Genomic DNA, 243,549 nt, shown 5'->3' on the forward strand with positions numbered 1-243,549 from the left:
TCTATTTTGATCACTCTGCCCTTGGATATTTTTACATCTCTTTCCCCGTTAGAGTGTAGGGGGGTTGTAACCCTATGTGACTACATAAGCCCTTGTGCAGTTTAACTTGGTGTGTGTTAGATATGCCATAGACAGGATGGGAAAAAATATTCCATCACATTTTGTTGCAATTACATTCACTACACCTAGACTGCTCCCAGCTGCTGTGCACAAAAATTCTTCAGATCCCAACACCGCAGTAAATCTCACATCGCCATTTTCGATCAATTTATACATCAGTGATGACCTCGGCTAGAAATGGGCCCCGTAAATGTGCTGGAACCTTACTCAGTTTGGTTTTCTGTGTCACTTAAAGACTGTGCCCGTGAAACACACATCCAAAGTTGTTAACATTGAAGAGTGCTCAGGGGTGGTGGAAAAACCATCCACCAATGTGAGTGGGTGGGAATGGATATGGGAAAAGAGGTCTGTACTTATAGTTGAGCAACTGCACATGTGTGTATATGAAGGAGCTCGGATCCTCTGTGGGTGTACATGAATGTGTGTACATTATCTGTGTGTACATGAACGTGTGTGTGTGTGTGTGTGTGTGTGTGTGTGCGTGCACGCGCACACGCGCACACGTGTGTGTGCTGCTCCGGTTAACAGGGCCAGAAAGCTCACCTCCTCCAGGAGGTCTTCCCAGGCTGAGCCCCCCTTTTCCTCTGCTCCACCCCCATCGCCCCTACTCCTTTCCTCTTCTCTACCCCCCTCCCCGCCCCACAGCACTTGGGTATATGTGTACGTATTTATTAGTCTATTTATTTTATTAATGATGTGTATATATCTATAATTCTATTTATTTATATTGATGCCTGTCTACTTGTTTTGTTTTGTTGTCTGTCTCCCCGCTTCTAGACTGTGAGCCTGTTGTTGGGTAGGGATTGTCCCTATCTGTTGCCAAATTGTACTTTCCAAGTGCTTAGTAAAGTTAGTGCTTAGTAAAGTTCTCAGCACACAGAAAGTGCTCAATAAATAAGACTGAATGAATGAAGGAAGGAAGGGAAAGGGAAGGGAAAGAGTTATCCAGATAAACCAGACTCCAGGCACCCTCCCTTGAAAGGCTGAGCCCAGGAACCTGCCCAGTCCTGATGTCGCCATCCTCAGACAGAAGCAGCGTGGCTCAGTGGGAAGAGCATGGGCTTTGGAGTCAGAGGTCATGGGTTCAAATCCCAGCTCCACCAACTGTCAGCTGGGTGACTTTAGGCAGGTCACTTCTCTGTGCCTCAGTCACCTCATCTGTAAAATGGGGATTAAAACTGTGAGCCTCCCATGGGACAATTTGATCCCCTTATAACCTCCCTAGCACTTAGAACAGTGCTTTCCACATAGTAAGTGCTTAACAAATACCATCATTATTATTATTATTTACAGCCCCGAGGAGTTTCCCCTTGTCCTACAGGCTCCGAAACGTCACCCCTCTCCTCTCCCACCTCACCACGCCCCCACCTCTGAATCAATAAATAAATCAATCGTATTTATTGAGCACTTACTGTGTGCAGGGCACTGTACTAAGTGCTTGGGAAGTACAAGTTGGCAACATATAGAGACAGTCCCTACCCAACAGTGGGCTCACAGTCTAAAAGGGGGAGACAGAGAACAAAACCAAACATACTAACAAAATTAAATAAATAGAATAGATATGTACAAGTAAAATAAATAGAGTAATAAATGTGTACAAACATATATACATATATACAGGTGCTGTGGGGAAGGGAAGGAGGTAAGATGAGGAGGATGGAGGGGGGACGAGGGGGAGAGGAAGGAAGGGGCTCAGTCTGGGAAGGCCTTCTGGAGGAGGTGAATCACCCCTGACCCCTCCCCGCCCCTCATCACTCACTGCTGAGGGGCAGAGAAGGTGAGAACCAGAGCGCTGGGATGGGAAGCAGCATGGCCCAATGGATAGACCATGGTCCTAGGTGTCAGAAGGGCCTGGGTTCTAATCACAGCTCTGCCCCTTGCCTGCTGTGTGACCTTAGGCCTCAGTTCTCTGTGCCTCAGTTACCTCATCTATAAAATGGGGATGAAAACTGTGAGCCCCCATGTGGGACATGGGCTGTATCCAACCTGATTAGCATTTATCTACCCCAGTGCTTAGAACAGTGCCTGGTACATAGTAAGCATTTAACAAAAATCATTAAAAAAACAAAAGAAAACACAGAGCTAGGGGACTTAGGTTCTAATCCTGTTCCACTACTTGCTGCTGAGGGATATCAGGCAAATCAGTTAATAATAATAATAATAATTTTGGTATTTGGTAAGCGCTTGTTATGTGCAAGCACTGTTCTAGGTCTCAGTTTCCTCATTTATAAAATGGGTGTTAATACCTATTCTCCCTCCCCCATAGAATGTGATCAACCAATCATATTTATTGAGTGCTTACTGTGGCAGGGCACTGTACTAAATACTTGGGAGAATACAATCAATATAACAGACACATTCCCTGCCCACCGCAAGCTTACATTCTAGAGGGGGAGATTGATATTAATCTAAATAAATTACAGATATGTACGTAAGTGCTTTGGGCCTGGGAGAGGGTATGATTAAAAGGAACAAGTCAGGGCAAGGCAGAAGGGAGTGGAAAAAGAGGATAGGAGGGCTTAGTCAAAGAAAGCCCCTTAGAGATGTGCCTTCAATTTGGCTTTGATGGTGGGGAGAGTAATTGTCTGTTGGATATGAAGAGGGAGGGCATTCCAGGCCAGAGACAGGTCATGGGTGAGAGGCAGGACATCGGCGGAAAGATAGATGAGATCAAGGTACAGTGAGTAGGCTGGCATTAGAGAAGTGAAGTGTGCGGGCTGGGTTGTAGTATGAGAGTAGCGAGGTGAGGTAGCAGGGGTTAAGATGATTAAGTCCTTTAAAGACAATGCTAAGGAGTTTCTGTTTGATGTGGAGGTGGATGGGCAACCACTGGAGGAGTGGAAAAACATAGGCTGAACTTTTGTTTTGTTGTCTGTCTCCCCCCTTCTAGACTGTGAGCCCGTTGTTGGGTAGGGACTGTCTCTATCTGTTGCCAAATTGTACTTTCCAAGTGCTTAGTAAAGTGCTCAGCACACAGTAAGTGCTCAATAAATAAACAATAATAAACAAAACAATCTGGGCAGCAGAGTTAAGTATGGACTGGAGTGGAGAGAGACCCGAGGAGGGAAAGTAAGCAAGGAGGCCGATACAGTAATCAAGGAGGGATAGGATAAGTGCTTGGGTTAATGTAGCAGCAGTTAGAATGGGGAGGAAAGGGAAGATTTTAGCAATGTTACGAAGGTTGAACTGACAGGATTTAGTGATAGATTGAATAAGTGGATTGAATGAGAGAGAGGAGTCAAGGATAAGGCCAAGGTTATGGGCTTGTCAGCCAGAAAGGGTGGTGGTGCCATCTACAGTGATAGAAAAGTCATGGGGTGGGCAGGGTTTGGGTGGGAAGATAAAGAGTTCTATTTTGGATATGTTAGGTTTGACGTGACAGGAGGCCAACTAGGGATGTCTTGAAGGCAAGAGGAAATGTAAAACTGCCAAGAGGGAGAGAGATCAGGGCTAGAGATGTAGATTTGGGTATCATCTGCATAGAGATGGTAGTTGAAGCTTTAGGAGTGAATGAGTTCTCCAAGAGAGTGTGTGTAGTTGGAGAATAGGAGACAGAGAACACCCACAGGAACCCACCCTTTAGGAACACCCACAGTTAGAGGATGGGAGGCATAGGAGGATCCCACAAAAGAGACTAAGAATGAGCAAGCAGAGAGATAGGCAGAGAACCAGGAGAGGACAGTGTCAGTGAACCCGAGATTGGATAATGTTTCCAGGAGAAGAGGGTGGTCGACAGTGTCGAAGGCAGCTGAGAGGTGGAGGAGGATTAGGACGGAGTAGATGCTGTTGGATTTGGCAAAAAGGAGATCATTGGTGATCTCTGAGAGGGTCGTTTCTGTGGAGTAATCCCCATGTGGGGTAGGCACTGTGTTTGATCTGTTCATATTTTATCTACCTCAGTGGTTAGTATAAGGTTTGGCACCTAATAAGTGCTTAACAAACAATTATCATTATTAAGATGGCAGGGAATGTGTCTATCAACTTTGTTGTATTGAACTCTCGCAATGCTCTGAACCCAGTAAGTGCTCAGTAAATATGATTGATAGATTGATGGCAGTCAGGGAGGGGAAAAGAGTGAGCACAAGTATTTCTGGAAGGTGAGAAAGAATGGAGCTGGAGGTACAAGTGGGGGAGTTGGATTTTGAAAGGAGGTGAGCAATCTCCTCTCAGAAGTTGGCCGAGGAGGATGAGAGGGTGGAGGAGAGGGTGGGAGGGAAGATTTTCTATGCCTAATGGTTTCCATTTTGTAAACAAAGGCAGTTGGCAAGGTCATGAGAGGCAAGAAGGGGGCAGGTAAGAGGATGGGAGTTTCAAGAGGGGGTTCTGGAGGAATTGGAGTGGGCAACTGGCTGGGAGTTGATAAAAGGAGGAGAAGTAGACTGTGAGCCCACTGTTGGGTAGGGACTGTCTCTATATGTTGCCAACTTGTACTTCCCAAGCACTTAGTACAGTGCTCTGCACACAGTAAGCGCTCAATAAATATGACTGATTGATTGATTGATTGATTGATTGAAGTAATGTTGCCAAGTGAATGGAGGGCAGAATGACAGCAAGTAATGTTGAATTTGAAGTGCCCTGAATTGGCTGGTGCTAGATTCCCTCCCATGCTAAGAAGCAGCATGACTTCGTGGATAAAGTACGGGCCTGGGAATCTGAAGGACTGGGTTCTAATCCTAACTCCACCACATCCGCTGTGTGACCTTGGGCGAATCATTTAACTTCCCTGTGTCTCAGTTACCTCGTCTGTAAAACGGAGATTAAGACTACGAGCCCCATGTGGGGCATGGAGTGTGTCCTAACTAAATAGCTTGTGTCTACCCAATGCTTTGAACAGTGCCTGGCACATAGTGAGCATTTAACGAATACCATAATTATTATTATTAAGTGACTTGCCCAAGGTCACACAGCAGGCAATTGGCCGAGGCAGGATTAGAACTCAGGTCCTCTGACTCCTAGGCCTGCACTCTTTCCACCAAGCCACGTGGCTCCTCTGCCCTGCCCACAACAAGCTTATAGTTTAGGGGATGAGTTTACACCTTAGTCTAGAGAACAAGGTTACACTTGCCCTAAAGCCCTGAGCCCCTAAACTGTTCCAACCTGCGAGTCCCCACAGCAAAGTGCTGTTCTCCCTTCTACTTAAACTGTGAGCCCCATGTAGAACAGGGGCTGTGTGCAACCTAATTAACTTGAATCTACCAAAGCGCTTAGAACAGTGATGCACAGTAAGCATTCAGCAAATATCATAAAGGAAGAAGAAGGTGGCGGGTGGGGTTTGACGGCGACTTGAGGGGGTGGGTAACATTGGGTGGGCTTTGCATCGAATGAATCAAAGAGCAGCTGCGGTGGGCATCACAGTGGCTTGGGTGAGTACTAGCCGCTTTGACACTTTTGCCTTTTTCCCCCCACTTATTCATCCCTGTCTGGTTCCCACCCACCTCTTCCAGGCCTTCCTCAGTCGGCACCACCGTATCCAAGACCGCTTTGTCCTGGGAGAGGCCAGCAAGGTGCCAGAATGGCCGTCCACGCGACCCCCGTTTGCTCACGAGCCTGTGGTCTGCCGGGCCAGATCTCGCAGGTCGGAGGAATCGCCGGAATCAGCTATAAAATTGCAAGTCAGGCGGGGAGGTAAACTTTCTGGGCAAGATTGGATATGGATACAATAATCCCCGTGCAGGCCTCTCTCCTGTTGGCCAAGCCCCAGGGAGGGGAAGTGGCCAGTGGCCTGGATCCAGTGGAACCTGCCAAGGGTGTGGCAAGGAGATATCGACCTTGGCTCTCCAATCTGTGGAATGGGGGTTGGGGTGCAAGTGATCTGGGAAGGGGCTCTGAAAACAGCGGCCACCAGGAATTCCCTCTCACCCATTCACCCACCCACCACGCCGTTGCCTCTGAGTTTCAGTGGGGGCCTGGGGAGATGGGAAAGGGCAGGGCTGGGTGGGAGGGATCCCCAAGCCCCCCCTACAAGGTCCTCACCTGGGTCTGGGGCCCAACAGCAGCCCTGGGGGAGGAGGCATATTTTGCCATGCAATTAGCTGCACGCGATGCTCAAGGACGGATGTTTACTACGGAGCTCCCTCCCCGTCACCATGGTGACACGGACACATATGCCAAGTTTCCCGGTTTTATTCAACAATTAGGTCCGAAAGAACAGGAGAATGAGACCATCCATCTCCTCCTCCCCCTCCAATCCCATCCCTCCCTCTCCTCCCCCAGCCCCGCATCGTGGGAGGCTGAACAATGTAGGGCCTTTGCTTTTTCTACAGGAAAACCTGTAGAGTTTCCTGAGGAACAACAGTTGTTTTGAGGGGTGCTGAGTCCTACAGTTTTGCTGTTGGGCCTCCAGCCGCCCACCGGAACAGAGCCCACCACTCCACCTTACCAATTTGGAGCTGCTTCCTCCAGTCCTCCCCCAACAATGCTTAAATAGTGGTGGGGGAGGGATTCATTCATTCAGTCGTATTTATTGGGCACTTTCTATGTGCAGAGCACCGTACTAAGAGCTTGGGAGAGTACAGTATAATAATAGACACAACCCCTGCCCACAGTGAGTTTACAGTCTAGAGGGAAAGGAGATCTGCCACCATCCACCACTCCTGATGGGATGGGCCCAGCCCAGAGCACCCCCTCTGCCTCCTCCTCAACTCTGGCACAACCCACCCACCACTGGCATTTTTAGGAAGTGGATACTGGGGGCATCATCAGGCTCTGGGAGGGAGGGAAGAGCGATGACAGGGCACAGGTGCCCCCTGGGAGGATGATGAGGTCCAGAGCCCTCTCCAAATCCCCCCAGTTCCCAGCCTGGGCTCACTCCTCTCCTCCTCCCCATTCCCCCCGCCCTACCTCCTTCCCCTCCCCACAGCACCTGTATATATATATATGTACAGATTTATTACCCTATTTATTTTACTTGTGCATATTTACTATTCTATTTATTTCGTTAGTGATGTGCATCTAGCTTTATTTCTTTTCGTTCTGACGACCTGATACCTGTCCACATGTTTAGTTTTGTCGTCTGTCTCCCCCTTCTAGACTGTGAGCCCGTTGTTGGGTAGGGACCGTCTCTAGATGTTCCCAACTTGTACTTTCCCAAGCGCCTAGTACAGTGCTCTGCACACAGTCAGAGCTCAATAAATGCGATCGAATGACTGAATCTCTGACGCATAGCAATGCCACGGACGCATCTCTCCTAGAAGGCCCCGCTCTCCATCTGCGGTCTCCGAAAAGGTGAGAGCTTCCAAGCATGGCTGGAAAAATCCCAACCGAGGCCCGTCTGGCCCGCTAGCTACCTACAGTCCACCTGCCCATCTCCAGCCCCGTCCCTCTTGCTCTCCCATTGAGTCCTGCTCCCTCTCACCCCATCACCAGGAGCAAATTCATAACCTTTTGAAGGTCAGAAAGCTGCCTTGTGTCAGGCCCAGGGACTGGAAACTGCAGTCTTTCCAGACTATCGAGTTCAGCATGACCTTCCCCACCCCTCCTTCTGTTCACGGCCCTGCTGAGAGCTCACCTCCTCCAGGAGGCCTTCCCAGACTGAGCCCCTTCCTTCCTCTCCCCCTCGTCCCCCTCTCCATCCCCCCATCTTACCTCCTTCCCTTCCCCACAGCACCTGTATATATGTATATATGGTTGTACATATTTATTACTCTATTTATTTATTTATTTATTTATTTTACTTGTACATTTCTATCCTATTTATTTTATTTTGTTGGTATGTTTGGTTCTGTTCTCTGTCTCCCCCTTTTAGACTGTGAGCCCACTGTTGGGTAGGGACTGTCTCTACGTGTTGCTAATTTGTACTTCCCAAGTGCTTAGTACAGTGCTCTGCACATAGTAAGCGCTCAATAAATACGATTGATTGATTGATTGATTCACCCCAACCCTGTTTTCCTATCTTTTTAATTTTTTTTCTGTATTTGCTAAGCGCCTACTATGTGCTAGGCGCTGTACTGAGCGCTGGGGTAAATACAAGATAATCGGGTTGGACAGAGTCCATGTCCTGCACGGGGCTCACAATCTCAGTCCCCGTTTTGGAGATGAAGTCACGGGAGAAGTTAAGGGACTTGACCAAGGTCACAAGGTAGACAAGCGGCAGAGCCGGAATCCGAACCCAGGTCCTTTGGACTCCCAGGACAATCCTGTGTCCAGTAGTCCACACTTCTTCTCTCACTGCCCCCCAAACCAACCTCTCCCAGGACTGCACCCTATTAACTCATTCCCATCCAACCAGAAGCAAAGTCACAGAAACTAGGTTCTAATCTCAGCTCCACCACTCGTCAGCTGTGTGACCTTGGGCAAGTAGCTAACTTTTCCTCGTCTTGTTTCCCTCATCTGTAAAATGGGGACTAAGACCGTGAGCCCCGTATGGGGCAGGGACTGCGTCAGATCTGATTACCTTGTTTCTAAATCCAGTGTTTAGTAGAGTGATTGGCACTTACGATCATTATTATTATCATTAATCAATCAATCAATCAATCGTATTTATTGAGCGCTTACTATGTGCAGAGCACTGTACTAAGCGCTTGGGAAGTACAAATTGGCAACACATAGAGACAGTCCCTACCCAACAGTGGGCTCACAGTCTAAAAGGGGGAGACAGAGAACAGAACCAAACATACCAACAAAATAAAATAAATAGGATAGAAATGTACAAGTAAAATAAATAAATAAATAAATAAATAGAGTAATAAATATGTACAACCATATATACATATATACAGGTGCTGTGGGGAAGGGAAGGAGGTAAGATGGGGGGGATGGAGAGGGGGACGAGGGGGAGAGGAAGGAAGGGGCTCAGTCTGGGAAGGCCTCCTGGAGGAGGTGAGCTCTCAGCAGGGCCTTGAAGGGAGGAAGAGAGCTAGCTTGGCGGAGGGGCAGAGGGAGGGCATTCCAGGCCCGGGGGATGACGTGGGCCATTATTCAGTAGGCGTCACTTCAGCCAAAGCCCAACGCAGGCCGGGGATTTCCCCACTGACCCTTCGTTCCTGTGTTAAAATCTGGACCAAGGAACCTCATCGACCCCTCGTTCCCGTGGTAAAACCCGGACAGCGGAAATAGGAAACAGAGGCCAGGAATCCAATCAATCGTATTTATTGAGCGCTTGCTGTGTGCAGAGCACTATACTAAGCGCTTGGGAAGTACAAGTTGGGAACATATAGAGACAGTCCCTACCCAACAGTGGGCTCGCAGTCTAAAAGAGGATCCAAGAGGATGCATAGGTCCCAGAAGGCCGAGGATTGAATCCAATACTCCTCTGATGGAAGGAAGAGGCGGCCGGTGAGGACAAAGGAGTGAAAACTGCCGGGCCGGATTTGAATTCGGTGTTTCCGGATTCAAAACATAATAGAGGGATGAGGAAGGGGAAGAAACATTGGTTCTGGGTAGGGGATTGGAGTGAAATAGGGAGAGAGGCCTTCATCTGGCTGCCTGCCCTTGTTAAGGTTGGAGCAATCTGACCTACCGAGGTTAATTTTTCATTTTCAGTGTGGGGGAAGAGTAGAGCAAGCTTCAGAGCACTAAACAGGGACCCAATTTCGGGGTCTTGTCGGAAACCCTGGGTGAGCCTAGGCAATTTGCTGGGGAAATAATAATGACGACATTTGTTAGGCCCTTACTAGGTGCCAAGCACTGTACTAAGCTCTGAGGTGGATGCAAGCAAATCGGTTTGGACACAGTCCCTGTCCCTCTTTTTTTTTTTTTATAATGGCATTTATTAAGCGCTTACTATGTGCAGAGCACTGTTCTAAGCGCTGGGGAATTTCCAAGGTGATCAGGTTGTCCCACGTGGGGCTCACAGTCTTCATCCCCATTTTACAGATGAGGGAACTGAGGCCCAGAGAAGTTTAGTGACTTGCCCGAAGTCACACAGTTGACAGGTGGTGGAGCCGGGATTTGAACCCATGATCTCTGACTCCGACTCTTGAGGCTCACAGTCTTAACCTCCACTTTCCAGATGAGGTAACTGAGGCCCGGAGAAGTGAAGTGACTTTCCCAAGGTCACGTAGCAGACAAGTGGCAGAGGCAGGATTAGAACCCAGGTCCTTCTGCCGCCTAGGCCTGGGCTCTGTCCACTAGGCCATGCTGCTTGTAAGCTCGTTGTGAGCAGGGAGTGTTTGTTGTTGTACTGCACTCTCCCAAGCACTTAGCAGTGCAGCGAACATAATAAGTGCTCAATAAATACGACTGAATGAACGAATAAGGTGTGTGTTGGGGGGAGGGGCAATGCCTCTGTCCCCTCCCATTTTGCAGATGAGGTAACTGAGGCCCAGGGAAGTGAAGTGACTTGTCCAAGGTCACCCAGCAGACAAGGTCGTTGTGGGCAGTGAATGGGACTGCTTACTGCGGTACAGTAATAATAATTCAATCGTATTTATCGTATTTATTGAGCGCTTACTGTGTGCAGAGCACTGTACTAAGCGCTTGGGAAGTACAAGTTGGCAACATGATAATAATAATAATAATAATGATGATGGCATTTGTTAAGCACTTACTATGGGCAAAGCACTGTTCTAAGCACTGGGGAGGACACAAGGTGGTCAGATTGTCCCACATGGGGCTCACAGTCTTAATCCCCATTTTACAGATGAGGTCACTGAGGCCCAGAGAAGTGAAGTGACTTGCCCAAAGTCACACAGCTGACAAGGGAGGGAGCCGGGATTACAACCCATGACCTCTTACCCCTAAGCCACGCTGCCCAAGCGCTTAGTACATTGTTCTACAGTGCTTTGCACATAGTAAGCGCTTAGTAAATGCCATTATTATTATTATTATATACAGTAAGAGCTCAATAAATACATGGCATAATGGATAGAGCCTGGGCGTCAGGTCCATGAGTCTGGTCATGAGTTTTAAACCTGGCTCCACCACTTGTCTGCTGTGTGGCCTTGGACAAGTCACTTCACTTCTCTGGGCCTCAGTTACGCCATCTGGAAAATGGGAATTGAGACTTTGAGGCTCAAGAGGGGCAGGGACAGTGTCCAACCCGATTTGCTTGTATCCATTCTGGGGCTCTGTGGCTCAGTGGATAAGAGCCCGGGCTTTGGAGTCAGAGTTCATGGGTTCAAATCCCGGCTCTGCCAATTGTCAGCTGTGTGACTTTGGGCAAGTCACTTCACTGGGCCTCAGTTCCCTCATCTGTAAAATGGGGCTTAAGACTGTAAGCCCCCTGTGGGACAACCTGATCACCTTGTAACCTCCCCAGAGCTTAGAACAGTGCTTTGCACATAGTAAGTGCTTAATAAATACCATCATTATTATTATTATTACAGTGCTTGGCACCTAGTAAGGGCTTAACAAATACCCCAATTACTATTAAATACAATTGAATGAATGGGGGTAGGGTGGGCAGACTCCCTTAGGGTTTATTCATTCATTCAATTGTATTTATTGAGCGCTTACTGTGTGCAGAGCACAGTACTAAGCGCTTGGGAAGTACAAGTTGGCAACATATAGAGACGGTCCCTACCCAACAGTGGGCTCACAGTCTAGAAGGGGGAGACGGAGAAAGAAACAAAACAAAACATACTAACAAAATAAAATAAATAGAATATGTACAAATATTCCCCACAGCACCTGTATATATGTATATATGTTTGTACATATTTATTACTCTATTTATTTTACTTGTACATATCTATTCTATTTATTTAATTTTGTGAGTATGTTTGGTTTTGTTCTCTGTCTCCCCCTTTTAGACTGTGAGCCCACTGTTGGGTAGGGACTGTATGTGTTGCCAACTTGTACTTCCCAAGCGCTTAGTACAGTGCTCTGCACACAGTAAGCGCTCAATTAATACAATTGATTGATAGATTGAAATAAAATAAATAGAGCAATAAATACATACAAACATATATACATACAAGCAGCATGGCTCAGCGGAAAGAACAGGGGCTTTGGATTCAGAGGTCGTGGGTTCAAATCCCGGCTCCGCCACTTGTCAGCTGTGTGACGTTGGGCCAGTCACTTCACTTCTCTGGGCCTCAGTTCCCTCATCTGGAAAATGGGGGATGAAGGTTGTCAGGCTGGGGGACAACCTGTTTACCTTGTATCTACCCCAGCGCTTAGAACAGTGCTTGGCACATAGTAAGCGCTTAACAAATACCAACATTATTATTATATACAGGTGCTGTGGGGAGGGGAAGGGAGTAAGGTGGGGGGGATGGGGAGCCCACTGTTGGGTAGGGACTGTCTCTATATGTTGCCAACTTGTCCTTCCCAAGCGCTTAGTACAGTGCTCTGCAATCAATCAATCAATCAATCGTATTTATTGAGCGCTTACTATGTGCAGAGCACTGTACTAAGCGCTTGGGAAGTACAAATTGGCAACACATAGAGACAGTCCCTACCCAACAGTGGGCTCACAGTCTAAAAGACTGCACACAGTAAGCGCTCAATAAATACGATTGAATGAAGGAGGGGGAGGAGGGGGCTCAGGGTGGGAAGGCCTCCTGGAGGAGGTGAGCTCTCAGCAGGGCCTTGAAGGGAGGAGGAGAGCTAGCTGGGCGGATGTGGGGACCAGAGGGTTGACTCCTGCCAGTGGGCACCCTCTGCTCCGGCCCCTTCCGGCAGGGTGGGAGGAGGCTGCCTCAGTTTCCCCTGGGGAGGGAGAGAGGTGAAAGGTCAGGGCAGAGGCCCCTCCGCCCAGTGACTCAGGCAGGCCCGGCTGGGGCCGGAGCCCGGAGCCCGGAGCCCGGATTCCGGATTCCGGATCCGGACTCCCAACTCCGGAGCGCAAAACCCGGAGCCCGGAACGCCTCGTAACCCTGGGGACGGGGGCGGGGCCGGAACGGGGCTTGGCGTCTCTCGGGATGACGTCACCCGAGCCCCCTCCGGCGCCGCCGTCGGACGCCCGGCCGGCGGCCTACTGCCCTCTATAGGCCACGGCGGGGACGGCGCCCCGCAATCAATCAATCGATAGTATTTATTGAGCGCTTACTGTGTGCAGAGCACTGGGCTAAGCGCTTGGGAAGGACAAGTCGGCAACATATAGAGACGGTCCCTACCCAACAGTGGGCTCACAGTCTAAAAGGGGGAGACAGAGAACAAAACCAAACATACTAATAAAATAAAATAAATGGAATAGATATGTACAAGTAAAATAAATAGAGTAATAAATATGTACAAGCATATATACATATATACAGGATATACGTATATATACATATACATATGTATATATGCATATATACAGCTCCCACAGCCGGAGCACAGGCCTGGCCCGGCTTTGGGTCTCCTGAATTGCAGTCGGCGCATAGGACAGTGCTTTGCACATAGTAAGCGCTTAACAAATCACATTATTAGTAGTAGTAGTAGTAGTAATCAATCAATCAATCGTATTTATTGAGCGCTCACTGTGTGCAGAGCACTGGACTAAGCGCTTGGGAAGTGCAAGTTGGCAACATAGAGAGACAGTCCTTACCCAACAGTGGGCTCACAGTCTAAAAGGGGGAGACAGAGAACAAAACCAAACATACTAACAAAATAAAATAAATAGAATAGATATGTACAAGTAAAATAAATAAATAAACAAATAAATAAATAGAGTAATAAATATGTACAAGCATATATACATATATACAGGTGCTGTGGGGAAGGGAAGGAGGTAAGATAGGAGGGATGGAGAGGGGGACCTGCAGCCAGAAATATGGTGAATTGTATTCTGGACCAAAAAAAAAAAAATGTAAGCTCATTGTGGGCGGGGAGCTTATCTGTTGACTATTGTATTGTACTCTCCCAAGCGCTTAGTACAGTGCTCTAACAGCCCTCTGCTGCTGGCGTCCATCAGTTGTCACGGTGGGGGGGGGGGGGGGGATAGAGCCTGGGTCAGAGAGTCACAAGGACCTCCACCTCTGTCACTTGTCTGATGTGTGACCTTGAGCAAGTCACTTCTCTGTGCCTTGGTTCTCTCATCAGTAAATTGGGGATTAATCAATCAATCATATTTATTGAGTGCTAACTGTGTGCAGAGCACTGTACTAAGCTCTTGGGAAGTACAAGTTGGCAACATATAGAGACAGTCCCTACCCAACAGTGGGCTCACAGCCTAAAAGCTCACAGTCTAAAATTAAGACTGTGAACCCCATGTGGGACTGTGTCCACCCTGACATTTGTAACCACCCCAGTGCTTAGTACAGTGCCTGGCACATAGAACTTAACTAATACGAGCCCACTGTTGGGTAGGGATCTGTTGCCAAATTGTATTTTCCAAGCGCTTAGTCCAGTGCTCTGCACACAGTAAGCGCTCAATAAATATGATTGAATGAATGAATAGTAAGCGCTCAATCTTTAATTTGATTTGTACATATCTATTCTATTTATTTCATTTTGTTAATATGTTTTGTCTTGTTGTCTGTCTCCCCCTTCTAGACTTGAGCCCACTGTTGGTAGGGACTGTCTCTATATGTTGCCAACTTGTACTTCCCAAGCGCTTAGTACAGTGCTCTGCATGCAGTAAGCGCTCAATAAATACGATTGAATGAATGAATGATTAATAATAATGATGGTATTTGTTAAGCGCTTACTATGTGCAAAGCACTGTTCTAAGCGCTGGGGGGGGGGGGGGGATACATGGCAATCAGGTTGTCCCATGTGGGGCTCACAGTCTTAATCCCCATTTTACAGATGAGGTGAGTTGATAGACACATTCCTGGCCTGGGGGGAAATACAAGGTAATCAGGTTGTCAAACAGGGGGGCTCACGGTTTTAATCCCCATTTTACAGATGAGGTAACTGAGGCACGGAGAAGTTAAGTGACTTACCCAAAGTCACACAACTGACAGTTGGAGGAGCCGGGATTTCCACTGAGCCACGCTGCTTCAAAACCATAAGAATTGTGCCAAAGCCATAAGAACTATCACCTTGGCATTTCTTCATTCAGTCCTATTTATTGAGCGCTTACTGTGTGCAGACACTGTACTAAGCGCTTGGGAGACATTATTATTAAGTACCGTCGGCTTGTTTACAATTCTTAGTGATTCCATGGATATATTTTGTCCAGAACGTCCTGTCCTCTGCCGAAGTAGCATGGCTCAGTGGAAAGAGCCCAAGCCTGGGAGTCAGAGGCCGTGGGTTCTAATCCCGGCTCCGCCACTTGTCAGCTGTGTGACTTTGGGCAAGTCACTTAACTTCTCTGTGCCTCAGTTACCTCATCTGTAAAATGGGGATGAAGACTGTAAGCCCCACGTGGGACAACCTGATCGCATTGTATTCCCCCCCCTCCCAGTGCTTAGAACAGTGCTTGGCATAGTAAGCGCTTAACAAATACCAAAATTATTATTTTTATTATTATTATTATTAAAGGGGCATGGAAAGACAGTATTTAATCTCCATATTACAGATGAGAAAATTGAGGGACAGAGAAGTTAAGTGACTTATCCAAAGTCACACAACAGGCAAAAAGCAGTGTTGGGATGAGAACCCAGGTCTCCTGACTCACAAGCCCAGGTTCTTTCCACCAGGCCACACTGCTCTAGAAGTCAGAGCACTTCTTCAGCCTAATATGAGGCCCTCACACAGGAAGCAGTCAGTAATAATAATAATGTTGGTATTTGTTAAGCGCTTACTATGTGCTGAGCCCTGTTCTAAGCACTGGGGCAGATACAGGGTAATCAGGTTGTCCCACGTGGGGCTCACAGTCTTCATCCCCATTTTATTAATTCATTCATTCATTCGTATTTCAGCACTTACTGTGTGCAGAGCACTGTACTAAGCGCTTGGGAAGTACAAGATGGCAACATATAGAGACGGTCCCTACCCAACAGCGGGCTCACAGTCTAGAAGGGGGAGACAGACAGAACTGAGGCCCAGAGAAGGTAAGTGACTCGCCCAAAGTCACACAGCTGACAAGTGGCGGAGCCAGGATTAGAACCCATGACCTATGACTCTTGAGCCCATCCTCTTTCCACTAAGCCACGCTGTTTCTGCAGTACAGCCTGACCTTTCCACCCCAGAACCCAGAACAAGGAAAGTCCTCCTCTTAGCTGAGAGACTCTCATCATCAATCGTATTTATTGAGCGCTTACTGTGTGTAGAGCACTGTACTAAGCGCTTGGGAAGTACAAGTTGGCAACATATAGAGACAGTCCCTACCCAACAGTGGGCTCACAGTCTAAAAGACTCTCAGCGCAACTCGTTGAAATCTGCCCTTTCCTCTCCATCCAAACTGCTACCATGTTAATACAATCACTCATCCTATCCTCCTTGCCCACCTTCTGTCTCTCCCCACTCCAGTCCATACTTCACGCTGCTGACTGGATCATCTTTCGACAAAAACATTCAGGACCTGTCACCCCCCATCCCCCTACCCCCCCCCCCACCCACCCAAAATTTCCGGTGATTGCCTATCTACCGCCATATCAAACAAAAAATTCCTCGCCATTGGCTGTAAAACACTCCATCACCTTTCCCCCTTCTACCTCACCTCACTTCTCTCCTTCTACAACCCAGCCTGCACATTTTGCTCCTCTGGTGCTAACCTTCTCACTGTGCCTTCATCTTGCCTGCCTCGCTGCCGATCCCTGGACCACATCCTGCCTCTGGCCTGGAACGTCCTCCCTCCTCAAATCTGACAGACAATGCCTCTCCCCCACTTCAAAGCCTTACTGAAGGCACATCTCCTCAAAGAGGCCTTCCCTGATTGTTCCACCTTTCCTCATCTCCCACTCCCTTCTGCGTGGCCCTAACTTGCTCCCTTTGCTCTCCCCCCAGCCCCACAGCGCTTAAGTATATATCTGTAATTTTATTTATTTGTATTGATGTCTGTCTCCTCCCTCTAGACTGTGAGCTCACTGTGGGCAGGGATTGTCACTGTTTATTGTTATACTGTTCTTTCCCAAGCACTCAGTACAGTGCTCTGCTTAATCAATATGATTAAATGAATGAATGAACTCTCACAAACACCAGCAAACTGGCTGTCAAACTCAGTCCATTCCAGGAAGGGTGGGAACCCCAGACAGTTGCCCCAAACCTGTTGTCTGGAGCCTTGCTCGCAGGTTTAAAAGAGCCATTTTGCTACCTGACAGTCTATCCCACTCTTTCCACATGCCAATACTGCCAGGCGGCAGAAGAAACACAGAGTTGGTGAAGGCAGCCATCTTCCATCTTTACTCAGTTTCCCCCAGGATCCCTCCAGCACCACAGCCCAGTTTTTTTTTCAGGCCCCGAGTCCAGAGTTCATTTCCTGGCACCTCACCTTGATTGACTTGACCGGCATTTTAAAGGCTATTGGGCCAGTGATGCTTCCTCACAGGTTTTTGGATAACAGTGTAGGCAGGGAGAAGAGGATCAGAGTCAACTCCTGTGGGATGCAGGGGTCATTCTCCATTGAAAGGGTGGGGCAAAGGTGGGGGTGAACAAGAAAATAGGGCCTGAGAGACAGAGAGCTTATGGGTCCCGAGAGATCTGACTTGGGGACTTCCCCGCCTCAAAGTTTTCAGATGAATTAATCAGTCCCATTTATTAAGCACTTATGTGCAAAGCCACCTAAGGGAGAATACAATATAACAGCGTTGGTAGCGACGTTCCCTGACCACACTGAGCTTACAGTCTAGATCTTGTCAGAGGCCTGGTATTAGTAAGATGAGGATAAAGCTGAGCAGGTGTTGGGGGGCCTATGGCTTTCCCTTCACAGCTGGGAGCCCGGGGGGCTAAACCTCCACCACCCTCACATGGCTGGCACCTTTCCTTACCAAAAGTAAGAGTGGAAGTACCCACAGTGGAAACAATACAAATGGGGAAGGAGGAAGGGAAAGGAGGGAGAGAGAGGATGGGTCCTGATGGAAAGCAAGGCTGTTTGAACTTAATGACGACGGCATTAAGCGTTTACTATGACACAACTGTGCTAAGCGCTGGGGTAGATGCAAGATAAATCAGGTCAGATGGATTCCCTGTGAGTCCCATGGGGCTCACAGTCTAAGAGAGAGACTGCTCCTGCTTAAACTGGAATAATAACAAATAATAATGGTATTTGTTAAGCACTTACTATATGCCAAGCACTGCTCTAAGCGCTGGGGTAGATACAAGGTAATCAGGTTGTCCCACATGGGGCTCAGTCTTAATCGCCATTTTACAGATGAGGTAACTGAGGCACAAAGAAGTGAAGTGACTTGCCCAAATTCACACAGTAGACAAGTGGAAGAGCCTGAATTGGAACCCACATCCTCTAACTCCCAAACCTGTGATCTTTCCACTAAGCCACGCTGCTTCTCAATGGAGTATCCATTCATTCTTTCAATCATATTTATTGAGCATTTACGGCTTGCAGAACACTATACTAAGCACTTGGGAGAGCTCAATATAACGATAAACAGACACATTCCCAGCCCAAAACGAGCCGGCCCTCCTCTTTAGCCAGACAACTGAGCCAGGCATCAGGGCTAAGATATGTGGTCAGCTGACGGTCAAAGCACAAGTGTCCTTTGGAGACTTTCCACTGAAGGACTTTCCTCCTGGGGACAAGGGAGCCTCTAAGAACCCAGGACATTATCCGCGGGGCGACGGAGGCCCTGAACCGTGCTTAGTAAATCCTGAGCCCCGAGTAAATGCAACTCCCGCTGACGCTCCATTTCCCCTCCATCAAGAGTGAGGCTAAGATCCAGCCATCTCCGCTCCAGAGAGAAAATGGAGGAAGTGGTGATGCCTGGGCTTTGATGTGGTCCTAGAAATCATAAATAATTCATGCCCTTTTGAGTCTTAGAGTGGCCAGACAAATGAGCCATGTTTGTTCCTAAGGAGGGGCTGTTTGATTTTATGGACTTTTATGTGTGCTTCAAAGCGGAGGGTTTCAGGCCACCAGCTCTCCAAATAGGGTGGTTTTATGTGCGCTGGTCGGGTTTTCGACTGGCCTGTTCCCTGTGCAGTACTGATATGGCCCTGGCTGCTTTTATTTGATATCGCCTCTTTGGCTCCCGCAGCCAAGTCCCAGAGTTCAGAAGCGTGCACCCCTGGTTTCAGTGACCTTCTCTAGACTGTGAGCTTGTTATGGGCAGGAAAGTGTCTTCTACTTCTGTTATACTGTACTCTCCCAAGCACCTAGAACAGTGCTCTGCGCACAGTAAGTGCTCAATAAATACCACTGATGACTGACCAGGGAAGGAGATGTAACAGTTTTGAAGCGGGGGAGGGTGGGGGGTGGATTGGTTCTGTGGGTTCTGCGGATTTCCATAAAAGGTTCCAAATAACATCGATCAATAATACTCATTGAGCTCTTACTAAGGGCAGAGCACTGTACTAGGCTCTTGGGAGGGTAAAACAGAATTGGTAGATCAGTACATTACATCACATAACCTGCATACTACACATTTTTTATGGTACTTGTTAAGTGCTTACTTTGTACCACACACTGTACTAAGTGCTGGGGTAGATACGATAGTAATTATGGAATTTGTTAAGCACTTACTATGTGCCAAGCATTCATTCATTCAATCGTATTTATTGAGCACTTACTATGTGCAGAGCACTGTACTAAGCGCTTGGGAAGTACAAGTAAGTGCTGGGGTAGATACAAGATAATCAGGTTGTCCCACGTGGGGCTCCTTGTCTTAATCTCCATTTTATAGTTGAGGTAACTGAGACACAGAGAAGCAAAATGACTTGCCCAAGGTTACACAGCAGGCAAGTGGCCAAGCCGGGATTAGAACCCATGACCTCTGACTCCCAAGCCCGGGCTCTTTCCACTAGGCCACGCTGCTTCCGGTCCCTGTCCTAAGGCTCACAGTCTAAATAGTACGGGTAGGATTCAATCCCCGCTTTACAAATGAGGAAACTGAGGCGATTAATTGGATATTACTTCCAATTAATCAATGGCATCTATTGAGCACTTACGATGTGCAGAGCACTGTACTAAGAACTTGGGAGAGTACAATACAACAGAGTCGGTAGATACATTTCCTACCCACAAGGAGCTTACAGTCTTGTCATCTGTCTCCCCCATCTAGACCGTGAGCCTGTTGTTGGGTAGGGACCGTCTCTGTATGTTGCCAACTTGTACTTCCCAAGCGCTTAGTACAGTGCTCTGCACACAGTAAGCGCTCAATAAGTGCGACTGAATGAATGAAAAGAGAGGACTAGGTCAGGAAAGCATCATTTGTTGCCCACAGATGCTGCCAATGGTCACCTTATCTCCCTATTTCCAAGTCTTCTAGTCACCCTCCTTAGGTAAATGATGTATTTTCAAAAGACTTGTCTCTAAAGAGTTACAGGAGAAAGATATCTGTCTCCCCCTCTAAACTGTAAGCTCGTTGCGGGCAAGAAACCTGTCTACCAACTCCGCCGTACTACAGTCTCCCAAGTGCTCAGTATAGTGCTCTGCACACAGTATGCACTCAAATACCACTGAGGATGATGATTCATTCATTCATTCATTCAATCGTATTTATTGAGCGCTTACTGTGTGCAGAGCACTGTACTAAGCGCTTGGGAAGTACAAGTTGGCAACATATAGAGACGATGATGATGAAAGAAGTCACCTGGATAATGCATTTGGAGGGTTTCGTTTTTATATCTGGTGACAGGCATCTTTGCTAGACTCTGGGCTCTGAAAGATGTCTTGGACTAAGAAGCAGTGTGGCCTAGTGGATAGAACATGGTACTGGGAATCAGAAGAACCTGGGTTCTAACTCCAGCTCCATCACCTGCTGCCCGGATCATCTTTGTGTAGAAATGTTCTGGGCATGTTACTCCCCTCCTCAAAAATCTCCAGTGGCTGCCTGTCAATCTAGGCATCAAGCAAAAACTCCTCCCCCTGGGCTTCAAGGCTGTCCATCACCTCGCCCCCTCCTACCTCACCTCCCTTCTCTCCTTCAACAGCCCAGCCTGCACCCTCCGCTCCTCTGCCACCACTAACCTCCTCACTGGAACTCGTTCTCGCCCGTCCCGCCATCGACCCCCGGCCCACGTCCTTCCTCTGGCCTGAAATGCCCTCCCTCCACACATCCACCACGCTAGCTCTCTTCCTCCCTTCCAAGCCCTACTGAGAGCTCACCTCCTCCATGAGGCCTTCCCAGACTGAGCCCCCTTTTTCCTCTCCTCCTCCCCATCTCCCCCGCCTTACCTCCTTCCCCTCCCCACAACACTTGGATATATATTTGTACAGATTTATTACTCTATTTATTTTACTTGTACATATTTACTACTCTATTCTGTTAATGATGTGCATATAGCTTTAATTCTATTTGTCCTGACGACTTTGACACCTGTCCACATCTTTTGTTTTGTTGTCTGTCTCCCCCTTCTAGACTGTGAGCCCGTTGTTGGGTAAGGACCGCCTCTATTTGTTGCCGACTTGTACTTCCCAAGCGCTTAGTACACTGCTCTGCACACAGTAAGCGCTCAATAAATACGACTGAATGACTGAATGAATGCTACATGACCTTAGACAAGTCACTTAAATTCTCTGTGCCTCTGTTCCCTCCTCCGTAAAATGGGGATTGAGACTGTGAGCCCCACGTGGGGCAGATACTGTGCCTAACCTGATTTGCTTGTATCTACGCCAGCACTTAGTACAGTGCCTGGCACAGAGTAAGCGCCTAACAAATACCACAGTTATTAAGACCCTGAGACTGCAATTCTAGCCGTGGGATCTTCAGCTGAAGCCGTATTACCTGAGTTGGTAATGAAGGAGAGAAAACTTCCCAAAGCCTCCACTCATAGCTCCATCTCAAATTTCAGACATAGACGCTTACCACCTGGGAGATAAAAAGGGGAAAGGTAAAATAGTGCTCACACCCTATTATAAACAAGTAACTCTCCTTAGATTCATGAAAGGCTGAGAGCATGTACTCACATAGTATGTGGAGCAAGATTTTTCTCAGAACATACCAGAAAATGGCCTGGCAGGAAGGCGGAGGAGAAGCAAGGGTTCCCTCTGCTGTACTTAAAGGCTCTGCCCAGCTTGTTAATTCGATGTGAGATGAGGGGAATACGTCGTCCCATTCCCAGAGGATGCTTGGCCTCAGTTTCCCCTCCATTAGAGGCCTGGACAGTCTCCTTACCAGGTTCCGCAAGTTCTCAATCACTACTCGGAGAGTAGCGCCGTGGCTGAGTGGAAAGAGCACGGGCTTGGGGGTCAGAGGACATGGGTTCTAATCCTGCCTTCGCCACTTCTTTGCTGTGTGACTTCGGGCAAGTCACTTTACTTCTCTGTGCCTCGGTTACCTCATCTGTAAAATGGGGACTGAGACCGTGATCCCCCCGTGGGGCGATCTGATTACCTTGCATCTACCCCCAGTGCTTCGAACAGTGTAAGCGCTTAACAAATACCAGTATTATTATTACTGATTGAGCTTCCTCTGGTTACATCTTCTGTGGGTTGTTCCACAGGATCGAGACGCGGTCCCTACCCTCTTAGAGATCTGATGGGCGAAGCAGGGCAGACACAAACACACAACCAAAAATAAACGCAAGAGGGAAAACCCGAAACGCCCCCCACCCACCGAGAAAACAAACCATAATTCACTTAAGACCATCCCCACAAATAATAATAAGCGCTTAATAAATGCCATTATTATTATTAGTGGGGATAGTCTTAAGTGAGTTATAAATAAGTTGTGTAAATCAATCAATCAATTTCTGCTCTTTGTGTGCACTTCACGTTGTGTTGCACCCACTGCCCCCGTGAGAACATTTCCCTTTCAGGGAAGAGAGAGTAAGTGGTGCTGCACAAAGAAGCAGAGAAGAAGCATGGCTCAGTGGAAAGAGCACAGGCTTTGGAGTCCGAGGTCATGGGTTCAAATCCCGGTTCCGCCAATTGTCAGCTGTGTGACTCTGGGCAAGTCATTTAACTTCTCTGGGCCTCAGTTACCTCATCTGTAAAATGGGGATTAAGACTGTGAGCCCCCCATGGGACAACCTGATCACCTTGTAACCTCCCCAGTGCTTAGAACTGTGCTATGCACATAGTAAGCGCTTAATAAATGCCATTAAAAAAATTTGCTCTAAACAGTTCCTCTATGCAGGTTCTCTGTCCTAAAGTCTCAAGGCAGAGGTTCTTCCCCCTCTAGACTGTAAGCTCTCTGTGGGTAAGGGAACGTGTTTACTGATTCTGTACTCTCCCAAGCACTTGGTACAGTGCTCTGCACACAGTAAGTGCTCAATAAATACAATTGGTTGATTGATCTATCTTTCCCAACAAGGGACTTCATTCTTTTTCCCTTTCAGCCTGCAACTGGTATTTGTGGTGTTTTTTAAGCGCTTATTCATTCATTCAATCGCATTTATTGAGCGCTTACTGTGTGCAGAACACTGTACTAAGCGCTTGGAAAGTACAATTCGGCACCAGATAGAGACAATTCCTACCCAACAATGGGCGTTTGTGCCAGGAACTGTTCTAAGTGCTGGGGTAGTGTCCCAAGGTGGCCCCAGGGTAGCCACTGTCACCAGGTCAGATGCCATCTCGTGACCTCCCGAGCCAGCAAGGTGGAACTAGGAAGTGTTGGGGGATACCGCACCACAAACAAAAACTGCTAGATTGACAGGCCGGGAATGCAGAAGGCGTCCCTCGCCCCCGTGCCAGTCAAATTAGGGAGGGAAGGGGGCGATTGGAGAAACTGAGGCCGGAAGGTGGAGTGGGCTGGGAGCCGGGGGAGGGCACAGGGGCCCAGCCCGCTGGATGCCACGCTCTTGGGGCTCAGGCCTGCCACTTCTCCACGGCCAGGGAATGCCTAAGCCCATTCCTCCAGACTGGCAAGGGCTCCAGGGCCTGGAATAATAATAATAATAATAATAATAATAATAATAATAATAATAATAATAATTGTTAATAATAATAAGGATAGCATTTATTAAGCGCTTACTATGTGCAAAGCACTGTTCTAAGCTCTGGAGAGGTTACAAGGTGATCAGGTTGTGCCACGGGGGGCTCGCAGTCTTAACCCCCATTTTACAGATGAGGAAACTGAGGCACAGAGAAGTTAAGTAACTTCCCCAAAGTCACACGGCTGACAATTGGCGAAGCAGGGATTTAAACCCAAGACCTCTGACTCCAAAGTCCGTGCTCTGTCCACTGAGCCAGGCTGCTTCTTGTTAAGTGCTTACTATGTGCCAAGCACTGCTCTAAGCAGCGGTTCTCCATGGGTGCGTAATGCAAAGCTCACCTCCTCCAGGAGGCCTTCCCAGACTGAGCCCCCCTTTTCTCTGCTCCTCCTCCCCTCCCTATCACCCCTACTCCCTCCCTCTGCTCTACCCCTTTCCCCACCCCACAGCACTTGTGTATATTTGTACATATTTATAATTCTATGTATATTAATGATGTGTATATATCTATAATTCTATTTATTTATATTAATGCTATCGATGCCTGTCTACTTGTTTTGTTTTGTTGTCTGTCTCCCCCCAGACTGTAAGCCCATTGTTGGGTAGGGATTTTCTCTGTCTGTTGCCAAATTGTACTTTCCAAGCTCTTAGTCCAGTGCTCCGCACACAGTAAGTGCTCAATAAATATGACTGATTGAATGAATGAATGAATACGTGGATTCCTCCCAAGTGGGAAGCGTTCGTGGGTGGGAGCCAGCCGCTTCACCACCTGCGAACAGAACATAAATGAATTCCTCCTGGGTGGGGCCTGGGGCTTTTGCCATGCATGAGTAACATTTAAGTATAATCCTCCCGTTAAGGAAGCTCTAATTGTCAGCTGTGTGACTTTGGGCAAGTCACTTAACTTCTCTGTGCCTCAGTTCCCTCATCTGTAAAATGGGAATTAGGACCGTGAGCCCCACGTGGGACAATCTGATCACCTTGTATCCCCCCAGCGCTTAGAACAGTGCTCTGCACATAGTAAGCGCTTAATAAATACCATTATTATTATTATTAAATAATCATATTCCTCCTGAAAGGGAGGTTCAGTTCACCTCGTCCAAAATAATCAAATAATTCAATTCACCTTACAGAGTAAATTTTGTATAAAACTCAGGCCTTTCTGTCTCCGGTGTCTCTCTCTCTCTCTCTGTCTCTTTGTTTCTGTCTCTCTGTCTCTCTCTCTGTCTCAATCAATAAATTCATTCACTCATTCAATCGTATTTATTGAGCGCTTACTATGTGCACAGCACTGTACTAAGCACTTGGGAAGTCCAAGTTGGCAACATATAGAGACGGTCCCTACCCAACAGCGGGCTGACAGTCTAGAAGGGGGAGACAGACAACAAAACAAAACGTAGTACAAGTTGGCAACATATAAACAGTCCCTACCCAACAGCGGGCTAACAGTCTAGAAGCGGGAGACAGACAGACAACAAAACAAAACATATTAACAAAATAAAATAAATAGAATAAATATGTACAAATAAAATAAATTCATTCATTCATTCAATCGTATTTATTGAGCGCTTACTGTGTGCAGAGCACTGTACTAAGCACTTGGGAAGTCCAAGTTGGCAACATGTAGAGACGGTCCCTACCCCACAGCGGGCTCACAGTTCAGAAGGGGGAGACAGACAACAAAACAAAACGTAGTACAAGTTGGCAACATATAGATCAATCAGTCGTATTTATTGAGCGCTTACTGTGTGCAGAGCACTGTACTAAGCGCCTGGGAAGTGCAAGTTGGCAACATATAGAGACAGTCCCTACCCAACAGTGGGCTCACAGTCTAGAAGACTCTCTCCGCACTGATTCCCAAATGAACACAACCCCAGGTGACGGGTAGATGCAGGGCATTAGGGTCGGACACGGTCCCTGTCCCACATGGGGCTCAGAGTCTTAATCCCCATTTTACAGATGAGGTAACTGAGGCACAGACAAGTTAAGTGACTTGCCCAAAGTCTCCGGTGTGTGTGTCTCTCTCTGTCTCTCTGTCTCTCTCTCTCTCCACACCGATTCCCAAATGAACACATCCCAAGGTGACGGGTAGATGCGGGGCATTAGGGTCGGACACAGTCCCTGTCCCACATGGGGCTCAGAGTCTTAATCCCCATTTTACAGATGAGGTAACTGAGGCACAGACAAGTTAAGTGACTTGCCCAAAGTCACACAGTGGACTCAGGTCCTTCTGATTCTAAGGCTTGTGCTCTAGCCCCCTTTTTCCTCTGCTCCCCTTCCCCTCCCCTTCGCCGCGACTCACTCCCTCTGCTCTACCCCCCTCCCCACAGCACTTGTGTATATACGTACATATTCATTATTCTATTTATCTTATTAATGTTATGAATACATCTATAATTCTATTTATTCATTTTGATGCTATAGCTGCCTGTTTACTCGTTTTGATGTCTGTCTCCCCCCTTCTAGACTGTGAACTTGTTGTTGGGCAGGGATTGTCTCTATTTGTTCCCGAATTGTACTTTCCAAGTGCTTAGTACAGTGCTGTGCACACAGTAAGTGCTAAATAAATACGATAGAATGAATGGGTGAATATCCACTGGACCACACTGAAGAGTCCTCTCTAAAATTTGCCTTCAAAAGACCGAGAAAAGTGGACGTCTGACTATATATTAGGGTTCGAATGTGGGAACTCATGAAGATATGCATTACCCTCTAACCTGAAAGCCCCTTGTAGGTAAGGAATGTGTCTACCGACTCAGTTGGATTTTACTCTCCCAAGTGGTTAATACAGTGTTCTCTACATAGAAAGACTTCAATAAATATCACTCACTGATGTTCTCTACATAGAAAGACTTCAAAAAATATCACTCATTGACTGATTAAACAATATGTGTGAACTTCTTTAATATCTGAATGTGTATGAGTAGAGCCCATTGTGGGCAGGGATTGTCTCTGTTGCTGAATTGTACTTTCCAAGAGTTTAGTACAGTGCTCTGCACACAATAAGGGCTCAAAAAATATGATTGAATGAATGAATGAATGGTGATGGCATTTATTGAGCACCTACTGAACATATGGGAGTGTACTCAATAAATATCACTGATCAATCGATTGATACTAAGCACCTGGGAAGTACACCAAAAGCAAAAGACAAGTTCCCTCCTTACAAGAAGTTTAGACTCCTCTGGGGATTCCAGGCACTGGAATCAGAATAAATAAAGTGTTCAATTGACCACACATGTAAATACACAAATGCCAAAGGTGGACAGAAGGAGATCTGGAGCCTCCTAACAGAAATAATAATAATAATGGCATTTGTTAAGTACTTACTATGTGCAAAGTACTGCTCTAAGCACTGAGGAGGATAAAAGGTGATCAGATTGTCCCACATGGGGCTCACAGTCTTAATCTCCATTTTACAGATGAGGGAACAGGCACAGAGAAGTTAAGTGACTTGCCCGAAGTCACACAGCTGACAGTTGGCAGAGCAGGGACTTGAACCCATGACCTCTGACTCCAAGCCCATGCTGTTTCCGCTGAGCCACACTGTACTAAGTGCTCGGGAGAGTACAATACACTGTCCCTGGAAAGGACACAGGCCTGAGAGTCAGAGGATCTGGGTTCTAATCCCACTCTGCCACGTGCCTAGAACTTTGGGCAAGTCACTTCTCTGAGCCTCAGTTACTTTATCTGTAAAATGGGGATTCAATCCTACTCCCTCCTACTCTAGACGGTGAGTCCCATACCGGAACAGAGAATGCATCGAACCTGATTATCTTTTATCTACCCCAGGGGTTAGTATAGTGCTTGGCACATAATAATAATAACGATGGTATTTGTTGAGCGCTTTCTATGCGTCAAGAACTGTTCTAGGTGTTGGGGAAGATACAAGCTAATCAGGTTGAACACGGTCCACGTCCCATGTGGGGCTCACATTCATCATCAATCGTATTTATTGAGCGCTTACTGTGTGTAGAGCACTGTACTAAGTGCTTGGGAAGTACAAATTGGCAACATATAGAGACAGTCCCTGCCCAACAGTGGGCTCACAGTCTAAAAGGGGGAGACAGAGAACAAAACCAAACATACTAACAAAATAAAATAAATAGAATAGATATGTACAAGTAAAATAAACAAAAAAAATAAAAAAATAGAGTAATAAATATGTACAAACATATATACATATATACAGGTGCTGTGGGGAAGGGAAGGAGGTAACATTCATTCAATCGTATTTATTGAGCGCTTACTGTGTGCAGAGCACTGTACTAAGCCCTTGGGAAGTACAAGTCGGCAACATATAGAGACGGTCCCTACCCAACAGTGGGCTCACAGTGCTTAACAGGTTCTATAAAAAACAGTGTTTATCAAGCAATTCTTGTGTGCAGAGCACTAGAAAAGGAAACATAGGTGGAAATTAGAACCAGGCGCTGTGCTGATTCTGTGCCACAAAGCTGGGAATCAGCAGGCTTTAATAGAGGCTGCCATCTTCACCCACTTTAGCCATAAATAGATCCAGCAGCTCAGGAGGCAGCTGAAGAGTTAATAAAATTTGGGCTTCTGAGGATTAATCAGTCAATCAATCAATGGCATTTACTGAGCACCTACCATAGCGCCATACTAAGCGCTTGGGAAAGCTACAACAGAACAGAATCAGCAGTCACGTCCCCTGCCCTTAACGAGCTTACCGTCGGGAAGGATTAGGTGGGGAAGGCTTATTGGAGGAGGTGGGATTTTAGGAAAGCTCTGAAGATGGGGCGGGGTGAGGTGGGGCGAGTCTGTCCCAGGTCCGTGCGTGGATGCAGTGGCAGAAGAGGAAAGGACCATTTTAAAAATTAAAGAAAGAAAAGAAGAGAAATTCATAACGCAGAGGAGGAGAAGACCGGGTGCCGTCCCGCCAACTTCTCTTCTTTTTGAACGGAGCCATCTCCGTTCAAGCAGCAGCGTGGCTCAATGGAAAGGTCAGAGGTCATGGGTTCAAATCCCGGCTCTGCCAACTGTCATCTGTGTGACTTCGGGCAAGTCACTTCACTTCTCTGGGCCTCAGTTCCCTCATCTGTAAAATGGGGATGAAGACTGTGAGCCCCCCCGTGGGACAACCTGATCACTTTGTAACCTCCCCGGCGCTTAGAACAGTGCTTTGCACATAGTAAGCGCTTAATAAATGCCATCATGATTATCTGCTTTTAAAAACTTCAAACCGTGCCTTCTGCTGGGCCAAACCATTAGAGGTCACACTTGCTGCAGGAGCCAAACAGTTTGGAAAAAACGAAAACACACAGCTCGCTTACCAATAATGGGACTGGCCTCTTCTCTCCTTCCCCAGGGCAATCGTGACTTTTGTGGTTTTCTCTTCTGACCTTCGACCCATCCACTGGAATGTTTCTGGTCCAAGGTGGCCTGGAGATTTATTGGGCTGATTTTCGGGCACAGAGTTCACCAAAAGCCTCCAAAGGAAACTTTGAACATGAGGCTCACTTAGACTGTATATGGGGCTGAGACTGTGTCCAGCCTGATTAATTTGTATCTATACCAGGGCTAAGAACAAGGTTTCATCATCATCATCAACAGTGGTACTTATTCAGTGCTTACTGTGTACAGAGCACTGTACTAAGTGCTTGGGAGAGTACAATAGAGTTGATAGACATCTTTCTGGTCCACAACCAACTTACAGTCTAGAAGGGGAGACAGACATGAACATAAATACATAATTTATAATATATAATTTATAGATAGGTACATAAGTACTGTGGGGTTGAGGGCGGGGTGAATATCAAATGCCCAGAGATCCAAGATAAAAGTGCAAAGGTGATGAAGAATGGAAAGGGAGTAGGAGTAATGAGATGCTTAGTTGGGGGAAGACTTCTTGGAAATGGGATTTTAATAAATGCCAACTAGTTACATAATAATAATAACGATGGCATTCATTAAGCACTTACTATGTGCAAAGCACCGTTCTAAGCGCTGGGGAGGTTACAAGGTGATCAGGTTGTCCCACAAGGGGCTCACAGTCTTCATCCCCATTTTACAGATGAGGTCACTGAGGCACAGAGAAGTGAAGTGACTGGCCCAAAGTCACAGAGCTGACAACTGGCAGAGGCGGGATTTGAACCCATGACCTCTGTCTCCAAAGCCTGTGCTCTTTCCACTGAGCCACGCTGCTTCTCTTACATAGTACATTCTTACCAAATATAATAATAATAATCAATCAATCAATCAATCGCATTTATTGAGCGCTTACTGTGTGCAGACCACTGTACTAAGCGCTTGGGAAGTACAAGTTGGCAACATATAGAGACGGTCCCTACCCAACAGTGGGCTCACAGTCTTAATATGGGAATATTGTTGTGGGCAGGGACTATGTCTAATGACTTTGTTTTATTGTTATACTGTACTCTCCCAAGTGCTTAGTACAGTGCTCTGCAGACAGTAAGCGCTCGATAAACGTGATTGGTAGATAAATTGAATATTGGCAGTTGGTGGTTTTGTGGTGGGAAGGGGATGGGTGAGGGTGTAATGCGGACAGTGGGCTGGCACAAAATGGAGTCTTCTCCCCTGAAAACTTGGGCTCGGGGGGGAGGCATGGGGGCCCTATGTCATAGTCTATGTGCTCTCTTTCTGGGAGGGCACCATGGCACCCACAGGGAACCCACGCCCATCCTCCATCTCTCTTTCCCTCGGCAGAACCCGATTCCTGGCCCCTTGGGCAGGACCTCAGACTTTCAACTGGACTCTACTAAACTGAATACCATCATCATCATCATTATTATTATTATTACTCTTACTATAGTAATGATGATGGCATTTATTAAGCGCTTACTATGTGCAAAGCACTGTTCTAAGCGCTGGGGAGGTTACAAGGTGATCAGGTTGTCCCACGTGGGGCTCACAGTCTCCAGCCCAGCCCGCACCCTCCGCTCCTCCGCCGCTAATCTCCTCACCGTACCTCGTTCTCGCCTGTCCCGCCATTGGCCCCCGGCCCACGTCCTCCCCCGGGCCTGGAATGCCCTCCCTCCGCACATCCGCCCAGCTAGCTCTCTTCCTCCCTTCAAGGCCCTGCTGAGAGCTCACCTCCTCCAGGAGGCCTTCCCAGACTGAGCCCCTTCCTTCCTCTCCCCTTCGTCCCCCTCTCCATCCCCCTCATCTTACCTCCTTCCCTTCCCCACAGCACCTGTATATATGTATATATGTTTGTACATATTTATTACTCTATTTATTTATTTATTTATTTTACTTGTCCATATCTATTCTATTTATTTTAATTTGTTAGTATGTTTGGTTTTGTTCTCTGTCTCCCCCTTTTCAACTGTGAGCCCACTGTTGGGTAGGGACTGTCTCTATATGTTGCCAACTTGTACTTCCCAATCGCTTAGTACAGTGCTCTGCACACAGTAAGCGCTCAATAAATACGATTGATTGATTGATTGATTGATTTGTGCAGGCTGAGAGAACAACTCCTTAGCACCTGTATATATGTATATATGTTTGTACATATTTATTACTCTATTTATTTATTTATTTTACTTGTACATATCTATTCTATTTATTTTATTTTGTTAGTATGTTTGGTTTTGTTCTCTGTCTCCCCCTTTTAGACTGTGAGCCCACTGTTGGGTAGGGACTGTCTCTATATGTTGCCAACTTGTACTTCCCAAGCGCTTAGTACAGTGCTCTGCACACAGTAAGCTCTCAATAAATACGATTGATTGATTGATTAATCCCCGTTTTACAGATGAGGTAACTGAAGCTCAGAGAAGTTAAGTGACTTGCCCAAGGTCACACAGCAGACTTGTGGCCTACTGGCCCAAGTGGGGGTCCAAAGCAGGGTCAGATTGACGTAGGGTTAGGCCCAAGGCCTCAAGTTTACAGGGGCAGAAGACAACACCCTCCCCCTCCACCCCCATCACCTACCCACCACCACATTGCAGCACACATTCTGGATTTTACCTAGAGGGCCACTGCTGGGGGAATTATAATAATAGTAATTATGGTATTTGTTAAGTGCTTACTATGTGCCAAGCACTGTTCTAAGCACTGAATAATTATGGTATCCGTTAAGCACTTACTATGTGCCAAGCACTGTTCTAAGCACTGAATAATTATGGTATCCGTAAAGCACTATGTGCCAAGCACTGTTTTAAGTGCCAAAGTAAATACATGGTAAACAGGTGGTCCCAAGTGGGGCTTACCATATTAATCCCCATTTTACAGATGATGGAACTGAGGCCCAGAGAAGTTAAAGGGTTTACCCAAGATCACGCAGCAGACAAGTGGCAGAGGTGGGATTAGAACCCACTACCTCTGACTCCCAAAACCGTGCTCTTTCCAATTCTGAAGACACTATTCTTCCCAAAACATGCCGGCGAGGCTGGCTCTTAAAGGGGCACTGACTGGAGCAAGGAGTTTTCTTGCCCGGAATTCATCCCAGGGAATCCTGGGGCTGTTCATTTAAAATCCTCACGGCCTCAGCCTCCTGTTCTTCTCCACGAGCCCATCCTGGAAATGGGACTGTGAGGGTGTTGGTGACTAACACAAACGGGGGCCAATCGCCACACCAATCACCGCCCCAGCTCATCATCTTGGGTCCTCCAGGAGGAATCTTGATTCTGTGCTGGGAGGAGGATTTTAAACATAATGAAGGGAGAGGGAAACGTGGATTTGATGTTTAAGAGGCAGAATGGGGATTAAGGGGAGAGTTAGAAGATTCCATGGAGCAGACTCTCGGGTGTGTTTTGTTCATTGAAAAGCTGCCCCACTGCCCTGAGAGATGTCACTGTGACTGGAAAGATGAGCGGGAGCCCCTCCACCATCCTTTTCCCACCCCCACCTTCCTGCCCAGCAGCTCTCTTTGTTTTACGGAAGAGAAAGCCACAGTGAGGGGAGGCACATCAAGTGCATCTAGCTTTAATTCTATTTGTTCTGATGACTGGACACCTGTCCACATGTTTTGTTTTGTTGTCTGTCTCCCCCTTCTAATCAATCAGTCAATCAATCGTATTTATTGAGCGCTTACTGTGTGCAGAGCCCTGTACTAAGCGCTTGGGAAGTACAAGTTGGCAACGGACATATCTATTCGATTGATTTTATTTTGTTAGTATGTTTGGTTTTGTTCTCTGTCTCCCCCTTCTACACTGTGAGCCCGCTGTTGGGTAGGGACCGTCTCTATACGTTGCCAACTTGTACTTCCCAAGCACTCTTAGTACAGTGCTCTGCACACAGCCAGTACTCAATAAACACGATGGAATGAGTACATATCTATTCTATTTATTTTATTTTGTCAGTATGTTTGGTTTTGTTCTCTGTCTCCCCCTTCTAGACTGTGAGCCCGCTGGTGGGTAGGGACTGTCTCTATGTGTTGCCGACTTGTACTTCCCAAGCTCTGCAGTGCTCTGCACACAGTAAGCGCTCAATAAATACGATTGATTGATTGATTGATTGAATGAATGAAATGGCATTTGGTCACAGCAGGGTCCTCCTGACTCCTTTTCCCTCCCCCATGTGCTCCCCACAGACAGAAGGCCTCTAAGGCTGCCCAGTTCACCTCCAGTTCCCCTACATTTCTGCTGCCACTCTGGCTGGTGGCACTGCAAAGATGTCATGGAGAGGCACGTAATCGGAAGCACCCTTCTAGAGGAGCCAGCCCTGGGCCCAGATTCCAGTTAATGCAGCCTTGATCCAAAGGCTGGAAAAACAGTTCCACTGGCTGGGGGTGGGAATACTAGGATTCCAGGGTCAGACTGTCCTCCAGGGATGAGCTATTTGGGAGCGGAGCTTCCTGGGAGGTGGGCCTTCAGGGTGTCCAGGGCGGCAAATAACTTGCACCCCTATCCTCAGGGCTGAATTCCACAAGTCAGTCAGTCAGTTGTATTTATTGAGCTCTTACTTTGCACAGAGCACTGTACCAAGCGCTTGGGAGAATACAATATAATGGTATAACAGTCACATCTCCAGCCCACAACGAGGGGAGAGAAGAGCTGAGGTGAATTTGGATGTCTCTCAGTCTAGAGGGTTAGCCTTCATGCAACAGAAGGACCTCAGGGAATGTTGGGGAAGAAACTATACCAGTGCCTTTTGGACGGATTTTTTTTTTATGGTATTTGTTGAGCACTTAGCGCTTACTATGTGCCAGACAGTCTACTAAGTGCTGAGATAAACACAAGCTAATAATAATAATAATGATAATAATAATGGCATTTATTAAGCGCTTACTTATGTGCAAAGCACTGTTCTAAGTGCTGGGGAGGTTACAAGGTGATCAGGTTGTCCCACGGGGGCTCACAGTCTTAATCCCCATTTTACAGATGAGGTAACTGAGGCACTGAGAAGTTAAGTGACTTGCCCAAAGTCACACAGCTGACAGTTGGCGGAGCCGGGATTTGAACCCATGAACTCTGACTCCAAAGCCCGGGTTCTTTCCACTGAGCCACGCTGCTTCCAGCTAATCAGGCTGGACACAGTTCATGTTCCACGTCTCTCCTATGAATCAACGCTTTATTGTGGCAGGAGAGTTTGCATATATATTTGTACATATTTATTACTCTATTTTACTTGTACATATCTATTCTATTTATTTTATTTTGTTAGTATGTTTGGTTTTGTTCTCTGTCTCCCCCTTCTAGACTGTGAGCCCACTGTTGGGTAGGGACTGTCTCTATGTGTTGCCAACTTGTACTTCCCAGGAGCTTAGTACAGTGCTCTGCACACAGTAAGTGCTCCATAAATCATCATCATCATCATCAATCGTATTTATTGAGCGCTTACTGTGTGCAGAGCACTGTACTAAGCGCTTGGGAAGTACAAGTTGGCAACATATAGAGATTGATTGATTGATTGGTTGATTGATATGCCAATGAAGCTTAGAGCTATCCCACTGAGAGATATTCTCTCACCAGGGTTGCCCATAATGGAGAGATCTAAGACGAAGCAGCAGACAAAGTTGATTCAGCTGTGCTGGGCGGCAGCAGCAGTCGTGACGGATGGATGATCAAGTGATCAAAATGTTGATCAAAGACAATGGCAGGGACCAAAGTTTTTACTGTGTGAAAGAAGGCAATGGTAAATCACTTCTGTATTTTTTACTGAGAAAACTCTATGGATCTACACACCAGAACAACTACAAAAGAGAGAAGATAGGACATTCTGGAGAAAATTTGTCTCCATGGATCGGGAATGGCCCAGTGGCATTTGGCGATAATAATAATAATGATGGTATTTATTAAGCGCTTACTACGTGCAAAGCACTGTTCTAAGCTCTGGGGAGGTTACAAGGTGATCAGGTTGATGATGATGTCAATCAATCAATCAATCAATCGTATTTATTGAGTGCTTACTATTTGCAGAGCACTGTGCTAAGCGCTTGGGAAGTACAAATTGGCGACATATAGAGACAGTCCCTACCCGGGCTCACAGTCTTAAATCCCCACTTTACAGATGAGGTAACTGAGGCACAGAGAAGCGAAGTGACTTGCCCAAGGTCACCCAGCAGGCAAGTGGTGGGGACAGGACTGGAACCCAGGTCCTCTGACTCCAGGGCATGTCCTCTTTCCACTAGGCCATGCTCCTTCTCTGGGCCTATGATTATGGGCAGGGAGTGTACCTGCTAATTCTGTTGTATCGTACTCTCCTAAGTGCTTAGTGCAGTGCTCTGCACATGGTAAGGGCTCGATAAATACCACTGATCGACTGATTGATGGGAGCCTGGCTGCATCAGGTCGACCTGGGAGCCCTACTGAGAGCTCACCTCCTCCAGGAGGCCTTCCCAGACTGAGCCCCCTCCTTCCTCTCCCCCTCCTCCCCCTCCCCATCCCCCTGCCTTACCTCCTTCCCCCCCCACCGCACCTGTATATATGGATATATGTTTGTACGTATTTATTACTCTATTTTATTTTGTTAATCTGTTTTGTTTTGTTGTCTGTCTCCCCCTTCTAGACTGTGAGCCCGCTGTTGGGTAGGGACCGTCTCTAGATGTCGCCAACCTGTACTTCCCAAGCGCTTAGTACAGTGCTCTGCACACAGTAAGCGCTCAATTAATACGATTGAATGAATGAACGAGCCAGGATGCAACGGCTGAGCCCGGACCAAAGGAAGCAGAAAGAGTCGCCCATTCATTCATTCATTCAATCGTATTTATTGAGTGCTTACTGTGTGCACAGCACTGTACTAAACCCAGAGAGCCACCACCAAAAGCTGAAGAGAAGCCGGACACTGGCTGCTCTGGGCATCCTGCTGCGCTGGGTAGGCCAGCCTTTGAGGGCCCCTGTCTGCCTGCCAGCCCGGGATAATGGCCCATTATCAGGCGGCAGCTACAGTGGAAAGTTACCAGGAGAGCCAGGGCCAGCGAAGAGGGAGATGGAGCAGACAAAGAGGCTGAGCAGCCAGGATCCGACAGGCGGAATAATAAGTAATAATGGCATTTATTAAGCACTTACAATGTGCAAAGCACTGTTCTAAGCGCTGATGAGGTTACAAGGTGATCAGGTTGTCCCATGGGGGCTCACAGTCTTCATCCCCATTTTACATATGTGGAAACTGAAGCAAAGAGAAGTGAAGTGACTTGCCCAAAGTCACACAGCTGACAATTAGTGGGGCTGGGATACGAACCCATGACCTCTGACTCCAAAGACCGTGCTCTTTCCACTGAGCCACGCTGCTTCTCTAAGCTCTCGGCTCACAGGGCTCAGCCAGGACGAGTCACCGTCCAGGTGGCCCAACTAGGAGAACGAACCTGGTGGTCAGGCTGGCCATCTGGTCAAGGCCCTGATACTTCTCCCAGAGGCCCCAAATGTCCACTTACTCGGGAAAGCCCCCAGGCAAGGTCCCCACCAGCTAGGAATAATAAGAAGAAGAACTGTGGGATTTTTTAAGCTTACTGTGTGCCCGGCACTGTACTAAGTGCTGGGGTGGATACAGACAAATCAGGTTGGGTGAAGTCCCTGTCCCACATGGGGCTCACAGTCTCAATCCCTATTTTCCAAATGAGGTCACTGAGGCCCGGAAAAGTGAAGTCTCCAGTGGCTGCCAGTCAACCTACGCATCAGGCAAAAACTCCTCACCCTGGGCTTCAAGGCTGTCCATCACCTCGCTCCCTCCTACCTCACCCCCCTTTTCTCCTTCTCCAGCCCACCCCGCACCCTCCGCTCCTCTGCCGGTAATCTCCTCACCATGCCTCGTTCTCGCTTGCCCTACCGTCGACCCCCGGCCCACATCATCCCCTGGCCTGGAATGCCCTCCCTCTGCCCACCCGCCAAGCTAGCTCTCTTCCTCCCTTCAAAGCCCTACTGAGAGCTCACCTCCTCCAGGAGGCCTTCCCACACTGAGCCCCCTCCTCCCTCTCCCCATCCCCCCGGCCTTACCTCCTTCCCCTCCCCACAGCATCTGTATATATTTATATATGTTTGTACGTATTTATTACTCTATTTTATTTGTACATATTTATTCTATTCATTTTATTTTGTTAATATGCTTTGTTTTGTTCTCTGTCTCCCCCTTCTAGACTGTGAGCCCACTGTTGGGTAGGGACCGTCTCTATATGTTGCCAACTTGTACTTCCCAAGCGCTTAGTCCAGTGTTCTGCACACAGTAAGCGCTAAATAAATATTATTGAATGAATGAGTGAATGAATGAAGTGACTTACCCAAGGTCACACAGCAGACAAGAGGTAGAGCCGGAATTAGACCCCATGACCTTCTGACTCCCAGGACTGTGCTCAATCCACTATGTTATGCTGCAGGTGACCAGTTCGTGCCTGGGACCACGGAAGCTGCTGAGTAAAGAAAGGTAAGTGAACCGGAGTAGCAGTGTGGCCTGGTGGAAAGAGCACATGCTTGGAAGTCAGAAGACCTGGGTTCTAACCCCGGCTCCACCACTTGCCTGTTGAGGGACCTCGGGTGAGTCCTTTAACGGCTCTGTTGCCTCAGTTTCCTCATCTGTAAAATGGAGGTTAAATATCAGCTCTACCTCCCCTTGAGCCCGTGAGCTTCAGGTGGGTCAGGATGGACCTGATTATCTCCACAAATACCACACAGTTGTTATTCCAGGGATTCTGTTGGGGCAAGACAGCGGGCTTGGTTTCTGTCGGGGGTGCGTGTTGATGGTGGCTGTGGCACCTCTGCTCAATCGCTCGGGTGCAGGACCGTGTGTGCCCTGGCTGGGATTCCAAACCCACAGATGCCCATGGATGGGGCTGGGTGGGTGAACCTCTGCCCCCCAAGGAAAATTAGGAGGCAGGCTGGTCCCGGGCCCCATTTTTGCTGGGCTGGGTTCGAGCCCAGGAATGTGGGCCCCCACCAGGACTCCAGGAAACTGGTCTCCCGCTCCCCTCTCTGCTCCCGCCTACACCCCTAAGGTGACACTTCTGCCCTCTAATAATAACTGCGGTATTTAATAATAATAATGATGGCATTTATTATGTGCTTACTATGTGCAAAGCACTGTTCTAAGCGCTGGATTTTGTTAAGCGCTTACTATGGACCAAACACTCTACTAAGCACTGGGGTAAAAACAAGATACCCAGCCCCTGTCCCACATGGGGCTCGCAGTCTAAGTAGGAGGGAGGAAAGATATTGAATCCCCTTTTTACATTTGAGGAAACTGAGGCACCGAGCAGTTAAGCGACATTCCCAAGATCACACAGCGGGCTCAGACTAGTCCCATTCTTGCTCTCCAGGTGACCATTCATTCAATCATATTTATTGAGCCCTCTCCCCCTTGCCCCCCTCTCCATCCCCCCATCTTACCTCCTTCCCTTCCCCACAGCACCTGTATATATGTATATGTGCTTGTACATATTTATTACTCTATTTATTTTACTTGTACATATCTATTCTATTTTATTTTGTTAGTATGTTTGGTTTTGTTCTCTGTCTCCCCCTTTTAGACTGTGAGCCCATTGTTGGGTAGGGACTGTCTCTATGTGTTGCCAACTTGTACTTCCTAAGCGCTTAGTACAGTGCTCTGCACACAGTAAGTGCTCAATAAATACGATTGATGATGATGATTGAGCGCTTACTGTGTGCAGAGCACTGTAAGAGCACTGTGTGCAGACCACTGGCGATGCTCAAGAATACCAGCTATCCCTTTAATAATAGTAACAAGAATAATAATAATTGTGGCATTTGTTAAGCGATTACTATGTGCCAGGCACTGTACTAAACATTGGATACCGTACTAAGCACTGTGGTAGATACAAGGTAATTGGGTTGGACGCAGTCCCGGCCCCTGTCTCACAGAGGGCTCACAGTCTTAATCCCCATTTTACAGATGAGGAAACTGAGGCCCAGAGAAGTGAAGTGACTTGCCCGAGGTCACACAGCAGTCACATGGTGGGGCTGGGATTAGAACCCGCGTCCTTCTTACTTCCAGGCTTGTGCTCTATCCACTAAGTGATGCCACTTCTCCACGCTTTGCCAGTCCCTAGTCCGGGGGCACCGGGGAGGGGGGCATACACGGGGAGCGGGGGATGTTTTTAATAACTCATTAATGCTGACGTTAACAGCGTGATGTAATCCGTCATTTAATCAGTTGGATTTATTGTGTGCATACTCCAAGAGTTAATGGACATGAGCACCGCCCTCAATGAATTTATAATCTACCGGAGGAAAAATGACGGCGAAGCAAATTAAAGAAGGAAAATGGCTTCGTGGCAAGAGCACGGGCCTGGGGTCCAGAGGAGCTGGGTTTTAATCCTGGCTCTGTCACTTGTCTACTGAGTGACCTTGGGCAAATCACTTCAGTTCTCTGTGCCTCAGTTTCCTTATCTGTAAAATAGGGATTAAATAATAATAATGGTGGCATTTATTAAGCGCTTACTATGTGCAAGGCACTGTTCTAAGCGCTGGGGAGCTTACAAGGTGAGCAGGTTGTCCCACGGGGGGCTCACAGTCTTCATCCCCATTTTACAGATGAGGGAACCGAGGCCCAGAGAACAATAATAATAATAATGGCATTTATTAAGCGCTTACTATGTGCAAAGCACTGTTCTAAGCGCTGGGAAGTGAAGTGACTTGCCCAAAGTCACACGGCTGACAAGTGGCGGAGGCGGGATTTGAACCCGTGACCTCTGACTCCAAAGCCCGGGCTCTTTCCACTGAGCCACGCTGTTTCCTACCTCGACTGTGACTCCCATGTGGGACAGGGACTTTGTCCAGACGGATCACCCCGGGTCTACCTCAGTGCTTAGAACGACGCTGGGTACATAGTAAGCCCTTAACAGATACCGTAATCATTAATGCTACTATTACAGGAGGAAGAACCAGAGTTTAAAGATAGGTGCAGAATGCAAGGGAGTGTCCTTTGTTAAGCACTTACTATGTGCGAAGCATGTTCCGACACACGCACTGCACGGGACAGAGAAAAGACCAACTGAAAACTGGTCTGTTCGGTCTGAGGCAGGACAAATGACCGGGGGGGGGGGGAGGAGGAGGGGAGTGGAGGCCCCTCTCTCGATCGCTTGCTTGGATGGAAAGCTGAAGTCCAGTCCTTGATTGATTGATTGATTGATTGATTGATTTAGACTGTGAGCCCACTGTTGGGTAGGGACTGTCTCTATACGTTGCCAACTTGTACTTCCCAAGCGCTTAGTACAGTGCTCTGCACACAGTCAGCGCTCAATAAATACGATTGATTGATTTTCCCGGGCATCTGGACTCACCCCCACCCCAGCCCCCCCACCACTAAACAGCTTTGGGAGAGTTCGGACAAAAGAAAACGATAGATCCCTCCTCGGCTCTGTGATCTGTCATGATGATGATGATGATGATGGCATTTGTTAAGCGCTTACTATGTGCAAAGCACTGTTCTAAGCGCTTTGGGGATACAAGATGATCAAGTTGTCCCACGTAGGGCTCACAGTTTTATTCCCCATTTTACAGAGGAGGTAACTGAGGCCCAGAGAAGTTAAGTGACTTGTTCAAGGTCACACAGCAGACATGTGGCAGAGCCGGGATTTGAACCCATGACATCTGACTCCAAAGCCCGTGCTTTTTCCACTGAGCCACGCAGCTCTCTGTCATCAAACAATGCTTTCATTTCCTTTTCAGCCGAAGTCACTGGCACCAGAAAAGCACCATTGTTGGAGTTTCTGAATGGAAGCCACGGGCCCTGGCCTCTCTCCCCCTGGGCTCCGCTGGATCCCTCGCACAAGAAACTAAAAGCAGCGTGGCTCAGTGGAAAGACCGCGGGCTTGGGAGTCAGAGGTCATGGGTTCGAATCTCAGCTCTGCCACTTGTCAGCTGTGTGACTTTGGGCAAGTCACGTAACTTCTCTGGGCCTCAGTTGCCTCATCTGTAAAATGGGGATTAAGACTGTGAGCCCCCCATGGGACAACCGGATCACTTTGTAACCTCCCCAGTGTGCTTTGCACACGGTAAGCGCTTAATAAATGCCATTAATATTATTATTATTATCATTAAACTTGGAAAGAAGAGCAGTGTGGCCAAGTGGACAGCACGAGCTTGAGATTCAGAAGGTCATAGGTTCTAATCCCAGCTCTGCCACTTGTCTGCTGTGTGACCTTGGGCAAGTTACTTAGCTTCTCTGTGACTCAGTCACCTCATCTGCAAAATGAGGATTAAGACTGGGAGCCCTATATGGGTGCAACCTAATTAACTTGTATCCACCCAAGCACTAACTACAGTGCTTGGCACATAGTGAGCGCCTAACAAATACAATAAAAGAGGAAGTTCCTGGAGTCAGTCAATCAGTAATATAAACTGAGTTCTTACTGAGTGCAGAGTACTGTCCTGAACACTTCATTCATTCATTCATTCAATCATATGTATATGATCAGAGCACTGTACTAAGCGGTTGGGAGAGTACAATGCAACAATAAACAAATTTCCTGCCTTTAATGAGCTCAAAGTCTAGTAGGGCAGGCAGACATTAATATAGATAAATGAATTACAGATATGTGCGTAAATGCTGGGAGAGCACAATAGATGCCACGGCTCTGCTCTTAAGATCGGCCTAAATTGGGCTTACTTCTGAAAAACGGCACCTGTGACATCATGACACGGTTAATAATAATGATGTTATTTGTTAAACACTTACTGTTATGCATCCAGTGTAATCAAGTGATGTCACATACATTGTGAAGGCCACCAATAATAACAATAGTGGTATTTGTTAAGCGTTTACTAAGTGCCAAGCCCTGTACTAAAGCATTGGGGTAGATACAAGATAATTGATTTGGACACAGTGCCTGTCCGACATAGGGCTCACAGTCTTAATCCTCATTTTTCGACTGTGAGCCCACTGTTGGGTAGAGATTGTCTCTATATGTTGCCAACTTGTACTTCCCAAGCGCTTAGTCCAGTGCTCTGCACACAGTAAGCGCTCAATAAATACGATTGATTGGTTGATTTTACAGAGGAGGGAACTGAGGCCCCGAGTTACGAAGTGATTTAGCCAAGGTCACACAGCAGACAGGAGGCAGAGCCGGGATTAGAACCCAGGTCCTTCTGACTCCCAAGCTCGTGCTCTATCCACTAGGCCATGCCACTTCTCACTAGCGTCCACTCTACTCCTTCTTGCTACTGGGCTCTTCCCAGTTTCCCGGATCCATCATCCAGAGGCAGATCCAGCCCAGCTTGAGGGCCAAGGAGATTTCTGCCTCCCTCCTCTGGCATTCAGTAGGCCAGGATGGTCCCCGCAGTGAGCATGTGTCTAAGTGGGTAGGGACCGTCTCTATATGTTGCCAACTTGTACTTCCCAAGCGCTTAGTACAGTGCACTGCACACAGTAAGCGCTCAATACATACGATTGAATGAATGAATGTGCCAGTGTATGTACAAGTGGGTACACTGTGGGCCGGGCTTCGGAGTTGGAGGTCGTGGGTTCGAATTCTGGCTCCACCAACTGTCAGCTGTGTGACTTTGGGCAAGTCACTTAACTTCTCTTCGCCTCAGTTCCCTCATCTGTAAAACGGGGATGAAGACTGTGAGCCCCCCGTGGGACAACCTGATCACCTTGTAACCGCCCCAGCGCTTAGAACAGTGCTTTGCCCATAGTAAGCGCTTAATAAATGCCATCATTATTATGATTATTATTATTACTTGTGTATGCCTGGATGTTTATGCGTGTCTGTGCGAACATGTCTTCATTTCGCTTAGTGCAGTGCTCTGCACACAGTGCTGAATAAATACAATTGAATGAATGAATGAATGAATGAATGAATGAACAAATCATCTGTAAACTGAGGATCAAGACTGTGAGCCCCATTTGGGACAGGGACTATGTCCAACCTGGTTACCTTGTATCTACCTCAGCACTGAGAGCTGTGCTTGGCACATAGTAGACACTTAACAAATATTATTGTCATGATTTTTATTACTATTAATGATAACAGTAACTGGCAGTGCAGGATTAGAACCCAGGTTTTTTTGACTCGTGGTCCACTTTTTGACTCTCTTTCCACCAGGGATTGCTGCTTCTTTGTATCCCCAACTTGTCCTTCCCAAGCGCTTAGTACAGTGCTCTGCACACAGTAAGTGCTCACTAAATACGATTGATGATGATGGCGATGCTTAATGCCCTGTGAAGAATGCCCTCCCTGGCTCCTCTGTGAATACAATAAATAAATACAATTGAATGAATGAATGAATGAATGAATGAATGAATGAATGAATGAATGAATGAATGAACGAATGAATGAACAAATCATCTGTAAAATGAGGATCAAGACTGTGAGCCCCCTTTGGGACAGGGACTATGTCCAACCTGGTTACCTTGTATCTACCTCAGCGCTGAGAGCTGTGCTTGGCACATAGTAGGCACTTAACAAATATTATTGTCATGATTTTTATTACTATTAATGATAACAGTAACTGGCAGTGCAGGATTAGAACCCAGGTTTTTTTGACTCGTGGTCCACTTTTTGACTCTCTTTCCACCAGGGATTGCTGCTTCTTTGTATCCCCAACTTGTCCTTCCCAAGCGCTTAGTACAGTGCTCTGCACACAGTAAGCGCTCAGTAAATACGATTGATGATGATGCTTAATGCCCTGTGAAGAATGCCCTCCCTGGCTCCTCTGTGAACGGCAAATTCCGATGACGATGATAGGTTATGATGTTGACGGTGATGTTCACTGTCCACTGAGCTTTTCCAGGAACTCCAGGTTGCAAACAAGTCAGGGCAGGTCCCTCCCTCAGCCGCCCACCCCAGGAATCCTGCTCCTAACAGGGTAAACCAGCCAATTTCCCAGCTGCTCCTAACCAGTTCCCTCCTTCCCTCCCTCCCACCCTCCAGATCAGGCTCCATCCCAGAGAGCCCAGGGTCCCTTCCCTCCTATCCAGACAGCTGTCCCTCTGCTAGGCATTGCAGGCCCTCGCTTAGGCCTCCCGCAATCCCAGGAGCTTGTTGGGGGGCGGAGGGAGGGAAAGGGTGTTTCCCAGATCCCAAAAGGCGACGGTTCTGTTTGCCTTCCATATCCACCGGCTCCGGCTCCGTAGTGCCCCCAAATCAGCCCACCCCAATTGGTGGATGCTGGCCTGCCAATGCCCCTGGCACCGTCTATATCATCATCAATCGTATTTATTGAGCGCTTACTGTGTGCAGAGCACTGTACTAAGTGCTTGGGAAGTACAAGTTGGCAACATATAGAGACAGTCCCTACCCAACAGTGGGCTCACAGTCTAAAAGGGGGGGACAGAGAACAAAACCAAACATACTAACAAAATAAAATAAATAGAATAGATATGTACAAGTAAAATAAATAGAGTAATAAATATGTACAAACATATATACAGGTGCTGTGGGGAAGGGAAGGAGGTAAGATGGGGGGGATGGAGAGGGGGACGAGGGGGAGAGGAAGGAACGGGCTCAGTCTGGGAAGGCCTCCTGGAGGAGGTGAGCTTTCAGTAGGGCATGTTGACTGTGAGCCCACTGTTGGGTAGGGACTGTCTCTATGTGTTGCCAACTTGTCCTTCCCAAGCGCTTAGTCCAGTGCTCTGCACACAGTAAGCGCTCAATAAATACGATTGATGATGATGATGATATGCCTGGGGTATATAGACTGTGAGCCCACTGTTGGGTAGGGACTGTCTCTATATGTTGTCACCTTGTACTTCCCAAGCGCTTAGTCCAGTGCTCTGCACACTGTAAGCGCTCAATAAATACGATTGATTGATTGATTGGGGGCTCTTTGTGCTCTGCGCCCAGCCTGAGAGCCTCCGAGCTCCACCTTAGCCACCACGCTCCCCACACATTCGTGACTAGCCGGCGGAGCTGATAAGGTTACAACTGACCTTTTCCCTGGGGTGGAATTTAGTCCAGGACTGGTGGTTGAGGGGGCAGGGAAGGGAAGAGGAGGCAGGACCCAAATGGCTGAGATTGGAATCCTGGAGTGGGAGAACAGGCCATTCTTGGCAGTTGAACACTAGAGTTAATCCCTCCAGAGTGGCTCAGGGGTACCCTTGGGCTGTAGCCCTTCACCTCTCCAACCTCGGGGTTTTCCAATCAATCAATCAATCGTATTTATTGAGCGCTTACTGTGTGCAGAGCACTGGACTAAGCGCTTGGGAAGTACAAGTTGGCAACATATAGAGACAGTCCCTACCCAACAGTGGGCTCACAGTCTAAAAGGGGGAATGTGCCAATGTGCCAGCTGGCTTTAAGCCAGAATGGCCCTGCCTCCAGGAAGATAGGGCGAGGTTTCAGGGGTTTACAGTGACTTTGGAGCTGAGGGTGGGGTGAATATCAAGTCCCTAGCAGGTTGGGGGAAGGATGGTGAGGTGGGGCAGGTGGCACTGACCCCTAGAAGAAAGAAACAGAAGCAATGTGGCCTGGTAGAAAGAGCGCAGGCCTGAGAGGCAGAGGACCTGAGTTCTAATTCTGGCACTGCCACTTGTCTGCTTTAATTATGATGGCATTTGTTAAGCTCTTCCTATGTGCAAAGCACTGTTCTAAGCGCTGGGGAGTATACAAGGTGATCAGGTTGTCCCACATAGGGCTCACAGTTTTAATCCCCATTTTACAGATGAGGTAACTGAGGCCCAGAGAAGTGAAGTGACTTGCCCAAAGTCACACAGCTGACAATTGTTGGAGCAGGGATTTGAACCCATGACCTCTGACTTCAAAGCCGGTGCTCTTTCCACTGAGCCATGCTGCTTTGTGACCTGAGGCAAATCACTTCACTCCTCTGTGCCCCTAACGTCCTCACTGTTCCTCGTTCTCGCCTGTCCCATCATTCACCCCCGGCCCACGTCCTCCCCCTGGCCTGGAATGCCCTCCCTCCACACATCCACCAAGCTAGCTCTCTTCCTCCCTTCAAAGCCCTACTGAGAGTTCACCTCCTCCAGGAGGCCTTCCCTGACTGAGCCCCCCTTTTTTCTCTCAATCAATCAATCAATCGTATTTATTGAGCGCTTACTGTGTGCAGAGCACTGTACTAAGCGCTTGTGAAGTACAAGTTGGCAACATATAGACACAGTCCCTACTCAACAGTGGGCTCACAGTCTCCTCCTGCTCCTCCTCCCCATCGCCCCCACTCCCTCCCTCTGCCCTACCCCCTTCCCCTTCCCGCAGCACTTGTATATATTTGTACATATTTACTGTATTTATTTTATCAACGATGTGTATATAGCTATAATTCCGTTTATCCTGATGGTATTGACACCTATCTACTTGTTTTGTTTTGTTTTTGTCCGTCTCCCCACTTCTAGACTGTGAACCCGCTGTTGGGTAGGGACCATCTCTATATGTTGCCAACTTGTACTTCCCAAGCGTTTAGTACAGTGCTCTGCACACAGTAAGCGCTCAATAAATACGATTGAATGAATGAATGAATGAATAAATACGATTAAATGAATGAACGAATGTGCCTCAGGTACCTAATCTGTAAAATGGTGATCAAACCTCCCTCCTGCTTAGACTGTGAGCCCCATGTGGGATGGGGATTGTGTCCGACCTGATTACCCTGCATCTACCCCAGAGCTTATTATAGAAGCAGCGTGGCTCAGTGGAAAGAGCCCGGGCTTTGGAGTCAGAGGAGTCAGAGGTCATGAGTTCAAACCCCGGCCCCGCCAACTGTCAGCTGTGTGACTTTGGGCAAGTCACTTCACTTCTCTGGGCCTCAGTTCCCTCATCTGTAAAATGGGGATGAAGACTGTGAGCCCCCCGTGGGACAACCTGATCACCTTGTAACCTCCCCAGTGCTTAGAACAGTGCTTTGCTGTGCTAGCTCTCTTCCTCCCTTCAAGGCCCTGCTGAGAGCTCACCTCCTCCAGGAGGCCTTCCCAGACTGAGCCCCTTCCTTCCTCTCCCCCTCGTCCCCCTCTCCATCCCCCATCTTACCTCCTTCCCTTCCCCACAGCACCTGTATATATGTATATATGGTTGTACATATCTATTACTCTATTTATTTATTTATTTACTTTACTTGTACTTATCTATCCTATTTATTTTATTTTGTTGGTATGTTTGGTTTTGTTCTCTGTCTCCCCCTTTTAGACTGTGAACCCACTGTTGGGTAGGGACTGTCTCTATGTGTTGCCAATTTGTACTTCCCAAGCGCTTAGTACAGTGCTCTGCACATAGTAAGCGCTCAATAAATACGATTTATGATGATGATGATGATGATGCTTTGCACATAGTAAGTGCTTAATAAATGCCATCATCATCATTATTATTATTATAGTGCCCACCCGGCACATAGCGAGTGCTTACCAGGTACCATAAAAGAAAAAAATGCCATGGATCTGGTGCCGTCTTCAGAGGCCCTGGAGAACTCTGGGCTCCAAAATGTGGCCCTGAGTGGGGTCAGACTCATGCCACTGAGACCCTCCATCTGGTGCCCATCAATCCGGGGAATTCTGTCCAGGGAGGGAGTTCCCACTCCTTCAGGGAGGGGACCACTTCCAACCCCCAAGGCTCCCGGGGGGGCTCAGTGGCTCTTTGGAGCCGAAAGAGAAGGAGGGATGTGGGGTGTTGTGGTCCGATCAGGAGGAGGGGGTCAGGAGCAGGAGCTCCGGAAAGTCTTGAGGGGCGAGACATCAGGTGGGAATCAAGCCCAGTTTGGATTCCATCCTCCCCACTGTGAACACCTCCTGGGCACAGACCGTGGAACCAGACCAGACGCCTGGACTGTCATAAGTGTAAGATGTGATCCCTGCCCTTGAGGAGCTGACAATCGTACAAGATTGCAATCATCATCATCATCAATCGTATTTATTGAGCGCTTACTCTGTGCAGAGCACTGTACTAAGCGCTTGGAAAGTACAAATTGGCAACATATAGAGACAGTCCCTACCCAACAGTGGGCTCACAGTCTAAAAGGGGGAGACAGAGAACAAAACCAAACATACTAACAAAATAAAATAAATAGAATAGATATGTACAAGTAGAATAAATAAATAGAGTAATAAGTATGTACAAACATATATACATATATACAGGTGCTGTGGGGAAGGGAAGGAGGTAAGATGGGGGGGATGGGGAGGGGGGCGAGGGGGAGAAGAAGGAAGGGGCTCAGTCTGGGAAGGCCTCCTGGAGGAGGTGAGCTCTCAGCAGGGCCTTGAAGGGAGGAAGAGAGCTAGCAATCGTATAAGATTGCGTACAAGACAATCGTACAAGATTGCGTACGGCTTCGCACCTGGTCTCCTGTTGTCCCTCCTCCCTCACAAGCACCAGACCAGCAACTTGTGGTTCGAGGTGATCCCAGCTAGGGGATTATTCCTGGAGGACCTGGGTTCTAATTCCAGCTCCGCCACTTCTCGGCTGTGGGACCTTGGGAAAGTGACTAAACTTCTTCTTGCTTCAGTTGATTCATCTGTAAAATGGGAATTAAGACCATGAGCCCCATGGGGGACATGGCCTATGTCTGACCTGATTAGCTTGTGTCTACCCCAGCGCTTAGTGTAGTGCTTGGCCCATAGTAAGTGCTTAATACCACAAAAAAAAAGAGGAGGGGACTCCCTCTCATTATTCATTCATTCAGTCGTATTTATTGAGTGCTTACTGTGTGCAGAGCACTGTACTAAGCGCTTGGGAAGTACAAGTTGGCAACATATAGAGACGGTCCCTACCCAACAGCGGGCTCACAGTCTAGAACACCAGCTGAGTCCAAAAAGAAACTGCTGCAGTCAGCATTTCCCTCAGCTGCACTCTCCCAAGCGCTTAGTATAGTGCTTTACTCACAATAAGTGGAGAAGCAGCGTGGCTCAGTGCAAAAGAGCCCGGGCTTTGGAGTCAGAGGTCATGGGTTCAAATCCTGGCTCCGCCAACTGTCAGCTGTGTGACTTTGGGCAAGTCACTTCACTTCTCTTCCTAGCTAGCTCTCTTCCTCCCTTCAAGGCCCTACTGAGAGCTCACCTCCTCCAGGAGGCCTTCCCAGACTGAGCCCCTTCCTTCCTCTCCCCCTCGTCCCCCTCTCCATCCCCCCATCTTACCTCCTTCCCTTCCCCACAGCACCTGTATATATGTTTGTACATATTTATTCTATTTATTTATTTTACTTGTACATATCTATTCTATTTATTTTATTCTGTTAGTATGTTTGGTTTTGTTCTCTGTCTCCCCCTTTTAGACTGTGAGCCCACTGTTGTGTAGGGACTGTCTCTATATGTTGCCAACTTGTACTTCCCAAGCGCTTAGTCCAGTGCTCTGCACACAGTAAGCGCTCAATAAATGCGATTGATGATGATGATTCTCTGTGCCTCAGTTACCCCATCTGTAAAGTGGGGATTAAAACTGTGAGCTCCCCGTGGGACAACCTGATCACCTTGTAACCTCCCCGGCGCTTAGAGCAGTGCTTTGCACATAGTAAGTGCTTAACAAATACCATCATTAATTAATTAATTAATTAAGATGACTGAATGAATGAATAAAGAGATGAATGAAGAGCAGGAGAGAGGAAGGCACCCTGTGGCCTGGCTGAGAATGCCCTCTGATCAATCACTGCCCAGGAATGCCCTGTAATGATTCTGGACTCTGGAATTCCCTCTGCCCTGAGTCTCGTAATACTTCCAATGGCACAGGAAGCTTTTCAATGCTCTTTTGCACTGAAAAGTGCAAAAAAAGTGCAGTGTGTGCACTTTTAGGGCTGGGAGAGCGACTGCACCTGGTCTTTATCTCTGTTGGCCTTGTTTGCTTTGGGTTGGAGAGCAGGTGGAAATACCTCGCTTTGAGATCACTAAATCAAAGACCTCCAGTTTCAGCTCAGGTCAACCCGTGGAGAACCACTGAAGCTATCTTGGGAATTTCCAGGAAACCCGTGCCTTAGTACAGTGCTCTGCACACAGTAAGCACTCAATAAATACGACTGAGTGAATGAATGAATGAATAACCGATGGTTTCATGCCATGCCAATGGTTTGGGGGGGGGCGGTCCCTAGCCACGTGGTCCCTTTGAACAGTCCCCAATCAGTCGTATTTATTGAGCGCTTACTGTGTGCAGAGCACTGGACTAAGCGCTTGGGAAGTACAAGTCGGCAACATATAGAGACGGTCCCTACCCAACAGTGGGTTCACTGTCTAAAAGGGGGAGACAGAGAACAAAACCAAACATACTAACAAAATAAAATAAATAGAATAGATATGTACAAGTAAAATAAATAAATAGAGTAATAAATATGTACAAACATATATACATACATACAGGTGCTGTGGGGAAGGGAAGGAGGTAAGATGGGGGGATGGAGGGGGGAATCAATCAATCAATCAATCAATCATATTTATTGAGCGCTTACTGTGTGCAGAGCACTGTACTAAGCGCTTGGGAAGTACAAGTCGGCAACATATAGAGACAGTCACTACCCAACAGTGGGTTCACTGTCTAAAAGGGGGAGACAGAGAACAAAACCAAACATACTAACAAAATAAAATAAATAGAATAGATATGTACAAGTAAAATAAATAAATAGAGTAATAAATATGTACAAACATATATACATACATACAGGTGCTGTGGGGAAGGGAAGGAGGTAAGATGGGGGGATGGAGGGGGGAATCAATCAATCAATCGTATTTATTGAGTGCTTACTGTGTGCAGAGCACTGGACTAAGCGCTTGAGAAGTACAAGTTGGCAACATATAGAGACGGTCCCTACCCAACAGCGGGCTCACAGTCTAAAAGGGGGAGACAGAGAACAAAACCAAACATACTAACAAAATAAAATAGAATAGATATATACAAGTAAAATAAATAAATAAATAGAGTAGTAAATATGTACAAACATATATACATATATACAGGTGCTGTGGGGAAGGGAAGGAGCTAAGATGGGGGGATGGAGGGGGGAATAAATACGATTAAATGAAAGAATGAATGAATAACCGATGGTTTCATGCCATGCCAATGGTTTGAGGGGGGCAGTCCCTAGCCACGTGAGTCCCTTTGGGCAGTCCCCAGTGCTCCCTCTGTCCACTGCTCGTGTTTGTTAAGCACTTACTATGTGCCAAGCACTGTACTAAGTTCTGGGGTCCCGCATGGGGCTCACAGTCTAAGTAGGAGGGAGAACAGGTATCGAATCCCCATTTTGCAGAGGAGGGAACTGAGGCACAGAGAAGTGAAGGGACTTGTCCTAGGTCACACAGCGGAACCATGGTGGAGTCAGGATTAGAACCCAGGTCTTTCCGCTGGGCCACTCCCTCCAAACCTCTGGGAGGCAGTCCCGGAATCAATCAATCAATCAATCAATCATATTTATTGAACGCTTACTGTGTGCAGAGCACTGGAGTAAGCGCTTGGGAAGGACAAGTCGGCAGCACATAGAGACAGTCCCTACCCAACAGCGGGCTCACAGTCTAGAAGGGGGAGACAGACAACAAAACCAAACATACTAACAAAATAAATAGAACAGATACGTACAAGTAAGATAAATAAAGAGTAATAAATATGTTATTTTATTACTAAAATAATAGGAACTTCATAGAGAAGCAGCGTGGCTCAATGGAAAGAGCCCCGGCTTTGGAGTCAGAGGTCATGGGTTCAAATCCCGGCTCCGCCAATTGCCAGCTGTGTGACTTTGGGCAAGTCACTTCACTTCTCTGGGCCTCAGTTACCTCATCTGTAAAATGGGGATTCAGCCTGTGAGCCCCCCGTGGGACAACCTGATCACCTTGTAACCTCCCCAGCGCTTAGAACAGTGCTTTGCACATTGTAAGCGCTTAATAAATGCCATCATTAGTATTAGTATTAGGAAGTTATCCTATGAAGGTGCCGGGCCCTCAGCCTTCTAGCACCTCTGTCCATTCCATTAGCTCTCTTCCTCCCTTCAAGGCCCTACTGAGAGCTCACCTCCTCCAGGAGGCCTTCCCACACTGAGCCCCTTCCCTCCTCTCCCCCTCGTCCCCCTCTCCATCCCCCCCATCTTACCTCCTTCCCTTCCCCACAGCACCTGTATATATGTATATATGTTTGTACATATTTATTACTCTATTTATTTATTTATTTATTTATTTTACTTGTACATATCTATTCTATTTATTTTATTTTGTTAGTATGTTTGGTTTTGTTCTCTGTCTCCCCCTTTTAGACTGTGAGCCCACTGTTGGGCAGGGACTGTCTCTATAATAATATAATATAATAATGTAATGTAATATGATATAATATGATATAATATAATATAATATAATAATATTATAATATAATATAATGTAATGTAATATAATAATATAATAATAATGGCATTTAAGCGCCATGTGCAAAGCATGTGCAAAGCACTATGTGCACTATGTACTATGTGCAAAGCACTGTTCTAAGCCCTGAAAATGGTATTCGTTAAGCGCTTACTATGTGCCAAGCGCTGTTCTAAGCGCTGGGGTGGAGATACGAAATACTCTAGAACCCTCTCTTATGGACAATACAGGGGCGAGGGTCAGCTCAGCCTAGAAGTCGAGTGAGGTGAGAAGAGGGAGAAATGAAAAGTGCGGCGGACACTCAAATTAACAGTGCAGAAAGGGACAATCTTTACCTGCACATGACGTAGACGGCACTGCCTCCTCACTCATACGTCTTATCAGCCTCCCCTGAAAACCGATAAAATCTCAGCTCCAGCCTCGGTGGCACCTTCTCCGAAACCAAAGGTCAGCTCTTACGGAAAAATGCTGATCGTCCCAGTTTACCTCTTCTGTGCTCTATTTTTATGTTGGCATTTGTTAAGCGCCTACTATGTGCAAAGCACTAAGCTCTTGGCCTGCCCCTGTTTGGTGACTCCTCCAGAATCTTCAAACAAACAAGTTTCCAGTCCAAGCTTTGAGCTCCTCCCAGTTGGGTAGTCTGTGAGGATTTTGTTACAATTTTAGAAAATTAGATCCATCTTTACAGTGACTACTAAAGCACAGGGGCTTTCTTTTAATAGTACTTGCTAAGCACTTAATATGTGCTAGGCACCGTACTAAGTGCTGGAGTGGATACAAGATAATCAAGCTGGACACAGTCCCCGTCCCCACCTGGGGTTTATAATCTAAATTGGAGGGAGGAGGACCTAATTCCTACTTTATAGATGAGGTAACTGAGGCCTAGAGAAGTGAAGTCGCGGAGTCACACGACAGAGGAGAGGAGGCGTCGGGATTAGAATCCAGATCCTCTGACTTCCAGGGTCATGATCTTTCCACCAGCCTTCTGCGTGGTGGGCTTGAGGCGGGGTTTTAGAGCGCTGGCTCAGGGTTTTAAGGATTAAATTGGAAGGACCCCAGATTACACGGTATTGTGGTTTCCCAATAGAGCTGGAGGGGATGTGTCTGGACCTGTGAGAGAAATGGAGTCACTCAGGGCTTCTTCCTGAGGCAACAGGTTCCTGTAATCCGAAAAGGCAAAGCCATTCCAGTCCTGCCTAGACGGGAAATCTTCTAGACTGTGAGCCCCTTCCTTCCTCTCCCCCTCGTCCCCCTCTCCATCCCCCCCATCTTACCTCCTTCCCTTCCCCACAGCACCTGTATATATGTTTGTACATATTTATTACTCTATTTACTTATTTATTTATTTTACTTGTACATATCTATTCTATTTATTCTATTTTGTTAGTATGTTTGGTTTGGTTTTCTGTCTTCCCCCTTTTAGACCGTGAGCCCACTGTTGGGTAGGGACTGTCTCTATATGTTGCCAACTTGTACTTCCCAAGCACTTAGTCCAGTGCTCTGCACACAGTAAGCGCTCAATAAATACGATTGATTGATTGATTGATTGATTGAGCCCACTGTTGGGTAGGGACCTGTATATATGTTTGTACATATTTATTACTCTATTTATTTTACTTGTACATATCTATTCTATTTATTCTATTTTGTTAGTATGTGTGGTTTTGTTCTCTGTCTCCCCCTTTTAGACTGTGAGCCCACTGTTGGGTAGGGATTGTCTCTATACGTTGCCAACTTGTACTTCCCAAACACTTAGTCCAGTGCTCTGCACACAGTAAGTGCTCAATAAATACGATTGATTGATTGATTGATTGATTGAGCCCACTGTTGGGTAGGGACTGTCTGTCTATGTTGCCAACTTGTACTTCCCAAGCGCTCAGTCCAGTGCTCTGCACACAGTAAGCGCTCAATAAATACGATTGATTGATTGATTGATTGATTGAAATCTCCTCACCTCCCCAAAATCTGACTCATCCCATTGCAGCCTCGTCTAGCCAGCCAAGCAAGCCCTAATGGAGCCCCAGACTTTGGCATCTGAGCCCAGTCCCGGTGCGAAGGGGACAGGAAAAGACGCCAGGGCCAAACCGGGAGCGGGGAGGTTCTGGTGCTGCTGTGCATGTTTGGTGACTGTGAGCCCACTGTTGGGTAGGGACTGTCTCTATATGTTGCCAATTTGTACTTCCCAAGCGCTTAGTACCGTGCTCTGCACGTAGTAAGCGCTCAATAAATACGATTGATGATGATGGTGACTTTGTTCAAGCTGGTCATGGCAGCGGGCAGCGTGGGGGCTCTTCCGGACCCCTCACGCAATCACAGAATCCCTCACGGGCTTGGACAGAGCTGCCCTGAACCTTAGTGTATTTTAGTATTGCAGTGAAAATGGGTCGAGTTTGGGCCTAAAATTTCCCCAGAGTGTGACTGGGTGACAGGGACTCTATTACTCTATTATCATTATTATTATTATTATTATTATTATTACTATTATTATTATTACTCTATTTATTTATTTATTTGTACATATCTGTTCTATTTATTTTATTTTGTTAGTATGTTTGGTTTTGTTCTCTGTCTCCCCCTTTTAGACTGTGAGCCCACTGTTGGGTAGGGACTGTCTCTATATGTTGCCAACTTGTACTTCCCAAGCGCTTAGTACAGTGCTCTGCACATAGTAGGCGCTCAATAAATACGATTGATGATGATGATGATGACTGTGACTAACCTTTCATTCATTCATTCATTCAATCGTATTTATTGAGCGCTTACTGGGCGCAAAGCAATGTACGAAGCGCTTGGGAGAGTACAGTATAACAACAGATAGCCACAACGAGCCATCGTTCCTGCCACGCTTGGGAGAGTACAGTATAACAACAAATAGATACATTCCTGCTACACCGAGCTCATGGTCTAGAGGGGAAGACAGACGTTAATATAAATAAATAAATAGATAAATAAATAAATTACAGATATATAATAATAATAATGGCATTTGTTAAGAGCTTACTATGTGCAAAGCACTGTTCTAAGCACTGGGGGGATACAAGGTGATCAGGTTGTCCCACATGGGGCTCACAGTCAATCCCCACTTTACAGATGAGGTAACTGAGGCTCAGAGAAGTTAAGTGACTTGCCCAAGGTCACACAGCAGACACGTGGCGGGGCCGGGATTCGAACCCATGACCTCTGACTCCAAAGCCCAGGCTCTTTCCACGGAGCCCCGCTGCTGTGGGGATGGGAGGGAGGGTGAATGAAGGAACAAGTAAGAATGGTCCAGAAGGGAGTGGGAGAAGAGGAAAGGAGGGAGGAGTAGTCAGGGAGGGCAAATACCACAGTAATAATAATAATATTTATTATTATCATTATTTTTATCATTATTATTGCATATAGCCCAGAATACATCTACCTATTTATTGCCCGGTAACGAACCCTAAGAACGCAGGAGGTGGGTTGCTGTACTAGCAAACAATAGTAATCAATCAATCAATCAATCGTATTTAGTGAGCGCTTACTGTGTGCAGAGCACTGTACTAAGCGCTTGGGAAGTACAAGTTGGCAACTTATAGAGACAGTCCCTACCCAACAGTGGGCTCACAGTCTAACCACAGCGTGGCTTGGTGGCAAGGGACCGGTCTTGGGAGTCAGAGGTCATGGGTTCTAATCCCGGCTCCGCCACTTGTCAGCTGTGTGACTTTGGGCAAGTCACTTCACTTTTCTGTGCCTCAGTTCCCTCATCTGGAAAATGGGGGATGAAGACTGTGAGCCCCACGTGGGATGACCTGATTCAGTTGTATTTATGGAGCACTTACGGTGTGCGGAGCACTGTGCGCTTGGGAAAGTACACGCTACCTTGGATCCATCCCAGCGCTTGGCACCTAGTGAACGCTTAATAAATACCATCGTTATTATTATTATTATTATCATCAGGATGGCGTTCGTTAAGCGCTTAATTGGTGCCGAGCACTGTAGAAGGTGTTGGGGGAGATTGAAGGAAATCACCGTTGCAGGTCGAATTGTTTGATAATAGTAATATTTGTTAAGCGCTTACTGTGTGCCAAGCACTGTTCTAAGCGCTGGGGTAAATCCAAGATAATCAGGTTGTCCCATGTGGGGCTCACAGTCTTCATCCCCCATTTTATTAATAATAATAATCATTATTATTATGGCATTTGTTAAGCACTTACTATGTGCCAAGCACTGTTCTAAGCGCTGGGGTAAATCCAAGCTAATCAGGTTGTCCCATGTGGGGCTCACAGGCTTCATTCCCCATTTTATTAATAATAATAATTATTATTATGGCATTTGTTAAGCGCTTACTATGTGCCAAGCACTGTTCTAAACGCTGGGGTAAATCCAAGATAATCAGGTTGTCCCATGTGGGGCTCACAGTCTTCATCCCCCATTTTATTAATAATAATAATTATTATTATTATTATGGTATTTGTTAAGCGCTTACTATGTGCCAAGCACTGTTCTAAGCGCTGGGGTAGGTACAGGGTAATTAGGTTGTCCCATGTGGGCCTCACAGTCTTAATCCCCATTCATTCATTCAATCGTATTTATTGAGCACTTACTACTACTAATAATAACGGTGGAATTTATTAAGCGCTTACTATGTGCTGTTCTAAGCGCTGAACTGTGTGCAGAGCACTGTACTAAGCACTTGGGAAGTGCAAGTCGGCAACAATTTTACAATTGTTTTACCATTTCACCCCATTTTACAGATGAGGTCACTGAGGCCCAGAGAAGTGAAGTGACTGGTCCAAAGTCACCCAGCTGATAAGTGGCGGAGCCGGGATTAGAACCCATGACCTTCTAACTCCCCGGCCGGGGCTCTTTCCAATGAGCCACACTGCTTCTCTGATCCCTGCTCCACCAACTGTCAGCTGTGTGACTCTGGGCAAGTCACTTCACTTCTCTGGGCCTCAGTTTCCTCATCTGTAAAACGGGGATGAAGACTGTGAGCCCCCCGTGGGACAACCTCATCACCTCGTATCCTCCCCAGCGCTTAGAACAGTGCTTGCCACATAGTAAGCGCTTAATAAACGATGATGATGGTGGTATTTGTTAAGCGCTTACTATGTGCAAAGCACTGTTCTAAGCGCTGGGGAGGCTACAAGGAGAAGCAGCATGGCTCAGTGGTAAGAGCCTGGGCTTTGGAGTCAGAGGTCATGGGTTCAAATCCCGACTCCACCAACTGTCAGCTGTGTGACTTTGGGCAAGTCACTTCACTTCTCTGGGCCTCAGTCACCTCATCTGTAAAATGGGGATTAAAACTGTAAGGCCCCACGTGGGACAACCTGATGACCTTGTAACCTCCCCAGCGCTTAGAACAGTGCTTTGCACATAGTAAGCGCTTAACAAATACCATTATTATTAGCAAGTTGTCCCACGGGGGGCCCACAGTTTTAATCCCCATTTTTCAGGTGAGGTAGCTGAGGCCCAGAGAAGTGAGGTGACTCGCCCCAAGTCACACAGCTGACACAGTTGGCGGAGGTGGGATTTGAACCCATGACCTCTGACTCCAAAGCCCGGGCTCTTTCCACTGCGCCACGCTGGCATCATTATTTCTGTTATTCTAGAGAAAGCCAGGGTGGGGGGAGTAGACTGTGAGCCCGCTGTTGGGTAGGGACCGTCTCTATATGTTGCCAACTTGTACTTTCCAAGCGCTTAGTACAGTGCTCTGCACACAGTAAGCGCTCAATAAATACGATTGAATGAATGAATGGGAGGAAAAACCTGCAAGGCGAGTGTCCTCCGGCACCTGACGGACGGACGGACAAGATGGGGGGAAGTTTAGAGAAGCAGCGTGGCTCAGTGAAAAGAGCCCGGGCTTTGGAGTCCGAGGTCATGGGTTCAAATCCCGCCTCTGCCAATTGTCAGCCGTGTGACTCTGGGCAAGTCACTTCACTTCTCTGGGCCTCAGTTCCCTCACCTGTAAAATGGGGATTAAGACTGTGAGTCTCCACCGTGGGACAACCTGATCACCTTGTAACCTCCGCAGCGCTTAGAACAGTGCTTTGCACATAGCAAGCGTTTAATCATCATCATCAATCGTATTTATTGAGCGCTTACTGTGCGCAGAGCACTGTACTAACCGCTTGGGAAGTACAAGTTGGCAACATAATAAGGCGTGGCTCTGTGAAAAGCAGCGTGGCTCAGTGGAAAGAGCCCGGGCTTTGGAGTCAGAGGTCATGGGTTCGAATCCTGACGCCCCCACATGTCTGCTGGGTGACCTTGGGTAAGTCACTTAACTTCTCTGAGCCTCAGTTCCCTCATCTGTAAAATGGGGATTAAATCTGTGAGCCCCATGTGGGACAACCTCATTGCCTTGTATCCCCCCGGCTCTTAGAACAGTGCTTTGCACATAGTAAGCGCTTAACAAATGCCATTATTATATATTATTATTATTATAAATGCCACCATTAGAGAAGAGAAGCAGTAGGGAAGCAGCGTGGCTCAGTGGAAAAGAGCCCGGGCTTTGGAGTCAGAGGTCATGGGTTCAAATCCCAGCTCTGCCAATTGTCAGCTGTGTGACTTTGGGCAAGTCACTTCACTTCTCTGGGCCTCAGTTCCCTCATCTGTAAAATGGGGATTCAGCCTGTGAGCCCCCCCCCCCCCCCCCCCGCCATGGGACAACCTGATCACCTTGTAACCTCCCCAGCGCTTAGAACAGTGTTTTGCACATAGTAAGAGCTTAATAAATGCCATCATTATTATTGTCATTAAGAAGCAGCGTGGCTCAGTGGAAAGAGCACGGGCTTTGGAGTCAGAGGTCGTGTGTTCGAATCCTGCCTCCGCCATATTCATTCATTTATTCAATCGTATTTTTTGTGTGCTTGCTGTGTGCAAAGCACTGTATTAAGCACTTGGGAAGTACAAGTCTGCTGTGTGACTTTGGGCGAGTCACTTGACTTCTCTGTGCCTCCGTTACCTCATCTGTAAAATGGGGGTGAAGACTGTGAGCCCCACGTGGGACAACCTGATGACCCTGTATCCATCCCAGCGCTTAGAACAGTGCTTGGCACATAGTAAGCGCCTAACAAATGCCATTATTATATATTATTATTATTATTATTATAAATGCCAACAAGAGAAGCAGCGTGGCTCAGTGGGAAAGAGCACGGGCTTTGGAGTCAGAGGTCATGGGTTCAAATCCCGGCTCTGCCACTTGTCAGCTGTGTGACTTTGGGCAAGTCACTTAACTTCTCTGTGCCTCAGTTCCCTCATCTGTAAAATGGGGATGAAGACTGTGAGCCCCACGTGGGACAACCTCATCACCTTGTATCCCCCCAGCGCTTAGAACAGTGCTTTGCACATAGTGAGCGCTTAATAAATGCCATTATTATTATTATTATTATTAAGTGTTTTCCCCGGGAGGCCGTCGGGGCCACGCCCACTCCGAAGCCACGCCCACTCCGAAGGCGCGCCCAATCGGAAGCCGCGCCCACGCCCACTCCTGGGCCACGCCCACTCCAGGGGCGTGCCCAATCAGGAGACACGCGCACTCCGAGGCCACGCCCACTCCGGGGCCGCGCCCAATCAGGAGCCGCGCCCATTCCGAAGGCGCGTCCAATCGGGAGTCGCGCCTACCAGAAGCCACGCCCACTCCAAAGGCGCGTCCAATAGGGAGACACGCCCACTCCGGGGGGGGCGTGCCCAATCAGGAGACCCGCGCACACTCCGAGGCCACGCCCACTCCGGGCCGCGCCCAATCGGGAGCCGCGCCCACTCCGAAGGCGCGTCCAATCGGGAGCCGCGCCCACGCCCACTCCGAGGCCACGCCCACTCCGGGGCGTGCCCAATCAGGGACCCGCGCATTCCACGCCCACTCCGGGACCGCGCCCAATCGGGAGCCGCGCCCTCCCCGAAGCCACACCCACTCCGAAGGGGCGTCCAATCAGGAGCCGCGCCCACTCCGCGGCCACGCCCACCGTCGTAGCCCCGCCCACCCCGCGGCCTGTGATGTAACAATGCTGCAGGGCCCGTCCCCCGCCCGTTGGCCAATGGGCAGCGGCGGGATCCCCTGCGGGAGCCAATCAGCGGCCGCTGGACAGTTCCGCGGTCCTGACCGAGGCTGCGGTGCGCCGGCCGATAAAAGGGGGGGCGGCCGAGGCCGCCGTGGGAGGTTCCTTTCCTTCTCTTTCTCCCCCTTTTTCTCCCCCTTTTTCTCCCCCTTTTTCTCCCCCTTTTTCTCCCCCTTTTTCTCCCCCTTTTTCTCCCCCTTTTTCTCCCCCTTTTTCTCCCCCTTTTTCTCCCCCTTTTTCTCCTCCTTTTTCTCCTCCTTTTTCTCCTCCTTCTGTCCTCTCCCTTTCCCGATCCCGGTGCCACTGCAGGAGAATCAGGAGAGCCCGCAGCAGCCTTCCCCGGGTATAGGTGAGTGACAGCCGGGGACTCCCTGCGGGCCAGGGGCTCCCTGTGTATATGTAAATAAATAATAATAATAATGATGATGGCATTTATTAAGCGCTTACTAGGTGCAAAGCACTGTTCTAAGCGCTGGGGAGGTGACAAGGTGATTCGGTTGTCCCACGGTGGGGGGCTCACAGTCTTCATCCCCATTTTACAGGTGAGGGAACTGAGGCCCAGAGAAGTGAAGTGACTTGCCCAAAGTCACACAGGCTGACAGTTGGCGGAGCTGGGATTTGAACCCATGACCTCTGACTCCAAATAATAATAATAATGATGGAATTTATTAAGCGCTTACTATGCGCAAAGCACTGTTCTAAGCGCTGGGGAGGTGACAGGGTGATCAGGTTGTCCCCCGGGGGGCTCACAGTTTTCATCCCCATTTTACAGATGAGGGAACTGAGGCCCAGAGAAGTGAAGTGACTAGCACAAAGTCACACATCTGACAATTGGCGGAGCTGGGATTTGAACCCATGACTTCTGACTCCAAATAATAACAATAATGGTGGCATTTATTAAGGACTTACTAGGTCCAAAGCACTGTTCTAAGCGCTGGGGAGGTGACAAGGTGATCAGGTTGTCCCCTGGGGGGCTCTCCAGTTTTCATCCCCATTTTACAGATGAGGGAACTGAGGCCCAGAGAAGTGAAGTGACTAGCACAAAGTCACACATCTGACAATTGGCGGAGCTGGGATTTGAACCCACGACTTCTGACTCCAAATAATAACAATAATGGTGGTATTTATTAACCACTTACTAGGTGCAAAGCCCTGTTCTATGCGCTGGGGAGGGGACAAGGTGATCAGGTTGTCCCACGGTGGGGGCTCACAGTCTTAATCCCCATTTTACAGGTGAGGGAACTGAGGCCCAGAGAAGTGAAGTGACTTGCCCAAAGTCACACAGCTGACAATTGGCGGAGCTGGGATTTGAACCCATGACCTCTGACTCCAAATAATAATAATAATAATCATGGTGGCATTGATTAAGCGCTTACTATGCGCAAAGCAGTGTTCTAAGCGCTGGGGAGGTGACAAGGTGATCAGGTTGTCCCACGGTGGGGGCTCACAGTCTTAATCCCCATTTTACAGGTGAGGGAACTGAGGCCCAGAGAAGTGAAGTGACTTGCCCAAAGTCAAACAGCTGACAATTGGCGGAGCTGGGATTTGAACCCATGACCTCTGACTCCAAATAATAATAATAATAATCATGGTGACATTGATTAAGCGCTTACTATGCGCAAAGCAGTGTTCTAAGCGCTGGGGAGGTGACAAGGTGATCAGGTTGTCCCCCGGGGGGCTCTCCAGTTTTCATCCCCATTTTACAGATGAGGGAACTGAGGCCCAGAGAAGTGAAGTGACTAGCACAAAGTCACACAGCTGACAATTGGCGGAGCTGGGATTTGAACCCATGACCTCGGACTCCAAAGCCCGGGCTCTTTCCACTGAGCCGTGCTGCTTCTCTGATATGTGTGTGTGTTTGTGTGTGTGTGTGTGTGTGTGTGCGCGCCCCCCCCCCCCCCCCGCGTGGGAGCCCAGGATTCCCCCCCTCCCACAACACACCATTAATAATAACAATTGTAATAATAATAATAGCATTTGTTAAGCGCTTACTATGTGCGAAGCACTGTTCTAACAACAATAATAATAATGGCATTTGTTAAGCGCTTACTATATGCGAAGCACTGTTCTAACGACAATAATAATAATGGTATTTGTTAAGTGCTTACTATGTGCGAAGCACAGTTCTAACAATAATAATAATAATGGCATTTGTTAAGTGCTTACTATGTGCAATGCACTGTTCTAACAATAATAATAATGGCATTTGTTAAGCGCTGACTATGTGTGAAGCACTGTTCTAACAATAATAATAATAATAATGGCATTTGAAAAGCGCTTACTATGTGCGAAGCACTGTTCTAACAATAATAATAATAATAATGGCATTTGAAAAGCGCTTACTATGTGCGAAGCACTGTTATAACAATAATAATAATAATAATGGTATTTGTTAAGCGCTTACTATGTGCGAAGCACTATTCTAACAATAATAATAATAATAATAATGGCATTTGTTAAGCGCTTACTATGTGCGAAGCACTGTTCTAACAATAATGATAATAATAATGGTATTTGTTAAGCGCTTACTATGTGTGAAGCACAGTTCTAACAATAATAATAATAACGGCATTTGTTAAGCGCTTACTATGTGCGAAGCACTATTCTAACAATAATAATAATAATAATAATGGCATTTGTTAAGCGCTGACTATGTGCGAAGCACTGTTCTAACAATAATAATAATAATGGCATTTGTTAAGCGCTTACTATGTGCGAAGCACTGTTCTAACAATAATAATAATAACGGCATTTGTTAAGCGCTTACTATGTGCGAAGCACTGTTCTAACAATAATAATAATAACGGCATTTGTTAAGCGCTTACTATGTGCGAAGCACTGTTCTAACAATAATAATAATAATAATGACATTTGTTAAGCGCTTCCTATGTGTGAAGCACTGTTCTATCAATAATAATAATAACAGCATTTGTTAAACGCTTACTATGTGCGAAGCACTGTTCTAAGCGCTGGGGGGGGGGATCCAAGGTGATCACGTTGTCCCACTTAGGACTCCCAGTCTTCATCCCCATTTTACAGATGAGGGAACTGAGGCCCGGAGAAGTGAAGTGACTCGCCCAAAGTCACCCAGCAGATGAGTGGTGGAGTCGGGATTAGAACCCACAACCTCTGACTCCCAAACCCGGGCTTTAATTCTATTTGTGAGCCCACTGTTGGGTAGGGACTGTCTCTATATGTTGCCAATTTGTACTTCCCAAGCGCTTAGTACAGTGCTCTGCACATAGTAAGCGCTCAATAAATACGATTGATGATGATGATGATTTGTTCTGACGATTTTGACCCCTGTCTACATATTTTGTTTTGTTGTCCGTCTCCCCCTTCTCGACTGTGAGCCCGCTGTTGGGTAGGGACCGTCTCTAGATTTTGCCGACTTGTACTTCCCAAGCGCTTAGTACAGTGTTCCGCACACAGTAAGCGCTCAGTAAGTACGATTGAATGAATGAATGAATGAGCCACACTGCTTCTCTATTCAATTCAGTCGTATTGATTGAGTGCTTACTCTGCGCAGAGTGCTGTACTAAGAGCTTGGAAAGTACAGTACAATCAATCAATCAATCAATCAATCGTATTTATTGAGCACTTACTGTGTGCAGAGCACTGTACTAAGCGCTTGGGAAGTTCAAGTTGGCAACATAGAGAGACAGTCCCTACCCGACAGTGGGTTCACAGTCTAAAAGGGGGAAAGTACAGCAATAAAGAGAGACAATCCCTGCCCCACAATGGGCGCACAGTCTAGAAGAGGGGAGACAGGCATCAAAACAAGTAAACAGGCAGTAGTGTAAATAAATAGAATTATATATATATATATATATATATACACACACACACACACATATACGTATATATGTATGTATATATATACACACACATATGTATATATGTATGTATATATATACACACACATATGTATATATGTATGTATATATATACATATACGTATATATGTATTATATATATACACACACATATATGTATATATGTATGTATATATATATACACATATATGTGTGTGTGTGTATATATATATATATAATATAATATATATATATATAATATATATATATATATATAATTATGGTATTTGTTAAGCACTTACTATGTGCCAAGCACTGTTTTAAGCGCTGGGGTAGATACAAGCTAAGCAGGTTGTCCCACGTGGGGCTCACAGTCCTCGTCCCCATTTTACAGATGAGGGAACTGAGGCCCAGAGAAGCTAAGTGACTTGCCCAAAGTCACACAGCTGAGAAGTGGCAGAGCCAGGATTAGAATCCACAACCTCTGACTCCCAAGCCCGGGCTCTTTCCACTAAGCCATGCACATCAAAACAAGTAAACAGGCAGCAATATGAATAAATAAATTAGATATATACACACATCAAAACAAGTAAACAGGCAGCAGTATAAATAAAAAGAATTAGATGTATGCACACACATCAAAACAAGTAAACAGGCAGCAATATAAATCAATAGAATTAGATGTATACACACACATCAAAACAAGTAAACAGGCGGCAATATAAGTAAATAGAATTACATATATACACACATCAAAACAAGTAAACAGGCAGCAATATAAATCAGTAGAATTAGATGTATACACACACATCAAAACAAGTGAACAGGTAGCAATATAAATAGAATTAGATGTGTACACACACATCAAAACAAGTGAACAGGTAGCAATATAAATAAATAGAATTAGATATATACACACATATCAAAACAAGTAAACAGGTAGCAATATAAGTAAATAGAATTAGACATATACACACACATCAAAACAAGTAAACAGGCAGCAATATAAATCAATAGAATTAGATGTATACATACACATCAAAACAAGTAAACAGGCAGCAATATAAATAAATAGAATTAGATGTATACATACACATCAAAACAAGTAAACAGGCAGCAATATAAATAAATAGAATTAGATGTATACATACACATCAAAACAAGTAAACAGGCAGCAATATAAATAAATAGAATTATATACACACATCAAAACAAGTAAACAGGTAGAAATATAAATAAATAGAATTAGATGTATACATACTCATCAAAACAAGTAAACAGGCAGCAATATAAATCAGTAGAATTAGATGTATACATACACATCAAAACAAGTGAACAGGTAGCAATATAAATAAATAGAATTAGATATATACACACACATCAAAACAAGTGAACAGGTAGAACTATAAAGAAATAGAGTTAGATATATACACACACATCAAAACAAGTAAACAGGCAGCAATATAAATCAATAGAATTAGATGTATACATACACATTAAAACAAGTAAACAGGCAGCAATATAAATCAATAGAATTAGATGTATACATACACATCAAAACAAGTAAACAGGCAGCAATATAAATAAATAGAATTAGAGCTATGGACATATAGACATAAGTGCCATGAGGCGGGGAAAGGGTGGAAGAGGAAAGGGAGCGAGTCGAGGTGACCCGGAAGGGAGGAACAGGGGGTTTAGTGTGGCCCTCTCCCTTCAATGCTTAGAAGAGTGCTTATGTAGTAGGCGCTTAACAATAATAATGATAATAATGATGGTATTGGTTAAGCGCTTACTATGTGACAAGCACTGTTCTAAGCACTGAGCATTGTTCTAAGTGCTGAATATCATTATTATTATTATTCCCCAGCTCCGGGGCTGCAGGACGATCCCCACATACGTGTCCCATGAACACTCACACGGGTGCACACACATGAACACAGAGACATCCCCTTCCCCACTTTATCCCATAGACCCCCTGCCCCCTCCCCGTACCCCCCTCCAACGTTTCCTCTCCTTCGTTGCCTCCCCTTGGCCTGGGCCGGAGACCCCCAGGGTGGATGAGGATGGTGTTGGTTAAGCGCTTATTACGTGTCAAGCACTGTTCTCTTCGACCACTGAACGCCAGGTAGACCTGAACGTATGGAGACAGGGTGAAGATGATTTCCAGCGCTTAGAACAGTGCTTTGCACATAGTAAGCGCTTAATAAATGCTATCATTATCATTATTATTATTATTCTAAGCGCTGGGGTAGCTTCAAAGGAATCAGGGGGGCTCTCAGAGACGCTGGAGTCTCTGGTGAGGCCTGGTTGCCGTCCGGTGTCGAGGGTTTTTTTGCCTGCCTGTGGCAATCAATCAATCAATCAATCACATTTATTGAGCACTTACTGTGTGCAGAGCACTGTACTAAGCGCTTGGGAAGTACAAGTTGGCAACATACAGAGACAGTCCCTACCCAACAGTGGGCTCACAGTCTAAAAGGGGGGGGCAAGCAACATAAGTGGCCTTTCTTCTGTCGGGCCCAACCGTGGGGCCTAGTTCTGCCATCACAGGATACAATCTGTGTCCCCCATGGGGCTCACAGTCTTCATCCCCATTTTACAGATGAGGAAACTGAAACCCAGAGAAACTCGGTGACCCGCCCAAGGTCACACAGCAGATAAATGGCAGAAGCGGGATTAGAACCCATGACCTTCTGACTGCCAGGCCTGTGCTATATTTACTATGCCGTGCTACTTCTCTGAGGCCAGAGCGGTCCCACCCAAGACCCCCATCTCTCCCTCAGGGGAGGAGGGGCTCCCCAGTTGCCCGCAGAAGGAGCCAGACAGGCCTGAGGAGGGTCCGGGTCTCCTCCAGGCAGCAGGACCGGGAATTCGGGGAAATCTGGGGGCAAACCATCCTCCCTTGACACCCTCCCTCTTTTTTGCCCCCCACACTTTATTGCCCCAATCCCCACGGCGGTGAAAACTTCAGTGGGCGGAGGGAGAGCAGGCCTGGGCTCCTGAGTCTCTCCCACAGCTGGTCCCAGCCCACTGTTGGGTAGGGACCGTCTCTATATGTTGCCATCTTGTACTTCCCAAGCGCTTAGTACAGTGCTTTGCACACAGTAAGCGCTCAATAAATACGATTGATTGATCGACTGTTGCACAAGGGCTCACGGTGGAAGAATCTCTCCCAGCCCCCACCCCCAGCTTAACGTCCAGTGCAATAGCTTGATTTCCCTTGTCTCTCCCCCGACCCCCGCTACCCAAGCCTAAGGACCACCACCGCCTAACGGGGCCACTACTCAGGTTGGCATCTGGGCTCCATTTTCAGCCTGACTTGCTCTGTGACCTTGGGTGACCTATCTGTTGCCATCTACGAAACGGGACAAAAGGGAAGTACCTCTCCTCCCAGATTTGGTGGGGTCCAGGAGGAGGATTGGGAAATAGCATTATTATCACTCCTACATCATCCTAAGCATTTACTTAGCCCTTATTGGATTAAGCTCAGGGCTGGGCATCGGGTAGACCGAGGTCCCTGCCATCCGGGGACAGGGCTGGGCTCGGCTGAGTGAGTGGGGGTTGGCTTGATCAGGTTGGTTCCCTCTCCGTGAAGCCCCAGAGCTGAACGGCCCAGGTTTATCTGCCCCAACAAGCTCCTTATCGGGTTTTGCAATGTCACAACATCACCTCCCTCTCCTCCTCCCCGGCAAGCTGAAGCTGGGGCTGCCAGAGGGGAAGTCCTGGACTAATTGTAGCGTCCGGCAGGAAACAACAAGCCCCCACTCCCAGAGAGGTCTATACCTTTTTGTTTTTAAGCCCTTATTACGCGTCATTCACGGTTTTAAGCGCTGAGGTAGGTACACGTCAGACACGGTTCCTGGCCCGCCTGGGGCTCACAGTCCAAGCAGGAGGGAGAACAGGTATTGAATCTCCATTTTGCTGTTGAGGAAACAGAAGCACAGAGAAGTTTAGCGATTTGCCCGAGGTGACCCAGCAAGCAGTTGGCAGAGCTGGAATTAGATCCCAGATCCTCCGACTCCCATTCCCGGGCTCTTTCCACTAGGCCACCCTGCTTCCTTTCTCAAATGCCCAGCAGTCTCTCCAGCAGGTACCAGACACTCCCTGGGCAGGGGGGCACTGAGAGAGGCTGGAGTCTCTCTGGTGAGGCCTCGTCTGATGGCGTGGTGGTTTGCCCACCGGTGCTGAGCAACACAGAAGTGGCCTTCCTGCTGTCGTGCCCAGCCCTGACGCCTAGTTTTGCCACCACGGGAAGGGATCAGTGGTTTTCTGACAGGGTTTTGGGGCCACGACCTCTCACTGGGCCGTGATCCTGTCGGGGATTCATCTCCCTGCTTTTTTCCAAGACGGCAGAGCGGCATCATGCCCGTGATCTCTCTGGCCCTGTGAGAGAGGGAAGGGCAGAGAAGATCAGACCCGTGTTTGCGAGTGAGGCTCAGAGGGGTTCAGTGACTTACCTGAAGTTCCCCCACAGATCAGAACCAAGCCCTTCTGACCCCTAGGACAGTCCCCTTTCCTCCAGGCTCCAAGCAAAACTGGAAATGTCTCATCTCAGTGGGAACCTGAAGTGGAGGCCCCAAACCATTTTTGTGGCTGCAGGAGAGGGGTACCTGTTTGATTTAGGATGGTGGTTCTGATGGTTAAGGAAAGCCCGTGATCCAGCTCAGCGAGGTCAGGGGTGGGGAGTGGGGAGAGGAGGCACAGAGCACCACAACAGGAAAAGATGAACATGAAGGGCGGTGAAAGGGATTTGGGTTTGAAGCAGGAAGAACTCATTTCTGGCGGACTTTCGGGGGCTATCATTTTCCTCCTTCAGTTCACCTTCCAAAAAGCACGTGTGGCATTTATCTGGCAGGATGTGTGGGCTCTTTAGTAATAATGATAATAATGATAACTGTGGTATTTTTTAAGCCCTTGCGATGCCCCTGGCACTGTAGGAAGGGTTGGGATAGATACAAGATAATCAGATCAGATACAGTGCCCATTGCACACGGGATTCACTGTCTAAGGGGGAGGGAGGCAAGTTTTACAGATGAGGAAACTGAGGCCCAGCAAAGTTAAGTGACTCACCCAAGGTCACCCAGGAGGGAGAGCAGGGATTCCCAGGCCCGTGTTCTGTCCACTAGACCACTCTGCTTCGCTTTCCGGGGGCAAAGCCAGTAGCACAAGCAGATTCCCACGGTCCTCTGCCATCACGTCAGACTTCTTGAACTGTCATTGCCATCCTGGGGATGTGGGTGCCTTGAACGTTGCCCTTTCCGTTTGGAGACGATGCTGCCGGCAGAGAGACTGCATCCATGGGTTAGAATCTCTTGCACCCGGAGCCCTGTAGACCGGCCCTGCTGGGATTTCGATTCTCAAAAGCAGGCTGCCCATGGCGGGTGAAGGACCAGAGTCCCCGGTCCCCGCTGCTGGTCAGTCCCACGCCGAGGCCAGAATGGTTCGCTCGGGTGCGGCGGGTGCCCGGGCTCTGATCCGACGCCATCCTCTCCTATCTGCTGTCCAGGGAAAGCGAGCCCACCGGCCGAGTCTCCCATCGGGAGGGATGGGTTTGGAGGATCCAGCAGGAGAGCCCCCCTGCTATGCCGCAGCATGCCCCTCGTTGGGAGTGACCGGAATCTGCCCACAGTCTGAGTGCCGGCGGCCCATTTGGGCAGAGTCTGCCGGAGCCGACAGGGGCTATAGGTCCCAAAGTGGAAAGAGAGGTGGGACCCATTTGTCTTTAGGGGACTCAGGAGGTGATGTGATAAATGGTGCACAGGGAGGTAAGGCGAAGGGAAGGAGACAACTCACTCCTTTTGCAAATAAAGGCCAACCAGAAACGCGTTAGCTGCTACTCCCCCAAACAGAGAAGCTGAGAAGCAGCGTTACTTAGTGGTTGGAGCACGGGCCTAGAACCCTTGCCCACTGGGTTCCAATCCCCGGTCCACCGGGCAAGTAACTTCACTTCTCTGGGCCTCAGTTACCTCATCTGTAAAATGGGGATTAAGATTGTGAGCCCCATGTGGGACAGGGACTGTGTCCGATCTGATTACCTTGTATCTACCCCTGTGCCTGGCACATAGTAACCACTTAACAAATACCGTTTTTTTAAAAAAGGGGCTGAGACCAGGTCCTGGGCCCTCTGCTCCCAGCCCTGAAACAGTCCAGCTAGAGGAGGAGGCAGGAAGGGGATCCAGTGAAGGGGAAGGAAGCTGAGCCCACTGTTGGGTAGGGACTGTCTCTATATGTTGCCAATTTGTACTTCCCAAGCACTTAATACAGTGCTCTGCACACAGTAAGCGCTCAATAAATATGATTGATTGATTGATAGAGTACAGCCCTGCGAGTCAGAAAGACCTGGGTTCCTACTCCTGGCTCTTTTACGTGTCTGCTGTGTGACCTTGGGCAAATCACTTCACTTCTCAGTGCCTGTTACTTCATCTGGAAAATGGGGATTAAGAGTGTGAGCCCCATGTGGGATGGGGACTGCGTCCAACCTGATTAGCTGGTATCGACCCCAGTGCTTGGCACACAGTAAGTGCTTAATACCATAAAAAACTTAACAAATACTATTACTATGATTATTATTTCTGAGCCCCTACAGCAGAGCCTTGCCCAGACAATGGGTTTCCCGTACAACCCGACTGTACTATTACATCTAGTACATATCTATTCTATTTATTTTATTTTGTTAGTATTTTTTTTTGTTCTCTGTCTTCCCCTTTTAGACTGTGAGCCCACTGTTGGGTAAGGACTGTCTCTATATGTTGCCAATTTGTACTTCCCAAGCGCTTAGTACAGTGCTCTGCACATAGTAAGCGCTCAATAAATACGATTGATGATGATGATGATGTGCTGCTCCAAAGTCGAGCCCAGACAGACCCAGGATGGGTTCAGCTACCCTGTCTTCCACCCTCAGGACTCCGTGACCTCTCCCCGGTTCGCAGCACCTGGGGTTGGACTGTAAGCTCCTTGTGGGGCTGTACTCTCCCAAGCGCTTAGTACAGTGTTCTGCACACAGTAAGTGCCCACCACTGATATTGATCCAATCGGAGTGCAGAAGTGCACTTCCAAGGGGCAGTGTCACCCTGGTTGCTGGGATTACAACTTGCAGTTGGCCACTGTAGCCAAGCGGAATCCACTGCAGCTCAGGAATTGGACGCTGCCGTCTGGAGCGTGGAGCCCTGGCCCACGTAGGCGTCTGGTTCCCGGGGCGGGGGTCCCAGGCCTCAGTTTACGCTGCTCAGGGCCCAGCCTGACCTTGAGACACCCTGTCTAACGTGGGAGAAAAGACAGAGCCCCAAATGAACCTCGGAAATATAACCACGCGGATTCAGCAGGGAAGGAGTTGGCTGGCGGAGGAGGCCGGGGGATCGGTCGTGAAGAGCGCTGGTGAGTAGGAAGTGTGATGAGGACGTAGCAAGATTCATTCACTCGTCCGCTAACGCTTGGGAAAGTACAATACAACAATAAACAGTGACGTTCCCTGCCCAGAACGAGCTCACAGTCAGGAAGAGGGGAGACAGACATCAATACCAGTGAGTAAAATTACAGATATATACATAAGCGCTTCTGGAGGAGGTGGTCTTGGGCCACGTGCGTTTATGACGGATCTTATCGGTTTGAGGGCTTGTTTTTTTTATGGTATTCGTTACGTGCCAGGCACTGTTCTAAGCTCTGGGGTCGATACAAGCAAATTGTGTTGGACCCAAACAGGGCTCACAGTCTTAATCCCCGTTTGCCAGATGAGGTAACTGAGGCCCAGAGAAGCGATGCGACCCGTCCGCGGTCACCCAGCAGACGAGTGGCTGAGCCAGGATTAGAACCCAGGTCCTCCTGCCTCCCGGGCTCTTTCCACCTGCCTGACCCCGCTGCTTCCCCTCAACGTTTCTTCCTTCTAGGTCCAACAGGGCTGCCGGTGACGCCCGTGGAGTCCAGCATGGGCCTGGGTTCCCCGTGACGCCAGCCCCTCGCCCCCGCCCCACCATGCCCTGGGACGTGAAGAGGCAGAGCAGCGGCCCCGGCAGCCGCGCCCAGGAGCGGGCCCAGAAGCAGTGCAAGAAATCCTCCTTCGCCTTCTACCAGGCCGTGCGGGACCTGCTGCCCGTCTGGTTCCTGGAGGACATGCGGGCCACGGAGGCCTTCCACTGGGAGGAGGGCGGCACGGCCAGCACCTACTCGCCCTCCGAGGCCCTGCTTTACGCCCTGGTCCACGACCACCGGCCCTACGCCCAGTACCTGCTGGGCAAGTTCGCCCAGCGGGCGCTGGCCGTGCCCAGCCCGACCTTCAGCTGCTGCCAGGCCCCGTCCCCTCACCTGGCCATGGCCGTCCGCTACAACCGCGTCCACATCCTCTGCCGCATCCTCCGGGCCGTGCGGGACCTCCCGGCCGGCGAGCGGGCCGGCTACCTGGACCGCCGGGGCTGCGGCCGGGTGGAGGGGGGCCAGACGTCGCTGCACGTGGCCTGCGAGCTGGCCCGCCCCGAGTGCCTCTTCCTGCTGCTGGGCCACGGGGCCTCGCCCTGCCCGCGGGACGCGGCCGGTCACACGCCGCTCGACCTCGTGCTGCAGCGGCTCGGGCGGAGCTCGGGCGCAGCCCCCCGCGACCAGCTGCTGCTGCTGGACCTGCTGTTCCTCTACGTCCCCCACGGCTTCCCCTGCCCCATGCGCCCGCAGCTGCTGGAGGATAGGCGCCACTGGCAGACCCTCGTCGGGGAGCCCAAGTTCCAGTGGCTCGCCGGCCTGGCCCCCCCGTCCCTCTTCTCCCGGGCCATGCAGGTCCTCGTCCGGGCCATCTCCCCCCGGCACTTCCCGGAGGCGTTGGATCAGCTGCCCCTGCCCGCCTTCCTCAAACCCCTGGACCTGAAACTGAAGAGCTAGGGGACGGCCCGGATGGCCGGCTGAGGGGGCCCGACCCGGGTGCGAAGCGACCGTTGAAGCTGCTCTTCCTGATAAATGTGCACTTGTTTTAAGCCGAAAAGACTATTTTTCAAAGAGTTGGAATGGCACTTTACATCTATTTTATTAAAAAAAAAAAAACCCTCTAAGTCCACGGTTGTCCGGCGTTGCAAGATTTCGACCCCAGTAGCAGTCACAGCAGCAGCCCGTCTGCCTGAAGACAAGCCACCTGCTCAGTAGCAGGAATAATAAGCGTTATGGTGTTTCTTAAGCACTTAGTTTTGTGCCAGATGCCGGGGTAGGTACAACGTATTCAGGTGCGAGGATGTGCACCTGGTCACCTGTGTTCGTTACGGCCAACTCTGCTCGCTGGTCCAGGGCATAGGGGGTAGGAGGAAAGGTGTGCCTGTGTTTGTGTGTGTGTCTGTCTTGTCTTCCTTGCCTGGAACGGCACCACAAAACTACTGCCTAGCAACCCCAGAGCCTAGCCCACCCATGCTGTGCTTTCGCCCCTCGCCCGCAGTCTCGCTGCTGTTGGGTGTCGGGTGGGCGGCGGGGGGGCTGGTGGGTGGGCCTGGCCTGGCCTGGACCAACCACCGAGGCGACTGTTGCATTCCCACCCCTTTAGGGAAGTAGCACAGCTTAGTGGAAAGAGCACGGGCTTGGGAGTCAGAGGACCTGGGTTCTAATCCCAGCTCCACCATTTTTTTTTAATGGCATTTAAGTGCTTGCTATGTGCCAAGCACTGTTCTAAGCGCTGGGGTAGATACAAGCTAATCAGGTTGGACACAGTCCTTGTACTGTGGGCTTGTATTGGGGCTCGCAGTCTTCATCCCCATTTTACAGATAAGAGAACGGAGGCGCAGAGAAGTTAAGTGACTTGCCCGGTCACCCTGCAGACAAGCAGCAGAGCTGTGATTAGAACCCAGGTCCTTCTGATTCCCAGGCTCAATCAATCAATCAATCAATCGTATTTATTGAGCGCTTACTATGTGCAGAGCACTGTACTAAGCGCTTGGGAAGTACAAATTGGCATCACATAGAGACAGTCCCTACCCAACAGTGGGCTCACAGTCTAAAAGGGGGAGACAGAGAACAGAACCAAACATACCAACAAAATAAAATAGGATAGAAATGTACAAGTAAAATAAATAAATAAATAAATAAATAAATAGAGTAATAAATATGTACAACCATATATACATATATACAGGTGCTATGGGGAAGGGAAGGAGGTAAGATGGGGGGATGGAGAGGGGGACGAGGGGGAGAGGAAGGAAGGGGCTCAGTCTGGGAAGGCCTCCTGGAGGAGGTGAGCTCTCAGCAGGGCCTTGAAGAGAGGAAGAGAGCTAGCTTGGCGGATGGGCAGAGGGAGGGCATTCCAGGCCCGGGGGATGACGTGGGTCGGGGGTCGATGGCGGGACAGGCGAGAGCGAGGTACGGTGAGGAGATTAGTGGTGGAGGAGCGGAGGGTGCGGGCTGGGCAGTAGAAGGAGAGAAGGGAGGTGAGGTAGGAGGGGGCGAGGGGATGGACAGCCTTGAAGCCCAGGGTGAGGAGTTTCTGCCTGATGCGCAGATTGATCGGTAGCCATTGGAGGTTTTTGAGGAGGGGAGTAATATGTCCAGAGCGTTTCTGGACAAAGATAATCCGGGCAGCAGCATGAAGTATGGATTGAAGTGGAGAGAGACACGAGGATGGGAGATCAGAGAGAAGGCTAGTGCAGTAGTCCAGACGGGATAGGATGAGAGCTTGAATGAGCAGGGTAGCAGTTTGGATGGAGAGGAAAGGGCAGATCTTGGCAATGTTGCGGAGCTGAGACCGGCAGGTTTTGGTGACGGCTTGGATGTGAGGGGTGAATGAGAGAGCGGAGTCGAGGATGACACCAAGGTTGCGGGCTTGTGGGACGGGAAGGATGGTAGTGCCGTCAACAGAGATGGGAAAGTCTGGGAGAGGACAAGGTTTGGGAGGGAAGACAAGGAGCTCAGTCTTCGACATGTTGAGCTTTAGGTGGCGGGCGGACATCCAGATGGAGATGTCCTGAAGGCAGGAGGAGATGCGAGCCTGGAGGGAGGGGGAGAGAGCAGGGGCAGAGATGTAGATCTGGGTGTCATCAGCGTAGAGATGATAGTTGAAGCCGTGGGAGCAAATGAGGTCACCAAGGGAGTGAGTGTAGATTGAGAACAGAAGGGGACCAAGCACTGAACCTTGGGGAACCCCCACCGTAAGAGGATGGGAGGGGGAGGAGGAGCCTGCAAAAGAGACTGAGAAAGAACGACCGGAGAGATAAGAGGAGAACCAGGAGAGGACGGAGTCTGTGAAGCCAAGGTCAGATAACGTGTTGAGGAGAAGGGGGTGGTCCACAGTGTCAAAGGCAGCTGAGAGGTCGAGGAGGATTAGGACAGAGTATGAGCCGTTGGATTTGGCAAGCAGGAGGTCATTGGTGACCTTTGAGAGCGCAGTTTCCGTGGAATGAAGGGGACGGAAGCCAGACTGGAGGGGGTCGAGGAGAGAGTTGTTGTTGAGGAATTCTAGGCAGGAATTCTAGGAATTCTAGAATTGAGGAATTCTACTCATCTGCTGACCCTGGGCAAGTCACTTCACTTCTCCGTGCCTCAGTTTCCTCATCTGGGGACACAGGGACGAACTCCTCCTCCCTCCTACCGTGAGCCTCATGTGGGACAGAGACTCCCAAGCCCGTGCTCTTTCCATTAAGCCATACTGCTTTATAGCACTGTCTCCCTCTCTGTGTTGCAAGCTCCTCCTGGGCAGGGAATGTGTTTACCAACTCTGAAAGAACGAACTCCCCCAAGGGCTTAGCACAGTGCTCTGCACACAGTAAGCACCCAATAAATACCAACGATTGATTGATAATCTTTGACCTGAACAAACGACAAACAAGAACACACGAATTCAGATTTCATTAGCAATTCATTCCTGGGCAGATATGTATGTCAGGCTTTCCCAACCGTACAGCTAACCCATCAACCAGCAACTACCAGGTGAATCCCCCTGCTGAAAAAAGGGAAATAAACAAGTGAAACGGGTAACTGTATTATTGAACCAAGCTAATGACGGCCCTGTCATGGAGACAAAGGCAGGAAGTATTAACTTAATTTAAATACGAGGAAACAGAGGCACAGAGAGGCTTAAGCGAGCCATCCAAGGGAAGAAGCGTAGAGCAGGTCAGGGGCTGAGCTGGGAAGAGAACGCCAAGTGTGACTTTCTATCACCCTCCCTTTTTAGACCGTGAGCCCCATTGCGGGGAGGGAGAGTATCCAATCCAATCTTTTAGACTGTGAGCCCACTGTTGGGTAGGGACTGTCTCTATATGTTGCCAACTTGTACTTCCCAAGTGCTTAGTACAGTGCTGTGCACAAAGTAAGCGCTCAATAAATACGATTGATTGATCACCTTGCACCTTATATCAGCGCTAAGCACAGATTCTGCAACCTAGTGCCCACTTAAAAAGTCCCATCATTATCATTTTCAGATCCTTTGCTCAGCTTTCCCCTTTGCTCTGTCACCATTGTGCTTGTCTGCCAGCAGTCCGCTGGCAGACAACCCAGCAGGAGCCAATAATTAATCTATCAATAGTATCTACTGAGTGTTTACTGTATGCAGAGCACTGTACTAAGCTCCTGGGGGAGTACAATAGAACAGAAAGCTGGCAGCAGCGGGCTCAAAAGGTGCACGTGGCTCAGTGGAAAGAGCACAGGCTTGGGAGTCAGAGGTCATGGGTTCAAATCCCAGCTCCACCAATTGTCAGCTGGGTGACTTTGGGCAAGTCACTTCTCTGTGCCTCAGTTCCCTCATCTGTAAAATAGGGATTAAGACTGTAAGCCCCACATGGGACAACTTGATCACCTAGTATCCTCCCCAGCGCTTAGAACATAGTAAACACTTAAATGCCATTATTATTATTATTATTTGGATGAAGCAGAGCTGCCCAGCCTCTCCTTTCAGACTGGAATTCTCCCCTTTCTACTCGAGAATGTTAGAAAGATGCCTGTTGGGAAAGAGTGTTGGCTTTCAGATGGAGGTCACCAGCAGGCCTGCCATAATCAATCAATCGTATTTATTGAGCGCTTACTGTGTGCAAAGCACTGTACTGAGCGCTTGGGAAGTACAAGTTGGCAACATATAGAGACAGTCCCTACCCAACAGCGTAATAATAATTATGGTATTTGTTAAGCGCTTGCTGTTCTAAGCTCTGGCTGGATACAAACAAATCGGGCTGGACACAGACCCTGTCCCACTTGAGGCTCACGGTCTCAATCCCCATTTTTCAGATGCGGTAACTGAGGCACTGAGAAGTGACTTGACCAGGGTCACATAGCAGACAAGTGGCGGAGCTGGGATTAGAAACCATGAGTTTCTGACTCTCAGGCGCACGCTGTATTCACTACACCATGGTCCCGGACCGGCAGGGACTTTCACCTCTGTCGGTCAATCGTATTTATGGACTGCCTACAATGTGTAGAGTACTATACTAAGTGCTTGGGCCTGCCCACAACGAGCTTCCAGTCTCCCTAGAATGGGCAGCCCTACGCTGGAGCCTGTCGGCTCTCTTCCCTGGTCTCTGTGCCTGGAATTCAGCGGCTCGGGGAAACGCAAGCTGCCGCGTGTTTCAGAGGGCAGTGCAAATATTGATGCCGTGACGAGGCTCTTCGGCTGGACGCCCTTCCAACAAACAGACTCTATAACGTTCCTGGGCACAAATAGCTCCGGCCCCCAAGTTGGCGACAAGGTCACTGACGACAATAATAGTCATCGCGGTATTCGTTAAGCTCTTTCTATGTGCCAAACATGATACTAAGCCCTGGGATAGACACGAGAGATGCACTTGGGGCACAGTCCCTGTCCCACGTGGGGCTCGCGATCTAAATGAATGAGAGAGAGGGAGAACAGGGATTGAATCCTCATTTACAGCTGAGGCACAAGGTCACAAATCAGGCAAATGGTGGAGCCGGGATTAGAACCCAGGTCCTCTGGCTCCCCGGGCCCTTGTTCTTTCCACCAGGCCATTCCTCTCCACATCATCAATCGTATTTATTGAGCGCTTACTATGTGCAGAGCACTGTACTAAGCGCTTGGGAAGTACAAATTGGCAACATATAGAGACAGTCCCTACCCAACAGTGGGCTCACAGTCTAAAAGGGGGAGACAGAGAACAAAACCAAACGTACTAACAAAATAAAATAAATAGAATAGTTATGTACAAATAAAATAGAGTAATAAATATGTACAAACATATATACATATATACAGGTGCTGTGGGGAAGGGAAGGAGGTAAGATGGGGGGGATGGAGAGGGGGACGAGGGGGAGAGGAAGGAAGGGGCTCATATTAAGCCCATATTAAGCAGAAATTCCTGGCTGTTGGCTTTAAGGCACTCAACCAGCTCTCTCCCCTCTACTTAACCTCCCACTCAGCTCCAGCTCGCCTGCTCCGCTCCTCTCACCGTGTCTTGTTCTTGTCTCTCTCACCTCTAATTTCTTTCTCACATCCTCCCTTTTGCCTGGAACCCCTTTACATCCGGCAGACCACCGCTCTTCCCATCTTCAAAGCCCTTTGAAATCACATCTCTTTCAGGAGGCCTTCCCAGACTAATCTCTCATCTCCCCTCCCTATATCCCCCGCTACTGTCACTTCAGCGCTTCCATTTCACCTAAGGACTCCAATGTACTCTTCCAAGTGTTTAGTACAGTGCTCTGCACATAGTAAGCGCTCAGTACCATTGATTGACCTATTGACTGGTAGGACACGACCTCCCCACTGCTGACCAGCTGGGTTCCTTACGTGCTCAGTGGATCGGGCAGAAAAATCAGGTAATCCAGACTTTTGAGGAGGTGGGGAAGATGAAGAGAGGGGGGCAATTTTGTGGCTGGTGGGGGTGGGCGGGGGGTGGAGGGGATCCCCTGGCAGGGGACGGAAGCTTCTGGTGGTCAGTGTGAGGAAAGAGCCAAGAGCAGAGCTTGGCAGACCAGAAGCCCACAGACTGACTGCCCCAGGAACCAGTGGGTGGATGCTAGAGGCTCTCCGGAGAAGTCCGCCTTTCCTCCCGTGTCCTGTGGGATTCATCCATTCATTCACTCAGCCGTATTTAATGAACGCTTACTGTGTGCAGAGCACTGTACTAAGCACTTGGGAGAGTACAATATAACAACGAACAGATTCATTCCCTGCCCACAATGAGCTTCTGGAGCCATAGGGAGTTGGCCCAGAAATCTTAGGCAGTCGAGTCGTCTCCGACCCACGGCAACGCCATGAACACATCTCTCCCAGAACACCCCACCTCCATCTGCAATCGTTCTGGTAGAGGATCCACAGAAATTGGATAGCAGTGTTAAAATAGGGTGACCGTACCATGATCTGTGAGTGGATTTTTCACTGGGGGCTGCTTTGTGGCACACTACCCCTCTCTGGCTCTGCTGACACTGGTGGCAGGGCTGTCTTTCCCTCACTGACAAGTCCCCCCAGCCGATGCTCTCCCTCTCTTGCTCTATATTATCTGATATTTTATTCCCCACTACTACTCCCTTCCACGAATGTAGATACAGAAACTTCAACCAGGAGCATAAAGGCCTGAGCTTTGCCAGCCAGGAGATTCAAGAAAGAAGTCCTTCCTTCCCCATCCTATTGGGTGCTCATGTGCCATCCCTGTTGGGTAGGGACCGTCTCTATACGTTGCCAACTTGTACTTCCCAAGCGCTTAGTACAGTGCTCTGCACACAGTAAGCGCTCAATAAATACGACTGATGATGATGATGATGATCCCTGCCCTGGGGCCTTTTTCAGGGCAATGGGGAGGTGAGGGGTGGGGGACGGGACAGTTGCTGGTGCTGGGGGCAGTAGGAAATGAGGGGGGAAACTTTTGAGGGAAGGGAAGGACTTGTACACGAATAGAAAGTCTAGAGGAGAGAGATTGCAAGGCCCACATATTAATCCGAGTTCTAGTGCACACAATCCTCCCTACCTCAACAAATTCCTAGCATCCTCAGATGAAGAAAGAAGATTCCCCTCCTCACCCCCCCAGGGCCCTGGACCAGGAGACCCCCGCCTCCCAAGCAGCGTGGCTCAGTGGAAAGAGCCTGGGCTTTGGAGTCAGAGGTCATGGGTTCAAATCCCGGCTCTGCCAATTGTCAGCTGGGTGACTTTGAGCAAGTCACTTCACTTATCTGGGCCTCAGTTCCCTCACCTGTAAAATGGGGATGAAGACTGTGAGCCCCCCGTGGGACAACCTGATCACCTTGTAACCTCCCCAGCACTTAGAACAGTGCTTTGCACATACTAAGCGCTTAATAAATGCCATTATTATTATTATTATTATGCTCCTGCTGGCTGGTGGGGACACCCTCCAGTCACCTCCCTGAGTAGGGTTGCTCTGTAGATGGGAATGTGGTGTCCAGGTTCCTCCCCTGTGCTGGACAGCATCCCAGGTTGGGTGGCTATAGGGATGGGGTTGGGATTCTCTGGTGTAAGCCAAGACACCTTCCCTTCCTTGGCAGGGCCTAATTCCTGCTGCTTCCCCTCCACCCCCATTCTCAGAGGTCAGCAGGGACCTGGAGGGAGCAGGACAAGGTCAAAGCTCCTCTTCGAGGCTGGGTGGCTCCTGGGTGAAGATTAGAGAAGCAGTATGATGTAGTGGATGGAGCACAGCCCTGGGAGTCAGGTCATGCGTTCTAATCCTAGTTCTGCCACTTGTCTGCTGGGTGTGACCTTGGGCAAATCACATCACTCCTCTGTGCCTCAGGTACCTCATCTGTAAAATGAGGATTGAGACTGGGAGTCCCATATGGGATAGGGCCTGTGTCCAACCTTACTCCATATCTACCCTAGTGCTTAGAACAGTGCTTGGCACATAATAAACACTTAACAAATACTATTATTATTATTAATGTGGAAGCAAAGCCGCTCCTGCCCCCTGAGGCATATTTTCCTTCCTTGTTTCCCATTAACCTGTCACTTGGAACAGTTAAAAGCAAGCACACACACACACAAACACAAACACACTCACAGTCTCTCCAACCCCCTAAATCTGATGAATTATTCAAAAGTGAGCATTGTCAAATCTGCAGACAGAACCAGACCTAGGAGCTGCAAAAAAGGCAGGGAGGGGGAGAGAGGGAAGTCCTGATTTCAACCCTAAAGGGGCTGTGGGGTTGATTCTTGGTGCTGAGAAGCGTGAGAGAAGCCAGGCAACAGGGAGACGCCTTTCTTTGGAACTGCTCCCGGCCACTCTCAGTTGCTGAGTTAAAAACAATTCCTTTTTGTTTTTCCTACGTGGATTTCACTATTTAAGCTCCAGTTGACTAGAGGTGCCTACCCCGCAACCTCACCAAAGCCCCGCATAATGATAAAAACTCAAATTCTTGACTCCCCATGATGCTGCCACGCTAGCCTCCTGACCCCCTGTCTGGACTGAATCCACTGGCCATCCAAGTCTCCCCACCCAGCCCAGGGCTCCCGGTGTTGCCATTCCTCTTAACGAGGGTAGGACCGTTTTCCTCCCCAAATTTCTGACTTGAATTGGTTAAGTTGGAGTTTACAGTTCTTTCCCCAGGCTGGATTTCCATAACCTCTTTCTTCCCTTTAATTTAAAGGTTTTTCCAAGCAATGTCCTCGCACCAACCCCCAGACGCAGGGAGGCCCGATGTGATATCTCTATCGTCCAGATGAGGAGAGGCCCAGAGAGGCTCAGTGGCTTGTCCGAAGTCACACAGCACACGCAGGGGTGGAGCCCAAACCTAGAGCCCAGCCGTTAATGGGGTCTGCTCCAGAAACCTCCTTCCCTAATTTGGATTAGCTGGCTAAATCAGCCAGACCCTGTCCTTCCCCCAGGCAGAGCAGGCTCCCTACACCTGGTCCCTGACTGGAAGAGGCTGGCGAGTCTGAGCCAGGTTGCACCTCTAGCCCAATGAATCAATCAACGGTATTTATTGAGCGCTTTTTGGATGCAGAGCACCGTATTAAGTGCTTAGGAAAGCACAATGTAACAGAGTTGGTAGACGCGTTCCCTGCTCCGGCCTCACTCTCTTATCCCATTCACCCTGGGTACAGCAAAGCCTGCTCCCGGGCAACCAGCCTCCTACTAAGCTGAAACAACAAACTGAGGATGAAAAACACCAAGATGACAAAAGCACTTAGAACTGGTTGACTTCACTGTCAGATTGTGTGTGTGTGTGTACGTGTGTGCGTGTGTGTGTAGGAGGGGAGAGGGGGCAACCACACAGGGAAATGTCACAGCAGCGGCTGGCTGGAGACAGAATGGAAGATGAAAACATAATCCTTGCCCAGGGAATTTGAGACTCGGAATGTCACTAAACATAGCACCGAATGGGTCAATTACGCTTATCAAAGCCATCTCAGTTTAGGGAGGAATGAACCGCCGAATTCATTTGGAATGGAGACCAGGAGGTGTCTATTTTGTGTGGGAGGTGGGGCAGGGAGGGGAGACTGGGGGAATGGGGGAGTAAGAAGAGGATAGTCTGATGCTGGGATGACCTCTTCAATGTAAAAGAGTCCATCCAGCCTGCCCAGTGACGTTAAAATCACAATTACAACAGCTACAATTAATTCCTCCAGAGGCTCAGGGAAAGGTAGCTCTGCTTCCCTTTCTTCAATAACTGAAATCAATCAATCAATCAATCATATTTATTGAGCGCTTACTGTGTGCAGAGCACTGTACTAAGCGCTTCGGAAGTACAAGTTGGCAACATATAGAGACAGTCCCTACCCAACAGTGGGCTCGCAGTCTCAAAGAAATCCCAATATAAGAGCGGAAATACTACTTTTCTTTTTATGCCTCAGTTCCCTCGTCGGCAAAATGGGGATTCAATGCCTGTTCTCCCTCCTACTTAGTCTGTGAGCCCCATGTGGCACCTGAATATCAATCAATCAATCAATCATATTTATTGAGCGCTTACTGTGTGCAGAGCACTGTACTAAGCGCTTGGGAAGTACAAGTTGGCAACATATGGAGCCCTACCCAACAGTGGGCTCTGAATATCTTTTATCTACCTCAGCACTAGTGCTTGGTAAGTGCTTGTCAAATACCCCAATTGTTATTATTACAGGAAACAACCTTCCATATATCTTAAATGGGGTGGATTTGCTGAGAAGTGATAAGAATAAGAATCGTGTATTTGTTAAGTGCTTTACTAATAATAATTGTGGTATTTGTTGAGTACTTACTATGTGCCAAGCACAGTACTAAACGCTGGGGTGAATACAAGCAAATCGGGTTGGACACGGTCCCTGTACCTTGTGGGACTCACCAACTCAATCCGCATTTTACAGAAGAGGTAACAGGTACGGAAAAGTAAAATGACTTCCCCAAGGTCACACAGCAGATATGTGGCGGAGCAGGAATTAGAACCCATGACCTTCCAACTCCCAGGTCCGGGCTCTATCAATCAATCGTATTTATTGAGCGCTTACTGTGTGCAGAGCACTGTACTAAGCGCTTGGAAAGTACAAGTCCAAATACAAGTCCAAATCCACTAAGCCACACTGCTTCTCTAAGTACCAAGTACATAGTAAGTACTGGGTTACATACAAAACAAGACAATTAGGCTGGACACAGTCCCTGCCTTCTCCTTGGCCACAAACGCCATCCTCTAACACCATCATCATCATCATCATCAATCGTATTTATTGAGCACTTACTGTGTGCAGAGCACTGTACTAAGCGCTTGGGAAGTACAAGTTGGCAACATACAGAGACAGTCCCTACCCAACAGTGGGCTCACAGCCTAAAAGGGGGAGACGGAGAACAAAACCAAACATACTAACAAAATAAAATAAATAGAATAGATATGGACAAGTAAAATAAATAAATAGAGTAACAAATATGTACAAACATATATACATATACACAGGTGCTGTGGGGAAGGGAAGGCGGTAAGATGGGGGGGATGGAGAGGGGCACGAGGGGGAGAGGAAGGAAGGGGCTCAGTCTGGGAAGGCTGTGAGATCATCTCACATTCCCTAAACCCCAGAAATTATCCAAATTAGGGAGCCACGATGTCTCCACCCTTTTCTGGCCCTCCCTCATGGTCCTCCCTGACCAGCGGCGAGGGCGGGAAAGAGAAACCCGCTATATGTCCTTGTTCAAGAAGAAGCCATCCTGCCATCCCAGAGTGCTCCAGCTGCTGCTCCTCTAGCTAGTGCTCTCCACCCCAAAGAATTCCCACTCCCTCCTCCTCCTTAAAATCTACACTTTCCACCTGCACATCCAACTCCATCCCTCCACACCTCATTAAAACACTTGCCCCCTCCCTTCTTCCCTCCCTGACCAGCATCTTCAAGCACTCATTCATTCATTCAATGGTATTTATTGAGCGCTTACTGTGTGCAGAGCACTGTTCTAAGTGCTTGGGACGTACGAGCTGGTAACATACAGAGACAGTCCCTACCCAATAGCGGGCTCACAGTCTAGAAGGGGGAGACAGACAACACAACACCACATATTAACAAAATAAAATAAATACGATAGTAAATACGTACAAGTAAAATTGAGTAATAAAGTAATACATCTGTACAAAACTCTGTACTCACTCTCTAATGGCACCTTCCCCACTTCTTTCAAACACACCCATCTAGTTCCTACCCCTATCTATTTCCTAGCCCTGCACCAAAACCCTCGCTAGACCCCATGGCTCCCTCCAGATATTACCCCATCCCTCTTCTACCATTCCTTTCCAAACTCCTCAGGTGAGTACAATGCCTGGCACATAGTAAGTATAAAACAAATATCGTTACAAAAAAGTTGTTTACACCTGCTGTCTCTCTTCCTCTCCTCCAATTCCTTCCTTGACCCCCTGCAATCTGGCTCCACCCCCTTCACTCCCCAGAAACTACTCTTTCTAAATTCACCAATGACTTCCTCCTTGCCAAATCTAACAGCCTCTACGCCACTTTAATCCTCCTAGATACAAAACAAAACAAGACCTTCTGCCCCCCAGGCCTGGGCTCTGTCCCCTAAGCCATGCTGCTTCCTCATTTTCAGGTGGGGAAACTGAGACCCAGAAGTGAAGCGACTTGCCCAAGGTCACACAGCAGGCAAGTGGAAGGGGCAGAATTAGAACCCAGGTCCTCTGATTCCCAGGCTCGTGTGCTTTCCACGAGGCCAAGCTGTTTGATTCAGAATCAACTCTGACTCGAGTGCCCATGTCATCATCATCATCATCAATCGTATTTATTGAGCGCTTACTGTGTGCAGAGCAGTGTACTAAGCGCTTGGGAAGTACACATTGGCAACATATAGAGACAGTCCCTACCCAACAGTGGGCTCACAGTCTAAAAGGGGGAGACAGAGAACAAAACCAAACATACTAACAAAATAAAATAAATAGAATAGATATGTACAAGTAAAATAAATAGAGTAATAAATATGTACAAACATATATACATATATACAGGTGATGTGGGGAAGGGAAGGAGGTAAGATGGGGGGGATGGAAAGGGGGACGAGGGGGAGAGGAAGTGCAGCGTGGCTCAGTGGAAACAGCATGGACTTTGGAGTCAGTGGTCGTGGGTTCAAATCCCGGCTCTGCCAATTGTCAGCTGTGTGACTTCGGGCAAGTCACTTAACTTCTCTGTGCCTCATCTGTAGAATGGGGATTGACTGTGAGCCCTCCGAGGGACAACCTGATCACTCTGTAGCCTCTCCAGCGCTTAGAACAGTGCTTTGCACATAGTAAGCGCTTAATAAATGCCATCGTTATTATGTGCAATGTTTCTAAACAACAGGCAGAAAGGCAGCCACAAAACCTTTATAATAAATGCCATCATTATTATGTGCAGTGTTTCTAAACAACAGGCGGAAAGGCAGCCACAAAACTTTTATACTCTTTGTGTGCTACCTCTCTGGCCAAAGATCCTTTCTGATTTCTGATCTCTGAGCTACTTTCACTGTTTCCCACCTCACAAGGACAATGCAAAAAGAATGGCTGGTTTCTGATGCGAGGGTGTTCCACCCCGGGGCAACGGGTGCAAACGTTCAGAACTCATTTACTTCCAACCCTAACGGGTTATTTGTTTAATTTGGCCAATGCCATCTCTACAACAAGGGGCTAAGACTCCAGGGTAAGCCAAATGATTTGGTTGTACTTTGAATCCCCGTAGCTACTTTGCATCAAAGATTTTGCTTCGGAACATCACATTCGTACCTCTGAGCCAAACAGGGCTTATTTAACATTCCAACAGTGCAACGGGGTCTCTAAATACATTCTGTGGAAAAGGACATTTTAAATCTTGAATAATATTCAGCTAGAGAGATCCCCTTGCATGGGGGCCAAGAGTCCTGGGGAGAGAACAGATGTTGACAACGATGTTGATTTATTTCACTCTCTCGCCACGGATTTTCCAACAAGACCCCGCAGGGTTCACTGCAATGAGGAGCAGATGGGGCGAAGGTTTGCTGATGATAGCAAGTGGCGTGGGGCAGGGGACAGGAGGGAAAAAGATACCTACTGCCCCCTCGGCCCCACCTCCAACTTTCTGGACCGTTTTGATCCCTTTCTTACATTCTTTCTCTTTCTCCATTGTTCCTTGGGGACACCCTGCTCATTCAAGCTCTCATCTTATCCCGTCTGGACTGCTGCATCAGCCTTCTCTCTGATCTCCCATCCTCGTGTCTCTCCCCACTTCAATCCATACTTCTTGCTGCTGCCCGGATTATCTTTGTCCAGAAACGCTCTGGGCATATTACTCCCCTCCTCAAAAATCTCCAGTGGCTACCAATCAATCTGCGCATCAGGCAGAAACTCCTCCCCCTGGGCTTCAAGGCTGTCCATCCATCCCCTCGCCCCCTCCTGCCTCACCTCCCTTCTCTCCTTCTACAGCCCAACCCGCACCCTCCGCTCCTCTGCCGCTAATCTCCTCACCGGGCCTCGTTCTCGCCTGTTCCGCCGTCGACCCCCGGCCCACGTCATCCCCCGGGCCTGGAATGCCCTCCCTCTGCCCATCCGCCCAGCTAGCTCTCTTCCTCCCTTCAAGGCCCTACTGAGAGCTCACCTCCTCCAGGAGGCCTTCCCAGACTGAGCCCCTTCCTTCCTCTTCCCCTCATCCCCCTCTCCATCCCATCTTACCTCCTTCCCTTCCCCACAGCACCTGTATATATGTATATATGTTTGCACATATTTATTACTCTATTTATTTATTTATTTATTTTACTTGTACATATCTATTCTATTTTATTTTGTAGTATGTTTGGTTTTGTCTCCCCCTTTTAGACTGTGAGCCCACTGTTGGGTAGGGACTGTCTCTATATGTTGCCAATTTGTACTTCCCAAGTGCTTAGTACAGTGCTCTGCACACAGTAAGCGCTCAATAAATACGATTGATGATGATGATGATGATGATGATCCATATCCACGTGCATATTCCCAATGACACTTCTGCTGCCCGTTTTCTCTCACTCCTCAAATCCACTGGTCTCCAGCTGCACCCCACCTCACCCACTCACCAACTTTGACGCCCATCGATCTCATCATCTCAAATCACTGTACAATCTCTACCCAACCACAACCTCCTCACCTGCCTTCTCTCCATGGGGCCTTTCTGCCCACCCTGTCGTCCCCCAGAAGGAGCAGCGTGGCTATTGATGCCCATCTATTTGTTTTGTTTTGTTGTCTGTCTCCCCCTTCTAGACTGTGACCCCGTGGTTGGGTAGGGATTGTCTCTACCTGTTGCCGAATTGTACTTTCCAAGTGCTTAGTCCAGTGCTCTGCACACAGTAAGCGCTCAATAAATGAATGAATGAAAACACCCTTCCTCGCAAATCTGTCCTATTCCCCCATGGAGAGGTCCGAGCTTTTGATCCACACCAATTTTTTCAAGACATCATGCTCCATTAGTCTCCATACCCAAACTACCTTCCTCTGATGCACAGACTGACTCCCTCAGCACCACCCTCTCTTCTGAACTCAATTCGTTCCCGTCTCTTCATCAATCCTCCCTTTCCTCTCCATCCAAACTGTTTTCACATTAATAATAATAATAATAATGATGGCATTTATTAAGCGCTTACTATGTGCAAAGCAGTGTTCTAAGCGCTGGGGAGGTTACAAGGTGATCAGATTGTCCCACGGGGGGCTCACAGTCTTAATCCCCATTTTACAGATGAGGTAACTGAGGTACAGAGAAGTTAAATGACTTGCCCAAAGTCACCCAGCTGACAAGTGGAGGAGCCGGGATCTGAACCCATGACCTCTGACTCTAAAGTCCGTGCTCTTTCCACTGGGCCATGCTGCTTCTCATTACTACTCTATTTATTTAGTTATTTATTTTACTTGTACATATCTATTCTATTTAATTTTGTTAGTATGTTTGGTTTTGTTCTCTGTCTCCCCCTTTTAGACTGTGAGCCCACTGTTGGGTAGAGACTGTCTCTACATGTTGCCAACTTGTACTTCCCAAGCGCTTAGTACAGTGCTCTGCACACAGTAAGCACTCAATAAATACGATTGATTGATTGATAGTCCAAGCACTTATCCTATCCTACCGCAATTATTATATCAACTTCCTTGCTGACTTCCCTGCCTCTTGTCTCTCCACACTCCAGTCCATACTTCACTCCGCCCCCGGATCATTTTCCTACAAAACAGTTCAGTCCATTTTTCTCCACTCCTCGTTAGCCTCCAGTGGTTGCCCTTCTACCTCTGCATCAAATTAATTAATTGACCTTAAGGCACTCAATCAGCTCATCTCCTCCTACCTTACTTAACTGGTTTCCTACTACAACCCAGTCCACACGCTCCGCTCCTCTCAAGTCAACTTGGGCCCTGTACCTCCATCTCATCTATCTCACTGCTGACCCCTTGCCCATGCTCGCCCTCTGACCCAGAATCAATCAATCAATCAATCAATCGTATTTATTGAGCGCTTACTATGCGCAGAGCACTGTACTAAGCGCTTGGGAAGTACAAATTGGCATCACACAGAGACAGTCCCTACCCAACAGTGGGCTCACAGTCTAAAAGGGGGAGACAGAGAACAGAACCAAACATACCAACAAAATAAAATAAGTAGGATAGAAATGTACAAGTAAAATAAATAAATAAATAAATAGAGTAATAAATATGTACAACCATATATACATATATACAGAACTCCTTCCCCCTCCACATATAACAGACCACCACTCTTCCCCACCTTCAAAACCTTATTAAAAATCACACCTTTTCCAAGTAGTCTTCCCCGACTAAGCCCTCACTTCTCCTACTCCCTCTACTTGGATTTGTACCCTCTACTATACTCTCCCAAGTGCTTAGAACAGTGCTGTGCACATAGTCAGCACCCAATAAACACCACTGATTGATTGATTGATTCACCCCACTCTCAGGCTCACAGCACTTTTGTATTTATTCATTGTTATTATTATTATGGTACTTGTTAAGTGCTTACTATGTGCCGAGCACTGTTCTTAAGTGCAGGGGTGGATTCAAGGTAATCAGGTTGCCCCAGGGGCGCGTTCACAGTTAGATAATAATAATAACAATAATGATGGTATTTGTTAAGTGCTTACTATGTGCAAAGCACTGTTCTAAGCACTGGAGATAACAGGCACAGAGAAGTTAAGCGGATTGCCCAAGGTCACACAGCAGGCAAGTGGTGGAGTCAATCAATCGTATTTATTGAGTGCTTACTGTGTGCAGAGCACTGGACTAAGCGCTTGGGAAGTACAAGTTGGCAACATATAGAGACGGTCCCTACCCAACAGTGGGCTCACAGTCTAGAGAGTCAGGATTAGAACCCAAGTCCTCTGACTCCCAAGCCCGTTCTCTTTCCATTAAGTCATACTGCTTTATAGCACTGTTTCCCTCTCTACGTTGCAAGCTCCTCCTGGGCAGGGAATGTGTTTACCAACTCTGAAAGAATGAACTCCCCCAAGGGCTTAGCACAGTGCTCTGCACACAGTAAGCACTCAATAAATACCAATGATTGATTGATCTGAACAAACAACAAACACACTAATTCAGATTTCATTAGCAATTCATTCCTGGGCAGATATGTATGTCAGACTTTCCCAACCGTACAGCCATCAACCAGCAAATACCGGGTGAATCTCCCTGCTGAAAAAAGGGAAATAAACAAGTGAAATGGGTAACTGTATTATTGAACCAAGAAGGACACTAGGTATAAAATGGGAACAACAGACAAGCTGTTTTGGAAAAAAGTCTAGTTTATTGCACTGTCTCAAAGCACAGCAAAAAAAAAAAAAATTTTTTTTTTTTTTACAGAGCAAAGAAGCTAAAAGTCTTCGGACTAATGTTAACCAGACTCAAGTATAATTGCACTAAAAAGTCCCACTGATTTAAAAGGCCTTCAACACCGACGAATGAATCAAGCAAGGCACAGGATATACAGCATGATGGAAAGGGTGATCCGGGCCAGGTTGCTGCCAACCCGCGCTTTAATTAAAAAGAATCCTATAAAAGTGTCAAGCCGAAGAATATTTTGGGATTCGGCCCCTCTCCTGGATCGGCAAGGTAAGCTCTCGGCTCCTCCTAGCCAGCTCGGTTTGGAAGTGGGCTGTTTCCAAGCTGCGTTTCCACGGCACCCTGTTGTGCGAGCATAAACAGGCCTGGCAGCCTGGGCCTTGTGCCAAAGGGAAGCCTAAAATGGGCAGCTCGATGGCAGCCTCCCTTTAAGACTGAGGAAGGGGAAGGCATGAGACCTGAGGGTCGTAGTGGGGAAACCCGCCAACGGCTCCTTCCCTCAGAGACAGGTGGTTTATATCTCGCCTCAGTGAAGATTCTTTTATCGCCTGACACTAGCTGCAAATGGAGCACAGCCCACCAAGGGCCTCTTGTCCAAGGGTCCGGAGACTGGGGGTAACGGGGGAGAGACCCTCTCTTTTGGGGTATGGACCATTTGACACTGAGGCTTCTCATTTCCTTGCCCCCAGCCCCTCCTTTTCCGCCGTGCCCTTCCCTCCCCGGCCTGAGATCGGCTCGTTTGAAGTGATGGCTACAGATCATGAGTCCAGGATAAACTGAAAGGGAAAGAAAAACCCAAGTCTTTCCACTAGTTGCTGAAAACAGACCTCCGGCGCTTGGAACAGTGCTTTGCACATAGTAAGCGCTTAGTAAATGCTATTATTGTTATTATTATTACCCTACATTTGCAGGGTGTGTTGAGGAGGGGAGAAAATGAGGTATATTAGAGGTTTCAAACAAAAGTAAAGTGGCAATCGTCACCCAGGATGTTGCCTCGTTTTATTACGCTTGTTTGCAATCTCTGTTAAATAGGACTAAAAAGACACAGCTAAACTCCCGTCATTGTTAAATTTCTCCCTAAAGCTTCAGGGGCTCCGCGCACGAGGCAGCCCAAATGGAAACACACACACGGTCAGAAACGCCTTCGTTCTATTACCCTCTTTTTAAATAAAAACGGAATTGCGTTCTTCCAAAGGATGGGGACAGAGAGGAGGCTTTGGGAGAAGGATTGAAGCTCAGTTGTGAAATGGGGGGAGACTCGTTCTTACTGACCGTACTTGAAGCGAGTCATCGTGGGTGCGAGCTGCCCGAAGCCAGACTTTCCGCTCGACAGAGGGTAGCTCAGCGACAAGGCGAAACTGGTCAAACTGGTCGAACAGGCCGCCCTTTGCATGGCCGTATCTTTTTTCCCTGCTGAAGATCTCAAGTGCCTCTCCTATGCTTGTAGAGTATTTTTCACTGGACCTGGGGGGTCAACTGGGGACAAGCTGAGGAAATAGTCAACTTGTCTGAGGTTGAGAAACGCTGAATGTGAGAGCGGCCCCCGCCCCCGGGGAAATGAATCCCCCCACCTATTAGTGTGCATGCAGTAACGGCAGCTGCTGTTACCAGGAAGGTGAAAAGTAAGTTAATAGTTCCAAAGGAGCTGCCACAAGTGAGACCGTTTAATTCCAGTCCGCCACAGCTACTAGCTTTCAAGAGATGCTGAAACAAACAGGTGGGAGTGTGCGTTTCAGGAGGGCTGGGTGGATCGTGTTTTAGTGCAGAGGGGCTAACGGGGCGTGGCGGAGGCAAGCAGCTTTTAAACCCATCGCCTCCCATCCGGGAATCCTCGGCGGCTCCGGCCGGGGGGGGGGGGCTCGGACCGGCGTCCCCTCAGATGACTTCCCATTCATCTTCGAAGTCTTCCAGGTGAAGCAAGACGGAAGCGTCGCTGCTTTTCTGAAAGCCCGGTGAATGGCTGAAGGTCTTTGTCAGCCGCTGAAGGAGGTAACCTAAAGGGCCCACGGCCCACAGCTCATCGAACGGGGACACTGCAAAGGAAACGGGCCGGCTTTGACCTCCTCCCTCGACTTCCACAACTGGCAATTCGTTTGGGCTCCCTCACTGAGAGCGTAAGCTCCCTGAGGGCAGAAACTGTGTTTGTGACTTCTACTGTGTGCTCCCAAGTGCTTAAGAGCAGTGCTCAGCACACGGCAGGCATCCAAGCTCAAGGCTCTGCACCCCGCAGGAGCACTACTGATATGACTGAGTGATGTGAAGAGCTAATCGTGTCCTAGGAGCTCATACAAGCAAAGAGTAGTCACTCTGGGTTACAGAGTCCAGGGATAAAAGCAAACTCTGTTATAGGTACTTTTTTTAATGGCATTTGTTAAGTAGTTACTCTGCGTCAGGCACTGTACTAAGCACCGGGGTGGATACAAGCAAATCGGGTTGGACACAGTCCCTGTCCCACATAGGGCTGACGGTCTTTAATCCCCATTTTACGGTTGAGGTAACAGGCCCGGAGAAGTAAAGTGACTTGCCTGAGGTCCCGCAGCAGACAAGTGGCGGACCTGGGATATTGTTATATAGTCCTCTCCCAAGCGCTTAGTACAGTGTTCTGTATAAAGTAAGCACTCAGTAAATACAACTGATTGACAAAGGAAATGGACCAGAAGCTCCCCTAAGCTCTACTCTTCACTTTTCACGTTGTCACTGTTAAAACCACCAGACAACCCGGGAGGAGGCCTGTACTTCATGTAGGCCACATCTCTTCCCGCTCCGGCAGGCTGGGAGAAACCACCATGGGGCCTGAGAGGGACGAAGACCGATACAGGCAGGGAATGTGTCTGTTTATTGTTGCACTGACCCCTCCCAAGCACTCAGTAGAGTGCTCTGCACACAGTGAGCGCTCAATAAATGACTGAATGAATGAATGGGAGAGGGGCCTACCCGCCCGGTGGACAGGATCACACGACCATTAACTTACCCGTCAAACAGGACATGCTCCCAGGAATTTTCTTCCAGTAGTCTCCGGCCGGGTTCTTGTCGGTGACGCCGTAGCGGCGAGCTACGTCTCCATTGGCACATCGGGCCCAGACGGTTCTTGAGCTCAGAGCCAGGTGGCAGGCCTGTAACCCTAGGAAGCAAGCACACAGTCAGTTTCCCCCATCACCAGGATCCATCTAGGTAATAATTATTGGCATCTGTTAAGCACTTACTCTGTGCCAAGCACTGAACTAAGCGCTGGGGTGGAGACAAGCAAATCAGGTTGGACAAAGTCCCTGTCCCACGTGGGGCTCACCGTCTCAGTCTCCATTTTCCAGATGAGTTAACTGAGGCCCAGAAAAACGATGCGACTTGCCTAAGGTCACACAGCAGACAAGCGGTGGAGCCGGGATTAGAACCTGTTTCCAATATGCCATGCACCTATCTGATTTTGTCCCACAGCCCTCAGACCAGATGATCCTTCAATATGAAAAGAAGTACTGGGGACACTCTCCCTATCTTCAAAGCCTTATTAACACCCCTTCTCCTCCAAGAGGCCTTCCCCAACTAAGCCCTCATCTCTTCGACTCCCACTCCCTTCTGTGTCACCCTCACACTTTGGATTGTTTTTGCCAGCCCTGCGGCACTTGTGTACATATCCATAATTCATTTCTTTCTATTTATCATCATCATCATCATCAATCGTATTTATTGAGCGCTTACTATGTGCAGAGCACTATACTAAGCACTTGGGAAGTACAAATTGGCAACATATAGAGACAGTCCCTACCCAACAGTGGGCTCGCAGTCTAAAAAACAGTCTATTTATGTCTGTCTCCCCCTCTGGACTGTAAACTCCTTGTGGGCAGGGAATATATCTACCAATTCTGTTATACCGTACTCTCCAAAGTGCTTAGTACAGGGCTCTGCATACAGTAAGCACTCAGTAAGTACCATTGATTGATGGACTGGGGAGTTCTGGGGAATTAGTGTGGCATAGCGGAAGAATTGTGGCCCTAAAAGTTGGAGGATCTGCCCTCTAATCCCAGCTCTGTCTATTGGGTGTCTTTGGGCAAGTCGCTTAACCTCCCCAGGCCTCAGTTTCTACTACAATCCAGCCTGTTCACTTCGGTACTCTAACACCAACTTGCTCACTGCATCTTGATCTCATCTGTCTCGCCACTGACCACTTGCCCGTGTCCTGCCTCTGGCCTGGAACTCCCTTCTCCTTCATAACCAACAGACCATCACTCTCCCCATCTTCAAAGATTAAGATCCCACCTTATCCAACAGGTCTTCCTCAACTAGGCCCTCATTTCCTCTACTCCCTCTCCCTAATGCGTCACCCCTGCACTTGGAATTTACCCTTCGGTCCCACAGCGCTTAGGTAGGTATCTGTAATTTATTTCAATTATGTCTCCCTTTCTAGACTGTAAACTCCTGATGGGCAGCAAACATGCCTACCAACTCTGTTATACTGTACTCTCCCAAGGGCTTAATACACTGCTCTGCATATGGTAAGCACTCAATAAATACCACTGATTGATTAGTTGTAAGAACTCTCTCTCAATCTGCAACCCAAAGGAAAGGTGCTTAGGAGAAATCAATATGCCCAATTGTTTGGGGAGTTTGTGCAAAACCAAAATATTCTCATGCTTGAGAGCATGGAGTACTGATAAACCTTGTGTAATATGGTAGTTGTATTACCGGAAAATAAAGGAGTCATTGAGTAAATGGAAATTAGGATCTCTGCCAGTTGTCTGCTGTAAGACCTTGGGCAAGTCACTCAACTTCTCTGTGCTTCAACTTTTCATCTGTAAAACGGGGACTCAATCCTACTCCCTCCTTAGACTGTGAGCCCTATGTGGGCCAGGGACTGTGTCCAAACTGATTAACTTGTATCTACTCAATCAATCATATTTATCAAGCGCTCACTATGTAAAGAGCACTATACTAAACGCTTGAGCTCACAGACTGGTGGGGGAGACAGACATTAATAGAAATAAATTACAGATAAATACATAAATGCTGTGGGACTGGGTGGGTGAATAAAGGGAGCAAATCAGGATGATGCAGGAGGGAGTGGGAAAAGAGGAAATGAGGGCTTAGTCAGGGAAGGTCTCTTGAAGGAGATGTGCTTTCAATAAGGCTTTGAAGGTGAGGAGAATAATTGTCTGTCGGATATGAAGAGGAAGGGTGGCCCAGGTCAGAGGCAGGACGTGGGTGAGAGGGCAGAGCAAGATAGACGAGATCGAGGTACGGTAAGTGGGTTGGCATTAGAGGACCAAAGTGTGTGGGTTATAGTAGCAGAGCAGTGAGGTGAGGTAGGAGGGGGAAAGGTGATTGAGAGCTTTAAAGTTGATGGTAAGGAGTTTCTGTTTGATGTGGAGGTGGATGGGCAACCACTGGAGGTTCTTGAGGAGTGGGGAAACATGGTATGAACATATAGAAAAGTAATCCAGGCAGAAGAATGAAGTATGGACTGGAGTGGGGAGAGACAGGAGGCAGAGAGGTCAGCCAGGAGGTTGATACAGTAATCAAGACAGGATAGAATAAGTGTTTGGAATAATGTGGTAGCAGTTTGGATGGAGAGGAGAGGGCAGTGATGTTATGATGGTTGAACTGACAAGATTTAGTGATAGACTGAATATGTGGGTTGAATGAGAGAAATGAGCCGTGGATAATGCCAAAGTTATGGGCTTATGAGACAGGAAGGATGGTGGTGCCATCTACAGTGATGGAAAAGTCATGGGGAGGACATGGTTTGGGTGGGAAGATAACCCCAGTGCTTAGAATGGTGCTTGACCCACAGTAAATGCATAAATACAATAATAATGATAATTATATTTTTCTTTTGAAAATAGTATTTTGACAAGATTTAAAGAAAAGGGCATAGAGTGGTTAACTTTTATATGTTTGCTGGGGGGGCGGTGTGTCTGTGTGTGTGTGTGTGTGTGTGTGTGTGTGTGTGTGTGTATTTGTGTGTGTTTTTTCAGTGTCTGTGCCCAAGCGCCTCTGTGCATTACTATTTCTTGGAGTTTCTGCCTATCTCTTTAATAAAGAGCAGAGGGGAAACAAGAAATGCTACGTCCTCTTCTCCCCCTGATGCTGCTTTTCCCTGCCACCTTGCACAGAAGGAATAATCGACAGTTACCGGAGTCTTTTGTTAACCTCCGCGTAGCACAGAAGCTTCCTAGTTAAGATCAAAACCTGTCTTCCTTTGGAAAGCTTCAAACAGACAGAAACTACTCTGTTCAGGAAGTAGAGGGGGAGGATATCAACTCCCTTTTTTTCTAATTGCACTGAGAACATTCGGGTATATTCCCTTTCTATCTACGGTTCTACCACGGAGCTCGTGGTAGTCCTAAAATGAAGGTGGGAGACGACTGGAAACCCTACGGCTTCTATAGATCAGACCACGCTACCGGGGACATTGTGAGGGAAGATGAAGTCAAAATGACGGCAGTAGTTTTGACCGACCACGGCAATCTAAACAACACCATGGTAACACAGAAGAATACAATCATCATCATCATCAATCGTATTTATTGAGCACTTACTGTGTGCAGAGCACTGTACTAAGCGCTTGGGAAGTACAAGTTGGCAACATATAGAGACAATCCCTACCCAACAGTGGGCTCACAGTCTAAAATACAATAACATAGGATGGCTGGCACTGAAAGGGTGTGCTAATAAATCAGATGGAATTTAATGAGGAGAGGGTTGTGGTTCCACCCGTCTTTCCCCTTACCGGGTACGTGTTCCCAGTCGGTGCCCACGGGCATCTCTTCGGTGATCCCGATTCGTACGTGCACATTCCATTTGCTGTCGATAGCCCACAGCATCTGGTCGTTGGGGCTGGAATGGATGCTAATGAGGTTGACTCCCACAGGCTGGAAAGAGGGAAAATAATTAGGCAGGGTCCCCGACCCCCTAACTCAAAAGACGGTGCTCTGTTTTCTCTCAACGTGGCCTATGATCAACCAATCGTATTTACTGAGCGCTGTACAGGCGCTTTGGACAGTACAATAAAACAGAGTTTGGGAGAAATATTTTGTGCCCATAACGAACAATCAATCAATCAATCAATCGTATTTACTGAGCGCTTACAAACAGGAAAGAGGACTGGGCTGGGAATCGACAGTCCTGTGTTCTAGTCTCGGCTTGGCCCTTGGTCTGCTGTCTGACTTTGAACAAGTCACTTAAACTCTCTGGGCCTCAGTTATAAAATGGGGATAAGATGGAATGTAAGCCCTAAGAGGGATAGGGATTACGTTTCACCTGATAGATTTGTACCTATCCCAGTGATTAACATAAAATACATGCTAATTATTATTATTTTCTGAGAAAGCAAGGACTCTACCCCACTAGTCAGTAAAAGAAGGCCCCAATGACTATGAACAACAGAATAATCCTCAAATAATTATCAGGGCCCCAAAAGAAAGAAAAACAGGAGGGAGCAATCAATTATTTTTGCCCTACTCTCAAACTCAACTTTAATGAAAACCTCGAGAACTAGCATGAGCTACACTTACTCCTGAATTTAAGAGAAATCTTTATGGCATCATTTTAAAATAATAATAATAGTAATAATTCTGGTATTTATTAAGCACTTACTACATGCCAAGCCCTGCTCTAAGTGCTGGGGTAGACACAAGCTAATCAGGTTGTCCCACATTAGGCTCCCAGTCTCCATCCCCATTTTACACTGAGGCCCAGAGAAGTGAGGTGACTTTCCCAAGGTCACACAGGAGACAAGTGGCGGAGCTGGGATTAGAACCCGTAACTTTCTGATCCCAGGCCTGTGCTCTGGCCACTGGTTAACTTACTGCCTTTCTTCCCGTGAATGCAAAGCTTTTCTTGTATGTTAACTCGTTTTGTTCTTGACTGTACCTTGATCTCATCTATCTTGCTAGTCACCTTTCGCCCACGCCCTGCCTCTGGCCTGAAAATCCCTCCCTCCTCATATCCGACAGACAATTACTCTCCCCACCTTCAAAGCCCAATTGAAGCCACATTGCCTCCGAGAGGCCTTCCCAGACTAAGCCCCCCTCTTTCCTCTTCTCCCACTCCCTTCTGAGTCACCATGACTTGCTCCCTTTATTCTTCCCCCCTGCCCAGCCCCACAGCAGTTATGTACAGATCTGTAATTTATTTCTTTATATTAATGTTTGCCTCCCTCTCTAGACCGTGAGCTCATTATGGGCAGGGAATGTGTTATATTGTACTCTCCCTCTCCATCCCCCCATTTTACCTCCTTCCCTTCCCCACAGCACCTGTATATATGTATATATGTTTGCACATATTTATTACTCTATTTATTTATCTTACTTGTACATATCTATTCCATTTATTTTATTTTGTTAGTATGTTTGGTTTTGTTCTCTGTCTCCCCCTTCTAGACTGTGAGCCCGCTGTTCGGTAGGGACTGTCTCTATGTGTTGCCGACTTGTACTTCCCAAGCGCTTAGTACAGTGCTCTGCACACAGTAAGCGCTCAATAAATACGATTGATTGATTGATTGATTCAGTGCTCTGCACACAATAAGTGCTCAACAAATATGACTGATTGATTCTGACTTCTGGGCCTGTGCTCTATCCACTTAGCCACACTGCTTCTCTAGCTAGATTTCCTTGATTTCCCTCACATACAGTCCTCCCAGGTACAAAACCCATTGGAAACACATGTAATAATAACAATGATGATATTTGTTAGGTGCTTACTATGTGCCAGGCACTGTTCTAAGCGCTAGAGGGGGATACAAGGTAATCAGGTTGTCCCACGTGGTGCTCACAGTCTTAATCCCCATTTTACAGATGAGGTAACCGAGGCCCAGAGAAGTGAAGTGACTTGCCCAAAGTCACACAGCTGACAAGTGGCGGAGTCGGGAGTAGAACCCGTGACCTCTGACTCCCAAGGCTGGGCTCTTTCCACTGAGCCACACTGCTTCTCTAAGTACAGAATGGCTTTCCCTGCACCTATATTCACTAGTACCACTGTTGGGTAGGGACTGTCTCTATATGTTGCCAACTTGTACTTCCCAAGCGCTTAGTACAGTGCTCTGCACACAGTAAGTGCTCAATAAATATGATTGATTGATTGATTGATTGATAGTACCACCTGCCCTTTCTATCCCAGTAAAAATTCTGGCCTGTTGCTGCCCCTGCCTAAGCTCACCCAACATTTCTGCGGCTGACTTCCCTAGAGATAGAAGACGCCTTCCAGTTCAGCTCCAGCGTTCAGCCCCTTCCTATTGAAATCTTGCCTTTTGACCAGGAATCGTTTGAAGGCTCTCTACTTAAAATTCTTCTCTGCTCTCTAAGGCTTGGCTGGCGAAGAAACTCCCCAGAGTTTCCGGGCTGAGGGCTTCCCAACCAATCAATCCTATTTATTCATTCAACCATATGTATTGAGCGCTTACAGTGCGCAGAGCACTGTACTACGTGCTTGGGAAGTACAAGTCGGCAACATATAGAGACGGTCCCTATCCCACAGTCTAGAAGGGGGAGACAGACAACAAAAACAAAACATGTAGACAGGTGTCAAAACCGTCAGAATAAATTGAATAACAGCTATATGCATATCATTAATAAAATAGAGTAGTAAATATGTACAAGTAAAATAGAGTTGAGTGCTTACTGTGTACAGGGCATTGTACTAAGTGCTTGGGAGAGTACCATGTGACAGAGTTGGTATACACATTCCCTGCCCACAGTGAGCTTACAGTCAAATACCACTTGGAGGTATTTGATTCCTCCTGGCCACAGTGAGCAGATCACCTATCCTGCTGGCAGAGAAACATTTCAGTACAAACTAAATCCATCGTACTTCAATAGACCCTCTCCTTAGCTAGACCAAAGGGTGTCCTCTAATTAGTATCTGCACACAGCAAGCGCTCAATAAATACAACTGATTAATTGACTGATCATTCATTCATTCAATTGTATTTATTGAGCACTTACTGTGTGCAGAGCACTGTAGTAGGCGCTTGGAAAGTACAATTTGGCAACAGAGAGAGACAATCCCTACCCAACAATGGACTCACAGTCTAGAAGGGCAGACAGACAACAAAACTAAACAAGTAGACAGGCGTCAATACCATCAAAATAGACAAACAGAATTATAACTATATACACATCATTAACAATTAATAATTAATGATTAGTGGCCACTTTATCAAATATCTCATGCTCTGGAAGGCAGGTGACTTCAATAATAAAAATAGTAATAATAACAACATTTGTTAAGCCCTATGTGTGAAACACTGTATTAAGAGCTGGGTTAGATATAACTAGGTGAGACACAGTTCCCATCCCCAACCCCTATGGTGCTCGCAATCTAAGTAAATTGAAGCCTTCCTAGTTTTAAAACAAAATTTCACAAAGGATGATAATAATAATAATAATAATAATAATAATCATCATCATCATCATCATAGTGTTTGTTCAGTGCTTACTATGTGCCAGGCACTGTACTAAGTGCTGGGGTGGATACAAGCAAACTGGGTTGGACACAGTCCCTGTTCCACATCGGGTTCACAGTCTTAATCCCCACTTTACAGATGAAGGAACTGAGGCACGGAGAAGTCAAGTGACTTGCCCAAGGCCACACAGCAAACAAGTAGCAGTCAGGATTAGAACCCATGACCTTCTGACTCCTAGGCCTGTGCTCTATCCACTTGGCCATGCTCTTTTAGTGATTCAACTTCAATGCTTTTCTTTCTGATATTCCATATTTTTCTGCTGTTTTCCACTTCCGCTGAACTGTGCCTTGCAAAGCAAACTAAGACCAGAGACGGTATATTTCAAGTATTGAATGAGTCCAGAATTATTCAGTACTTTGAAGATTTTCTAATATCCCAAACTGAAAAATTTGCATACAGAAATAACTGTTTGCAAAAGGGATCTAGCACTCTGATGGAAATCAATCAATCAATCAATCGTATTTATTCAGCGCTTACTGTGTGTATGAAATATCAAATGCAGAGCTTTAGAAGGCGAGTTAATCCTATCTTTTACATTCAGTTAGTTTTTCCCTAGCAAAAACAAACACACTCCACTAAATTTCCTTAGGACACTCTTAAAATGCCACCCTGACATCGGTTGGCTAAAGCCTACCCAGTACTATCAATCAATCGTATTTATTGAGCGCTTACTGTGTGCAGAGCACTGTACTAAGCGCTTGGGAAGTCCAAGTTGGCAACATATACAGTCCCTACCCAACAGTGGGCTCACAGTCTAAAAGTATGTTGCCAATTTGTACTTCCCAAGCGCTTAGTACAGTGCTCTGCACACAGTAAGCGCTCAATAAATACGATTGATGATAAAAGTACTACAGTACTACTTCAGAAATCAGTTCCAAAATCACAAAGGAATCTGGCATGTGTTTTTAAAGTGCTGTGGCTCAGTGGAAAGAGCACGGGCTTTGGAGTCGGAGGTCAGGGGTTCAAATCCCGGCTCCGCCACTTGTCAGCTGTGTGACTTTGGGCAAGTCACTTCACTTCTCTGGGCCTCAGTTACCTCATCTGTAAAACGGGGATTAAGACTGTGAGCCCCACGTGGGACAACCTGATCACTTTGTAACCTCCCCAGCTCTTAGAACAGTGCTTTGCACATAGTAAGCGCTTAATAAATGCCATCATTATTTTACAGAGGAAAATGCCAATTCAGGGAAGTCTTTGGGAGTTCAATTCTCCTCCAAGAGGCCTTCCCCGATTAAGTCCTCTTTTCCCTGATTCCGTTTCCCTCCTGCGTTGTCTACACATTTGGATCTGTACCCTTTGGACATTCGGTATTCACCCTCGGTCCCTCAGCACTTATGTACATATCCTTAAATTATTGATTTAGATTAGGCCTCCGTCACCTTGCCCCCTCCTTCTCTCCTTCTCCAGCCCAGCCCGCACACTCTGCTCCTCTGCCGCTAACCTCCTCACTGGGCCTCGTTCTTGCCCGTCCCGCCGTCAATCCCTGGCTCACGTCCTACCTCTGGCCTGGAATACCCTCCCTCCTCATATCCCCCAAACTAGCTCTCTTTCCCCCCTTCAAAGCCCTACTAAAAGCTCACCTGCTCCAGGAGGCCTTCCCAGACTGAGCCCCCCTTTTCCTCTGCTCCTCCTCCCTTCCCCATCTCCCCTACTCCCTCCCTCTGCTCTACCCCCTTCCCTAATCCACAGCACTTGTGCATATTTGTATATATTTATTACTCTACTTGATTAATGATGTGTGTTTATCTATAATTCTATTTATCTATTTTGATGCTATTGATGCTTATTTGTTTTGTTGCCTGTCTCCCCCTTCTAGACTGTTAAAACTGCTGTTGGGTAGGGATTTTTCTCCATCTGTTGCCGAATTGTACTTTCCAAGCACTTAGTACAGCTTGGAAATGTCAAGCAATTGGAGGATTTGTGGTAGTCTAGTCTACTCTGCACACAGTAAGCGCTCAATAAATACGACTGACTGACTGAATGAATGAATAATGTCTGTATCTCCCCTTAAAAATGGTGAGCTTGTTGTGGGCAGGGAACACGTCTACCAACTCCGTTAGACTGTACTCTCCAAGTACAGCGCTCTGCACATAGTACATGCTCAATAAAAGCCACCGGTTGATTGAAATCTCTAACAGTATAATGAGAAATTTTCTTCAGCCAAGTTTCCCCAACAGGAACCCTTACACTTTCTACGGGGTCAGAAAATCTGTTTGTTTTGCTCTATCATCGCCCAAGACAGAAGGCACTCCAGAATAAATTGCTATTTTAAGTCAGTAAGGTATAGTGAAATGATAAATCCTGGAACAAATTCAAGGCATGGGAGGCGGGAGGGATGGTGTCCATTAAAATAATTAGACTCTAATTCACGAGATTGGAGAAAAATCGATTCAAATGGTTTTACTAAGAAAAGAATAAGCCCAGCTATTCAAAACAATCAAAGGTTACAAGCTACTAACTACGCCATAAATTTAAATAAAGCTTGAGCTTGCAATAGCTAAATGCCATCTTTAATGCACAGTGCACATGCACGTGAACTGGCTAATGTGAAATAAATCATTTTGCTTTTGAAGAACTCTTCTGGGATGGCCCTTACATAAGGGCCTCACTGTGGAACCTTATTTTCTTCCTGCAATGAAGAAACCACTAAAAACCAAAACAGAAGTGAAAGAGCTTCTGCCTGAGCGGCTGAAAACATTTCTTTGTACATTTCAAGACTCAAGAGCTACACACAAGCTGTGTGCCTGGTGAATGTAAATACAGATAGATATAAGGCTGAATTTCCCTGTTGCGCTCCTTTCTCATGAAGCCCAGATGCTAAACAAGGCCAACTATAACCTCCCAAAAGGCATTTTCAGGTCAAGCACCTCACTTTAAAAAGGACTCTCTCTTTCTCTCTCTCCCCCAACCCCCAAAGTCTCTATCCTCTAAGAGCCATTCTGTGGGTTATAATTGGCCTCGTTTCTACTCCAGGAATCTAACACTAATGTTAACGGCTTTCCTTACTCTGTCTCGAGAGGAAAATTGATCTTTATAGCTGTGTATACATTCACCAGAGACAGACACACACACATACAGCGCACTTGAGTGTGAATCTCTTCAGTTGTTTTTGGAAATTTATTCAGCAATCTTTGCAGCATATATGTAGTAAAAGGGTCCCAGAAACACAGAGATTGATAGAAAACAAGTCTTTCAAAAGAATTCATGGCCTAACGATCCAGTTCTTGTAAAAAACAGGCGCAGGGATGAAGTATTTTTCTAAAGCCCAATTCCGTTCACAAAAGCTGCATATATTTGGAATGGTGGAGATGAAGACTCTAAGAACCACGAATCAGAAATGGATAAAAGACGTGGCCGGGACACCTTTGGCCTACATTCCCTCACTCATCATCACCAGATTAATTGAATTCATCTACAAAATAGTATCTTCATAAGGAAAAACTACTTCCTGTTGCAAAAGTAAGGCAGCAAGATTGAATTACGACACCCAAAACGGCAATGATGAATATCTGGTTCAGGGTGTGGTCATTAACACATCCATTTTTTTTTTTTCCAAAAGCAGTTGTTGCAGCAGGCCCTGAAGGTCAACAAATGAGGCTTTGCTGAAGTAAAGCTACTCAAAACAAGAACTATTATGGAAAAATCCCAATGGGCTCCAGCTAGGAGGATGGGCTTCACGTGGGAGCTGGCAAAAGGAGTCCTCCAGTGTGGCTTAGGGGGAGGAGCCCAGGCCTAGGAGTCATATTCATTCATTCAAATAATAATAATAATAATAATAGCACGTTAAGCACTTACTATGAAATTACTGTAATTTCCTGAACTGGAAAATGGGGATGCAATACCTTTTCTCCTTCCCTCTTAGGCTGTGAGCTCCAGGTGGGACAGGGACTATGTTGGATCTGATCATCTTATATCTACCCAGTGTTTATTAGCACAGTGTGTGGCACATTGTAAGTGTTTAAAAAATACTATCATTATTAGGACCAAACAAATTAGAATTTGACTATTTTAAATATGCTTTTGGCTGATTTGGTTTGGCTAGCCAAACTTTTTTCTTTCTTCAGTTTGAGCTGATTCACCTTGGATAGCTGACTGGCTGGAATAATACATATTCAGATAGACTTTCGATCATAAGAACTTCTGTGTAGGCGAGTGTAAACGCCCCCCACCCTCCCCGCACACAAACGCTCTGTTTCAAAGGCTTTAAGTCTGTAATAAATAAAAAGGATTCAGATTTTTGGAGTACCACACTGAAAATATGAATCAACAGTATTTAATGAGCACCTGTGAGCAGAGCACTACACTAAGCTACTGAGAGACTACAATAGAGTTGGTAGGCATGATCCCTGCCCTCAAGGAGCATCAAGCCTTTTCACAAATACATACATTTAATCATATTTATTGAATGCTTACTGTGTGCAGAGCATTGTACTAAGTGCTTGGGAAAGGATAATACAACAATAAATGGTGACATTCCCTGTCCATAATGGCATACATGGGAGTATACAAATATTTTTGTGGCTAAATTATCAATCACATTTGAGCACTAACCACGTGCAAAGCACTCTACTAAACACTTCGGAGAGTAAACTACAACAGAGTTGGTTGACACAACCCCTACCCACAGGGAGTTTACAGTCTATAGGGACTAGAAGTGTAGAAAGCTCAACCTTGCAAATAATCTTGGACATTTGACTGGATAAATAATTCGTTCTCTAGGATCAGCTACAAAGATCGTAATTTATTTTTCTCACTCAACCTCCTCTGAAGGGAGGGAGGCTGAACTGTCAAGCAATTGGAGGGTTTGTGGTAGTCTAGTCATCAAAGGGGCCAATTTTTCATTTTGTGGGTGGGAGTGCAGAGCGGTCAAGGATTTTATATGCAGGACGAGAACTAGGATGGGGCAGGCTTCCAAAAGCTAACAGGCCAGGCAGCCACTACTTGGGGTTTTGTCAGCCTTGATTTGGAAACTTTCAGGTCTTTTTTAGACACTGGGATGAGCCCGCCTGGGAGACTGGTGTGAAAAAGCCTTGGGTGTTATTACCCTATTGTCCCCATGAACTGAGCAATTTTGAAATCTCTAGAATCCCCCCATTCCTTCTCCACCCACATTGCTATCGCATTGATCCAAGCCCTTATCATATCCCACCTTGATTACTGCATCTGCCTCCTGGCTGACTTCCCTGTCTCCTGCCTCTCCTCAACTCCAGCCCACATTTCATTCTGCTGCCTGGATCATTTTTCTTAAAAACGAAACAAAAAACTTAAAACCCCCACTCCATCCACACTTCTCCTCTCCTCTAAACCTCCAATGATTGCACATCCATCTCCCCCACAAACAGAAATTCTTCAGCAAAGGCTTTAAAGCACTCAGTCAGCTGGCTCCCTCCTACCTTACTTCACTGATCTATTACGACCAAACCCATCCACTTTGTTCCTTTAACTCCAAATCACTGTACCTTGATTCCGTTTTTCTCGCTGCTAACCTTTTGTCAACATTCTCCCTCTGTCAGGGAACTCCCTCTCTCTTTATATCCAAAAGACCACTTGCCCCATCTTCAAAGCCCTACTAAAATTATATCTCCTCCAAGAAACCTTCCTTGACTAAGCCCTCCTTTCTGCATCACCTTTGCACTTGAATCTGTACCCCTTAAGCACTTTGATATTCACCCTACCATTGGTCCCACAATATACTCATCTGGAATTTAATGTCTGTCTTTCTCTGAACACTGAACCAATTCTGTTGTAGTGTACTCTCCCAAATAGACGGGGATCATGTCTACCTACTTTATGTATTGTATTCGCCCAAGCACTTAGTAGAGTGCCCTGCACAGAGTAAGCACTTGATAATTACAACTGACTGACATGATTGAAATTCTCTGAACTGGTTTCCGACCAGGCTAGGTGATTTCTTATACCATCTCCAATATTCTTTCAATAGCCATAACCACCAGCTTCCTTAGGCCAGAAACCCCACCACAGTCTCACTGCCTTCCACTCTGGCACTTGAGAACAAGAACCCTAATAACCATAAAAAATCATACCTGTTTAAGGAAACCAGAACTCATTTTTGTGCCACTAATAGAAAAAATACTACACCCAGGCAATATTAATGGTAAAATTTTAAATTTCCTGCTGCTCCACAGACTCATTTTTCCAAAACGTAGCACCTTTAACCTGAATTCAACCCAGAATCTTTCCATGTAAAAATATTATCCTATGATTGAGCATACATGGAGAATGCCATTTCCAAAGGTAGCAATTCCAAAAAGTTATTTTCAGGCTTTGCTCTGAGATGATTACAAAAGTAACCACCAGGATACCTACTACTACTACTACTACTAATAATAATAATGGCATTTATTAAGCGCTTATTATGTGTAAAGCACTGTTCTAAGCGTTGGGGAGGTTACCAGGTGATTAGGTTGTCCCATGGGGGACTTACAGTCTTAATCCCCATTTTACAGATGAGGTAACTGAGGCACAGAGAAGTGAAGTGACTTGCCCAAAGTCACACAGCTGACAATTGGTGGAGCTGGGATTTGAACCCCTGGCCTCTGGCTCCAAAGCCCGTGCTCTTTCCACTGAGCCACGCTGCTTCTTCTTCTTCACTCTTCATAATGAATATGAACATTCTGGAAAGAATGAAAAAAAACCACATGGCTTTTTGCTTTTAGTGAAGTTGAATAAAGCTCTGCATTCCGAGTAAACAACAACAGAGCGATTATGTTCAATGTTCATTTACGCGGGACCGAGTCCCAAAGCAACTAGCATCTACTAAAATATTCTACTTTGCCATGGCAGAAATTGCTTCTCTGAGATCAATAAGAAACTTAAATCGACAAACATGTCACGTGTAAAAGAGTAAGAACATAGACAGATGATGAGAACAAAAGTAATAACAATTATAGGACTTGTTAAGCGCTTGTCTTGTATCGTCGAGTCGTGTCCGACCCACGGCGACAACACGGACACATCTCTCCCAGAACGGCCCGCTCTCCATCTGCGGTAGTTCTGGTAGCGCCAAACACTGTTCTAAGTGCCGGGGGAGATACAAGTTAGTCAGGTTGGACACAATCCCACATTGGGCTCACACTCTTCATCCCCATTTTCCAGATGAGGCCCAGAGAAGTGAAGTGATTTGCCCAAACTCACACAGCAGGCACGTGGCGGAGCCCAGACTAAAACTCATGACTTCCAGGACCCTGCTCTATCCACTAAGCCACGCTGCTTCTCCAAGTAAGGAATAAAATCAACAGACATATCCATGAGTGTTTAAGGAGGCTGATGTGGACGGCACAATTAGGACTGGAGGATATTAGTCCAGGAAAAGGCATCGACACCTGATTTTTCCTGAAGGTTTCTAGGAATCTGGGGTTTCTAAGTACTCTGAGGGGCATCTGGCCTGACAGCATAGACAGAGTGGCCCAGGGGTGTAAGGTCCTACTTCTAGATGGCCAATCTCAGCAGGAAAGATTCTGGATTGAATTCAGATTAAAGGTGCTACATTTTGGAAAAATGAGTTTGTGGAGCAGCAGGAAATTTAAAATTTTTCCATTAATATTGCCTGGGGGTAGTATTTTTTCTATTAGTGGCACAAAAATGAGTTCTGGTTTCCTTAAACAGGCATGATTTTTTATGGTTATTAGGGTTCTTGTTCTCAAGTGCCAGGAACCCAGGAACCCATGTACCCAGGAACGTTGCTCAATACAGCACGCGCTTGGGAGTCAGCGGGCATAGGTTCTAATCCCGGCTCTGCCACCTGTCTGCTGTGTGACCTTGGGCAAGTTACTTAACTTCTCTGGGCCTCAGTTCCCTCATCTGTAAAACGGGGATGAAGACTGAGCCCCCTGTGGGGCAGGGACTGTGTTCAGCCTGATTAGCTTGTATCTACTCCACCACTTAGAACAGTGTTTGTCACGTAGTAAGCTCTTAAATACCACAATTATTATTATTATTAGCTAGAGAGAGAACATTCCTGGACCACTTTCTATGATTCACACCACGGAAAGCTCTGCATGCTAAGACACCATTCTCCAACTGGAAATGTTGCCGTTTTTAGGCCAACGCCAAAACTTCCAAATAATTCTAGAGAAGATCTCTCAAAACTAAGAGGACTGCCTCTCCGGCATCTGGTGAGAGGAAAAAACCATGGGGAGGGAAGTGAAGAGGGGAAGGAAGGAGGAAAAGGAGAACAAAGCGTAGAACACGCCTAGAATATATAATTCTTATGGCCAAGCCTCTTCATTCAGAACTAGCTCAAAAATAAAAAGGGGAAAAAATAATGGTTCAAAGAGATAAAAAGGCATAAAAGCTCACAACTTCAATGGAAAAGATTAAACGGAATGGACAGTTTCAATCCAAAAGAAACATTCTGAGGATGTATGAGATTCAGTAGAAATTTCTTTTTTTTCCAAACATTAAATATTCTTTCATTTTTAATTATTTTCTAGCTTACGCAACATACTGCTGTGTTACTGAAAGGAACTCCTGCTGCGAAATAACTTCTGTTAATTTTGACTCTCACGGGTCCACGCTTTTTGTACAGAGAATAGAAAAAAACATTTAACGTGCAAAACCGAGGGCATAGTTTCACCTGAGGATCTGAAAATCAACCAAATTTATTAAGCCCTTACTGTGTGCAGAGCACTGTATTAAGCGCTTGGGATAGTACAATATAACAGAGTTGGCAGATATGTTCTCCACCCACAGCTAGCTTACAGTCTAGAGGAAATGCAGTCAGGAATGAAGAGCCAAATCTGGACGATGGACCGATTGTGAAAAACAATCCTTGTTTTTTAATGTGATATTAATGGAATGCAAGAGTGGGGCATCCTTGAAACTTGTCCCAACCTTTCTGAGTGTAGCACCCATCCATTTGCTTAGAGGATGGATCATTAGCGATGCTGAACAGTTTATTATTTTAGGAATCATTTGGTCTCACAACTCAAAATGCCCACTAGGTATCTTAAGGGATTTTCTTCATAAAGGGCTTCGGGGCGGTGGGGAAGAGCTGTACACCATCCCATGTCCTCAAAAACACATCATTCCTAAATTTTGCAGGGGAAAATGAACAACTGATTGTACTCGGCAGATAATGAAGCTCGGCAGTCCACTTTCCCCGTGTTTTTCCTTTCAAGCCCCACAATGAATTCTGAAGTCTGGAGCACTCGCTCTGAGTCATCGACCCTGGGAAGGGCAGAGGAGAGCCAAACGGTAGCAGAGAAAGACAGAGGAGAGGAGGGAGATGGTGGGCGGAGGTCACAGGGCATAATTACAAGAGGGTTGGGGAGCGGACAACAGTCGGAAATGGAAGGAAAACAGGGAATGTGGAGAAGGGGCCCCTCCTGGCAAAGGGAGGGTGAGGAAGTGGGTGACCGGACCGGAGAGAGGAAGAGACCCTCAAAGGCTCGCTGGTAGGGAAATGGACATTAATTTTGAGGCATTTGCACATATCTATTCTATTCTTGTACATATCTGTTCTATTTATTTTATTTTGTTAGTATGTTTGGTTTTGTTCTCTGTCTCCCCCTTTTAGACTGTGAGCCCACTGTTGGGTAGGGACTGTCTCTATACGTTGCCAACTTGTACTTCCCAAGCGCTTAGTACAGTGCTCTGCACACAGTAAGCGCTCAATAAATATGATTGATGATGATGATGATTTGCAGATTATTTCTTTGCAGGTGGCTCTTTCCGGTTGTTTCAGACATTCCTGATCCCATTTCTAGTGGTATGGGGACACTCAGAGCAGTAGAAGCATTTGGTGCTAGCTCTCAGGCTCTGATCTGGAATAGGAAAATTCATTTTTGCTTTCACTCCTGCGACTCTTGCTCCTGACCTTCGGAAGCTTCCTGACTTCCCTTCCTTTCTGTTCCACCTTAGACTACGGCCGTTTCTGTTCATCACCCATGCCGGTGGGATAAGGGGGGCAACCGCAACTGACAGCTGGGAAGCCTGATTTATTTTTAACCCAAGAAACAGTATTTTGCCAGGCTGGTGCCCCAAGCCTCCCTACCCTCTTTGATCTTCACATGCCATGTCTTCCATTTTTACCTTCTTGGAGAAAAGTAGTAGAACCAGCTTCTCTATTTTAGAAATTTGCTCTTCGTCTATGGATCCTGTGTCTTCAGAACAAAATGAAATTTCACTAATTCTTTCCAGCCTCCCTAAATACACATTCCCCCCTCCCCACCCTTCCCTCTGCATCATTTAGGCACTTGGTTCTGTACCCCTTAAGAGTACTAATTCTAACCTCACAGCACTTAATGTACTTTTTTTTTTTAATGGCATGGGTTTAGTCCTATGTGATAGGCAAATCAATCAATCAATCAATCGTATTTATTGAGTGCTTACTATGTGCAGAGCACTGTACTAAGCGCTTAGCACTGTACTAAGCACAAAGCCCTGGGGTAGATACAAGCTAATCAGTCCATATCCCAGATAGGGCTCACAGTCTTAATCCCCATTTTACAGATGAGGGAACTGAGGCACAGAGAAGTTAATGACTTGCCCAAAGTCACATGGCAGGTTAAGTGGCGGAGCTGGGATTAGAACCCAGGTGCTCTGATACCCAGGCCCGTGCTCTTTCTGTACATTATAAGCTCATTATGGGCAGGAAGCGTGTCTGCTGATTCTCTTATATTGTTCTCTCCCAAGAGCTTAGAGCAGTGACCTGCGCTGAGTAAGCGCTCGAGAAATACCAGTGATTGATCGATTTCCACAAGACCCTACTGCTTCCCATGTAATGATGTGCATCTAGCTTTACTTCTATTTTATTTTATTTTACTTGTACATACCTATTCTATTTATTTTATTCTGTTAATATGTTTGGTTTTGTCTCTCTGTCTCCCCCTTCGAGACTGTGAGCCCACTGTTGGGTAGGGACTGTCTCTATATGTTGCCAACTTGGACTTCCCAAGCGCTTAGTACAGTGCTCTGCACACAGTAAGCGCTCAATAAATATGATTGATTGATTGATCTTATGAACATGGAAAGGCAACTGACCCCACCTCCCGCACCTGACCAACAATCACCGATCCTCAGGGCACAGCAGGGCAGGCCTCAGCCCCTGGTCACTAGTAGCACCAAGAGACCTAACCGGCAAAAGTGACGATGGAGAGGGGAACTTGCCACGTGGCGGGGGGTGGTGGCAGGTCCGGGTGGCCGGAGCAGAGAGGCTCAGGGAGGCAGGCAGAGAACAGTGGGGGATCAACACAACTAGAGCGGAGAAGTCTGGAGGAGGCTGCTGGTTTTGTTCCCCGTCTCCCCCTTTTACACTGTGAGCCCACTGTTGGGTAGGGACTGTCTCTATATGTTGCCAACTTGTACTTCCCAAGCGCTTGGTACAGTGCTCTGCACACAGTAAGCGCTCAATAAATACGATTGATTGATTGATTGGACCCCCAGAGCAGTAGCAGCTAATTTACATCTGAACCACCATATCTATTCCAGTGCTCAGCACGTAGTAACCCTTAATACCATTATTATCATCACTTATGGGAAACCATTTTCATCCACATCTGTTCAATTTGGAGAGAAATCCGCACATGTGCAGGTCTCTATGCCTCAGCCCCAAGGAATCTCGGGATCAGCAGAAAGAAAACTTATGTCCATATCCGTACTTTACTTATATTAATGTCTGTCTACCCCTCTAGACTGTAAGCTCCTTGGGGGCAAGGAATATGTCTACCAACTCTGTCATATTGTACTCTCCCAAGTGCTCAGTGCAGTGTTCTGCACAACGCTCAATAAATAGGATTGACTGATTGGCGGTTTTTGGGTGACCGATTTTATTTTATTTTCCCAATTTCCCTCCTGGGAGTCACTGATCCTGGAAGTGTCACTGGCAGACTTCCAGATAAAGGCTAAGCTTTGGGAATGTTTGCCAGACACCAGAACTGCGGACCTAAGGCTGACCTAAGGATGGTGGGAAAGAGGAAGAGAAAAATGAGGCAGGACCATACTGGTTTGGATCTAGTCTCATTGAAGGTTTTGTACGCTCATTGTGGGCAGGAAACGTGTCTCCCAAGGGCTTAGTACAGTGCTCTGCACACAGTAAGCACTCAAATACCATTGATGAATATGCCAGCTTATTTGCATCTCTACTTCTGCGAGCGCAGGGATGTGTATTTCAGGACTCAGGGTTGTGTTTTCAAAAATAACACCAAACCTGTGTGTTGTGACAACATATGCTGCTGCAAGGGTTTCCTGCTTAAGCCTGGTAGCCTAAAAACTGTCCAGCCGAGTCACCATTTAGAAATCAACTGGATTATTGTATCGTACTCTCCCATGTGCTTAGTACAATGCTTGACACAAAGCGCTCAATCAATACCACCGATGATGATGAGAGCAGAGGCCTGGGGAGTTCTAAACCTAGATGGAAACTGTGCCCCTGCTTTACACTAACACATCTTCTCCTTTTCCCCGCTGGCCTCATTCAAAAACTCAACAAGCACTTTAATGTTTATCAAGTTTGTTTTCAGAACTGTGCACTAAATTAATAACAGTATTTGTTAAGCGCTTACCATGTGCCAGGCACCGTTCTAAGCGCTGTGGTAGATATGAAGTAATTCAAGTTGGAAACAGTCCCTGTCCCACATGGGGTTCACGGTCTTAATCCCCATTTAACAGATGAGGTAACAGGCACAGAGAAGCGAAGTGACTTGCCAAGGTCACACAGCAGACACATGGTGGAGCGGGGATTAGAACCCAGGTCCTTCTGACTCTTCTCACTCACACACACATACACACTCACACAAAAATGAAAGATTTCCAACTTCACCAAAGCCTCTGGGTTCCAGTCAACTCCGATGACTGATAAAGCAAAAGGCACACAGCTGCTACTGTAAATTCAAGCTCTAAATAATGAGACTTCAAGGACTTGGAGTCTCCTTTTCCCTTCTATCTCCCCCCGGTTGAGACCCAAATCTTCGGCCAAATACTCCAAAATTAAACTTCACTCTTTCATACCTTCCCTCATCACTCCAAATAATGCTTTATTAAAGCTGTGAGGATAAAAGCCAGGAATAGGCATAAAGCATGGGCCTGGGCTCCAAAAGGATCTGAGTTCCAATTCTGGCTCGGCCACTAGTCTGCTGGGTTGCCTTGAGCAAGTCCCTTCACTTTTCGGTAACCTGGCAACCTCATCTGTAAAAAATGGGGATTATGACTGTGAGCCCCAAGTGGTGTGAATACCCTGATTAGCTTGTATTTATCTCAGCACTTAACGTGGTGCCTGACACATAAGTGCTTAATGCGATTTGAAAAAAATAAAATTAAATGAAACCCATGAGCCGAGGATAAAAGCAGCCACCAGACACTCTTAGGCAGCGTGGCTCAGTGGCAACAGCCCGGGCTTGGGATTCAGAAGTCATAGGTTCGAATCCCAGCTCTGCCACATGTCTGCTGTGTGACCTTGGGCGGCTCACTTAACTTCTCTGAGCCTCAGTTACCTCATCTGTCAAATGGGGATTAAGACTGTGAGCCCCACGTGGGACAATCTGATCACCTTGTATCCCCCCCACCACGCTTAGAACAGTGCTTTGCACATAGTAAGTGCTTAACAAATGCCATCATCATCATATTATTATTATTATCTCCCCTCCCCCATCTTACCTCCTTCTCTTCCCCACAGCACCTGTATATATGTATATATGTTAGTACATATTTGTTACTCTATTTATTTTACTTGTACATATCTATTCTACTTATTTTACTTTGTTAGTATGTTTGGTTTTGTTCTCTGTCTCCCCCTTTTAGACTGTGAGCCCACTGTTGGGTAGGGCCTGTCTCTATATGTTGCCAACTTGTACTTCCCAAGCGCTTAATACAGCACACAGTAAGCGCTCAATAAATATGACTGATGATGATGATGATGATATTATTATTATCTGAGAGAAGCATCTGAGAATACCACCGCCGTCCCTCCTGCCACTGAGGGTCCCTGCTCCCGACATGCTCTGTGTGCGCTGGGCTGGGAATAAATGATGCTGTGCGTTGTCCCCCCACCTCACCAACAGACAGGCAGCCATGCTACCTCCTCAGGATCCGGCAGGGATTCTCCCGTGCGCCAGAGGAGACCCACCTTCCCACCGGCCCGGTGGGAAAGAGAGCAACACCCACAGCAGGAAGCCTCCACAGACCCCCGGGAAAACCGGTGGCTGCTGTAATGGGAACAGCAGCTAAGGCCGGGCCCTGCACTCGGAGCTGGAGATTCTGCTCCTCTAGCCACAGCCCCTTGCTCATCTCTGTTTTGATTTTGATTGAGAAGCAGCGTGGCTCAGTGGAAAGAGCCCGGGCTTTGGAGTCAGAGGTCATGGGTTCAAATCCCGGCTCCGCCAACTGTCAGCTGAGTGACTTTGGGCAAGTCACTTAATAATAATAATAATAATAATAATGAGGGCATTTATTAAGCGCTTACTACGTGCAAAGCACTGTTCTAAGCGCTGGGGAGTTTACAAGGTTATCAGGTTGTCCCATGGGGGGCTCACAGTCTTACTCCCCATTTTACAGATGAGGGAACTGAGGCCCAGAGAAGCGAAGTGACTTGCCCAAAGTCACACAGCTGACAAGTGGCAGAGCCGGGATTTGAACCGATGACCTCTGACTCCAAAGCCCGGGCTCTTTCCACTGAGCCATGCTGCTTCCCCTAACTTAACTTCTATGTGTCTCAGTTCCCCCATCTGTAAAATGGGGATTAAGACTGTGAGCCCCACGTGGGACAACCTGATCACCTTGTATCCCCCCAGCGCTTAGAACAGTGCTTTGCACATACCATCATTATTATTATTATTATTACTTTGTGTATTTGTCCGGGTTGGGTTTAAATGTTAGATCACTCCTAATGTGTCCGTTTCCACTCCCTTCTCCCCACGTATTCCTAGATTGTGAGCTCTTCCGTCACCCATAAAGGACAGGGACTACGTCTACTTCTCTGCCAGGGCTTAATCCAAGAACAGAAGTTGCTGAAGACGAAAACATCACAAACACCTCTCTCAGATATCGCTCCCTAAACCAGATTACTCAGATTCCCAAGAAAAAGCCTTGCTTGGTTTGGTTCAGACCAGCCCTGCTTTATGTAAGGGAAAAGAGAAAGAGTTGCTAGTGATTAAAACAGACGTTAGAAAACAGAGCTGCGAATGCACTGCTTCTGTTCAAGAGGTTTCTGTTCTTCCATTCTTGTCACCTGGCATAAAATCATACTGAGTCTTGGTAATAATCATCCATCACTCAGCATCTGGTCCCATTTTAGCCTGGAAGCAGTCTGAGGACACAGTTATGTGTCACCGGTAAATTAAGAACTGAAAACTGAAGACCAAAACAACTCGTTTCCTTTCTAGTAAAAAATAAAACGAGACTTTTACAGTCAACATTAAAAAATAACTGCAAATGTTGTTCAATCTCTCCTCCTGATCCTCGTTCATTTGGCCTCTAGGGCCCAGAAAAGTTGCTCTGCCATGAAAAATGTGGAGATGCTTTCAATTTCAGATTCTCATTCAGCCAGTTGGGCAGAAGTGGGTAGAGGGGGTGTCTGTGGATGTCAGCTATAATCAACAAATTTTTCCCTGGCTACAGAAGCAGATCCATTGGCAACTGGGCCACGTTCAATTGGGAACCAAGAGGTTAGGGCATTCAGAATTCACCGCCACACTACTGTTGCAAGGGAAATTTGCTGGAGAACAAACTCGTTCTCTAACAACCAATTTAAAAGGGAAAGATGAATCACATTCTGCCTTGCTAACAGAAAAATAGTGTTCTCCATTTTCACCCTCTCTATAGATTACTCATAACATTTCAGCTAGTCCGTGGAAATATCATTTAACCTTCATGACATCTTTTAAACGGCTGGTTTTGCTGACTTCTTCTGCCCATCTGCTCTGCCCGCTCGCCAGCCGGGGAGAAGCCTCTCGGTTTTGCTGCTTTGGATAAGATTTATGACTTTTTGGAAATGCAGATGCTACGGAGCAGAATGCCAGAGTATCCGCTGAACAAAAGGCCGGGAGTTCCTAAGGAAGCCCCCAGCCTGGCCATGCTGCCTCAGGGAGGGGACGATGGGCTCTGAGCAGTTGAGGGGAAGGAAGGGATTCATTCATCCATTCATTCAATCATATTTATTGAGCGCTTACTGTGTGCAAAGCACTGTACTAAGCGCTTGGGAAGTACAAGCTGGCAACATATAGAGACGGTCCCTACCCAACATTGGGTTCACAGTCTAGAAGGGGGAGATGGGCAGTGATAACTGAGGAAAACCTTCTCGAAGAAGCTGGGTCTTGAATTATGCTTTATAAATGATTAATAATAATTATGGTACTTCTTAAGCACTTACTATGTGTCAGGAACTGTACTGTACTAAGCACTGGGGTAGATACAAATTGGGTTGGACCTAGTCCCTGTCCCACGTGGGGCTCACAGTCTCAATCCCCATTTGACAGGCGAGGTAACTGAGGCACAGAGGAGTGACTTGCCCAGGGTCACACAGTGGACAAGTGATGGAGTTGGGATTAGAGCCCATGACTTTCCGACTCTCAGGCCTGTTCTCTCTCCACTATGCCACGCTGCTTCCACCACTCACTTATAGAAAGTGAGAGGAAAGGAGACTGGCCCATGAGTAGATTGAAAACTAGGGAACATGTCAGCTAATTCCATTGTAGTGTAATCTCCCCAGCGCTTAGCACAGTCCTCTGCACATAGTAAGCACTCAATAAACACCATTGATTGATTGACAGATTAACACAACAGGCACCTCGGCAGCCTTCTGTTGGGGAATGGGTCCAGGAGAGCCAGGGTCATTCCCAAACTCACACACTGCTGCTCTCCTCTGCTACTTTCCCTCTCTTATGGTAGCCTAGAACCATTTTGGCCTTTTCCCAAAGGAACGTGAATGAAAAGACACACACACATACATCCCTTCCCCACCTATTACTCAATGCTCCACACTCCACACTACCTAATGTGAGATCCTGCACGCAGTGAACACCTCATAAATGTTCCTTATGGCTAGCAGAAAATAACAAACTCCATGCCGAATCTTGACCAAAAGGAACTGCTTGAAGGGAAAAAACACAGGTATTCTTGGGCCACTCTAAATCAGCCTGTAACCAGGATCTATTGGTTGGAAGGCACTGTATTCTGAACGGGCTAGTTTCAGTCTGTTGGCTGCCCTGAGGCAGGGAGAGATTTGCCAATGCTACACTCCCACTTCCTATTTTGTCCAACAGTTTGCAGTTCTGAACCTAGATGATTTCTCCACTCTCTCTCTCAATGGCTCAGAAGTTACTGTGCTGTCATCCCAAGTCCCTATTCAGACAGGTGCCACTCCTCCTGACTTTCCCCTTACTGCAGGCAGCACCACCCTCCTTCCTGTCTCTCAAGCCCGTACCCTTGGCATTATCCTTGACTCCTCTCTCATTCAACCCACATATTCAATCCTATCGGTTCCACCTTCACGACATCGCTAAAATCCGCCCTTTCCTCTCCATCCAAACTGATACCACTTAATCCAATCACTTACCCTATCCCGCCTTGATTACTGTATCAGCCTCCTTGCTGACCTCCCAGCCTCCTGCCTCTCCCCACTCCAGTCCACACTTCTCTCTGCTGCCCAAATCATTTTTCTACAAAGATGTTCAGGACATCACCCCAATCCTCAAGAACCTCCAGTGGTTGCCCATCCACCTCCGCATCAAATGGAAACTCCTCACCACTGGCTTTAAAACGCTCAATCACCTGGCCCACTCCTACCATCATCATCATCATCAATCGTATTTATTGAGCGCTTACTATGTGCAGAGCACTGTACTAAGCGCTTGGGCAGTACAAATTGGCAACAAATAGAGACGGTCCCTACCCAACAGTGGGCTCACAGTCTCAAAGGGGGAGACAGAGAACAAAACCAAACATACTAACAAAACAAAATAAATAGAATAGCTATGTACAAGTAAAATAAATAAATAAATAAATAGAGTAATAAATATGTACAAACATATATACATATATACAGGTACCTCACCTCACTACTCTCCTACTACAACCCAATGCACCCACTTCACTGCTCTAATGGTAACCTTCTCACTGTACCTCAATTTCATCTATCTCGCCACTGAGCTCTTGCCCACATCCTTCCTCTGGCCTGGAATGCCCTCCCTCCTCATTAGCTGGCAGACAATTACTCTCCCCTGCTTCAAAGCCTTATTAAAGACAGATCTCCTCCAAGAGGCCTTCCCTGACTTATGCCTTGAGATAGCTGCTTTAATCAACTACTGTCTTTTTTTTATGGTATTTGTTAAGTGCTTATTATATTCCAGCTCTGGGGTAGATACAAAGCAATCAGGTGGGACACAGTCCCTGTCCCACATGGGGCTCAAAGTCTTCATCCCCTTTTAACAGATGAGGTAACTGAGGCACAGAGAAGTGAAGTGACTTGACCAAGGTCACACAACAGACAAGAGGCAGAGGCGGTATTGTTCGATCGTATTCACTGAGCGCTTACTGTGTTAGAACCTCGGTCCTTCTGATTCAGCTACCTCACCTGCAAAATGGGGGTGAAGTCAGTGAGCCCCATGTGGGACATGAACTGTGTACAACCTGATTACCCTGTATCCACCCCAGCACTTAGAACAGTGCCTGGTATGTAGTAAATGCTTAACAAAAACCATTAAAAAAAAATTCAACAGCTTGCAAATATTCTTCTCAGTCTTCCAGTTTCAAGTTCAGGGAAGCAGTGTGGCCTATTGGATAAAGTAACAATAATAATAATAATAATAATAATAATGATGGCATTTGTTAACAAAGCACTGTTCTAAGCACTGGGGTGGATACAAGGTGATCAGGTTGTCCCACGTGGGGCTCACAGTCTTAATCCCCATTTTACAGATGAGGTCACTGAGGCACAGAGAAGTGAAGTGACTTGCTCAAAGTCACACAGCTGATAAGCGGCAGAGCCGGCATTAGAACCCACGACTTCTGGGTCCCAAGCCTGGGCTCTTTCCACCGAGCCACGTTGCTTCTCTTCTAGGCTGTGAGCCCACTGTTGGGTAGGGACTATCTCTATGTGTTGCCAACTTGTACTTCCCAAGCACTTAGTACAGTGCTCTGCACACAGTAAGCGCTCAATAAATATGATTGATTGATTGATTCTCTTAGCCACGCTGCTTCTCTTAGCCATGCTGCTTCTCAAGTACAGGCCTCAGAGTCAGAGGACCTGGGTTCTAACCCGTTCTGCCACTTGCCTGCTGTGTGACCTTGGGCAGGTCGCTACACTCGTCTGGGCCTCATTCACCTCATCTGTAAAATCAGGATTGAGACTGTGAATCCCACATGGGACAGGGACTGTGTCCAACTCCATTACCTTGCATCTACCCCAGCGCTTAGAACAGAGATTGGCATGTTGTAAGTGATTACCAACTACCACAATTATTCATCAATCAATCGTTTTTATTGAGCGCTTACTGTGTGCAGAGCACTGTACTAAGCGCTTGGGAAGTACAAGTTGGCAACATACAGAGACAGTCCCTACCCAACAGTGGGCTCACAGTCTAGTAATTATTATTACTATAATACAAGTGGGCTACTACTTCCTCATACAATTGCCCTGATGGGTGTTGCAAGCGGCTGTCTCTGTGACCCTAGGGATCACTGTACAGCGCTTAGAACAGTGCTTTGCACATAGTAAGCGCTTAATAAATGCCATTATTATTATTATTATTATTATGTGTAAACTAGTACCACCATACGTGGAACACGCCAGCGGCATCACACCCCATCCTATCCCCACAGGAGACACGTGAACTACAACCTGACTCTGTGCCAGTTCCACCCGGCCTCCTCGATTCAGAGCCCCTGGTCCGGGCCCCGTCTGTACCCAGCTCCAAAAGGACTCACTGTTAGGTTTGCCAAGAAAACAGCAATGTGGCACAGCCACACAGAAGACAACGAGGTAATCATGGGCTATATGACCTCAATATTTCGAACTTTTAAAAAGTAACATTTGTGGGGGGGGGTTTTGTTGGGTTTTTTTTTAAAAAGCCAGGCAAAATCTTTTCCTCAGCGAGAACATTACCCTGGAAAAAGTGTGAATCCGGAATGAACATTCCAAAAAGCATTTTATTGCCTGACACTTGGCTTCCCCCGCCTCCGAGTTCCAGGATTTTCTCTGGCCAGCCTGGCTCCAGTACTGATGATTCACGTTAGGCTGGCTGTATAGCAACTTGGCACACAGCAACGCACAGGTTCTCCAAGTGCCTCCATAAATGAGGATTAGCAGGTCACCAAACACCAACTACATTTTAAAATGTGAGGTCTGACTCGGCAACACACTTACCACAGCAACAAAGCCTATTAGGTCGATAAGCACCAATGAATGAGTCCATGACACCTCACCCTTTCAGAAGGGGGTGAAACTGCCCAGAGAGAGCGGAGTGTGGGACCAAAAAAAACCACAAAACCCCAAGAAAAACTGCCCCCAGCCATTGTGATAGTTTACGAACTGACAAATCTGGGGAAAGGCTCGACAATGGATTTGCCCCCCACAAGGAGCTGGGCTGCACCTCTCTTCACCATGGAGGGAGACTCCCTGAACGTCCGAAAGTCATCGGCAACAAAGGCCGGACTGGAGTGAAAATGGGAGGGAAGGGATTTGAGGAGGAGAGTAATAAAAATCCATTCTGAACGGCACGTTTGCGCCTCGCCCCACTCCTCTTACCTGAACTGGAGACTCTATCGTTATCCACGCAGGAAGCATCAAGCTCGGGTTGAGGGGTTGGGTGCCCACTCGGAAGTAGATGCCACCGTTCGAATCACAGGCCCAGATGTGCTGGTTTCCACAGGCCAAACTCGTCAGTTTTATGGCTCCTACCGACAGACACGGCACTTGTTAATATGGCCAGGCCCCAAAAATTTCCTCTTGTTAAAAAAAAACAAGAGTTTTTGTTTCATGCCTCCCAGGGAAAACGAAAACCAAACTTTCAGGAAGAAGCCCATCAGGGACTGTGTCTAATTCCCATTTGTGTATTTCCTCCCCTTAGTACAGTCCTCTAAACACGGTAGGCCTTTAATAAATGCCATTTCTACAACTACTACCACCACCACCACCTTACCCAGAGGCCCACCTCCATCTAAGTTTTGGGTTCAAAGGGAGAGGACATTAACAAAACATTTAAAATGTTGGAGAGGTTGTTGAAATTTTGACAGGATGATGACGATGGCATTTGTTAAGCGCTTCCTATGTGCCGAGCACTGTTCTCAGCACCGGGGTAGACACAAGGTAATCAGGATGTCCCACATGGGGCTCACGGTCTCAATCCCCATTTTACAGATGAGGGAACTGAGGCACAGAGAAGTGACTTGCCCAAGGTCACACAGCAGACAGCTGGCGGAGCCAGGATTAGAACCCACGACCTCTGACTCCCATGGCCGTGCTCTTGCCACTAGGCCACGCTGAACTGGAACAGTGATGAGAACAACAACAACAGCGAACCTCTTAATAATGATGATATTTATTACGTACTTATAATAATTATAATAATAATGATGGCATTTGTTAAGTGCTTACTATGTGCAAAGCACTGTTCTAAGTGCTGGGGAGGTTACAAGGTGATCAGGTTGTCCCACAGGGGGCTCACAATTTTAATCCCCATTTTACAGATGAGGTAACTGAGGCACAGAGAAGTTAAATGACTTGCCCAAAGTCACACAGCTGACAGCTGGCGGAGCCGGGATTTGAACCCATGACCTCCGACTCCAAAGCCCGGGCTCTTCCCACTGAGCCACGCTGCTCAAGCACTGTTCAAAGCACTGGGGTAGACACAAGGTAAACAGGTTAGACAAAGCCCAGGTCCCACAGCCTTCATCCCTATTTTACAGACGAGGTAACTGAGCACAGAGAATTAAAGTGACTTGCCCGAGGTCAAACAGCAGACAAGTGGCAGAGCCAGGATTAGAACCCAGGTCCTTCTGACTCCCAGCCTGTGCTCTATCCACTAAGCCATGTTGCTTCTCTATTACTGCTTTGAAATTTTGTTTTGCTATAAACCAGTTACTTTTTCTCCCCTCCATTCCTTACCCTCTCTAGGGTGGGAGCCTATTGAGGGATAAGCACTACGTTTGAAATAATAGTGTGTATTCCTCCCACCAGCTTCGTGTTGGTGCACCGTAAGCACTTAGTAAATGCTTCTGACTGACAGTCATAAAGCTAAATTGTTTGGTGCCTGGATAGCAACACATCTGAAAATACCAAATAATATGTAGAAAATGCTTTTGTACTGGCCTGGTGCTGGTAGGAGATGTCTGTACTTCTACTTTAGGGAACTGTGTCCAGCATCCAAGTAAGTGGTTAGCTTCACCCTAGAGGCAATAGCTTCATGACCCTCATATTAGCATCACTTTAGGGGCAATAATTCCTTGAACCAAAGATTAATAGGGCATTATGTAAGTGACAGAAACCACCACAACTGCACACAACGTGCAGTCTTTTAGACTGTGAGCCCCACTGTTGGGTAGGGACTGTCTCTATAGGTTGCCAATTTGTACTTCCCAAGCGCTTAGTACAGTGCTCTGCACACAGTAAGCGCTCAATGAATACGATTGATGATGAAAACGTGCTTTCTCCGGACTGAAAGTTCCTTGTGGGCAGGGAACTTGATTACCAACTCTGTTACAGTGTTCTCTAACAAGTACTCAGTACAGTACTCTGCACACAGTGAACACTCCATACATTACCCCTGACTGAGTGATTTTTCCCATTTTTATTGCACATTCCACTTTGCTCAAATTCAGAGGGACTACATTTGAAATGAAAAACCTTTTAAGGAGGTAAAGTCTTTTTAAATCACATCTTCTCAAAGAGGGTTAGAAGAGCAAATACTGTCCTTTTTTTTTTTGAACTGCTGAAAAATGGGAAAAAAAGTTTGTCCCGTTCAAAATTTCAGTGCTCTTTGCTCTGCAGCACTGTTTTGTGACTCTGCCCTTTCGGGTCAAGCTTGGCACATATGCATCCACGAGGGAACGACCTCAGCCCTGGGATATTTTGTGCTCGTTGCCGGTCCCGAGTGTTAACAGCTGACAAGCCTGCACAAACACCCTCCTCTGGATTCTTGCACTTGAACCATAGTTATCATGCACACAGGCATGACATTAATACTACAAAAGCACCACCGGCCTAAAGATCAACGTACTGCTACCACGTGTGTGCCTTATGGAGACAAACCCCCTCCAACCTCTAAACATAATTTCTCTTTCACTGACATTTACTAATTGTTTTCCTCCCTGGTTTTTTTTTTTCCCCATTATGGTATTTGTTAAGTGGTTACTACGTGTCAAACACTATTCTAAGCACTGGGGTAGGTACAAGTTAATTTGGTTGGACACAGTCCTTGGCCTGCATGGGGCTCAATGTACTGCTACCACGTGTGTGCCTTATGGAGACAAACCCCCTCCAACCTCTAAACATAATTTCTCTTTCACTGACATTTACTAATTGTTTTCTTCCCTGGTTTTTTTTTCCCCATTATGGTATTTGTTAAGTGGTTACTACGTGTCAAACACTATTCTAAGCACTGGGGTAGGTACAAGTTAATTTGGTTGGACACAGTCCTTGGCCTGCACGGGGCTCACAGTCTAAGTAGGAGGGAGAACTAGTATCCCCATTTTACAGTTGGCTTGCTTTGCTTTGTTTACAGTTTAACGGAGTCTGAATAAAATAACCAGACTTCCAGTGTTGGCTATTCAAATAAATATTGCTAAGTGAAATGAACTTAGTCCCTTCGGAAGGAGGCAGCGTACCTCAAACATAAAACAACTTATTTTTTGGCAACGTTTATCTTGGGCCTGGGGTTGTTTAAGACGGCCTAGACTCAACTGCTCGATCGCACTTCCAGAATCCTAATGTTAAGTCTAAAAATACACATCAGGAGAGGCGAAGCAACATTCCAGAGTTCCCAGCAAATCCCAGAGGTTTTCAATAGAACAGTCAGGTCAGCATTTCAAGGTTGATCACTCCTGCGCTACAGCCATGTGTCATTCTGACAAGATGTTCTGCCTTCAGCTTGAATACTTCGATACAAGCTGCACGTACTTGATATGAAGTAAACAAGATGCTTTGCCTTCAGATTGAATACTTCGATACAAGTTGGATTCATTTAATATGAAGTAAACAAGATGCTCTGCCTTCAGATTGCATCTTCTGAGACAACTTGTATTTCTTTACTATGAAGTAAACACGTGAAAAAGGGCAATGGGATAGCTCTTCATTTTATCTTCTCTCCATTTAGCAACTACAAATACCAAACATTTCAACTGTAATTCCAGATGTTCTGAGGGGGAAAAAAAAAGGCTTCATCTGTAGGTAATAACATGGTTTCTACAATATTCAACTTTTATACCCCACAATGCAGCATAAAAAATAAATACGGCCTACCTATACTACTGTATCTCACTCGCCCGTTTCTTCTAACATTAGTATTTTAAGTGTGTCATTCAAAAGCAAAAACTTATTAATTTCTCCTCTGTTAACTGCTCTAAGTGCAAAGATCATATACATATGTACGATATTCATTATTTTATTATTAGTAGTAGTGGTAGTAATATAATAATAATAATAATAATGATAATTGTGGAATGTATTTGTATTGACCCTTTCTAGACTTGCAAACTCCTTATGGGCAAGAAATGTGTCTTCCAACTCTGTTACACTGTGCTCTCTCAAGTGGTCAGTACAGTGCTCTGAGCACAGTAAGCACTCAAAAAATACCACTGAATGAATGTCATCGACTGACTTTGTTAAGCAGTATGTGTCAAGCACTGTACTAAGCACAGGTGAAGCTAAAATTCAATCAGATTGGACACAAGCCTTGTTCTACAATGGGCTTTCAGTAACAGATGGCGGGAGAACAGGCATTTTATCCCCATTTTATAGATGAGGAAACTGAGGCACAGAGCAATTAAGTGACTTGCCCAAGGTCACAAAGCAGGCAAGTGGCGGAGTCAGAATTAGATTACACTGAGAAGCTGTGTAGCTTAGGGGGCAGAGCACGGGTCTGGGAGTTGGAAGGACCTGGGTTCTAATCCTGGCTCCACCGCATGTCTGCTGTGTGACCTTGGGAAAGTCATTTCTCTGGGCCTCAGTTCCCTCATCTGTGAAATGGGGATTAAGAGTGTGAGCCCTACGTGGGACAGGGACTGGGTCCAAACTGATTAACTTTTATCTATCCCAGACCTTAGAACAGGGCTTGGTACATAGTAAGCACTTTAACAAGTATCATAATTATTATTTTTAATTATTTAAATAATTATTTAATTAAATAATTAAATTTAATTAAATGAATAAATATTTAAATGATTATTTAAAATTAAATATATTTTAATAATTATTTTTAATAATTATTTTTAATAATTATTTAATTTTTATTATTATCTCCTGACACCTTGGCTCATGCTCTTCTCACTAGACCACATATAAATGTTAAACAGTATTCATTTGCATTGGAATGAAACTATACAAGCATCTCTCTGCAAGAGAAAAGAAGACACCCTATCTTTGATGCCTCTTCTCAGCCCACACAAAACTTTCGGCAAATCTGTTCAAAAATTCCAAAAATCAGTCCATGGACAGAGGAGACCACTGTTAAAAAGCTTTCCTTTAATTTCAGAATTTTCTAAATTTAATTCTAATGACAAGTCATTAGACTTTAAGCTTGTTGTAGGTAGAGAGAATATGTTTATCATTATACTGCACTCTCCCGAGCGCTTACTACAGTGCTCTGCACCCAGTAGGTGCTCAATTCGACTGACTGAATTTAAGATTTCTTTCTTCCCCGGAATATCAAAATGTTATTGGCATAAATATAAAGAAATATAATATATATAAATATAAAGAAAGCAGAGGAAAGTTATGTCTATTAATTTACAACTCTAAGTAATATTCAGGGGGTGGGGAGGAGGGAATAAATCCAGAAGCTCTTAAGTAAGTTCCCAGTTTGACATTTCGCTAAAGTCTCCGAACAATTTAAGGTCCCTTTGAAACCTGCACCACCAAGGAGGTCTGACAGCAAAGGTCTTGTCACATGATGTCCCAGCTGTTAAAACATTTTGACCCTAATACGTATTCACGCAGTCAAACATGGCATCGCATATCACCTACTCAGGACTTCTTGATACTATTTACAAGCATCCGGGCGTATGCTATTTTTTCCCTCAAACCAGAAGAGAAACAATTAACAATCAGGCATCCTAGCCCCTCTGGGATCTGAGCACTTCCCTGCAAGGTTGCCTGCAAGTAAAAAGGAGAATGCTATCCACGACAGAGTGTCGTAGCAGAAACATGACGTTTCCACTAGCTGGAGGGGAAATTGCACTTAACAATGCTTTTTCAGGTTGCATTTTAATCCAGAGTTTATGATGTTTTAATTGTACCCATTTGTATCTATTTTTAAGTCGCTTGATTTTTACATCTTTTTGAGAAGGCTCAAGTATCCACAATCAACTTTAAGGAGAGTCGCTGGCTAAAATGAAATTACTTTGGCAACTGGACTCTTTGAAAATGTACCCAATGCCTTGCAATGTTTTCATGTTATTGTTTTAATCAATACCAATACGGCATTCCAGCTAATTGAGCCAGTACTTTAAACGTTTCCCAGACTTTCATAAATTCTTTAGCAGCAGAATGGCTCTCCTCCAAGGCTTTCCTTTCCAGTGAATCTCCACCTTGCAGCAAGTACGATTTTATGAAAGACTTAGGGTTTTGTTCCTTTTATCAGCCCAGCCTCCCCACAGGCTGTCCAGCTTCTATCTAGAGAAGCAGCATGGCTCAGTGGAAAGAGCCTGAGCTCTGGAGTCAGAGGTCATGGGTTCGAATCCCGGCTCCACCACATGTCTGCTGTGTGATCTTGGGCAAGTCACTTAACTTCTCTGAGCCTCAGTTACCTCATCTGTAAAATGGGGATGAAGACTGTGAACCCCACGTGGGGCAACCTGATCACCCTGTATCCTCCCCAGCGCTTAGAACAGTGCTTTGCACATAGTAAGCACTTAACAAATGCCAATTATTATTATTATTATTATTATTATTATTATTATTATTATAGAGAGGCAGGAAATTAAATCTCCACCTGGTGCTGATCCTAGTCCCAAGCCTACAATACACATAAACTATGTTGGGCCTCACAAACCTCTCATTATCATCATCAGTGCTCTGCACATAGTAAGCGCTCAATAAATACAATTGATGATCACAGGCGGGAAATTAAATCTCCACCTGATGCTACTAGTCCCAAGCCTACACTACACATAAACTACATTGGGCCTCACAAACCTCTCATTGTCATCATCATCAGTGGTATTTATTGGGTGCTTACTGTGTGCTTACTGTGCTAAGCACTTGGGAGAAAATGATACAGCAGAGTTGGCAGACACCTTCCCCGTCCACAGCAAGCTTACATCCCTGAGATCAGACTATAAAAAACAGATGTCCCAGACGCACTTCTGATGTCTACGGTGGCAAAAACTGAATCAAAATCCAAAAAGAGAAAATCAAATGATGGTCAGAGGCACGTGCTCTCCTACAGAGTGTTCCAGCAACACTGAATTTTACTGCTTCTGTACAAAGAGTTAAAATCCAAAAGGCATAAAACTGCGGCGATGGAGGGGACTGCTCGGTCAGCATTATTGGTAGCACAGCATAAGCCGTAGGGTCTGCTAGATAAGAATAATTGAGCGTGTTCAAAACCGAAAGGAGCCGACTGACTTAGGGTGATCGAGAGAGTGAACCCCACTAAAACCCGGTCTGCGTCTTCCACTACACAGGACACCCTATAATCATACCAAAGGCCCCTAAGGGCTTCTGACCTACTTCCAGGAACAGTCAGGGACCTGTGGGCCTCCCCACCCAGCTCTCTTTGAGCACTTCTTCATCGATCACATTTATTGAGCGCTTACTGTGTGCACAGCACTGTACTAAGCGCTTCTTGGGTGAGGTAGGATCCAAGAGCAGCCCTCTTGAGTGGTTGGAGGAAGCAGACAGAGAGTAGAAGCAGGTGAGCAAGTAGAACAGGTGGGTGGGGGAGAACTTGGGAGTTGTGTCCACCTAATTGCATCTACCCCCGCTCTTAAAACAGTGTTTGACAGACAATAAGCATTGAACAAACACCATAATAAAAGATAAGCTGGCTCAATGGATCTTCCCACAAGGTCTCCCACAGAGATCGGAAATATCCCAACTCAGCACTTTCCGAGGTAGCCACTTCTATTGGCAGCCCTTCCTCAAAGGGGAAATATCAAGGGGAGATCGATTGTGAGAGCGTGTGCAGGGGAGGGGTTTGTATTCCCTGAGATTGTGTGTGCGTTAGTGTACATGATGGTGGGAGGAATACAAGCGAAAGGAACGGAAAGCAAACATGCCCTGCGGGAGGGGTGCCAAGCACAGTTCCATCTCAGCCGGGTCACGAGTTGCCGAGGAAAAGTTTTACAAACGGAACACAATCAATCAATTGTATTTATTGAGCGCTTACTGTGTGCAGAGCATTGTACTAAGCGCTTGGGAAGTACAAGTTGGCAACGTATAGAGCTGGTCCTTACCCAACAGTGGGCTTACAGTCTAGAAGGGGGAGACAGAGAACAAAACAAAACATATTAGCAAAATAAAATAAATAGAATAGATATAGATAGATACAAGGAAGAGGAGCGGAGGGGAGACATCCCCTTCCAGCTCAGGCCTTGATCTGGGGTCGGTGCCCCTGTGGGAAAAGGGGCCGCTCCCGAAGGACATGGGTGGGACAAGCTGGGAACCATCAGAAAGGAGAGAAAGGTGGAAGTCACTCAGGTTGATCTGTCCCCCTGAGACGGCTAGGTTGGGAAAAGCCAATGAAATGGAACCACTGACCTAAACCTGGAAACAGGATCCAGGCATTCAAGGAGCGGGTATATGGAGAAACAGGTGAGGTTGATTTTCCCTCTCTCCTTCCACACCCCAGTAATTTGAATCTAGATCCCCACAGTCCAATCAATCAATCAATCAATCGTATTTATTGAGCGCATACTACGTGCAGAGCACTGTACTAAGCGCTTGGGAAGTACAAATTGGCAACACATAGAGACAGTCCCTACCCATGTTCTGCCCCACAGCGTCAGTCAGGCAGAACAGAGTCCTGGCCCGAGCCCGGCTCCCAGGCACCTGCTGGGTTAAAAATGAGAAGCGGAGCGGCCTACTGGGTACAGCACAGCCCTGGAAGTCGGAAGGACCTGGGTTCCAATGTCGGCTCGGCCACTTGACTGCAGTGTGGCCTTGGACAAGTCCCCGAACTTGCCTCAGTACCCTCATCTGTACAATGGGAATTAAGACTGTGAGCCCCTTTAACAAATATCATTAAACATATACACTTATCTGTATATAAATCGAGAGGGAGGTGAAGCAGCAGTGGCCATGGCCATAGAAGCAGCATGGCTCAGTGGAAAGAGCCCGGGCTTTGGAGTCAGAGGTCATGGGTTCAAATCCCGGCTCCGCCAACTGTCAGCTGTGTGACTTTGGGCAAGTCACTTCACTTCTCTGTGCCTCATCTGTAAAATGGGAGTGAAGACTGTGAGCCCCCCATGGGACAACCTGATCGCCTTGTAACCTCCCCAGCACTTAAAACAGTGCTTTGCATATAGTAAGTGCCTAATAAATGCCATTATTATTATTATTACTATGACTTACCAATGTTTTTACCAATAATAATATTTGTTAAGCATTTATTAAGGGCTGGGGGAGATACATTATAATCCCACATGGGGCTCATAGTCTAAGAGTGTGTAGGGAGGGAGAATGGGTATTTAATCCCCAGTTTACAGTTGAGGAAACTGAGGCACAGAGAAGTTAAGTGACTTGTGCCAGGTCACACGGCAGGCAAGTGGCAGAGCAGGGATGAGAACCCAGTCCTCTCACTTCTAGGCCCATCTCTTTCCATTAGACCACGCAGGTTATTTTTATGGGCTATCTGGGAATTTACAGATGGTTGGCAACTCTGCAACCCAGGGTAGTTGAGGTTTTCCCCTCTCACCCCCCGCACCAGGTCTGGATGAAAAGTGGTTTCTGGGGAATCTTATTCCTAGGGCACTATGCCTTTTGAGATAGGAGGGTAGACCCAGGAAGCTCTTCCCATCCTCCTGCTTTCTTCTACTCTTTCCATTTCTCCAACGTTCTCTGTCTTCTCCTTTTTGACTGTGAGCACACTGTTGGGTAGGGACTGTCTCTAGATGTTGCCAACTTGTACTTCCCAAGCGCTTAGTACAGTGCTCTGCACACAGTAAGCGCTCAATAAATACGATTGATGATGATGATGATGATTTCACCATCTTTGCATTTTTCAGTCTTTTCCTTTCAGAGTTGAGGTCTTCCAAGTGCAGGGATTACCCAGAAACCTGACACTTGCTTTTCCTGTACAGTAGATAATGCAAATACTGAAGTGGTCAAAGGGCTGGCTCTGGCAGGGGATTCCTCTTGCTACTTATAGGATAGCTGCAAGACAGGATGGCAGTTGCATTTTATATGGCACTGAAATCTGTAGTAGAATCAGCGTGGCCGAGTGGACAGAACACGGGCCTGGATGTTCAGAAGACCAGAGTTCTAGTCCCAGCTCTTGTCTGCTGTATGACCTTGAGCGGGTCTATTTCCTCATCTGTCAAATGGGGCTTCTCCCTCCTATTTAGACTGTGAGTCCATTTGGGACAGGGACTGCTGATACTGTACCTACTTCAGCGCTTAATATAGTACTTGGCACAAAGTAAGCATTGAAATGTCATGATTATTAGACCATAGGCTCCTAGAAGGCAAGGAACGGGTTCTTTTTCCACACTCTTATACAGCTATATTTATCTGTGGACCCGAATACCTACCACTTCATGAACGTTATGAAATGTTAATCCCTCCACGTAGCCCTTTCAAGAAGGTTGAAGAACAAAATTTCAGGCAGAGTGGAATCGGTCTCCTCAAAACACAGAACACCCTAGTTGTCTCAGATTTTGAGATTTTGGGTGGAGTTGGGGAATTTAGCTTGCTAGTAGTCAGAAATCAAAATGGGGTCCCTCAACAACTTTAACATTAGACCCAGACCACCACACTGGCATATGAGGCACAGCAGAAAAACTTGAGATCAACTCGGGAAACCCAATGCAGATAGCTTGGGGGCTCGCTCCTAAACCGTAGCTGGCACAGTCACAAGTTCCAACCTAACGACATCAGACCAACCATAATATATTTCTTCCTTGTTTGAGTTCAATTTTTTTAAAAAAAGGATTTGTATAAAATAAGGCATTTTTTCAGGACCACTTATTCAGGAAATAGGTAACTCCCCTTTAAATCTGATACTCTTGCACTGAATTTGTTTGTTAACTGATTATCTAGTTCAACAGAGAAAGAGGGTGGCCTAGTGGAAAGAGCTAGGATGTGTATAGAGCCCAGGCCTGGGCGTCAGAAGGACCTGTATTTTAATCTCGGCTCTGCCACTTGTCAGCTGTGTGACCCTGGGCAAGTCCCTTCACCTCTTTGGGCCTCAGTTATGCCATCTGTAAAATGGGGGTTAAGAGTGTGAGCCCCGTGAGGGACAGGGATTGTGTCCAACCTGATTAACTTGTTTCTACCCCAGTGCTTAGGACGGTGCTTGGCACCCAGCCAGCGTTTAACAAGTAACATAATTACTGTCATTATTATTATTCTAATGCTGGTTCTCCCAAATACTTGCTGTGTGGCCTTGGGCAAGCCACTACTCCATACCTTAGTTCTACTGTTCTCCCTCCTATTTAAACTGTGAGCTCCATGAGGGACAGGGACTGTGTCCAACTTAACTCACTTGAATCTACTCTAGTGCTTAAAAGTGTCTGACACACTTATCAAATACCATTTAAAAAACCCAGCAATTACATCTGTAACCTCACTCTCAAAACATGATGCTCAGTTCACTCTAGCAACAGTAGAGTCTAATAAGACTGTCCCCCACTTAACCTCTAAGCTAAGCAATGAGGTTTAGTTGAATGAGTCTGAAGACTCTCAACCAACTTGTCCTCATTTTATATATCTTTTCGCTCCACTTGCTACTCCCTGGCTCAGCCTCTTATTGTACCTCTAAATTTACCTTGCTTTTACCTCTCCTACCTTTGTCCCCTTGCCCGTGCCATTTCCCAACCGTGGAATCCCCCCTGCTCCCCAAATCCAACACGCCACAGCTCTCCCCACACTCAATGCCCTCCTAACTTCCCACCTCATCCAACAAGTCTTCCCCGGATAAGCTCCCAGCTCATACAAACCCACTATTTCACTGTATATTTAATTACTCTGATTACCTGCTAATACTTTTATGTTTGACTCCCCAAATGGAGTGTAAGGTCCCTGTGGTCAGGGAAAGTGTCCCTTCTTCGGTTCTGTACTTCCCGAGACCTTAGTACAGTGCATTGCTCCGAGTGGACACTCAACAAATACCAATCGTATTTACTGAGTGCTTACTGTAGACAAAGCATTGCACTACGCACTTGGGAGAGGACAATACAACAGAGCTGGTTAGACACGTTCCCTGCCCACAATGAAATACTATTACCAGTTGCAAAAATCTCAGGTCAGTCTGCCAGGCATTTTAAATGCCGTCTTTCAAGATGAATGATTAATGTGGCCATCACCAGAGCACTACAAGACAGCCTCAGCTGTCCAAGCCAAATGGACCGATTTCTCTCCAGCTCTACCCAAACTATCACTTCTCACCAAGCCCAACTTTGCCTAATAATCAATGGCATTTATTGAGAGCTTGCTCTGAACAGAGCACTGTAACAATGATAATGATAATGGTATTTGTTAAGCGCTTACTATGTGCAAAGCACTGTACTAAGCGAATGGGGGAGGACAAGACAACTGAGTACATAGACATGACCCCTGCCCTCAAGGAGCTTACAGCTACCAGAGAGTCTCTTTGTTGACAAAGTCTGAGAGCTATAGCATGATTAAGACTCTACTGCCTGGAAAATTGAAATCTAACATCACGCCAAACAGTTTTTCCAACATTGCAGAGCTAATGCATCTTGCCCTTAGGTGGGACATCTTACACAGATGAAAATCCTGTTTTAAAGAGTTCAAAAAAGTAAGATTTACCTACTGAAACGGGTTAGTCTCTCTTTGTGGAATGACACTGTTGTACTTATTGTGTTCACAAAGGGGTGAGGGATTCTTTCATCGTATCTATTAGATCATAAGCTCCTTGAGGGCTGGGATTTGGTCTCTGACTTCCCCTCTATCTTCCCATGCATGTTGGAGGGGCCCGGTCAGTGCTGATAACGTTTATTTTACTCTTCGTACTCCAAAACCACTTCCTGTGCTCGGAGGCAGGAGTACTGGCTACCAAGCCAACATGCCACTTCCTGGATTAGTACGTAATCCCCTAATACATTTCTGTTTAGTCTGTAAAAACTATCAATCGATCAGTCGTATTTACTGAGTGCCTGCTGTGTGCAGAGCACTGTACTAAGCGCTCGGGAGAGGACGCTATAGCAGAGTTGGTGACACATTCCCCACCCACAAGGAGCTTACAGACTAGAGAATAACAACAATTCTAATATGTTAAGAGCTTACTGTGCGTCAAGCACCGTGCCAAGAGCTAGGGCAGATACAGGACAATCAGGTCCCACACGGGGCTCACAGTCTAAGTGCAGGCACTGAATCCCCATTCCACAGATCAGGGAACTGAGGTACACCAAAGTTAAGTGACTTGCCCGTGGTCACCCAGCAAATAAGTGGCCGAAATTAGAACCTAGGTCCTCTGACTCCAGGCCTGGGCTCTTTCCCCAGGCCATGCTGCTTCCCGTAATAGTAATATTTACTGTGAGGACCCATTTGGTGTGATGCTCTGCCCTAAGCACTAGGGAAGTTCAAAACAAAGTGACACAAGGGGAGAACAACAATAATTTTTACAAACTCCTGCAGGGGATTTAGATGGACTCAGTGGGAAACAAAATTAAAGGCTACAAGACAAGGCAAATATCTGAGGGTAAAATATAAACTTATACAATTTTAGAAATCTAAAAGTACATTTTCCTCTCTCATATTATGATGATCAGTAATACTATTTAAGTGCTTACTATGTATCAACCACCATCATAAACGCTGGGATAGACAGAAGTTAATCGGGTCGGACACAGCCCTCCATCCCACATGGGGCTCACAGTCTAAGTAACAGAGAGGTCAGGTATTGAATCCCCATTTTACAGACGAGGAAACTGAGTCCCAGAGCATACAGCTTTAATTCTGTTTGTTCTGACGATTTTGACACCGGTCTACATGTTTTGCTTTGTTGTCTGTCTCCCCCTTCTAGACTGTGAGCCCGTTATTGGGTAGGGACTGTCTCTATATATTGCCGACTTGTACTTCCCAAGTGCTTAGTACAGTGCTCTGCACAAAGTAAGCACTCAATAAATATGATTGAATGAATGAATGAATGAATGAATGATTGGACTCGTCCCAAGTCACACAGCAGACATGCAGTGGAGCTGGGATTAGAACCCAGATCTTCTGACGCCCGTGCTCCGCTCTATCCACTACAATACGCTGCTTTGTGGCGATTAAGGTAAAACTGAGGATATAAACAACTCTACAAAGCTGGAACCGAGAAAAATGAAGAGGTCGTACCTAGCTGGGAGAGATCCAGTCTCGTCCAGTGCATCCCCGTTGGGCAGCTTTTCGAGAGGGTTCTGATGAAAACCTGCCCCAGGCTATCTAAGCCCCAGATCGCGTCTTGGCAGGCAGAATAAGCCACCATTTCCACGTCGGGGGGGAGCTGCACGGTCGATGGCCGGAATTGTGGATTCTGGTCACTTATGCAGAAGAGATCCTTGCTGCTCTGGCACAGCCACAGAAAGCTTCCTGTGGGAAAAGGACCCGGGCCCATTGTTAAGCCACTCTTCACAACAGATTCATTCACCCTAGATGCAGGAGGAAACAATCGCTTTTGCCCTTTGCCCCGATTTTGGAGGAGTAACCTGACTTTGGGAATAGTGCTGGGGGCGGGGGGGGGGGGGGGGGGGGGGGGTGGTCGGGAGCCAGGAAACTGGGTTCTTGCAACCTTCCTTCTAAATCTCATTGTGCTGCCACATATTGAAAGACAGGCTGGGGTGGCCCAGATGAGAAGCCAGTTTGCAGCAACACGACAGAAGGAAACATGCTCACCAGCTAGTAAAACGGGGCACCAGAAATGCTTCTGAAAAAAGGATACGACGTGGGCTGAAAAGACAGTATTATCTTACTGTAACTTTAAAGCCTTCGTCATGATTTGGACAGCCCTGAAGCGGAGCTTTGCTGCCTGAGGAAAATTCATTATTCAGCCTGTTTAGGATTACCTTTTCATCCACAGTAAAACAAAAGAAGTATCCCCTCACTACTTTCTATATTCCAATTCTCCCTGCACCTACATCCGCGCTTAGAACAGTGCTTTGCACATAGTAAGCGCTTAACAAATGCCATCATTATTATTATTATTACATCCTGCCAACCAACGGCACTAGCTCTCAACCAGTTTGGGCTTCCTTCGTCCCTGACTTTTTTTTTCCACAACCATGAGAAGCAATGTGACCGAGTGGATAGAGCATGGGCCTGAAAATCAGAAGGACCTGGTTTCTAACCCCAGTTTTGCCACTTGCCTCTGTGTGACCTTGGGCAAGTCACCGGACTTCTCTGTGCCTCAATTACCTCATCTGTAAAATGGAGACTGATACTGTGAGTCCAATGCGGGACGTGGCTTAGCTTGTATCTACCCCAGGACTCGGCTCTTAGTACAGTGCCTGGCACATAGTAAGCACTTAAATACCATGATTATCATTATTACAGTACCTGGCAAAGAGGCTCAGTGAAAAGAGCATGGGCTTTGGAGTCAGAGGTCACGGGTTCAAATCCCGGCTCTGCCACTTGTCAGCTGTGTGACTTTGGGCAAGTCACTTAACTTCTCTGGGCCTCAGTTCCCTCATCTGTAAAATGGGGTTAAGACTGTGAGCCCCCGGTGGGACAACCTGATCACCTTGTAACCTCCCCAGCGCTTAGAACAGTGCTTTGCACATAGTAAGCACTTAATAAATGTCATTATTATTATTATTAATTACTATTTAAATAATAATTTTAAAAAACCCTAGCCAAGCCACTTGAGGGGCCAGCCAAGGGAGCTTAACAAGGGGCAGCATCTCATCCTTGGCCTGGCTGACTGCCAGTAACGTAAGGCGCAGAACTGTCCAGCCTGTTTCCAAGTCTGGCTGGTCTGCTCAGCGAGACCCAACATGCATGTCAAACAGGCCTCAAGCACTTAACAGGTGGATCTGACTCCATTCTGCTGCCAACTTGTGCCATCGTTTTCTCGCCCAACAAGGATTCACCAACCTTCTTTAGTAGGCGCAGCTGAAGCTAAGACGAAAGCCCATTTTGTGGCAGAAGCAGTACCACGAGGAACAACATTATTCCAGTATGTTCCTGAAAAGAATGAAAAGGTCAACTGATTACTGGGCAGACTATCTCTGGCAAAACTGACCACCCCCCCACTCCCCACCCAATTTTTTAAGTTAAACTATGAATCATTTAGATTTTTACTTAGATCCCATATTTCGACCCTGTCCCTCCTTCCTCCTCTTTGTAAATTATTGCAGCGTCTGCTTCCCCCCACTAGATTGAGAGCTCCTTGAGGGTCGGGATCATATCTACTAACTCTTTTATGCCTTCCTAAGTGCTTAGTCCAGTGTTCTGTACACAGTGGGTGCTTAAAAAATACTACTGATGCTGCTGACGAACAATTCTACTTTGGGGCTCAAAAGATCCACTGGCATCAGGAACATGAAATACAAGCAACTGGAAAACGGCTCAATCATCTATTTTATTTGTGTTGTGCAGACATAACCAAAAGACTCTTCACATTCAAACTCAAGAACCTAAGACCAATGGTCTGTCGATCTAATACTCAGTTACTGGCAGCAGCATTAAATGGTGGCTAGATGAAGAGCGTCACGGATGCCCACCCTATCCAGAGCCGTGATTAGAGCTGGACCTTCTATTTTAACACCCTTGACTTTTCCCTGCAAGAATCCATCATCCACGACCCACTGGCCATTAGTAATGCCATACAAATTCAAGCCACTGTTGCTCAGAGCAGTAATAATCTAATTGAGCCTGTTATGGGCAGGGATTGTCTCCCTTTATTTGCTATATTGTACTTTCCAAGCGCTTAGTACAGTGCTCTGTACACAGTAAGCGTTGAATAAATATGACCGAATGAATGAAGATCAGACAGTGCACTTGGGCATCGAAACAAATCTTTGAAGCTTCTTTTCCACAGGTAACTTCTCCCTCTCCCCGTTTCGTTCCCCCACGCAGAACATCCATTAAAACTGCCCTGGAGTAACACACGTCGGCCACTCACCTATTAGGCTTCCTTTAGAAACATGGAACTCGTTCTTGCCGGATGAGATCCAAACCCCACTGTTGTTGACACCCAGGAGGCTTGGCTGACACTGAAGCTGCTGGGACCAAAAGGCCATTCGGAGTCTGTCGGCCACCTTCTCCACCGGAGCTTGGGCTGCTGTTGCTACCGTGTGGGTGGCGTGGATTATCGTCTGGAACAGGCTGCACTGGTCGAACACCACGTAATCGGTAATGCTCACCTGGAGAAAGCAACACGATCCCCACCATGGCTACCGTCAGTTCACTTACAAAGCAATAGTGGGCAAGGAAATATCCTCTAGACGGTAAGCTCACTGTGGGCAGGAAACGTGTCTATTAACTCTGCTGTACTGTACTCTCCTAAGCACTTCGCTCCTCTTCTGTTAACTTTCTCACTGGGCCCCGATCTCACCTGTCTCGTCACCAAACCCTGGCCCACATCCCACCTCTAGCCTGGAATGCCCTCCCTCCTCAAATCCGGCAGACAATTACTCTCCCCTCATTCAAAGCCTTACTGGAGGCACAACTCCTCTAGAGGACTTCCCAGAATAAATTCCACTTTTCCTCATCTCCCACTCCCTTCTGTGTCACCCTGACTTGCTCTCTTTGCTCTCCCCCACCTCCCACTACCAGGCCCACAGCACTTACGTATATACCTGCAATTTTATTTATTTATACTGATGTCTGTCTCCTACCCTCTAGACTGTGAGCTCGATGTGGGCAGGGATTGTCGTTGTTTATTGTCCTATTGTACTTTCACAAGCTTTGCGCACAGAAACCCTCAATAAATACCAATGAGTGATTCAATGATAGAATGAATGAAAGGTTCAGGAGTGTAAAAGGGATGGTTCTTATCCCTTCCTCGGGCCCACAGCACTTAAGTATATATCTGTAATTTTATTTATTTATACTGATGTCTGTCTCCTACCCTCTAGACTGTGAGCTTGATGTGGGCAGGGACTGTCGCTGTTTATTGTCATATTGCACTTTCACAGGCTTTGTGCACAGAAACCCTCAATAAATGCCAATGAGTGATTCAATGATAGAATGAATGAAAGGTTCAGGAGTGTAAAAGGGATGGTTCTTATCCCTTCCTCAGGCCCACAGCACTGAAGTATATACCTGTAATTTTATTTATTTATACTGATGTCTGTCTCCTACCCTCCAGACTGTGAGCTCGATGTGGGCAGGGATTGTTGTTGTTTATTGTCACATTGTACTTTCACAAGCTTTGCGCACAGAAACCCTCAATAAATACCAATGAGTGATTCAATGATAGAATGAATGAAAGGTTCAGGAGTGTAAAAGGGATGGTTCTTATCCCTTCCTCAGGCCCACAGCACTGAAGTATATACCTGTAATTTTATTTATTTATACTGATGTCTGTCTCCTACCCTCTAGACTGTGAGCTCGATGTGAGCAGGGATTGTTGTTGTTTATTGTCATATTGTACTTTCACAAGCTTTGCGCACAGAAACCCTCAATAAATACCAATGAGTGATTCAATGATAGAATGAATGAAAGGTTCAGGAGTGTAAAAGGGATGGTTCTTATCCCTTCCTCAGGCCCACAGCACTTAAGTATATATCTGTAATTTTATTTATTTATACTGATGTCTGTCTCCTACCCCCTAGACTGTGAGCTCGATGTGGGCAGGGATTGTCGCTGTTGTCATATTGCACTTTCACAAGCTTTGCGCACAGAAACCCTCAATAAATACCAATGAGTGATTCAATGATAGAATGAATGAAAGGTTCAGGAGTGTAAAAGGGATGGTTCTTATCCACAATTATTTTAATTTGAATTCTGAAACTTGGTTCAATATTTAAATGACAGATGCTTATCTTTCCATCCCATTCAGGAGAAAACAGTAGGAGCAGCATGGCCTAGTGGATACAGCACAGGTCTAAGAGTCAGAAGGACCCGGTTCCTAATATTGGCTCTGCCACTTGTCTGCTGTGTGACCTTGGGCAAGTCACTGCACTTCACTTTACTGTGCCTCAGTTACCTCATCTGTAAAGTGGGGATTAAGACTGTGAGCCCCATGTGGGACGGGAACTATGTCAAATCTGATAAGCTTGTACCTACCCTGTACTTAGTTCAGTGACCGGCACATAGTAACTGCTCAACAAATACCATTTAAAAAAAAGCCAAAAAGCCACAATGGTTGTACTTTTTCACGACTTTTTTTGGCATAATACATTTTTTTAAAACCAGAACCACTTGCAAGTCAAATAAGGATGACAAAACTGAACATGCCATGGTCAAGATACTACTATTCCAAATGAGAAGGTAAGTTTCATTGCTGGAAGGTTTTAGTCATCTACCAAAAGATAGCAGTCAAGGACAAAGGGAAAACTTTTTCCTCTTGGGATTCAGCTTAGTCTTTAGTCATCATTAAAGGGCACCCAGGTTTCCCCATTTTCATTTGGAAGAATTTCAGTCCGTCAGGCTTCAGGAAACTCAGTGTATCTAAGAGATTGGCAATTGGAGGAGCCATTGCTAACCCTGGAACTCAGAGTTTCCAGGAGTCTCACGACACAATCATTTTATTTCACAAATCCCGACTTTGCAGATTGTGGAATAAGTGAGAAAGAACTCTTCCTATGCTTTGATGACAAGGCCCATCTGAGATGAACCTTCAGAAAGCCACATGATCTAAGAACAGGTCATATGACAATTCCTTCAGGTATAACATTCCTGGAAGCAATCCTGGGGTGGGAGGGGGGCAAGAGGAAACGGCTGGGGTTGGGGAGTAGCGGAGGGCACGTAAACCTCTTTTTCCTGGAATTGTGTTTACTCAATGACCTTATTAGCAGTCTGTTTTCACACACATTTTCTCAAAATTTAATAAGTTCGTGAAACAGGTCTTCAAAACCAGGCCTCCAAGTTTATTTAGCTGGTGCTACAGTTTCTAACTTGAAAAGTGATTGTTTTATTTAACTAAGAGCGCGCTGGAAGTTCATGTGCAATGACGAAAATGATGATGGTGATAATATTTGTTAAGCATTCATTCATTCTTTCAATAGCATTTATTGAGCTCTTACTGTGTGCAGAGCAAAGCGTAGTGGATAGAGCATGGACCTGGGAATCAGAAGGTCATGGGTTGTAATCCCTGCTCTGCCACTTGTCTGCTGTGCGGCCCTGGGCAAGTCACTTAACTTCTCTGTGCCTCAGTTACCTCATCTATAAAATGGGGATTAAGACTGTGAGCCCCATGTGGGACAAAGACTATATCCAACCCAATTTGTGTGTATTCATCCCAGAGCTAGTACAGTGTCTGGCACATTGTAAGCGCTTAACAAATACATCCCAGAGCTAGTACAGTGTCTGGCACATTGTAAGCACTTAACAAATACCATAATTATTTTTACTATTACTAAGCACATGGGAGAGTACAATTCAACAATAAACAGACACACTCTCTGCCCTCAATGAGCTTACAGTCTAAAGAGGGAGCTTACCATCTAGAGGGGACATATTAAGTGCTACGCACTGTACTAAGTGCAGGGTAGATCCAAGATCATCAGGTCTCTCAGTCTAAGTAGGAGGGAGAACAGGTATTGAATCCCCATTTTGCAGATGAGGGATTTGAGGCACAGAGAAGTTAAGTGACTTGCCGAAGGTCACATGCAAATTCATTCATTCATTCAATCGCATTCATTGAGCACTTACTGCATGCAGAGCACTGTACTAAGCGCTTGGGAAGTACAAGTTGGCAACATATAGAGACGGTCCCTACCCAACAGCAGGCTCGCGGTCTAGAAGACTGTCTAGAAATGTTTAGAAATGTCATGATGTTCTTAAAGCATTCATGAGGATATCATTCTGCAAGTCTTTAAAACAGTGATTCTGAGTGCTACCTATTTAGTTCTCAACCTCTTCAGTCCCTTCAAAAAATAAAGTAAAAAGGAGCTGGGATGGGGAAGAAGAAGCCACGTGACCCGGCGGCCCTTTCGGATGGCTGAATGCCTACTTGCCACCAATGGTCATCATCTCCTTGAGGTTTCTTTGGAACAACACCAGTCCGGAACCACAAGTTGCCATGGACGTCCAGAGCCCATATGGTCTGTTGGTCACCCAGAGTTATGCACACTGGTTCTAAAGCTTGCCTTTCACTGCCAAAACCAAAAGAAAGACGGTAGCGGTGAGATCATATATTTGACCGCCCAACAGTCACACAATCAAACCTTCTTTTACACTGTAAAATTGGGGCTAGGAGGGGATAGCTACATTACCATATGGTGGGGATCCTGAATTCAATCCAAATGCAAATTAGCGAACATGGAGAAGTAGACTGAAAACCCACAACCCCAACACCTTAAGTCTCACCTGAATATCCCATCATCTCATCGTCAGTTTTAATTAGTGCTTACTGTGTGCAGAACATTGTACTAAGCGCTTGGGAGGGTACATTACAGTCTCCATCTAGTCCATTCCCCCTAAACCGATGACCAAAATACAGTGTAAAACATTTGGCCCGACAGCACTACAAATTCCATGCTTTGAGACCTTAACAAAGCTTTATATGTACATTTGTGTGTGTATATATACACACTTATTTTACATATATATATGTAAAATGTATCTATGTATATATATTTTTTATATATATGTAAAATAATCAATCAATCAATTGTATTTACTGAGCGCTTACTGTGTGCAGAGCACTGTACTAAGCGCTTGGGAAGTACAAGTTGGCAACATATAGAGACAGTCCCTACCCAACAGTGGGCTCACAGTCTAAAAGGGGGAGACAGAGAACAAAACCAAACATACTAACAAAATAAAATAAATAGAATAGATATGTACAGGTAAAATAGAGTAATAAATAAGTACAAACATATATACATATATACAGGTGCTGTGGGGAAGGGATTTTAGGATTTTAGTTTTTTCGACTGTGAGCCCACTGTTGGGTAGGGACTGTCTCTATATGTTGCCAATTTGTACTTCCCAAGCGCTTAGTACAGTGCTCTGCACATAGTAAGCGCTCAATAAATACGATTGATGATGATGATGGAAGGGAAGGAGGTAAGATGGGTAAAATAAGTCAGTCATGGTAGAACACTTTCTTCTATTCAAGCCACAGTCCCCAAAATCATCATCATCAATCGTATTTATTGAGCGCTTACTATGTGCAGAGCACTGTACTAAGTGCTTGGGAAGTACAAATTGGCAACACATAGAGACAGTCCCTACCCAACAGTGGGCTCACAGTCTGAAAGGGGGAGACAGAGAACAAAACCAAACATACCAACAAAATAAAATAAATAGGATAGATATGTACAAGTAAAATAGAGTAATAAATATGTACAACCATATATACATATATACAGGTGCTGTGGGGAAGGGAAGGAGGTAAGATGCTCTCTAAATTAAATGTGAGGCAACATTTTATGTGCAGGCTGGGAGCAGAATGTTCCATTTCCTTGGTCAAATGGAGGCAGCCAGATCTTCTCAGACATCAAGCCCCTAAAACTGCCCTTAGCCCAAGACAACGGTGTTGCCAAGCTGATGCCAGCCTGGAAAAACCTTCAAGAATCCAGCGGGTCAAGTGGGTTGTTCCCGCTCGGCTTCTGCATGGCGGAAACGGAATAAGGTTTAAATCACAAGCGCTTAGTGCAGTGCTCCGCACACAGTGAGCGCTCAGTAAATACGACTGATGATCACAAGGCGCCGAAATGAGTTGCTTACCGCTACCTTTTTATTACCTCACAATGTCACATTTCCACTGCTCCCCTTCAGGGCAGAAGCTGCTCACTCCCTCTCGATACAACAGTGCCCGCTGCTCACTCAGGGCCCACACCACATTGTTTCTGGCTGTGATCTGCGAGAGCGGATAGGGACAGTCGACTTTCACAGCTCTGGCACAGGGGCGATCCACACTTAGACCTGCAGATAAAACAAACAAAACATTCAGAGGGGAGAGAGAGGAAAGAGGGGATTAACAATACTTAAGTATTTGCTTTATGATACCCTTTTAAAAAAAAACCCACCCCTGAAGAGTGCAGCAGCCGGGGAAAATCCCAAATAAACCCATTAGGCCTCCAGACAGTGTACGTGCACATGGAACAAGAGAGTCAGCGTGGCCTGATAGATAGAGCCCGGATTTGGGAGTCAGAAAGCCCTCTGGTTCTAACCCCGGCTCCGCCACGCGTCGCTCTGTGACCTTGAGCAAGTCACTGCTCTGTGCCTCAGTTCCCTCGTCGGTAAAATGGGGATTATTGGGGTCGATCCAAGTTGATTAGGTTGCCCACAGACCCTATCCCGCCGGGGGCTCACGGTCTGAGTTGGAGGGAGGATTGAGGGGGAATAGGTGAACCTATTTAGCTTTAATTCGATTTGTTCCGACGACTTGACACCCGTCCATGTGTTCTGTTTTGTTGTCTGTCTCCCCCTTCCAAACTGTGAGCCCGCTGTTGGGTAGGGACCGTCTCTATGTGTTGCCGACTTGTACTTCCCAAGCGCTTAGTACAGTGCTCTGCACACAGTAAGCACTCAATAAATGCGATTGATTGATTGATTGCTGTGTGTGTGTGTATGTATATATATATATATGTTTGTGTGTGTGTGTATATATGTATTTATTTTACTTGTACATATTTATTCTATTTATTTTATTCTGTTAATATGTTTGGTTTTGTTCTCTGTCTCCCCCTTCTAGACTGTGAGCCTGCTGTTGGGTAGGGACTGTCTCTATGTGTTGCCGACTTGTACTTCCCAAGCGCTTAGTACAGTGCTCTGCACACAGTAAGCACTCAATAAATGCGATTGATTGATTGATATGCGTGTGTGTGTATGTATATATATATATATATGTGTGTGTATATATATATTTATTTTACTTGTACATATTTATTCTATTTATTTTATTCTGTTAATATGTTTGGTTTTGTTCTCTGTCTCCCCCTTCTAGACTGTGAGCCCGCTGTTGGGTAGGGACTGTCTCTATGTGTTGCCGACTTGTACTTCCCAAGCGCTTAGTACAGTGCTCTGCACACAGTAAGCGCTCAATAAATGCGATTGATTGATTGATTGATTGATTGATAAGACTGTGAACCCTTCTTGACCATCCCAGCCCCACGGATGCGCAGTGCCCCAAACTACAGGTCCCTGGTGGCCTGCCTTTCCAGCTTCTGATGGAGGAAACAAGTACTTGCACAAGAAACAAGTATATATGTTTGTACATATGTTTGTACATATTTATTACTCTATTTATTTATTTTACTTGTACCTATCTATTCTATTTATTTTATTAGTATGTTTGGTTTTGTTCTCTGTCTCCCCCTTTCAGACTGTGAGCCCACGGTTGGGTAGGGACTGTCTCTATATGTTGCCAACTTGGACTTCCCAAGCGCTTAGTCCAGTGCTCTGCACACAGTAAGCGCTCAATAAATATGATTGATGATGGTGATGAAGTACTTAAAACGGTTGCCACAGGGAACTTAATTATAGCTCTAGAGTATCTACGCAGTTGGGCAGGGGCTTGGGAGGCAGAGGCCGTGGGTTCTAATCCTGGCTCTGCCAGTTGTTTGCTGTGTGACCCTGTGCAAGTCACTTCACTTCTCTGGGCCTCAGTTACCTCATCTGTAAAATGGGGATTACGACTGTGAGCCCCACGTGGGACAACCTGATAACCCTGAATGTACCCCAGGGCTTAGAACAGTGCTCGGCACATAGTAAGCGCTTAACAAATACCATCATCATCACTCCTTGCCCTCTTCTTTACCATCCCATCAGGGATTTATTTTAACGCCTGTATCCCCTGCTAGACTGTAAATTCCTTGAGGGCAGGGATCGTGTTTATTAACTCTACTGTACTCTCCCCAGTGCTTAGTACAGTGCTCTGCACAGAGTGCTCAATCAATCCTACTGATTGACTGATTTTTTTTTTAAATGATGCTTGCTACATCCATCAATCAATCAATCATATTTATTGAGCGCTTACTATGTGCAGAGCACTGTACTAAGCGCTTGGGAAGTACAAATTGGCAACATATAGAGACAGCCCCTACCCAACATTGGGCTCACAGTCTAAAAGGGGGAGACAGAGAAAAAAAACAAACATACTAACAAAATAAAATAAATAGAATAGATATGTACGAAAAATAAATAAATAAATAAATAAATAGAGTAATAAATATGTACAAGCATATATATATGCAATATATATGCTTACTATGTGTCAAGCCCTGAGCTAAGCATTGGAGTACACACATGATAATCACACTGGACACTGTCCCTTCCCTCATGAGACTCACAGTCTAAGCAGAAGGGAGTCGATTTAACCTCCATTTGACAGCTGAGGTAAGTCACAGAGAAGTTACGTGACTTGCCCAAGGACACACAGCAACGCAGCAGACAAGCGGCAGAGCCAGGATTAGAACCCAGGTCCTCTGACTTCCAGGCTGGGGTTCTTTCCACTAGGACGCGTGGCTTAACTTTGTGCTCTGTTTATGCTGTTTGGTTTACACTAGCCTAACGGCCAAAATCAACCTGACCCCTAAAAATCAACCATGGTTTAACATGAAAGAGCATCAATATATATCTTTTCAGCGGGACTTCCTTTCAATCCACTTTCCAAGCGGTGTGGCTTAATAGAGAGACCATGGGCCTGGGAGTTGGAAGGACCTGAGTTCTAAACCCACTGCTAACTGCTTGCTGCGTGAACTTGGGCAAGTCGTGACTTCTCTGGGTCTCAGTTTCTAAAATGTGGCTATCTGTTCTCCCTCCTACATGCGCCGGACAGGGACTGTGTCTCACCTAATTAACTTGTACCTACTCCAGTGCTTAGAAGAGTGTTTGACGCATAGTAAGCTTTTAACAAATACCATTTTAAAAATATAAACGCACGTGTGCGCGCACACATGCACACATACACACTCATATATATATATGTATATATATATGTATATATATATATATATGAAAATGCACACACACTCATATATATATATATGAAAATACACACACACACTCATATATATATATATGAAAATACACACACACACTCAAATATATATATATGAAAATACACACACACACTCATATATATATATATATATATATATATATATATATATATATATATATATATATATATATAAACCATAATATAGTTCATGGTCCTGAACAAAGTCCTAACAAGCGAGGATTCATTCCACCCAACCTGACTAGACAATTCATCCCCACATTTAATGAATCCCCCTCGTCCCCCTCTCCATCCCCCCATCTTACCTCCTTCCCTTCCCCACAGCACCTGTGTATATGTATATATGGTTGTACATATTTATTACTCTATTTATTTATTTATTTATTTATTTTACTTGTACATTTCTATCCCATTTATTTTATTTTGTTGGTATGTTTGGTTCTGTTCTCTGCCTCCCCCTTTTAGACTGTGAGCCCACTGTTGGGTAGGGACTGTCTCTATGTGTTGCCAATTTGTACTTCCCAAGCGCTTAGTACAGTGCTCTGCACATAGTAAGCGCTCAATAAATACGATTGATTGATTGATTGATGAATCAATGGTATTTACTGAGCCCCTACTAAGTGTAGGGCACTGTACTAAGCGCTTGGGAGAGTACAACAGAGTTAATAAACACGATCCCTGCCCTCAAGGAACTTACTGTCTAGCAGGCCACTGTTGGGTAGGGTCCATCTCTGTATGTTGACGATTTGTACTTCCCCAGCGCTTAGTCCAGTGCTCTGCACATAGTAAGCGCTCAATAAATACGATTGAATGAATGAATGAATCTGCACACAATAAGCGTTCAATAAATAAGACTGAATGAATGAATTAGCGGGCACTTTGAGACCCGTACCTGTTTGCAAATACAGGTCGCCATTTGTCCTGATGATCCAGGCGGTGTCATCGCTTAAAGCTACAAATACAGTTTGGGGCAGAGCCTCGTACCAGTGTCGCTTCCCTTTGATGGTCACTTTCCCACAGGCAAATGCCTTGTTCGATTTCTGTTCGATCTTCCACAGAAGGGCGCCTGGAGGGAAAATTTGTTCAGAAAAAAAAACAAGCCAGAAACCAATTACAGAACCTGAATTTTTCATCGGCTCCGGGAGTGGTAGAAAATATTAGATTTTTCTTTGAACGTTCGTACTGTCTAATTAAGGGACACCGATACCATCAACTTGAATTAGTATTTCACCCACCCTCTACGGAATTCCCAGAGCTTTGAAATCATCTGTCCTCTTTTATGCACACAGCAAGAACTGCCTCGGAGGGCCATTCCCATTTTGTAAATGAAATAAAAGGCGTTATAGAGGTTAGTTAAAGGGCAGCTCAAAAGTCACTCAAGGGGTTCACTGGGAAAGCCTACATGAGCGTTTCATTTCTTAAACCTCCTCTCTCTGGACCAATGTTTTAGCCGCAAAACCTGGCCAGCGTTGATCAACTGAAAAGCCATTTTTATTCAGCATTTCTTTTATCCACTTACCCAAACTGAGATTGAAAAGCACGGGAAGTGCTTACTCAAAACATTTCAGTAACGGTGACTGAAAATATCAACCCAATAGCTGGGCTTAGAGAAACCGCGCTCTGGAAATGGCAGACTGCAGGAGGGTGTCTGAGGGTTAGGATCAGATGAACCAGTAAACTACCATTCTGATATAACTCCATTTTTACACCCGAAGCGAATTACTTCTTCGAAGGATCTGGCCTTGCAAGAGTTCACTAAAAGGCAAATTACAGGTATTAAAGAAAAGGAAGCACTCCAGAAATAGGCATTCCTAATAATACCAGCTTGTTCGCGCTATAATCAGACTATGAGGTATGCGTAAACGCACTGTACTCTTTCTCTAGAATAGAATGCATGCTGCCCTTTGCAAACTAGAGAAGCAGAGTGGCTTGGTGGAAGAGCACCAATTGCCAGCTGTGTGACTCTGGGCAAGTCACTTAACTTCTCTGTGCCTCAGTTACCTCATCTGTAAAATGGGGATTAAGACTGTGAGCCCCCCTGGGACAAATGGTCACCTTGTAACCCCCTCGGTGCTTAGAACAGTGCTTTGCACATAGTAAGCGCTTTATAAATGCTATTTAAAAAAAAAAAAAGAGTCCGGGCTTGGGAGTCAGAGGACGTGGCTCCTAATCCCGCCTCCGCCACCTGTCTCCTGTGTGACCTTGGGAAAGCCACTGAACTTCTCTGTGCCTCAGTTACCTCATCAGTAAAATGGGGATTAAATGTGTGAGCCCCACGTGGGACAACCTGATTACCCTGTATCTACCCCAGTGTTTCGAACAGGAGCTCGGCACATAGTAAGCGCTTAAATATCATCATTATTATTACCAATTCCAAGTCTATCATTTCACAGGGAACCACCTTTAGTTATGGAATAATGGGGGACCGGCATTTGTCAGGAAAGCTCTTTAAAATGAAAATAAAATCGGCTGAAGGGACAGGACATCAAAATATCACCCAGCAGGCCGACTGTGAAGAACTCTAAATCTCCAGACATTTCCCAGGGTGTATATATATATATATATATATGTCTTTACACTAGGTTACAGCAACGTTACCTCATCTGTAAAATGGGGATGAAGACTGTGAGCCCCACGTGGGACAACCTGATCACCTTGTATGCCCCCCAGCGCTTGGAACAGTGCTTGGCACATAGTAAGCGCTTAAATGTCATAATAATAATAATATATGATATATACCATATAAATTATATATATATCATATATTATATTATATATATTATTAATTATATGTTATTATATATGATATCATATTATATATTACAATATACTATATATCAGGAAATCAAAATTTCACCCAGCAGGCCGACTGTGAAGAACTCTAAATCTCCAGGCATTTCCCAGGGTATATATATATATATATATATGTATATATGTATATATATGTATATATATATATATATATATATGTATGTATGTATATATATGCACATATATATATATACACGTATATATATACGTATATATATACACATCTTTACACTAGGTTACAGCAACATTACCTCATCTGTAAAATGGGGGTGAAGACTGTGAGCCCCACGTGGGACAACCTGATCACCTTGTATCCCCTCCCCCCCCCCCCCCAGCGCTTGGAACAGTGCTTGGCACATAGTAAGTGCTTAAATGCCATCATCATCATCATCATCATATTGTTATATTATATTGTAATATAATATAACAATATAATATAATATATAATATAGTATAGTATAATATACAATATAATGTAATGTAATATAATATAATAATATGATATAATGTAATATAACATACTATAATATAATATAATGCAATATAATATAATACAGTGTAATATAATATAGTATAATATAATATAGCATATTATAATATAATATAATATAACAGTATAATATAGCATAGTATAGTATAATATAATATAATATGATATATAATATAATATAACATATTATAATATAATATAAGATAATATAATATAATATAGTATAACATAGCATAGTATAGTATAATGTAATATAATATATAATATAATATAATATATAATATAATATAATGTAATAGAATATAATGCAATGTAATGTAATATATAATATAATATAATATATTATGTGTTATATATTGTTGTTGTATTATCTATTCTATTCTATTATATATTATAATATATTAGATAATTGTATTTGATTATGATGATGATGATGATGATGATGATGATTAGGAGACGACCCAAAGCCCCAGGGATTCTCACCTGAAGGTGATACCGCCACCTGCTGGACGGCGTCTTCAAACTTCTGCCACCGGAGCCCAGCGCTGGGCAAAGCGCTGCAGTACAGGCCGCCCTTGTAATCCAGGCACCAGATATATTTCTCGGACACGACCAGGCTGAGGATTCCATAGCCGGGGCCGGAGTAGCCCATCCAGCTCTCTGCAAACTAACGACCGGGACGGTGGATCAGAGCCAGAAGTCCTGGCTTGCGGAAGACAAACGCAATCACGGGCCAACCGTGGCTTCCAGTGATCCCACACCACCACCTCCGGGTATATCCCTGTATACGTGTTTGTGCATATTTACTACTCTACTTATCTATCTCACTTATACACAGCGATTCTATTTATTTTACTTTGTCACTACGTCTGGTTTTGTTCTCTGTCTCCCCCTTCTAGACTGTGAGCCCGCTGCTGGGGAGGGGCTGTCTCTACGTGCTGCCGGCTTGTACTTCCCATCATCGTCATCGTCATCAATCGTATTTATTGAGCGCTTACTACGTGCAGAGCACTGGACTAAGCGCTTGGGAAGCACAAACTGGCGACCCAGGGGCCAACCCTCACACGCCTCCGAGGCCCTGCTTCCTATTTCCCGGCCCATCTGCGGAGGAAGCAGCGTGGTCTAGTAGATACAGCACAAGCCTGGAAGTCAGAAGGACCTGGATTCTAGTCCGCTGTGTGACCTTGGGCAAGTCACTTCGCTTCTCTGAGACTCAAGCGCTTAGTACAGTGCTCTGCTCACAGTAAGCGCTCCATAAATACGGTTGATTAATAATAATAATAATACTATTGGTATTTGTTAAGCGCTTACTATGTGCAAAGCACTGTTCTAAGCACTGGGGTAGATACAAGGTAATCAGGTTGTCCCACGTGGAGCTCACAGGCTTCATCCCCATTTTACAGATGAGGGAACTGAGGCCCGGAGAAGTGAAGTGACTTGCCCAAAGTCACACAGCTGACAAGTGGCGGAGCCGGGGTTTGAACCCATGACCTCTGACTCCAAAGCCCGGGCTCTTTCCACTGAGCCACGCTGATTGATTGATTGATTGATTGATTGGAGATACAGCCAGTCGGTCAATCGTATTTACCGAGCGCTTGCTGTGTGCCGAGCACTGTACTAAGCGCTTAGGAGAGTACAAGCAGCGTGGCTCAGTGGAAAGAGCCCAGGCTTGGGAATCGGAGGTCATGGGTTCTAATTCATTCATTCATTCAATCACATTTATTGAGCGCTTACTGTGTGCAGAGCACTGGACTAAGCGCTTGGGAAGTACAAGTTGGCAACATATAGAGACGGTCCCTACCCAACAGTGGGCTCACAGTCTAGAAGGGTAATCCCAGCTCTGCCACTTGTCAGCTGTGTGACTGGGTAAGTCACTTAACTTCTCGGTGCCTCAGTTACCTCATCTGCAAAATGGGGATTAAGACTGTGAGCCCCATGTGGGACAACCTGATTACCTTGCATCCCCCTAGTGCTTAGAACAATGCTTGGCACATAGTAAGTGCTTAACAAATGCCATTATTATTATTATTAGTATTATTATTACTATTATTACAATACAACAATATAATAGACCCACTCCCTGCCCACAATGAGTTTAGTCAGTACTGTCTGACACTTTAACCCAGGTTACAACCCTCCCGTGATACAATCACCCTAGCCCCGGTATTACAGGTCAAATCCTTTCAGTGGAAAGAGCACGGGCTTTGGAGTCAGAGGTTGTGGGTTCAAATCCTGGCTCTGCCACTTGTCAGCTGTGTGACTTTGGGCAAGTCACTTAACTTCTCTGGGCCTCAGTTTCCTCATCTGTAAAATGGGGATGAAGACTGTGAGCCCCACGTGGGACAACCTGATTATCTTGTATCTACCCCAGCGCTTAGAACAGTGCTTTGCACATAGTAAGCACTTAACAAATTACAACATTATCGTTATTATTATTATTATTATTATTATTATTATTATTATTATTATTACCTAGGCTGAGATTAAGAGATCTTGAAGGAAGCTCTGCCCACAGTTCGGGTCAGAATTTCAAGGCGCGGAACAGACCCGTGAGCGGAGGATAACCAGAAAACTTGTTGAACAGAAGTGGCAACAATTTAGAAATGGACAATGCAGCTGTTAATAATAATAATAATAATAATGGCATTTATTAAGCGCTTACTATGTGCAAAGCACTGTTCTAAGTGCTGGGGAGGTTACAAGTTGATCAGGTTGTCCCACGTGAGGCTCACAGCCTTAATCCCCATTTTACAGATGAGGTAACTGAGGCCTAGAGAATCAATCAATCAATCGTATTTATTGAGCGCTTACTCTGTGCAGAGCACTGTACTAAGCGCTTGGGAAGTACAAATTGGCATCACTTAGAGACAGTCCCTACCCAACAGTGGGCTCACAGTCTAAAAGAAGTGAAGTGACTTGCCCAAAGTCACACAGCTGACAGTTGGCGGAGCCGGGATTTGAACCCATGACCTCTGACTCCAAAGCCCGGGCTCTTTCCACTGAGCCACGCTGCTTCTCTGTAGTAATAATGATGGCATTTATTAAGCGCTTATTATGTGCAAAGCACTGGGGAGGTTACAAGGTGATCAAGTTTTCCCACGGGGGGCTCACAGTCTTAATCCCCATTTTACAGATGAGGGAACTGAGGCTCAGAGAAGTGAAGTGACTTGCCCAAAGTCGCACAGCTGACACTTGGAGGAGCTGGGATTTGAACCCATGACCTCTGACTCCAAAGCCCGGGCTCTTTCCACTGAGCCACGCTGTTAGTGTGTTAACTGCCTCTCACTTGGAGGAATCATTGCCCAGTGAAGCCCCCACTAAACTCCAACAATCCAGTGCCTCGCTGCGCAGTGCTAAAACAAATCAAATAGTAATGTTTTCTTGGTTTCTCCGCCCCTTGCTAAGCGCTTGGAATTTAAAAGTTTTGCATCCATTTTCGAAAAAGGGGATGAATGTAAATATATGATTGAAGAAGATCCTACTGGAGAGGGGAATTCTAAGGTGCGGAGGTGTTCAGAATAATAATAATAATTCCCCCTTTTAGACTGTGAGCCCACTGTTGGGTAGGGACTGTCTCTATGTGATGCCAATTTGTACTTCCCAAGCGCTTAGTACAGTGCTCTGCACATAGTAAGTGCTCAATAAATACGATTGATTGATTGATTGATTGGGGTAGATACAAGGTATCAGGTTGTCCCCTGTGGGGCTCACAGTCTTAATCCTCATTTTACAGATGAGGTAACTGAGGCTCAGAGAAGTTAAGTGACTTGCCTGAGGTCACCCAGCAGACAAGGGGCGGAGCCGGGATTCGAACCCACGACCTCGGACTCCTAAACCCGTCCTCTCGCCATTGAGAGATGCTGCTTCTCAGAAGAGTTGTTCTGCCACCGAGTTCTTTTTTAAGGCAAAAAAGGAGGTTGCTGGCTAACCTTAATTGGACAAATTCGTCTCTCCGGCTGACAGACCACCACCACCACGGTCAGCAGAACGAGATTCTACTTTCTGCAGACTCCTGCAAACCCTCATGATCCAATTTGCCAGTCAACTGATGGCCCGCAAAGAAGTCAGGGACTTTTGAGAAAACAGTACATTAGCCAGACTAATTTCTCCGGGCCCAAAGACAGAAGCCCGAAGGACATTAAGCTAAAAGGAATTAGGAAGTAAGAAGTAGGAGATTTGATTTTATTAACTACAGCTCTAGTAGAGGGCATTTTAAAGTCACTGACACTGTGATCATCACAGACATCAGCTAGTGAGGGGGCTACGGGCTGGTAATCGTTCCGAACCTAAATCAGATCAAATCTGAAAGCTCTCGAAGAATCAAATGAAAATCTACCTTATAAGTGCCCGAGCCCGGAAGGTAACGTCATCAGTGAGAAGGCTGTAAAGAGAGCAGCTTTTGGCATTAGCCCTGAATCGAGGTGTCAGAGATTTAGATGGGGAAATACGGGAAGAGATAACCTGACCACCACAACAATCATCATCATCATCGATCGTATTTATTGAGCGCTTACTATGTGCAGAGCACTGTACTAAGCGCTTGGGAAGTACAAATTGGCAACATCTAGAGACAGTCCCTACCCAACAGTGGGCTCACAGTCTAAAAGGGGGGGACAGAGAACAAAACCAAACATACCAACAAAATAAAATAAATAGAATAGATATGTACAAATAAAATAAATAAATAGAGTAATAAATATGTACAAACATATATACATATATACAGGTATATACATATATACAGGTATATACATATATACACAACAATATGGAATTTAATCAGAAACTCGCTGCTTTTAAGCAATTAAGTCACTGCCCTGCCGTGGTGAATTCACAGGGAGAAGAGGTGTCAGAACTCAGTGACAAAAGGGCAAGTACTTCAGTTTTATGTGATGTGAAAGCCGCCTTTATATAAACTGTGTTCATTCTCTCTCTCCCATTAAACCACAAGTTTCTTGAGGGACAGGACCAGTTCCTCTTTTTCCTTGACAATAGCCTGTCAAAGGGCCAAGAAATGAACGGTGCCTGGCATTGAATACTCTTCTTTGCACTTATACATCTTTTATGCTATCTCTGTCATTGGTGATATTTGGATTGCTGTCTTTTAGACTGTGAGCCCACTGTTGGGTAGGGACTGTCTCTATATGTTGCCAATTTGTACTTCCCAAGCGCTTAGTACAGTGCTCTGCACATAGTAAGCGCTCAATAAATACGATTGATTGATTGATTGTGTTCATTTTACCAGTCCCGTTAAAGTGAAAATCAATTGAGGGTCAGGACCAGGTCCTGTTTTCTTTTTTGTGATTCCCACCAATGCCCTTATTGCTATGCTTTGAACTCAGTATGTACGTAAGAAATCCTGGCAAATAAACCTAGCTCTCTGGGATGGTACCGCTCCAAAAAAAAAAAAAGGCGCCCAAAGGTACAGGTGAGGGATAGTTCAGTGAGGGTTCAAGTAAGCATTTATTCTGCTCGTGTAATGGTTTTGCTCTGAGATGAAGAAGTTTTTGTAGGGGGATTTGGGGCAAAACTGCCTGGACCAGGAAAGCAGCATGGCCTAAAGAACAGGGCCTGGGCTAGAGAGTCAGAAGCCGTGGGTTCTAATCCCGCCTCTGCCACACGTCTCTTGTGGGACCTTGGGCAAGTCACAACTTCTTGGTGCCTCAGTTAACGCATCTCTGAAATGGGGATTAAGACTGTGAGCCCCATGTGGGGCAGGGACTATGTCCAGCGTGATGACACTGTATCTACCCCAGGGCTTAGAAACAGTGCTTGGCCCATAGTAAGCGTTCAACAAATACCACAATAAAGATAATGCTCTGCATCCTTCAGGTATTCAATAAAAGCATAATGAAGACGATGAAAGCATTCTTAGTTAATGCGGCATCTGACAGACTCTGTCCAGTAACGTGAATGATGCCATATTAAAAACCCATCAATAAAGCATGAAAGACTTCTTAGACAAGCAAAGTATCACCCATGGTTTCGGCTAGGCTGTGATTCCTTCGACAATAAATGGCTGGTTTTTTAATCAAATCTATTTCAAAATTCTTTAGGTGCTCAATAAAAACATGATAATGAAGATAATGAAAGCATCCTTAGTTAATACCCACTGTTGGGTAGGGACCATCTCTGTATGTCGCCAACTTGTACTTCCCAAGTGCTTAGTACAGTGCTCTGCACACAGTAAGCGCTCAATAAATACGATTGAATGAATCTGATCAGGAGTCTGCTCAGTAACATGAATGCACATTAAAAACATCAATAAAGCAGGAATGACTTAGACAAGCGAGGTATCAACTCATGGTTTCAGCTAGGCAGTGATTCGCCCGACAACAAACGGCTGTTTTTTTAATTAAATAATTTTTTATGATATCTGTTAAGCGGTTACTATGTGCCAGGCACTGTACTAAGTGCTGGGGTGGATACAAGCAAATCGGGTTGGATGCAGTCCATTTCCCACGTGAGGCTCACAGTCTCAATCCCCATTTTCCAGGTGAGGTAACTGAGGCACAGAGAACTGAAGTGACTTGCCCAAACTCACACAACAGACAAGTGGCAGAACCGGGATTAGAATCCACGACCTTGCAAGTCACTTCACTTCTCTGTGCCTCAGTGACCTCACCTGTAAAATGGGGATGAAGACTGTGAGCCCCACATGGGACAACCTGATCACCTTGTATCCTCCCCGGGGCTTAGAACAGTGCTTTGCACATAGTAAGCGCTTAGCAAATACCAAAATTATTATTATTATTATGACCTTCTAACTCCCAGGCCTGTGCTCTATCCATATGCTGCTTCTCTATTTCAACAGAGTTCCTCTGAAAGAGAAACAGGTGCTTACTTTCCCCCAAACTTACCTTTATTTCAGATCTCCCATGCTCATGTCTCTCTCCACTTCAATCCATACTTCATGCTGCTGCCCGGATTATCTTTGTCCAGAAACGCTCTAGGCATATCACTCCCCTCCTCAAAAATCTCCAGTGGCTACCAATCAATCTGCGCATCAGGCAGAAACTCCTCACCCTGGGCTTCAAGGCTGTCCATCCCCTCGCCCCCTCCTACCTCACCTCCCTTCTCTCCTTTTACTGCCCAGCCCGCAACCTCCGCTCCTCCACCACTAATCTCCTCACTGTACCTCGCTCTCGCCTGTCCCGCCATCGACCCCCGGCCCACGTCATCCCCTAGGCCTGGAATGCCCTCCCTCTGCCCATCCGCCAAGCTAGCTCTCTTCCTCCCTTCAAGGCCCTGCTGAGAGCTCACCTCCTCCAGGAGGCCTTCCCAGACTAAGCCCCTTCCTTCCTCTCCCCCTCGTCCCCCTCTCCATCCCCCTCATCTTACCTCCTTCCCTTCCCCACAGCACCTGTATATATGTATATATGTTTGTACATATTTTTTACTCTATTTATTTATTTATTTGTACATATCTATTCTATTTATTTTATTTTGTTAGTATGTTTGGTTTTGTTCTCTGTCTCCCCCTTTTAGACTGTGAGCCCACTGTTGGGTAGGGACTGTCTCTATATATTGCCAATTTGTACTTCCCAAGCGCTTAGTACAGTGCTCTGCACATAGTAAGCGCTCAATAAATACGATTGATGATGATGATGATGATGACATCAGTTCTGCGCAAGGGAATGAGTTACCTCTAGGAATGACAGGAAGGTAGTGCAGTCCACTTTACTATTTCCCTTGCGCGCAGTCAATAAAAACCCACCTGATCTGATTTCAACAATCCAGCTTCCTCAAGGCCTGTTCTTGTCATATCTTGGAGAGAGAGACTGCTCCCAATTTCCGCCACGCTAGTTTCAGAAGAGGAATAGGGCAATCCGCGGCCATAGATGTCTTCTTCATCACTGGATGTGAAAACCTGCTCCAGTCTACAATCTCCCGCGTTATTCGCCAAGGCAGGAACCTGGCTATTAGATTTGATTCCAACTCTGACTGAGTCAATTTCACAAATTGTATGTTCTTTCCCACAAGTGTTTTTTTCAGGGAGCTCAGGCTGGGAGCTGGAGTTGAGGTTTCCCGGGGCCTTGGGTATGAGAACACACTCTGGCTCTTCCGACTTTTCCACGTCACTTCCAACACTTCCTCTCTTGGCCAGGGATTTTTCGGGATGATGCACGGTCCTAGAATTTGAAGGCACCGTCTGGATCTCAAGGAGGTTCATTACTGAAAAAGTCCTTTTGGCATGGAAAAGTTGCATTTCGTCCAAAGTTTCGTTTGCTCTTTGTTGGTCGGTAAAGTCAGTTTGATCGGGGAAGAGCGACTGTCTGTCACCTGCAGCCAATGGTCTTTGTTTACATTCTGTTTCTTCATTTTCCCCTAAATCTTCTATAAGGGCCAGGCGCAAATCAGATACCAAGCTATCTGTTTCCACTTTGCTTTCGTGGGTACGCGGTGGTGTTTCATTTATATTTTCTCTTTCTTCGACCGCCAAATCGAGAGCAGACTCAGGAGTCCCCAGCACGCTAAAAGTTTCCGAGCCATTATTGGCCTGCAAGACATTGAGGGACTCTCCTTCTAAGGTGCTGTCCTGATCAAGGGAAGTGGTACTCAACTGATCTGTACTGCTGCCTGGGAAACTTGAAGCTACAGAAAACAGGTCTGTGGTCAAGGAGCTTGGACTATCCCCAGAATACTGACGCTCATAACAAGGTGTGCCTTCAAGGGAACTGAAATGGGGCTTCCTGGTACCACTTTCTAAGAGGCAAAAAAAAGAGAGAGAAAATGGTTAATAAGGAACCCTTACACTCCATATGAAGAAACCAAAAAATTACCAACAGCTGCTGCAAACAAGGAAAATCATTTTACAAAAAGCAGAATTGCTCAGAATTTTTTTAAATGAACTAAAGAGTATTATTTGGTTAGGCAGAGAACTCTTACATGTCCACAGTCTGTGTTCAGAAGCAAGAATATCACAAACTCATTCTTATTCTACTCATTAATAGAGACCTCCAGGGCCTCAAGGAAGTAGGAATTTTAATGCAAAAACCAGTGAGAGAACAAAGCATTCTGATGGTATTACAAACTTCTTAATTTCTTTTCCCTGATTGAAGTGCTTAAAATCTCAACAACAGACTAAGAATTCTTTACTTTCAATATGGTGACCCTGCTAATTGAAATAAGGCACTGATCTTCAATCAATCAATCAATCAATCGTACTTATTGAGCACTTACTGTGTGCAGAGCACTGTACTAAGTGCTTGGGAAGTACAAGTTGGCAACATATACAGTCCCTACCTAACAGTGGGATCTTCAAACTACTACAGTGTATTTGGGGTCAGAGGATAAAACATGGCAGTAATTTAAAAAAATGTTCAAGATTAATCCTTTTCTTAGAAATATTGCCAGCAGCAAATGAAAAAATTCAAATGTGAATAGGAAGTATTTTCAAGTTCACAAAGACTCCCCCTTGGACTTTTATAGAAATTTCTTGCCAAGTAAGTACATTCTATGCACGATTAAACCAAAGAACGGGGCATAAAACTGAAAACAAATTCAAATGCTCCCAAAACAGTGCTTTTGCTCAGGAGGCACTCAATAACCACTTTTAATACTGCAAAGTATTCTTAAAAAGAACAGGTTCCTTACATTAGGTCATTTTCCAAAACATCAGAGACACCACAAGCATAGGTTAATTAATTACTCCGGGTCAATAAAAAACATTCAACAAGAGGTATTTTCTTCAGCAAGCACATGGATGCTACTCTCCTGAACAATAAAAAGACTAAATTTGTAAGTTGTTTGGATACTACTGGCACCATCGTGGCCGGTGGAATTTTTAACCAAAAGAGCTAGCCTGCAGTGTGTCACAGACATTACAATACCTTGTCTTTTCTTTCTCTTCTTTTTCACCTTGATAGGCTTCACAATAAGCTCTTGGTCGAAGTCTTCGGAGCTAATCATACTGAATCTCTGGGAGGAAAGCTGATTTTCTTTCGATGCTTCAGAGGATGCTTGATCTCCGGTTGTCATGAAACTGGAGCCGCTGTCCACCGAATTTACGGAACTGCTCCTGCTTCTTGATTCACTCGCTATCGATGAGCCCCTGGGCCTTGTTTCTCCGCTTAAGGGTCCTAGCTTATCGAGGCTTTGAATGTGGAGTTTTTCTGAGCATGCCATTGCTTCAAGACCATCTCTCACTAAAAAGAGAAGAGATGAATTTCATTTCTTGTTATCTGTAGAAAAATCACCAATGCTACATGCAGGTTTGTTGCCATTATCTGGGCCGTGAGCTTGGTGACATTCAGTAGTCCTTAAGTTCCATTTGAAACTAGTAAAACAAAATGAATTATGAAGATTAAACGTTTAAAGGGACAATACCTACCAAAAGGCTACAAAAACACCGTATTTTTCCTGGGAAACTGGCCTGCCAAAACCAATAAAACAATTTGTTTTTCTGGTATATTGGTTTTTGTAATTGGATCAATACTAAGAAATTAAAGAGCATTTTCTTCTAGCTTCAACTTATGATTTAGTTATAACAGAACTGCCTGTGCATTATGAAAGAACAGAGAGCGAGCAAATATTTAATTTGCAGCTGCATTTTAGAAGCATTATCAATATTATGTCATGAATAATAGTACCCTGCATTTATGTTTTGACTGCTTACATAGCACACATTTATAGGGAGGTGAAAATATAGTAATAAAGACAAAATCAATCAATCAATCATATTTATTGAGCGCTTACTGTGTGCAGAGCACTGTACTAAGCGCTTGGGAAGTACAAGTTGGAATCAAGCCTCACTACATCCCCAAAAGATAAGGGGCAGGAGTTATACATCAATTTTCTAATGTGCAAACCAAGATACAGAGAGGCCTATTCTCATCCAGCGTCGCACAGCAAAACAGTGGCAAAATTAGAATGAAAATGAATAGTTTAGTTCTTAGTATTCTCTCCATTAGGCTAGGTAAGCACTTTAGAGCAATCAGTCAACGGTATTTTGAGCACTCACTATGTGCAGAGCACTGTACTGAGAGTTTAGGAGACTGCAACCCAAGAGAATTCAGAAGAATAAGTAGGCACTGAAGGCCAGGTTGAGATAGAAGGGATCTTCCCGGGCAATGGTATGAAGGTGCAAATAAAGGGCTGGCAAAACCTTCTTCCCACTCTCCCAGCCAGGTATATCCTGATTCCAATATATCCTGATTCCAATTCCTCTGGATAGGGTCAGGAACCCAGCCAACCATTAAGCTTTAAGTCAGGACCTGGCTACAATCACTAAGGCCTTGGTACCAAACCAAATTCAGCCCCCGGGGCAGAATGATCCTCAATCCTGTACTGCCGTACTGCACTGCTTTCAGATGACATTCTCACCCACTAGAGCACTAAGAGTTCATTTATTTCATGCAAAAATACTGAAGGCTCCTCAAAATTAGTCCTACACCATAATCTACCAGATATGCAAGAAATCACCCAGAGTCACCAAAGCCTAATTTCATTCAGTTGCAATTTTAGACCTAAATTACATTTATCAATCATTATTTACAGAAATATAATTTACTATTCTCTGGAGGTAAATCCATCTATTACACATTTGGCTTTTGGACTTTCTTGTAGCGTCAAAGGGCTTTCTCCGTGGACTATTAGCAGCTTTGATTCCCTTTTGTTGGCTGCCTGTTTTCTACTGTTTTAAATCACAAAGATCTCCAGGAATAATAATAATAATAATGATGGCATTTATTAAGCACTTACTATGTGCAAAGCACTGTTCTGAGTGCTGGGGAGGTTACAGGGTGATCAGGTTGTCCCACGGGGGGCTCACAGACTTAATCCCCATTTTACAGATGAGGTAACTGAGGCACAGAGAAGTTAAGTGACTTGCCCAAAGTCACACAGCTGACAATTGGCGGAGCCGGAATTTGAACCCATGACCTCTGACTCCAAAGCCCAGGCTGTTCCCACTGAGCCACATTGCTTCTCAGGAAAAGAAGCGATTCCAAAAGAGCAATCATTCTCCTCCCCCTCGCCCCCCTCTCCATCCCCCTCATCTTACCTTCTTCCCTTCCCCACAGCACCTGTATATATGTATATATGTTTGTACATATTTATTACTCTATTTATTTATTTTACTTGTACATATCTATTCTATTTATTTTATTTTGTTAGTATGTTTGGTTTTGTTCTCTGTCTCCCCCTTTTAGACTGTGAGCCCACTGTTGGGTAGGGACTGTCTCTATATGTTGCCAACTTGTACTTCCCAAGCGCTTAGTACAGTGCTCTGCACACAGTAAGCGCTCAATAAATACGATTGATTGATTGATTGATTCAAGTTTACCTAATGTTATGTTTTGCATATCCAAAGAGGCAGCTGTTGAGCTGGATTTTCCACTCCCCAAAAGGCTTGCAATCAAAGTTTTTAGGATAAAAGTTGTCTGCATTAAACCATAAATATGCGCACTAATGCCCCTGCTCCAAGATTCAGGTATTCATCCAATACTACTTTTTGAGAAACTACTAAGCATTGTATTAACCACTAAAAGCTTAGCCAAGGGACATGCACTTAGTGAACTCCCAACTTAAGCTGTTGGGGTTGCCAGGAATAGCTAGATGATGCCTATAATGGGAATTTGAGACTCCCGGTAAGGAAAGAGCTGACTGGGGTGAAGGTGCAATCACATAATGATTCATTCTGGGTGTCCAGCAACAAAAACTGATGGTGCCTGACACTTGTTCAGTTCCTAGAACCCGCATTTGTGTGGTTAGATTAAAAAGCAAAAACAAAAAAAAATAACAACAATGAACATCCACATAAATGGGCTAGATCAGAAGAGCCCTGCCTCTCTTGTTGGGGCAGAAAGGGAGATTAGGAAGGAAGGAGAGAGGAGTCCGGTGGGAAAGGCTGACAGGAAGGCAGTTTTGACTACTCTGAAATCGAGTTCCACAACACCACTTTAGCTTCTTTCTACATTAGGATCCAAAATAGTGACTTCTCAGCTTCTTGCCCCTTTGCTTCCTTTTAACTAGTTTTTTCTGGTAGGGTTTTAGTGGCCAGATAATATCTCCTGAAGAGGCTCAATAAGAAGTGTATTTGTTAAATGCTTACTATGGGCCAAGCATTGGGATAGATACAAGATAACCTCATTGGACACAGTTCCTGTCCCAAGTAGGAGGGCTGACGAGGCTTTAAATCCCCATTTTACAGATGAGGAAACTGAAGCACAAAGAAGCCAAGTGACTTGCCTACAGTTACACAGCAGGCAAATAGCATAGCTGGGATTAGGACCCAAAATAGATAATTCTATTTATTTATACTGATGCCTGTTTACTTGTATTGATGTCTGTCTTCCCCCTCTAGACTATTTTACTTGTACATATTTACTACTCTATTTATTTTATTAATGTGCATATAGCTATAATTCCATTTGTTCTGATGATTTTGACACCTGTCTATATGTTTTGTTTTGTCATCTGTCTCCCCCTTCTAGACTGGGAGCCCATTGTTGGGTAGGGACCGTCTCTATATGTTACCGACTTGTACTTCCCAAGTACTTAGTACAGTGCTCGGCACACAGTAAGCGCTCAATAAAAACGATTGAATGAATGTGAGCCCGTTGTGGGCAGGGATTGCCTCTCTCTATCACTGTATTGCACTTTCCAAGCACTCAGTACAGCGCTTGGCACACAGAAAGCGCTCAATAAATACAATTGAATGAATGAATGAAAGGTCCTTAGGCTCCCAGACTTCTGCTCTTGCCAGTTGGCCATGTAGCTACCCAAAGCTTGGCAATAAGTGTTCTTCGGCGAAAATACAAATTCCTTGAGGAATATCATTTTTGTCAAACTTGCAAACTGGGCAGAGCCTTCTTCTCAGTGCCAACCTCTCCTTAGGGGCTCCAGAGCCACAGGGACAATATAAGGTTACCAAATACCACCGGGATTGACTCTGAGCCAGTCCCCCAGGGAAACTGCACGTCCACCTGATTCACAGGGATTCCCTGGGAGCACAGGGCTTCGCGAACCCAAGGCAACAGTTGCCAATCACGCTGAATCTGAAGCCCATCAGGAGATCAGAAGAAGGACCCATCACCTTTCTTCACATTTAGTTCTCTGAACTGCCAGGCTGTCTCGTGTAAACTCCGAAACTCGGTCCGACTCTGCTCGAGTGAAGCTCTTCTCTAAGACGTCTTTGCAAGCAATAAACGGATGGATGTATTTTAAACAGAAAACATTTGTAGTTGGCTGCTGTAATTCCTTCAAAAACCCAGGATGCGAATGTTTGCAATATAGTCAGTACGATGAATAATTTTCTATAATTGGTAAATAACAGTTTCTAATGAATACTAACCTAGTCCTTCAGGTCTACTTGAAATTCTTATGATGTCCCTATCCCCTTTTAAGAGAAAGATTTCATTTTCAGTACAGGACACGGATACAATATCACCTGATCCTTCCAAACCGGCAATTGTTGCCTGTCAAAAGAACAAACAAAACCACAATCACATGTGTAGAGTTCCCAACAAAGTCAAACCATAACAACCCGATGCTCAGCTGCAATAAATATTTTTCAAAGAAAATCACAAGGTAAAGCAACAAAAATCTGAATTATCGCTGTAGAGCACTTACAAAAAGAACAGTCCTGGAGAAATACATTCTCTTTAGATACAGGGACAAGACATTGTTCAAAGCCCCCTTGAGACTTATATGTCATGAGGAATTTGAAACCACAGCTCTGAATTTCTGAATCCCCGCCCCCAATTTCCAACACATTCCTGGATCTACTAGTAATGAATTACTGGGATGCAATTGTAGAGATGAGCTCGGATTCAAAGGCGCTGTAATTGTTTCCTAATCATCATCATCATCATCATCAATCGTATTTATTGAGCGCTTACTATGTGCAGAGCACTGTACTAAGCGCTTGGGAAGTACAAATTGGCAACATATAGAGACTCCCTACCCAACAGTGGGCTCACACTCCAAAAGACTAATAATATTACTATTAATAGTCATTAATAGTCATAGTAATATTAATAGTAATATTAATAGTAATATTAATGACAATGATATTAATGACAATAATATTAATGACAATTCAGAAGCTACATTATTTTCTGTTTCCTATCCCTCAGGGACCACTGCTATTAAGAGCTGCTGAAGCAGCACCCTACATTTTGCAGCTGAAGTTCACTTAGCTTTAAGAAGCTTTCTGTGCCTTAGTTTCTCCATCTATAAAATGGAAAAATGATAAGAACCACCAGAAAAAGATGCTGGTAAAGCCCTGTGAGATTCTTTGATGAAAGGTTTTTAATGGATGATTGCAAAGTATAACATCATTGATTATGCAAAAGCTCCTGGATTTAAAAGGGACCCCTGGGACAGCAAAGAACTATACTCCAAACTCTTCCATGAGTACGGAATTTTTTTATGGCATTTGTTAAGCACTTACTATGTGCAAGGCACTGTACTAAGCTCTGGGGTAGATACAAGCTAACCAGGTTGTATTCAGTCCATGTCCCACATGGGGTTTACAGTCTTAAAACTCCACTTTACAGTTGAGGAAGCAGGCACAGAGAAGTGAAGCGACTTGCCCAAGCAGACAAGTGGCGGAGGCTGGATTTGAACCCAGGTCCTTCTGATTCCCGAGCCCACACACTCAATGCACTAGAACTCGCTGCTTCTTTAGTAGGGATGATTTCTACACAGATACATCACGTTTAACATAACAGGTAGAACTGATAATGAAGATAATTAACCAGGCTCGAAAAAGGGAAGAAACCAAGTTTTTCTGAAGGACAAAAAAAGTCAACAAAACAATAATAATAATAATAATAATGGTATTTGTTAAGCGCTTACTATGTGCAAAGCACTGTTCTAGGCGCTGGGGGTGATTGGGTTGTCCCATGTGGGGCTCACAGTTTTCATCCCCATTTTACAGATGAGGGAACAGAGAAGTTAAGTGACTTGCCCAAAGTCACACAGCTGACAAGCGGTGGAGTCGGAATTAGAACCCATGACCTCTGAGTCCCAAGCCCAGGCTCTTTCCACTAAGCCAAACTGCTTTTCTTATAAAAGACACCTTCACTTTTTATCTGGGAAAAAGAAGGTATGAAATGGAACACAATGGGGCGAGGGAAGAGACCATTTTTCCTATGGTTCTGCTTTCAATTTCAGTGCCACCAAGACCCTGTCATCAAGGAATATTTCCAGAAAATGCTCCCAAATTACCATCTGCTCAGGATCTTCTGTTATGTTCCCTTAAACTGGTGGAACATTTCTCTTCCGTCCATAAACAGTTCGGAGGCCCCAGCGGAGTTTAAAAGATTAAAACATTTATGACTTTTGAAAACTCACATGAAACATACATGAAAACACCATCTTGGGTAATTAAGTCATTGCTGTGAAATGAAATTCACAACTATACACCCCCCAAAAAATATCGGGCAAAGCTTGATTCTGCCTCATGGTCCCTAGGCAAACAGTTTTCCCATTAAAGCCAACACTTTTCCTCCCATCATCACAGGAGAACTAGGGCTGAATGAGGGCATATAGTCAACAGAGCCTTTCCCAAACTTCGGAAAGCAAAATACCTGAGCGAGAAATTTACCAACCTGATTTATAGTATCTAATAGGTAGATACTGTATTCATTCCAGCTCAACACCCAGCCTTCTTGAAAGAAGCAAGAAACAAGGCCCAGGTGCTTCTCTTGAACGCTGCAACTCCCGCTGTCATAGCTCTCCAGCCGAGGATACAGTTCAAATGGTTTGACTCCTCCGGCAAATACGTCCTTTAATATAAACGTGGCCTGCACAGTTCCATGGGCATCAGATTTCCACAACCGGAGCCCAGGTCTTGAGGCGTATAATGTCAGGTCGCTTTGCTTACACAGTCCTGGGATAAAGCATGCTCCAAACTTCCCATTGCTAAAATTTGAAAATAAGAAAACAGGAACCAGAAATTTGGTTTAGGGTATTCAGTCATGCAGGCTTTGCTTACACAGTCCTGGGATAAAGCATGCTCCAAACTTCCCATTGCTAAAATTTGAAAATAAGAAAACAGGAACCAGAAATTTGGTTTAGGGTATTCAGTCATGCGGGTCTGTTGTTGTTTGTCTCAAGTCATTTTGAGCAGGCAAATACCGATATTTAGATTGGTTTTATCTTTCTTTTCCTCTTACAACAAAGGCAATTAATTCACTGTTAGCTTCATTTTGCCTTAATCACACCTTTTCTTGTTTATTTTCTAGGGGAGAGTGGCAAAGGCACTTTATTTTCATGTTTTTTTCTCTTCTTTCTGCAGCTATATATTGTTCTTTCTCTTCTTCCACATCATTACTTTCATTCTTGGGCTCGTTCCCTCTCCATATTGTTGTCTCTACTTCTTTGTCATTCACCTTCTCTATCCCTTTTACCCCCTCACTCTGTATCCCTCTGTCCCTTTCTCATTCATTCAATCGTATTTATTGAGCACTTACTGTGTGCAGAGCACTGTACTAACTGCTTGGAAAGTAAAGTATAGGAATAAAGAGAGACAATCTGGACCTCTCATTTCACTTATACCTTATCTTGCCTGTGTACTAACTTGTAACTTGCCCAGACTTTTGTGATTCTAAAAAAATTTACATGCATATTTAAAATAGTTTGTGGCTACACATTTGGATCTGGTTTGGCATATCCCTTATCTCTCCTTGTGCTACCAACTAAACTTCTTTGTCTCAATTCTGAGTATTTGGGTACCAGAAACATTTCACAGGTTACTCCCACAATAATTCAGGGAAACCCCCTCTCACTGAATATCACTTAAAAAGTAATTACAGGCCTAAGGAGGAATCGTGATCCAAGGTATCCTAATGAACTGTGTCCAACAGTAATCCAGGTGCAGACGAACCACTTTATACAGTGGCAAAAACTAGGCCTCTTCTTTTCAATCCCTTTCCTGATGATGCCCAGCACCATGTTGAGAAGCAGCGTGGCTTAGTGGCAAGAGCACAGGCTTGGGAGTCAGAGGACGTGGGTTCTAATCCCACCTCAGCCACTTGTCTGCTGTGTGACCTTGGGCAGACCACATAATAATAATAATAATAATAATAATAATAATAATAATAATGGCATTTGTTAAGCACATACTACGTGCAAAACACTGTTCTAAGCGCTCGAGGGATACAAGGTGATCAAGTTGTCCCATGTGGGGCTCACAGTCTTAATCCCCATTTTACAGATGAAGTAACTGAGGATCAGAAAAGTTAAGTGACTTGCCCAAGGTCACACAGCAGACATGTGGCAAGCTAGGATTAGAACCCAAGATCTCTGACTCCCAACCCTGTTCTCTTTCCACTGAGCCATGCTGCTTCTCTCTCCATCAGTGACCTCATCTGTAAAATGGGGATTAAGACTGGGAGCCCCAAGTGGGACAAGCTGATGACCTTGTATCTACCCCAACACTTAGAACAGTGCTTAGTAAGCTCTTAACAAATACCATAATTATTATTATTGACTTTTTAGGCACACTGGACCAATTAATTGAATAGAAACAAGAAATGGGTCTTGTCTCAGCATCTTACAATCTGAGACAGAAAACATAAAAAAGATAAGAGAGAAGGATAAGGAAAAAAAGTTTGCTTCATGTGGCTGACATTTTCATTTAATTATTTCTTTTCTGGGACAGGTGGTGATAAGGTGAGGAGAAGACACTTAAAGAGCAAGGTGGAATACGAAATGGAAGAAGGTTGACTGGTCGGAAGAAAATTCCTTCCGAAGAAGAGTGCCAACAAGGAAAGATCACCGCGCCAAGCTGCATGAGATCAACAGTCAATTAGTGGTATTTATTGAGTGCTTACTGTGCACAGAGTATTGTACTAAGCTCTTGGGAGAGGTTAACACAACAAAGTTGTATTGGTAGACATGCTTTCTGCCCACAGGGAGCTTACAGTCCAGATGGAGTTGGAAAGGTTGAGGGATTTGGGGCAAGAGAGCTCAGTCTCACACCAGTCACCCCTCCGGTTCTGCTCTGTGCCTGCCTCTGGAGTTGGGGGGTGGTCAGTGATGGGAGGAGAGGGGAGTCTCGAATACTGAAGCAGAGCTTAGGTGTTGCTACAGGCCCTTGTGGAATGGATGGGAGAAGAACCTGAAGGGTGGAGCGCTATTTTATTTTGCATAACTAACCAAAGGTTCAGAACTGAACGGCACGAACATTTCTACATCTCTTACTTCTTTCTAGACTGGGTCCCGACTTGCTTGACGGATTTTTCTTCGGTGTAAAAAAGCAGACTTCTCTGGAGGGTTGAGACAAGCAGCACCTTCTGGCTGTAGTCCAGCTGGACAATTGAAGATGGTTCTTCTAACACCAAGTTGGAATTGCAAACACCCTGTTGGGGCGAGCAGGAGATAAACCACCACCGATTAAAATAGAATATATTTCTTAGTAGCCCCTCTTCACTACCTTTACCTGAAATGCATGCTTTAAACCTCTTTAAATTCAGTGACATTACACTGCGATTATTTGGAAAGTTCTCAGCTAGCGTGAGGTAAAAGGGATTTAACATCATCTATCCAATGTTCGCTCATTCAATATCGAGAGCCTACTGAGTGTACAGCACTGTGCTATGCTCTTGGAAAGATACCACAAAAGTGAAAGATGCAGTTCCTGCTGCCCTCAAGGAGTTTGACAAAATATCAAAAGGCCTTTTGGGATTCAAAGAAATGCTACTGATGGATGGAATTCTATGTAGATCTATACCTACAACTTTATTACCCACATGAATGAAAAAGCCCTTTCCACACCATTTCTTTTTAATACTTTTCGTTAAATGTCAGGCCCTGTAATAAGCATTGGGGTAGACATGAGTTACTCAGAGTGGACACAGTCCATCACGTCCCACATGGGGCTCACAGTCTTAATCCCCACTTTGCAGGTGAGGTAACTGAGGCAGAGGGAAGGGAAGTAACTTGCCCAAGATCACAGAACAGACCAGTGGCAGGGTTGGAATTAGACCCTGGTCATTCATTCATTCTATTGTATTCATTCATTCATTCAATTGGTCCTTCTGACTTCCAAGCCCATGCTCTAACCACTGGGCCAAACTGTTCCTTGGCCTATATACACCACATATAGAAAAAGGTTATGCCAGGCTGCGCTACTGCACTGGCTTCCCACTGGATCTGCCATCATCTCGGCTCCGTCGTCCTCTTGGCGTTGTGGTCTTCTCCAAGTCTCTGTCCTAAGAGGGATGGATTGTCTTCTGCTTCTGCCTCCCAAATGTCCATGGTTACGCCACGTCTCCCGTTTGACGCCAATGTGTCTTTAAAGCATTTCACCTGTTTTGATCCCCTTACATCAATCGTATTTATTGAGCACTTACTGTGTGCAGAGCACTGTACTAAGCGCTTAGCACTTACATCAGCTCGCCACCCGACACAATAGATTTCCTCAGGAGAGGATGATTTGTGATTTCTTCCGATAAGCAGATCTCAAACAAGAGTCAGTGGAGAGCCACTTGGAGGAGTTAGTGTTGTCTACCACCCCCTCTAGACTGTAAGCTCGTTGTGGGCAGGGAATGTCTGTTTCTTGTACTCTCCCAAGTGCTTAGTACAGTGCTCTACACACAGTAAGCACTCAACTACAACTGAATGAATACCTTACTGAAAACAGTGCTTGTTACCGAAAACAAATGATCAGATTTCACATAACATTATTATCAGTACTGTCTCATGAAAAAAACAACTGAATGAATACCTTACTGAAAACAGTGCTTGTTACCGAAAACAAATGATCAGATTTCACATAACATTATTATCAGTACTGTCTCATGAAAAAACTCCTTAGATTGCTATACCCTTTGTCCAAAGCTCAAAGTGCTTTCGCATGATTTATCTCATGCCTCCCCAAGCCACGGAGCACCAAGCAGAGGCAGATATTATTTTCATTTCTGTGTTTTGAACTGCAAGTACTCCCTGAAACTGCAAGCCCACTAAGTGCTTTTTCTGTTGCCTGTCCATAGCGAATGCTCAAAGTCTATAATTCTCACTAGTAGCAGGAACTGTCAGGATGAATTCTGGGGATAAAAGGTGGGAGTTCCACTTGGCTCAGTTCTGGGTCCCCTTCTAGTCTCCATCTACACCACTCCTTTGAAGAACTCATTCGCTCCCATGGCTTCAAATACCATCTTTATGCATATGATTCCCAAATTTACCTCTCCAGGCCTGATCTCTCTCCTTCTCCGCAGTCTCCCATTTCCTCCTCCCTTCAGGATAGTTCTACTTAGATGTACTGCCGAGGGCTCAAAAATATGTCCAAAACAAAACTCCTCATCTTTCTGCTCAAACCCTGGCCTCCCTGCGTCTTTCCTATCACTACAGACCACACTACCAAACTCTCTCTCTCACAAGCCCGTAACCTTAGCATTATCCTCAACTCAGCTCTTTTATCAACACACATATCCAATCTGTCACAAAATACTGTCGGTTCTTCCTTCACAGTATCACTAAAATCCACCCTTTCCTCTCCATCCAAACTGCTACTATGCTGATCCAACAACTTATTCTATCCCACCTTGACTACTGTATCAGTCTTCTGGCCGACCGCCCTGCCTCCTGTCTCTCCCACTCCAGTCCATGCTTCACTCTGCTTCCTGGATCATTTTTCTACAAAAACTAGTCAGCTCACATCTCCCCACTCTTCTAGAATCTCCAGTGGTTGCCCATCCACCTCCGCCTCCAACAGAAACTCCTTACCATTGGCTTTAAAAGCACTCACTCTACCTTACCTTTCTGGTTTCCTACCACAAACCTGTCCACACCCTTTTCTCTGACGCGAGCTTACTCACTATACCTCAATCTCGTCTATCTCTCTGCTGACCCCATGCCTACATCCTCTCTCTGTACTGGAACTCCTTCCCCCTCCATATATAAAAGACCACCACTCTTCCCACCTTCAAAGCCTTATTCAAATCACATCTGCTCCAAGAGGCCTACCCTGATTAAACCTCTATTCCCTGTCCCATCTGTGTCACCTACACACTTGTATCTGTACCCTCTAAGCACTTCATAGTCACCCAACCCTCTGTCCATAGCACTTATGCACATATCCACTATTTATTTATATTAATGCATGCCTCCCCTTTAGTTAGTAGCCTATACTCTGTTGCACTGTACTCTTCCAAGTGATTAGTACAGTGCTCTGCATATAAGTGCTCTATAAATACCACTGATTGATTGACTAATTGAATGATTAACTATTAGCAGCACTAGCTCCAGGTCACTCTTGGTGCCACCTTGCCTGGAGTAGTGGTTCCACAATCTCAAGCAAATCAATCAGTGATACTTACTGAGCACTTAGAGTGCGCAGAGCACTGTTGAGGGCTTGGCGAGTACCAAGTACCTAGGCGACACAGAAGGAAGAAGCAGCAGGGGCAGAAGGAGGTCTCATGGAGGGGATGTAATTTTAGTAGAGCTTTGACGGTGGGGAGAGTGCTGGTCTGTTGTATATGAAGAGGGAGGGCATTCCAAAGATGGGCTAAGGGGAAAAAACTATTTTGCTCAACTTGGGTAGCAGCAGTGAGTACAAAGCTGGAGCAACTGGGTCATCACCACAACAGCTATTCTCCTCACTTCCTCCTATAGCAAGAAATCAAAAGGTTTCTGATTTCTGGAATCTACTGTCAACTGAAATATTCAACCCAATCAACTGATGATATTTACTGAATGCAGGGCACTGTACTTGGGAAAGTATAGTACAGTAGAATTGATAGGTGCAATCCATGCCCACAAGGAATTTACAGATTACAAGGGGAGACAAAATTTAAAAGAAATTACAGGTAGGATTATTAGTAGAATATAAGGATCTGTACCTAAGTGCTGTAGGATTGGGGTGATCAAAGTGCTTCATTCAATCGTATTTATTGAGCGCTTACTGCGTGCAGAGCACTGTACTAAGCACTTGGGAAGTACAAGTTGGCAACATATAGAGACGGTCCCTACCCAACAGTGGGCTCACAGTCTAGAAGGGGGAGATGGAGAACAAAACAAAACATACTAACAAAATAAAATAAGTAGACATCCAAATGCATAATTGACTCAAGAGGGGAGCCGGGTAGGGGAATTGAGAGCTCAGTCAGGGAAGGCCTCTTGGAAGAGATGTGGCTTTAGGAAGGTTTTTAGGGTTGGGAGAGTGGTGGACTCTCAGCTCTGAAGGAGTTCCGACGATACAGGCAAGGGGCCGGCGGAGGTATAGACAAGATCAGCGTCCAGAGAGTGGGCTGGCATTAGAGGATCAGTGTGTGTGGATTGGGCTGTAGTAGATTAACGAGGAAAGGGAGTGGGAAGAGAGTTGACTGACTCTAAAGTAAGGAGTGAAGGGTTAATGTGAAGGTGGCTAGGCAACCGCTGGAGGTTTTTGAGGAGTGGGGAGATATGGACTGAATGCATTTTCAGAAAAATGATCCAGGCAGCAGAATGACGTATGGACTGAAAGGGGAGAGACAGGAGGCAGGGAGGTCTGTGAGGAGGCTAAAGCGGAAGTCAAGGCAGGAAATGGTAAGTGCTTGGATCAGCACTTATAAGAAGAGCTGATAAGTGCTTGGACTTATGCCAGTCACTAAGAGGAGGGCTTCACATCACTCCACAGCACCCTTCCCTAAAAATGACAAGGGGCCATCCACTTCACTTATTACAGGGGCTCTTTTGCAGAGCACAAATTGAGAAGGGAAGTGTGAATGACAACAGAGATAAAGGCCATCCTTTTACCTGAAGTTGAGTGGTTCTTTATATTTGAGAAGAGACCCCTACAAGAAATCAATCAATCAATCGTATTTATTGAGCGCTGTGTGCAGAGCACTGTACTAAGCACTTGGGAAGTACAAGCTGGCAACATATAGAGACAGTCCCTACCCAACAGTGGGCTCACAGTCTAGAAGGGGGAGACAGAGAACAAAACCAAACATACTAACAAAATAAAATAAATAGAATAGATAGGTACAAGTAAAATAAATAAATACATAGAGTAATAAATATGTACAAACATATATACAGGTGCTGTGGGGAAGGGAAGGAGGTAAGATGCAGGGGATGAAGAGGGGGACGAGGGGGAGAGGAAGGAAGGGGCTCAGTCTGGGAAGGCCTCCTGGAGGAGATGAGCTCTCAGTAAGGCCTTGAAGGGAGGAAGAGAGCTAGCTTGGCGGATGGGCAGAGGGAGGGCATTCCAGGCCAGAAAGTTGAGAGATAAGGAGAACATCACCAAGAATACAAACTGACTAATAATAATAGATTCTCATATCCAGGTTCAGCCGCGACAAAGCCTTGTTTTAGAGACGAGCTTCAAAGGCCAACGTTACCCCCCTTTAGAAAACACTCACCTGGTCCAGATCAAGAGAGGAGTAGACAATTTTCCCTTTGTCATCTCCAGAGAACAATTTCATTCCATTGGGACTCCAAGCCAGAGCGCTGACACTACTTTTGTGAATTCCGACCACATCGAATCTCCGAAACTAGTAAGTGGCGGCGGGAGAGGACACAAAAGTACAGAGGAAAAAAGATGGCAAGATGGGAGTGGGGGGGGGGAAGAAACCACACTTTACTCAATGACTCAGCTCTACAGAAATACGTACAGTAAATACAATTTTCTCTTCCGAATTAGCTGCCCACCTTCTGAACACTGAGGAAGAGAGTCCCTCGCCCTGTGACACCCTTCTCTACTACCTGGTTCAGCCAGGGACACCCACCGTCCAGACCCAGCCGAAGAATGCTCTGCCCACTGACTCACGACCCCACTAACTGGCTGGAAACTAGGGGTGTTTTGTGAAACTACTTCGAAGTCAGCAGTACGGAAATGAAACCGTTGTCACAGAGCTACCCAGTGGGTAGTAAGCCTGCAACAGAATCGTAGAGATGCCAGTGTGCATGCCTCTTGCAGAGCCGTGCAGCCGAGGCATCCTGGAAGGCCTGCAGGCAGTCGTCACCGAGGTGCCGCATTCACGGTCGGGGCGGGGGGTGGAGGGGCTCGGGGGGAGGGATTTATATCCCTAAATTATATCCATAAATTTATATCCATAATTTATAACAATTATAATTTATAATTTATAAATTTATATTTATATTTTATTTATAATTTAAATAATATTTATATATAAATTTTATATTTTTAAATTTTTTAAATGTTTATATGTTTATGATTTACAATTATTTATATAATTTATAATTTATTACGTCCCTGTTATATCCGTAATTATATCCATAATTTATTACACCCATATTATATCTGTAAAATCTATCCGAATCATTTATTACATCTGTATTATATCCAAAAATTACATCCATGATTTATTACATCCATATTACACCTGTAAATTATATCCCTAATTTATTATATACATTTTATAACCCTAAATTATACTCGTAATTTATCACATCCGTATTTTATCTGTAAATTATAGCCGCAATGTATTACATCCTTATTTCTGCAATTCATTAATTACATCCATATTAAATCTGTAATTTATTTATACTAATTCTGGCTCCCCCTCTAGACTCACTGTGGGCAGGGAACATGTCTACCAACTGTTGTACTGTACTTTCCCACATGCTTAGTACAGTGCTCTGCACATACTAAGCGCTCACTAAATTGATTGATTCCTCACCCCACCCACCGATCAACTCCCAAACAAGCCCATATGGATTTACTTCTGGGTGGGGGTGGGAATGAACTTAAATTTGGAGACCAGCTCTTAAAGGATTTCGTTCTTAACCAAAGAATTTAAATTTTAAAACGCACCAGAAATTTACAGTACTATATGAACTAAAAGGCATAGGTCAAGTTTTGGTGTGTTCTTGCAAGGTTTAAAAACTATACAATTTTTTAACAGTTTTACGACTGCGCCGATGATCTGGGAATCATGTGGGAATGTGCTAAAATGTTAAAATAGTCTAAAAAGTAGATGACTTACCTGCTTGTTTCTTCCAGGCAATGTGGACACCAGCTGAAAAACTGCAACTCGCCCTGATGCTGTACCAACAGCAACCAGGTCATCAAAGCAGCTTAAGAGTTTCACAACTGTAATGGATTCAGTTTTCCCCTGGAGGAAATCACAGTTTTGTAAAAACCAATGGGATTGTTCATTAGAAGGCAAAACAGAGGCAGCAATCACAAATATGGATGCTTTTTTTTTTTAACGGTATTTGTCAGGCACTGAACTGAGCACTGGGATAGATACAAGCTAGAGAAGCAGCATGGAAATAGAGAAGCAGCAAGGAAATAGAGAAGCTCAATGGAAAGCGCACGGGCTTTGGAGTCAGAGGTCATGGGTTCAAATCTCAGCTCTGCCAATTGTCAGCTGTGTAACTTCTCTGGGCTTCAGTTCCCTCGTCTGTAAAATGGGGATTAAGACTCTGAGCCTCCCGTGGAACAACCTGAGCACCTTGTAACCTCCCCAGCGCTTAGGACAGTGCTTTGCACATAGTAAGCACTTAATAAATGCCATTATTATTATTATTAATCAAATAGGACACAGTCCATGTTTCACAGGGGGCTCACAGTACGAATCCCCATTTTACAGATGAGATACCTGAGGCACTGAGAAGTGAAATGATTTGAACAAGGTCACACAGCAGCCAAGTGGCGGAGCCTTGATAAGGCCCAGGTCCTTCTGATTCCCAGGGTCATCATGCTCTATCCACTCTTTATTTTGGCCAGAGAACTCCATCCCATTTCCTATTTAGGTAATAATAATAATAATGGCATTTGTTAAGCGCTTACTATGCGCAAAGAACTGTTCTAAGGGCTGGGGAGGTTACAAGGTGCTCAGGTTGTCCCACGGGAGGCTCACAGTCACAGGCCCTGTGCTATCAATCAATCAATCAATCGTATTTATTGAGCGCTTACTATGTGCAGAGCACTGTACTAAGCGCTTGGGAAGTACAAATTGGCAACACATAGAGACAGTCCCTACCCAACAGTGGGCTCACAGTCTAAAAGGGGGAGACAGAGAACAGAACCAAACATACCAACAAAATAAAATAAATAGGATAGAAATGTACAAGTAAAATAAATAAATAAATAAATAAATAGAGTAATAAATATGTACAACCATATATACATATATACAGGTGCTGTGGGGAAGGGAAGGAGGTAAGATGGGGGGATGGAGAGGGGGGCGAGGGGGAGAGGAAGGAAGGGGCTCAGTCTGGGAAGGCCTCCTGGAGGAGGTGAGCTCTCAGTAGGGCCTTGAAGGGAGGAAGAGAGCTAGCTTGGCGGAGGGGCAGAGGGAGGGCATTCCAGGCCCGGGGGATGACGTGGGCCGGGGGTCGATGGCGGGACAGGCGAGAACGAGGTACAGTGAGATTAGCGGCGGAGGAGCGGAGGGTGCGGGCTGGGCAGTAGAAGGAGAGAAGGGAGGTGAGGTAGGAGGGGGCGAGGGGATGGACAGCCTTGAAGCCCAGGGTGAGGAGTTTCTGCCTGATGCGCAGATTGATTGGTAGCCACTGGAGATTTTTGAGGAAGGGAGTAACATGCCCAGAGCGTTTCTGGACAAAGACAATCCGGGCAGCAGCATGAAGTATGGATTGAAGTGGAGAGAGACATGAGGATGGGAGATCAGAGAGAAGGCTGGTGCATTAGTCCAGACGGGATAGGATGAGAGCTTGAATGAGCAGGGTAGCAGTTTGGATGGAGAGGAAAGGGCGGATCTTGGCAATGTTGCGGAGCTGAGACCGGCAGGTTTTGGTGACGGCTTGGATGTGAGGGGTGAATGAGAGAGAGGAGTCGAGGATGACACCAAGGTTGCGGGCTTGTGAGACGGGAAGGATGGTAGTGCCGTCAACAGAGATGGGAAAGTCAGGGAGAGGACAAGGTTTGGGAGGGAAGACAAGGAGCTCAGTCTTCGACATGTTGAGCTTTAGGTGGCGGGCGGACATCCAGATGGAGATGTCCTGAAGGCAGGAGGAGATGCGAGCCTGGAGGGAGGGGGAGAGAGCAGGGGCAGAGATGGAGATCTGGGTGTCATCAGCGTAGAGATGATAGTTGAAGCCGTGGGAGCGAATGAGGTCACCAAGGGAGTGAGTGTAGATTGAGAACAGAAGGGGACCAAGCACTGAACCTTGGGGAACCCCCACAGTAAGAGGATGGGAGGGGGAGGAGGAGCCTGCAAAAGAGACTGAGAAAGAACGGCCGGAGAGATAAGAGGAGAACTAGGAGAGGACGGAGTCTGTAAAGCCAAGGTCAGATAGCGTGTTGAGGAGAAGGGGGTGGTCCACAGTGTCAAAGGCAGCTGAGAGGTCGAGGAGGATTAGGACAGAATATGAGCCGTTTGATTTGGCAAGCAGGAGGTCATTGGTGACCTGTGAGAGGGCAGTTTCCTTGGAATGAAGGGGACGGAAGCCAGACTGGAGGGGGTCGAGGAGAGAGTTGTTGTTGAGGAATTCTAGGCAGCGCGTGTAGACAACTCGTTCAAGGAGTTTGGAAAGGAATGGTAGGAGGGATATGGGACGATAACTAGAAGGTGAGGTGGGGTCAAGAGAGGGTTTTTTTAGGATGGGAGAGACATGGGCATGTTTGAAGGCAGAGGGGAAGGAACCAGTGGAGAGTGAGCGGTTGAAGATGGAAGTTAAGGAGGGGAGAAGGGATGGAGCGAGAGATTTCATAAGATGAGAGGGAATGGGGTCAGAAGCACAGGTGGCCGGAGTAGCACTTGAGAGGAGGGAGGAGAGTTCCTCGGAGGATACCGCTGGGAAGGATGGGAGAGTAGCAGAGAGTGTTGAGAGCCGGAGGGTTGGAGAAAGGGGGGAAGAGACTTTGGGGAGGTCGGACCTAATGGATTTAATTTTGTTAATGAAGTAGGAGGCCAGATCGTTGGGGGTGAGGGAAGGAGGAGGGGGAGGAACCGAGGGCCTGAGAAGGGAGTTGAATGTATGGAAGAGCTGGTGGGGGTGACGGGCATGGGTGTCAATAAGGGAGGAGAAATAGTTTTGTCTGGCAGAAGAGAGGGCTGAGTTAAGGCAGGAAAGGATAAACTTGAAGTGAACGAGGTTGGCATGGTGTTTAGACTTTCACAGTTTAGACTGTGCTAAGCACTCTACAGTAGATACAAGCTAATCAGGTTAGACGCAGTCCTCGTCCCATAATTAATTAATTCATTCATTCAATCGTATTTATTGAGCGCTGTGAGCAGAGCACTGTATTAAGCGCTTGGGAAGTACAAGTTGGTAACATATAGAGACAGTCCCTACCCAACAGTGGGCTCACAGTCTACAAGGGGGAGACAGAGAACAAAACAAAACATATTAACAAAATAAAATAAATAGAATAAATATGTACAAATAGAGTAATAAATACATACAAACATATATACATATATACAGGTGCTGTGGGGAGGGGAAGGAGGTACGGTGTGGGGGATGGAGAGGGGGAGCAGGGGGAAAGGAAAGGGGGGCTCAGTCTGGGAAGGCCTCCTGGAGGAGGTCAGCTCTCAGTAGGGCCTTGAAGGGAGGAAGAGAGCTAGCTTGGTGGATGTGCGGAGGGAGGGCATTCCAGGCCAGGGGGATGACGTGGGCCAGGGGTCGACAGCGGGACAGGTGAGAACGAGGCACAGTGACCCATAAGGGGCTCACAGTCTTAATCCTTATTAATTGAGGGATTAACTGAGGCACGGAGAAGTGAAGTGACTTGGCCACGGTCACACAGCAGACAGGTGGCGGAGTGGACATTAGAACCCAGATCCTTCTGACTTCCAGGGCTGTGCTCTATCCACTTGGCCATGCAGCTTGATCCGCCCTTTCCTCTCCATCCAAACCGCTACCTTGCTGGTTCAATCTCTCATTCTACCCAGACTGGACTGCTGCATCAGCTTCCTCTCTGATCTCCCATCCTCCTGTCTCTCCTCACTTCAGTCTACACTTCACTCTGCTGCCCGGATTATCTCTGTACAGAAACGCTCTGGGCATGTCACCCCCCTCTCAAAAATCTCCAGTGGCTGTCTGTCAACCTACGAATCAAGCAAAAACTCCTCCCTCTCAGCTTCAAGGCTGTCCATCACCTCACCCCCTCCTACCTCACCTCCCTTCTCTCCTTCTCCAGCCCAGCCCGCACCCTCCACTCCTCTGCCGCTAACCTCCTCACTGTGCCTCGTTCTCGCCTGTCCCGCCGTCAACCCCCGGCCCACGTCCTCCCCCTGGCCTGGAATGCCCTCCCTCCTCACATCCGCTAAACTAGCTCTCTTCCTCCCTTCAAAGCCCTACTGAGAGCTCACCTCCTCCAGGAGGCCTTCCCACACTGAGCCCCCTTTTTCCTCTTCTCCTTCCCATTCCGCCCTCTGCCCTACCTCCTTCCCCTCCCCACAACACATATATATTTGTACAGATTGACTACTCTATTTTTTTACTTGTACATAGTTACTATTCTATTTATTTTGTTAATGATGCGAATATAGCTATAATTATATTTATTCTGACGATTTTGACTGTCTACATGCTTTGTTTTGTTGTCTCACTCCCCCTTCTAGACTGTGAGCCCATTGTTAGGTAGGGACCATCTCTATATGTTGCCAATTTGTACTTCCCAAGCGCTTAGTACAGTGCTCTGCACACAGTAAGCACTCAATAAATACGACTGAATGAATGAATGAATACTGAAGTGGTTCTCATGAACAGAGTGGCCAACAGGCCTATGTAAGGGTCATTCACATGGAAAAAAAAAACAAGTAAAATTGTTCTACGCAAATGCTTATCAGCCAATAGTGTGAATCCCCCTCCCTTGCCAAGTCTGCCGAGGTTCAGGAAAATCCCAAAATCCCAGGGCTGGGTTAAATAGATTGGGCTGGCTCTGACAGCTCTCTGGCTCCCTGCAGCTCCTGTTTTGGGAAGAAAAGGGCAGAGGCACTCAATCGTAGTGGTTGACACCAGACTGGATGTGGTCACAAACTCATTTCTCAGTGTCGCGTGAGGTTTTGTGCAAAGTAGCATCAACCGGGTCTCAGCTCCTTCAGTCCAAGGGGTAAACGCGCACATCCCCTGGAAGCAAATGTCTATCCTCTTCTAGTTTAACCCCGGGAAACTCTGCTTTGGCACTACCACTACACTCCCAGCTCCAAACCTCCCCAAACAAGGCCTTGGGTTTCCAGCATCGTTCCATCCCTTTCAAAATAGGCTACGACAACGTGATGACCCTGTATCTACCCCAGCGCTCAAAACAGTGCTTGGCACATAGTAAGCAATCAATCAATCAATCAATTGTATTTATTGAGTGCTTACTGTGTGCAGAGCACTGTACTAAGCGCTTGGGAAGTACAAGTTGGCAACATATAGAGACAGTCCCTACCCAACAGTGGGCTCACAGTCTAAAAGGGGGAGACAGAGAACAAAACCAAACATACTAACAAAATAAAATAAATAGAATAGAATATACCATCATTATTATTAACATTAGTAAGTGCTTAACAAAGCATTTACGGGGTCTGAGCCCTGGGACCTGCCGCATATTGTAACACCTAGTCTGAACAAGCTCACTTATAGAAGTATAGAAGTAATAGTAGTAGCTAAAGATATTTGTTGAGGCCCCACTGAGAGCTCACCTCCTCCAGGAGGCCTTCCCAGACTGAGCTCTTTCCTTCCTCTCCCCCTCACCATCCCATCTTACCTCCTTCCCTTCCCCACAGCACCTGTATATATGTATATGTTCGTACGTATTCATTACTCTATTTATTTATTTATCTTACTTGTACATATCTATTCTATTTATTTTATTTTGTTAGTACGTTTGGTTTTGTTCTCTGTCTCCCCCTTCTAGACTGTGAGCCCGCCGTTGGGTAGGGACTGTCTCTATGTGTTGCCGACTTGTACTTCCCAAGCGCTTAGTACAGTGCTCTGCACACAGTAAGCGCTCAATAAATACGACTGACTGATTGATTGATTGAGTGCCATACAGGATTCATTCATAAGCGCGTGCAACCTGATTTGCTTGTATCCACCCCAGTGCTTAGTACAGTGCCTGGCACACAGTAAGCACTTAACAAATACCACAATTATTATTATTATTACAATGATTAGAGAAGCAGTGTGGTTCAGTGCAAAGAGCCCGGGCTTTGGAGTCAGCGGTCATGGGTTTAAATCCCGGCTAAGCCAATTGTCAGCTGTGTGACTTTGGGCAAGTCACTTCACTTCACTGCGCCTCAGTTACCTCACCTGTAAAATGGGGACTGACTGTGAGCCCCCCATGGGACAATCTGATCTCCTTGTAACCTCCCCAGTGCTTAGAACAGTACTTTGCACATAGTAAGTGCTTAATAAATGCCATCATTATTATTATTATCATTACTGCAGCTCTCACTTAGTCCCACTAAACGTTTCTTTAAGCTCAAATACAACCTCCTCTAACATGGTAGCAATGGCTACAGAATCGAAAAACCACACTCTTGACTCCCGGATGGTGTTAAGCCTTTGAAAAAACACAAACAAACCTTCCTCTTGAGCATGGTGGGAGGGGGAGAATGAGCAGCCTGTTTCTTAGCAAATGTTTCCATCGCCCCACCTTTACACGGTTGGCGCTCAGTTGAGAGGGACAGAGTTGGAGCGGAAAATGCATTTTTGATGATGGGAGCTGGTGCTGAAATCAGAGAATGCCCTGACTTGCTGTTTTATAATCTTACTGCTCCTTGCCCCCGCAAACTTTGATCTCTTCCCCCATCTCCCCCAGCTCCTGGGGAATACTTGGAGCAGCTCGGAAAAAAGGTGGCTAGAGGTGGAGAGAACGACCCCCTTTCTCCTTCTACTCACAAAGGGACACGGAAATATGGGGGGAAAAAATCATTTCCGTGTGAGAGGAATGGGGAAAAGGTAATCTGAATATTAAGAGCCAAGAGCAGGGTTGCAGAATAGGAGACAGAGATGGCCTTTATTGACTTTACTCTAGTGACTTGATTTGACTCTTCCCCATCCCTTAAATGTGGCTGCTGCTAGTTCTAATGAACAATATCAAAACAAGTATTAGTTGGTAAAAAAAGAAACAATCCTGTACAGGGCGCAAGTCTGACATTCTTTTGAATCAGTGGTACTTGTTGAGTACCTACTATGGGCAGAGCACTGTACTAAATGCCTGGGAGAGTACAGTACAACAATTTTAGCAGTCACAATCCCTGCCCATAACGAGCTAACACTAGGACAAATATGAAAAAATATGAAAACAACATATCTCAACAACTGAGCTTTTATGTAGTCACTCAACAATTTTTGTACTGTAATATAAACTTTTGAGTACGTGGATTATACTTCCCGTGCCTTTTCAAGCTATTCAAGCACTGGCTCATTAGCCCTGCTCACTGACTGCATTGTGCTTCATACCTTCCCAGATTAGTAACTCCATCGCATTACTCAGGATTTAATATAACAGAGAATTTATTGTAACAGTTTTCAACACATTTACAGGATGCTGAACTGGACTTATGGGAGCAGAGACTGTCAAACAGTTTCTGCAGTCTAACAGAAGTTCCTTTGATTTTCCTTATAACTTGGATGGCAAAACTGACAGTTCTTTACAGTAAAAATCATTTGCACCCAATGCATGTGCCTTCACTATGCTTTCTATTTTCTTCCTTCTGGGCAGGAATGATTTTGCAAGGGTTGAAGATAAACCGTTCACTCTGGTTTGGAGGTGATCCTTCTATTAGGACTTTTAAAGGGCCTGTTACAAATGTTAATCACATAGCTTTCTGTGGGCTAATACTTTTTTTTTTAATGATTTTTGTAAACCTTCTTGAATTTCCCCTGGGGTGATGGCAGCTGTAAAGTTCCTACTCTCTTTATCCCATAAGTCTTTGATCTTTCCCAGCATGAGTACTTTCGGGAATCTACTGCCTGTGAATAGGACAGGGAAAACCGTACCTGAAGACTCACCTACAGTGAGTCTGTCAATAATAATAATAATAATAATAATAATAATAATAATAATAATAATAATAATAATAATAATAATAATAGCATCTATTAAGCGCTTACTATGTGCAAAGCACTGTTCTAAGCGCTGGGGAGGTTACAAGGTGATCAGGTTGTCCCATGGGAGGCTCACAGTCTTAATCCCCATTTTACAGATGAGGTAACTGAGGCACAGAAGTTAAGTGACTTGCCCAAAGTCACATAGCTGACAATTGGCAGATCTGGGATTTGAACCCATGACCTCTGACTCCAAAGACCGTGCTCTTTCCACTGAGCCACGCTGCTTCTGTTTCCACTGTATGTTTTGAATACGAACTGTTGGGGAATTAGAATATGCTCTTTCATGAGCTGCATGGCTGCAATGGCAGGGGAAATGGTTGCATGTATATACATGCACAGCGTCAAAGTGCACACACTAAAATGTATATTTTCTTTAATTAATCAATGGTATTTATGCAGTGCTTACCAAGTGCTTGGGAGAGTATAGTACAACAGAGTTGGTAGACATGTCTCCTGTCGGCAGGGCACATCCTCCTTATAATAATGATGGCATTTATTAAGCGCTTACTATGTGCAAAGCACTGTTCTAAGAGCTGGGGAGGTTACAAGGTGATCAGGTTGTCCCACGGGGGGGGCTCAGTCTTAATCCCCATTTTACAGATGAGGTAACTGAGGCACAGAGAAGTGACTTGCTCAAAGTCACACAGCTGACAACTGGCGGAGGCAGGATTTGAACCCATGACCTCTGACTCCAAAGCCCGTGTGCCCTTTCCACTGAGCCACGCTGCTTCTCATTTAAGGAGCACTGCCTATTCCTTTTAAATTATTACCGGGCCGATACAAACGTGGAAAAAAATAGGTAGCAGGCAATATTTCCTAGTAAACTGAAAATAAACCTAGCCCGTATTAATAATAATAATGGTCCTTGTTAAGCGCTTACTGTGTGCCATGCACTGTTCTAAGCGCTGGGGTAGATACGAGTTAATCAGGTTGGACACAGTCTCTGTACCACATTGGGCTCACATTCTTATGTTTAAGAATGTTATTCTTTATGTTGCCAACTTGTACTTCCCAAGCGCTTAGTACAGTGCTCTGCACACAGTAAGCGCTCAATACGATTAATTGATTGATTCTTATTGTCCATTTTTTGCAGATGAGGTAACTGAGGCAGCGAGAAGTGACTTGCCCAAGGTCACACAGCAGACAAGTGGGGGAGCCGGGATTAGAACCCATTTCCTTCTGACGCCGAGGCCGCTGCTCTGTCCACTACACCATCTTGAAGTAAGCAAAGTCAGGAAAATGCGAGTGCGGAGAACATCTATGGATAAGGCACACTTACTGACGCTGCGCAACTGAAACCCGAAGAAACACCTACCTCAAAGTTGTACTTTTTCATCTGGTTTGATTGCCGGCAATACAGGTAGAGCATCCCAATGCTGCTGCCCACGGCAATGTAGTCCTCATTGGTATCTAGGGCTGTGAGGTAAACCACGATGGAGCGGAATCCCTTCTGGATCTTAGTCGGGATGGCATTCAGGAGATAATACAGCGGACAAAACTCCTTAAACACTGCTGGCTCAGCCACAGAGGCCATGGCAAACTGCAGGAGTGGGCTTCAGGCAGGAAAACAAACGCTTGCTTTGACATTAACGGAAGCCTGTAGAAAAAAAAAAACCCAAAATAGCAGGTTTTTCCCCAACGGCTGCATTCATTTACCAAAATCACGTAGCATTTAACAGCTGGAGGCAAATACATCTTAATAAGAATAAATAACGGCACTAATGAAGTCACTCACACTTGTTAAACAGCCGTATTGGGACTGTTCTGTAGCATCAAGCTCCATGATGGGGGGTTTTTTGATATGGTATTTGTTAAGCCCTTTCTATATGTGTCAGGCACTGTACTAAGCGCTGGGGTAGATACGAGCTAATCATACAGTCCACGTCCCACATGAGGCTCCCAGTCCTAATCCCCAATTTACAGATGAGGTAACTGAGGCACCAAAAAGTGAAATAACTTGCCCCAAGATCACACAGCAGACACCCAGGCCCGTGCCCTTTCGATTCGGCCATGCTGTTTCTCATAAGGAGTGACCGGATTTAATTCATTCATTCAATCGTATTTGGCCAAATGCTGTCTGTGTACAAAGCACTGTTCTAAGCACTTGGGAGAGTACAATACGACAATAAATACACTGTAACAATAAATGTTTGGTGAAGAGGACAATGTTGACATTACTATTCCCAAAGGATTTCGTTCCCACTTTCATGCTTCTCCTCCAGATTGTGTGGGACTTTTAGACTGTGAGCCCACTGTTGGGTAGGGACCGTCTCTATATGTTGCCAACTTGTACTTTCCAAGCGCTTAGTACAGTGCTCTGCACACAGTAAGCGCTCAATAAATACGATTGATGATGATGGGACAACACCTAAAGGGCCTTGCTCCCCAAACAGGCCCCCCACTCCACCTTAACGGGCTATTACAACCAGCCATGGCAGCACGGCTTTCCACCCACCCTTTTTTCCACCCTTAGAAACCCGTCAGTTCCTAGATGCAGCCCGATGTCTTCTTGCAAGCAACCAAATTCAGAAGTATTTTTAAACATCCTGCCTGACTCCTCTGTGCTATTCTCCTGGTTTGCAAAATATGAAGGGAAAGTGGCCCAACAGCACAGATGGGAATGTTTGGGGGAGTTGTCAGTGTGGACCTCCTCAAGAATAACCGACTGAAAAGGAAATGATGCATCCTAAGCATCAACACATTTACAGCTGATCAATTGAAGGGGAGAGAGCGCAGCCAAGGTTCTCCACATCTTTCCGGGACCCACAGTCTCAGAGGGTCACAGGTCTTGGATGGCCAAGGACAAAACATCCCCAGTGTGTTTAAAGGCTTAAATGCCAAATGAAATGTTCAATACAAATATATTGGAGGGTGGGGGGAAAGCAGGATTAAGTTCCTAAAATGGGGTTTTTAATAGTTCAGAGGGAAGAGTATCCCAAATTACACATTACCCATAAGTGACTGACAACTTGAAAAAAAAAAAAAAAACCACACAAACCCAGGATCGACAAATGTGGAAGCAAAGGGGTGTTATCATTTTTGGTACAGGGAACGCCCAAAAGTCTTGAAAGCCCTATAGACTCATTCATTCATGCAATCATATTTATTGAGCTCTTACTGTGTGCAGAGCACTGTACTAAGCGCTTGGAAAGTACAATTCAACTCCTTGGGACTACCACGGGTCGGGGATGGTGTTGGTGGATTCTATATGTTGCCAACTTATACTTCCCAAGCGCTTAGTACACTGCTCTGCACACAGTAAGTGCTCAATAAATACGATTGAATAAATACACCAACATGGAATGGATTCTGGTTGGGGGGGGGGCTCCTTTAAGAGGATCCTGGGGTTCTGTGTGGAATCTGAAATATGCAGGTCAGTCCATACCCAAAGGAGATCCTCCCAATCTCCAGTTTCTCTCATTGAGTGTTGAGCTTTTGATTTCGGAATGCGGACCATCTCCTGCCCTTAAGCAATCCTGGAATTGAGGAAGTTAGGACCGTGTGCTCGGTCAACTGCACATGAGAAAAACTGGAAACCGTTTCAATTTAAAATTCCATTCCCCAGTATTTGCTAGAGCAACAGGCAAGAAAGGCAGCAAATAACGAATTAATCAAGTTCAAATCACAGTCCTCTGAGCAAATAATTTTCTCCATTCATTTAACGGCTTGAAAAGTGCCTTCTCTGGCACTACCTTCAGGTTACCATGCCCTTTTTACTGCCTGCTATTTATTCCCACCAATAATGAGAAACTTGGCAGCAGTTAGATGACATAACTACTTCATCAGACTCCCTGCCCAGTAGGTCAGAATGTTAGGGGGACTGGTCTTCTCAAATTTGAGCAGAATTCTGGAACACAAAATTGCCTTTTATATTGGTAATCAGACTTCCAGGGCTAGTGTCCAGAGTGTCGATGGGACTTTGAGGCCAGTAAAGAGACACTGAGACCTCCTTAAAACTTCACAATAATACTACATTAAGAAAAAAAAGTCTTCTTCCTAGACAACTTGGAAGAAGTTCCACAGCTGTCTAAATAATAATGATGATGGTATTTATTAAGTGCTTACTTTGTGCAAAGCACTGTTCTAAGTGCTGGGGAGGTTACAAAGTGATCAGGTTGTTCCATGGGGGGCTCACAGTTTTCCAGATTCCCATTTTCCAGATGAGGTCACTGAGGCACAGAGAAGTGAAGTGACTTGCCCAAAGTCACACAGCTGACCACTGCCGGAGCCGGAATTTGAACCCATGACCTCTGACTCCAAAGCCCGGGCTCTTTCCACTGAGCCATGCTGCTTCTCTGCTGTCTACTGCTTCTCCAAATAATTGATCACAATTCATCAACAATAAACACAACTCGGGATTATATAGGAACTTGGTGTTCCCAATCAGTCCTCAAATGATTTTAACAGCAAAGGAGTGAACACTTACTAGGAAAAGATAGAGGATCGAGGGATCTAAAAAGCCTCCTTAACTGTATCACCACCAAATGAGGCACCACCACCTCAATCACCCCAGCTTGGGCCTTCAAGTAATCAAGCAGTAATCAACCAGCCTCACAAAACACTCTCATATATATTAACTTTTTCCTCCTCCGCCTCTCTGAAAATTACTTTAGTGTCCATTTCCTCGGCTAGATCAAAAACTATTTGAGGGCAAGGGCCATACCTAACTCTATAGTGCTCTAAATTATGACTAACTGATGTAATCTTCCCAACTCTGCCCCAAAAAACATACAGAACAACTCTGGATATTGGAGCTGTTCTCTGGCACATAGTAAGAAAAAAATACACAGATATAAAACACACACTTTCTAATGAAGAGAGTTAAGCTCAGCAAATGACTTTTACCTTTGAGATTCAATCAATCTATCAATCGTATTTATTGAGCGCTTACTGTGTGCAGAGCACTGTACTAAGCGCTTGGGAAGTACAAGTTGGCAACATATAGAGACAGTCCCTACCCAACAGTGGGCTCACAGTCTAAAAGGGGGAGACAAAGAACAAAACCAAACATACTAACAAAATAAAATACATAGAATAGATATGTACAAGTAAAATAAATAAATAGAGTAATAAATATGTACAAACACATATACATATATACAGGTGCTGTGGGGATTCCCAATTTTGGTTTCCAAAGCAACCTATTGGTTACTTTACCGTTAATACAGGGCTCGGCACCCAATAAGTGCTCAATAAATATGACTGAATGAATGTCTTCACCCATAAATACTTCAGTGGGAGGCCAAGACGAAGTCACTTCATAGACACTAGCTCCATGAAGGCGATAATTCCCAATCCCCAGGTTGTTGGAGCCCCTTCTCTGGTTTTGATTTTCTACGTTTAATCCATACATCTGTTAGATCGGAAGCTCCTTGTAAGTAGGGACTTACTGGCCTATGGTACTCTCCCATGTGTTTTGCTGTGATTTTGGTTTTGTTTAATGGTACTTGTTAAGCGCTATGTGCCAAGCACTGCAGTACATACATGTTAATCAGGTTGGACACAGTCCCTGGCCCACAATGGTACTGACAGTCTAAGCAGGAAGGAGTAGAATTGAATCCCCATTTTACAAATGAGGTAACTGAGGCACGGAGAGGTTAAATGACTTGCCCTAGGTCACACAGCAGACGGGTGGTAGAGCCAGAATTAGAACCCAGATCCTCTAACTCCCAGGCCTGTGTGTTTCCTTTGTCTTCCTCTACCTCTCTCTGGTCAGGGGGCCTGATGCTGAATTTCAAAAGCAGGTTCTGAAACCCAACAGCTCCGAGGCAAAAGTGACTTTACCATCACTAGAGCAATTCAGAGTCTCTGAAAACAACCTTGTTACTGCATGACAATTTAAACCACAAAACAAAAATCACATATAGTGGCAAAATAACATGCTGAGAAAAATGTTAATACGTTCCCAAAGTTTGAGATCATTTCCAGAAAAACGAGTTATGTTTAACCCCCTGAATCTTCCTTTCATGTAAAAGATGATTATTAGCATAAGTGCAGAGGAAGGCTAGTGGGATGCAAATTCTTGTTGCGGCACTATATGAAGACTTTGGTCCACTGAAAGGAATAAAACGTTGGCAAAATATTTTCGCCCAGTGAGACTTTTGAAAACATAAGTTAAGATGTACATAATTGAAATCACTAGTTTGTAGCGTACAGCCAAATGTGAAACTAACCCCATTTCACAAAAGAAAATCAGGGTTTGCCCACTCTGAAAAATCCACTTCTTCAACAACAGTGCTTGGCACATAGTAAGCACTTACCAAATACCATCATCATCAACAACAGTGCTTGGCACATAGTAAGCGCTTACCAAATACCATCATCAACGGTGCTTGGCACATAGTAAGTGCTTATCAAATATCACCATCATCAAGGGTGCTTGGCACATAGTAAGCACTTACCAAATGCCATCATCATCAACGGTGCTTAATAATAATAATGATGGCATTTATTAAGCCCTTACTATGTGCAGAGCACTGTTCTAAGCGCTAGGGAGGTTACAAGGTGATCAGGTTGTCCCACGGGGGGCTCACAGTCTTCATCCCCATTTTACAGATGAGGTAACTGAGGCACAGAGAAGTTAAATGACTTGCCCAAAGTCACACATGACAATTGGCAGATCCAGGATTTGAACCCACGACCTCTGACTCCAAAGCCCGGGCTCTTTCCACTGAGCGCTTGCCAAATACCACCATCATCATCAACAACAGTGCTTGGCACATAGTAAGCGCTTACCAAATACCATTATCATCAACAACGGTGCTTTGGTACATAGTGAAGCACTTACCAAACACCATCATCATCACTGGTGCTTGGCACATAGTAAGCGCTTACCAAATACCATCATCATCAACAACAGTGCTTGGCACATAGTACAGCGCTTACCAAACACCATTATCATCAATGGTGCTTGGCACATAGTAAGCGCTTACCAAATACTATCATCACCAACAACGGTGCTTGGTACATAGTAAAGCGCTTACCAAACACCATCATCATCACTGGTGCTTGGCACATAGTAAGCGCTTGCCAAATACCATCATCATCAACAACAGTGCTTGGCACATAGTAAAGCGCTTACCAAACACCACCATCATCAATGGTGCTTGGCACATAGTAAGCGTTTGCCAAATACCATCATCACCAACAACAGTGCTTGGCACATAGTAAAGCACTTACCAAACACCATCATCATCACTGGTGCTTGGCACATGGTAAGCGCTTACCAAATACCATCATCATCAACAACAGTGCTTGGCACATAGTAAAGCGCTTACCAAATACCATCATCATCAACAACAGCACTTGGCACATAGTAAAGCACTTACCAAACACCATCATCATCAACGGTGCTTGGCACATAGTAAGCGCTTGCCAAATACCATCATCATCAACAACAGTGCTTGGCACATAGTAAGTGCTTTTCAAATACCATCATCATCAACAACAATGCTTGGCCCATAGTAAAGCGCTTACCAAACACCATCATCATCAACGGTGCTTGGCACATAGTAAGCGCTTACCAAACACCATCATCATCACTGGTGCTTGGCACATAGTAAGCGCTTGCCAAATACCATCATCATCAACAACAGTACTTGGCACATAGTAAAGCGCTTACCAAACACCATCATCATCAACGGTGCTTGGCACATAGTAAGCGCTTTTCAAATACCATCATCACCAACAACAGTGCTTGGCACATAGTAAAGCACTTACCAAACACCATCATCATCAACGGTGCTTGGCACATAGTAAGCGCTTACCAAATACCACCATCATCAACAACAGTGCTTGGCACATAGTAAGCGCTTTTCAAATACCATCATCATCAACAACAGTGCTTGGCACATAGTAAGCGCTTTTCAAATACCATCATCATCAACAACAATGCTTGGCCCATAGTAAAGGGCTTACCAAACACCATCATCATCAACGGTGCTTGGCACATAGTAAGCACTTACCAAATACCATCATCATCACTGGTGCTTGGCACATAGTAAGTGCTTTTCAAATACCATCATCATCAACAGCAGTGCTTGGCACATAGTAAAGCGCTTACCAAACACCATCATCATCAATGGTGCCTGGCACATAGTAAGCGCTTACCAAATATCATCATCACCAACAACAGTGCTTGGCACATAGTGAAGCACTTACCAAACACCGTGATCATCAATGGTGCTTGGCAAATAGTAAGCACTTACCAAATACCATCATCATCAACAACAGTGCTTGGCACATAGTAAGCGCTTTTCAAATACTATCATCATCAACAACAATGCTTGGCACATAGTAAAGCGCTTACCAAACACCATCATCATCAACGGTGCTTGGCACATAGTAAGCGCTTACCAAATACCATCATCATCACTGGTGCTTGGCACATAGTAAGTGCTTTTCAAATACCATCATTATCAACAACAGTGCTTGGCACATAGTAAAGCCTTTACCAAACACCATCATCATCAACGGTGCTTGGCACATAGTAAGCGCTTTTCAAATACCATCATCACCAACAACAGTGCTTGGCACATAGTAAAGCACTTACCAAACACCATCATCATCAAAGGTGCTTGGCAAATAGTAAGCGCTTACCAAATATCATCATCACCAACAACAGTGCTTGGCACATAGTAAGCGCTTACCAAGCACCATCATCATCATTACTATTATTAAGAGAAGCAGCGTGGCTCAGTGGAAAGGACATGGGCTTTGGAATCAGAAGTCATGGGTTCAAATCCCGGTTCCGCCAATTGTCAGCTGTGTGACTTTGGGCAAGTCACTTCACTTCTCTGTGCTTCAGTTATCTCATCTGTCAAATGGGGATTAAGGCTGTGAGCCCCCCCGGGGACAAGCTGATCACCTTGTAACCTCCCCAGCGCTTAGAACAGTGCTTTGCACATAGTAAGCGCTTAATAAATGCCATCATTATTATCAGCGCTTAGAACAGTGCATTGCACATGGTAAGCGCTTAACAAATAACATCATTATTATCATTATTATTAAAATGGGGATTAAGGCTGTGAACCCCCCGGGGGGCAAGCGGATCACCTTGTAACCTCCCCAGCATTTAGAACAGTGCTTTGCACATAGTAAGCGCTTACTAAATGCCATCATTATTATCAGCGTTTGATAATAAGTGCTTGGGAAGTACAAGTCGGCAACATACAGAGACAGTCCCTACCCAACAGTGGGCTCACAGTCTAGAAGGGGGAGACAGACAACAAAACCAAACATATTAACAAAATAAAATAAAAAGAATGGATATGTACAAGTAAAATAAATAGAGTAATAAATATGTACAAACATATATACAGGTGCTGTGGGGAAGGAAAGGAGGTACGATGGGGCTAATCAATCAATCAATCGTATTTATTGAGCGCTTACTGTGTGCAGAGCACTGGACTAAGCGCTTGGGAAGTCCAAGTTGGCAACATAGTGAGACAGTCCCTACCCAACAGTGGGCTCACAGTCTAGAAGGGGGAGACAGAGAACAAAACCAAAAATATTAACAAAATAAAATAAATAGAATAGATATGTACAAGTAAAATAAATAAATAAATAAATAGAGTAATAAATTTGTACAAACATATATACATATATACAGGTGCTGTGGGGAAGGGAAGGAGGTAAGACGGGGCTCACAGGCTAGAAGGGAGAGGGGGGAAAGGGAATGGCAGAAAGAGGAGTACTTCCCAAGCGCTTAGTCCAGTGCTCTGCACACAGTAAGCGCTCAATAAATACGATTGAATGAAAGACCTTCGTCAGGGGAGGAGGAAGGGTGAACTAGGGGAGAGGTTTAAGGGAAAGAGGGGCATTAACTCATTCATTCAATCGTATTGATTGAGCGCTTACTGTGGGCAGAGCACAGGAATAAGCGCTTGGGAAGTGCAAATCAATCAATCAATTGTATTGATTGAGCAGCTTACTGTGTGCAGAGCACTGGACTAAGCGCTTGGGAAGTGCAAATCAATCAATCAATCGTATTTGAGCGCTTACTGTGTGCGGAGCACTGGACTAAGCGCTTGGGAAGTACAAGTTGGCAACATATAGAGACAGTCCCTACCCAACAGTGGGCTCACAGTCTAGAAGGGGGAGACAGAGAACAAAACCAAAACATATTAACAGAATAAAATAAAAAGAATGGATATGTACAAGTAAAATAAATAACTAGAGTAATAAATACGTACAAACATATATACAGGTGCTGTGGGGAAGGAAAGGAGGTAAGACGGGGCTAATCAATCAATCGTATTTATTGAGCGCTTACTGTGTGCAGAGCACTGGACTAAGCGCTTGGGAAGTACAATTTGGCAATATATAGAGACAGTCCCTACCCAACAGTGGGCTCACAGTCTAGAAGGGGGAGACAGACAACAAAACCAAAAATATTAACAAAATAAAATAAATAGAATAAATATGTAGAAGTAAAATAAATAAATAAATAGAGTAATAAATATGTACAAACATATATACATATATACAGGTGCTGTGGGGAAGGGAAGGAGGTAAGACGGGGCTCACAGGCTAGAAGGGAGAGGGGAAAGGGAATGGCAGAAAGAGGAGTACTTCCCAACCATCATCATCAATCGTATTTATTGAGCGCTTACTGTGTGCAGAGCACTGTACTAAGCGCTTGGGAAGTACAAGTGGGCAACATATACAGACAGTCCCTACCCAACAGTGGGCTCAAGCGCTTAGTACAGTGCTCTGCACACAGTACAGCGCTCAATAAATACGATTGAATGAAAGACTTTCGTCAGGGGAGGAGAAAGGGCGAACTAGGGGAGAGGTTTAAGGGAAAGTGGGACATTCACCCATTCATTCAATCGTATTTACTGAGCGCTTACTGTGTGCAGAGCACTGGACTAAGCGCTTGGGAAGTACAAGTTGGCAACATATAGAGACGGTCCCTACCCAGCAGTGGGCTCACAGTCTAAAAAGGGGGAGACAGAGAACAAAACCAAACATACTAACAAAATAAAATAAATAGAATAGATATGGACAAGTAAAATAAATAGAGTAATTAATATGTACAAAGAGGCCTTCCCAGACTGAGCCCCTTCCTTCCTCTCCCCCTCGTCCCCCTCTCCATCCCCCCATCTTACCTCCTTCCCTTCCCCACAGCACCTGTATATATGTATATATGTTTGTACATATTTATTACTCATTTATTTATTTTACCTGTACATATCTATTCTATTTATTTTATTTTGTTAGTATGTTTGGTTTTGTTCTCTGTCTCCCCCTTTCAGACTGTGAGCCCACTGTTGGGTGGGGACTGTCTCTCTATGTTGCCAACTTGTACTTCCCAAGCGCTTAGTACAGTGCTCTGACATAGTAAGCGCTCAATAAATACGATTGACGATGATGATGATGATGTTTGGTTTTGTTCTCTGTCTCCCCCTTTTAGACTGTGAGCCCACTGCTGGGTAGGGACCGTCTCTCTATGTTGCCAACTTGTCCTTCCCAAGCGCTTAGTCCAGTGCTCTGCACACAGTAAGCGCTCAATAAATACGATTGATTGATTGATTAATTGATATATACATATATACAGGTGCTGTGGGGAAGGGAAGGAGGTAAGACGGGGCTCACAGTCTAGAAGGACTCAAAGTCTCCCCCTTTTAGACTGTGAGCCCACTGTTGGGTAGGGACTGTCTCTATCTGTTGCCAACTTGTACTTCCCAAGCGCTTAGCACAGTGCTCTGCACACAGTAAGCGCTCAATAAATACGACTGAATGAATGAATGAATGAGGAGGAGCTGAGGAACTCACCTCCAGCGGGCGGGCCGGGCCCCTCATGACCCTTAGGGAGGAGGACAACAGGCCTGGGGGACGGCCGCTTAGCAACCGTCTCCAAGGCCTGCCGTAACGGACGCTCCAAGGGGCGGCTGGCCCCTTTGCGCATGCGCGCGGGGGTGGGGCCGGCGCGGGGAGGGAGCGGAAGTGACGTAAGGCCGCTTGCGGCCGCTCTTCCCCCGCTTCTCCTCAGGGCAGGCCGCCATACTGTCTCCCCCTTCTATAATAATAATAATGGCATTTATTAAGCGCTTACTAAGTGCAAAGCGCTGTTCTAAGCGCTGGGGAGGTCACAAGGTGATCATATATGCATATATGTTTGTACATATTTGTTACTCTATTTTACTTGTACATATCTATTCTATTTATTTTATTTTGTTAGTATGTTTGGTTTTGTTCTCTGTCTCCCCCTTTTAGACTGTGAGCCCACTGTTGGGTACGGACTGTCTCTATATGTTGCCAACTTGTACTTCCCAAGCGCTTAGTACAGTGCTCTGCACACAGTAAGCGCTCAGTAAATACGATTGATGATGATGATGATGATCAGGTTGTCCCACGGGGTGGGAGGGGGGGGGTGGCTCACAGTCTTCATCCCCATTTTACAGATGAGGGCACTGAGGCGCAGAGAAGTGAAGTGACTTGCCCAAAATCACACAGCTGACAATTGGCGGAGTAGGGATTTGAACCCATGACCTCTGACTCCAAAGCCCGGGCTCTTTCCACTGAGCCACGTTGCTTCTCTAATAATAATAGCAAAGGCATTTATTAAGCGCTTACTATGTGCAAAGCACTGTTCTAAGCGCTGGGGAGGTTACAAAGTGATCAGGTTGGCCCACGGCAGGGGCTTACAGTCTTCATCCCCATTTTACAGATGAGGGAACTGAGGCCCAGAGAAGTGAAGTGACTTGCCCAAAGTCACCCAGCTGACAAGTGGCGGAGCTGGCATTTGAACCCATGACCTCTGACTCCAAAGCCCGGGCTTTTTCCACTGAGCCACGCTGCTTCTCTAATAATAATAACAATGGCATTTATTAAGCACTTACTATGTGCTAAGCGCTGGGGAGGTTACAAGGTGATCAGGTTGTCCCACCGGGGGAGGGCTCACAGTCTTCATCCCCATTTTACAGATGAGGGAACTGAGGCCCAGAGAAGTGAAGTGACTTGCCCAAAGTCACACAGCTGACAATTGGCGGAGTCAGGATTTGAACCCATGACCTCTGACTCCAAAGCCCAGGCTCTTTCCACTGAGCCACGCTGCTTCTCTAATAATAATAGCAAAGGCATTTATTAAGCGCTTACTATGTGCAAAGCACTGTTCTAAGCGCTTGGGAGGTTACAAAGTGATCAGGTTGGCCCACGGCAGGGGCTTACAGTCTTCATCCCCATTTTACAGATGAGGTAACTGAGGCCCAGAGAAGTGAAGTGACTTGCCCAAAATCACACAGCTGACAATTGGCGGAGGCGGAATTTGAACCCATGACCTCTGACTCCAAAGCCCGTGCTCTTTCCACTGAGCCACGCTGTTTCTCTAATAATAATAGCAAAGGCATTTATTAAGCGCTTACTATGTGCAAAGCACTGTTCTAAGCGCTCGGGAGGTTACAAGGTGATCAGGTTGTCCCACCGGGGGGTTCACAGTCTTCATCCCCATTTGACAGATGAGGGAACTGAGGCGCAGAGAAGTGAAGTGACTTGCCCAAAATCACACAGCTGACAATTGGCGGAGGCGGAATTTGAACCCATGACCTCTGACTCCAAAGCCCGTGCTCTTTCCACTGAGCCACGCTGCTTCTCTAATAATAATAATAATGGCATTTATTAAGCGCTTCTTACTATGTGCAAAGCACTGTTCTAAGTGCTCGGGAGGTTACAAGGTGATCAGGTTGTCCCACGGGGGGCTCACAGTCTTAATCCCCATTTTATAGATGAGGGAACTGAGGCCCAGAGAAATGAAGTGACTTGCCCAAAGTCACACAGCTGACAATTGGAGGAGCTGGGATTTGAACTCCTGACCTCTGACTCCAAAGCCCGTGTTCTTTCCATTGAGCCACGCTGCCGCTAGACTGGGAGCCCGTGGTTGGGTAGGGACCGTCTCTATCTGTTGCCGACTTGTCCTTCCCAAGCACTTAGTCCAGTGCTCTGCACACAGTCAGCGCTCCATAAATACGATTGATTGAATGAATGAATGAATGCTGTAGCTAGAAAGGCCGCCTCCTACGGGAAGCCCCCTGCCCTCCTCCCCCACCCACTCCGAAAATAGGGGTTTCTCATCTCTCTTCACCCGCGGGCACCTGTGCCTCCTGAATGCCCAAGGGGTGAGAGACTTCGCTTTTTTTTTCTTGATGGCATTTGTTAAGCGCTTACTAATAATAATAATAATGTTGGCATTTATTAAGCGCTTACTACTAATAATAATAATATTGGCATTTATTAAGCGCTTACTATGTGCAAAGCACTGTTCTAAGTGCTGGGGGGGATACAAGGTAATTAAGGTTGTCCCATGTGGGTGCGATGTACTGTTCTAAGTGCTGGGGGGAATAGAAGGTGATCAGGTTGTCCCACGTGGGGCTCACAGTCTTCATCCCCATTTTACAGATGTGGTAACTGAGGCCCAGAGAAATTAAATGGCTTGCCCAAAGTCACACAACGGATAAGTGGCGGAGCCGGAATTAGAACCCATGACCTGTGACTCCCAAGCCCAGGCTCTTTCCACTGAGCCTTGAACGCCCAAGCGGTGAGAGACTTTGCTTTTTTTTTATGGCATTTGTTAAGCACTTACTATGTGCGAAGCACTGTTCTAAGCGCTGGGGGGGATACAAGGTCATCAGGTTGTCCCATGTTGGGCTCACAGTCTTAATCCCCATTTTACAGATGAGGGAACTGAGGCTCAGAGAAGTTAAGTGACTTGCCCAAGGTCACACAGCAGACAAGTTGTGGAGTCAGGATTAGAACCCATGACCTGTGACTCCCAAGCCCGGGCTCTTTCCACTGAGCCCCAAACACCCAAGGGATGAGAGACTTCGTTTGCCTTGAGCCCCCGGGGGGTGTTTTCGGTTTGTGTCTGCAGCCAGTGGGAGACCAGTTACCTGAATGACACTTAGAATAATAATAATAATAATAATAATAATGGTATTTGTTAGGCGTTTACTATGTGCCGGGAGACCAGTTACCTGAATGACAGTTAGAACAATAATAATAATAATAGTATTTGTTAAGCATTTACTATGTGCCAAACACTGTTTTGAGCGCTGGGGTAGATACAAGGTAATCACGTCCCATGTGGGGCTCACACTTTTAATCCCCATTTTACAGATGAGGTCACTGAGGCACAAGAAGTTAAGTGACTTGCCCAAGGTCACACAACAGACAAGTGGTGGAGTCGGGATTAGAACCCACATCCCCTGACTCCCAAGCCCGGGCTTTTCCCGCTAAGCCACGCTGTTATCCCAACAAACGGGTTCCCAAGCCACTATCAATCAGTCAGTGGTATTTATTGAGTAATAATAATAATAATGCTGGTATTTGTTAAACGCTTACTATGTGCCAAACACTGTTCTAAGCGCTGGGGTAGATACAAGGTAATCACGTCCCATGTGGGGCTCACACTTTTAATCCCCATTTTACGGATGAGGTCACTGAGGCACAAGAAGTTAAGTGACTTGCCCAAGGTCACACAGCAGACAAGTGGTGGAGTCGGGATTAGAACCCACATCCCCTGACTCCCAAGCCCGGGCTTTTCGCCACGCTGTTATCCCAACAAACTGGTTCCCTAGCCACTATCAATCAATCAGTGGTATTTATTGAGTAATAATAATAATAATGCTGGTATGTGCCAGCATTATTATTATAATGTGCATTATATATAATGTGCATTATTATATAATGCATTATATATATATTATATTAATGCATTATGTGCATTATTATATAATGTGCTTACTATGTGCCAAGCACTGTACTAAGCACTGGATAATAATGATGGCATTTGTTGAGTGCTTACTATGTGCCAAGCACTGTTCTAAGCACTGGGGTAGATACAAGGTAAGCAGGTTGTCCCACTTGGGGCTCAAAGGCTTAATCCCCATTTTACAGATGAGGTAACTGAGGCACAGAGAAGCTAAGTGACTTGCCCAAAGTCACCCAGCAGACAAGTGGTGGAGCCGGGATTAGAACCCATGACCTTCTGATTTCCAGGCCTGTGTTCTATCCACTACACCATGCTGTATCAAACACTAGGGTAGATACAAGATAAGCAGATTGGACGTGGTCCCTGTCCCAATTTAGAGAAACAGCGTGGCTCAGTGAAAAAAGCACAGGCTTTGGAGTCAGAGGTCATGGGTTCATACCCCAGCTCTGCCAATTGTCAGCTGTGTGACTTTGGGCAAGTCACTTCAATTCTCTGTGCCTCAGTTACCTCATCTGTAAAATGGGGATTAAAACTGTGAGCCTCCCGTGGGACAACCTGATCACCTTGTAACATCCCCAGCGCTTAGAACGGTGCTTTGCACGTAGTAAGCGCTGAATAAATGCCGTTATAAAAAACTGGGGTCACAGTCCAAGGAAAAGGAGCAAAGTGCAAAGGTGGATTGTAGTGGGAAAGTCGTCGGCAAAGCAGAAATCGCTTTAATAATAATAATAATAATGGCATTTATTAAGCGCTTACTATGTACTTTGTGGGGGTGGTCCATGCCGCAGCACCAATTCCATGATGACTGGCCTCCTCTCCAGGACTCCTTGATGTAAGCCCACTGTTGGGTAGGGACTGTCTCTATATGTTGCCAACTTGTACTTCCCAAGCGCTTAGTACAGTGCTCTGCACACAGTAAGCGCTCAATAAATACGATTGATGATTACGACTGCTGACTCTTCCCCAAAACTCCCTTAGCAAAAAGATTGAGGGTTTGACTGAAAAAACTTCCAATGACTACCAATCTCCCTCTGCTTCAAGGAGAGGCTCCTTATCATTGGCTTCAAGATTTTCCACCAGCTTTCTCCATCTCACAGATGTGTATCTCCCTAACTTGCCTCCAGTAGTAATATTATTTATTATGTGCTACTGTGTGCAGAGCACTGTATTAAGCGTTAGGAACGAGAACACAGGTGGGACTTGGACACGGACCCTGTCTCCCAGGGAGACTGTGAGCCTGTTGTTGGGTAGGGACCGTCTCTATATATTGCCGACCTGTACTTCCCAAGCGCTTTACAGTGCTCTGCACAGTAAGCGCTCAATAAATGTGATTAAATGAATGAATGAATATCCCTCCTACACATTAAACTCAATATGTCAAAAACTGAATTCCTCATCTTCCTTCCCAAATCTTCTCCACCTTATTCCCAGCCCAGCTCTGGCCTCTGACATCGCTGCTCCAACATCAGAGCAGCAGCATCATCAAATATGTTCATTTAGCATCTTCTGAGAGCAAGGTACTGTACTTGTCAATCAGTCTTAGTTTTGAGCACCTATATACCAAGCACTGTGCTGCTTGGAAAATGCAAGTATCAGACCAGGCTAGAAATAGTTAAAGATTTGGGAGAGTCAGGACAGGTTCTGAATTTCCAATCTGTGCAAGGGCCGTCAGTGTCTGCTGTGGATTGCTTTTTTGTTTGTTTTGGGGTGTTGTTTTTTTTAAAATACTATTTGGTAAGTGCTTTCTATGGGCCAAGCACTGTATTAAGCGCTGGGGTGGACACAGGATAATCAGGTTGGACACAATCCGTGTCCCACATGGGACTCAACTTTAATTCTCATTTTACAGAGGTGGGAAATGAGGCACAGAAGTTAAATGACTTGCCTAAGGTCCAGGCAGGTGGTGGAGTTGGGATTGGAACACAGGTCCTCTGACTCCCAAGCCTCTGGTCTTTCCAGTAGGCCGTGCTACTTTCAAACTCTGCAGGTGGAGAAGATGGTTAGGAATGTGAAATGCCAAATTGAGAGGTTGAATATTCCATTAATCTAAGGCCTGAAATGTTTGGACTCCGTATTTCCTATTATTTTATTCATGATGGTTTATTATTGATAGCTATAAAATTATTTCTGCTCCTCTCCAGTCCCGTACAGGGATCTTGAGGTATATTAATATAATTCTAGTTCCCTGTCTTTTAGGAGGTAATCTTGGTACTCCAGAAAGATTGATCTTCTCTTTTAATGCCAGGGAAGTTAATGGCAATACAATAGTACCTTGTGAATAGATTCAAAGTTCAAAAAAATAACTGTCCTTAGAGCTCCCTTATCTTAAATGTTTTTCGTCTTAGGATTTGGCAACTTAATTGAGCAATAGCTTTCCAATTGGATGGGAAGACACAGGACTCAAAATCTTCATTGTGATTTAAAACTGGATGAACAGGTCATATTGCATGAACAACCTAAGGGAAGTCAACTTTTTTCAGGAAGGAAAAATAATAAAGCATAAGTATGCAAGAGGAGTTTCCTAAATATCCTCTAACGAAGTCCTAACTTTAGGTTTCCACTGCCTTGTTTTCTATCTAGGACTGAAGACAAAGTGAAACTAAAGTGCAATTCCATCACTTCTAACTCATACAATGTTGCCAACTTGTACTTCCCAAGCGCTTAGTACAGTGCTCTGCACACAGTAAACGCTCAATAAATACGATTGAATGAATGAATGAATGAATGAATACAAAAATCCAGCCTGGATCTAGCAAGGAACTCGAGGAATGGCTTGGTACATTGACAAACACGGTAGGGCCCCCGAGGAGAGGCTCTTTTGTCTAATAATCCCTGACCTGCTGGCTACCAGATCTTTCTTTGGGGATCAGGAGAGGGCTATAGCATCCTTTTCTGGCCTGCTGGATTTTCCCTTACCTGTTCCCAGGTGCTCCGGGGCCCCTTCCCTCCCTGCTTGGCCTCCATGGGAGCCAAACAGTCACTTGTTTGACACAGGCAGCTTAGCTCCAGAGAGCTTCTTAAGGGATCTTAGGAAAACAGCAGCAAAATCACCGCAAAGTGGGGAGTAACTTCTAGACTGTGAGCCCACTTTTGGGTAGGGACCGTCTCTATATGTTGCCAAATTGTACTTCCCAAGCGCTTAGTACAGTGCTCTGCACACAGTAAGTGCTCAATAAATACGATTGAATGAATGAGTAATGAAGTGGTTGGAAGATTGACTGCTTGTAGACAACCAAATCCCACCAACAGCCTGACATTCTAGCATCATCCCCAGCCTCCTCTAAGCAGTGAGTCTGACCCTGATCTGGGTCCAGTTAGAGAAGTGAAAGTTTTTCATTACGCCGTGTTTTCCCTTTCCTTATTTATGATTACTGCCCTCCTTTACCGCTAACCCAGAGCCTGAACTTCCTTTTCTTTTCTCTTGTACCATTAGTGATGTTTTCAAAAAGGAAACGAGCCGTGCTTTCCTTAAACGATAAAGCCTCTATATAATCGTATTTATTGAGCGCTTACTGTGTGCAGAGCACTGTACTAAGCGCTTGGGAAGTACAAGTCGGTAACACATAGAGACAGTCCCTACCCAACAGCGGGCTCACAGTCTCGATGACAGTCTATCATCAATAGACTGAAAAAGGGTGAGTCTGGAGCAAGCTTAGCCACCGAATTTGGGGTAGGGAAACCCACCATCTCTGACATTAAAAAGAACAGCGGATCCATCCTAAAATTTGTATTGGATAGCGGAGAAGGGAGGTGTGATCAGAAATCCATGAAAAAAAAGCCAAAAATGATAAAGTAGAAAATGCCATTTATCTGTGGTTTCTTCAGAAAAGAGCAGCTGGGCAGCCTATCTCCAGGCCACTTATTTGTGAGAAACCTTTATTTTTTAACCAAAAATTGAACGGTAGCTCAGAATTCAAAGCCAGCACTGGCTGGCTGAAAAGATTCAAGGCCTGCCACAAGATATGGGAGCTGGAAATCCATGGAGAAAAGCAGGCAGCTGGCACCCCTGCCGCTTACAGTTTTGTAACTAAAATCGAAGACTTTGTACAGCATGAAGAGTATGGTAAAGATTTCATTTAATGCCGATGAAATCGGACTGAGCTGGAAGTCCCCGCTGAGCAAAACCCCGGCTTCACGTCGTGCACCGTTGCATCCGGGATTAAGGACAACAAAGACAGGGTCACTATCATGGTCTGTGTTAATTCGAGTGGCAGTCACAAGTTACCTCTGCTTTTGATTGAAAAATCCCAAACTCCAAGATGCCTTTAAGAATGTCAAAAGGTTGCCTGTACTTTATCGCAAACAAAAGCTTGGATGAATACCGATGTCTTTCTTGACTGGTATGACAACTCGTTCATCCCTGAAGTGAAAGCGTTTCGGAAAAAAAACGGTAAAGAAGGCAAAGTGTTATTGATTTTGGATAACGCCCTTATTCACCCCTCAACTGCTCTTATGGAACGGGAGAATGGCAACTTTAAAGTCCTGTTCCTACCCTTGAGCGTGGCTTCGGTGATTCAGCCAGTGAACCAAGGAGTAATAGAAATGTTAAAATGTTTGTATAGGAAGCAGTTGCTAAGGAAGCTTCTAGACTGTGAGCCCGCTGTCTCTATATGTTGCCAACTTGTACTTCCCAAGCACTTAGTACAGTGCTGTGCACACAGTAAGCGCACAATAAATACGATTGAATGAATGGCCAAAAGTGTTGACGAAGAAAACACGGTCAGGTTTTTCAAAAGCCTAGATTTAAAAGACTGCCGTTACATGTTGGCTGACTCTTGGGAATCGGTCAAAAGCTCCACCCTGAAAAACTCTTGGAATAACGTTTTTGAAACACCAGGAATCACATTCTTAAAACACCGAAAGGCCAACGGCAAGGATGGGAATAGCGAAATTATGACAACCCTACAATAGATTCCTAGCTGCTCCAACTGTGACTTGGACGACGTCAACGAATGGTTGAACTGAGACTCTGGGGATCCTGGGTATGAAATTCTAAGCGAAGAAGAGATCCTGGCACCGGTGGAAAAAGAAAACCAAAACAAAATAGAAGATGATGAAGAAAAAAATGATGTCATCCCTTCTCATTCCCAAGCCCTGGAATGGTTAGAAACTGCTATGAAATGGGTAGAGCGGCAAGATGAAGGCGATGCTGCACAACTTTTATGTCTGAAAAGACTAAGGGACATGGCTGCCACCAAAAAGAGGTCTTTCCTGCGAAAAACTTTAATTACAGGTTATTTCGGAACATGAAGCACGTTGGGGTAACTATGTAACATTTTCCTTTTTTTTGAAAATTCAATCAGCAAGCTTCAGTGTTGCCATGACAATTTTAGCTTTTTCATTTGTTATTTGTGAAGTGTTGCTTGACTCATCACCCCCACCCCCCTGCAAAAAAAACTCTAATTTGCCTAACATGGTGCTCTTCTGGTCCAAAACATTTGCCGAACTGGAGCCCGATTAAAAGGACAGAATCCTTCTGCCAAACATTAGGTTGTAATGTTTTTAGGTTTTAGGTTTTAGACTGTGAGCCCACTGTTGGGTAGGGACTGTCTCTATATGTTGCCAACTTGTACTTCCCAAGCGCTCAGTACAGTGCTCTGCACACAGTAAGCGCTCAATACGATTGATTGATTGTAAGCATCTGGGGGCTTCAAGGACTGTGTCTCTTGCTTTGACTCCTGTTTCCCAAGTGCTTAGTATATAGTGTGTGGCACTCAGTTGATGTCTAAGTACTATTAACTGAAGCAGCAGTGGGGTCAGTGTCACCCGCTTGCAGGTCCAAGTGGCACAGGTATGTGCCTCCTACACCTGGGGAGGAAGAGAAGGGCCCTCCTCTTCCTCTCCAAGCACCTGTTAGGATCTAACGGGCAAATGGCAACAGTACACACTGCTGCTCACAATGCACCATACGGGACTCATCTTGCTGGAAGCTAAGTGGTAATACCTAGAAGAATCACGAGGGAGGGAGAGAAGAACACAAACACACCCCCACCCCGCCCCTCGGGTCATCATCTTATATACCGGCGCCAGAGTGTCCCCGTGCAGTGTGTTGAAAGAGACACAATTTCCACCCACTCCCCTAAAATTCCTAAAGGTAGTCTTCCCCTAGACTAGGGCTCAGGGGGACTTTTTTGTAAAAATTACAAACCGTGGAAAAATGAGAGATTGGCCTTCTGCTCCCTTCCCTCGAGGCAACCCAAAAGGTCTGTGCTGTTTAGCTCCTACTTCTGACTTGCAATGCTATAGTCACATGGAAGCATCAGCCAGACCAGGACCAGCTCTGCCAAACTAGGTAATTGCCTAGGGCACTATTTATCCAGGGGCACCTGTTGTTTTCTTTGCCAGTCTTTCTGTGGTTCAACCGCCTTTGGTGACCTTTCCATTTACCTCAATCCCCACCCCCAGTGCTAACCTTCCACTCCACTTCAACAACGGTTAGGGCAGAAGTCCTTTCCCTTCTGCACCCCAACGGCTGCTACCGCCCATGAGCGATTTCTAACCTTCTTGTCTACTTCCAGCCACCGGAGATAGCAGAAATTAGGGTATTCTTTTCTCACTTGGCTTAACCTTCCAAGTCATAGCCCCGTGGCGCACATAACCGGATTTGTTCCCGGACTGTACTGACCAGTTTTTCAGCGAGGCATTTTTTTGTCCCGTGTCAGCCGAGAGAGGCACGCTCCCGTCATTGGTACCGTATTTACTTTCCAGTGCCCGTGCAATATTTAATTGGGCCGTGTACAGTTCTTGACTTTGGGACTTTTATGTTAATACGTTGACTAGAAGACTGTGCTTGTAACCCGTAGGACCGGATTTAACACGAGCCTGCGGGTGTTTGCCCGTGGCCCGGCCCAGCGGCTGAGATAGTGCCAGACCCCGCTCCCCTTCCGGACGTGGGTCTGACTCCTTTCCTACTTACCATCAGGGCCATCCGGCTCCACCTGTCCCTGCCATGGCACACGGTGCCAGGGGCCTGGCTTCCCCTTCAGTGATTAGCATCGCAGGCCAATTCCAGAAACTCCGTGGGCCAGGCTCCGTCTTGGAACACCACCGGATTAGGTCCCTTCCCCAACATCCCAAAAGACTTCATACTAAGATGAAGACAGAATGGAGGATTAGAGAGGCTGGAGGGAGCTGGGAGGATGTGTGAAAGAGGATTTGAATGTGAGCCCTCTGTTGGGTAGGGACTGTCTCTATATCATCAATCGTATTTATTGAGTGCTTACTATGTGCAGAGCACTGTACTAAGCGCTTAAATGAGGATGATGGTACTTGTTAAGTTTTTACTATGTGCAAAGCACTGTTCTAAGCGCTGGGGGGATACAAGGTGATCAGGTTGTCCCACGTGGGGCTCACAGTCTTAATCCCCATTTTACAGGTGAGGTAACTGAGGCACAGAGAACTGATTTGCCCAAAGTCACACAGCTGACAATTGGCGGAGCCGGGATTTGAACCCATGACCTTTGGCTCCAAAGCCCGTGATCTTTCCACTGAGCCACGCTGCTTCTCCAATGTTGCCAACTTGTACTTCCCAAGCGCTTAGTACAGTGCTCTGCACACAGTAAGCGCTCAATAAATACGATTGATGATGATGATTTGAAGGGGTAGAAGTGCATGAAACGGAAACGGTGTGAAAAAGGCTGAGAGGTTGTGGAAGTCTACAATTGCCTAGTTTTCAGTTCATGGATTTGAGATTTAGAGATTTTAAACTGTAATGTTCGATTCCAAATAACCACCTCCCCAGGTCAAAATTCATGTGAGAACCGAAATGTCGTCTTCCCAAGAACGTGTGAGCTCGTTGTGGGCAGGGAATGTGTCTATTTGCTTTATTGTACTCTCCCAGGCGCTTAAGTACAGTGCTTTGCACATAGTAAACACTCAATAAATACCATTCAATGAAACTTACGACCTGAGTTCTCATCCCGGCTCTGCCACTTCCCTGCTGTGTGACCTTGGGCAAATCACTTAACTTCTCTGTATCTGTACCCTCAACTGTAAAATGGGGATTTAATAATACCTGTTCTCCTGCGCTCCCTCGCTCATAGTCTGTGAGCCCCTGTCTGACCTGATTATCTTCTGTCTACCCCAGTGGTACAGTCCTTGCACATAGTAAACACTTAATACAATTATTATTATTAGACATCTCCCATTGTTTAAGTGGAAACTGCCAAAAGTCATTTTGATGATGACTGTGGCATTTTTAAGGGCTTACTATGTGTCAAGCACTATCCTAAACACTGGGATAGACACAATATTAGCAGAAAAGACACAGTCCCTGAACCACAGTCTAAGCGGGAGGGAGAAGAGAACAGGCATTTAATCTCCACTTTACAGATGAGGAAACTGAGGCACACAAGTGACTTGCCCAAGATCCCACAGCAAGCAGAGCTAGGATTAAAACCCAGGTCCCCTGGCTCCCAGGCGGGTGCTCTAGTTCTCTTTCCATTGGCTGTACTATTCAATTTCCTCCAAAAGGCTGCCTGCCTACATCTGAGGTAGTCTATTGTCCTCAAAATTGTTTGGGTTTCAGGGGAAAATAAACAGTCAAAATTGCACTTGGGAACAAGGTCTGAAACAGATAAAGAATGGAAGGGAATGGAGGGAGCTGTGGAGGACTGGAGAGGAGGGAGCTTTTGTTAGCTTTGAATTCCTCAGAGTTAGCAAAACACTTCAAAAAAAAAAAGGCCCTTGAGGGAGGATTTCAAAAAAACCAACTCTTGCAAAGTCATTTAGGTTACAGGAAGGGCAGAGACCGCGAGAAAGGAATCCTCTCCCTATCCGTTCTCCACAGGAAGAAGGCTGTATCCAAAGGGCTTTGCCTATTTTGGGGAAAAAAAAATGATTTCTATCATAATCTAGCTGCACCATGGACTCATAGGAGAGCTTTAAACTAGCAAAGACAAACCCCTTCATAAGGTACTCTGCAAGGCTTGGGTGGAAAAAAGCTTAGTTTGGGCTTTAGTCATTCAAAAGGATGACACTCTCTGGGGCTGTTGGACCCTTTATTTTCCAGAGGTCAAAGAGGTCGCACTTCCTGATAAATCGCTGGTGCCTATCATGATGGTGGCGACAGTTTTAGACTGGATGGGTCTGACTGGGATGAAGTGGTCTCGGGCTTATGACTATTTAAACCCGGTGTCCAGAAACTGGAAACTAATGTCGTGTGAGATTTCAAGAGATGTCAGTGAAATGCTTAAAATTATTGTTAATGAAATAAAAGCTGGAAGCTTGATTTAACTTTTCACTTTATGCCAATGTTTATAAGTAGCATACTCCAACACACCTCAGTCTCAATAAGGAATTTTTTTTCCGGTAGAAAAGTCCATTTGGGGCCTGGAATTGCTTGGGCCATCGCAAATACCCTAACAATAACAGGGACAGTTAATTAATCAATCAATCAATCAATCAATCGTATTTATTGAGCGCTTACTATGTGCAGAGCACTGTACTAAGCGCTTGTTAGTCGCGGCTGTATTGGTAATAATCACTTGCCAGTGACCCTGCCTCTAGACCCAGGGAATCTGGCAGCAGCTCATCTGCTTGAGTGACTCAAACTCACCCACTTTCCCCTCTCCTACCACACCCCAGGTGTCCACTATAGTCTCCAGAATCCAGGCGGACTGCATGGTCGGGGGCCAGGGGAACACAGGGCAGACACCCAAACTGAGGTGGATTTGTTATTTTGCCATCCAACCAATCAGTGATATTTACTGAACAGAGCCCCTGACCCACAGGCTTATTGCTGATCCTAGTTTTGTTTTGCTTTTTAAGGCATTCCCTCGAATAATTTGAATAATAGCGTCAAATGGGGCTACTTAATCATGAAACTGAAAGGGTTAATAATCATAATAATAGTGGTATTTGTCAAGCACTATGTGCTAGGGTAGATACAAGATAATCAGGTTGGACACAGTCCCTATCCCACATAGGGCTCACAGTCTTAATCCTCATTTTACACTTGTGGGAACTGAAGCCCAGAGAAGTGATCTGCCCAAGGTCCCACAGCAGACACATGGTGGAGTCAGGATTAGAACCCAGGTCCTTCTGACTCCCAGGACTGTGCTCTATCCATTAGGCCATGCTGCTTCTCAAGGGTTCCAGAATGTCAATCAATTGTACTTAATGAGCGCTTACCATGTGCAGAGCACTGTACTAAACTGCTCCAGCCCTCTGCCATCAGGTAGGTGAATGATAAAATGCCTTTGTGATGACCTCTTTTCCCTATTCCGTATTCATGGTGCTTACCTTTTGGCTCCTTTAGATATTAACTTTGCCCTATTTCCTACTGAATTTTATCCTGCTGTTGTAGGACTCTTTCTCTAATTATTAGGGTCACGTTGAATTTTGCCCCTGTACTCCACCCTGCCCAACTGAGAAAATAGTCTTTGAAGACGATCACAGTGCCTCCTCTCCCAACTCCCTTTTACTGAATTCCATCCAAGGATCAGACACAAGCCAATTTTTATCTCCTGTCCATCTTTCTGGCAACAGATGTCTCATCCTTAGAAGCACAAATTTTCCGTGTGCTCATGAAAAATAAATAGGCTTTCCAGGGAGAAACTATGCCACCTCAAAAACGTAGCTCCTGCCTTCACTGAGCTGAAATTTCAAGGGTAGTAATGCTTATCTTTCCCTCTCTCTAATCCATTATGAAAAGCCCAGAAATCAGAGAAATGGTTAACTTGTCCCGCTGCGGAAAAACAGACAGCAGGGGACAATACTGAAAAATCTGGGAGTCTAGTTCAGTTTTGATTCACTGATCTTAGACAAGTAACTTGGTTCGGTGCCTGGCACATAGTAGGCATTTAACAAATACCATTGTTTTAAAAAAGTAGCTTAAAACATCAATGCCTCCACCCTCATCTGAATTCTGTATCAGTTCCAGCTACTTTCCCATCGAACACTCACAAGATCCAGTAGGGAAATACCTTAGTTTTTTTTTTTCTTTTACCCACAGAAGACACTGCCAGTACAGGCCGAACAACTGTCAAAATGTAGTAAACTAGCCTGGGTTGGTGGTGGAGGAGGAGGTGAGGAGTGGGGAGTCGATGGTATCAAGGAAAAGTGCAATACTGTTCGCAGCAACTCAGCAAAAGCTTATGATTTTAAAATGTAGGACATAGTGGAAGTCCTCAGTGATTTTGGCTGTAACATTACTGCCATTAATGGACACAGGATATAAAAGTAGTACACATCTTAGAAATGAGGTGTTCTTTACAAATAAGTTAAAAGATTCCTCTTTCAGTCCTCATATTAGAAAAATATACATTAATTGAAATAGATCACCATCTCCAGATAAATCTACAGTACTTTATGAGTCCGGTTCCATTGCCCCGTGGGAGATCAAAATGCCTCGACCCTGATTGTCGGCCTCCACTGCCAGTAACGCCTCCACCGTTTCTAAAGGAACCCCACCGGGCGTTTGGATGTGCATAGCGGTACCGTCGGCTTGGGTGACGATGACGATCCCGTCCGTCTGAGACACAACTGTCCCCGGATGGGACAGGAGGAGCCCGTCTGAAGTTTGAATAAAGATCCGCTCGTGTTCCTGAGGCAACAATTCGCGGCTCTCGCCGGCGGCAATTTCAAATGCCACGGTTTCATCTACGGCAACGATGCTCCCACCTCGTTCCTCAATCCCACAGGGTAGCCGGTTCAAGGTTTTGTCGGCAGGGTCGAGGTTCCCTTGAGGCAGGCCCGGCCCTTCCGCTCCGGGAGCGTCCTGCGGTTCCGAGAGAGTCCTGTATGGATGGTCTAGTGGCACCAGGTTCATGGATAAAACTTTTTCAAGCTGCTGGGCCTGATGAGCCTCGTTCACCTCCTTACCCTGATCAGGATGTTCACAGTTAGCACAGTATTCCTGGCTCTCCCTCCCATCGCGCACCTCCTCGCTCCTCGAGCTGTCGCTTTTTGGAAGATCCACCGGCCCACCTGATGTTTCGACGCCAGAGGAGTCGGAAGCGGCGAGTCGGCCCGATGCGTTCGGGTCTGGAGAGTGTGCTGGAACTATTTCTTCTTGTAATTCTAACGTCTGGTCATGGGCCACGGGGCCTGGACTTCCTACCTGAGCTTCTAAGTCAGCCAAAACTGAAATCTGCTGTGTAGTCTGTAACATCGTTTCCCCGGCATCAGAAAGCCTCGCGCCACGAGGCTCTTCGGAAGACTGAGGTGTACTCCCGTGTAGTTGGCTGAAACCTAAGCAGGGTAGAAAACTCACATGAACGCACATGTATGTTATAATCCCCGAGTTTGGCATATTTGATGGGCAGTGGTTGCGATGGTTTTTAGTTTGAAGTCATATTTGCTAAAGCAATAATGCCATTTTGCATGCAATGACAAGGGGAGGATGAGCAGGCTCAACGTCTAAACGTGGGTGCCGCAGCAGGAAAAAAACAGCAACAGGAAAAGGCAAAAGACAAAAACTAATTCAGGGTTCTTCGTAAACCAAAGTCCCTAAAATAAATAAATAAATCTGCAAATGGGCAGAGCATAGCATAGCAAAGTGTTGCCTAGCAGAGCGTTTTCTCCCGGCTCCCAGATTTTCTCTAAATTTCAGGTGCTTAATTCAAAGCCGGATTCTGTTCACTTCCCAACAATGGAGCTACACACTCTTCTAATTGGGAGAAATAAATTTATTCTCGGGAGGCGGGATTTTGAAGCTTAAAGGGGACCTAAGACTTCCTCTAGACTGTAAACTCATTGTGGGCAGGGAATGTGTCTACCAACTCTGTTGCACTGTACTCCCTCAAGCCTTTACTACACTGCTCTGCACAAAGCGCTCAATAAATACTACTGATTGCTAAGAAATTTGGGCTGATTTCTATGAGCAATAACTACTGAACTTTGGAGAGGTCTAGACCTAATCAAGTTTGGATTAGAGGAAAGTCAGGCAATATTTAACATCACAGGAGGACTAAGATTAGCCTTAAGACAGTGGGGCAAAGCATCACTAGTTGATTACACAAGAGAAATCATTTAATTACAGTAAACCTTGGTTATAAAGGCCCAAAAATCCATGTTACTGTAAATTAGTTCCAATCTAAATTACAGAGTAACTGCCCTGACAGAAAAGTAACACGGCCTAATGGAAAGAATATAGGCCTGGGACTCAAAGGACCTGGGTTCTACTTTGGGCAAGTCACTTTATTTCTCTTTGCCTCAGTGACCTCATCTGTAAAATGGAGATTAAATCCTCTTCCCTCCAATTTAGACTGTGAGCCTCAAGGGGTACAAGGATTGGGTCCACCCTGATTATGTTGTATCTACTCCAGCACTTAGTAAAGTGTCTGGCACATAGTAAGCTCTTGACCAGGACCACAAAAAAAGTAAAGGGGAAAAAAAATCCCTATCAAATACAGAGTAATAGATACCCCCCCCTAAGGGCTTGCAGGGACAGGGCAGTTTAGAAGAGGTCACTGATAAGTCAAAGGCAAATCCCAGGAGGCGAAATGGCCCTTTCAATTAAAAAACCCAAGATTATGTTGCGTGGCTCAGTGGAAAGAGCACGGGCTTGGGAGGCAGAGGTCGTGGGTTCTAATCCTACCTCTGCCACTTAGCTGTGTGACTTTGGGCAAGTCACTTCACTTCTCTGGGCCTCAGTTACCTCATCTGTAAAATGGAGATTAAGACTGTGAGCCCCTCGTGGGACAACCTGATCACCTTGTACCCCTCCCCAGCGCCTAGAACAGTGCTTTGCACATAGTAAGCGCTTAACAAATGCCATCATCGTTATTATTATTATAATGTACAGACTAGTCTGATATTCCAGTAGAACCCTCTGGAGAATAATTCCCAAACTGCTGTGTAATAATAACCGGGTCTGGGGCGAGTCAAAACAAAAATAAGCCTTTTCCTCCACTGGCTTTTGAATTTTCAACTAGAACTCCACAGACGGTCTTTCACACATGGATAAATGGTGCCAAAGGCCGCTAAGCCATGAGGTCCCTTAGCTGTAAATTTTTGAAAAAAGTTTGTTTACCCTCTTTTGCAACAGGTGAGTACACTTGCAGACTTGTCTCTGTTGGTCCATCATGACTAACGTGACCTCCAGTTTGGCGCTGATCAACTCGGACTCTCTTCACAGGGGCTACCGTTTCCTCTGGCGTCTGTGAATAAAAGACTCAATTCACTCAAGTGGGAGCGGACGTTTTGGGACGTTACAGTCTAAAACATTCACTCATCAAGCGCGTTTTGGCTGAGAAGAAAAGCACACACCTCATTTCCTCGCTTTTGCTGGCCGCTTTCTGCGGACCCTTCCTCAGCTGCTGGGTGAACTGATGTGCCTTCCATCTGCGCCTCTTGCTGTCTCAGAAGTTCTTCTGTAATTCCTAGGGACTCGGCAACCTAGAAGGAGTTGGGAAAACAAGCATGACATCAATTCAGCTCAAATATAAAAAGAGAATCCTCACTATCAAGTACCTAGAGTTCATTCTGGAAGATAAGTAGCTCTGCAACTTGTAAGAGTTAAGGCAAATACCGCATTAGATGGAGTACTAACGGAGGAAGTTGACGGATCATCTTCAATACTAAATCGCTGTGTTAGCAGCCAAGTTAAAAGAGGACACTGTCAAGGTTCTTCCATGACTTTAAAATAAAGCTTTCCTCCTTAGTAGTAGGCTAATATTAGTCATAATAATTGTGGTATTTGTTAAGTGCTTACTATGTGCCAGGCACTGTTCTAAGCGCTGGGGAACTCGTAAGAATTAAGGCAAATACCACATTAGTTGAAGTACTAATGGGGAAGTTGATGGATCATCTTCAATACTAAATCGCTGTGTTAGCAGCCAAGTTTAAGAGAGGACACTGTTAAGGTTCTTCCATGGCTTTAAAATAAAGCTTTCCTCCTTAGTAGTAGGCTAATATTAATAATAATAATTGTGGTATTTGTTAAGCGCTTACTATGTGTCAGGCACTGTTCTAAGCGCTGGGGAACTCGTAAGAATTAAGGCAAATACCGCATTAGTTGAAGTACTAATGGGGAAGTTGATGGATCGTCTTCAATACTAAATCGCTGTGTTAGCAGCCAAGTTTAAAAGAGGACACTGTTAAGGTTCTTCCATGACTTTAAAATAAAGCTTTCCTCCTTAGTAGTAGGCTAATATTAATCATAATAATTGTGGTATTTGTTAAGTGCTTACTACGTGCCAGGCACTGTTCTAAGCGCTGGGGAAGATACAAGGTGATCAGGTTAGACACAGCCCGTGTCCCTCACGGGGCTCATAATCTTTATCCCCATTTTACAGATGAGGTAACTGAGGCACAGAGAAGTTAAATGACTTGCCTAAGGCCACACAGCAGACATGTGGCAGAGCCAGGATTAGAACCCACAACTCCCAGGCCCATGCTTTTTCCACTAGGCCATGCTGCTTCTAAAGTTAGTTTAAAATTAAGGTAGCGTTCTTAGCAATTCCTTCTCCCCTTTTGGACTTTCTCTGATTTATTTCATTCTAAGTGCTCATGTGTTCTCAGCTAGCAGAATCATTTTTCTCAGTGTGGGAGGGGGTGGGGGAAGGTTACACAGATGCTTCAGGAAAATCAAAGAAAATGAAAAGGAGGCCAAGGGTCATCCAAGGGTGGACCTACCAACAGTGTCCCCTTAAAAACTGATGCAATTTCGTATCGCCAAAGAGGGCACTTCATTGTTGGGCCACCTATAAAAGATGGGATTTAGACGGACGTTGGTACACCCTACCGTTGCAGCCTAGGAAATTTTAAGGAAAATCGGGAGGGAGCAAGTCTGTTTGACTTACTCTGAAAAGAGGCCAGAGTTACATGGCTGGACTCTTGAGAAATGCTTTCTTATGATACAAAAAGACCATTTCTGCCAATAACATCATTAGAACAGTGCTTGCACATAGTAAGCGCTTAATAAATGCCATTATTATTATTATTATTATTATTATTATTATTATCAACAATACTGGGGGTCCATTTGTGCCAAGTGCTACACAAAGCGTGTGCTTGGGGACAATATTGAAGTTTAGGACATAGTCCCATCCTATGGGGAGCCTGCAATCTAATGTGGAAGAGAGATCGGGGTGGTGGAGGGGGTGGTGGTGAGGCAGAAGTGAGGGAAGGCTTTCCAGAACAGGAGAGGAAGAGGAAGAGGAAGGATAGGAAGAGCTGAATGAGTAACCAATGAGGTTTTGGGATCTTCCTGGCAAAAAAGTTCACACATTACCCAACCCAAAGGCAGTTATTAAAACATACCTAGCAATACAGCGACATCAGGATTTCTTAAACTTAAATCATTTCCGACGTGACCGCTGTTGGGACTAGCTTCCTGTTCCGACAACCAAAGCGAAGACTTTTTTAAAACTACAACTCCAAAATCCCCCTTTCCTGTGGGTGCTATGCCAATACCTCATTATTGATTATTTCCAGGGGCTTCTGAAAACTCGTGATAGAATTACTGAAGTGGTCCTGACACATTTTCTTAATCATTTTGTGCAACTCTTCAAATTCTTTATACACATCTGCAAAAAATGGCTTGGCTGAATGATGTCTTTCAACCTAGGAGAACAGAAACAAGAAATCGAACAGTTAAGACAAGCGTGTAAAATACACCAATAATTAAGCTAACAAAATTGCCACCCAGTCCTGGCAGTTTCTCAACACTGAGCACTTCACTGGTTTTCACTCATACGCTTTACGAAACTATCAGCCATGGCTATGGAAAGCCTGGACAGCTTGCAGCATTCAGTTACCTGAGATAATCCAGGCATGAAAATAAGAAATTGTTCAGCCACTTATCCGTCTTCCCAGAACTTCTTCAACTGTAAGCGCTTAGTACAGTGCTAAGCGCTTAGTACAGTGCTCTGCACACAGTAAGCGCTCAATAAATATGATTGATTGATTGTAAGTGGAGCTAGTAGGCAAGGGGGGCAAGCCAGGAGAAAGAGGGGTGGTGAAAGCAGGCTGAGAAGCAGTAAGGTTTAGCAGATAGAGTATGGGCCTAAGAGTCTAAAGGACCTGGGTTCTAATCCCAGATAATAATAATAATAATAATAATAATGGCATTTATTAAGCGCTTACTACGTGCAAAGCACTGTTCTAAGCACTGGGGTACAGAGTAATCAAGTTGTCCCACATGGTGCTCACAGACTTAATCCCCATTTTACAGATGAGGTAACTGAGGCCCAGAGAAGTGAAGCGACTTGCCCAAAGTCACACAGCTGACAAGTGGCGGAGCCAGGATTTGAACCCACGACCTCTGACTCCAAAGCCCAGGCTCTTTCCACTGAGCCACGCTGCTTCTACCACATGTTAGCTTGTATCCACTACGTTAGCTTGTATCTACGCCAGTGCTTAGAACAGTGCTGGACACATAGTAAGCGCATAACAAGTGGTATTATTATTATTATTATTATTATTATTATTATTATTATTATTACAGCAGCTATTGTGAAGCCAAAGCTGTGGCTTCATTCCTTTCCCCCAGGGTCAAAACAGTCACAGAGCCCAGACACTTGGGCACCCTTCCAATCTGCAAGCCTGGGTCCAGAATATGGCTCGTACTCAAATCCACGGATGCATTTCACCGGACCAATCGATCAATTGTATTTACTGTAGGGAGGCAGCGGGGCTCAGTGAAAAGAGCGCGGGCTTTGGAGTCAGAGGTCATCGGTTCAAATCCCGGCTCCACCGCTTGTCAGCTGTGTGACTCTGGGCAAGTCACTTAACTTCTCTGTGCCTCAGTTACCTCATCTGTAAAATGGGGATTAAGACTGTGAGCCCCACGTGGGACCACCTGATCACCTTGTAAACTCCCCAGCACTTAGAGCAGTGCTTTGCACACAGTAAGAACTTAATAAATGCCATTATTATTATAATTACTGCACACCTACTATGTGCAAGCCACTGTACTAGGCGCTTGGGAGAATACAAGGTAACAGAGTTGGAAGACACGTTCCCAGCCCACAGAGAGCTTACGGTCTAGGGGAGACAGGTATTTATATAAAGAAATAAATTACAGATATGTGCATAAGTGCTGTGGGGCTGAGGGAGGGGTGAATAAAGGGTGCAAATCCTAGCGCAAGGGTGAAGCAGAAGGGAGTGGGAAAGACAAATTGAGGCCTCCTGGAGGAGATGTTCTTTAGAATGGGAAGCATTCCAACTTTTCTTTTTATTTTTAAATAAATACCATTACCAACCCGTAAATAAATCCGGATTTACGTTTAAGATGAATATTCACCTTCATCAGAAGAAACTCATACACAGTTATGAGTTTTGTGAGGCGGGGTAGAGCCAGCTCCATTAAATCGTCGTCATCACATTGCTGGAACAACTACCAAAAGACAAGAAATCCAGGTTTTGAAAACCTTGTAGGAACTTCCACCTATCTAACACTGGTGAGACCGTTTTACTTTATTATTTCAATCAAGAAAAGATGATTTAAAAAATAACCTGATGCTTTTTGTAAACAGATTCAACATACAAGTATTTCACAGGAATGAATAACTGAATTACCATGTCCAATTCTGGACTTCACAACATAAGGAGGACGGAGCATTTTGAAGGCAACTCACTGAGAAACCCGGAAGGTATGAAAACTAAGGCCTAATATTAGTGGTATTTGTAAAGCAATTTCTGTGTGCCAAACACTACTAAGCACTGGGGTAGACACAAGATAATCATGTCAGACCCAGTCCCTCATCAGGCTCGCAGCCTTTGTAGGAGGGAGGGCTGGTATTGAATCCCCATTTGACGGATGAGGAAACTGAGGCCCAGAGAAGTTAAGTGAGGTGAGTGGCAGAGCCAGAATTAGATCCCAAGAATTAGATCCTCTCCCCCTCGTCCCCCTCTCCATCCCCCCATCTTACCTCCTTCCCTTCCCCACAGCACCTGTATATATGTATGTTTGTACATATTTATTACTCTATTTATTACTCTATTTATTTATTTTATTTGTACATATCTATCCTATTTATTTTATTTTGTTAGTATGCTTGGTTTTGTTCTCTGTCTCCCCCTTTTAGACTGTGAGCCCCCTGTTGGGTAGGGACTGTCTCTATTGCCAATTTGTACTTCCCAAGCGCTTAGTACAGTGCTCTGCACACAGTAAGCGCTCAATAAATACGATTGATGATGATGATGATGACCCCAAGTCCTCTGACTCCTAGATCCTTTCCACTAGGTCATTCTGCTTCCCCAAGACCTAGAGCTTATGAACTTCCTTACCCCATCCTTTGCCCTCAGGCATATTTGGGTACTCAATTATTTCTTTTGACCACTCAACTTTTATGTTTGTCTTCCACTTAAGAGTGTGTGCTCTTTGAGGGCAGGAAACCTGTCACTTCTTTATTCTCTTCTCCCCAAACACCTAGAATAATGCTCCGCACCAAGTGGGTGCTCAATAAATGCTATTGCTAGTACTACTTAGGAAGATGTGTAGAACTGCCTGGGAGTATTCAGACAGGAGCCCCCTTTTTCCTCTCCTCCTCCCCATCCCCCCGCCCTACCTCCTTCCCCTCCCCACAGCACCTGTATATATGTTTGTACAGATTTATTACTCTATTTATTTTACTTGAACATATTTACTATTCTATTTATTTTGTTAATGATGTGCATTCAGCTTTAATTCTATTTGTTCTGACGAATTGACACCTGTCCACATGTTTTGTCTTGTTGTCTGTCTCCCCCTTCTAGACTGTGAGCCTGCTGTTTGGTAGGGGCCGTCTCTATATTTTGCCAACTTGTACTTCCCAAGTGCTTAGTACAGTGCTCTGCACATAGTAAGCGCTCAATAAATACAATTGAATGAATGAATGAAAGGAGAAGCTACGGGTGAGAAGGGATTGACTAGTGCTTCCGATAATATGAAAGACTCACCCAGAAGATAATAATAATAATAATAACAATAATAATAATAATGGCATTTGTTAAGCGCTTACTGTGTGCAAAGCACTGTTCTAAGCACTGGGGAGGATACAAGGTGATCAGGTTGCCCCACGTGGGGCTCACAGTCTTAGTCCCCATTTTACAGATGAGGTAACTGAGGCTCAGAAGTGAAGTATATATGTATATATGTTTGTTCACCTGTTCACCTGTACATATGTATGTATGTTTGTACATATTTATTACTCTATTTATTTTACTTGTACATATCTATTCTATTTATTTTATTTTGTTAGTATGTTTGGTTTTGTTCTCTGTCTCCCCCTTTTAGACTGTGAGCCCACTGTTGGGTAGGGACTGTCTCTATATGTTGCCAATTTGTACTTCCCAAGCGCTTAGTACAGTGCTCTGCACACAGTAAGCACTCAATAAATACGATGGATGATGATGATGAAGTGACTTGCCCAAGGTCACACAGCAGGCATGTGGCGGGGCCGGGATTCAAACCCATGACTTCCGACTCCAAAGCCCGGGCTCTTTCCGCTGAGCCACGCTGCTTCTCATCAGTTCTCATCATCATCATCAATCGTATTTATTGAGCGCTTACTATGTGCAGACCACTGTACTAAGCGCTTGGGAAGTACAAATTGGCAACATATAGAGACAGTCCCTACCCAACAGTGGGCTCACGGTCTAAAAGGGGGAGACAGACAACAAAACCAAACATACTAACAAAATAAAAAAGTTATGAACTGATCTCCCCTGACGGCAGTGCATGGAAACGGCCTTGCACTGCTGCAGGAAGGATTCGGATTCAAAAGAAGCAAAATAATAAAGGGATGGCTCGCAACTGCCTTTTTCTCCATGTCCTTAGATGAGGATGATATAAAAATGGGACTGCTAGAAGGTGGCCGGATGGCATGGCAGAATCTTATACAACCTAGATGTGCTGCCACCCGAGTCCGTGCCCTTGCCTGGTTTGGCACAGTGCCACGCACGGCACAGATATTTCGCTGCCGGGGAAAAAAGGTGGCCACCCCTTCCCATTCCCCGTGCCATCATTCATTTGATCGTATTTACTGAGCACTTATTGTGTGCTGAGCACTGTCCTAAGCGCTTGGAAAGGACAATCCGGCAACAAATAGAGACAAGCCGCTGCCACCCGAGTCCGTGCCCTTGCCTGGTTTGGCACAGTGCCACGCACGGCACAGATATTTCGCTGCCGGGGAAAAAAGGTGGCCACCCCTTCCCATTCCCCGTGCCATCATTCATTCATTCGATCGTATTTACTGAGCACTTATTGTGTGCTGAGCACTGTCCTAAGCGCTTGGAAAGGACAATCCGGCAACAAATAGAGACAAGCCCTACCCAACAACGGACTCAACAGTCTAGAAGGGGTAGACAGACAACAAAACAAGTAGACAGGCAACAATACCATCGATATAAATAAACAGAATTATAGACAGAGCAGCAGCGTGGCTCAATGGGAAAGAGCCCGGGCTTTGGAGTCAGAGGTCGTGGGTTCAAATCCCGGCTCCGCCGATTAGCTGTGTAACTTTGGGCAAGTCGCTTAACTTCTCTGGGCCTCAGTTACCTCATCTGTAAAATGGGGAGGAAGACGGTGAGCCCCCCCGTGGGGCAACCTGTTCACCCTGTAACCTCTCCAGCGCTTAGAACAGTGCTTTGCACATAGTAAGTGCTTAATAAATGCCATTATTATGTATACATCATTAATAAAATTAATGGAATAATAAAATAATCATACCCGACACAGCCAAAGTCGGTCTGAACGGCATTTCTCCCTTACTGTCAACAAGTTGGCTCTAATACCCCAACTTCTGCCCCACTGGTAACGCATCACAATCCTGCTGCTTCCATCTTAGGTTGGGAGAGGGGGACACATAGCCCTTGCCTACATCATCATCATCATCAAGCGTATTTATTGAGCGCTTACTATGTGCAGAGCACTGTGCAGAGCCTACACCATTTTGTGGGGCAAAGGAAGGGGAAGCTCACTCACTGTCCATCTGCCGCTGGCCTTGACAGGTTCTCCGCCAAACCAAAATAATACTAATAATAATGATGGCATTTATTAAGCGCTTACTATGTGCGAAGCACTGTTCTAAGCGCTGGGGAGGTTACAAGGTGATCAGGTTGTCCCATGGGGGGCTCACAGTCTTCGTCCCCATTTTACGGATGAGGTAACTGAGGCCCAGAGAAGTGAAGTGACTCGCCCAAAGTCACCCAGCTGACAATTGGCGGAGCCGGGTTTTGAACCCATGACCTCTGACTCCAAAGCCCAGGCTCTTTTCCACTGAGCCACGCTGCTTCTCTAGGGATTTGGTCCAAACTAGAAGTGAGCTCCACGGGCCAGCCCAGTGACAAATCATTCCAGTAGAAATCGAATTAGACCAGTTTAGATCAGGAAAATTTCAATTACCGAATAAAATCGTGTTTGGGTACTTTTGGAACCAATTTTGATCCACTGTGGGACCTTCTTTTTCAACCGATTTAGTCTCGCTGGCCTTGATTCAGATACCCAGTCGGGTGGAACCTCAGAAATTCAGATAATTGGCTGTAATACTGTACAGAATTGTGGCCGAATGGGAGACTCTTCAATTAGAGTTCAATATGCTATTTATTTATTTTACTTGCACATATCTATTCTATTTATTTTATTTTGTTAGTATGTTTGGTTTTGTTCTCTGTCTCCCCCTTTTTAGACTGTGAGCCCACTGCTGGGTAGGGACTGTCTCTATATGTTGCCAACTTGGACTTGGGAAAAATTTTTACCCCCCGTTTTCCAACCTCCTTCTGTACACATGGAGTTTAAGTGCTTCGAAATCTGTACCGGCAAGTAACTTTTGCTTGCAGTACTTGAGGACACAAGGCCACCGTAAGCAGTTACCATCACTAGTGGAGACAGAGGTCACGGGTTCAAATCCTGGCTCCGCCAATTGTCAGCTGTGTGACTTTGGGCAAGCCACTTCTCTGTGCCTCAGTTACCTCATCTGTAAAATGGGGATTAAGACTGTGAGCCCCCCCGTGGGACAACCTGATCACCATGTAACCTCCCCAGAGCTTAGAACGGTGCTTTGCACATAGTAAGCGCTTAATAAATGCCATCATTATTATTATTGTTGTTATTAGTGGGCTAGATCAATCTGCTATTGAGTGCCTACCAAAGCAGCGTGGGCTAGTGGGCAAAGCGTGGGCCCGGAAGTCAGAGGGACCTGGGTTCTAGTCCCGGCTCTGCCACCTGTCTGCTGTGTTACTTTGGGCGAGTCACTTCACTTGTGTGTGCCTCAGTCCTCTCACAGGTGAAATGGGGATTAACAATGTGAGCCCCATGTGGGACATGGACTGAGTCCAACATACATCTACCCCAGTGCTTAGAACAGTTCCTGACACATAGTAAGCACTTAACAAATACCATTAAAACCGCCCCCATTAAATCAATCCATCAATCGTATTTATTGAGCGCTTACTGTGTGCAGAGCACTGTACTAAGCGCTTGGGAAGTACAAGTTGGCAACATACAGAGACAGTCCCTACCCAGCAGTGGGCTCACAGTCTAAAAAGGGGGAGACAGAGAACAAAACCAAACATACTAACAAAATAAAATAAATAGAATAGATAGGTACAAGTAAAATAAATAAATAAATAGAGTAATAAATATGTACAAACATATATACAGGTGTTGTGGGGAAGGGAAGGAGGTAAGATGGGGGGAAGGGGAGGGGGACGAGGGGGAGGAGAGGGGGACGATCAAAATCTAATAATTTAATGGCCATCCAACTATGCTTGGATTTTTGATGATGCTCTACCAACTACTTGAAATATCACCTGGGTATTTTATTTTTAATTGCAGGTCGGTTTGGGGTATATGGGTCCTTCTCCAAACTAAACCCAGGTTTTGGAAATGACAAGATAGGTATGAGACGTACCTCCTTGAGTCTTGCTTTCCTCTTCACTACGGTCTGTTCTGCCGATGTGCCGGAAAGAGAATTCGGTCGGAAGCCCGAACATCTCTGCTTCCTACGGGTACTTTGCCGCCCGCGCCTTTTAGCTCCTCTGGATTTTCCCGACCCCCGAGTCACGTGGCTTCCGTTTTCCTGACCCGGCTCCGATAACAATCCAACATCTGCAGATTTGCTCATCTGAATGAGTGTAACACAAAAAATGCATCATACTTTAACCCCCCCACCACAATAAATGTTAATACGGGAAAACGTCAGATCAAAACGGAACACTTAACATCAATTGTAGTTACAATGCATTTCTCCCTAAGCCCAACCAGAACTCATGCTTTGCATATACCCCACAACAATGGCTCTTGTTTCTACACAGCTCCCTCTCTTCTGTCATCTTCTTTTAACAGAGCCTTTAAATGTCGATCTCAACCCTGAATCTCTGGCTCGGTCTGGCTTCTTTCATTGGTGTGTATTTTCCCAATCCCTTGGCTGGACCCACATCCGGCAAGCTTTTGAGGTGCAGGTCAGCGGTGGCCTGAATCCTAACGAATATCCAAGCTAGATGAATCCTGTACCCGACGACACCCTAATGATTTTCACGGCGGAGTTTACAAGGGCGAAGGTCGCCAGACTACCTTCTTCACCCAGAGGCGAACGCTGACGCAACCCACGGCCTCATGTTTCTGGATTAACGAGAAATTCGAAAGCTGTAAATGAATCCGACACATTCACAAAGATAATCAGAAATGGACTCAAGGAAAGAAGAGAAGGAAGCAGGGAGTTTAGTGCAAAACAAACCCAAGGAGGTAGCCTCTGGTGGTGTGTTACATTGATTAAATACATCAAAACAGAAATATGATTTATCAGATTCGTTTCCAACTGTAGTTCTAGAGGATACTGCGCCATCTTAAACTTTCACAAAAGAATATTGTATAATCTGGGCTTTTTTCTAGCTTTTTCATTTTGCCACCAGCCAAATTTCCCACTACCACAAGCTCAGGATTTTCTTACCTAGAAGCACCACTGCAATTAGCACCCTGCTCTCCACCCAGACACTTAGCAAAGGTTTCAATCAACAAAATCACTGGTCCCCAAAGAACTGCTTTGGGCCCATGCAATCATCATCATCATCATCAATCGCATTTATTGAGCGCTTACTATGTGCAGAGCACTGTACTAAGCGCTTGGGAAGTACAAATTGGCAACATATAGAGACAGTCCCTACCCAACAGTGGGCTCATGCAATTTCTGTTCTGATCAGACTAAAGTCGAAGGGTTGAGCGAATGTGTCTCAAACACTTCCTCCGCACCTACAGAGAGGAACGGTCAAGATTAAATCTTCACGACCATCTTAGGTCGCATCTTTTCAGTTGCCTGATGTTAGCCTGGTTTCCACCAGCCCACAGTTCGTCCTGGGAAAATCTTACACTCTTCATTTAACGCTCAGGCGGTACATCATTTCTACCTAGAACCGAATTCAGCTACCCGGCTGAGGATGGACGGTGTTAAAAAGTCTGTAATTCCGTCCTGACCGTGAGACGTGAAACAGTCACGCACAAAGAAAAGTTACCTGTTGCCCACTCGGGGTGGGGTCTGGCTCCGTCGCCCAGCCGGGGTGCGGACCTTCAATACTGGCAACGGCTGAAATTGGAGGGCATTTGGCGGGCATTTGGCTAGCGACTCCCATCCTCTCTGAGTTCTCCTGCTCCAGGAGTCCGTTGGGTTTATCTGAAGGGAACACTCTGGGCAATAAAGCCTCCAGCTGCCCGTGACTCGGATTGAGTTTATAATGGCGTGCCAGTCCTCCTTTCCCGATGTACGACTTTTCACAAAACTGACACTTGAAGGCTTTGGGCCTCAGGTAACAACCAGGAGGGCTAAACAAGGCATCCTTTCCCCTGTCCCTTCTGTCCTCTTCCTCTTCCACGCTTAGTTCTGAATAGTCATCAGAGTCTGACGGGTGCCCGTCAGCCAGATCTTCAGTTTTGATGAATTTGTAATCCCGGGCTTTATATTTCGGAGGCCGAGAGATCCTCCCCGAACGGGTTTTCACTTTTAGAGACCTCTTGAGCTTTTCGGTGTGTTTTTCTTTCAGGTTAGGAACGAGTGAATCCGCTGAACTGGATAAAACCGAGGGACTAATGGGGGTCTCAGCAGGAGACACAGGAGCCAACACAATTCTTTGACCGTTCAGGAACTTGGGTGCCGTGATCTTCTTCACAGAAACGGGTCCAAGAGGGGGCAGGGGCTTCTGCACGAGAAGCTGAAGGGAAGGGTTCGCTGAGCTATTTAATAAATACTGTTGCTGCCCAGTCCCTGTAATCGGCTCTATCCTAAGAATCTGAGGGTTAATAACACGGAGTCCCGATGGATTGGGATTCCAATGGAATGGCTGATTCAATGTTATCGTTTTAGGCTGGATTGCTGCAAGAGGTGGCATAGGTCTTTCTTTTTCTTTCGCCTGGCCAGCTTTTACTTGGACCCGAATGGCTTCTAGTTGCTTTAGAATAAAAAGACAAAAGAATTAGGGTAAGCAGAGAGATACCATCGTGTTCAAAGTCAATGAAATGGATGACCAATCAATGGTATTTACTGCACGCATACTGTGCACTGTACTAAGCGCTTGGGAAAACACAACACAACCAGAGCTGGTAGCCGCACTATCTCCTCACAAGGAGCTTACAGTCTACAAGGGGAGAAAGGCACGAAAATTGATTACAGATAGGGGAAACCGTATATGAATGGTTACATAAGTACCACGGAGTGGGGTGAGTGTGACCTCACAGTACTAAACAATACATCAGATTTACATTCCGTCGGAACAAACAGAATTAAAGCTCGATGCTCATCATTAACAAAATAAATAGAAGTAAAATAAACTCAAGTAAAATAGAGTTGAACAGGAGGAGGTAAGTGTGGCTTTGTCCTGCCTAGTTTGGCAATGAAAAATACCCAAAGCCATTCTTTTTTAAAACCCAATCGGGTTTTAACTGATGACTTTTGTAGGGAATTTTCAAAGTCCTACTATCAATCAATCAATCGTATTTATTGAGCGCTTACTATGTGCAGAGCACTGTACTAAGCGCTTGGGAAGTACAAGTTGGCAACATATAGAGACAGTCCCTACCCAACAGTGGGCTCACAGTCTAAAAGGGGGAGACAGAGAACAAAACCAAACATACTAACAAAATAAAATAAATAGAATAGATATGTACAAGTAAAATAAATAAATAGAGTAATAAATATGTACACACATATATACATATATACAGGTGCTGTGGGGAAGGGAAGGAGGTAAGATGGGGGGATGGAGAGGGGGACGAGGGGGAGAGGAAGGAAGGGGCTCAGTCTGGGAAGGCCTCTTGGAGGAGGTGAACTCTCAGCAGGGCCTTGAAGGGAAGAAGAGAGCTAGCTTGGTCAAGAAGCCTCCTCTGACTAACGCCATTTCCAAACCCTATTCCCCCTCTCTTCGCCTATGGATTTGGGTCTGAACCCCATAAGCACAATCATCTTCTTTCCTTCCACAGCACTTATGTACATCTCCTTGTACTCTGCCGTTTCCCCAGTTTGTAATTTTTTTAAATATGCCTTTCCCCTTAAGGGCGGGGATCAAGGGATTAAGGCCTCTCCCCGGCCCTAAGTACCCTGCTCTGCATAATAAGCGCTCAATCAGTACCACCGATTGAGTTTTGCCCTCTCCCATTTACACCCTGAGGGTCTCATTTACATGATTTGAGGCAAGAGGTGGGGGGTAACTCCTGAACCCCCAAAATAAGACTCGTCTCAACTTCCCTCTCTCCAACGTGGCCCGGAGGACCTCTGCCACTTCCCTGCCACGTGAACTTGGGAAAAATGACATGTCTGGACCTCAGTTTCCCTCTCTGCAAAATGGGGGTTCAATACCTGTCCTTCCTCTTCCTTAGCCTGTGAGCCCCATGAGGGGCAGTGACTGTGTGGGGCCTAAGAGTTCAGTACAGTGCGTGGCACATGGAGTAAGTATAAGCACTGAGCAAGTACCATAGTGAAGAGGGAACTCCGGGGAGGGCCATAAAGTCAAGCTCAGAAGGATCTGGGTTCTAATTCCGCCTCTGCCACTTGTCTGCTTTGTGACCGTGGATGAGTCACTTAATTTCTCTGTGCCTCAGTTCCCTCCTCTGTAAAATGAGGGTTAAGACTGTGAGCCCTATGTGGGACAGGGACTGTGTCCACTTGGTTTTTTTAAAAAATAATAATAATAATGACAGTATTTGTGAAGCACTTAACCATTCATTCAATCGTATTTATTGAGTGCTTACTGTGTGCAGAGCACTGTTCTAATAATAATAATAATAATGATGGTATTTGTTAAGCGCTTACTATGTGCAAAGCACTGTTCTAAGCGCTAGGGAGGTCACAGGGTGATCAGGTTGTCCCACAGGGGGCTCACAGTTTTAATCCCCATTTTACAGATGAGGGAACTGAGGCCCAGAGAAGTTCAGTGGCTTGCCCAAAGTCACACAGCTGACAGTTGGCAGGACCGGGATTTGAACTCATGACCTCTGACTCCAAAGCCCCTGCTCTTTCCACTGAGCCACGCTGCTTCTCTACCATTCTCATCACCAAGCTGTCCCCCAGCAGGTCCCGCGGAGGAGGGGGTGGCAGCCTTACCTTAGAGAAGCGGCGTGGCTCGGTGGCAAGAGCCCGGGCTTGGGAGTCAGAGGCCCTGGGTTCTAATCCCGATTCCTCCACTTGTCAGCTGTGTGGCTTTGGGCAAGTCGGCGCTTAGAACAGCGCTTGGCACATAGTAAGCACTTAGCAAATACCATCATTATTATTAACTTCTCTGTGCCTCAGCTCCCTCATCTGTAAAATGGGGGTGAAGACTGTGAGCCCCCCCGTGGGGCAACCTGATCACCCTGGATCCTCCCAGTGCTTAAAATAGTGCTTGGCACATAGTAAGAGCTTAACAAATAATAATTATTATTATTATTACTGGGGCTCACAGTCTTAAACCGCATTTGACAGATGAGGGAACAGAGGCCCAGAGAAGTGAAGTGACTCGGCCAAAGTCACCCACCAGCTGACAAGTGGCTCCTTCCCCTCCCCACAGCACCTGCATATATGTTTGTACAGATTTATTACTCTATTTTACTTGTACATATTTCCTATTCTATTTATTTTTTGTTAATATGTTTTGTTGTCTGTCTCCCCCCTCTAGACTGTGAGCCCGCTATTAGGTAGGGACCGTCTCTCTATGTTGCCAACTTGCACTTCCCAAGCGCTTAGTCCAGTGCTCTGCACACAGTAAGCGCTCAATAAATACGAATGAATGAATGAGCCCACTGCTGGGTAGGGACCGTCTCTATATGTTGCCAACTTGTACTTCCCAAGCGCTTAGTCCAGCGCTCTGCACACTGTCAGCGCTCAATAAATACGACTGAATGAATGATGGAATGAATGAATGAAAGCGGCGGAGTCGGGAATTCGAACCCACGACCTGCCCGGGCTCTTCCCACTGAGCCTTGCAGGAGGCCTTCCCAGACTGAGTCCCCGCCTTACCTCCTTCCCTTCCCCACAGCACCTGTATATATGTATATATGTTTGTACATATTTATTACTCTATTTATTTTTCTTGTACATATCTATTCTATTTATTTTATTTTGTTAATATGTTCTGTCATCCCCCTGGCCTGGAATGCCCTCCCTCTGCCCACCCGCCAAGCTAGCTCTCTTCCTCCCTTCAAGGCCCTACTGAGAGCTCACCTCCTCCAGGAGGCCTTCCCAGGCTGAGCCCCCTCCTTCCTCTCCCCCTCTCCTCACCCCCCCTGCCTTACCTCCTTCCCCTCCCCACAACACCAGTATATATGTTTGTACGTATTCACTACTCTATTTTACTTGTACATATCTAGTCTATTGATTTTATTTTGTTAATATGTGTTGTTTTGTTGTCTGTCTCCCCCTTCTAGACTGTGAGCCCGCTGTCGGGTAGGGACCGTCTCTAGATGTTGCCAACTTGTCAATCAATCAATCAATCGTGTTTATTGAGCGCTTACTGTGTGCAGAGCACTGGACTAAGCGCTTGGGAAGTACAAGTTGGCAACATCTAGAGACGGTCCCTTCCCGACAGTGGGCTCACAGTGTAGAAGCGCTTGTCCTTCCCAAGCGCTTAGTCCAGTGGTCTGCACACAGTAAGCGCTCAATCAATACGATAACTGATTGATTGTCGGCCGTCGTTCTTCTCATTCATTCTTTCAATCGTATTTATTGAGCGCTTACTGTGTGCAGAGCACTGTACTAAGCGCTTGGGAAGTCCAAGTTGGCATCATATAAAGACGGTCCCTACCCAAAAGCGGGCTCAGTCTAGAAGGGAATGCTCATGTGGACTTTGAGCCCCATAGAAGACAGGGATAGTCTGACCTGATTCATTCATTCCTTTATTCAACCGCATTTATTGAGCGCTTACTGTGTGCAGAGCGCTTGGGAAGTCCAAGTTGGCAACATCTAGAGACGGTCCCTACCCAACAGTGGGCTCACAATCAATCAATCGTATTTATTGAGTGCTTACAGTGTGCAAAGCACTGGACTAAGCGCTTGGGAAGTACAAGTTGGCAACATCTAGAGGCGGCCCCGACCCAACAGCGGGCTCACAGTCTAGAAGGGGGGGACAGAGAACAAAACCAAACATATTAACAAAGTAAATGAGACAGAATAAATCTGTCCAAATAAAACAAGTCACAGTGGGCTCAGAATCAATCAATCGTATTTATTGAGCGCTCACAGTGTGCAGAGCACTGGACTAAGCGCTTGGGAAGTCCAAGTTGGCAACATCTAGAGACAATCCCGACCCAACAGTGGGCTCACAGTCTAGAAGGGGGAGACAGAGAACAAAACCAAACATACTAACAAAATAAAAATAGAATAGACATGTACAAGTAAAATAGAGTAATAAATATGTACAAACATAGATACATATATACAGGTGCTGTGGGGAAGGGCACGAGGGAAGACGGGGGGATGGAGAGGGGGACGAGGGGGAGAGGAAGGAAGGGGCTCAGTCTGGGAAGGCCTCCTGGAGGGGGTGAGCTCTCAGTAGGGCCTTGAAGGGAGGAAGAGAGCTAGCTTGGCGAATGGGAAGTCCAAGTTGGCAACATCTAGAGACGGTCCCGACCCAACAGTGGGCTCACAGTCTAGGGGGGGGGCGGGGGGGACAGAAAACAAAACCAAACATCTCAACAAAGTAAAAGTAGAGAAGCAGCGTGGCTCAGCGGAAAGAGCCCGGGCTTTGGAGTCAGAGGTGGTGGGTTCGAATCCCGGCTCCCCCGCACGTCTATCCGCGTGACCTTGGGCAAGTCACTTCACTTCTCGGAGCCTCAGTTCCCTCACCTGTCAAAGGGGGACGATGACTGTGAGGGGGCAACCTGATCACCTTGTATCACCCCCGGCGCTTAGAACCGTGCTTTGCACACAGTAAGCGCTTAACAGATGTCATTATTATTATAAAAGAGATAGAATAAATCTGTCCAAATAAAACAAGCGAATCAATGGAGTTCATCATCATCAATCGTATTTATTGAGCGCTTACTATGTGCAGAGCACTGTACTAAGCGCTTGGGAAGTCCAAATCGGCAACATCTAGAGACAGTCCCTACCCAACAGCGGGCTCACAGTCTAAAAGGGGGAGACAGAGAACAAAACCAAACCTACTAAGAAAATAAAATAAATAGAATAGCTACGTACAAGTAAAATAAATAGAGTAATAAACACGTACAAACATATATACCTATCTACTGGTGCCGTGGGGAAGGGAAGGAGGTAAGATGGGGGGGATGGAGAGGGGAACGAGGGGGAGAGGAAGGAAGGGGTTCAGTCTGGGAAGGCCTCCTGGAGGAGGTGAGCTCTCAGTAGGGCCTTGAAGGGAGGAAGAGAGCTAGCTTGGCGGATGGGAAGTCCAAGTTGGCAACATCTAGAGACGGCCCCTACCCAACAGTGGGCTCACAATCAATCATCAATCGTATTTATTGACCGCTTACAGTGTGCAGAGCACTGGACTAAGCGCTTGGGAAGTCCAAGTTGGCAACATCTAGAGACGGTCCCTACCCCACAGCGGGCTCCCAGTCTAAAAGGGGGAGACAGAGAACAAAACCAAACATACTAACAAAATAAAATACATAGACTAGCTAGGTACGAGTGAAATAAATAGAGTAATAAATCTGTACAAACATATAAACAGGTGCTGTGGGGAAGGGAAGGAGATAAGATGGGGGGGATGGAGAGGGGGACGAGGGGGAGAGGAAGGAAGGGGCTCAGTGTGGGAAGGCCTCCTGGAGGAGGTGAGCGCTCAGTAGGGCCTTGAAGGGAGGAAGAGAGCTAGCTGGGCGGATGGGAAGTCCAAGTCGGCAACATCTAGAGACGGCCCCTACCCAACAGTGGGCTCACAATCAATCATCAGTCGTATTTATTGACCGCTCACAGTGTGCAGAGCACTGGACTAAGCGCTTGGGAAGTACAAATTGGCAACATATAGAGACGGTCCCTACCCAACAGCGGGCTCCCAGTCTAGAAGGGGGAGACAGAGAACAAAACCAAACATACTAACAAAATAAAATACGTAGACTAGCTAGGTACGAGTGAAATAAATAGAGTAACAAATCTGTACAAACATATATACAGGTGCTGTGGGGAAGGGAAGGAGATAAGACGGGGGGGATGGAGAGGGGGACGAGGGGGAGAGGAAGGAAGGGGTTCAGTCTGGGAAGGCCTCCTGGAGGAGGTGAGCGCTCAGTAGGGCCTTGAAGGGAGGAAGAGAGCTAGCCGGGCGGATGGGAAGTCCAAGTCGGCAACATCTAGAGACGGTCCCTACCCAACAGTGGGCTCACAGTCTAGAAGGGGGAGACAGACAACAAAACCAAACATACCAACACAGTAAAATACATAGAATAGCTAGGTACAAGTGAAGTAAAAAGAGTAATAAATATGTACAAACATATATACAGGCGCTGTGGGGAGGGGAAGGAGGTAAGATGGGGGGGATGGAGAGGGGGACGAGGGGGAGAGGAAGGAAGGGGTTCAGTCTGGGAAGGCCTCCTGGAGGAGGTGAGCGCTCAGTAGGGCCTTGAAGGGAGGAAGAGAGCTAGCCGGGCGGATGGGAAGTCCAAGTCGGCAACATCTAGAGCCGGTCCCTACCCAACAGCGGGCTCCCAGTCTAGAAGGGGGAGACAGAGAACAAAACCAAACGTACCAACAAAATAAAATACATAGAATAGCTACGTACAAGTAAAATAGAGTAATAAATCTGTACAACCATCTCTACAGATGCTGTGGGGAAGGGAAGGAGGTAAGATGGGGGGGATGGAGAGGGGGAGGAGGGGGAGAGGAAGGAGGGGGCTCAGTGTGGGAGCAGTCATCGTTACCTGGGTGGGGAGGGGGGGTTGGGGGCCTGGCTGCAGGAGGGGTCGGGCGGCCGGGGGCCCCTCCGGGGGTTGGGCCCTGCCGACTTGCTCCAGGACCCGTCGGAGCTGGTCGGGGCCCAGGGGAGCCAGCGGACGTCCACACCGCACACCCCCTCCATCGCCGCCGCCATCCTCCGCCTCCGCCTCGCCGCCCGCCATGCTGTCCGCAAACCCGACCACCCCCACCACCCCCCCCCGCTCCAGCCCGCGCTACGGGGGCCCCCGCGGGACAAAACACGTCGCAGGACGAAAACGCCTACGGGGCCCGGAGCCGGAACAGCGCCCCGTCTCCTCCTTCAGTCAGTCAGTCATTCATTCATTCATTCTTATTTATGTATGTGTGTATGGTTGTACCTGTTTATTACTCTATTTATTTATTTTACTTGTACGTGTCTGTGCTGTTTATTTTATTTTGTTAATATGTTTGGTTTTGTTCTCTGTCTCCCCCTTTTAGACCGTGAGCCCACTGTTGGGTAGGGACCGTCTCTAGATGTTGCCAACTTGTCCTTCCCAAGCGCTTATGGCAGTGCTCTGCACGTAGTAAGCGCTCAATAAATACGATTGATTGATTGATTGATTCCCAAGCGCTTAGTGCAGTGCTCTGCACACAGTAAGCGCTCAATAAATACGATTGATGATGATGATGATGATGATTGAGCGCTTACTGGGAGGTCCAAGTTGGCAACGTAGAGAGACGGTCCCTACCCACCAGCGGGCTCAGTCATTCATTCATTCATTCAGTCATTCATTCATTCCATCGGATTTATTGAGCGCTTAGGACGTACAAGTTGGCAGCATAGAGAGGCGGTCCCTACCCAACAGCGGGCTCAGTCATTCATTCGATCAATCAATCAATCCATCGTATTTATTGAGCGCATACTATGTGCAGAGCACTGGACTAAGCGCTTGGGAAGTACAAATTGGCAACACATAGAGACAGTCCCTACCCAACAGTGGGCTCACAGTCTAAAAGTCATTCATTCATTCAATCGTATTTATTGAGCGCTTGGGAGGTCCAAGTTGGCAACATAGAGAGACGGTCCCTACCCACCAGCGGGCTCATTCATTCATTCATTCATTCATTCATTCATTCATTTCATCGTATTTATGGAGTACTTGGGAGGTGCAAGTTGGCAACATAGAGAGACGGTCCCTACCCACCAGCGGGCTCATTCATTCATTCATTCATTCATTCATTCATTCATTCATTTCATCGTATTTATGGAGTACTTGGGAGGTGCAAGTTGGCAACATAGAGAGACGGTCCCTACCCACCAGCGGGCTCAGTCAGTCATTCAGTCATTCATTCATTCATTCATTCCATCGTATTTATTGAGCGCTTGGGAGGTGCAAGTTGGCAACATAGAGAGACGGTCCCTACCCACCAGCGGGCTCAGTCATTCAGTCATTCATTCATTCAATCGTATTTATTGAGCGCTTACTGGGAGGTCCAAGTTGGCAACATAGAGAGACGGTCCCTACCCAACAGCGGGCTCATTCAGCCATTCATTCATTCATTCCATCGTATTTATTGAGCGCTTGGGAGGTCCAAGTTGGCAACATAGCAAGACGGTCCCTACCCAACAGCGGGCTCAGTCATTCATTCATTCATTCATTCATTCAATCGTATTTATTGAGCGCTTGGGAGGTCCAAGTTGGCAACATAGAGAGATGGTCCCTACCCACCAGCGGGCTCATTCAGTCATTCATTCATTCATTCCATCGTATTTATTGAGCGCTTACTGGGAGGTCCAAGTTGGCAACATAGAGAGACGGTCCCTACCCACCAGCGGGCTCAGTCATTCATTCATTCATTCATTCATTCATTCCATCGTATTTATTGAGCGCTTGAGAGGTCCAAGTTGGCAACATAGAGAGACGGTCCCTACCCAACAGCGGCCTCATTCATTCATTCATTCATTCCATCGTATTTATTGAGCGCTTGGGAGGTCCAAGTTGGCAACATAGAGAGATGGTCCCTACCCACCAGCGGGCTCATTCAGTCATTCATTCATTCATTCCATCGTATTTATTGAGCGCTTACTGGGAGGTCCAAGTTGGCAACATAGAGAGACGGTCCCTACCCACCAGCGGGCTCAGTCATTCATTCATTCATTCATTCATTCATTCATTCCATCGTATTTATTGAGCGCTTAGGAGGTGCAAGTTGGCAACATAGAGAGACGGTCCCTACCCACCAGCGGGCTCATTCATTCATTCATTCATTCATTCATTCATTCATTCCATCGGATTTATTGAGCGCTTGGGAGGTCCAAGTTGGCAACATAGAGAGACGGTCCCTACCCAACAGCGGGCTCAGTCGGTCATTCATTCATTCATTCATTCACTCCATCGTATTTATTGAGCGCTTGGGAGGTGCAAGTTGGCAACATAGAGAGACGGTCCCTACCCACCAGTGGGCTCAGTCATTCATTCATTCATTCATTCATTCAATCGTATTTATTGAGCGCTTGGGAGGTCCAAGTTGGCAACGTAGAGAGATGGTCCCTACCCACCAGCGGGCTCATTCAGTCATTCATTCATTCATTCCATCGTATTTATTGAGCGCTTGGGAGGTGCAAGTTGGCAACATAGAGAGACGGTCCCTACCCACCAGCGGGCTCATTCATTCATTCATTCATTCATTCATTCATTCCATCGTATTTATGGAGCGCTTACTGGGAGGTCCAAGTTGGCAACATAGAGAGAGGGTCCCTACCCACCAGCGGGCTCATTCAGCCATTCATTCATTCATTCATTCATTCATTCCATCGTATTTACTGAGCGCTTACTGTGTGCTTGGCAAGTACAAGTTGGCAACATATAGAGACGGTCCCTACCCAACAGCGGGCTCATTCATTCACTCATTCAGTCGTATATTACTGAGCACTTACTGTGTGCAGAGCACTGGACTAAGCGCTTGGGAAGTACAAGTTGGCAAGATATAGAAACAGTCCCTACCCAACTGCGGGCTTACAGTCTAGAAGGGAGAGACAGACAACAAAACAAAACATATTAACAAAATAAAATAAATAGAATAGCAAATATGTACAAGTAAAATAGAGTAATAAATCTGTACAAAATCTATACAGGTGCTGTGGCGGGGGAGGAAGGAGGGGGCTGGGGCTCAGGTTCTCTCTGTGTGTCCCTCTGTCTGTCTCTGTGTGTCTCTGTCTTAATGGGCCTTGCTGTGTCTCTGTTCCTCTCTCGACTCTCTCTGTGGCTCTGGTTCTCTGTATCTGTCTCTGTGTCTTTCTCTCTTAATGGGGCTGGCTCTATCTCTGTTCCTCTCTCTTGACTCTCTCTGTCTGTCTCTGTCTCCCTCACTCTAGCTCTGTCTCTGTCTCTATGTGGCTCTGGTTCTCTCACTGTATCCATCTCTCTGTCTCTGTGTGTCTCTGTCTTTCTTAATGGGTCTGGCTCTGTCTCTGTTCCTCTCTCTTGACTCTCTGTCTCTGTCTCCATCACTCTAGCTCTGTCTCTCTGTGGCGCCAGTTCTCTCTGTATCTGTCTCTGTGTCTCTGCGTCTTTCTTAATGGGCCTGGCTCTGTTTCTGTTTCTCTCTCTTGACTCTGTGTCTGGCTCTGTCTCTCTCGCACTAGCTGTCTGTCTCTCTGTGGCTCCAGTTCTCTCTCTTTGTCCGTCTCTCTGTCTCTTTCTCACCTAATGGGCCTGGCTCTGTCTCTGTTCCTCTCTCTTGACTCTCTCTGTGCCCGTTTCTGTCTCCATCGCTCTAGCTCTGTCTCTGTCTCTCTGGCTCTGGTTCTCTCTCTGTGTCCATCTCTCTGTCTCTGTCTTTCTTAATGGATCTGGCCCGATCTCTGTTCCTCTCTCTTGACTGTCTCTGTCTGTCTCTGTCTCCCTCACTGTAGCTCTGTCTCTGTCTCTCTGTGGCTCTGGTTCTCTCTCTGTGTCCGTCTCTCTGTCACTGTGTGTCTCTGCCTTTCTTAATGGGTTTGGCTCTGTCTCTGTTCCTCTTTTGACTCACTCTGTCTCTGTCTCCGTCGCTCTAGCTCTGTCTCTCTGTGGCTCCAGTTCTCTCTGTATCTGTCTCTGTGTCTCTGTGTCTTTCTTATTGGGCCTGGCTCTGTCTCTGTTTCTCTCTCTTGACTCTGTGTCTGGCTCCGTCTCCCTCGCTCTAGCTCTGTCTGTCTCTCTGTGGCTCTGGTTCTCTCTCTTTGTCTGTCTCTCTGTCTCTGTGTCTTTCTCTCCTAATGGGCCTGGCTCTGTCTCTGTTCCTCTCTCTTGACTCTCTCTGTGCCCGTCTCTGTCTCCATCGCTCTAGCACTGTCTGTATCTCTGTGGCTCTGGTTCTCTCTCTGTGTCCGTCTCTCTGTCACTGTGTGTCTCTGTCTTCTCTCTTAATGGGTCTGGCTCTGTCTCTGTTCCTCTCTCTTGACTCTCTCTGTCTGTCTCTGTCTCCCTCACTGTAGCTCTGTGTCTCTCTGTGGCTCTGGTTTTCTCACTGTATCCATCTCTCTGTCTCTGTGTATCTCTGTCTTAATGGATCTGGCTCTGTCTCTGTTCCTCTCTCTTGACTCTCTCTGTCTCTGTCTCTGTCACTCTAGCTCTGTCTCTCTGTGGCTCCAGTTCTCTCTGTATCTGTCTCTGTGTCTTTCTTTCTTAATGGGCCTGGCTCTGTCTCTGTTCCTCTCTCTGTGCCCATCTTTGTCTCCATCGCTCTAGCACTGTCTGTCTCTCTGTGGCTCTGGTTCTCTCTCTGTATCTGTCTCTGTGTCTTTTTCTCCTAATGGGCCTGGCTCTGTCTCTGTTCCTCTCTCTTGACTCTCTCTGTCTGTCTCTGTCTCCCTCACTGTAGCTCTGTGTCTCTGGTTTTCTCACTGTATCCATCTCTCTGTCTCTGTGTGTCTCTGTCTTTCTTAATGGGTCTGGCTCTGTCTCTGTTCCTCTCTCTTGACTCTCTCTGTCTCTGTCTCCGTCGCTCTAGCTCTGTCTCTCTGTGGCTCCAGTTCTCTCTGTATCTGTCTCTGTGTCTCTGTGTCTTTCTTAATGGGCCTGGCTCTGTCTCTGTTTCTCTCTCTTGACTCTGTGTCTGGCTCTGTCTCCCTCACTCTAGCTCTGTCTGTGTCTCTGTGGATCCTGTTCTCTCTGTATCTGTCTCTGTGTCTCTGTGTCTTTCTCTCCTAATGGGCCTGGCTCTGTCTCTGTTCCTCTCTCTTGACTCTCTCTGTGCCCGTCTCTGTCTCCATCGCTCTAGCACTGTCTGTCTCTCTGTGGCTCTGGTTCTCTCTCTGTGTCCATCTCTCTGGCTCTGTGTATCTCTGTCTTTCTTAATGGGTCTGTCTCTATCTCTGTTCCTCCCTCTTGACTCTCTCTGTCTGTCTCTGTCTCCCTCACTCTAGCTCTGTGTCTCTCTGTGGCTCTGGTTTTCTCTCTGTATCCATCTCTCTGTCTCTGTGTGTCTCTGTCTTAATGGGTCTGGCTCTGTCTCTGTTCCTCTCTCTTGACTCTCTCTGTCTCTGTCGCTCTAGCTCTGTCTCTGTGGCTCCAGTTCTCTCTGTCTCTGTCTCTGTTTCTCTCTCTTGACTCTGTGTCTGGCTCTGTCTCCCTCGCTCTAGCTCTGTCTGTCTCTCTGTGGCGCTGGTTCTCTCTCTTTGTCCATCTCTCTGCCTCTGTCTTTCTCACCTAACGGGCCTGGCTCTGTCTCTGTTCCTCTCTCTTGACTCTCTCTGTGCCTGTCTCTGTCTCCATCGCTCTAGCACTGTCTGTCTCTCTGTGGCTCTGGTTCTCTCTCTGTGTCCGTCTCTCTGTCACTGTGTGTCTCTGTCTTTCTTAATGGGTCTGGCTCTGTCTCTGTTCCTCTCTCCTGACTCTCTCTGTCTCTGTCTCCCTCACTCTAGCTCTGTCTCTCTGTTGCTCTGGTTCTCTCTCTGTATCTGTCTCTGTGTCTCTGTGTCTTTCTCTCTTAATGGGCCTGGCTCTGTTTCTCTCTCTTGACCCTCTCTGTGTCTGTCTCTGTCTCTCTCTATGGCTCTGGTTCTCTCTCTGTGTCTGTCTCTCTGTCTCTGTGTCTCTCTCTTCCTAATGGGCCTGGCTCTCTTGAATCTGTCTTTCTGTCTCCTTCGCTGTAGCTCTTTCTTTCTCTCTCTCTGTGTGTCTGTCTCTCTGTCTCTGTGTGTCTCTGTGTATTTCTCTCTTAATGGGCCTGGCTCTGTCTCTGTTCCTCTCTCTTGACTCTCTGTCTGTCTCTGTCTCCATCGCTCTAGATCTGTCTCTCTCTGTCTCTCTGTGACTCTGGTTCTCTCTCTGTATCTGTCTCTCTGTCTCTGTGTGTCTCTGTCTTAATGGGTCTGTCTCTGTCTCTGTTCCTCTCTCTTGACTCTGTCTTTGTCTCTGTATAGCGCTGGTTCTCCCTCTGTGTCTGTCTCTCTGTAAAGCAGCATGGCTCAGTGGAAAGAGCCCGGGCTTTGGAGTCAGAGGTCATGGGTTCAAATCCCAGCTCTGCCAATTATCAGCAGTGTGACTTTGGGCAAGTCACTTCACTTCTCTGGGCCTCACTTCCCTCATCTGGAAAATGGGGATGAAGACTGTGAGCCCCCCGTGGGACAACCTGATTACCGTAACCTCCCCAGCACTTAGAACAGGTGCTTTGCACATAGTAAGCACTTAACAAATGCCATTATTATTATTATTATTATTATAGCACTGGTTCTCCCTCTGTGTCCGTCTCTCTATGAAGCAGCATGGCTCAGTGGAAAGAGCCCAGGCTTGGGAGTCAGAGGTCGTGGGTTCAAATTCATTCATTCAATCATATTTATTGAGCGCTTACTGTGTGCATAACACTGTACTAAGCGCTTGGGAAGTACAAGTTGGCAACATATAGAGACGGTCCCTACCCAACAATGGGCTCACAGTCTAGAGGGGGCTCACAGTTCAAATCCCGCCTTAGCCACTTGTCAGCTGTGTGACTTTGGGCAAGTCATTTCACTTCTCTGTGCCTCAGTTACCTCATCTGGAAAATGGGAATGAAGACTAGGAGCCCCACGTGGGACAACCTGATCACCTTGTATCCTCCCCAGTGCTTAGAACAGTGCTTTGCACATAGTATTCATTCATTCATTCATTCAATGGTATTTATTGAGTGCTTACTGTGTGCAGAGCACTGTACTAAGTGCTTGGAAAGTACAAGTTAGCAACATATAGAGACGGTCCCTACCCAACAGTGGGCTCACAGTCTAGAAGGGGGAGACAGAGCACAAAACAAAATGTATTAACAAAATAAAATAAATAGAATAAATATGTACAAATAAAATAATAGAGTAATAAATATGTTCAAATATATATACATATATACAGGTGCTGTGGGGAGGGGAAGGAGGTAAGGCGGGGGGATGGGGATGGGGAGGGGGAGGAGGCGGAGAGGAAGGAGGGGGCTCAGTCTGGGAAGACCTCCTGGAGGAGGTGAGCTCAGCACCTAACAAATGCCATCATTACTATTTCTCTCTTAATGGGTCTGGCTCTGTTTCTGTTCCTCTCTCTTGACTCTCTGTCCATCTCTGTCTCCCTAGCTCTGTCTCTGTCTCTCTATAGTGCTGGTAGTCGCCTGGGGCCCGCTGGATACCGTGGACGCTCAACAAATATTTGTCCGGGGCGATTTTATCCATCTGGTGGAATCCACTGAGTCGTGATCACTTTGTTACCTCCTCAGCGCTTAGAACAGTGCTTTGCACATAGTAAGCGCTTAATAAATGCCATTATTATTATTATTATTATTATTATTATCTCTGTGTCTTTCTCTCTTAATGGGCCTGGCTCTCTCTCTGCCTGTCTCTGTCTGTCTCCTTTTCACTTCCCCCCCGCCTTTCCCTTCTCCCTTTCATTCTACCTTATTTTTCCATTCCTTAAAAATAGTAGTAATAATGGTATTTGTTAAGTGCTTACTATGTGCCAGGCACTATCCTTCTTCCTTTCTCTCCTTTTATTACTTTTACCTGTAGTAGTGAGTGGCAAAACCAGCATTGTTTCTCTCCTAGTCTGCAAATACCATATCCCCAATGCAGAGGGTATAAATTTTCAATCTGGATTCTTACCTGATAAATTCAGGTACATCAATCAACTGATCATATTTATTGAGAGCTTATGCGTGCAGAGCACTGTATTAAGTACCTGGGGGAATACATTATAACAGAGTTGATAGACACATTCCCTGCCCACATGAGAAGTTGTGGGATTTTTTGTGTGTGTTTGAGGGTTCTCTTTTAGTACTGGATCAGTTTCCCAATGCGAATTTATGATATTCATAAACTAGTATTTTTCTAGTCAAATTTTACCCAGGATTGGATTGGCCCAGATGATATCTGGACATTTGCTGCCTGAGGGTAGAGCCAAAAATGCTACCACTTGGCCTGAATGTAAGATGTCCAACTTTGGCGTTCCTAATCTTCGATGGCAGACTTCCCTTCCCTCCCCAAAAAACTCGCCTTTGCAGTTCCTCCAAGGCCCAACCCCATTATTTACTACAGTGAAGCTCCAGCTGCCTGTTGTACTTCCCAAGCGCTTAGAACAGTGCTCTGCACACAGTAAGCACTCAGTAAATATGATTGATTGATTGATTGATTGGGGAGAGAGACTGTAAGTGTTACTGCTGTCTCAATTCTGAGACCTCTCTGGGAGGCTTAACAGTGTTAGTTCTGTGGTCAGGTTACTCCAGAGGCAGATGAATCAGCTGTGTCGGGCCCTCATTTAAAGCATCTTTGACTAATATCTCTAAAGGTTTACAGGAAAGCCTTCATAACTCTCCCCAGTAAACATCCTGGTGCCTTTGCAACACTTGTGGTGGGGAACTGCTTCCTAATTCTTCCTAACATCAATTTACTTACTGTACTTCTATCTCACCTCTATAGTCATCAACCCCTTGCTCATATCCTCCCTCCGGCCCGGCACTACCAACTGGATTGTACTCTCTCAAGAGTTCAGAACAGTGCTCAGAAAATAAGCACTCAATAAATACCACTGCTTGCTTCTTGCTTGATAAACGGATTGGAATTCCCTCTTCCTTCTTATCAACAGAACACCACCATCCCTATCTTCAAAGCCTTACTAATGAAGCCTTCCCTGACTGATCTCTCCTGTTCCCATCTTATCTGCCCTCCCTTCTGTGTTGGATTTTTACCCCTTGAGCCCTTTGATCCTCACCCCATCCTCAATCCCACTGCACTTCACTCATTCAATCGTATTTATTGAGTGCTTACTGTGGGCAGAGCACTGTACTAAGCGCTTGGGAAGTACAAGTTGGCAACATATAGAGACCGTCCCTACCCAACAATGGGCTCACAGTCTAGAGGGGAACATATGAACTTATGAACATACCCTTATACTCTGCGGCTTCCCCTAGATGTGCTTTATTTTAACATCTCCCCTGCTATATTGTAAACTCCTTGAGGGCAGGGAATCATGCCTACCAACTCAATTATCTTGTATTTCCCCAAGGGCCACATGTAGTATTCTGCATCCAGTAAGCGCTCAATAAATACTACTGATTGATAATGTCAACTGTGAGTCTGATGAAGGACAGGGGCTGTGTCCAACCTGATTATCTTGTATTTACTGCAGCGTTTAGTACTGTGTTTGGCCCATAGTAAGCACTTAACAAATACCACCATTATTATTAGTAATAGTAGTATTAGTAGTATTATTATCTGCCTCCTTCAAGCTTTTCTGCTGCCTTCTGTCGCTACATATCTACTTAAGCGCTTAGTACACACACTCGTTCAAAATAAATAGTTGATTGACTTGCACTGTTTGTTCCTACCAAGCTAACCTAACTCTCCCTGATTATCAACTCTCCCATCTCCCTCCCAGTGCTCACCCCTTTCCCCCACCTAAAACTTCCTTTCACCTCGAATTCATCAAACCATTTCCCTTCCCACCTTCAAGCTCCCCTGAAGCCACCACCTCTAAATCTTTTGGGGTTTTGGCAGTAGTTGATGTTAGAATGGTTCATTCATTCATTCATTCAATCGTATTTATTGAGCACTTACTGTGTGCAGAGTACTGTACTAAGCGCTTGGGAAGTACAATCAATCAATCAATCGTATTTATTGAGCGCTTACTGTGTGCAGAGCACTGTACTAAGCGCTTGGGAAGTACAAGTTGGCAACATATAGAGACGGTCCCTACCCAACAACGGGCTCACAGTCTAGAAGGGGGAAGTTCATCCTCCTGGATTGGCCTGATTTTGAGAATTACACAGATCA

At 45.9% G+C, this 243,549-nt stretch overlaps 3 protein-coding genes across 3 annotated transcripts; 1 reads left to right on the forward strand and 2 right to left on the reverse strand.

The window, feature by feature from the left end:
* The first annotated feature begins 72,040 nt into the window (after positions 1 to 72,040).
* On the forward strand, positions 72,041 to 73,279 carry ANKRD9 (ankyrin repeat domain 9). Its single transcript, XM_038749844.1, has one exon. The coding sequence runs from the start codon at positions 72,236 to 72,238 to the stop codon at positions 73,127 to 73,129; it is 894 nt and encodes a 297-aa protein (XP_038605772.1). The 5' UTR covers positions 72,041 to 72,235; the 3' UTR covers positions 73,130 to 73,279.
* Positions 73,280 to 90,375: 17,096 nt separating this feature from the next.
* Positions 90,376 to 196,243, reverse strand: TECPR2 (tectonin beta-propeller repeat containing 2). The gene is made up of 20 exons (XM_038743292.1): positions 196,167 to 196,243; positions 185,704 to 185,985; positions 176,357 to 176,485; positions 174,770 to 174,901; positions 169,629 to 169,786; positions 167,033 to 167,345; positions 164,770 to 164,893; positions 160,307 to 160,621; positions 158,191 to 159,179; positions 150,957 to 151,140; positions 148,065 to 148,238; positions 143,952 to 144,132; positions 142,214 to 142,355; positions 138,218 to 138,458; positions 137,188 to 137,277; positions 135,454 to 135,687; positions 121,525 to 121,673; positions 97,095 to 97,236; positions 93,345 to 93,494; positions 90,376 to 92,406 (listed from the first exon to the last, which is right to left on the reverse strand). Exons 2-20 carry the CDS (start codon positions 185,920 to 185,922, stop codon positions 92,249 to 92,251), a joined length of 4,224 nt encoding a protein of 1,407 aa, XP_038599220.1. The 5' UTR covers positions 185,923 to 185,985; positions 196,167 to 196,243; the 3' UTR covers positions 90,376 to 92,248.
* A 13,957-nt stretch (positions 196,244 to 210,200) lies between these two features.
* Positions 210,201 to 226,345, reverse strand: ZNF839 (zinc finger protein 839). The gene is made up of 7 exons (XM_038751920.1): positions 225,475 to 226,345; positions 223,878 to 224,090; positions 218,288 to 218,380; positions 216,457 to 216,606; positions 214,309 to 214,437; positions 214,073 to 214,199; positions 210,201 to 212,289 (listed from the first exon to the last, which is right to left on the reverse strand). The coding sequence occupies exons 1-7, from the start codon at positions 226,342 to 226,344 to the stop codon at positions 211,406 to 211,408; spliced, it is 2,466 nt and encodes an 821-aa protein (XP_038607848.1). The 5' UTR covers position 226,345; the 3' UTR covers positions 210,201 to 211,405.
* Positions 226,346 to 243,549: the final 17,204 nt, after the last annotated feature.

Source organism: Tachyglossus aculeatus, chromosome 1 (assembly GCF_015852505.1).
Source record: "Tachyglossus aculeatus isolate mTacAcu1 chromosome 1, mTacAcu1.pri, whole genome shotgun sequence".
NCBI classification, from domain to species: domain Eukaryota; kingdom Metazoa; phylum Chordata; class Mammalia; order Monotremata; family Tachyglossidae; genus Tachyglossus; species Tachyglossus aculeatus.

Excerpts from the sequence above, each read along its gene's own strand:
- ANKRD9 (XM_038749844.1), top strand. The coding sequence starts at position 72,236 with ATGCCCTGGGACGTGAAGAGGCAGAGCAGCGGCCCCGGCAGCCGCGCC.
- ZNF839 (XM_038751920.1), bottom strand. The coding sequence starts at position 226,344 with ATGCCACCTCTTGCAGCAATCCAGCCTAAAACGATAACATTGAATCAG. Across the intron at positions 218,381-223,877 it reads GGAAAGCAAGACTCAAGGAG|TTGTTCCAGCAATGTGATGA; the intron begins GTACGTCTCATA and ends GTCTTTTGGTAG. Across the intron at positions 216,607-218,287 it reads ATGAGTTTCTTCTGATGAAG|GTTGAAAGACATCATTCAGC; the intron begins GTGAATATTCAT and ends CTGTTCTCCTAG.
- TECPR2 (XM_038743292.1), bottom strand. The coding sequence starts at position 185,922 with ATGGCCTCTGTGGCTGAGCCAGCAGTGTTTAAGGAGTTTTGTCCGCTG. Across the intron at positions 159,180-160,306 it reads GAAGAGAAAGAAAAGACAAG|AAAGTGGTACCAGGAAGCCC; the intron begins GTATTGTAATGT and ends TTTGCCTCTTAG. Across the intron at positions 144,133-148,064 it reads CGACCTGTATTTGCAAACAG|GTCTAAGTGTGGATCGCCCC; the intron begins GTACGGGTCTCA and ends TTTTATCTGCAG.